The 288,358-nt window shown below is 37.9% G+C and overlaps 3 protein-coding genes and 1 long non-coding RNA gene across 8 annotated transcripts; 2 read left to right on the top strand and 2 right to left on the bottom strand.

The window, feature by feature from the left end:
• The first annotated feature begins 23,836 nt into the window (after nucleotides 1-23,836).
• OGFRL1 (opioid growth factor receptor like 1) lies at nucleotides 23,837-46,670 on the top strand. 2 transcript variants are annotated; one of them, XM_053459458.1, is made up of 7 exons: nucleotides 23,837-24,311; nucleotides 38,395-38,484; nucleotides 40,472-40,550; nucleotides 41,183-41,261; nucleotides 41,459-41,525; nucleotides 43,505-43,650; nucleotides 45,702-46,670. In XM_053459458.1, exons 1-7 carry the CDS (start codon nucleotides 24,039-24,041, stop codon nucleotides 46,432-46,434), a joined length of 1,467 nt encoding a protein of 488 aa, XP_053315433.1. In that variant the 5' UTR covers nucleotides 23,837-24,038; the 3' UTR covers nucleotides 46,435-46,670. The 2 variants fall into 2 exon arrangements, with proteins under 2 accessions (XP_053315433.1, XP_053315432.1); XM_053459457.1 differs by having other exon boundaries at nucleotides 40,469-40,550.
• A 29,549-nt stretch (nucleotides 46,671-76,219) lies between these two features.
• LOC128483846 (uncharacterized) lies at nucleotides 76,220-94,609 on the bottom strand. 3 transcript variants are annotated; one of them, XR_008351113.1, is made up of 4 exons: nucleotides 94,526-94,609; nucleotides 92,081-92,121; nucleotides 77,717-77,793; nucleotides 76,220-76,600 (listed from the first exon to the last, which is right to left on the bottom strand). It is a non-coding gene; the product is annotated as an uncharacterized LOC128483846 (long non-coding RNA). The 3 variants fall into 3 exon arrangements; XR_008351112.1 differs by lacking the exon at nucleotides 76,220-76,600 and having other exon boundaries at nucleotides 77,668-77,793; XR_008351114.1 differs by lacking the exons at nucleotides 76,220-76,600; nucleotides 94,526-94,609 and adding an exon at nucleotides 94,058-94,125 and having other exon boundaries at nucleotides 77,668-77,793.
• A 10,534-nt stretch (nucleotides 94,610-105,143) lies between these two features.
• Nucleotides 105,144-114,078, bottom strand: ASRGL1 (asparaginase and isoaspartyl peptidase 1). The gene is made up of 7 exons (XM_053459531.1): nucleotides 114,010-114,078; nucleotides 111,400-111,603; nucleotides 110,157-110,299; nucleotides 108,749-108,903; nucleotides 108,047-108,165; nucleotides 107,252-107,362; nucleotides 105,144-105,928 (listed from the first exon to the last, which is right to left on the bottom strand). Exons 2-7 carry the CDS (start codon nucleotides 111,584-111,586, stop codon nucleotides 105,723-105,725), a joined length of 921 nt encoding a protein of 306 aa, XP_053315506.1. The 5' UTR covers nucleotides 111,587-111,603; nucleotides 114,010-114,078; the 3' UTR covers nucleotides 105,144-105,722.
• A 15,389-nt stretch (nucleotides 114,079-129,467) lies between these two features.
• On the top strand, nucleotides 129,468-287,070 carry RIMS1 (regulating synaptic membrane exocytosis 1). Of its 2 annotated transcripts, XM_053461071.1 has the most exons (31): nucleotides 129,468-129,961; nucleotides 165,896-166,124; nucleotides 166,837-166,848; nucleotides 192,110-192,456; nucleotides 194,788-195,632; nucleotides 208,107-208,174; nucleotides 208,772-208,882; nucleotides 211,243-211,342; nucleotides 211,770-211,893; nucleotides 212,898-212,944; nucleotides 213,557-213,669; nucleotides 215,153-215,283; nucleotides 215,793-215,964; nucleotides 216,544-216,697; nucleotides 216,844-216,915; nucleotides 219,233-219,386; nucleotides 219,896-220,021; nucleotides 221,114-221,176; nucleotides 223,378-223,455; nucleotides 225,770-225,859; nucleotides 227,926-227,997; nucleotides 232,631-232,737; nucleotides 237,831-237,860; nucleotides 243,762-243,874; nucleotides 249,063-249,229; nucleotides 255,520-255,755; nucleotides 278,803-278,944; nucleotides 279,814-279,926; nucleotides 282,308-282,409; nucleotides 282,542-282,681; nucleotides 284,406-287,070. In XM_053461071.1, the coding sequence occupies exons 1-31, from the start codon at nucleotides 129,798-129,800 to the stop codon at nucleotides 284,622-284,624; spliced, it is 4,641 nt and encodes a 1,546-aa protein (XP_053317046.1). In that variant the 5' UTR covers nucleotides 129,468-129,797; the 3' UTR covers nucleotides 284,625-287,070. The 2 variants fall into 2 exon arrangements, with proteins under 2 accessions (XP_053317046.1, XP_053317047.1); XM_053461072.1 differs by lacking the exons at nucleotides 129,468-129,961; nucleotides 165,896-166,124; nucleotides 166,837-166,848; ... (21 more) ...; nucleotides 249,063-249,229; nucleotides 255,520-255,755 and adding an exon at nucleotides 267,420-267,507.
• The last annotated feature ends 1,288 nt before the right edge of the window (nucleotides 287,071-288,358 follow it).

Below are 288,358 nucleotides of genomic sequence, written 5' to 3'. Positions count from 1 at the left end.
ATGCCCAAAGGCCCTATACTATTCCCCTATAGTTCCATCATATCAAACCACCAAAACACACTGTTCCTGTATACCCCCCCAAAAAGTAAAGAAACAAATGAATACCTAATAGTAATGGTGCACACACAACAGGAACATGTCATTGCTCTTCAAGGAGGAGGTAAGAAATTCTACAATAACTGAAACACAGACAGGCATGCTGAGGGCAGCCCATTGGGGTCCTTCCAATGCTTTCCACAGTATGCCTGACTGTGCATCGGCTGCAGCAAATTTCTCCCTCTTAACCCCTGAGGCATATATCTGCTGAGCCACTGCACATATTTTGTGTAACAGGGGGTGATTTATCCCCTTCACCCCCCCACACACACACACACAATATCCTGGTCCATAAGTCCCTTTGTTTATACCGCAGGAGGGGGAATAGAAGGAGAAAGGTTTATTGGCTACGGGCTGGATTTTTGTGTTTTGTAAGGATATTCGTCCTTAATGCTGCATGTATGTATGTATGTATGTATGTGTTAAGGCATTACACAAAGTGAAAAATTGCACTTCTATATTTTGTATGTATAATTATTTCCAAATACTATATTATATATATTATATCTTGAATTTATCTTTAGAGAAGAAACAAGTGTTATTCCAAGTAAAACATTCCCCTTAACTATAATTTATATATTATAGTTCAGATTTTAGGGCTCATTTTTCAAGTTTGTTAAAATATCAGTGCATAAAACATTAGTATGTATTATCATTAAAAAAAACATTTTTGTTTAGGCATGTTTTCCATATTTTTCAAGTTACTAGTGACTCCAAATAAGTAAATTATTGGTATGGTATAGATCATTTTTACCGTATTTGCTTGATTATAAGATGACCCTGATTATAAGACGACCCCCGAAAATCTGAATATTAATTTATGAAAAAAAGAAAAGCCTGAATATAAGACGACCCTATAGGAAAAAGTTTTACCAGTAAATGTTAATTCATGTAAACTATGTGAACTATTTTTTTTTTTTAAAATAAAAGCTATGATTGAGAAAAATATTTTGTTTTTATTTCCTTTTTTCCCCAACCTGCCCCCCCTAGTTATGCACATCTGCCCCCAGGCTTGCCACTCTGCCCCTATATGCCACTGTGCTCCATGATATGCCTTTTGACCCCCTATGTGTCACTCTGCCTTCAGAATTGCCTTATACCCCTATATGCCACTCTGGCATTTAGAGGGTTAAAAGGCATATTATGGGGAAGAGTGGCATATAGGGAGGTATAAGGCATTTCAGGAGGCAGAGTGGTGTATAGATGGTTAAAAGGCATTTCTGGAGGCAGAGTGGCATTAAGGGGGTTAAAAGGCATTTCATAGAGCACTCTGCCTACAGAAATGCCTTATGCCCCCCATTTAACACCCCCCCTTCCCAAACTTATCGCGCAGACAACCCCCGCTGCTAACCGCACCTCCTTCCGGCTGCAGCGGAAATTGTCTACGCGAATCGCGTAGACGTGTACACGCTGCCCCGGCCTCACACTGGGGAATCAGAAGCACCAGTAAGTTTGGGGGGGCATAAGACAGGAGGATCCAGGTCCCCTGTAGCGCTGCGGGGGATCTGGATCTTAGTCTAATAATCAGACGTATTTGAGGTCTGATTATAAGACAACCCCGATTATAGGACGAGGGGTATTTTTCAGAGCATTTGCTCTGAAAAAAACCTTGTCTTATAATCGAGCAAATACGGTATATGAAAGAAATATACTGAAAGTATGAAAGCACTATATACTGTTGCTACTTCATTATATTGCAAATCTACAGTTGTACTTCAATGTACTGCAGTTGTACTTCAATGTACTGAAGTTTTACCTCAGTTGTACTGTGTTTGTACTTCAATGTACTGCAGTTTTACTTCATTATATTGCAAACCTACAGTTGTACTTTCGTTTAACACTGCAAAAAAGCTTTGATGCAAAAATTGCAATGTTTCTAATACACCGTTGTGTCTTTGGAAGAATTATGAACTGTTTGTGCAAGAATTCAAGCAAAGGGTTTCCCAATAAAAAAAAAGGCAAGCGCAAACCACAAAAGCGTCACTAACTGTGAGAGTGTAAAAGCAGAGTAAGGGCTAGAACTGTAAATCTATCAAGCTGTATTAAAGTTCACTGACCATGTGATTGTCTCCAAATGGAGTCACTGACCATGTGCCTAGGAGTGAAAGCACTCACCACAAACATATGCAAACAGCATTACTTGCACTAACAACCTTAGGCAAAAGACACAAGTGGAGTTACTAGAACCAAATGCACTTGCAATCACCCAAAAGAAACTGGTTGGTTTAGCATGACTGTGAATGAGCTCTATGGTCTGGATTGGGAATTAGGGAGAAAACTTGCAAGGTAGGTGACTGTAATACAATCATGTACCTTTAATATTGGCTCATTTAGGGACAGTGGAAGCATGTGCAGCCACCCACAGATACCGTATATATTTTAAAAAATATTTATCTAATAGAAATTTTTCAGAGCATCATAAAGTGCATTGTATCTATTATATCACATGTGATGTTATGCATATATAATTACTTATGCAAATTAGTATGGCATAAGTAATTATTTTTTACAATAAAGGTGGAAACCCTGCTATCACCACATAAGAATTGTTACATCTTAGATAATCTCATATTATAAACTTCCATAGTTGCAGAGGGGCGACAACCTTAGAGTTCCTGACAACCATAGCAAAGAGATGGCTGAAAAGGAATACTCCACCAAAGTAAATAATGTTACACATAAGTGTGTATACATAGGAGCTGTTTAAATGTTTACATTTGGTGAAGTTGTCAGATGTATTTGTATTTAGTGTTCCCTTTAATTTATTCGTTTGTGTTCAATAAATGTTGATAATTATGTGATTTTATTCTTTGAATGTTTTTGTTTGTGTGATTTAGGAAAATGTCCTGCGCATATGTATTGTATCTCTTATATCACTTCCTGTGATGTCACGCATATATAATTAATTATGCAAATTAGCATGGCCCGTATTTTTTTGCAAGAATGGTGCCAACCCTAAAGCACACGTGAATGGAAAGAGATGTAGCCTAACAAGCAATACACAAATTGACAATCTACACCCAAATACTAGCAGAGAAACTAAAACACCAAATATTCTAGCTAGAGGCTTATCAGTACAGTGTCAAAAATAACACAGTATACAATAATTATATGAGAAACACTATAAGATGGTTACTCGGGTGTATTCCTAAAAATATTGTATAAAAATGCGATACAGCATTCTTATCAATTCCGGGCCACTCTTTTGGCCACAACGTAGCAGGAAAAGATGCAGGCGTGGATACACACAGCTGCGTCAACTTGGCTAAAGTCAGACTTTCCTAAACTCTACCTGGCTTTATCTTTTATGTTACTTTTTTCTGCCCATAACCAGCCTACATTCCCTACCTAAATCAGCCACTTATGGGTTGTCCTAGCCTGTAGCCTGTAGCCTAGGAGACTCTGTTTTCTCCTACCATGTCCTGGAAAAACCTTTTCTCCTCTGCTACTGTGCCTGGAAGACCTTGTTGCCCATGCTTCTGGCTGGGAAAATCTTCATTTTACTGGGGGACATCTGCTAAATGGTTATACTGTATTGTTGTGTGAGTTTTTTTCTGGTTGTAGGAACACAAAAATAGACAGAAAATGTTTCACATTTATCAGGAATGTAGGTGGAAATATGCAATAACATAGCCACTTTAAGATATGGCACTTCTAAATTTCTAAATCTCTGTTATTTCATTTACTTTAACCATAGTACACTTTAGACTTACAAAGACAGGTCCACCCACAATACATCCTTACTGCTCTGTAAGGTAGAACACCAGCAAGGTGATGTCCCCACCTAGCCCAATATATATGTGCTGCTACCTCTCCAAAGCTTTTTACAATGCTATAAACAGACCTATGCACTAGAACCCTCACTTGTATGTATACACTATGGGAGCAGTCATATTAATGTAATGTTCAAGAAATTTGTGTTATTGCTTCTCCATTATTATTACTGCTCTCTTGTTGCAGAAAATAATTGGTACCCTTTATAAGGATGAGATACAGATAAGAGACACAGGACTTTAGATGGCAGGTAGTTAATTATTAATCACATGTTAATTGTATGTTTTAGAATCAGTGGCGTCTCCAGCTTTCATATTTAGGGGGGGGCACATGGGGGGCCAGGGACCAAAGTAGGGGGGCCAATTATAAAACGGTACATATACAGTATATATATATATATATATATATATATATATATATATATATACACACGTTAGACGTGCATTTTTAACTACATAATATGTATTTATCTCTTTGAAGTAAAGACTGTGATTAAAATATGATTTCAAAATAACAGCTAAAGTGACAGTTATTTTTCATTCTTTAATATTAGCCCCTGCTGACAATATATATTAATATTAGCCCCTGCTGCGGATACATACTAATATTATACCCTGCTGCCGATATACATAGAAATTATACCCTGCTGCCAACATATATTAATATTAGCCCCTTCTGCCGATATATATTATTAGTCCCTGCAGCCAATATATATAAATATTAGCCCCTGCAGCCAATATTTATTGATAATAGGCCCTGCCGCCAATATATATTAATATTAGCCCCTGCTGCCGATATATATAAATATTAGTCCCAGCTTCCGATATATATTAATATTAAACCCTGCTGCCAATATATTTGCCACACTGACTGCAGATCAGGGGAAGACAGTGAGAGTCAGTGCAGTGTTCCCTCCTTCTGACTGCACCGTGACATTGAGAGGTCCTCTCCCCTGTAATCATCCCCAGAGTCCCTTTGTCCCCTCATTCACTAAACCATACCGCTCTTTTACTTACACCCTGTAGTTCAGGTATAGATCAAATAAACAACACATGGAAACAGCACACGCAACTGAATGAGAAAAAAAACCCTGTATTTGCAGGTATACATAAATAATGTATGGAAACTTAGCCGATAGAGATCAACAGAATTTGACACACTATTTGACATCCAAACAACTATAAATCATTCTTTTTTATCACATTATTAAAATCCCAGAAATCAAAAAAGTTAAAAGGCCCAAATAAATTAAGGAGATTAGACATAATGGAAACTTCAACAAAACTTTTAGCCATTAATGCATCACAACCATCTTAGCGCTGCGTCACCAAATGAACACCTCATCACAGATAACACAATGCATACAGCTGCATATAACTAAGCTGAGTACCACTTGGTCTGTGAAGGCCTCTGAAACCAAAGGGGAATAGCGTCCTGTATAATGAAATCAAGAATTGCGTTTCACAAACTCTGAACCAACATCTGACTTTTAATAATATATTCAGATTGAAATAAGAGTAAATAACACAAAACCTTTACTTTTCCTCTGATTTCTAGGCCTAGAAAGTTTTGTCCTCTGAAGTGACAACAAAATCTGGATAAATAAAAATTACAAAGTTTTATTTAACCCTCTACAGCAAGTAAAGTGCCAGGAAACAGATGACCAAACTCATATCAGGACAGGCTCTGCCACACTGACACCCAAACACATACACCAGGACAGGCTCTGCTGCCACATGGACCCCACATCAGGATGGGATAACCATATAAAATGCCTTCCACATTGCTTTGCTGTTTGTGTGTATTGACCCTTGTGTATTTGTGCCCCCCCAGCCACCCCCCTTTGTGCATTTTTGCAATACACCCTTGTGTATTGATTTATTTGATGCCCCCAGCCAGCCCCCCTCCCTTGTGTATTGATTTAATTGATGCCCCCAGCCAGCCCCCCCTTGTGTATTGATTTATTTGATGCCCCCAGCCAGCCCCCTCCCTTGTGTATTGATTTATTTGATGCCCCCAGCCAGCCCCCCTCCCTTGTGTATTGATTTATTTGATGCCCCCAGCCAGCCCCCCCCCTTGTGTATTGATGCACCAACCCCTTGTACTGGTTAATATAATGGCCCCCATACCCATGTGTATTAACCCCCCCCCCGTTTGTGTATTGATATATGTGACATCCTTCTCACCACCCTGATGTGTAATTATGTCCCCAACCACCATCTTTTTGTATTATTTAATTTTCCCAATGCAGCCCCCCTTGTTAATGTCCCTCCTTCTGTCACCTCCACTATTTATTTAAAATAAAATACTTTTTTTGCTGGCCTTCATTCTTCCACTGTAACACAGCTGCTCTTCTCCCTCGTGCTCTTCTCCCTGTCAGGCAGTGACAAGCAACTGTTCCGTAAGAGCCCGCCCCCTTCAAAGGGGCGGGACGAAGAGCCTCAGTCAGTGATTGGCATGCCGGCAATCCATTAAGCAGCCAGCGGAGGCGGTTTTACAGCTGCTTTGAAACTGTCAGCCGCATCAGCTGCAATTAGAGCTTAGTGTTCCGGCACACCGGGTCAATGGTATAGCGTTTCAATTGGGGGGGCACACTGGGGGGCACAGCATAATGTAGGGGGGGCCATGGCCCCCTCTGGCCCCCCCCTGGTGACGCCACTGTTTAGAATTTTCTGCCACAGATCTCCCTGAGGTAAAATTTCCCCATTCTTTTAAACCACATATACACTATATGACCAAAAGTATGTGGACACCTGGTCTTCACACATAATATGAGTTCGTTAGACATCTCATTCCAAAACCATGGACATTAATATGGGGTTGCATTTATGACCACCTCTTGTAAGAAGGCTTTCCATAAGATTTTGGAGCATGTCTGTGAGAATTTGTGCCCATTCAACCAAAAGGGCATTTGTGAGGTCAAACACTGGATGAGTTGTCCTGGCTTGCAATCAACCTTCCAATTTATCCCAAAGGTGTTCAATGAGGTTAGGATATGGATTCTGTGCAGGCTACTTGAGTTCCTCCACACCAAATTCGTCAAGCAATGTCTTTATGGACTTTTCTTTGTGCTCAGGGGCACAGTCAACCTAGAAGTGGAAAGAACCTTCTCCAAACTGTGCCACAAAGTTGGAAGAATACAATTGCTAAAATGTCCTTGTTACCGTTCACAAGGGGTCATTATCTCTCCTCCACCGAACTTTACATCAGGTTATATGACTCCTTGTAGGCAGAGTTCTCCTGACATCAGCCAAACTCAGTTTCGTCCGTCAGACTACCAGACAGTGAATCATGATTCATCACTCCAGGGAATGTGTTTCCACTGCTCCAGAGTCCAGTGGCAGTGTGCTCTTCTACACTCCAGTTGAATACTTGAGCTGATGGTGCTTCTAGAGGCAGTTTGGTTGATCTAAAAGTTTGGTTGAGCTAAAATCAAACATTACTTTAATAACTTTTCTCACCTATCATGTCTGACACTAAAATAACACCAACCAAAATTCTTTAGTCCTCCTTTCAGATATCAGATATGGTATGCCTGATTAAGTAAAGTCTCAGAACCTTTATTAAAACCAATACATGCCCTGGGATATTTTAATTAATATATTTTATTAGGATAAATGCCAGCAAAGACTTATTATAATAATGAAAAGCACAGAAGAGACCCAGAATCTGCATTGCTGTGATTTAATTTCACCACTAGATGGTGCAAAGTATTTAAATATTTATGGCAATATAGCGTTCACACCAAAATGGGTTTGTGTAATGAACTCCTCAGCTGATCATATGGAAAATCTAGCAACAAATACGCAACAACAAAAGAATATGCAATCGCAAAATAAGAACATTAATTAAAACACAAATAGACAGAAAGAAGATATTTTGTAACATTCATTAATTCCTGATACACCGAACTAAGAGGCCCCAGGTGAAATGCTATTGTACGGAGCAAATGTTGGAGGAAGTTGGGTGGCCAGTCCTGGCAAGTTCCTGATTAAATTTAAAAGTGAACAGAATACAATAGAAACCAATTTTAAAGAACAAGGTATTTAACACCAAACTGAATCACACACCATGGCTTGTTGGGAGTATTTCAACCATCAAAGTGCAAAGTCCTAAGTAAAAGCTGATAATGAATTGCCAGTAAGAAGTTGAAAGACAAGGAGAAGGGAAAAGTATATCTGGTACTTTTTAACTTTTGTTTTAACTTTATAACTTTTATAACTTTATAACAGCCATGGTAGGATGGTGGGAAATGCCCATCATGGTGGGATGAGCACATCAGTTGCCACATGTATACATTGCTGGGGTGCAGGCATTGCTGTGACTAGGCATTTAAGATACTGGATATAACAGGGTAACTGGCATTACTGAGGGGCGCTGATAACAGAGAAAGAAGCCTACTCCTTACTGAGCAGACACTGGCTGGAGTAAGTGCTGGTGTGGGTGGAGTAGAGAAGGTCTCTTTGCCACCTGCGCAAAACCTAATTTTGCCGTCCACTTGCAGTCTGCCCTTGGGGGGGAAGTCATGTGAGAGCATCAAACACATGACCCAACCCCTTTCATTGATGGTGCCTAAGTCTCCACTCCTTCTCTCCTCTGTTTCTAGTTACACCCCTGAGTGTACCTGTTCTTGAAAATTACATTATGGAACTTGAAAAGGTATAGAGACGGGCTACAAAATTTAATATGAGGAATAAATGAAGAAATGCTAGAAAAGTTGAATTGGTTTACACTAAAAAAAGTCATCTTAGAGAGCATATGATGTCAATAGACTATGAAATGAGATGCTTTTAATTATGGACTGGCTTTCTTTTTTTAACTAAGGTGCAATGACCTAATTGGTTATAAGGTGATTAGTTATAGCTTGTTGATCTGATGAGATACACAACAGCAATCGGGGCGCATGTCTATATAGGGAAAAAAATATATATGATAGTGTGATACCATTTTTTGAAATTAAAAATGTGAAAATATTTAGATGCACTCACAAACAGTGCCAGTACAAGAGGCTCTTCAGAAGTAAAGTCTGTTCTTTATTCTTTAAAATTAAGATGGTTGAGTTCAAATAAATGATATATTTAAACTTAAAAGTCCGGGGTCCGGTAAAGTTGATCAGGAAATGCAGATTGATTTCTTCTGTCACGCTACGATTGCTGATTTTAAGTTTAAATATATCATTTATTTGAACTCAACCATCTTAATTTTAAAGAATAAAGAACAGACTTTACTTCTGAAGAGCCTCTTGTACTGGCACTGTTAGTGAGTGCATCTAAATATTTTCACATTTTCCATTTCAAAAAACGGTATCACACTATCATATATATTTTTTTCCCTATATACACATGCGCCCCGATTGCTGTTGTGTACGTATTTGAACGCTGAGAAGAGTGTTTTGTTGGGCAGCGGCAGTGTTATAGTAGGGAAGTATTTTCCTTTTATTTTTTCACTTCTACTTTGACACGTGATTGGGTGTTAAAGGCTTTGTATTTTGATCTGATGAGATATCAGATTATTGTGCAGTTCCCTTTTTGAGGCACAATTATATATATATCTATATATCACCATAACAAGTGACTTGTGGACACTTAAGTTGCTGCATCCTACCAGCATGATTGAAATGTTATACAATGAGTAATGTAATATAAAGAGAAAAATACTATAAAAAAAACCTGAAATCTAAATTAACCAAACCGAGAGTACTGCTCTAGAAAATATGTCTGCCTATGCACTCATTAAACTCATGCTGAAAGAAGATCATTGGGACTTACGAAACAAGATAAATGTTCTGCTACTATGCACATGCCCAAATTGTGCCTTGTCACATCCAGCTCTCCCATCACATTCATAAAGGTTTGTAGTTTCAACAGCATATCTTTGTCTTTTCTTATCAGGATTTTAAACTACAGATTTATAAGTTTAGGAAAGGAGATGTTATCAGGAATGCAACATCAACAGTAGAAATGGAACATACTTTTAATGCTTGCTTTCACAATTTGTATATTCTATACCTTTCTTTTGTGTGTGACAGACTTTTAAAATAAAAAAAATCCATGAAATAATAGTATTTAAGGGTAGTAAACTATATATTTGAAACTAAATTTTGATCATTTTGTCTAGCGGATTGGGGATTTTCTCATTTTTGTCATAACTGTTGTAAATGATTTAACACTGAGCCTGTGGCAAAAACTTGGATCATTTTTTTATGATTTCAGTCTAGAAGGACTAACCAAGACACTCAAAGGTCACATTTTAATTTATATAGACATTCTCTGAAGCAGATAAACTTGGATGAAATCTCAAATGGTAAAACACAGATGAAAAATGGATAACATTTAAAATGTTGTTAGAGAAATAGACCATAAAATGTGTATTTTTGGAGAACAAACAAACATCCTGGGAAAAATCCTGGATCATAGCATTGCCATTATACAGTCTATAGTCTACCGGTTTTGTAAAACCTTTTCACAGGGGCCAGAAGGCTCCCAATCCTCCTCCAGCAAAGTCCAGACTTCACTGCCTCTAAAAAGAAAAACAGTGTCCAAAAACGTGGTTACAAAAACGTGTGCCAAAGAATCGTGGGGGCCAAGCCGTGAATTTCGAATAAAAAAACGGAGAAATTAATAGGCACTCGTGTAAAAACGCACCGAAAACAGCCGAAGGGAATAGAAGCGTCCCCGTCGCCTAGAGACGCCGACGTCGTACGGAAGAACACCTCCCACACGCACCGACACCAGCACACATCCAAAGCGTCTCCGTTACCTGGAGGCGCTAAAGCCGAAGGGAGGAGATGCGTCCTCGTCACATCCGTAAAAACAGACGCCGGCACATACGTAAAAACGTGATGACGCCTCCCACACGCACCGGCAACTGCATAGATCCAGATGGTATTTAAAGTGAACTCCCCGTAACTGCTTCACACACGCTAATATTGCGGATTATTTTGAATTGTTCTCCTGAGGAAGCCCACTAAGAGGCGAAACGCGTTGAGACAGTGACCACACAGAGGAGGATTGGTATTTCCTGACCAGAGATACATACCTACGTGAGGACTATCTTTCCTTTTTCTGAACCTTGGACTTTTTTATAAGTTGAACATACCATTTGAATTCAACCATCCTGTAAGTGCATTCACATTTGTTTATTGCATCACAGGAAGTTACTGCACTATGTGGTTGTTTTCATTTCTATATTTATAGATTTTAAAGAATAAAGAATTGTTTTTTACCTTCGAAGAGCCTCTTTCACCGGCACTGCTTGTGAGTGCATATACTCATTACACATAATGATTTTTACAAACGTTATCAGATATTTTTTTCTTTTTTCCTATATACACATGCGCCCCGATTGCTGTTTCTGTTAGTTTCTATTTGACATGGGCTTATTATTATTTATTGGTATCTCTCTTATTTGTGTTTTTGGAATGCTGAAGAAAAATGCTTTATTTTTGCTCTACATGGGTCACCATGGCACTTTATGTGAGTAACTATAATGTTTTACAGTTGATATTTTGAAATGTGTTGGTTAATAAAAAGCCAAAACAGAAGCAAGTTCTGTCTGCTTCTGTGGTCTTTGGAAATATATAAGCTGAATACAAAAATACCTGTACAGCTTCAGTTGAGTAATGAACCCAATTTATGGGCGCAGAAGCTTGTTATACAGACTAGGCAGGGTTCTGTAATGCCTGGATGAGCCATAGAAATTCTACAAAGGTTGGCTCTTTTCTGATATAAATTAGTACACATTGACATCACCTTTCTACAGTCCAAATTACTACAGTCCCATGTCTCATTACCCAGTTGTTTCTCTCCTGTTTTTTTCTGCACAGACTTACTGTTTCTGTGTGCTGACTTGATATACTGTTACCATTTTCTTTTATTGCTTGTGAGATACATCTGAAGTTGTGGTCTCCTTAATTTCATCCAACAGTTTTGCTGTAGCTGAAACACTGCACTTATTAGAAAGCCTCTGTTTTTGTTTGGATTTTTGGGGAAGGGTCTTTAACCCCCTTTATGACAGAGGGGTTTACCCTCTTAAATAATCTGTTTTTTTTTTTGTTTTTTTTTTAGCATTTTTAGGTTTACCTTTGTTCAACCATGATTCATCTTTTCCATGTTTAGTGTACCCACACAAATTATATGTTGTGTTTTCAAGGACAGCTATGGTTTTCTCTTTATACCATCATTTTTTTCAATTTAGGATTTATTCTACAAATTAGGTAGGTGCTGCTGATAAAAAAAAATACATGTTCAGCAACATCCCCTGAAAAGAATAACATTCCATACCTATGATTTCAATTATATTAGGAAGCAACATTCTCCCTTACATACTACATTATTTTTATTTAATTTTGAACTTTGTGTTGGGACAAAGAAGGGGTTGTTTTCAAAGTATATTTCTAGTGGGAGGAGTAAGAGGTGTTTGGGTACCTATTTTTTAATAATAATAATTTTTTTTAGGTTTTTACATTTTTAAGTTATTTTTATGATTATTTTTTTGACCTTTTTTGACTGGAGATCATTTTGTGGACTAATGGATCTCTCTTGGGCCTGGACAGTACGACTCATGATGTCACGATGACATCACTGTAGCCAGTTTAATGTTTTATGTTCTTTCATTTTTTATTTTTTTAACTATTTTTTTTAAAAAAGCAGGAGACACACAGTTTCTCTCTATTGCTACTACTGATCATAGAGTAATCAGTAAGCAGGGCTCCATTGCCCTGCATTGCTGATCGCAGTACCTGGGTAGACCCCCTGGGAACCTTTTCATTTTCAATGTTATTTCTTGGTGACAAAGGAGACCCCAGGATGTCAAAAAACACCCTGATCCCCTGGCGCGAAAACCATAGGATACACTATTACATCATTGGTCATCTAGATCCTGTTTTTTAGCACGTAATAGTACGTCCTAAGGTTGCAAAGCGGTTAAAATTGGCACTTACAGATGTTGTAAACCAAAAAATCAATAGCATGAATTTTCAAAATAAGCTGTGAATAATAAAAGAGCCAACTAAACTATCAACCAAAAATAAGCGAACCCCATAGATTAACACTTTTTTAAATTATCTTTTACATTAGACTTTAATTTATCAAAAATGCTCCACTTCAGACCTCCCTAACATACACTGATCGGGGGCACAGTGGGAGTTTTAAAATTAATAGGAATGAAAGGGTGTGAAAGGTATAGCTCTGATTTATTATTTTTATAAATAAGGTACCTTATACAATGCACTTCCTCCCTCCTCCAGATCACAAAGATTTCCCTTTTTAAGATGTGTTATTATTCTCTCAATATAGCTTCCCTAGTTTCACTGAAACTGAACAATTTCCCCTATTAATGTAATACTTCCTCTTTTGCTGTTAAAATATATGTCGTTTGTGTTCAGCACTACTATTCAAAATTACCAGGCACACATGTCGCATTAGGTACTATGTATACTTTGGACATGGCTGAACTATAAGGCCTACCCAGTTATAAAAGTAGTCATGTTTCATGCATGGTAATGCACCTCCTCTAAGGGGGTATACTAATCATGCACAGTAGTATGCCAAAATTTGTTAGGCATTTCACACACCTCTATGCTTTCCTCTCGTTACCTCTCACCTAAAAAATTCTCTCTCTGAAATAGCATATTGTATGACCACCCGCGGTCTCCAAGATAGACCTTCCGGTTTACCCCAGCTCTTATCAATTCTTGATATATCTATCTATGTTGAGAATATCACAAATATACCCAACAACCCTAGTTCACTGCACTGGCATTATACTCTACACCACTCTGCCTTTCACCCATTCGCATCAAGTCACTCACCAAATCCTGCACTGTCAACTGTAAAATATCTTTTGGATTTGTCCTTTCCAATGTATTTCAATGTATTCCATTTTGAATGGATTATTGCAACTAACTGGCTTCACCTACTTCCACTTTTTACAACTTAATCCATTCTGAAGACCTCTGCCAGTCTACTGTTCATATTCCACCACTCTCCATCTGCTGTAGCACTATGCACTATGCTAGTCCCTATGCTAGTACCTTCTATTTATAAAGTCTTGACCCTTACCTGCTGAGCCCTTAACAATACTGTTACCATATATCTCTGCTCTTATTTAACTATTCACTGAAATGACTTACCTTGTTCTGCCAAACTTTCTCCTTTTAAGTTTAAATTCTCACTAAAAACATTTAGAGCATACAATCCATTCTCATAGTAACCACAACCGGCAATCTTAAAGAAATAATCTGCTCTCCCCACCTAACATGCAAACTCGCTCTAACACCATACACTTACACACACATCCTTTCTCCTGCTCCTCCTCTCACAGATGCAAAAAAACCTGAGCTCACCCAAATACACTCAAGACAAACATATACACTGACTCATATACACACTCATGCTAACACCATGCACTAACATACTCTAACACCAGTAACAGGCACATGCATGCTAATATCATAGACTCACAAACACTAACATCTAACACACATGCTAACACCATACACCAATACACACACTGTAACACAACATAGTGATATATACACTCACAATGCAAAAACACACACAACACCATACACTCACTCCAAACTCTTATATACAAGCGCGCATTATCCAACAACACACACTGACTCTAACACTACATATGTAGTGTTATTTTATTTATATATATATATATATATATATATATATACACACAATGATTGACACTAATTAACCATAAATATGTATGTGAGTGTAAATCAGTGTGTGTATATATGTATATTATTATTACTTTTTACTTATTAAGTCCCAATAAATTACACCGACCTGTGCAATTTAATTGGGGAAGTTAACACATACCGTATTGGTTCGGATATAGGCCGCCCCCGTATATAGGCCGCACCCTAAAAGTTTGGTGCTTTTTTAAAGAAAAAGTTTTTTTCTTTAAAAAAGCACCAAAAACATGCTGCTGGTCCTCTCCCCCTCCCCGAGATATGCTGCCACTCTGTCCTCTCCCCCTCCCCGAGATATGCTGCCACTCTGTCCTCCCCCCCTCGAGATACGCTGCCACTCTGTCCTCCCCCCCTCGAGATACGCTGCCACTCTGTCCTCCCCGCGATATGCTGCCACTCTGTCCTCCCCCCTCGATTTACCAGAGCAGACTCCCGGGTGTCTTACGGGGCCGGAGGGGGACATCTATGCACATCGTGTATACAACTCCCGGTGCCGGCACTCAGCTGAAGTGCCGGCACCGGAAGTTGTATACGCGTATTGCGTAGATGTCTTCCGCCGGCCCTGCAAGACACCCGGGAGTCTGCCCTGGTAAGTCGGGGGGGTTAGAATGCATCGTGCGCACGTTCACCGGCAACGGTGCATCGCCGCTACCGGTGAACGTCCGTGCGATGCGCTTAGACAACCTCCCGTGCCGGTACTCCCCCCCGTGGGAAGTGCTGGCAGGGGAGGCTGTCTGAGCGTATCAGACAGTAGGATACAGGTCCCCTGCACCGCTGCGGGGGATCTGTATCCTAACCCCGCTGCCTGCCCGGCGCCCGGGACTGCATGTCCCGGGCGTCGGGCGCTAGACCCCGAATATAGGCCGCACCCCCACTTTAAAGACTTAAAGTGGGGGAAAAAGTGCGGCCTATATTCGGGCCAATACGGTACATAACAAATACACGTTCATGACACATCAGGAGTTGAGCCGTGAGCTTGCCATCTAGCCTTATAGTACTTTATACAAAGTTCCGGGCAGGAATAGTGTGCTTATTACACACTGACTCTAACACTTTACATATGGACTCTACTCTAACACAGCAGTACATTTAACACACACACACATACACATATACACACTCACACGTCCTGCCCTAACCACTGTCTCCCATGCAGCTCCCAGTCTACTTTACGCCAGTGTCTCTAATGACGCTTCAGTTAACAGGCGCCTGGGCACCCTGCAGCCGCGGTGCCTGTTTCAGAGCAGCCCTGTGGCCACGCAGGGGGGCCTGTCATCCATGCTTTCTCACTTGAGGAAGCAAAAAGGCTGGGCCCAATACCTATCCAAACACAGTACACTAGTACCAGGCGTACCCTACTGATGGTGGCCCTGACCACATGCTACCAGTAGCATCCACTGGCACATTCAGGTATCATTATCTGTTCACTTACATTTTCTGTAGTCTCAGATTGGTTTAAAGACCCTCTGAGGAGACCACTGAGGTTCTGCCAGCTAATGTAACTTTAGATCTTTTTTTTTTTTTTTTTTCGAAATCAAAGTTTATTGAATTTTGAAGTAATTTTATGGGGGTAGGTTGGGGGAGAGGATACAGAAGGAAAAAGAAGGGTGGGGGACAGGAAGGGGACAGGTATACACGTCCATACACAGCAGCAGAACATCAAAACAAAAAGGGCATAAGAACCCGCGCAGGGGTTACAGCAGAAACGACAATCCCAGAAATGTGAGGGGGCACGCAGGTCCCATGATAAACCATGAAAAGAAGAGTCCCATACACAGTGTCAGCGAGAACACAGAGCGTAAAAGGTGTACGGAGGAGAGGCCCAACTATATGTCATGAGGGTGCACAAAAGAGAGCCAGTGAAACCAAGTGGCCGTGTACCTCTCCCTCTGCTTCAAAGAAACAGCGGAGAGATCCTCGACCCTACGGACGTCCTCAACCCTGGACATCCATTCCCGGATTGGCGGGGAGCACGCTTGCTTCCAATACAAAGGAATGAGGCCCTTGGCCGCGTCAAGGAGATGACGCACAACCGAGCGTTTATAGTGGGAGAGAGAATGAGGAGTGTGGTGCAACAGCATCGACAATGCATGGAAAGGGGGAGGGGAGTCTGAGAGCTCCGAGATCACACGGTGGACCTCCCTCCAAAACGGCCGGATCCGGGGGCAATCCCACCACAGGTGCAGCATCGTGCCCACATCCCCATCACATCGCCAGCATCTATCCGAGCAACCGGGGAACATAAGATGTAGCCTCTGAGGCGTGCGATACCAGTGGGTCAAGATTTTATAATTAGTTTCCTGCACCCTAGTTGCCCTCGAGCTTTTGTGAGTGAGAATGAATATCTTCTCCCAGTCCTCATCCGTAAGAGCCTCAGCGCTCAAGGACTCCCAACTCGTGCAGAAGGAAGGCTTCGAAGTGTGCAAAGCGGTCAGGAGCAGGGAGTAGAGCAGAGAGATGCCACCCTTAGGGGAGTGCTCACCTGAGCACCAAGTCTCAAAACAGGTTAGGTCCCTGTGTAAATGTTGGCGGTTGGGAAGGGTGTTGAGGTAGTGCGTAACCTGATGGTGTGCAAATCGGTCAGACCAGGAAAATTCAGCGGCAGGGCGCAGGTCCCCAAGTGACATGACCGACCCACCCGCCAGCAGGTCCCGAGCCCGGACGGGAAGGGGAAGTCCCGCGTACCCCTCAGGCCCCCAGAGCCGACCCGGAGCAAAGTCCGGGTTGTCCCAGAGAGGCAGCATGGGCGACGGTGACGAAGAGAGACCAGCCCTGCGCCCCGTAGCCCTCCACACCGACAAGGTCGCCGAGACAAGAGGATGCGACGTCACGTGAGCCCCTGCGGCAGGGCCCCAGAGGGCATGTAGGACCCGGCCCCGGAGGTCGCCCAGTTCCAGCGCGACCCAGGTCTTCCGCCCCGGACCCGCCACATTCCACTCTACCACGCGCAACAGGTGAGTAGCCTGGTAATATCTGTGAAAGTCCGGCAGCGCGAGTCCGCCCGCGGACTTTGGCCGCGTAAGTTGTGAGAACCTCTGCCTCGGGCTCCTGTTACCCCAAACGAACCTAATGACCGCAGAGCGAAGAGAGGCAAAAAAGTCCCGGGGAAGCCTGATCGGCAAGGTCTGAAACAGGTATAAGACCCGTGGGAGCAGGTTCATTTTGATCACATTCACCCGACCCATCCAGGAGAGATACAGGGGCATCCACTCCCGGAGGTCGGACGCTAAAGTAGACAGTAAAGGGGCAAAATTCGCATCATACAGCTGAGAAAGGTCAGTCGTCAACCAAACCCCCAGGTATTTCATCTTCCCGGGACACCAGCGAAAGGGAAAGCTAGAGGCAAGGGCCGGGACCCGTTGCGGAGGCACCGAGACATTCAAGATCTCGGATTTCGAAAAATTTATTTTGAGGTTGGATAACTCCCCGTAGGAGCGGAACAGCGCGAGAATGCTTGGCAAGGAGATCTCAGGGCGGTCCACCACAAAAAGTAGGTCGTCCGCGTAGGCGGCAACCTTATGATGTCTCCCTCCCTCCTGAAACCCCAGGATATCGGGGCACGCACGGACAGCTTCCAAAAAGGGCTCTAGGGACAGCACGAACAAGAGGGGGGACAGAGGGCAACCCTGCCTGGTGCCGTTGCTAATCGACACAGGTGGTGACAGAGCACCATTAACTCGTATACGGGCCGTAGGTGTGGTGTAAAGTGCAGCAATCCATGCAAGCATGGAAGGGCCGAGACCCTGATGCTCCAAGGCGGCACGCAGAAACGTCCAGTCCACCCTGTCGAAAGCTTTTTCGGCATCGGTGGAAAGGAACAAAATACGGCGACCCCCCGCCCCCGCCCCGTGAGCAATATTAAGGAGCCGGATAGTATTGTCGCGCGCTTCACGGCGAGGGACGAACCCCGCCTGATCGGGGTGCACGAGATGGGGGAGAAACTCCGAAAGCCGCATTGCCAGGACCTTTGCAAAAAGCTTCAAGTCTGTGTTCAACAGAGATATAGGTCTGTAGCTCTGGCATAAGCAGGGGTCCTTATCCTCCTTATGGATAACAGTTATTGTGGCCGCCAAAGTCTGAGAGGGCAAGCTATGGCCCTCCAAGAGGGAATTCAAAGCTCTGTGCAAGAAGGGAAGTAGTCTGTCGGAAAACGCCTTATAGTAACCCAAGGGCAACCCGTCCGGGCCCGGGCATTTGCCCGTCTGCGAAGCCCTCAGAGCAAGGGCAAGCTCCTCAACAGAAATCGGCTTGTCAATCGCGGCAGCCTGCTCGTTCGTAAGTTTGCGTCGTACGTGTTGGGTAAGGTAGCGGTGTATAAGCGCGCGTCTGTCAGACTCTGTCAGCCGGTGGTCCCCCCGGGGCAAGTTATAAAGATCTGTGTAATAGGAGTGGAAGGCGTCAACAATTTTAGAAGGAAAGGAGGACACAGTATTCGCGGCCGTCCTTATCTTATGAACATGGGTAGCCTTTCTGTGGGGAGTTATCATTTTCGCCAAGAGTTTACCACATTTGTTGCCGTGTTCATGGAAGAACCGGCGGCTATACAGGGAGGCCCGCCGGAAGCGAGAGTTCAGGATGTCGGATAGTTGGCCCCTCAGAGACAACAGCTCCCCATGTATGTCGTCAGTTTGGGATCGTTTATGTGTGGCCTCTAGGTGCGCGATGCAAGACGTCAACCTGTCTATCTCCTGTGTGCGTAATTTCTTCCGCTGCGCACCCTCCCGGATAAAGAAACCGCGTATGACACTCTTATGGGCCTCCCAGACAACCGGGGGGGGCACCCCCTGCGAGTCATTTTCCGAGAAGTACCGTTCCAACTCCAAGCGTACGCGAGCCACAAGCCCCTCGTCCAACAAAAAGGAGTCATTTAACCGCCACGTCCATTCCCTAGCCCTATACAAAGGGGATGTCAGGGTCAGCGTCACAGGGGAGTGGTCCGACCAGGTCATCGGCAGTATCGAGCACGTAAGTAGGAGGTCGAGATGGGACTGGGAGAGGAACAAGTAATCGAGGCGGGAGTAGTTGTTATGAGGCGAGGAATAAAACGTGTAATCACGATCCACGGGGTGCATGGACCGCCAACAATCAATCATATGTGCGTCGGCCAACAATTTGCGCATGGAGCGCAAATGACCGTGTGGGACGCAGCAGGACCCGGCCGAGGTATCCAGTTCGGGGCACAGCGGGACGTTCATGTCACCGCCCAAAACGAGAAGTCCCTCTGCAAAGACAGAGAGGGAAGCCATAATGGAGCGCAGAGCAGTGTGTTGACCCCTATTGGGCAGATAGATGCTGGCGAATGTGTACAGAACCTCGGCGATAGTGCCCTTCACAAAGACAAATCTACCGGACCCATCGGACAAAGTGTCCGTAACCAAAAACGGGAGCGACTTGGCCAGTAGAATGGCAGTCCCCTTAGTCTTAGCGTCAGGGTTATTGCTAAAATAACCAGTGGGGTAGTGAGAATCACGGAAACTGGGAGCCAGGCCCTCCTTGAAATGTGTTTCCTGGAGAAAGACAACGGATGCTTTATGTAAACGGAATTCCCTAAGGGCCCTAGAGCGCTTTTCAGGGATGTTAAGGCCCTTGGCATTCACAGAGAAGAACGTCAGGGGGGCCGGTTGGAAGGCCATCTAGAGCAGTGGTGGACCGATACCCAGGAAAAGAAATGGGAGGGGGAAAACCAGGGAAGTATGGAACAGGAGGGCAGAGGAGAGAAGGTAGGGCAAGGAGGGGAGGGGAATCTCAGGGCAGGTGTGTCGTCTACCGGCGGGAAACCCAAACCTCAGCAGAGGCGGAAAGGGCCACCAATAGAGCACTGCAAGGACACTAGAACCCACGTGGGGCAGAGAAGTTAGTAGTCAAGGAATGTAAGATAACGAAGGCAACAGTATAACCGTTTATAGTAGTAACGTAACAATGACAGAACAATAACAGAGTGTCCCGCCACCCGCTCTGCCAAAACAACAATAAAAAGAGCACCCTAGTAAATCACAGAAAGGGTACAAGGTAACGCGAGCAACAGCATAATGGAAGCGCGTCTCACAATTGGTAGCACCCATGGCATCGATAGCCCAAACATGTCAACGCGGCCCTGGTAGATAATCATAATCGGACCCTTCGCAACAGAAAAAAGGCAAGATGTCAAAACCGAAAAAAAAAAAAAAAAAAAAAATCCAAGAACCGCGGTGTTACACCTCCACGGTATTGGAAGTGAGAGCGTAGGGGACGGCGTGTGTGTGAATGATGTACTGTCTGTATGCTAGAGAGTAGATGCTAGAGAGGACACGTGAGTGGGAGCATGTGTACATGTGTAAGGTAGCCTGAGCAGGCATATGCAAGTGTGAGGGAGTACGTGTGGCAGCATGAGAGTAGAAGCGGCAAGGCAGATAAGGGTATACATGAGGGCAAATAGGACTGTGTGTGAAAATGCGTACTAGAGCCCTAAAAAAAAAAAAAAAAAAAAAAAAAATTCTAAGAACCGCGGTGTTACACATCCACGGTATTGGAAGTGAGAGCGTAGGGGACGGCGTGTGTGTGAATGATGTACTGTCTGTATGCTAGAGAGTAGATGCTAGAGAGGACACGTGAGTGGGAGCATGTGTACATGTGGAAGATAGCCTGAACAGGCATATGCAAGTGTGAGGGAGTACGTGTGGCAGCATGAGAGTAGAAACGGCAAGGCAGATAAGTGTATACATGAGGGCAAATATGACTGTGTGTGAAAATGCGTGCTAGAGCCCAAAAAAAAAAACAAAAAAAAAAAAAAAAACCCTGGTAAGCGCACAAGAGGCTCACCTGGTGCGGCAACCAACAAGGGACGTGTGCAGGAGCGTAACGCCACCAAAGGGGAAGCGGACCATAATAACGCAAAGTGTATGAGTGTATGACCGCACAGTAACACCCCAACGGCAGGAAGCCTGGTTAGGGCCCAAACGGGGCTCAGAAGGGGGGGCGCCACAGTAGCCGCCACCATAAAGGCTGGTATGAAACAATAAACAACAAACAATAAAAAAAAAAAAAAAAAAAAAATAAATAAATAGATAAATTAAAAAAAAAAAAATAAAAAATAAAAATTAAAAACCAGAAAAACAATAAAGAGAAATAAATAAAAGAAAACAAAAACAGAAAGCAAAAAAAAAAAAACAGAATAGCTCACGTGAGCCATGAGTCCGACATGGCAAAAGCAGCAAAGTCAGTACAGGGTCGAGAGGCGGAAGGCACTGTCTCGTCGACTGCAGACGTCGGAGAGATGCAGGCGTATAGCCGCACAAGCCCGCCTGCACAACCGAGGCAAAGGGGGACGGAGCGAGGCAGTCAATCCTCTCGGGGTAAGTCCCGGACATTCTCAGCCACATCCCGACGAACAGGTCGCGGTCGGCGATCACCTCGGTTCACCATCCCAGGGCCCGGATCTGTCAGAAGCCAATCCTCCACTTCCACGGTCGGTAGGTCCAAGGCGCGGAGGAAGGGGCCAACATCCGCGGGAGTACGGAGCGTGGCAGAAGCGGTGCCCCTGCGCGCCATCAGGGAAAACGGGTATCCCCACCTGTAGGTGATGTGGTGGTCTTGCAGTACTGCCGTAACCGGGCGGAGCGCACGCCGAGCCTGGAGGGTAAAGCGGGAAAGGTCCTGGAAAAGGGAGACCCTGTGTCCCTCAAAGGACCAGAACCGTTGAGCACGAGCCGCCCGCATGATCTCCTCCTTGAGAGCGAAACTGTGCAGGCAACAAATAATGTCCCGGGGAGGGTCCCCTGATCCACCACCGAAACGCAAGGCCCTGTGGGCCCGATCAAACTTGATGGGTTTCCTCCCGGCTTCGGGCGGCCAGCCCAGGATCGAGGAAAACAGGCGGTCCAGAAGGCCCTGGAGGTCTTCAGGGCGCTCGCCCTCAGGCATACCTCTCACGCGTATGTTGGAGCGTCGGCCCCTATTATCCAAATCCTCAAGGTGGTAAAACAGGGTGGCGAGTTGGGAGGAACAGGTGCGCTGAAAAGCAGAGAGCTGTCGGTCCACGTCCCGCGTCCTGGTTTCGGCAGACGAAACCCTCACGTCCAATCGCGAGATGTCCGCCCGCAAGGCCGTAACCTCGGCCCGGACTGTTTGCTTCACCTCCGTAACAAGGAGGCTAAAGTCCTCTTTAGTAGGCAGCGAGGAGAAAATGCGACGCCAGTCCCTGGCGGAGGGTTCTGGAGGGCTCTCAGGGCCGCGCTGAGGGGAGTCCTCCCCTGAGGCCTGCGAGCACGCGGGGGTCGGCGCCATTTCTGGTTCCTCCGGCTGCGAGTGAAGTAAGGCCGGCGTGTGAAAGTATTCACGCAGAGATGTCCCAGGAGCCTTGCTACTGGTCCCTGGGGTACCAGGGTCCGAGGGAGCCCGTTTGGTTCTACCCATATCGGGTTTAGCTGGTGCAATACGCGAAAATTAGGAGCGGGTGGCGAGGAGCTCTCAGACTATGCGGCCATCTTCCTTGCCAGGCTAACCACGCCCCCTAGATCTTTTTTTTATGGCAGCACAATAAAAGCAATCTCCATCGGCTAAAGACTCCGTTTAACTCATTGGCAAACCCCGTGAGTCCCCAGGTATGAATAATATATTTTAGGACATTAGGTATGAATGATATATTTTAGACATTCTTCTTTTTTGCCAGTATGTCTTATGTGTGTTCATGTAAGTAATTTATATTGCAATGACACTGGGCAGCACTGTGCTATGGGATGTTATACATAAGCGTGCATCACATATAAAATAAACACATAAAAATGTGGAAAGCACCTGTTCGCTAGCACTTACAATTTGTGATAGCTTTTCAAAAAACATTCCAGTTGTTTTCTTTAATTACTGCTAGTGCCCTGTGATTATTTGATTGCCACTACCCAGTAATCTGAATTGTACTGCAAAAATCCTCTAAAAGTAGCAGTATTAAGTAAAAAAAAAAAAAAAAAAAAACCCAGGAGAAATAGGACAGAAGCAATTTCCTCTACTAGATATATGTGACTGCTGCCCCCAGCATGAAATCCCCACTCATGAGCTTTACTGTGGAACTGGAGAATAGAGAGAATAGAGACATTTCCTTCTATGAGGGTACAGATAAGTGTTACAGTGACAAAGACATGGTGTAAGCTATAGAGAAGCACTTAGGAGATCTGTAAGGAGGAGGAGGCATGGTTCTTCCTGATTACTAGCTTCAGTGTAAAAACCCCCAGTCAAAGCTTAATGCTCCTCCTCCCATCAGTGTGTCATTCATATAGGAAGGGGTTACCTCTCTGTGCCACTCTCGCCCAGGCAGTTGAGTTGTGTGGCTAGCAGCAGGCTAGTGTGCGGCCTGGAGCTCAGCTGCCCCTGCAGTGTGACATGACAGTCCCCATCCCCGTGCACAGGAGGCTGCCGTGCTAGCGGCACACAACTGCCTGCTTGGCAGCCCCCACCCGTCCCCAAGCTGCAGATAGCCACAGCCGTGTCAATGGGCAACCTTCTCAACGGGGTCAGCTTCAAGGAACCCACCACAGTGGAGGAGTGTGACTCCACATGGGAGACTGACTCTGGAGGAGAAGACGAGCAGGAGGGCGAAGAGGAGGAGGTCGACAGAGGGGAGAAAGAGGAAGAAGCCAAGGGAGAGCAGAAGACTGAGGATGGTGGCAGCGAGGATTGTGCAGCTGAGGAGATCCTACAAGGAGGTCTGTCTGGGGAAGCGGAGGAGAAGACAGAAGGGGCACGTAGCCCACCGACCGAGCAGGTACTGTGCAGGATTCACAGAAAGGCAGCTAGATACTTTTAGAGACAGGGGTGTAAGGTGTTTAGCCTGACCTGTCTGGGATGCTGTCACTGATGCTTATTGAACAGGTATTAAATGAAGCTTTATAGAAGACACCCTATGACTGTAGGAAAGAACATTGAGGAGCACCAATGGAATCCTATAGGCTGTACTTAAGTCATACAATGTCAACTGTTGAGATGTCAACTGTATAGCTGTGTTCTTTTTATCCACTCCAATCTTTACTGTTTTCATGATTAGATTTTATGGATTTGGCAGGAATATAAGCAATGTTCTTCAGGTTGATTTGGGGGTTTAGGGATGGATTTGCACCTTTGTAGGTGATGCAGAACTTAGGGAAGGATATTTGAAAACAAATTAAAAAGACATATATTACTGATAATGAATAGCTAAATATGTATATGAAAATATATTACACTTGTGGGTCTGGATTGACCAGTTGTATGGCTTTTAATGCTTAATCTATATTTTTCGTCACAGATTTTAAAATCACCTGTGCATTTATTTCTAAACCTAAGTCCCTTGTCGTAAAATGGCGAAACGGTGGCCCAATAATTATTTGCCTTTAGTCTAAAATTTTTACCGATAATTTAAGAATATTGTGTATTCTGGTATCTGCATTTTTACAGATAATTCCCACCAACATTTTTTTAAATGATTTACTCCAAAATATAAATTGTACCTCTAAAGATAACCTGTAAAATAAATAAGGGAGCAATATGCCTGTTTCTTTTTTTTTAATATTAGTGGTCAGTTCAGTTTTGTTACTTAGGTTAAATTTGCAATTGATTTCATATTTGTAATTATATTGGATATTCATCCACTGAAATGACCATGTATAAGGGAATTGCAACAAAATCTTCTATGTTGAAGAGTTGATTTCTTTGTGGCAGGGATTCTATAAATTGGAAGAGACTGTAAAATGATATAATTTATATGTAGATCTGTGTCTAAACATGTGTTTAATGCACCATTACTGTAAGTGAACTTAAACTTCTATTAAGGTGCCTTATAGCCTCTTAAAACTCCAATATAGTTAAAGATCTATACATGTGTAGCACTTCAGATTCACTTTGGTCCATCAAGCAAATTGAATGACCTGGATTAGAAGTCACAGTTGAGACACATTTTGCTGGTCATTTTTTGCAGAATCTCCCAACTGAAACTATAACTCAAGTTCTGCACGCAGAAAATTATTCCTAAATGAAAAAAATGCATGTACAGTATATACTTTGTGGTCAGGTGTTTCAATTCTCACAGTGCATGTTCTGTTCAAGGTAGGGATCAGGTTTGAACTTTGCCACAATCAGTCCGTACCAGTGGCACACTAGCCTACTTGCCGGACTAATGTGACGTCTCAGTAAGAGAGGCTGTAGTGTGAAACACTCTTTAAGGCATGTTAGGGCTTGGGGGGTATAGTGATGTAATAAGATATCTTCTTACAATACGACAGACAAAAAATAGTATGTTATTATAATTACACTAATTAAAATACAAAAAAGTTAAAGCTATGGGCAGTTTTATAGATCACATTATTTAGGATGGATGGCCTCCCTTTGGGTCACTCTTTCCTCCTGTTGCCCCCTATTCTATGAAAATATTTGCAGGTATGAGTGTTTCGCAATCTTCTGCGGCTCTGAATTTCACAATAATGTATATATATATATATATATATATATATATATATAAATAGCAGGAAATGGGTTCATAGATTCAATTGAGCAAATCAAGTTGCATAGACTAGAAAGTTAGAAACAGATAATTCGGAAACCTTTTTGCCTTTATCATCTCATACGGTATCGCACTAATGTGGCGGTTTCTCTTGTGATTTAGCAAAGTTCCATCCCAACCTCCACCATCACCAGCTATGCTTCTCAGTGCATCCCCTAAAAACAAAAATCTCTCTCTTTGGCCATTTGAGACATTAGAAGGTATGTTTTAACTAATTTCTTTGATGGTGCTTAAAGCTTTGCAGGTACTTTTTTGAATACTGTATAATGAACTGTAACATTTTGTATTTGATAAAGTGTCAGATCGTATTTAAACAAAACACACAGCAACACAAATAGTACATTTAAGTGCTGTATAAATATTTCATGGCACTTTATATATTTTAGTTGCCTCTCATATGTACTGGGTTACATTACTGCTTCTAAGTGTCTATATAAAATAAATGTATACACTGCAAAAATTGCATTAATGGAGGGCAAATGATATCTGGGAACAGTAAAAAACACACTTCAGATAAATGGAAAAATGAAAGTGTCAAGTTGGGCTATAGTTCTGGTTGTTGTTACTGTGGCATGTATAATATATATCAAAAATTGTATCATATGCCCATCTCAGAATCATTCATGAATATTTGAAACAGCTGTCTTGGAGATGACACATGAAGATGTCATCAATAATGCCATATGGACTGAAAAGATTCTTTGTTTTCTCACGAAGGACCCGAAATATAAGACCCTTGAAACGACAATTGGTGGTTCGTGTCTATGTGAATTTCATGTCAGCCAAATTTATAGCTGGCACTATAAAAATAAATGTAATATATGGGTTTCATTCACGAAGTATTGAGCTGTGATGAGATTAGATGAGAAATTTCAGTTTAACTTGCCTGGGAAACTCTGCTGTAGCGGTCCTTCCTAATGCTTTTTTTATCTCACCCTTTTCGCAAACTTTTTAAAATGTATTTTCTCTTAGTTTATTTTTTATTGCCTTTTATTACATTTGTTTTTTTATACACCTTAAAAACATGTCATTTAAATATAAATATATAGTGGGGAACTTGAGGGAGCCATAGATGTTTGATGGGAACGCCACTGAGAGAATAGGTCAAGGGGTTTATTGACAAATGGGGGAGTAAGAGAGTTGTAATTTCATTAAAATTTAATTACTAATTTGATTACCAATTTAAAATGTGGCAAGTCTGTCATGCAAGTAGGGTAGAGCTACATAGTTAAGTTGGCTAGATACAATTGCACTGATTCAACTATGCATTATAGAAGGCCAGCTCTTCTCGATTTCCAGAAGAATGGAGCTTAGTTGGCTCTTTATAATGCAACTCTTCCCCAGACTCGCTTGCCAATTATATTCCTCTTAGGTAACCTCCACCGACCCAGGGTTGAGGGTAGCCATGTAAATCTGCATCTGTATTCTAGGGGAGGGGAAAATTCTACATGGACAAATCAAAATTATTCAAGCAGGGCTGGTCCAACGTGGGCTGGCCCGGAATCAAAGGTGGAAGCATAGTGGACTGGTAAGTGTGTGTGTGTGAGAGTGTGCGATTCCACTACATATCTCAACAGCATGCAGACTGTGACCACTAAATAATACTTCATAGAAATCAACAGAATCAATAGGGTACACAGAGATCAAGAGTGTGTGGCGCTATCGACCAGCAGCCCACCCAGCATTAGCCCAATGCAAAATGGCTAGTCCGGGCCTGAAGAGTATACTTGCATTGGGCTAATGCTGGGTGGGCTGCCGGTCGATCTCGATCTCTGTGTACCCTATTGAATCTGTTGATTTCTATGAAGTAACATAATGGATGCATTTTACACATACATTTCCGGTGATAGAACAAATGTAAACAAACCATAGGTGTGTAGAGCTTGTCGTATTATTAAGGATGTTATTACTGCATAGTCTTATATTGTTCTTCTAGTATATGAGCTTCATGCCAGGAAAATAACTTTTTTCAAATGGTTTTACCATATCAAAGGAACTTGTGAATTGTGCCAAGAGACTTAAAATTGATTCATTTGTTGGAAGCAGTTCTATTTAAAACACACACACAAAAATGTTTTCCTGCATAAAACGTTCTACACCTGTAATACCCAAACATCACTATGAATTATAATGATACGTAAATGTATTATTCGACAATTTTGTATTTCTTCTGTTTGGGAATGTAAGGCTAATTTCAAACAATCTCGACCAGTAGAATACAATATTGTAGTAACAACACATCTATTGATGATTAACAGTTACAGTTAATGATGTATAATTTAAACTACTTTGAAATTTTTCTCTGATCTCAATCGGAGACGAAGATCTCTGAACTTATTATATAGGCAGCTTTGTGAATCAATGAATGCTTTGCGCTTTGATTATGACATGTGCTCACTAAATGTGTACATGCATTTGGATTTGTGCCTTGGGAATTGCGTGAGTACAGATTTAGCATACAAACGGCTTTTTCATGAAAAGTCTGCATTTTGGATGGCTCATTGAAATTGATTACATACTGTTAAGTTGTGCAAATCCGAGACGCAAATCTCAGTTTCCGTGTGCTTAACTTAAATATCTCTAAAATAATTACACTGATTGGCAAACAAGAAGCACGCGCCATTGTACATGGATTTAGTTTAAGGTCTGTGACAATAACAGTTCCCCTTTTTAATCCGTGGCCGGTATTGATTCAGGAATCAATCATATTTGTCCTGCTTGTTTTTGTGGTCGTCTCTTCTACTACTTGCTTTGTATCATTTTGTGTGCTTAGTATGCCGTTATCATTTATAGGTATAACCTGAGTACTCTATTGTATAAATAGTTTCTGCTTTTTGATAAACAAAATTGACCTCATGTTGAGGCAGAGTAAATGGTGGTAATTTGACTTTATGGTGGTGTTTATTGATCATTGGGTATTAAGGTAGTTTATAGATTATGTATGTAAGCCTTCTGGATAGTTTAGTTGGGAGTTGGGCATTGCCAATGTACTCTAACATCATGTGTTTGAGCAGTAAATACTAGACTTGTGCATTCGTCTTCGGGCAAACATGAAAACGAACACGATAACCCCTTCGATGTTGCATTAGATAACGGGAGCGGAAATCCATAGGTTAAAGGGCCGTGCAAGCGACCAATAGGCTCACTCGCACGGCCCCTTAACCCCTTAAGGTGCAACAAGTGCACCAGGAGCCTAAAAGTCTGTACGAGCGACCAACAGAGTCGCTCGTACAGACTTTAAAAAGTTAACCCCTAATGAAGCAACTTGTCCGGCAGATCCCACTGGTCTCCCTGTTCTATCAGTTAAATGTCCGTGCAAGCGACTTTATCGGTAGTTCGTACGGACATTTAACTGATAGAACAGGGACACCAATGGGATCTGCAGGGTAAGTTACAGCACCAGGAGCCTAAAAGTCTGTACGAGCGACCAACAGAGTCGCTCGTACAGACTTTTAAAACCCTAATGCAGCAACTTACCCGGCAGATCCCACTAGTCTCCCTGTTCTATCAGTTAAATGATAGAACAGGGAGACCAATGGTATCTGCCGGACAAGTTACGGCACCAGGAGTTTAACAGTCTGTACGAGCGACCCTATTGGTCGCCAGCAGGGGGCTCGTCTGCCATCAACCATCGACCAATAGAGTTGCGGACATTTAAACTCCTGGTGCCAGAGCTGCTGCGGTACGCGTTAACCCCGTATTAACCCCTTAACCGGAAAAAAACGAAGAATGTCCACGAATATTCGCCCGAAGAGAAGACAGGAACAGGCGAATATTCGCGGAATACGAAGATTTTTTTTTACGAAGACGAGCTCGAAGACGAGCACGAAGACGAACACGAAGAGCCCCTTGGTGCCCAAGTCTAGTAAATACCCAATTACATGTTACTCTAAAACCCATTGTGATCAAATATGGAATTTAACAAAGTAAAGAGTTTTTATTCTGGTGGGCCACAGTTTTCTAAATCAGAAGAACACAGGGGATACCTTCTTACCTTGCCAGATCTGCTGTAAATGGATAAAGAAATATGTTGTGACTATTAAGACGTTTCTTTACAGTAGAAATATATCATCCTAAATTAATTGTAAGAAAAAAGTCTAAAAACACTACTTTTCAAAACAGAAAAGTCTTTTCTTCGTTATACATGGCATTCTCTAGAATGATCTTCACACATTTTTTTCCTGTATCTATTTTCAGCCATTGTTTCGCTTTCTCATTTAAAAAACCCACACAAATTATATCTATTTTTTTTTCCGAGACAAGTAGGTTTTTTAAAACCATATTCATGCATGCAAGCAATATTTTTTTAAATGTAAAAAATGTGAATAAATTCCTTAAATTGACAACTAGAAAATTAGATTACCTAGATTTTTAGATAACACCTGAAAATGGGGAAAGTACCATGTACCACATGTACCACTGAGCCGAACCCAGCGGGGTGCTAACAAGCTGCTTGAGCACAAAGATGGCACTGTCAAGCTGGTCACAAAGATGACACTATCAAGATGGCACTGACAACCTGTTTGGAAACAAATATGGAACTACTAAGTTCTTTGTGGGACAAATATGCCACTGACATGCTGTTTGGGACAAAGATGGCACTGTGGGAAGTGGGTAGCATGTTAATTGGGGAAGTTGGGGCACAAAGAGGTGGAGTGGTTATCATAAAAATTGGGATTGATAGAAGTGTTATGTTTATACAGAGGAGGAGTTAGCAATATAGCCATACTAACCTGGGGCATCCAAAAATTCTTGCGTCAGTGACCCTAGGCGCAGCACTGATGTGCCATACAGATTTTAGAGTGTTAAAGATTAAGTTAAGCCTTCAGTGACAACAAATAGTTTCACTTACTCAGCAATTTATCTAACTTGTTGGATAAGTAAATACATTATATTACTTATTGCTGGATAAGTAACCTGCATTAACAGCATTTAACCATATACCGCATTTGCTCGATTATAAGACAACCCCCCCAAAATTTGAATATTAATTTAGGAAAAAAAGAAAAATCCTGAATATAAGACTACCCTATATAAAAAAAAATTACCATATTTGCTCGATTATAAGACGAGCAGCAGAGGTAATCTGTGCGCATCCCACAGCTGGTGAATGTGCCGCCACTTCTGCCGAGGCTTCTATGCTGCAGCACCGAAAGGTCATGTGATGCAGGCGCTCCAGAGGAAGTGCCGGCAGCAGCGGAGGTTGTCTGAGCGCATTGCACTGACATCCACCGGCTGCCGCAGAGGAGGATCCGGGTCCCCTGCAGCTCTGCGGGGGATCTGGATCTTAGTCTTGTAGTCAGACCTCTATTTGAGGTCTGATTAGAAGACGACCTCTGAAAAATACATTGTCTTGTAATTGAGCAAATACGGTATTTACCTTTTAAAACTAACCTTTAGAAAATAGAAATATGAATGACTATTCTACATTGTGTATTTTAGCATAGATATAATCTAAGATGACTATTAATAAACCTATATGGCACAAGAAGGTTATCATAAGGGTATTTTTTTGTGGATTCCTTCTCTGTGTCATCGCAAAGACATTTTCTATTATTTCTGAGAAACAAAAGTATTGAAAAAAAATAAGCAAGGCGTTTTTCAATAAAAGCTATACCGTTTGTGTCTGTATTAGATTAGATGAGATTTTGTTCTCAATTAGAATTCCTATTCTCCTGCAACATCTAGAGATTTTATTTTACACTCTGTTATTATGCTAAAGCCCTCGTGTGTACTGGAGCATGACATATATAAACTTAACAGTGTAAATATTGTTAGTACTGAAATGTGCACTCATAAATAGGTATTCCTTTGGTTTTGTTTATTTGCCGTTTGTGACCAGATATAAAAGCAGCTAACATTACACACTGTAATTTATTCATACAATTTAAACATCAAACAGGCACCTAGAAATTCCTACAAATCCTAATTTCTATATATGAACCGCTGGTTTAAACAGTCCTATCTTAGACTAACAACTGGACGCTGATTGATATTTCTAGTTTAATGTTCATACAGGGCTGGCCCTACAATAAACAGTCCTGCGGCGAGTCTCCCTGCTCTGCCACGGTGCCGGTTTGTAATGCTGAGCGCCGGAAGTGACGTTTCCGGTGCTCAGCATTACAAGCAGGCACCGTGGCAGAGCAGGGAGATTCGCCGCAGGACTGTTTATAGGTAAGTACAAAGGGGGGGGTGATACGGTAGATAATGGCGTCGGCGAAGTTTAAAATGCCGCCCCCCCTCCCCCGGCGTCGGCAGGGGAGGGGCGGCATTTTAAACTTCGCCCCAGGCGGCATTAAGTCTTGGCCCGGCCCTGTGTTCATATATATAATGTACTGGTGTGTGAATGTGGAGTCCAGCCCCTTCCGACACCAATTCCTCTGTAAACCTTGGATGAACTCCTGACTGTTCCATCACTCTACAGTTTTTCCTCCCAAGACATCTCATAACATGCGTGTGCCCTATTTCTACATTAAAGGGACAATCTAGCATCTTAGACAAAGAATGCATATTTAACTATTTTGTAAATACTTTTATATGCATTCATTAAAGATGTAAGAAAAATAAAATACCTTTAGGAGACACTGCAGCTCCAGAGCTTACTTAGTTTAGCCACACAAGTTAAATATTTTTTAGGACAAGCAGGGATTTTCTTAGAAACCTTATAGAAAGAGATAATCCATTATTCAGTACATTTTTTTAAAAAAAAGGGAAAAATGTAGAAAAAATGCTAGTGCAGAAGAATAGATAAATAGATAGATAATTTAAAAAATAAAATGAAAATGTGTAAAAAAAAATGGCCAGCTGTACAAAGACTCTGTACTAGTCATCAAGCGCCTAAAAAAGGGAATTTTTTTTTTCAAAAATGCACTATTCTATGCCTCTCTCTCTCTCTCTCTCTCTCTCAAGAGAACAGTGAGGAAAGGGGCAGCGATCTCTGCCATGAGAACTGTTAACTGACCATGCTGTTAGCAGCAAGCATGTGATTGGCTACTCAAACAATCATATGCACGGAAGTGGCTCCTGTTGGCTGATGCTGGTCTGGCTGGGTCTCTGGACAGCCATCAACATCAGTCCTGCTACAGTTAGCCATATAGGTGTCAGAGGCGAAGAATGTAATATTATGTCCTCAGCTCTAAGCGTAGGTTTTACAGGGATGTGATATTACATATTCCAGCCTTAAGGGGTTGAGGTGCAAATGATGGTGTTGGTTTTATTACATTCTGTAGTACAGCTCTAGATTTCGGTAGAGTACAGGTAGAGATGTACAACAAGCTAGCACATCTCTTCGCAAACCACCCTCCAAGTTGCACACCGCAGAACTGCTAAACTTTAATAGTTTAATTGGTATACCTTATACAATGCAAGAAGTGCTCAATATAAAATATGCGGGTGAAAGCCAGCAAACCCTGCACAAAAGACTTGAGCACCATAAACATTCTTTATCCAATCCTGAAAAGGCAACATTTCTCAATACTATATTATACATCAAGGTATTAATATTACTGGCCATCTTTATTAACACACATAACTATAAAACTTGGGTACGAAAATATTTTAACATCTTCAAAGAGCAGTAGATTAAACCAAGACTGTAATTATACGGCACACAACTCTTTATCTGTTTCCATTTTTTTTTTCCGGCTCTGCTAATCCGTGTCCCCATCTGGGTTTATACTTCCTATGGATTATCACTTTATGTTAATCCCCTCCACGCTTTAGTCCATTTCTCCTGAAGACGAGATCTTTCAGGTCACAAAAGGTTATGTGAATTTACATGTTTGAAATATGTTGGTCCAAATGAAACTCAACTCAGTTCTCTTGGGCTAGTATGGCTAATTCCAGTTTTCTTATCAGGCATTGTCACGGCATTAGTTTATTAAAATTCATAGAATTTGCTGGCATGATGCAAACCTATAATTATGAAATCCATTTTTTTTATATATATATATATATATATATATATAGATAGATATACTGTATATTTTGAATTTTATGTCTTTAATCTACACTTCAAATCTTAAAGACTCGATTTTTTCTCAAAAATGTTGATACAAACAACAGTTTATATGAGTTTGCTTTGTGTCTGGAGCCTTGTTAGCATAGTTCATTAGTCTTTGTATTTTAGGCATGGGAATATTTAGCTCTTTTCCTATTAAGAATACAGTAGACACATGTTCCTGGATAAAATATGTAGGTCATCAAAGGAGACTCAGATTTGCGTTTTTGTCTTATTTATAGTAATTATATGTTGCATTTACTTGAGCTTGTAGTATTTGTATACATTTAAGTTTATTTGTGTCTATAGAGTATCTGCTAATATGGTTTAGATGATACCCCACTGCTGCTATGATTTTTAGAACAATTATTTTCACTGATTCAGGGTCTTTCAGTATCCTGATAAAAGAGTCAGATAAACTTAGGCTTCTTGTCTTTCCCCAGAATCATTTCACACTGTAGGTCAACATGCATAAAAATCTTTTAGAATCCCCACATGCCTGTTTGTTTTGGCAGTGTATTCCATGCTGAACTCCATTCTAGGGAGATTATCTACCTTAGATTCCATCGGCACCAACAAATAACCATCTCACGCAGTGATGTAAGTGTCTATTCTTTAGATAACTGGGTATTCTAAAAATAAAAAAACAGAGAAATCTCATCATTGGCACAAATGTTACCTGTTCAATTGCATATATTTTATGTGTGTGCTCTTCATCCTCCTTATCCATGTACAGTGCTTAAACTGCACACATGGAATGCAAAGTATATCACACAGCTAGTGTCACTTTGCAACCAGGTTATTATGGGGATTCATTTCAAATCTTGACTCTTACTTTCAAAGCTCTTCATAGCGGTTCCCCTACTTACATCTTCTCACTCATCTCTAAATACACTCCTAACCGGTCTCTCTGCTCATCCAATGATCTCCATCTGTCCTCTCCTATGATTTCTAGTTCTCATGCGCGCTCACAACACTTCTCAACATCTGCCCCTTCCCTATAGAATGCCCTTCTCCACTTATCTGACTTTCCCCCTGCCTTCGGTCCCTCAAAAAATCCCTCTAGACCCACTTCTTTAAGGGCACCTACAACCTTTTATCCTCCACTATTCCTTTAGCTCTCTTTTCCTAGTCCCTCTCCTGCAATACTTATACCAATGTGTCTCATCCGCCCCTAGCAGGGTCACTTTTACCTATTCTGTAATACACTCTAACCCCTTCTAGATTGTAAACTCATTTGAGCAGAATCCTCCTCACCTGTTATTCTGTAAGTCAAATTGTTATGTTATATACTACTTGTTAGGTCCTGCCTACATTGTACCTCGGAATATGATGGTGCATTATAGAACAAGAAATAATAAAAATACTAATGTTAAACTACATTTATACATTGAATGCTGATTTAAGAGAGGTGTGGAATCAGTAGATTGATCTAGGGATGTCTCCAGCCTTACTGTATATTTCTACAATGACTCTCCCACCTTGGAAGAGACAAAATTGTAAGGGCATGCTAACAATAACATTATTATGAATAAATACAAGACTGTATCAACTGGTCCATAATTTTAATTTCCAAAAAGTTTTTGCTTAACTCCCAGTTTGCTTAGATTCTAGTGAGAACTGAACCCTGCCAAAATAGGGTTCTCTTTTCAAACTGAATTATAATAATTCACATTTGGGCAGGAATTATTTGATGCTTCCAGAGCGTGCAGTTCTTTGTGTAATAATAACTTGTTTGGTTCTAGTCAATTTACACTGTTTTGCCTCAAATGTTTTTCTTTACAGATGCAAGAAAATATTGCCGAGCTGGCAGAACACTAAAGTAAAGTAAAAGGGATCTTAATATGTATAGCATGGAGGAGAGAGGGGGGATATTACAGAGACATCTAAACACTTAAAGGGATTTAACAAAGTACAAGAGCGAAAATTATTTGAAAAGAGGAGAAATGTTCGAAAATTATGTCATAATCTAGAACTTTCTTATTGTTGGTGTAACACACCCTTCTTGCTGCACGACTGCTGATAATTGCTAATATTTGCTTATATCCATATTCTGATTTCAAACACTTTAACATCTAGTTGGAAAAATTGGACAAATATTACCTCTGCTATAGCCTACACATCATTTAACCCTTTATTTGCCTACTGCTCCGCTAGCTTTCTTTTGTGTATCACACATATCCATATTCTAATTACTTCTGCAGTCTGGGTGTATTATGCCATCTTATCTGTTTAACCATTCATTCTACATAGAATCCGGCACATGCTTTTGCCTGTAACTTTATGCACTGGTATATTCTGATCTGTGAGAGATTTCACAATATCACCATCTATTTTGTGAGTCAGTTGGCCAAAATCTTCACCAAACTGTTTACCGTATTTATCGGCGTATAACACGCACTTTTTTAACTAAAATATGAAGCTGAAACCCTACCTGCGTGTTATACGCCGATAAATCCTAGAGCCAGTGGCAGAACTACCGGGGTCGCAACTGCGACCGGGCCCTGGAGTTCTGCCAGTCAGGGGGGGCCCAAGGGGTGCCGAGCGGTTGCTGAAGACGACCGCTCGGCAACTCTCGGGCCCTCCTGACTGACAGAAATCCAGGACTCCTCTGCTGGCGGCCGCCGCCGCCTGCCTCAGCCGCCTGCCGTCGCCGCCTGCCGCCTGCCTCAGCCGCCGCCGCCTGCCTCCGCCGCCTGCCGCCTGCCTCAGCCGCCGCCGCGTGAGCCGCCGCGTGAGGCGTTTGTCTCGGGTGCCGGCGCTCAGCAGTGAAGCGCCGGCACCCGAGACAAACGCCTCACGCTTCCAACACAGGAGTTGAAGGTAAGAGAGAAAGGGGAGATCCTGAGAAGGGGGGTTAGGGTGTGTGTGTCTGAGTGTGTGTGTCTGAGTGTGTCTTACTGTGTGTGTGTCTTACTGTGTGTGTGTGTGTGTGTGTGGTTTCCCAGATAGCAGTGATTCTGATGAAGTTTTTTTTGTTCAGTTTTTTTGTTCAAAAATGGGGGTGCGTGTTATACACCAGTGCGTGTTATACGCCGATAAATACGGTATTTAAAATATCAATTTCTCTAAGTTTTATATCTACCATAATAAATATGTTTGTTGTCTTCTTACCATTTTTCTAGTATTTAGCCCTCCCTGGCATCGTAGACCTTTGGCAGAATCATACTCTTATGTTTGTTTTGGCATTATTTTGCATTAATAAGGGCTTTGCGTCCCCATGTTATTACCAATAAAGGTTTTCTACATTAGCTCCTAATGCACTCCATTGGAACTTGGTTGCAATGAGTATTTACTTGCCATGTCTTATTTGTATATGTTAATGTTACTAAGCAAATACTTGATTATTAATTTTACTGTTATGTTTTTTAAAAAAAACATGTATGTTAGTAAAAAAGTGCAAAACTTCCCCTCTACCCTTGCAAAACCAGATCAGTCTTGAAATGTGAAGCCATTTTATTTTTAAGGTATTGTGCGATCAAAAATAAAATTATGTAATATGTTATTATTGCTTCTATATTCACTTTACTCACTAAGATACTTTTATTGGATGCACGTATCTCTGGGATGTCATTTTGAGATATTGATTGGTTTTTACGGCTTCCTCCAAACATGACAGCGCAGGTCGTCCACCTCACTTTGTGTCTCTGGATAGCTAAGACCGAATAATGGAGCACAATAGGTCATTTTTCAGAGCTTCAGACCCGTTTAGCTTGCCGTGTGAGTCAGGGATTTGGCAACTGTTGGCAAGACACGGCTACGGACAAAGCAAAAAAAGACATCAGTTATTTTAGATATTGGAGATAAGCAATGGAGAATCGGCAAAGTCAATAAAATTGTTGTAAGATGTCTTATTTTTTTGCTGGTTGTATTCCGTTTAAGGAATATTATTTAAGACTTACTCTAAATAGCTTAAAACACAGCACATATGTTGCTCATTGTGAAGCACTTTATGTTAGAAGTTTTTAATTACCTGTGAAGTTTGCAGATGCCCTGGAAATGGTGATTTCAGGGAAAAGCTCTGCTGTAAAATCCCTGGAGCTACATCCTGAAATGTAGCCTAAGCAGAAATTAAGCCAACTCTCGCTAAATGTTGATGTCAGGGAGAAACGTGGAATACTGTGATTCTAAGAGACTTGTGCTTTTTGGTGGGGTTTACAGGTTTTACCTCCGATGTTTATAATGTTTATTCCCTATGTGATTATGTCTTACTAGTTCACTGACTAATCTGTTAATGAATGGGACCCAAGGAAACAAACAGGAGTTAAATAAAAACACTGAATAATCTCAAATTATTATTTTTTTTTTTTGCAGAATAACAGCAACGTAGTTGAGCAAAACATCAAACCAAAGAGAAGTTTTTATGCAGCACGAGATCTGTACAAGTATCGACACCAGTACCCTGTAAGAGAATTTTGGTATACCTATTATTTATCAGACAGTGGTAGTTTTTCTACCGATATGAAAATATTGTCCTTTTGTGTCTCTCTTAGTTATATATATATATATATATATACAGTATATATATATATATATATATATATATATATATATTATTTTTAATTTTCCAAAGAATGTTTGCATGTAGCTTGAGGAACAGATGTACACCAGTAATAATGTGAAGACTGTATGCAGAAGAGGACTCCTATGTTAAGACCACTGTTACTGTGCTTTTGTGAATGTAATTACATGTGTGCTCTCAGGCCTGTGGTTTCAGATGCCAATGTCAATTACCATAGTACTAGCAAACAAAGTGATAGCTTGTAGGCACTTCTACAGTGGCTTTAACTCATGGCAGCATTGCTTTACTCTGTCCAAAAATGTTTGACATTTTCATGCACATCTTTTGTGTTGCAGAGATTTAGCTGTCACAGTGTATTAGTAAAAGGGACCAAGAGGTGCTGCAAGGCCATCAGTATCTTTTGTTTACCTGTAATGACCTCAAAATAAAACACACGCTATTTGATTTTAGCCAGGGGTATTAATAGTAGTGTCAGGTCCAACCTTCTGGCATTCATGGGGTCACAGGCATAAGGATAGGGTTGCAGCTGAGACCCAGTATAATGATGCCCAGTTATCTGCATACCATCTGCCCAGTGATCTTTCAGGATCTGTGCATCCAATGGCTCAGATCTCTTTTCTTCTCTTTTTTTTCCCACCAAGTGAATTTTTATCCTGATCCCCAGGTCCATAGTATTGCATATAAGGGCCAGAACCCGAAGAGTGATATTTGGTGGGACTCATCTTTCTTCTCTTACAAATGACTTCAAGAGTTAAGCTGTGCAGCAGAAAATTATTTATTTCTACATCCAGGGGCGTAACTAGAAACTTCAGGGCCCCGGTGCGAGAATCTGTTAAGGGCCCCCCCCAACCCATCTATCCCTTTCTCACTATCTACCCACTCCCTCCCTCCCCCCTCTTCTCACTCTCTCCACTCTCCCTCCCTACCCCCCCCTTCTCACAAGCTACCCTCTCCCTCCCTACCCCCCCTTCTCACAATCTACCCTCTCCCTCCCTACCCCCCCTTCTCACGATCTACCCTCTCCCTCCCTACCCCCCTTCTCACGATCTACCCACTCCCTCCCTACCCCCCTTTGTAGGTCACTTACCGTCAACTCCTGTGTTGGGAACGTGAGGCGTTTGTCTCGGTTGCCAGCGCTTCACTGCTGAGTGCCGGCATATGATGTCATATGCCGGCGCTCAGCGTGAAGCACCGGCACCCGAGACAAACGCCTCACGCTCCCAACACTGCACTCTGGGCAGCGCTGAGGCAGGCGGCAGCGGCGGGGAGCAGAGGAGTCCTGGATTTCTGTCAGTCAGGGTGGCCCAAGAGGTGCCGAGCGGTCATTTTCAGCAACCGCTCGGCACCCCTTGGGCCCCCCTGACTGGCAGAACTCCAGGGCCCGGTCGCAGTCGCGACCCCTGCAACCCCGGTAGTTCCGCCACTGTCTACATCCCCTTTTCTTACAGTTAATGACATCTGTGTTCTAGTTTAACCACATACTTTAATACTCATTCTTAAAAAAACACATACCAGAATATATGTCTGTAGAACAATAACCTAAGGTAGAAGCTTTAATTCTCCATAATCTGAATGATAAGTATGTTACGTTCAAGGAGATTTGTTTGGCCAAACACATCTCCTGCATGGAAAATTGCTAGAGGATGGGGAAAGGGAAAAATGCATATGGGGGATTCTACAAATATCCTCATGCGTTTAAAGTGCATATGATGACCTTGGCGTCCCTGTAAAGATTGTGATTTCACATTGATTGTTTCTCAACAGCAAACCTTTGTAAGGAATGTCCAAAATCTGAATTCCAATAAAAATATTCAGCTTCATGTGAAATGTTCTTCAAATTTATTTTCTTTTTTTTTTTATTTCCAGCAGAATTTAAAAGATCTTCGCTGTCAAAATGATTTGTGCAATCTCAGATTTTACATGAACAAGATCCCTTTTAAGCCTGATGGTATGCTTAGGTTAATAATCTGCACTTTATATCTTAGTCCATTATTCATTGCATTATCCATAATTCAGTATCTTCAAATGTTACCGGTACTATATATATATATATATATATATATATATATATATATATATATATTCATAAACACAAAACCATAGGATAATAGGGCTTAGTGTACATAGACACTTGGGTTATTACATAAAATTTTGGAAAATGCTTAGCTTTACAGTATGTTGACTACTATTTGAGCCTTTATAAAGGGACTATAGTGATTTTATTGTAATTAGTTATTTAATACATGTTTTAAACCAAGGAAACTCTTTAGGATTGTTTTAAAAAATGATAGTATCCTCCACTAATCCAGTTGGTTTTGAAAATGTCCACCTGGAAACATGTCTGAGCCTATCCCTGTTTTCAACTATTCAATCAGGTAGTTGTGTTGTGTTTTTTTTATATTGCTATGTTTGAAATTATGAAAATTACTTATTATTATTTAGATTTATTTGTATTAGATATTTTTTTTATTTTTTGCCCTTCCTTTAATATTTTTTCATTTGGTGCTCTTGATTTCTTGCCATAAAAATCAAGAGATTTTGAACTCTATTTCTAAATTATTTGTATTTTATTTTTAACAGGCGTTTACATTGAAGAAATATTAAATAAATGGAAAGGCGACTATGACAAACTGGAACATAATCACACCTATATACAGTGGTAAGCACAAAAAAATACCTGTCCCCATCAAGTCAAAACACACGCAACAAATATCTGAAATCCCTGTAGATATATTAGATCAATAATATGACATCTATATTTGCCTTTAATTGATTGTGTTCACATTTTCAAAGGGAAGTAACATATACAATGACTTTATCACAAATCTAATTGTTTTGCACTTTAACTTTTTACAGGCTTTTCCCTCTGAGAGAGCAAGGATTAAATTTTTACGCTAAAGAACTGACCTCGTATGAAATTGAGGTAAAAAAAAAAATCAATCCTATGGAAAGCCAATTGTCATGATTTCCTGCAGTTTATTACCAAATAAAAAAAAGTTGACCCTTCCTCTTTTCCGCGGTAAAGCCTGCTTCTTTTCGGTTTCTTCATAAATGCTTTTATGTTCTTGGCAAACTGAACTGTGTTATTTCTTTCTGCGCTCCTCTTCGAGAGCTGCTAATGGATTCTCTCCAATCGGAGCAGGAAGACATCTTTGATGTTGCTAATGGCTTCAGAAGCTCCCGTGTGACATCTAGTAATACATCAGCTGGAAGAGAAAAAAAAAATGATTTGATGAACAAATGACATAGGACGACTCACATTTAATTTCACCCTTGTGCAGGTTTTAATAAGTGATCTTTTCTTCCGAGAATCCAATTAAATCCCTGCTACCCTCACTATGGAAATGTTTAAAAGTATTAACCTAAATGTTTGATAGCTCAATTCCAAAACATCATAAGATAAATCTTTCCACTTTCTCGTTATATGATAATATAATTACATTTTATCCAGCTTCACATTTAATCAAGGCACGTTTATGCTTTATTTACCTGCCAACCCATGTATATTTATATACGGTATATATATATATATATAAGCGATGCAATAAAACTAGTGAATTCATCGTATGGAATGCGTTTGAGTATGGCACAGGGATGTAATGGCACTTATCACATCTCTGCTCAAACCCAGGATATCAATATAATTGAATGTGTCAGAGGCTCAGAGCCGATACCTCCATTAGTATGTGGAGTGATGGCCCATTGTTGTTAAATGTGCCTTCTATTATACTACAGTACTCGGCAACACTGCCAAATTATATATTGCAGTGACAGGGCAAATACAAGCCATGAGATGTATTATTTACAAATGGGAAAGGCATCCGCTGTATTGCTCAGTAAGGAAAGTTCAAATTACCCTAGACCCCTAAATTTATCAGAATATTGTACAATGCAATATACTAACAAAATTTGAATCGAAATAATTGAAACTGAAAATTATTTTAAGAAAGCATTTCACACTGTCCCACACAGTTAAGATAATAAACGAAATATGTTGGGTACGCTCATGAAAAGGAATGGTTACTAGTTCCTCTGCGGTCAGTCTTAGGACCTGTTCTATTTAATTGCTGACAACATGGAAGTTATCATTTTAGATGATTTAAAGGCAAGCAGGTGGTGCAGTAAAGCAGTAGGGAAATAAACTGTGGATTACTAGGTTGTATAAAAGAGGTATCATTAGTTTGAAGTACAAATGCCACTGTATTGTGTGCTGTCCTGGAGACCTTGGTTTCACAAGGACACAAGTAATTCAAAGAAGGTCCACTAAAATAGTACATGGGCATACTAATAAAACATACCAGAAAAGATTTACAAACCTTAATATGTAGGCTTTGGAAACGAGAAGGGAGAGGGAAGATATGAGTACAAGCGGGTGTCATTTTTTTTTTAAAGGAAGAACTAGAGAAAGCTCAGGAATCTATATTAAGGAATACTAGATGGGCCAGTAGGCTTTTTTATGCTGTCAAAATCTATTTCTCCACCAGCTGGATACACATGGCCACACGCTGTGTGACCCTTAATATGTAAAGTGTGCCCCGCACATATTCAGGTCACCTCCAGTCTGGCTGTAACTGTAATGGAGAAACTAAAGCAAATGCAAATACTTTCAGTGTGATATATATAGAATGATTCTAGGGCAAAGTTTAAAATGAGTTCTCAACATGAAAGCAGCCATCTAATATGAGACCAAGGCATGATTATGCTTGGAGTCTTTACAGCAGCAAAAAAAGTAAATGGGCCGAATGCGTCTTAGCTGCTATCAAATTGTATGTTCCTATTTTGTGTATCAGCACCAGCATTAAGAATATACACCGCTTGTCTGAAATGTTATTTATCTACCCCCATTCCATTCACTATTGCTTTTTTTTTCATCATTTTCCAATCTTCTGTTTTGCTTCCTAGGAATTCAAAAAGACCAAGGAAGCCAGTAAAAGATTTGTTTTGGCATACAAGATGATGCTGGATTTCTTTGGTCTAAAATTAATGGACAAAAATGGAAATGTTTCACGTGCGTCAGTCTGGCAGGATAGGTTTCAGCATTTAAATGAGTATGTGAAAATTATTTTTATTGCTATTATAATCTCATGATTGTATGTTTCTTTAGACATTGTTATCTAAAGTGTGCTAAAGAAAAAGACCGATTTTTTGGCATACCCACTTTGGATGTTTAATTTGTTTGCCAACACCAGTTTTTGCGATTTATCATACTGTACTTTTTTAGTTAACATACAGTACATAATGTATATTGCAATGTGTTTTGCATCATTCAAGTTTAAATGTCAAGGAAATCTAACAAGACCTCAATATATTAATTGTATCATGATAGTAGACTCGTAATAAATTTCATGGACATACACTTGAGGCCAAAACTTTACATACACCTACGCTAAAGACATTCAAACTCAAGTTTAATGTTGCAATACATTTCTTTTGGAAAGTCAATTAAAGAATCTTCTCTTCAGAGGTAATTTTGAAGTAACCGATTACAGACAGAATTCTTTCAGCTTTTATTCTCTATCTTCAGTGGGTCAAATGTTTACATACAATTTGTTAGTATTTGGTAGCATTTTTATATGCTTCCATTGAGTCAAATGCTTGGGGTAGACTTCTACAAGTTTCTCATAATACCGTATTTGCTTGAATAAAAAGAAATGGTTTTTTTCAGAGAAAATGCTCTGAAAAATACCCCTCGTCTTATATTCGAGGTTGTCTTATAATTGGACATCAAATAGAGGCCTGACTATAAGACTAAGATCCAGATCCCCTGCAGCGCTGCAGGGGACCTGGATCCTACTCTCTGGCAGCCCATTGTCCTGTGGCTTTAATATTTATGGTACTTAAATACTATGTTAAAGCTTATGGATTCGATCTGATTTTATGTTTGTTAGCTTCAAAATCAAGATCTCTGCTCCACAAAATAATATGATGGTGTCTACTAACTTCTGGATTTATTATATTCACCTTTTTAACTAGTTGCAATTTAAGTGGACGAAACACCAACATTGTTGTAAGACATACTTGAATTCTATGGTCTGTCCCATTATAGGCTATTAGCTTTTGTACCTAGACAATTCTTGCAGTGCTTTATCTTTCACAGTCTGATAGTTTACTATAAATAGCAAATGCCAGTACTGTAAGCTTCCAGTCATTACTTTTTATTACTTTTTTATTACTACTTGATCTCTAATGCAGTTTATTTCTAGAGCCAAAAACAACTGAAAACAATAAAAGAAAACAAGGATCAGTTGAAACTTTAATGTTTAAGAACTATAATTTTGGTTTCATGGCTCTATTCCAAAAGGTTTGTAATAACCTGCAATTTTGTTATACAGTAGGATTTTTGAGAAACAAAATTGCACATCAATCATTAGAGGTCTTCTTGAAATTGAAATAACTGTATTCAGCTTTGTAGTTTTTTTTAATAAATAATTACACTAGAGTTGCTAAAGATTTGTGGAGTTCATAGTCTAATAAGAGCTATAATGATACACAATGTCATGATGGCGATATGGTGTTAATAAAATTCAACCGTTTTTAATGCCTTTATGCCAAAATGTATAAAATGATGTATAGTTTTCTCATGTAAATGCATGTTCTAGGTGTAATACTAAATTAACATTTCTGTATTGTAGAACACACAAGACTGGCATTTAATTAGCAGAGATCCCCCCCAAAATATGGTCCTCGTCTTGGGGCTGGATCAGTGCATGGAGCTAATGACGTAATAAAACTAGATTTTGTTTTTTAAGCATAATTATGGAATTGAAACCCTTGCTATGTAATCCTACCCTGAAATATGTTGTGCACTGCTACCTACAAGAGCTTCTTGAGCAATGTACATGTATGTACAACCACATATATTGGATACGTTTACTTTGGGTGGTAATTTTGCATAATGTGGAATGTTCTCCCAACATTAGAGGAGCATACCTAGGGACCACCTTGTTTGACTTTGTAGGGTCACAGGCCTAAATATTCTATTGGATCTGTTATATTACACCTATAGAATTTAGCAGCATAAAAAAGAGAGATTGGACAATAAATTGGTAGTGGCAATGGTACTTCATATTACTAAATACTCTTCTTTCATTTCTTTTAGATCTCAGCACAATTATTTAAGAATAACTCGTATTTTGAAAAGTCTTGGGGAGCTTGGCTATGAAAACTTTAAATTTCCACTTGTAAAAATCTTTCTTCAAGAGTCCATTGTGGAAAACACAATACCAAACATGAAACAAAGCACACTGGAATATTTTGTGTACACAATCAAAGACAGGAAGGAGAGAAGGAGACTTTTACGTTTTGCATGTCACCATTACCAGCCTCCCGAGCACTTTATTTGGGGTCCACCAAAAAAACAACAGGTTGAAGAAAACAAAGCCACGAAAAAGACAATACCTCCAACAAGATCACTAAAAAAACATTCCTTAAAATCCAAGGATGCTAAGAGCATGTGTACACCTGATAGTCCAGAGTGCATGTCTTCTAAAAAAACAGAAGGACTGACTAAGCAACCAACACCCGAAGTGAATACAATCAAAGAAATATTGATACAAAGTGAAGACACAACTAAATGTGATAATGACTTAAAAGTTTATCTTGATACAAATGAAACAACTTCCTTGGATTCAACAAAACATTTAGAAGGACAGGAACCTGAAAATCTGCAGAAGATGTGTGATGTACACAATGTTGTAATAGTTGAGGCTCTTGATGAGGGTACCAAAGATTGCCTATGCAGTCTATCACCTGCAACAATTAATACTGCGGAGCTGGCTGCCTCTCCAAAACAGGATCTGGAACCCGACCTTGAAACAAAAGATGGGATCTAGTAGAAATCCCAGATGTAACATTATTATTCTATATAAAATCAAATTACACCACTAAGTATTTTATTTCACGGTTACATTGTAACTGAACAATGTGCAGATATTCCATAAACGTCTGGAATTGGTGAATCAAGGATCACATGTTAAAAACTGTATCTTTTTTAATATATTGGCCCGCTGCATACGAACTACGTAAATGGAAATAATTCCTACCAGTTAAAAGCCTGACCCATGGCTGTGGTGCTGTTTCACAGGTGTACAAAGTACTACGGAAATGCACATCTATGGAATAATAATCATAAGAGACGTCACCATAAATAGTAATTATTTATTTCACCTCTGGTGTTGTTCAGTATGTAGCAATTTAACTTGTGTAGACTTTTTTTGTAAAGTACTGCAATGTCGGAATCAGGGATATATTCCACAAAGCCATATATATAGTAGTTTTGAGTGGCTGGATCATTCTTTACCCTGGGTCATAATTTAGATCATCTAATTTCTAATGCAAATATTTCTTTAGCATACGTTCTATAGCATTGGCATCCATCACCATTATTGTTCTAATGTATATTTATTAAGTTCCGCCACATATATATGTACATCAGTAGATGTCAAATTCTCGGTGCCCATTCGGCATGGCCTCTAGGATTTGCTTTGCACCTAGGGTTTGACCTACTTAGCACTAACTGTACAGAGCCGGTTCTGTATCACTTAGACTGCCTTAAACAGAGCCAGCTTTTCCTTTCTACGAGATACCGGAAGGGAGGTGCTCAGCAGGGTCACATAATCCCATGTCATGTAACCTAAAGAAGTGGTGGAGCAGCTCCTGCATGTTGCAACCGCTTCTCAGATGTATATTCACTAATGCTCAATTAAATATGTATTTTTCAGAACTATATTAAATATTGATAATATATTAAGCTGTTAAGATATTTAAATATATTCAAAAATATATTAATTATATTTTAAAAAAATTAAATACATTATTTTTTTTGCTTACCGTAGTATTCCCAATGGGTGAACTATAATATTTAATTGAATTTATATTTCAGCCTTTAATTAAGGAATTATGAAGATAGGTGTTAAATGAGAATATATATATATATATTATATATATACAATATTGTATGTATGCTCATAAATTCATTTATATTTATAAGCTCATTTACATACATTTGACTTTCCGAGGTTTGTTCCCAAGGTCATCCCGAGCTTTTGCGCATAAATGAACTGTGATTGAAGCGGTGGTTGGCAGAACTGGTCCTGCCCAAACAGCAGCGTCATCAAGAGGCTCCGTAATTAGCTGGGAAACCTGCAGCCCCAGAGGCAAATCCTAAGTGTTTCCAGCAATGCTAATTTGAAAGTTAAATCAACATTCTTCATTCATTATTGTAATGTAGAATATTACAAATATAGCTCTATGTGTTGCCAACAGGTAAACGCCCCAATAAGCATCTAAACTCCAAACACTTGTTTGTTTTTTTATTTCACACAATAAATGTATTAGGTTCTTATAAAAAATGTACTGTTCTACCTTTGACATGTAAAATTAACTTATATCTGGCAGTTTTTTTATTTCTTGTTTGGAACCACAAACGTACCCTTGGATAACAGGTGAATGGCTCCTTTCGACAAGTGCTATGAAGTGCTATATTCCCTTATTTTCTTTTGTTCTTTACATAACTATAAAGAAACAGCAGTAATAATCAGAAAATATGTAAACTTATTTTTTTATATGCACTGTTAATGTTCAAAATGTAGTCATATCATGTGCGCATTATTTGTCATTGTTAGTTTCATATTCATATCAATACAAATTGTTTGTGGTAGAAGTTGCAGCCACCTTCTGGATCTGTATTATAAGAATTTTATATTTCTGTAAATATCTAAAAAAAAACCCTGCTAAATGTAAAAAAAAAGCAATAGGTCATGTTGCTTATCCTGTATATTCAATTTCCGTTTCAATTTATAGAATTTAAATATCTTTTCAGTAAAAATTTTTATAGCTGTATTCAGTATATAAAAATGTCCATTCTAAGTAAAACCTATAGTAATGAATGAATGCTGGTGAAAAAAAAATCCAATAGTAAAAATGTTCCAGATATTTGAAGGGTGTGTTCTGTGCCACATTAAAATCATATGCATTTAGGATGTCTGTATTTCAGTAATTAATGTTTTCAAATAAAATATTTTTACACTGAATAGAATGCAGCAAGTGTTTTTATTAATGAATTATAAATATAGAAAACAGGTCATGTAGTAGACATTTCAATCACAATGTTCTATAACTCGGCTTGAGGGAAAAACATGATATAGTGACTTCCTATAAATACATACATACATAAATTACAAATAAACAGATGTATGGCTATAAAATCATCTTGTATCAAGTTTCGTTTCTGTACTGTGGTATATTTATAAAGAGCATCTCACATGGAACGTTTTAAAGCATTTTACCTTCTCTATTTTCTCATAATTTCTCAATACATATTATAGGTGATTACTTAAAGGTACACTCCAGAACTTTAATACATATGTATGGCCACTTTAAATGTGTATGGTGTCCCCCTTGCATATGCATTTGTTCCTTTGTCCATGCTCCTTTGCAAGTTACCATCAGTGAGCTCTAAAAGAGGGCAATATTTTTAAGATGTAGACACAGTTTTCTAAAACAGACCTGATGTTAGGGGTGCATGAGAAGTTGGAGTCAAGGAGACACCAGGTAAGAGATTGTGTTGGGACAGTGAGAACAGAAGGGATCCTAAAACTGGCTCTTGGGGTACACCACCTGAGAGGGAATGTGGAGAGGAAGAGTTAACAAAGGCAAACTCAAAAGTTGCAATCAGAACAATGAATGTGAACAATGAATGAGCTGTGTAACCACAAAGTAGCAGAAGGGCCAGGATGATAAGGAAACGTGTAATGGCTCCTGGATTTAGCCATGGCAAAATAATCGGCCGCTTTAGTAAGAGTGGTCTCAGTGGAATGTTGAAAGCAGAATCTAGGTTGAAGAGGGTCAAGTAAATACTTGGAGTCAATAAACTTGGTTAGTTGTGCAAAAACTAGATGCTGCATTTTGTACACTTAGACAAATACCTTCTGTTTAACAACTGGAATAGTCCAACCTATATATACATTATATGGCTGTTAAATAAATTGTAGGGCCAGCCCAGGGTAAGTGGCCCATGGTTGCAGTATTTAGGCGCCCCCATTACTAAAACACACTAACATAATAACATGCATGACCCACTGTATCACCATCCACTTACACATACATTAACACAGTATAACACTCTCATCACTAACACTGACAATAACACCATCCACTGACCCACACAGTCGCACTAACACCATACAACCCCCCGTCAGCCAGGAATCTATATAAAATTCTAGATGTCAGACCCGCGGCAGCCACTAGTGGCCACCCTTCCCTCTCTGCAGCACCCAGATCTAATCACTAAGAGCAGCTGAGCCTTGTTACCTAGTAGAGACCTGCCTTTATATACCTGCTCTGACTTTCACTCAAGGCCTTTCCATTGCAGTGTGAACAGCCTATTGCTGTGGCTCTGTACCTGGTCCTGAATTGTTCCTGACATCCTGCCGTGCGCCCTGCCAGAGGGTTTCCTGCTGTGTGCCTTGCCAGTTACCTGGTCCTGACATCCTGCTGTGTGCTTCCAAGTCGTGTGCCCTGCCAGAAGGGCTTCCAAGTCATGTGCCCTGCCAATGGACTTCTTGCTGTCCGCCCTGCCACTGGACTTCCTGCCATCCGCCCTGCCACTGGACTTCCTGCCGTCCGCCCTGCCACTGGACTTCCTGCCGTCCGCCCTGCCAGTGGGCTTCCAAGCCACGTGTCCTGCCTGAGGGCTTCCAACCCGTGGGCCAGTCCTTGCTACAGTTTCCTGCCCTTGCTTCAGCTCCCCTGTCTCGCTACCATCCAGTCCTGCCTTTCCATCTGTTGTGTGCCTGTCTGTACCTACCAAGATGCATCAGGGGGTACAGACGGACTCTCTAGTATCCCCTGCAACTGAGCTCCTACCCGACCTGCTTACCCAAGTCCTGACACCCCCACACACTAGTACCACATACTAACACGCATACTTATGCTAAAGTAAGTTGGTCCTTCAGTGGGTATGGTCAGATACAAGTGGTTGGTGTTAGTACTGTCTGTCTAGCTTGTGCTCCTGAAGTGGTCTGATATTAGTAAAATCATAAAAACATCACTTCAAAGCTTCTGCTTACTGATCTGTGTCAGCTTTCTGAGTCTGAATCAAAAATAAAGATTCACTGACATGTCTTTCACATACCTCTGATTGAAGCCACAAAGTGAAACACATTAGGTCATCCTCTATCAGAATATACAGTACATACTTAAATTGAAGAATCCCTGTGGATTTCATTTTTTAATTACAACCGTATTTTAGATTTATTGTACTATCTGTATTTTAAATAAACTGCACCATTTTCCCTTCTTTTCCTTTTCCTCCTCTTTTTATTACTACACTTACTCCATGCGTAGGTCTATATACTTTTTTTTTTTATAAACATCATATGGTGAAACACTCAAGCTAACACTCTACATTAAGGTATAGCGTTGTACCATGATAGCCATAGAAAGCTAATTTGGTAAAGATTATACACACATAAATCTTCCATCAATTAAGAAATAGAGAGAGCGTACCCATTGCTAATTTATAGCAGGAACGTGTTTCAAATTCAAATATATACAATTCAGATTCAAGACAAGTTTATAAATAAATGAATACACTACCAGTTTAACTCCTTAATGAGGTCAGCAGGGATATTTTCACGTCAGTCTCTGTACTCTGCTTTCAAGCAACAGAAGCATGATGTGGCTGGAGAACCATGACCAGCATTGTGATAATGAATTGCCATAGCGCCCAACTGTTCTTTCTTTCCATATCTATAATTTTGTCAACATTGCAAACAGCTAAGTGCAATGCGGGTGATTTGTTTGGCAGAACACATCTCCATGCACATGTGTATGATGGGCATACCTGGGAACTCTCGGTTTGACCCAGAGATCTCCGGGTGAAGCACAGCTTCTCCGGTTCTCCGGGTCAACGCTCGAACCCTCCGGGTCGCGGGGTCTTGACACGCCCTGCTCCACGCAAATTTTCCCTGTAAAAATGTAGATGACGTCCCACTAACTGTCAGTGGGCAGTCCTGGCCACGTCCCGCAAGGGAAGGTTCCGGGTAGCCGGAGCTAAGTAGTTCCCAGGTATGATGATGGGTCAGACCCCTGTGGTTATACGTGGAAAGTGCTGCCAATTTGAGCACTTTCCGGCCACTGATTGACTGCTTCAAGCATGTGGCAAGAAAAAAAATAAAACTATTTTGTGTCAGGTATATACTCATTATTAATTTTGAACAATCCATATTAAATCACTTCCAGAGCACATTAACATTCATTAGTCTATAGTGGGGGTATCAGAGACATTGAACTGCCCCTTTAAAATTGTCTGTAGAGTCTTTATTCCTAACAAGAAGAAAAAAGCAAAATGTGTTTTGGTTTGAGTAAAAAAAGGGAACAAGTCATAAAATTCAATTTAAAGGTCTCTAAATTGCTAAAGTGTACCTTTTAAAATGTGGAAATCAATTACATTGGAGGATGCATCAGCATTTCCAACTGCAGCACAATTGTAAACACTGTATGTGGAGGTAATAGATCCCATAGATCACCAAAATAGAACTAAAACAGTTTCTGATGAAAAATAGAAGATTTTGGGTCAGCCAAAGCATTTTTACTTAGATTTATTTTGACTTTAAACTTTAGCTACTTTGTTTAGTTACACAAAATAAATAATATGTTTCTCGTTATTTTTGAGCAGGGCCCTCCTAACCTTTTGTTTCCGTAATTCAAAATTGCTATGTGATGAACTACTTGGTAAATCATCGCCACAGAGTATGGTGGCACCTAAATTGTAATAATATTGACCTCTATAGAAAGTTTTGCATGTATAATCACCAGGTTTTTGATTGATATGTATGTATGTATGTATGTATGATTTCTTGGTGTAGTATATTTATTTCTCTATAATACTTTAGTCATCATTATTTACTTGTTATCAAATTTTCGTATGTCCTGCTATGTGCTTACTTAGGTGGGTCATGTTGGTATTGGGAGTAGGGTTGTCACCCATCCTGGTTTCACTGGGACAGTACCAGAATAAAGAGGTAAATCCCAAATCCAGGACATACCTCTTTATGACCTCTTTATGGCTGGTAGCGGTAGTAGTCATTGTAGTAGCTGCGTAGACTGACTGAGGCTTCATGGAGGGTAAGTGAATTGCATAGTGTCTGTATGTGTCTGCTTATGTTAGTGTGTGTGGGTATTTTAGTATGAGTATCAGAGTACGTTAGCGTGAGTGTCTGGGTATGTTAGTGTGAATGTCTGTGTCTGTATGTGTTAGTGTTGAGAATCTGGTTGTGCTGGTGAGAGTGTCTGTGTGTATTTGTGTGAGTGTTTGGGTGTATAAGCATGTGTGTTTAGGTTTTTGTTAATGTATCTGTTAGCGTGATGATATTGGCATGTATTTTAGTATGTGTGTCTGTGTGTTAGAGCACTTCTGGGTTCTGTACAGTCCTTCAAAAAGGGACATACATCCTGTTGCATTTCATGCCTCTTTTCCATTCCAGAGACAGGGGTTGAAATTAGAGCGCTATTTAAATGATCAGAAGATGGCTTTGTTGCTGACCATTCTGACCTGCCTCCAGCCCTGACCTTGACAATCATCTTGACTACTGATATATCAGCTCTTCTGTTTTTTTGACCTCAGCTTGTTCCTGACCATCGTCTCCATTCCTGACCCTGGTTAGCCAGCTATTCTTCCTGGTAGCTCAGACGTCTGACTTCTCAATCACCAGTCTATGGTTCACGTCCATCCCTCAAAACACCAGCTGCAACAACCCCAGGTGCTAGTTGTCTAATGCTTATGAACCGCCTGGTCAGTCATTTCACTGTGACCTGTGTGTTAAACCAGAAGACCCAAGTAGCTTACAGTTTCCCGCTATCTAAGAGACTAATTTTTCTCACCGCCTCTATGTTTCTCCAGCAGTGGAAGGCCAGTACTCTTCTGACCAGTTTCTACTTGCATTTCTCCACCCATTTGTGCCACTGCAGGTCTTGTAAACTCACAGGCCTCAGGTTCCATCTGACTTGTATTCTCCGTTTTACCCAAGGCCCCAGGAGATGGACTGAGCTTATAACTCTGGCGTCTAGCAGTCCTGGTATTCCTGTCTGAGACTGTGCTATATATATCAGATTCCATCACTGAGGGTCCCTCTCCGCTTACAAGGGACCTAGAACAATAAAAGTCTGAGAGTCTTATTTGAAATCTAGGTCATGGTCTATACGTGTTTTATTGAAAGTATGTTGTTTGGAAAGGATGTTCAATTAGATATGAATCCCTTGAAACTTCAGGAGAAAAAAAATATTAGCTATAATAATGTAAACCAAGTAGAATGTTGTTTGTTGTCTGTAAAATAAGTGCAGTTAATAAGAGGAAATATAATATTGTGATTTTAAGCTGGGCTTTAAATATACAATAATTTGTATTTAAAAACACACAAACAGAAAATTGGCTAAGGGTTAATGTTGCTGTTTTTGGGATCTCACAAACGGGAGCTGCATGAGTTGCATGACAAGCTGGGTAAACACCTTTTATACCTTCAGGGACACGAGAAAAGGAAAAGTAAGGATTTTAAAACCAGCTGTCGTAGGGAAAAATTGTCTCATGTATAAGCAGTTTTCAGAGCTTGTTAAAAATAATGCAACTTGTTTTTGGTGACAGCTTCACATTTGAAAGGGCCATTATTACCTCCTACATTTGACCATTTTAATCCTATTCACTTTATTTCTTACAGCTGTTAGGTATCACATGAATTATAGTTAAATCTGTGGCTTTTATTTTGGAGTTTTTAAGTTTCAACTGTTATTTTATGGAACATTTCAAGTTTCTTTATTTCATCAGTTTCTAGGTGTTCAACGTGCAGTGTTTCAAAATCAATAATAGTGAGCGAACATTCTGAAACATGAATATATGGAACCTTAAATTACAATGTCATTACAAAAGAATTGTTTGGGACAGTGGTAGTTTATACTTTTTTGCCTTCACAGATTACAAAGGCCCAACCTCAGTTAGTTCTCTCTGCATAATGTATAGTTAAATCAGTGAGATTTTTTTTCTCACCCTTTGAATTAAACATTATGAAGGGTCAGCTGAGCTCTTCTTGTTGGAGAAACATACCAGTGTTGGTCCTTCATAAAGAATAGCGAATGAAGAAAGCGGAAACCCCAACTCTCCTTCAAACTCTCCTACCAAATCTTCCCTTAGTAAATAAACCTTGTGTGCTGACTATTAAAGGGTTAATCGCAGTGCTGCTTGCTAGGAAGTGGGCAACCACTGATGGGAATGTAAGATCTACTCATCTGGCTGAATGAAGGACATCAATAAATCAAATGTGATTTGATTCACTGATCTCTAAGAACAGAAATACGGCATTTACTGTACCTCTAAGTTGATAAGTTATAGCTCACCTCAACTAACCTGCAACAAGAGGCCATTCAATTCAACAGCTGAAGAGTGGGGAGACATCCAGGTTTTCAAGAAACTATACTTTCTAATGTAATCATTTAAGGATCATTGTTCAGAGCGATTGTGTTTGAGTGTCAATGTCTTCTCATCCTATTGCAGGATAACACAAAATCACTCTAATAGTGTTTCTCTCAGTCTCATTAACATTCCCTGTATCTTATTAGCATTCTGGTTGCTGACTGAAGTCTATCCCATTTTAAAAAAGCTATGTATACTCCAAATAGTTCTCCTCAGGTTCCAGAGGCACATCATATAACAGGAACCCCGTGTAGCTACATCTGGAGCTAGTGATGTATAATATGGGCGAATAAATGCAACAAAAATGATGGTAAATAAAAAGGAAATTGGATTCCTGCTTTTACACTGTAAGTGGACCAGTGGGAGAGATTGTTGCACAGCAGGAAGAAAAGTTTACATGCTTTTGGCTTTTCAGCAAAAGTGTATCTTTTTTTCAATCTTTTAATTGAAAACAATGTTTCCATACATTAGTGCTGTCCAAATATCCAATTTAGAGGGATGTTTCTTTTTACAGTTGAAGAGGTGTAGTCAACAAAAAATCTATGATGTAGTGCAAACAATCAATCAGGTATTTTTGGCAAGCAGGTAAAAATTCAAAGTTTGATGGGATCTCTATTGTTCTCTTGGAGTCCACAAAACACAGTGTGTAAACGACATACGCTATCTTTTTTTCTCTTTAGGTATGTTATATTTGTACACAGATAACTAAAAATGTAGCTGATATCATGTTAGCCTAGCTTGGCACTCAGCATAACATGAGTTGTTCATAGTAGAACACCAACACACTCATTTATTAAAAGTCAAGTGCTGTCAAGTTGAACATTGCAAGCATCAGTCAAGTTCCATGGTTGAGTTGCATTCAACAGAGCTCAAGTGCACTGCAGTATTGGTCATTGCATTGTCATGCAGTTATGTCAGTCGAGTTATGTGTCAATATTTCTCCATCTGAATCGTCTAATTAATTTTGCCAAGCAAGAGCCCTAATTTCAACTCAACAGAGTTTCTGTGACTAGATGAATTGCTGCTGGAATCTTAGTCACTGTAGAAAGAAGTTTGAAGAAATGGCATTGGGTCATGCATATTTAAACAAGCACTTAGAACTTCTGGAGTTAATCCTGTATAACGCAGAGGGAGATAGGTGAATTGGGATTTTTAGCTTACCTTTAAACTCTCAGTTTTGTACAGTAACCTTCAAGAATATACGGTATCAGCAAGATATTACACAATGTATAGAGCAGAAGACAGTTATGACCAAGAAATGCTACTGGTCAGCAGATCCCTCAACATGGAACAAGATGTTGATGTTGCATGGCCTTTTTGGAAATTCAGTTCAGTTATTTTTCTTTTGTTGAGCTGATTTATCTGGCTCTGTAAGGACTTCATCTTTACATTTTTGCTACATACAGTATCTCTCTTATTTTTGCAGTTTAAACCCATAAAACAATAAATAATAAAAAACACTACTTGCAATATTCCACTATACCTAAGGCTCTTACAAATGTATGTCTTCATTAAGCAATGTACTATTTGCAATCACAAACCATGGGTTTTTAACCTACTTTCATTTTACGTTTGCTGGTGATGCCCAAGTTGCCAGCATTTAGATATAGACTTGATTTACTGGTCATTGTCAATTAGTATTGAAAAAGTAATAGAATTGCATATTAATTATTATAATTCATTAATAATATTAATTATTAAAATATACTTGATACAAATGTCATGAAATTGATTTTCTAAGTACAGTACATCTTATGAGATCATCCAACAAGCAAGATTGGAAGGTTTGTGTGGGCAACGTTCCTTTATTGAGTTCTGTGCACTGCCTGTTCACAGCAGAGTGTGACTTTTTAAGTAGACCATAAGAAGATTTGCATTGTAGGAAAAGTAGGAAGAATTAATTTAAAGCTGTCCTTGTAAGAACATCTTATTTGCAGTTTCTGCAGCAGAAAAAATAAGTTTAAACCAAGCATGTTGTTATTCAACTTTTTTGGAATTCTGCCAAATGGCAAATTCTTAAGTTTATCTTTAAAAAAAGTTTACAAAGTAAGAAGTAGTGATTGAAAGTTATATAGTTTAAGTACATGGGACAATTATTTTGATCAAACTCTATTATCTAAAAGGAAAGCCAGTAGTCCAGTTGTGAAATCCATACAAAGAATGGCGCCAGCTGCCATATACTATGCACCACAATTCATAAGCAGGTGAGATATCACTTTACACCATTGATATAGTTCATGAAGGGCCAACTTAATTTCACGAGAAAAACTCTCTATAAATGATCAAATATGGGCCTTCATAATACAAAAGTAATACATTGAGATGATGCCCATATGTTACTACATAGTGAAAAAACCCTAGGAATTGTCATGCCTTGATGTTTAATGGACAGGAAAGGGGCCCAGTATGGCTCCCACCATTGCCTTAAAGCAGTTGTACTTTAGATAAATATGTAGGTAAACATGTTTGCGTCAAGAATAAGGATTTTTACCAGAATCAAATTCATCCTAACTTTTGATAGAAACATAATTCTACTTGCTTAATAGCTGGAGTTGGAAATAAGCCTGAAATGTAGAATCGGCCAAATGTCTATTCATATTACTAAAAACTGGACAGTTTTGTCCAGATAAAGAAAGCATGCGGTAACACTAAATAATTACTAATGTGATCGTTCAAACTAGTTATTCTAATGGGTTTTCGGCCGGTGACATCAATAGTGATGTATTTATATTTTGGGCATTGCCCGGCTGCCATTCTTACTGCTGAGCACCAGGATTTGAGTCAGAAAAAGAGAAAATATCCAGTGAGTGGCAGTTGTGTGGACAAAAATACCTTGTTGATGTCAGAGTTCAGAGGAGAATGGGCAGACTGGTCAAACCTTGAAGCAGATGAGCTACAGCAGCTGAAGACCACACCGGGTGCCACTCCTGTCAGCTAAGAACAGGAAACTGAGGCTACAATTCACAAAGGCTCACCAAAACTGGACAATGGAAGACTGGAAGAACGTTGCCTGGTCTGCTGAGTCTCGATTCCACCTGCGACATTCAGATGGCAGGGTCAGACTTTGGTGTAAACAACATGAAAGCATGGATCCATCCTGCCTTGTATCAACAGTTCAGGTTGGTGGTGTAATGGTGTGGGGGACATTTTCCTGGCACACTTTGGGCCCCTTAGTACCAATTGAGCATCGTTTAAACGTGACAGCCTACCTAAGTATTATTGCTGACCATGTCCATCCCTTTATGACCACAGTGTACCCATCTTCTGATGACTACTTCCAGCAGGATAATGCACCATGTCACAAAGCTCACATCATCTCAAACTGGTTTCTTGAACATGAGTTCACTCAACTCCAATGGCCTCCACAGTCACCAGCTCTCAATCCAATAGCGCACCTTTGGGATGTGGTGGAATGGGAAATTTTCATCATGGATGTGCAGCCAACAAATCTGCAGCAACTGCGTGATGTCATCATGTCCATATGGACCAAAATCTCTGAGGAATGTTTCCAGGACCTTGTAGAAAGTATGCCACCAAGAATGAAGGCTGTTCTGAAGACAAAAGAGGGTCCAACCCGGTACTAGCAAGGTGTACCTAATAAAGTGGCCAGTGAGTGTATAATTAAAAAAAAATGCTGTATCCTACCCCCATAATAGAGTACCAACACAAATTAGTAATAATGATGGACAGCATCATATGCAGTTAACTCCATAATGTTGACTGCACTGTCACTCTGAACTATGTAATTATTTGTATAACAGAATATTAAAGCAGAAAGGTGCAGTATAATGTCACTGACACTTCCAAAACAAAATAAAAAATAAATCACTTATCTGACACAGGAGAGGCTGCCCTCCTCCGTGGTCTGACTTTTATTGTCACTGATTGGCTGCTCGAAGCAGTGAATCAGTGGCAAGAATGTGCTCCCATTGAAATCAATGGCCCCACTTTCCACACATGCACACAGGGGTCTTAACAGTTATAAACTCACGTAAACTTTTCTGACATAATGAAGCACCGTTGTCACATAATTACACATCCCATGCCATTTAACGACAGGACTTTAACCTGCACAAGGTGATTAGGAGAACATAATCCAAATCAGGACATATGGAAAGAACATAAGATCCTGTTTGCCAAATTATTGTTGGCACTCCATCTGCACCGTTGACACACACGGAAAACCAAGTACTTTAGATATAAAAAGTTAATAAACAAGCATAACACCATATAGCTCATAAGTTGTGTGGGGTGATTTAAAACTCTCATACCACTGCCACTTTCCCATTATTAGAAGTCATGATCTTTTGTTTAGAGCAGGAAATGATTAATTGTATTATTACCGAGTGCATACATGTGTTTGACTTGACTGGTACCAAACATTGTTTTCCTTCTGGAAAACCTATAACTGCAAAGTAAAGAAATTAAAGTCATTTTTCAACCGTACACTTTGGATTAGCCTTCTCAACATACCCAACCTTGTGTTCTCCATATTACTTTTGGCCATATATTGTACACTGTGTTTGGAAGGAAACCAGGTAATATCGAGGGTAATTCATTGTCAATCAAATTATATTTGGGGAGTACTTGGAAGAATCTATTATTATAAGCAATTGATAGGGAAAACGTTGAGAAACACTGCTTTAACCTGTTTCCATCCTATTGTTTTCTGCCATACCTTTTTTGAGATAAAAATTTGCTAGCAACACTGAATTGAATAATACTATATACCAAATGCACAATTTGTCACCCCGATTGCCCCTTCGTTTTTGCTGGCCTAGCATGTTCATCATTATTTTACTGAACATAACTGCAATTAGGGAAAAGTTGGTGATGACACATGTTAATGGTCTTTGATCATAGTCAGTTCATATGAGCAATACATTGGCTTTGAAGGTCTAAGACTTGAGCCTAAATAATGAATACTGAGTTATGCAAAAGGCGTTTTTTTTATTTGTGTTCAGCAGCCCTACAAAAATAATATAAGGCATTATATGTGCCTACCATGACTTAGGGGGAAAAGTGACACCAAATGTGGTGGATTTCATCATCCAAACTACTTTATTTTGACTTATGTGTTCAAATAAAATATATTGATTCCATTTTTTTTGCTTTAAAGTGCATAATACCTTAACAACATTCACATGAAGCATCAGTATTTAGAGAGCATTAGAGAACAAGGAGTCCAAACAGAAATAATAAAGCATGGGGTAACGGCGGGTATTGTCAATCTATGTAAAATACCATTAACAGCATGGAATTAATTTACTATCATTATCACAAAAAAACAACCCATCTCTGCCCAGTAATTTTACTATATAAGCTGGTCCCGTGAATAGAATGAGGACTAAAACCACCTGTTGAGCTTCAGATGATTTTGTCCTCTTGCCTTCATTGTTTTCTCAAACTGCCTTTACCCATGTCCTCTAGAAGAGTTATCAGCAGTGATGAGCCAGGACGACTGTGCTTGGAGATAATAGTTCTATCCTGGTAAATTATTATAAGGGAGCCGTTCAGAATTAGCGCAGGTAGAAACATAAAACAGCCTGTACTGAACGTTCTGCGGTATAATTTATTTCTTTGTTTCCTCTGAACTTTGACATCTATTATAGTGATGCAAATATGCTTTTACATTACCTACTGCTGTTCTCGGCAGTAACCATCTCTTCTGTTACATTTCAGACTAGTAATCATTAGATTTGTGACCTAGAGGTATAATAACCAGACTGTTACTTAGCCGTATCAGTGATGGAACTGTGCGTTCATCTTAATAATATGCAATTTGCCACCTGTATGCGCTTGGATAACAAGACAGGAAAGAACGGAATTGTGTTTATTTCTAATGATATGTAATGAATCTTTGTTCCTGTCTTTTGCCTTTTGTTAACACGCTGACATTTAAGTACCGGCAAATCCCACTATGCAAATACATATAAAGATGGCTTAGCTTGTAAACCTACTGCAACGTACCATAACACAACAGACACAACAAACTTGAAAAAAATAACTTTTATGTGTCCTAGTTAACAAATCAACACAAAATTAAAGTTTTTAATTACATCCAAGGAGGACCTCCTACCCTAACCAGGACTACCTCCTGTCTTCATTCTAGGTCATTAAATTAATGCAACCAAGGGACCTCACTAGCACTCAAAATACATACAGCCCTACATATAAAAGCAGAAATATTTGCAGTGTTACATTAACTCGTCATTCGTGGCTATGTTGGCTCTTATGGATGCTATGGAACAAATGACCATTCTCATGGCAAGAATTGAAATATGACCTTTATTAACCTCGTTTGAGCAGGGCCCTCCTCACCTGTTGTCTCTGTTAGTCAATTTGTTATGTTACATACTACTTGTTAAGTCCTGTCTACCCATTGTACAGCGCTACGGAATTTGATGGCGCTATATAAAACAATAAATAATAATAATAAAATTAAATATTGTCATAAGCCATAATCTTGCTGTAAACTGGTTACTAGAGACTGCTCTGGTCTTGTAGATGGTTCGTCTACATTCAAAGGTATTTATTATGAGGTAAAAACACAGCAAACACATTTATCTCATATACACACGGATAGCCAAACCCCACAGGACAACAACCCCCTTTTATCTCTCTCTCTATACATATAACAATTCCCTTCAACACAATTTGATCTCACCCAATGTTAAGCCTCCAGATCCGATAATAGCTCACTGCTGGGAGCTGACTCTTACCACATCCACCATGGAGGAAAAGGAAAAAAAAAGAACTGAAAGAGTTCATGTGTGGCATTATATTATATACCCTTCATTTGACATCACATCCTGTTTCATCACTTCCTTTAGTGAACTGTGGGAGGGAAGGATTCTAAGAACGCCCACCTTAATGTTTATGGGGACAAGACAGGTTACCACAGGTATGACCAACAAATTCTTTCGGCAATTTACCTTTATTCTTTGGGAGTCCTAAATGTGTACTTTACCTAGAATCTGGTGAATATTGAATTCCCCAAGTGTTCTCCCTCACAAGTTCTCGCTACTTGTCACTGGTCTATAGTGAATGTCTTGAGACGCAAATATTTATTTATCCTCCATGACTTTGATGCTGATAAAAAGATTGGCAGATGCATCCTGTGGTCATCGTAATGATAGAATAAGCCTAGACTTAATAAATAATAATAATAATCTGTACCTGATAGATTATTGCAGTCCTTGACATCTTTCTAATAGATGATTTAGTGTGGTCTCTGTCCATATAACCTACAATCTAACCCACGAGAGTTAGATCACTAGGTTTTTATGTGCTGCTGATCTCTATTTTCCAGCCCTTTGCAAAGTTAGTCTGTTTATTACATCCTTTTTCATTATACATATATAGTGATTTCAGTGTAATTGTTGGACGTCCATTTGGCCCGGTCCAGTTGCACGGAAGGTATGCTACTTTCTTAGTATAGAAACAGAGGACCTAATTTGTGTCTGTGTACAGATATAAGCCTCTGATACGAATATCGGCCCAGTTCACACTTATTTTATCCCTTATTTGTTTCGTTATAATGCACTTTGTATGATATTATAACATATGCTGACAGGAACACATTTCCGAGGACTGCTGATGCCGGTATTTACAGAATACAATCTGTAAGATCTGCTGACATCAGCCCTCATATAAGCAGCTGCTGGTGTTACTGGATAATTACGTATATTACTGCAGAATAAATGCTTGCATTGTATGAAGCAAGCTGACCCCTTGGGTGCAGTCACGCACGGCAATAGAAAACATGCTTTTTCTCTGATGTATACATTCCAATAACTGAAACATGGCAGAATCAGAAAGATTTAGTACCAAAAAACCATTTCATAATAGTGTGTTACCTGAAAATGCTGCGTTGTGATAAAGGAAAATCAGAATTAGTCGTTAATAAGTGCCCAGTATCATAAAAAACATCATATTACATATGTAACATTTTGTATTAATAGATATATATATATTAAATACATAATAGCATTTTGTATCAATTAATATTCTAACAGATAAAATATGTAAAGACATTTTTGACTATTAGTTAACCCTCACAAACTGTGTGTCTATTTACCACAGCTCACGTGCAGTGAAGCAGATACAATTTCATACGTAACCGAGCAAGAGGGTTTTTCATGCTCCACTAACAACACTTTTGATGATTTTTTTTTCCGTTGAGAAGCTTTTTGAGTATAAATTAAATATAGTCCAATGTTTGTTATTGCCCGCACAAATGCCCAGTTAAAAATGTAAACTTTTGACCAGCAAGCTGCTCAACAAATCAACTGCTGGTATCTAATTGTCTTATTAATAGCTTGTCACATTAGTATTGAAAAGACAAGGTTGCGAACAGGGGGTATAATGCTTTCGGTCTCCCCTCTGTATCCACATTTTTCCCTTTTTTTGGTGCCACACTGATGGTGCATTCATTTAAGATGGGTCTAATTAATCTAGGATTTAGTTCTAAATTGGTAGGCTCAAGATTAATTTATACACACACAGCCGGTATTCTCAGCTCCTGTCTTTTAATTTTTATATTCTTATATGTATTGATCCTTATCTGTATAGATGCAATAGTAAGATCCCCGGAGAGGGAACAAAGGAGGAAGAAAAAAGGGGCATAGGAATTAGGGTCACATAGTGCTAATGTCCCAACCAAAAAGGGATGCTTGGAGGGCATGCATTCCATAGAATCAAACGTATTGTGCATATAATCGAATACACTACATTCAGATATAGTTATTTATTTTATATATATATATATATATATATAACATTTTATTATACTAACTTTGAAAATAGAGTTCTTCATAAAGCAGGCATTTAGGGTAATCGCAATTAGTGCAACGAGTCATGGGAAAGTCCGATGGCCATTAATGTTTATTCACATTTGTGGAACCAGAAACTGTGGTAAGGATGTCATGATATCATTTTACCATCACCCTACTTTGTGCTGCAGCGCACAGGGTGGTATAGATGAGAAAGGTCATCTAGGGCCCTACAGAGCCTCAATCCGTCAAATGGTTGAAAATAATATGCATTCAAATCTATGCAACCTTGTACTATGTATTTTTTTTATCTTTGGTTATCGTTAGGTGATAACCACAAATTAGGAATACCTTGTTTTTTCCCCACATAGGGTAACTGGTCTAATTAGTCTTTGTGTACAGCAGATGTTCCAGTTGATCTGCTCAGCAGGTTCAGCAGTAGAGTGATAAAATCCTGGCTTTTGTGCTGAGCACTTAAGACTGAAATAGGGCTCAGCACTTAGCAAACTGCGCTCTGCATACCTGCACTTTTCAAACAAGCAAAAAAAACTGAAAAACATACATTGTCTCTTATACATTCACACCAGTCAAAACTGGATCATTGCCATAGTACTTTATTTCAATAATGAAACCATTATTATTCTGTAATTGTATTAAATCCATCATTATTTTCTGCGTTTATTGTTATTTATGATGTCATATTGTCCTGCACCCACACAAAGGAGCCATCCACAGAGATTTATGGAGAAGGAGAACAGATAGCTGAATATTTCTGTATTGTGTCATAGAAGACAATCAATTTCTTTTGTTGGCTTTCCAACCACTTGTTAACAAAGCTCTGTCAATAAAGCACTTCTGAATTCTAATTTCGTTCTGCAGAAAAGTTAATAAAGAACAAAACAACAATTGTCATTTTTTCAAAATCCTTTTGTTTTGTAAAACTTGTATCAAGCCACACTAAGATTTAGAGGGTTATAGGTAACTTCTATAAAAACATCTATACATCTAGCACAGATGAAGGGCTGATGTTTTTCCCAGGATTATTTGCCAGTAACTTATTAAAATGCAAAATAAGCAAGTGTCGCAAAATACCTTCCGAAAAGTCTAATCCACTATAAAGGGAAATTAAACTGACATGAAAAAACAGCAGCCTGTGTACCATGGGAGACTATTTATTATTCAGAAGCTTAAGGTAACAGCTGTGCTAATGGCGACACATATTTCAAATGTATTAGGTAACAGGTGGATACGGTGATCATTTCAAAATTAGAATACAAGCCAAAGGCAGCTAGACTAGGCCTGGGAACAATACCATATGAAACCTTTAGCATAGTTGTGCAAGATAAATAAAGTTTTATACTTTGTATGTGACCTGTTTAGGGTGGTCTGTTGCCTGATTGGTGGTCTGGTTCTTTTCTGTATGTTTATACATTTCACATGGGGCAGCAGTTTGTATACTCATACCTGGTAACTTGTGAACTTGTGGCTACCTGGAGCCTACCCTTGCATGACACGGCCAAGACTGCCCGCTGAAGTCAGTGGGCTTTCCCGCAGACATCGCAGGAAACATCGCCACTTAAAGGGGAAATTAGCTTGTAATTGTGTTGCTTTTGTTTTTCATTTTTTGTGTAGTAAGTACTAGAAAAAACGCCAGGGAGGAGAATGAGAGGATAATTGGTAGGGGAGAGAAAATGTTCTGGAGGTGGAGAAAGTGGAAAAGAGGTTAGGTTGATAGAGACTTATATTTGTGACCGAGAAAGCGAGAATGTAGTGTAGGGGACAAGGGAGACCTGAAAAAAGATTTTGGTGAAGGCAAAAATAACATATGGGAAGTTGTTTGAAGATAGCTGAGGGCTCTTTCTATATTCACAGACTTGTATATGCCACAGTATTCTTCTACCATTGTTGCATTCTGGAGAATGGCTGGCATAGAGGGAAAATGCACAATGACACTTGGCTGTCTTTGATCTAAATAGTTTGACCTACCACCCAAAAAAAAGTGGTGTTTTACTTACAATTCAATATAAAGCCAAAATGGGGCCTTGAATAACACTGATTTTAATGCAGCTATAAATGTTTCCTTAGAAACAAATTCCTTCTCTGCTAAATGTCTTTATTTAGCAGGACTTGCCATCCAAAATGAATGTGCCAGGAACCATGGAGATTTGATTCAACAACCCTACATATAGAAGGTTGTCCATGTGACTTTAGGGTTCCTGGACTCTTGGCTTCTCCATAGACATGAGATCCTTACCTGCTCCTGACACACCTGCTGCTTCTTCTGTAATCAAGGGCCATTGCTCCCAGCTACCCTTGTTAAAGCATTATTTCCTGGACCTGCATTGTTGTGGATCCTGTTAGTTTGCAGAAAAGAGTTTTGACTCCTGGCCTTAGGCTCAGACTATGACCTTGTTTAGTTATTTTGTTCCCCATTTGATGATTGTAATTATTTAGACTTTGACCATTGTCATGGACTTGGATTATTGGGTTTTCCTTCAGTATCGTGCACATGTACCCTTGTATATGACCTTGAGTTGCCTGACTCCTTGCCGTCTCTCAGTTCCTTGCTGTCTGTGCTGTTTTTGCCTGTAGAAAGTGCCTAAAAACATGTTTAAGGCTGCACAAGGCAGCTATTAGCAACCAGGTACGCCTGAACCAGCCTGCTCCATGCAGGGTCTTTGGCAAGAACCTGTCCCAGCACAGAGATTCTTGCCTAACCCTGTATCCGCAGTCTTGACAGAACATTGACAGAACGTTGACAGCCCTCCCTTCATTTTTTAGGGGGTCTCTACCTATTCATATATAATTATTTGATACTTGAGGAAAGGTGACTTAAGTAGATTACCTTACCTGAGCTACCTATCTAGCACATATAATTTGATGTCAGATGAGAAGCATTTAGCCCATCTAGTCAGCCTGTTTTGTTGGGTTTTTTAACTTTTTTATTTCTCTATAGAATTTCACATGAACTTCTGTGTAGTCCATCCACAAAACAGGATCTTTCAAAATGTTAATGTTATTTATAACAGCAATATAGTAACCAACACCACAAGACATGGCTCTAAACAATAGTAGGCTTTCAGTGAATGAACTTTTTTTCCTGTGACGATCGCAGCACAGCATGAGGAAGGACGCCAGCTCAAGGAAGGCTTGCTGTTGCTTTGTACCTTTTGTTATTATTATTTCTAATAAATATATGAACTGACAGAGCATGCAATGCTTGATTTAGCTAAATAATTATTAATTGAATACCACATTTTTCAAAGCAAAGTAAAAGTGAACTAAAAGTAAAGATGGAACAATGATTAAAAATAAAGGAAAAATGGAGAGCCATCAAATGTAAACACATTTTCTGACACAATAAAAAAATGACTGGATATCCTTCCAAACAAAATCATTTTTGGTTACCATTGTCGTAAAAAATCATAGTTGCCAAAAAGGAGGGGGATTTTGTACTTGCATATTTTGCATACCATACAAATGTGCTACCCTGCACAATGACTTTGAGCAAGCTGTCAGAACCACGAATCTCTTCCTCGCTACACTGCAAAACCACTCAGGATTGCCTGACATAATGGGAAATAGAAATGCTGAGCTTTGTTAATCAAAATGGAAGTTTCCAGGAAAGATCAACATTTCAACTCCATGACTTTATTATGCATTATGAAGGGCCAACTCCAGGGGGTGCCTGTTCCGCAAGATTAGCTTGACTGGCTCAATATAATGCATCTCACTGACTAACCTGCGTTTTACAAGGCTGACCAAGCCCTGTATGATAGGGAAACTTTTCAGGATTGATACTGGAACAATCAGGGCCGGCCGAAGACTTAACGCCGCCTGGGGCGAAGTTTAAAACGCCGCCCCCGCCCGCCGACGCCGGGGGGGGGCGGCATTTTAAACTTCGCCGACCCCGGTACTTACCTTTAAACAGTCCTGCGGCGAGTCTCCCTGCTCTGCCACGGTGCCGGCTTGTAATGCTGAGCGCCGGAAATTGACGTCACTTCCGGCGCTCTGCATTACAAGCCGGCACCGGGACCGAACAGGGAGACTCGCCGCAGAGGAGAGAGAGAGAGGGGCGCCGAGCGGGTAAGCGAAAACCACTCGGTGCCCCTCTCTCTCTCCTCCGCTTCAAAAAAAAAAACAAAAAAAAAGCGCTTGGGGCGGCAAAGTGCCGCCCCTTCTAAAGTGCCGCCTGGGGCAATTGCCCCAGTCTGCCCCATTATAGGGCCGGCCCTGGGAACAATGCATAATGAAGTTAAGTTGAAATTGTATCTCTCTTGTGAACTCTCTCTTAGTGAATAAAACCTCAACAAGGAGTAAAACACAGCTTATAGAGAGATGGGAAAGATTGGTTGAGACAAAGAGGGTAAAAGGTTGGGGAGATAGACCAAGGAGGAAACTAAAAGGATAAGGGACAACAGGTAGGGGAGAAAAACTTGGACGAATACTGTGTCAGAGAGGGTTAGGGTGCTAAAGGGAAAACCATCACTGGTATTGGGAAAAATGACCCTGTCACCAGACAACTATAAAAGCCCTGTATTGATCCAACACCTACCATTTAATGTATGGTCTAATTTTAATGCAGCATCAATCTGGGTAGCGGGTAGACCTCTGTGAACGCCTCCTTATTTAAAACGGAATTGAACCTGGTGAGGGATGAACACAGTTTTGAATTAAATCCAGCTGCACTATACTGAACCCAGCCATACTACCGTATTTGCTTGATTATAAGACGACCCCCCAAATCTCAATATTAATTTAGGAAAAAAGAAAAAGCCTGAATATAAGACGACCCTATAGGAAAAACGTTTTACCAGTAAATGTTAATTCATATAAACTATTTTTTTAATAAAAGCTATGATTGAGAAAAATATTTTGGTTTTATTTCCTTCTATTTTCCAACCTGCCCCCCCCCAGTTATGCACATCTGCTCCAGAAATGCCTTATACCCCCTATATGCCACTGTGCCCCATGATATGCCTTTTAACCCTCTAAATGCAACGGTGCCCCATGATATGCCTTTTAACCCTATATGACACTGTGCCCCATGATATGCCTTTTGACCCCCTATGTGCCACTCTGCCTCCAGAAATGCCTTATACCCCTATATGCCACTCTGGCATTTAGAGGGTTAAAAGGCATATTATGGGGTAGAGTGGCATATAGGGAGGTTTAAGGCATTTCAGGAGGCAGAGTGGTGTATAGAGGGTTAAAAGGCATTTCTGGAGGCAGAGCGGCATTAAGGGGGTTAGAAGGCATTTCACAGAGCACTCTGCCTACAGAAATGCCTTATGCCCCCCCATTTAACACTCCCTTCCCCTGCCCCCCCCCAAACTTACCGGAGCTTCTGAGTCCCCTGTCATGTAGCCGGGGCAGCGTGTACAGCTCTACGCGATTCACGTAGACAACTTACGCTGCAGCCGGAAGGAGGTGCAGCTAGCAGCGGGGGTTGCCTGCGTCCATTGCGCAGACATTCCCCGACTGTCAGAGAGAATTCACCGCGCCGGTGCGGGGAACTCTGATCTCTGACAGGCGGGGAAGGTCTGCGCGATGGATGCAGACAACCCCCGCTGCTAGGCGCACCTCCTCCTGGCTGCAGCGGAAGTTGTGTACGCAAATCGCGTACAGCTCTACACGCTGCCCGGTGCCGTGTAGAGCTCTACGTGAATCGCGTAGACATCTACACGCTACCCCGGCTACACACTGGGGACTCAGAAGCACCGGTAAGTGGGGGGGGGAGACAGGAGGATCCAGGTGTCTATGTCTTTTTGCCTAGAGGGTTACAGTCACATGAGTAGGGCAGGTATGAAAAACAACTCACCACATCCATGTCAAAGTCAACTCATCGCTTTTATTAACAAGCTGCTGTGTCTGGCCTCTCACAATGCCAGTTTTATGCACTGAGATGCAACTTACAGCCAAGTACATAAAGTCCAATATATAGATTTAATTTTGTAAACCCAGTAAATCTTTTTTAATGAAACCTAAATAACAAATTGTGTACACATTTGCAGCTCTCATTATTTGTGTAAATAGGTAGGATTAGTCCGTTGGGGTTACAAATTTAGTATTATGATCTTAGTTGAGCATTTTAAGAGTATTCAATATACAGGATTCTGGGATAATTGTGCCACCTAGTGTCCAGAAACAAATATACAGCTTGTCTTGTCATCAGCTACTCTATAGTATTGTCCAGCCAACAGACCAGAGAAATTGATATTAGCTGGAACAGCAGGGCCCTCCGGCTGCATATTTATTACAGACAGGGCATCTCAGCATTTAGTCACTTTGCAAGTAGGAAATATATTGGAAGCATGTGAGTATACACTGTGCATGTACTCAGCAGTGTTGTATGTCAGCACGGTGCTGCAGAGTGATTGAACAAGCATTTGTTCTCAGAGACACCTTATTTTTCGGGGGGGGGGGATGTCCGTAAATAGTTTCTTCACCAATCCCTGAACAATTTAATACTACTACTCCTTGAAGCCAGATGTAATTGAGTCTTTCACACCAACACTTTGCTTTCTTTTGTTGAGCAACAAATGTAATACCTACTGAGCACCTTTATTCAGCCTCAATTACCCAGAGACAGAAAGTAAGGTGGAAGTGATGTGCCTTCATTTTGGAGGATAGGCAATGCCTTTATGTATGACAAAATGTCAGCACAAAGGCATATTCATCAAATAAAAGAAGTTAGTAAATAACTCAATATATTGAAAATAAGTACACATTATAAACCCAAATTAAATTAACAATTACATTTTGATTACACTTTAATAAGTGACAGAGCCACTTAAGATTTCTATAAGGTTTATTCTCTGATATTTTTTCACAGTATATTGTGAAACATTTACTATATGACACATGAATACGGCACAGTTTTGTTCAATTTATTATGGTTAATTATATTTCAAGGAGCTAACAAAGGTTAATGAACTTCCAGCTCGAATGTGAACAATAATTATTCAAATCTTCTCATCAATGCTAACAGCTGTAGTAGCATGCATAACATGTCAGAGTGTTAGAAATTCCTATTGTTATTAATTATTGAGATTTTATTGAAAAAAAAATGTTGCCTAGAGCTGCAATCTGTTCTAATTACTATACATGGGTGAATGTGTTATTATTACATTGTGACAAAACGCTGTAGCCGAGGGCCAGAGATGTCTCTGCCGAGGATCTTAAGCATGGTCCTCTAGGACAATGAAAGTTTTTTGTTTTCTTTTTAAATTAGGAAACGTACGTTGAAGTACATTTTGCATAGACTCCAATGCAAATGAGAGCAACGGTAGTCGATTGCATGTTTTTAAATGCACAGATTTGGTTGCAGTCAAATGTATTGATGTTCATGGAAAATTAACCAATACAGCGAACTATGTCAACATTTAGAGAAATATGTCCACAGGCCAAAACACCAGGTTGTCTTTCATAAAGACCGTTCTGCAGTTAACCTAAGAAAGTAAACTTATCAACTCACCAAACTGGGTAGACCTGGCCCAGCAGGCATTACACCTTCCACATACAAGCTTTATTCCTGCTTGTGAGACAGATCCTGTATTTCAGGGGGCATCTGCTGGCTGAATACACAAGGGAGCACTCTACAAAAGTGGAATAGTGTTAACGGCAGCCACATGTATGCAGCAGGCGGCACATGTATGCCACAAACGAAGCTGGAGGACTATCACACAATGGGAACGTGCATTGGCATGTGTAATCATATCAAGGTAACTAATATAATATGTAAAAAATATATATATCTTGGGTAATAATGGCCATTTTTTGGTCTTTTGTGGAAGGCATTTGAAAAACTCCAAAACTCTTTTAGCTTCCACATGTATGCAGGACTAGAAATATTGGCATTTAGCTAGCTGTCACCACCTTAAATGTTAGAATTATTATAATTAATAATTATAACATTATGACTACCTGCCTAATATTGTCTAGGCCCCCTTGTGCCACCTTTTTTTTAACAGAGCCAGCATTCACTTTTTCAGCAGTATAAGCTACAGTGGCTCGTTTGTTGGATTTGACCACACGGGCCAGCTTTCGCTCCCCGCGTGCATCAATGAGCCTTGGCTGCCCATGACCCTGTCACCAGTTCACTGCTTTTCCTTTCTAGGACCACTGCAGACCAGGAACATCCACAAGAGCTACCGTTTGGGAGATGCTCCGACCGAGTGTTATGGCTGATCAGTGTATATAAGAGCTAGAAAGTGATATCATAATGCCAAAAACGCTGCACTAACTAGAGAAATTTGAACCTTTCCAATGCAGCGGATTACAATTTAAGGAAATAATACATACAGAATTATTGCTAAATTGTTCGGAGGGACTTCTTCAATACTGTCATGACCTAAAAATGAATACACACCAATTACATATTATGGATATATAATTATAATGAATAGACCATACAGGGTTTCCAGGTGCTGCAACGTTTACAGAGCCCCAGGTTTCAAAGGGGACATCTACACTATGTTGTTGATGGTTTTTATTGACTTAGGGAACAGATTTCTGCACACTATTTGAATATATGTGGAGCAAAAGTAACAAGACTTCACTTTCAACCTTTCCATTTCATTGGACCACACAGAACCAAATATACATGAGAGTTATTATACACTAAATGTTTTATTTTTATAGCCTTGCAGCCTTTAATCCACAATCCATACTGCCATCTAGCGGCAGAACATTGATTCCAGAAAAATAGTTACATAGCACATAAGGTTGAAAAAAGACCTAAGTCCATCAAGTTCAACCCTTCTACCTAACCTTCCTACTCTTGATCAAAAAGAAGGCAAAAAAAACTAATTAAGCTACTTCGAATTCCACCATCAAGGGAAAAATTCCTTCTTGACTCCAAAAGGCAATCGGATTTCTCCTTGGATCAAAAAGCTCTAAAATATTAATTCTATTTATAGCCCTGTATGTCATGGCTTTCTAAAACAATATCCAGAAGTTGGAAGGGGAAATACTTTCTGGCTTATTCTTAATAAATATATATATGATATTTGGATGTGTGCCTATAACAATAATAATTTTATGGTGCTCTTCTCCGGGAGACTCAAAGCACTTTACAAATATATAGACACACATAAAAGTCCCTGATGGTCCGATTAACTGACTGAATGTCTGATAAAAGAGGTGAGTTTCTTAGTTTTTCTTTCTTTATAATCTGTAATTATGGTGCAGCAATAGGAAGGCATTTATACGAGAGATATGCATCCTTGTGGATTTCTGGTTACACACACACATATATATATATATATATATATATATATATATATATATATATATATATATATATATATATATATATATATATATATGTGTGTGTGTGAATTGTTCACACCTTGTCAAATTGTATCTCTAAATGTTATTGAATAAGTCTCACCTTTAGATGCAGCTGTCATTTTAACATTAACTCATGAATATTGATTAAAAGTACAAATAGAAAAGAAAGTGAAGATAAAGTGTAGAAAACTGAGGACAAGAACTTGTTATAGTACACAGAAATATAGAGACAATATAAATACATGCTACTCCTGTTGTCTTGTGTGATAATCGCAGTATTTGACAACTGACAAACCCATTTGCAACAGACTGGAAACATAAGCAGATACATTTTATTCCCTCCATTTAGTCCTCTTTTTTTCTACCTCTTACTGAAAGACCAAACTCATCTGTTTGAAACAAGGATCGATGTGTCAGTGTTCACTTTATCCAACGCACCACTTCTAAGCTGACATTTACTACATAAAGAGGAATGAAACAGGATTCATGTGTGGAATACAACACCACTATTACTATGGACTTTAAACCAAAAATAGCAGAAAAACGCTCTGTGTGCTTACAGTGCTACGTTTGTTTAGTTGACATATGACTTTCTTACAACATTTAGTCAGTCTACCTGCACTTTAAAAGAAGAAAATAACAAATAATCCAGACAAAATATCAAAATATATATTTTATAGGCTTACTGCGTAGCTGAATTTATAGATTAGACCTTTTATGAATTAAAGATACTTTCTAGCCCATGTATGCATTTTAAACACTTATAATAGTGATAGTAATGATTTTGTTTTGTATGTAAATATATATAAAGGGATTTTCAAGATATTGGAATGGACCCAAGAACTGGCAACAGGTCAGGTAAATATAATTTGTTATATATATACACTTATTTCCTAAAGACTTTGCTAAAGAAATGAACAATATGATTTTAGTTAAACACGTAGACACAAAAGTGCTGGAAGCAACATATAGGCAAACTAGACACCTTCCTAGGGTGGCAAGAGGCTGGGGACACATCAAGCAGGACTACTTTGCTAATTGGCTGTGCGGCTTTAATGTATCTCACTGATCTTACTGCACATTGGGCTAAGGAGCACCGATTTCAAACTTTTTGTGTTCCGCTTGTTTTATTTATCTGCCGTAGGGCTAGTTAGCAAGGAGGTCATACGCCTGCCCAATGAGCCCTGCTACTTGCAGATACCCATTTGGAAAGGCCCTGCTGCTTTTTGCATAGGATGCCAGCAACTAGAGGGCCAGTCTTGAGACACAATAGGCGCCACTCAATCAATGATCTTTATGTTTTTCAAAAATGTGCATTAATATAGGGATCAGTATAAAAATCCAATGCATGTGTACTTGGTATCCATAATGGCTGTGGTGGCAACATGCCAATTTCCTCCAGAAATAACTTTGGAAGGGGCACATCTGGTTCCCACAGAAAGTCAAGATTTGGTGTATGAAAAACTTAATTTCATATGTAAGCATTGCATAACTCCCAAAATTCAGAAATCACACTTAAAAACACCCCGAGCATTAAAAATAACTTTGGCCTAATCTGATTTAATTTAAGCAGCTTTAATACAAAAATAAGTGAAGCACACACTTGAAGTAAGGATTTCAGAATTTTTATTGCCTGTTTAAATAAAAATGTAGAAATCAACAGCAAAAGAACCATTTGACCCATCCAGTCTGCAGATTAGTGTTCCTGACATAGAAAACTCAAACCTTATTATGTCCTTGGTCTTGTCTTATATTCAGGATGGCCTTGTGATATCATTGCGTGCATGACATTGGGAAGGCCAAGTACAACGTGTAGAATACATCGTCGATTCACCTACTTCCTTTCAGCTGCTGTCTGAGGCAGAGACAGTAAACAGCCTTCTCCCAGCTCTCTTTATTTCCACAGCTGAGAGTGTAGGATGTTTACAGTATCTGTCTCTCTGAGAGAAAGCATTTCATCTGGCTGGACCTGAAAAGAGACTGCAGATCATTCAAAAATAAGGAAATACAGGAAAAAAGCGTTAATCAATGATCAATCACAATGTCCCGGTTTTCAAATAACAGCTAAAACAAAAAGAAGAATATCCCCATAAAGAATGTATTTCAAAACTGTAATATATATTTTTCTCATACTGTTTTATATATTAATGGATCAGCACACTGTATATTATATACAAGTATTAAATTATAATAATTACATTACATATATTAGAGCAAACCCAGTTTTTTTCCCAAAAGGAAACCATTCAGTGTTAAAACAAAGGTAGAATACAGTAACAGTGCTGTCAACTACAACGCTGTGCTTCGGACAGTTCTGACCATGGAACTTGTGTCCAATTGGCAAATGTCCCAACCTATGCTGCATGTATTGCCAATACTGTTTCTATAACAAAACCAGTATCCAATTTCTTTACCCCAAAGCATTGTCTTGTAATGTGCTCACAGTTTTCATCAAACACTCTGCAGCCATTTGTACCTTCTGTCTGAGTATATGCATTGTACTTGCCCACCCAGCAGTATATTATGTTCCCCCAGCACCACTGTTCATGCTTAATCTCTTTCTTTTATATATTTTTGCCTCAACAATAATTCCTAACCTCCAACCATAATTTTGTCCTCGTCCATACAACTTAAAGTGTTTCATTTTCCTTGCTTTTCATCGTCATTGCTCATTCCCCCCAATCTCTCTCTATTTCTCTTTTACTCAAGTTTACCACCCCTTACGCTTACGAGTCTCAATACACCCGGCTAACATATTTTACTGCTTCCTTGCTTGTTGAGGCTTAAGATATTGTAACCTTTCAAATACGTCATACCAACGAAACCAAACTCCAGATGAATAGCAACTGGAAGAAATTCACGAAAGCTTGCCAGCTGCGGAGCCAAGTGGCAGTAGTGATGTAATGCACACATGAAAAGATGAACAACATTACAGCGGCATGGATACTATTTGTTTTAGACATAGGCAGACACAAGCAATGGGGAGCTATCGTCATAGCAATAAAACTGTACTATATTTATTGAGCAAGGGAGTATGATTGAAAGAGTGAGACAGGTGTTTTAGGGGAAAAATATTTGCAAAGAACTCAACATTCCCGTCCCTAATAAAAGTATAGATGTAGCTTGACGGTCTTTAGAGTTACTTTAAACTGTCTGTTACTAGGCATATCATGTGGCCAACTACTTATATTTCATACAAAGGTGGTAGTCCTACACATCTGTACATATACACGTAACACATACTTTAAGAACACAAAGTTACTGTATAAAAGTATTATTTATAACTCATTATAGGAGAAAGCTCTTACAGTAGCAGAGATTGTTAAACTTCAAAGATCTGAAGGTCCTAACAGCATCAAAGCTTATGTCATAATCCTTCCACATGGTTCCACTCACAGAAACTTGGACAGACTGGTGTGACTTCATAAGAGAGGAATCTTTGATGCATAGCATTTGCCAAAGTGGTAGCTTAACATAAGACAGAAATGAAATATTAGACAGCATGGAACATACTGTACATTTAAACACATCTCCCTGTGCATGTATACAGTAATTCTGTCTTAGGGCTAGAGAAATGAATTGAACATGCATTAAGTGGCAAACTGAATATATGGCAGAAACGAAAGGCTAACAAAGGTTGTAAAAAAATAATAATAAAAAAAAAAAAACACATTTTAATGAATGTCTTAGATATTCTAAGTTTCTACTATAGGCTTCTTCTTAGTAATAGGTCATAACTTGTAGCATTCAAACACATTCTATTAATCACAGATTATTTATGATTATTAATCATCAATATTTATTTAAAAACAAAAAAAAAAAAAAAAAGCATTGTGGTGCAAAAATGGTTCTGTCTCGAACAGCGGCGCAGTCTAATTAACAAGAACATTCCATTGGTTGCTATAGTGGTCAGACCAATTCTATTGATACAAACCTAAAACAGCAGACCAACTACGTAGATCACAAAGTGGTCTGTCTTTATGAAGAGCATTGTCTATTGACCAAATTCTGAAACATAGTAAAGATATAATTGAGTAACCCACGACAACATGAAGAGGCTGCAAATTGAAATTCTTGGCAAATTAAGAGTAGAAAAAAATTTTGAAGAAAAAAATTGCCTCTTTCATTGACAATGCTGGGTTCGATCCAATGCAGAAGATAAATCTATCTAAAGTTATTTAATAGCACATTTTTTTATAGCCTGCAATGGGAAAACTTGTGATGGAAAAACTGATACATCAGACCACATTCATTAACTTATATAAAAGTTATTGTTTAAACTATTTTTCCAATAAAGTATATGGAAGTGTTGCTTTTCATTCACCTGCATTCAATTAATATCTGTCATCTAACCTAGATCATTGTATCAGAATTACCATTATGTTATCATTAACCTCAATTAGCTACCTAAATGATTCAATAACAACTTATGACAACTTATAAGATATTTTTTTAAACAAAAGTTTAAGTAATTTTAATCTTTTGTTGCAATCGCAATAGGTTTTAATAAGAAAGCATTTTGAAGAACGTTGCATATGGGAATTTAAAATAAGATTTTGTAAGAACTGACTGTAGTATACTTACCTTTACTGAAATGGCAAGACATTGTGCAGCTGGCAGGTGTCGCTCTGATTGCCAAGTAAAGAATCACACTGGGTGACCTGAAAATAAGAAGTAAATGCAATTTTAAAATATTCTTTGTAGTAACTGTTATCAATTGATTTTTGCAGGTTTATTTGCTTTTCTTTATTTAGTAAGTAATTCCTATAGAATGAAGACAAAAATGCAAAGAAAAAAAATAATTTGATAAAAATGTGTCTGAATTGTTTTTGGCCCATTCGCACATGTCTACAAATATACATATACACAGATATATATATATATACACACACATATTATAAGGCAGGAAACTGGATACTAAGCAGAAAAAAAATAAAGAATACACGTAATGTAAAAGAAAATGCTAATAGGAGTTATATACCTTATTTGATTAATATTTGCAAGTTTCACAACATAAAAATACAGTAGTTCAGAGCAGAAAATACAATCCATTTAACGAAGGAGATTGCACAAAATGAATTCATCTTTTAGTATTTCACAAGAGGACTTGTGGAAACTTTCATGATGAGTAGTGGAAGAATTCCAAAAACATACCTTTCAATAGAAACTTTTAAAGCATAAATTGGCCACCTATCCTCATCAAGTGCTAAGCTCTAACAGCAGTGCCTTCATGGAAACTAAAACAAATATGGGGCGCTTGTGGGATCTTATTATTATTATCTTATCATTATACCAAATAATGTGGATAATGGAGATAAATTATGTAATAACAACAAAGGAAAAATAAATAATTTATTTAATTTAAACTCTCAAAAATATATTTTTTTTAACCTAAAGTCCTTTTCCAATAGTTTTTTTTATATAACATTTGTTACACGAATTAGATCAATAGCAAATAAATGAATTCAAGTAATAAACCATTTTTCCAATCATATTTCAGAAATGTAGCTATGTGTTGTAGTTAAGGAAAGTGTAATATTGGTTGTAAAAACCTATAACGCAAAAGTAAAAAAAGTTATAGAATGTAGCTTTCAGACAATATATGCACATATTTGGAACACTGAATAATTGACCAAGAGATTACTGGAATGCAAAAGTGATGTTTCCTCTTTAAGGACTGCTTTTGAGTCAAACAAGGAACAGACAGCTTATCCCACTGATAAACGTCACAGCCTTACTTTGGACAGTGTCCAAAATCAGCTTTGTGCAGAGGATGTAGCTTTTGTAGATGTAAATAATCTTGAATAGGAGCTTTTGTAGCCCTTAGCCCATTTCCTATATCAGAAGGGAGTATCCCAAGTTATTCAATGAACAAACAGAAAAGACAGAGAATGGCTCCATACCATGATTGTAGAGTCAACTCAAATAAGGAAGAGGCCACCATGTAATGAACTAGCCCAATTAAAGAAAAAGCTTTCCCCAAGAAAGCGTTCTTCTAAAGATATATTCATTAATAGTTCTTAATCTGGCAACGCTAAGCATTTTAATAGACATCAACATGATTATTTGTTAAAGCAGTACTCCCTAATAAGCTATCTGTAACAAAGAACAAATTAGAGGAAGAAAGCCAGCTGCCTGCTGATAAGCTGGTCTATAAATGTGCAGTCAATATATATATTTTTTTTTGGGGGGGGCATAGGAATACACAGCTAATTTTAACTTCTTACCAAGGGCATATTATAGACACAGATCAACCATAACATTGTGACCACCTGCCTAATTTTGGTCCCCCTTTTTGCCACTAAAGCAGCCCTAACCCATTGAGGCATGGACTTCACTAGACCTCTGAAGTTGTGCTGTGGTATCTGGCAAATTGTGAGGTGGGGCTTCCATGGATGCATCCTGGTGTCATGTGTTCTCCAGGTGAGCGATGCACAGCCACCCAGCCAGCCAAAATGTGATTTATCAGACCGGCCACCTTCTTCCATTGCTCCGTGGTCCAGTTCTTATGCTCACATGCTCATTCTAGTTGCTTTTGGCAGTGGACAGGGGTCAGCATGGATACCCTACCCAATAAACTGTGATGCACTGTGTGTTCTGACACCAATAGAATCAGCATTAACTTTTTCAGCAGTTTGAACTACAGTAGGTAGTCTGTTGGATTTGACCACACGGTGCTCGGACCCTGTCGTCTAGCCATCACAATTCGGCCCTCAGAACCTTATGCTTTGCCATTTTTCCAGCTTCTAATACATCAACTCTGGGGACGAAATATTCACTTGCTACCTAATGAATCCCACCCACTGACAGGTGTCAGTGGTCATAATGTCATAGCGGATTGGTGTATACCTACCAAACTAAATGAAGATTTATGCGATACATCCAGTGGCTAAATTGTATATTCTATCTATCTATATTCTATCTAGTATATTTTGACCGACTCTTGAAATCGCATTCATAATTACAAATGTAAACAAAGAAAGAATCAGCATATCGACATATCTCGCTCGGTTTCTAGTACAGAAATACAGAGGGTAAAATATGATCATCAAAAACATTTATTTGTTTTTCATTTATTTGTCCTACATGGACTTGAATATTCAGAGCCATACGAGTATGACATATGAATCAAATGATATAAGAGTATTTACAGAGCTTCACAATTCACTGAAAACGTTCTGCAATGGTTTGCTAAATAAACCTGCCTATCTTTTAGAGGATGGTAACTGTAGATGGTTCTCCAAGTGTAATATCTACTTGACAAAGCACTAGAATAAAAGTTAATTATGTGACTGTACTTAAAGAAATTAATCGAACCATTTGAGGAGAAAATAGTATCCTTTGTTGAAAGAAACAATATTCATTTCTATTTGAGTGCTTTGACAGCATTGCCCATTTTCAATTAGTAATGAACTGTGTAGAAGGCAGAGAACAAGCTCAACGTTCTTGGCAGATACAGAAATGTAAGGTAATTGTGAATATAAACTGGCTACATTGTAGAAAATAAAGGACAGTCGCAGGCCCTGTTTAACCCCTTAATGACAAAGCCTGTACATGTACGGGCGCAAAATGCATTGTTTTCAATGGGTTTTGGGACCGCCCATTGTCCTTAAGGTGTTAAAATTAGGTTTCAACAACACTTAATCCCTAAACATTTCATTTTAATGATAGAATGAGAAGAGATAACCTGGTGTGTATTTATAGACCTAAATCCTGGTGCAAAGTTTTAAAAATGGTGGAACATGCCAATGGCTGCAATAATGCTTAGGGAACTTTGCACAGAGTTACGCTGTATAAATAACAAAACGTATGAGATATATATATATATATTTCAAATATTAAGCATGTGTCAGTCATCAAGGAGATCCGCAGCTTAGAACAAACACAGAAAAGAATAATCATTCTTTGTGGGGTAATACATTCTACAGACATTCATAATATAGAACCTAAAATCCATGAAGTCTTTGGCAGTTGGCAGCTGCAAACATCCGACTGAAAGCTCGGAGCTTCACAACTTCCAGTCGAGGATGTTTACAGTAGCTCACTGTCAGCAGCAAGTCGCAGCCTGGTGTCTAATGGCAACGGGAGGAGATCACACCGGTGTCCGTTTCAGGTCACAAGCAAGAACCACATATTGTACATACAGTATTATATATGAATGCATATAACTGAACAGTAAAGATTCTAGAAATGAATGTAAGAATGTAAGCTTGTATAGAAGTCTCCTCTGTGCCGATCCATGTTGATAGATACATTATAGATGCTTAGCATGCTCCACTCACCATTTGTATCTAGCTCTCTCATCCACTGACTTAGCAATGACTCGTCTCAGTCACTTAAAATGTATTTTGATATCCTGGGTGTTAACATACTTTCAATGCATGTGATCTAAATGCATCTGAGCGTTTGCCCTTTATTTATCATCAACATACCCAAACAAAACAGGGTATAGCATTTCCATCATACAGAACCTATAAATATCAGAAAGACGTAAATCCATGTTTTTAATTCACTAGAGGTTGCACCATGAGAAAGTTAGTAACAATGCAATAACGCATACTACTGGTGGGCAATAAAACACTATGCCAGATGCTACTACTACTGATGTTTTCTGCACAGACATGATAGAAAGATGATCAGTTATATATAAAAGAAGCAAAAATGTAATAAGCTCTCTCTATTAATAAATTTAGAAGGGGAATTCCAGTAACTGTACTCCTCATCATCTGTCTCTGCTTATTTAAATAATAAATTGTTATATAAAACCATTCACTCTATGGTGCCAGTGAAGATGCCATGTTCAAAATAGAAAATGGTGATAATAAGTACTATATTTTGATGACATCACAGCAGTAATAGGAAGTAATCAATTTAGTTGTAAACTGAATGGAAACACAATGAGAATTCTCTTCTGCACTCTTTTGAGGGTAGAAGTTGCTTCATTTCCAGGCGAAGGGAACTAGCCAATTAGATAAAGGAAAGTGATCTGATTTAAATCAATGGAAGGGCTTTAAAAACATGGTCACGGGCGTCTAAATAGACACTACCCACAACATTCACAGAGCCAGTGCTGAAGCCGACTAGAGGCGAATATATCATATGCACTAAACTGCATATGGAGTCTGTTGTGTCCCTTTAAAAGTAAGATCTAAGCGGTGGGGTTAACACAAGATTAGTTAGCAGATAAAAACAGCAAGTAGAATAAAATGCACATGCCAATATGGACATGTCTAAGAAACGCACATAACGAAACAAGATAACATTACTATACAAAAAAACACAACGTGAAATGTTATTTGCTTTTGCACATAAAGGGAATTCAGAACCATCCCAGGGAACTACATATACTGAATGGGTTAAGGCGCAAGTGGAACAAAGCAAACTTCATCAAAGCCAAGAAATCTGACATTCCAGAAATTCCTTATACTTGGCATCAGTGTAAAACTCAAATCAGTAAAAAGAAAGTCAATACAGCAAGTAAACGCAACACATTACATGGAATTTATTAAAAATATTCCGGGAAAATAAAGTATTTTATACTTCCGGTATTAGTACATAAAAAAGGTTCACATATATATATATATATATATAGTGAATCTGGAGTCACAGATGTCCATGCAAATAGGAATCAGAATTTATAGAATGACTAGATCGTGTCAAGCAGTTAAAGAAATCCTAAAATAAAATAAGATTATACAAAGTCTATACTTCTATGCAATGCAGCATAAGAACTGCTTTAAAATATTTTTCTGATGTCTCTATGGAATACAGTACACTAAAAAGTAAACTGTACTGAACTGTGCAGCTAATTGCCCCTGAATGTATTTATTTCGTTATTTTAATGCTGGCATGGACCAGCCCAGCAGCTGTCTCCTCCATGTGCTAATTTATGACGAAACCTCTTTAGTTTAGCTTTGTATTATGAAAGGCCAATTCAGCCTTCGTTGCACAAGAAATATGATAAAGTGGTTGGCATGAAGTGTTTCAACTTGCCTGAAACTCACAGTTTGGTGAATGAACACAAATCAACCTAAAGTATAAAGGATCCTGATGCAGCTTATTTATATACGGTATATATATATATATATATATATATATATATATATATATATATATATATATATATATATATACACACATACACACACACACACACACACACACATCTTAACATCCAAACATGCATACATATCAGTTACATGTCACAGATAATCTCATTCATTTCCCATGTTACTTTCAAGGTCTATTTATTCTTTCAAATATGTCTCTTTAGTTACTGCCAAACAGCAGACAGTTCTCATATCACCAGCCATCATACTCCCAAAAGAGTTCAAGTATTATTTGAATGGGACAAGCAGCTACCAAAATAAAACGAAAAAACTCCCCCTACACTAAGCATAAAAAAAAAAATTATAAAGGAGCCGACGCCAAATAAAGTCACTGTACCATAACATATGATTAGTATTAATCCATGTTATTTCTCAATTGTGACGGATCGTTTGAAACTTACTAACCAAGACTCTAATTTTAGCAAAGAAGTCTCAGCAAAGAATCAACTTTGTCATGCTTGGACAACATGTATCCCCATGGGGTCATCTTTAAAGGAAGGTTTACCACTTGACCACCAAGGATATATTTCATTTTCATTTTAATTGTTCATTTCCTTAAAGCCTTAATGGCACCCAAAAGATGGACAAGCCTTCCGGATTTAGGACAGAAAGACATTTGTATAAACACCCCATAATTACCTATCATGACTTATATCCTTGAATTTCTAAAAGATGTCGAAAATGTCTTAACATTATTTTGACAATCTATTCATGGTAAAATACCATGGTGGCATGACAACAAAAATAGAACAAGCATATCCCTTTGTGTTAACTCTTTGCAATAAATAATTGACTTGTATTGAGTTAAATTTCTGATGTCTAGTCCTGCCTCTGGGGTCCATCTCTCAGAAGTGCCAGGAAAAACAAAATGTCAATATTAGGCCAAAATATTAACAGGATTTGGTACTTCATGGTTTCACATTCTTCCCCCAAAAAATTCCAACTTTTAATTTGAAATAGCACAGAAAAGGTCACATATTTTTAAAGTCTTGTATGTGAAAAAGGATTAGATTTTCTAGAATTAAAGCATTATGGCTCCACCAAATGTATCTGTTTCACAATGCCATCGTTTGGGTATCAGTGGGCTACCAGTATGCTGAGATTTATTTTAAGCTGAACTATGAGCTAATGGAAAAGTAAGTAATGTACTCATAATGCCTCGAATGCTTGTTCTTACCAAGGGCCAAAGAAGCTAGTTGCACAAGTGCTTCATTTCACTTGATGCAGATTCAGAATTCCACTACACATTAGCCACATGGATCAATAGCCATTGTTTTAAATAATGAGTGCATGGCCTCTGATGAATTGCATTTTCAGTCCAAAGATTACAGTAACCCCTTCTAATCAATCATAGGAAAAGTAGCAAATATTTAACCCCTTAATGATAAAGCCCGTACATGTACGGGCTCAAAATGCATTGTTTTCAATGGGTTTAGGGACCGCCCATTGTCCTTAAGGGGTTAAACTTCTGGGTGACTCATTATTTCTATTTTCTTTCACCGAACTGAGATTTTTCACAAGGAAATTTCTTTTTTTGTAGAAATATAGAAATGACTGCCTAGGGAACATTACCCAATACCTACGAACCCTTGTAATATATATACATAAAGGTACATAGACTATAAGCAGAGCAGAGCCCTCCTTACCTTTTTTTCTGGAGATCCAACATATTATGTGATCTATTACCTGTTATCTCAGGCTTCTCATTGCACAGCTCTGTGGAATATGATCATACTAAATATGTCAACCAGTAAAGTTATACCACACAGATTTGAAATGCAGAAGTAAAATAGTAATTCAGTTTAAAAATAGATCTAATTTACATAAATCAACCCAGTTATTTTCCAAAAACGTAGTGTGTCCATTGAGATAAAAAAAAAACATTTCTATACGTATAGCATTTCAGGTGATCACACTGTCACAGACAGCCCGTATGCCCTTGGCTCTAACCCCTTAAGGACAATGGGTTGTCCTTAAACCCATTAAAAACAATGCATTGCGAGCCCGTACAGGTACGGGTTTTAAGGGACACAAGTGATCTTGTTCATAAATGCATAAACATGTTCATACACCTCAACGAGCCCCTTTCACTTAGAGCAGTGAGTGTTGGAGCCCATATCATTATCTGCATATAAGCACTACCAGCATCAAAAGAAACCGACTTTTATATAAAAGTGGACAAGTTGGCAGCACATCTCTTTAGTTTTGTCATTAAACAGAGTGCTGTTAACCACAAAGATAAAAACAAATGTTTTGTTAACTAATGACTTTTCCTTACACGTTGCTCTGTTCCCAAATTCCAGTCCCTGAGCCGGGGAGCACTAAGTGCAATTTTTCAGAGTCTAACGATGAAATGGTTATGTGAAACTGAACTTATGACACATTTGATGCAATCAATGCAAATAAAACCAATAATGTTGATGGTTCCTGAAAACAAAAAAACATGCAATATAGAAGTTTAGTATGTAAATTGACATCCATGATATATGTATACTTATTGCATTCCATGCCAGGGGTTTAGTTATCAAATCTAGAATTTCAGGTAAGCTGAAACATCAAGTGACTGATTGTAGTTTGCACACAAAGGGCCAAACTTGGTGAATTTCAGAAGGTCTGAGCTGGCCCTAAATAGTGCATATTAAATGTTGGGAGATTTCTAGAAATCACCATTGCTCTTCTTGCATTAAAAGCTCATCGGGATGCCCTTCATAACAACTCAGAAATGTACTCACAAATGTATGCTTCCCAATGAAGCAAGCAAAGTACAGTACACCAATATAGACATGATTAAGACATTCACATTTAAGGTTCACTTTTTGGATACTAATGGTTACAAGGGCTAATTTATTTGCATATTACCATATAAAGTTACAAAAATCCTCGGAAAGTTACACCCAGAACAGCAGGATGGGTAAATAGATTGGATGCATGCTGGGTAATGTGTTCTGTATATAATATAAATACAAAAGTATCTAAAAAAAAAAAAATGCTTAACACACACGCCCTAATTTCAAAACGGTCAACTCAGTTATTACAAATAAAAAAAGGACAGAAAATATATTTCCTTAAATGTTACCAAAATAAAGGAAATGTTATGTTAGTACGCCAACAATTAAAATGCATATATATAACTCATGTACACGTAGAAGTCGTTATTAACACAGCCTAGTGCTTCAAAGGGTGCACTATCATAAAAATTACCTAAGAATTATGGGAAGAATGTCAAAAATGTCCATATCAGAGTAAAACATTAACCACTCTCTAACAGAATTAAACTAAGCAAAAAAGCCAGACCTCTTGAATCACCATTTTAAAAATGTTATTAGATTAAACAAAACAATAAGGGTTCTATTGTGTCGTATATATAGTCCAGCACTCTATACATTTTAGAATTTATGGTACAACCAGCAAAATAACAGCTATACCATAGCTATTTTTTAATGACCCCTTTCACATTGTAATATGGAAAACCAAATATATATCCTTATGGAATAAAAACTGTTCATGAAATTTTAATTCCTAAACAGCAAGCTGAGGTGTGATGAAAATGCTTGCCTAAATCACATTATGCGAGGTCAATTCTACTCTTCTATCATGCAAAACTCACTGGTTTATCCAGTACCGGTAGAGTACAGTCAAGAGGGCAGATAAGTTTGTAGCGGCAAATTGGCAGCAGTTGACTTGACTGCATATCCAGCAGCAACTCAGTTTCGCCAGTTGCGTCAAGCTGAAACTCAACAACCCGGTAATTCATTAACCTCCGAGTTTCTGTGGTGTTGCGGTTGATACACCATGAAACAGTAATTGGATACGTCATTCACTGTTCAGAGGAATTTATATTTTATGGTAAGTTAAATCATCTATTTATTACAGGCTGCACTTTTTGGGGGCCAAGTATGGACTTAAAAAAGCGCAGGCTAACTAAGCTGCGCTGTAATTGTCCATTGCTGGACAATAGATAGCTTAGGGGTCATCTAGAGGGCAAGTTTAGTTTTAGCTGCAAAAGCCCACTAAAACTCAATACTGTTGTTGTCGTCAGGCAGGCCGTGCAGGTGGTACAGCTGATTGGTTAATAAGCTGTACTGTAGCGCAAGGGTTTGCTGCGGGAAAATTCCTGCACCTGATTGGTACAATCAGCTGTGCTGGCCGCGCAAGACTAGTTTGAATTTAAATAAATAGAAGTACGGAAGGGGTATGTTTCCTACTTGAGCTGAATTTGCGAAGAGCTGTTCCTGAATGAGCGCCCCCCCCCTTTTCGGTTTTGTTATTGTGGTAGCTTTAATAAGGGTAAAGGTGGGACAGAGGCTTGGTTATTAAACAATCCAGCTATGGAAGGGCGGACGGTATTATATTATGTTTATTTACTTGTTATTACATTGAATGGTTATTTGTTTGTTAATGCCTCTTATACCCTTTAATAAAGCTACGGCCAATTGTTATCCAATTTAAACAGTGTTTGTGGTTTTTAATTCATTTTAAGATATGTTCATGCAATGGACAAACATTCAGCTGCACAGGGGCTAGACCTGCTAGGCCTAGGCCATTATTCATCACTGGATAGGAGCCTGTATCTTCTAGATTATGCTTCACCACCCCTGTGCAAGCAAGCAAGCAAAATGGGGGGGCATAAATGGCAGATTTCATCTAGGCTAGTGTTTCAGATTTGCAAATTGCAGCTGAGTTCATGCAAGAGTTTAAGTCAACTTCAACTAGCATGAACTTAACTACAACTCGCATAATTTAAATTTCAAGGTACTTGAAAGCAACTCAAACATTAATACATATTCAGGTTGCTTGTTGAGTTTCGACATGTGAGGGAATGCAAGCTATGCTGAGTTTTGGCTGTCAGGTTAACCATTTGAATGAAATGACCACTTGGCTTTTAGTAAAGTCACCCCACCTGTATGGACATTCAGAATGCATAGTTAATGCTAATGTTGTTCGATGGATAGATCTCACTGCTGGGGGCTGAAGGGACAAAGCATTGAGGCCAACAAAATTGTAGATAAAATCTCTTTACAGAAAATGACAAAAATATTTTCCACTGGAGACACTGAAAAGAAAATTCAGATTTAAGAAAAAATAAAGTAATTTCAAAGTCAGCAGGCTGTTTTTCAATGTCTTATTGCACGGTGAACCTGGTTGGCAGCCAGGTCCCAAGTACTTAAACTGATAAAACTGGTTTTGGAGTTTAATTAAGGTAACGAATGCATTTGGCAACGCATTACATTTAATAAAAACAAGGTAATTAATGCAGTCATTTGGAAGAAACATAAAGGAGATTTTAAAACACCATAGTAAAGAAGAGGTTAATTGAATGCAACTTTTGGACCTTCAAAAGAAGGTTGTTCTCCTTCATAAGAGGAAGGACAGAATTTCCATTGAAGTAAACTTGAGAATTTCCATTACTTCCCTACTTTTTCTGCCACACCCCAGAAAACAATTAATGACAGGAAAGTATCCAGGTTCAAGAGTTTTGCAAGCAGACAGCTCCAGGCCATAGGGAAACGTTTCCCTAATTTCTTGCTCAACAAGAAGCAGTTATGGCATTTAATTGATATTCAGAGCACGGAAGGGGGAAAAAAAAAAATCAAGATCAGTCAAGCGTAGCTTTAACACTTTGAGTATGATTAACAGAAGTTCTCAAAGGTCAGTGGAACGCTAAAACTTATTAAAGAGACAATCCTACAGCAGCATTTTAACTCAACTAAAGCTCCAGTGAGGACCTTCTAACGTTGGCACTTGCCGTATCAAGTTAACTAAATTACAAAGGGGTTATCAGTTACTTTTGACCCATATTTAGAAACGGTTTCGAAATTGGACCTGGGTCCTGACAAGCGCTATGCGGCGTTTAGAAACATTAAGGTCAACAGTAATGATAAATGCAATTATACACACACAAAAAAAAAACATAGTAAATATTTTCCTTTTTTGTTATTTAGTCTCTTGCAGACCAAGTCGGACATTATAAAAGTTAGTTAATAAGGCTTTATAAAGATTATCATTAAGAGATTGTCATAAATGGGAGTGTTCGGCATCGAAATGTTAGCTTTAGTGGCTTTTCCCATGAGTTTATACCTCTAATTGGATTATAGTCCCCAAAAATTCCAAATTAATAAATCAACTACTTATGGAATTATCTGAATAATTTAAAGTTTTTTTTCTTTTTAAAATATAAACGCCCTGGACATGAATTTATAACATAACTGCTGAAGTACTGGGTTACCATTTTAATACCCCATATGAAAGTTGTATGTACGTTTAAAATAGGAAACGCATGAGGATTTGCTCACATCTGCTTACGATCATGTATCCTAGCATGCGTCTGACCTTTCCTACCCGATTAGCTCATTTAACAGCTTTTTAAATCAATGTAACATGTTTTGTAACCGATACAGACAAAGAATAAAACGACGTGTTTTAGATGAGCGCTCAAACATGTATTTTTCAGGACATTCCAGAATCCCAGCGCGACTCACATTGAGCTCAGCCTGTAAGAAGGGCTAAGGGAACCCTGCATAATGTATAGTGAAATTAGTGGGAATGATATACAATATGCAGGGTCGGCTAAGCCATTCTTCCAGGCGAATCATGGCCCTTCACAATGGATAGTGATATCAGAAAAGTGAATGTTGCCCCCCTTCTTGCCAACTCCTGCTGTAGCGAATATACCACAAAGTCTTAAAAATGTTTGTTTGTTTACAGCAACAGCCATTCACATTGTTGATCATGAAGACAAATCAACAATAGATATTGACATTTTGCCACGACATATGGTAGTCCTTACAAGTGTGTGCCACCTAATAGTTGGACCCCGTTCATAGAAGATGCAGAGTCATGTTGGTTAACGATTACATCTGGAGAAGGGGCCCCCGGGATCTGATATGTGCATAGAAAAGCATTTCACACGATTTTGGGGCTATTAATAAACTTTCAATCAAAACGATTTAAATCACATATGCCGTATGTAGCAGCGCAAGAGGATTTACTTAAAGAACTTAATATACACTGATGGACCGTGTTAGTGACCGAAGGATATACTTAGAACTACTGGAACTTTTCAACCTTTAAACAAGAAGTGGAACAAAAAACACAACCTTATGCACTTTACGTTTTGCGTTATAATCCAAAGATTAGGATGCTGGATGAATTAAATATAGTTCAAAGTGGAGCGCATTACATTTTGCAGGACAAACCAGCATGGTGCTGTCACATTATATGATCAAAACGTTTACAGTATGCCAAGTTGGAAACTTTGATCACAATGGGAGTGGGCTTGTAGCCCAAAATATTCACTTTGCAATCCGCGTGATCAAATAGGACACATCGATACTAGACAGGTTGGATTTAGGGGCACGACCCCCTTAAAGTTTTTCATATGCCGATGTCTACACTACAGGGGAAAAAAAAAATACCTGTAAGCATATTGTTTAAATGGCAACTATCACCTGTTTAATGCTGCAGTTCCACCTACTCTGTTGAATTTTACATGTAACTAAATACAGTCTTCGAATTATTTCTGGGAAGGGTTTGGGGATTATATTTCGTTCATTTAGTATTTTCCTCATTTACTTTTTTTTTTTCCGGAACACTTAATTGTCATGTGACACAAAAGCAGTTCTAAAAAAAAAAACTATAAACACTTTTAAACAGCTTGTGTTTTCTTAAGTTATTGCAACTTCAGAGGAAAGACTATGATGCCACATTGGCTACGTATTATTTGCTCAAGTGCAATTAATGTCTAATCTAAGAGCTCCAAGCTCCCTTAAAACATCTATATTAAAGAGTCAGATAGGGTTCAAGTATACCCAAACAATGTTTTTATTGTTTCAGAGGAAGAATATAAAAAAACCCCAAGAAAACGATGTATTATTTGAAAAGGAAACCTTAATGCGCATTACCGTTAAGTAAAGAAATGTTTTATGCTTATTCTTACTTTTAATCAGAGCAGTATATAGATTTCCTGAGTTTACTTCGATTTGCCTTCTAATCTTTCACTATATCCTGACAATCTGTTTGCTGACCCTTCCAGAGTCACTTAACACAAGTATTCAGCTGCGTCATTGTAGATCAACATGCAGAGAACACAAAGAACTTGGCACTTACTGCAAACCTGTACTGCATGGGCAACCCATGCCACCAATGGATTATGGGTATAATAATCCAATAGAATAATATATGGGTATAATCACATTTCTTTATTGTGAAAAGAAACATTTATCATCAACAATAAGGATGGAGTCGGTGTGTTATCATCATTATAACCTACTCTATATCTACTAAAAGAACCATCAACACAACGAAGGCCAGCTGCTTGGTGACCGTCAAGAGTAGATGTTGACTACACATCATAAAAAAGGATGTCACTTAACTACATATGTATCTGTAACAGTGAGGTAAAAAGATGTGGGTTCACGGTTGCCATGGTGAGACCACAAATTCAATGTTCCGCTTAGCGGCAAAGTTGTAATGGTTGCTATGGTGATAAGACTACACCATGCACCGGAATCACATTTCTACGCATAGTTACTAATAATTCTCAATTACAACAATCATAATTATCATTTAAAATCTAGTAAAGTGTCACTAACATGCAGTCGGTATCGAGACATATATATATCCTTGAGAAAAAAAACCCTCCGGGTGTTCGTCTGGGTTTCTTTCTCCTTTTTTTTGCTTAAGGAGTCTCATTATTTAAAGGCTTTAGAGAAATGAGAACTGTTCGTGGATTTAAGCAGCACCCCGTAAATGCGGCTCGCAGGGAAATGTTTGACTTAAAGGCGTTAATATTTTGACAGTAATTAAAGGAAATTGACATTTATGTTGATTGAAGCCTTACCCAAGTCGGCCAGACTGCCTGGATTAGAGCGCCGAACGAAACTAGAATGGAAAAGAAATTAATTTTAGCAAAACACATCCTGTCATCAGTCAAACATCTGGATTGTCTTTGGAGAAAAGGTCACGGCAATATATAATCTGGGGAAAACCGTAAGCAAGTTGTGTTCTCTAATTCTTTGTAATCACCACATTTGTGGAGATTTATTTTGCAAAAATTGTTTTGCGCCCAGGCTACAAGGAAGTTAAACGTCTTTTTTAAACGCCTGTCTCTGGCGGTCCCTGTAAGCGACATGAGTATGGCAGCATAGTCAGACATTGCCGCACCGGTCTGCGCAGAAACATAGAATTTGACGTCAGGTCGGAACCATTCAGACTCAGACCTTAATCAGTCCTTGGTCTGGCATTCAGGATAGAAATATGACCCATGCATGTGTAAATTACCTTACTAAAGTAACCTCTACCACTTCTGCTGGGAGGCGGTTCTAGCTTGCCCACCTTCGCAGTAAAGGAAAACATCCTTACATTACATGTAAGCCTCTGACCGTCTAGTTCTAGATCACAAACTTCATTTCTGTACTTTGTTAACGTGACCCTTCATTATTTGGTTTCTATGGCAACAGCCTATCAATGCCTACAGTTGTCTTACGTGACTACTTAAATGTTTCTAGCAAAAATGATCAATGAAAACAATTACTTGATTAAATAAATTATTTCTGGCAAGGATTGGAGCATTTAAGAATTAAGCTTTTAATGCAGCATTTAGTATTAAATTCAGCAGAATGGCTGGAACAGCAGCTTTAAAATGTCTAAATTAAACATGGTTAGATTTTTATAAATTCAGGAAACAAAATGCTGTTAAGTATTAAAAAAAACTATTTTCAGAAGTTAAATAATCTCATTACAGAACACAGTATTTGGAAATATTATCCAGACAGCAGAAAAGCTTCCAAGCAGAGCCCTCTTTACCTAATGTATGAGTTTGTCTTACTCTGCGAGTTCCGGTTTTGTTATACCCTTTCAATGTATGAATTGTAAGAAGCGCTGCGTAAACTGTTAGCGCTATATCAATAAAATATAATAAAGATTAAAAAAGTCATTTCACCAAGTAAAGGCAGAGCTTTCTTAATTACCCCCCCACCACCCAATCTATAAATCATCACTTCTACCCAGCATATACTATCTCTTCTGCCAAGTAATAATTAATGGCATGAGTAATTACTATTCCCATCAGGTAGGTTGGGGGAAAGCCACAAACTTGCCCAGGCAGCCCATTAAGATAACCTTATATAGCTTCTTTACATGCGATATCTAGCCCTGGTGCATGTATAACATAAAAAAAAATACTATGGAGAACGAACATACATAACACACAGCTCTTTTTAAGTGTATATCGTTACATGTATATCGGGTTTCCAAACTTATTTGGAATCGGCCTCACTGGTTTCCTTGAATACAGTGTTTATTATTATTGTTATATATATATATATATATATATATATATTTATCATTTACAAAGAAATGTGATCACACAGCCCATCTAAACTGGCCGTTCTCCTTGGTCTCATCTTAAATTACCTTTAAATTCAAGATACCTTTATACTTATTCCATACATGTTTAAATTCCTTCACTGTATGAGTCTCCCACAGCTCTGCTGGGAGGCTGTTCCATTTATTTACCACCTTCTGAGTAAATGAAAACTTGCTTGCATTACATCTAAGCCTCTGACTCCTTTGAAATAAATCTTCCCTCCTGTACTTGGTTAAATCCCTTACAGTTGAGTGATATGAACAAGCAATTAAGCAAATAGAGCGCTGTGGAAGTTGGGAGGCACGGCTTCCTGTTTGAAATACTTTTGCTCGGGACAAAGAGATAAGATCCGAACTCCCCATCCCAAGAGACGTGTCGCTGCTATCCATCGCTGTCACGTTAGTGACAGATCGCCAACTTACCCAGATCTGCAAGCAAAAGGTCACTTACCAGGAGGCGAGTGAAGGACACCCAGTGGAGATCGCGCGATGTATCATCCCCAGCCCCTTCTCCTCTCCGTGGCTGATCAGTAAAGGCAGACTGGCCGACCATACCCCCGCGAACTGCAGCCCCCAGAGCCCATCATCCTGGGGGACCGTGAGAGCCCGCTCGCTTCTCCTCTCGCCATGTTCTTTGTGTGAGCGCTGTGCCTCCCTCCCTCTTTAACTCTCTCTTAACCCCTTCAATGTCTCCCATGGTCCCATCCAGCTGTTCCTGCACTACGATTCACATCACGCTCAGCCTGAACAAGAGTGAGAATGCCCTACCTCTACTTTCATAAGAAATATCAAAATAAACTAATTTTGCTCAGATCCACGATGTTTGTTACTGCATATGGAGTATAGACCGAGAGATAACAGGGATTGTTAGCACACGGGGGTAATAAGGACAGAGCACACACCCTCCCTACCCGCTCACCTCTGAAGAGTCACTCACTGCCCCCCACGGGTGCCCGGCTCCTCTCCGTTCGTACAGTCCATGTGATGTGACCCCACGTCCCCTCTGAGCTGCTGTCAATGAACTCATGGTAAACACACCCACTGCTCTGGGCGGGGCTTCCTGCGCCCAGGATCCAGTAAGCAGCCAGAACCAACACTCTGGGGCGGCGATTCACCAGGCTGTACATTTCATTAATTCCAACCACCCATAATGAAGCTTTTATTTTTATTATTTCCATTAAATTCATAGACTCATCATCCCCTCCGATTGGCCGCCGGAGGGGGATCATTACTAGAATGGATAACATCCTATAACATATATATATTCTATAACATTCTATAAATAGTGCATTGATGTAAATATTTAACACCTGGTTTATATAGGTTTATAGCAGAGTCTGTGGACTTTATAAATATTTTGCAACTTGGTAATAACATTAACAGCTTATGCTAAGTCAGAAATACAGAATGCACCCAAGTAATAGAAGTATTTTATAGTTAGGATATACCCTCTTTTCATGCTTAATGCCCTTAGAATTGCATGCCCTAGTGATTCTATGCAAAGCTGTTAAATGCCTTCATTATCCATAGTGTTTTTATGAAACCTTGATAACTTTACATGGGTTACTTCACTCAATAGTACTTTAAGGAAAAAATCTTAGTAGATCAGTCATTTTATTATTTCCTTAGAAATGCTTAACCCAGTAAAAGCAGCACCTAAAAGTTTCAGAAGCCTTTTCTATGGCAACAACCTATGAGTGCCCGCTTTTGTGTCACATGAAACGTGTTTAAATAATTATTATCTTCTGATGGGGTGAATGTTCAGCTCCAGTAGACATCTGTGAATACAATAAATTCATGAAGTCTATTGTAAATGTTTGTAGCTTATTTCAGATTTACCTTATTTTTATGTCTGTATTGATAACTGACATGATTTCTGACCCCAGTATCTGAACGTTGGTGAAGACCATACATTACGACACGTATATACAGTACCATCTTTACTCTGTTATCAAACAAGAACACGAAAGAGGGGGCCAGTGGAGATATGATTCATCTCTAAGACTTTTTCCAGCATCAAATGATTTATAGATATCGCTATATAAACAGAACAAGGGTGATCCCTAAATCCTGGATACTTAGTACTCCTTGGTGACTTAGTAGATGGATGCTTTTTACTAACTAGAATGTTATGAAGACTCATCTGGGCCCAAGGCGTTATTTCAGCCTTATTTGGTTTATCTTGCTAAATTACAGCTTCAGGGATAAGTATTATACTGCAATAAAGCTCAATATAAAGTCTCAGTGAATTTAAGTACCAATAAAATATCATCACACAAGCAGGGTAAGGGGAACTTGGCTTGTGTCCCCACAAGAGAGCCTGTCAGTCTCAGAAGAGTTATTTGCCCTTCAACTAGTTCCCTCTAGGGTTAAGCCTTTTGGGTTTGAGCAGTGGTGGGACTTTCTGATGATCCCCCAAGATTAGAAAAAAACTCTATGGGTGCACACACAGGGTAGTCGGGACAAGCCATATCCAGGGTTATTGTTCAGGGTAATTGATATCAGAGCAGAGATCAGGAAGCCAGAGAACAGAATAGTCAAGGTCAATCCAGGTCACACACAGGATAAATACTTTAGAACACGCTAGGATAGGACGCACTATGACAAGCAACAATACATCAAAGGGCCAGAATTAGTAAATCTGAGGTTTTTATAGAGCACTGGAGCACAGAGTGACGCCGCTCCATTCAGGAGATTCAACCATGGCCATCTAGTGAGTAGACCCCTGAGGAGCAGCAAAAGTGGAATGGAACCCATCGGTGAAAACAGCTGGAGTAGCATCCCTCGCACGGTGTGGGCACTGGAAGATAGAAGACCCCAGGGCGGGTAAGGACTGCGGACCTTGCGGCATCCGCAGGAGGCCTACCCCAACGGCAGACCAGCAGGTAGGGGACAACAATAGGTAGTTTTAATAAATAAGTTTAATTAAATATTGTTATATGCAGTAGAAAGGCAACCTCACTGGTAGCCCTCCATTCATACCCCAGGCACCATGAAACAATCAGTGCATCCCACATTAAGGTCTAGGTATATAGAGCAGCAGATGGAAGCTGGATGAGTAGATTATTATTATTATTTATTGTTTTATATAGCACCATCAAATTCCGTAGCGCTGTAGATTAATTATGTTCCACCGTACCCACAGTACACAGTGTACCCACCTTCTGAAATCCAATATCAGTGATTTGTATGTAACCTAATGGCTAAATAGCAATATATTGTATTGTTTAGAGTCCTAAAGAGTGAAGAGGCCAGCAATTCTAAATACATTAAAATAAAAGTAATAATTCTATATATTAAAGAAAATAAAAATGTACTTTTCATATAAATAAATATGTAACGTTTAGTTTCGAACATTAAATACATGTTGTAACATAGTTTAGAGTTAAGTTACAGATTATGCTTTCTTTGTAACGATACAGGCTAATTAAAATAATCTCTGAGTGACTTTTGGAAACTTCTTAATTACAAAGCTTGTACTTTTATGAATCCAGTTATATTGGCTAATCATTCGCTTGGTTCTTTTGACCTTACCTCCTAATGCCTGTAACCATAGCAACCTAAGCTCTCAAGTGCTTGCTATGGCTACAGCAATAACAAAGGCCTATCTTCATTAAGGCCATAATCTATACATTAAACTAAATCAGAGACATAGACTATAAAATATCTTGAACATGATGCTCCCTCAACTGCTTTCTTCAAGTTTTTTATATTTAGATGAGATCCATTTACTGTACTAAAGTATACTCAAAATAAAGAACAAGACTATTGTATTTTGCTTTATCAGATATTTATTTACAGGTTTTTACTTATCTGTTGATTTTTTAATAGTATGCTGCTAAAAATCATTTTAAACGTTAGACTGGCACTGATTAAATATACACCGATAAACCATAATGTTATGACTATTGAAAAGTGAATAACCCTGATAATCTTGGTATCATGGCACCTTTCAGTAGGTGGGATATACTAGGCAGCAAGTGAACATTTCTTCCTCAAAGTTGATTTGTTAGAAGGAGGAAAAATGGGCAAGCATAAGGATCTGAGCAAATTCGACAAGGGCCAAATTGTGATGGCTAGACAACTTGGTCAGAGCATCTCCAAAACTGCAGCTCTTGTGGGGCTGTTTCTGGTCTGCAGTGCTCAAGGAAGGAAAAGCAGTGAAGCATTGGCAGGGTCATGGATGGTCAAGGCTCATTAATTCACGTGGGGGCGAAGGCTAGCCCATGTGGTCAAATCCAACAGACAATCTAATGTAGCTCAAATTGATTAAAAAGTTAATGTAATTACGTTTTCTATGTTTTTCTTTTATAAGAACACAAAACACTGGTATGTGGAGAGAATGGCACTTGTGGGGTTATAGTTGCTAAGTATCCCAAACAAGTCATCAATTAGGCCTATTGATCTGCTGCCCAAACCAGTGCATCATAAGCCCTGTCCCAATTTAGCCAGACATTGCAAGAGAATGGTGGGCTTGTGTCTTTTTTTTTTTATTATGGCCTTGAGTAGTGGCATGATATTCATAATTAAACATGTCAAGCCACACATTGTTTAGGGTGACCAAATAAGTGGCCCCGTTTTCAGAGGTTGCTCTGCTTGAGGTTTTTCTGGTTTCTATATATCCCAGGAACAATTCCCTAAAGCTTAAAGGTCTAATGGTAAATAAATATATCAGATAAAACTGAGTTACTGTAAAGATATTATTAGCGTAATAAACCGTGATTAGTAAGTTTGGGTGCATGAGGTCTGCCCATGTTTCCTGATGTAACCACCTACACTTTAATCAGTCCTCTGCTCTGTCCCGGATTCAGAATACCTTTATGCCTGTCCCATTCATGTTTAAATTACTTTACTGTATTCCCAACCACCTCTGCTTGGAGACTGTGCTATTTATTTACTACCCATTCAGTTAGGTAAAGCTTTCTTACATTACATCTGAGCTCCTGACTCTCTAGTTTTACATCTCCCCCTTCTCTTCTTTTCATCTAAGCTATAAAGCTGTATATATAAGACCCCCTATGTCCCAAGTGCATTATTTCATATTTATCAGCATTAAACTGCAGCTGCCATACTCTCCACCATTCTTCTAACTGACTTAACTATTTTGCCTTTTGGCTTGTTCTACTCGGAAGGTCTACCTTTGTTGAAGCCTTTTCAGCCACCAAATACATTGTATACATCCGGTTCCTTTGCTTATAATTTGTTGACCTTTTATAAATAAATCAGTTTTAAAAACCCAGTCATCATACTGTTGTTTGCTACACTTCATTTAAATTCATCACCTTATAGCTTTCAATATTACGTTCACCGTAGTCCTGTCACCAATATTATCAGCCATGGTTTATATGTGGTAGCAAATCAATGTTTGATTGATCTGGACACTGAAAAAATGGCCTTTGTTCACAAGTATATTGATTCCGGTATTGCAGTAAAACAAAACATGCATGAGTCCTTTATTTGTTAAATGGTTTAGTTATAGAAAAAGAAAGGTGACTGTCGAGTAAAAACCAAAAAAAGAGAAAATCTTGGAAATGTTACACCTGGACTAGTCAGGAAGTTGCTTTCAGCCGCAGTCAAAGACAAACATTTCTTCATATACACAAACCATGTTCGTTTGGGATTCAGTCGTTTTGAGTGATGGATGTTCATTTCTGGATAACGGACTGATTGTTACAAAACGTGGAAACTTGGAAATGGTGCTAAATTACATATTAAGAACATTTCCTCCCTGGCAAGCAAAACAGTTTATCCTGATAGTTTAATATATGTTATTTCAATTCAGCAATTAAGGAATCATTTCAACCAAAAATACTTAAAATTGGCCTTTAAAAAAAAAACCCAAAAATGTATACTTCTTCAGTTTCTTCAAACAAATGCCTCCTAAATTCAAATTTTAAGAATATAATGTAAACATTGCATTCTGTGATTGTCTTTCTGGAATTTCTGATACTAAAAAAAGGCAAACGCTCGCGATGCAATTTAAAGAAGGACATTTGTTCCGATTTGTACATCTCTCTTTAACCCAGTCCAGTACTTCAAAATACATTACATAAATAATTATGAATGTGTTGCTTGTGAAAGACATATAAACCGGTCAAGTAAAAATAAACATACTGAGGGTTTTGTATAAAAAGGTGATCTGGTGCAAAATTATCAAATTAGCAGGATTAGTATATTGGTTGCCAGTGTCTTAAACCCACCTTAAAAACCATGCACTTGGTGCACTCTTCCCACTGAATCCTCAATGTCGCTTTAGAAGTAGATGAGACAAACTGTACAATGCTTTAAAATACAATGTTTTTTTTGTGTGTGTTTAAACCATATTTGTTAATGTTTAGGTTTTTTTTTTTTAGGGAATATAGCATAATAGGTGATCTATGAAAGCACTGCTTAACATTTGGTAATTTAACTGCAGATCATGAGAGGTATAGTGTGGAGCATAGATGTGGTTAAAAGGGACACGCCATCCATTATATGCATATGATAGTTGCGTGGTCCATTTTTAAAATGCATGAATCCTCCCCAAATCCATTTGTCCCTTTCCACAAGGAGGAATGCAGCAGGAGTCTGTGCGCATGTGTGGACAGTGCTGCCATCGATTTCAATGGGAGTACTTTCCTGCCAGTGATTGACTGATTTAAGCAGCCAATTGGTGGTAAGAATAGTCAGATCATGGAGGAAGGGGGCTGCTGCTGCCTCTCCTTGATTTTATTTCTTTGTTTGGAAGAACACATATTCTCACAGTACCTTAATATGTATTCTTCTATAGTGAGGATATCAGGGACACGTTATATAAATGTCCCTTTAAATAAATGGAGAGATGCTATAGAACCTATGATTTTTGGACAAATTAGAGGTCCTTACAAAATCTCATGGGCTGCAAAACTGGCTTCCATAGCTTGTGATCTACCCTTTAGTTACTTGTAAGTAAGCTTACACAAGATTACATCTCATTCAAACCGATCACAATATTTCTAAAATTATAAAGCAATGCCGTAAATAATGCATGCAACCTCAGCACATAACATTTCACTGGCCAAATGTGGCTGAGAGATCTGCAATTAATTTGTGTAATCAATGTTTGTTCCTCCACCTCCTTTCTAACTGTATTATTATGTGAACCGGTTTCATAAGTCCCAACCACCAACTCCTTCAGTTAATACTTAATGAAATCAAAACAGAAGATTAGCCAGCCATGACTGCTGTGCTTGGAGATTTGTGATTAACTGAATGAACTTTCAAAGGTCAACTCAATGTCAACACTTGCTTTATTACAAAGTTACTTTGTGATATTACACAGTGGGCTGGAGTTAAATTAAAAGTTACAACTGCTTAATACCACGCAGTATACAAATAAATTAGTGTTTTGGGTTTTTTTGCTAATTCGGATTTTTTTTGGCCATTTAAATTTGTCCCTCTGTGTTTATGCTGTCTTTAAAACACACAAACATACGCACCCTGTGTGATCCGGCTCCCTATGCCTACAGTGATCCCATCTGAATAAATAACAAATGTAAAAGATTAACCAGAGTTTGCGGGTTCTTTTAGCCACGATAGGATTTCTAAGCTCTACTTCTACAATACTATTAAAAATGTCTAACTCAACTTACCCTTGGATCATTTCAGTAATCATAAATTAAGTAGAAACCGTTAATGGCAGCTTGACAATGCAGTATTACATACTGTAGCATTAAGTTAATTGCGTACCAATACAAAGACATAGTGTGCTTTCACAATACATATCAGCAAGTAACATCCCAAGAAACCTCGATTTACTGGAGAGTTTAGAGCATTAGTAAACTTTTTTTTATTTTATATTTTATATTTTTAAGCTTTACACCATCATTCTCTTAATCCCTACTTTACCAATGGTATTTTGCACCCAAAAACCTAGGGCTTTTTTATTTTTCATTTTAACATTATGTTTCTTTAACCATGATTTTCTTTTTGTAATTTTTTGTGCGCACAAATTAAATATTGTTTTTTTCCAAATACAGGTAAAGACCATTTTTAGATGTATAGTGCATTTTTTTGTACTACTTGCTCATGATAATTGTCCCCAAAACAAGGTCAGTTGAACAAAATACCACAAAATATATTAATGTAAGTCCAGATTTTTGAAAATACCCAACATGTGTAAGCTTTTTTATGTTTTTTGCACATTATGGGCCGCAACATAGGAACATTGCCCTTTTCCAAACTTGACATTTTCCAATTTTATTTTGTGAAACCTGTGTCTCATTTGGGACTGTTAAGCAGCCCACCAGCTCAAAATTTCCCCACAAAAGTATATATTTTTGGATACCCAAGATATTTCACTAAGGGCATTTGGACACTTATCATGCCACCATTTGTTCACTAATCTCTGGCAAAGGAGACAAAACATTATTTATAGTTGCCTTTTTCACCAATCTTTTCATGTTAAGACTGTTTGGGAAGATTACATCTAATAAATGTATGTTCCACCAAAATGTATTCAGCAGTAGCTCCAGACTACAGAAATATCCCACATGCATAGGTTTTTGTATATATTTTTGAAATCTAAAGGGCACACTACATGACATGTTCATTTCAAAGCACACAAAATAGGGACACAGAAAATAAAGTGTTAAATGACAGTGGGTGGTGGTGTGCACGGGTGAGCACTTTATTCATGACATTCTATGCCATCGATATTAGTTTTATGACCACATTTGTGGTCTCCTGCATGGCAAGAAGCTGGGGGGGCATGGAAAGGGACAAATGCATTTGCAGAAATTATATGTATTAAAGTGCATTTGATGGCTCTTTAGAGAACATCTTTTTAAGTTACTTGTCAGTGCTCCCTTCTTCCTATGTGCCTTCTCTCTGCTGTTCATTCCAGTGCCAGTCACATAAGCCACCAGTCTCCTTACCCTTCAGTATATGTAGAGCCACTACCTAAAGATTATCTTGTGTGTTTTGCTTGCAGTTCTAAATATAGCCACCAGGGTGTCTGTTGTAAGAAGGACAACATTACCAGCCTGGCTGCATCCTTTTATAGGTTAAACATGCAATCAATTTCTATAAATCTGTTGTAGATAGGACTGGCTTGAGCACATTAAATGTGTTTTATACTAAATGTGCTGTGCTGCTTCATCATTGGGCCACAAGACGGGACTTGTTTCCTAAGCTGATTAGTGCCAGCTCTGTACTGACAGTGAGGAGCAGGCATGCAAAAGCAAACAAAAACTGGCAGGCACGTTAAGGGAGGTATCTATTAATGTGTGGCCAACCAACCTCTTGCAATGCTGATAAATGGGTTTGGGGACAGACAGCAAATGTATATGGGGGACACTGATGAATCCCTCCATGCATTTGGTATTTACCACACTAAGTTCACTGTCACAGTGCTAAAGAAGTCCTGCTTGTCCAATGAATCCCTTACTTCCATAAAATGTTATTAGAGTGGCAGTTGCACAAGTCAGTAGTCAACAGAGCTAGATTTGCAGATGCATGAAAACATTTAGATTATATAAAAATTAAAACTTTTTTATATATAAAAACACAGTTTTTGAAAACAAATTTTTAAGGTTATACAAGAAAGACAACATGTTGATGGGAGTTTCTTTTAACACCTTTGTGACCAATGACGTACCGGGAATGTCATAAAAAAAGATGTTCGTCAAGTACATGGTACATCATCGGTTAAAAACATGGGGGCAACGCTGCTACTGGCTGCTCCATGATCTGAGTGGTCAGTCTACAAGAGACCCCCCTGCACTCCTGTGGCTGCTTCTACAGCCAAACACATGCATGGATACAGTCAGATAACAAAGGCAATGCTCGTTATCACCACAGCAACCAGTGGAATGGTACAGTCAGGCAATTGCAAGGACAATAAGAAAGTGTGCACTCCCCCATCCAAAAAAAAAAAAGGAAAAAGCTTTGCGGAGCTGTTTTGGACCGGGAGCATTATAGTCTACATATACTGCATTAAGAGTTAGAAGAGCCATCTAATACTTTCTTCTGAATCACTGGTATAAGGTGTTATCCAACTCAAGACAAACAAATAAAGATTTTTTCCCCCAAAATTTTATGTATGTATGCATGCGTTGTTGCATAAAGATGCATTTTATTGTAACAGGTTGCAGCGTGGTTTATTCCCAGTATTATAGGGTTAACTAATTTAATACAGCTTCTTTAAGGTGAGTGTAATTAACTGCAAGACTTTAAAACACCGCCTGAGTTTAAAACACAGCCTTTGAAGGCATTTGGTGTCTTCTGTAGGGAAGAGAGGAAGCGGTTAGCCTAAAACCCTAAGACCATGGAAAGTGTTTTCATGAAACCTGTTGAATTGATGCTATTTATAACTGGGATCTGGATTAGCTCGCCATAGTTATTGTCTAGTCAGTCTCTAAACTGAAATAAGATTTATGTTATTTTAGTTTTTTACTTTACTAAAACACAATACTATTGAGTTTGTGGATTGATGGAAAGTTAAAGTTGCATCCTGGTAGCTATTTCTGTAGTTTTTTTTTGGCACTGTGTATTTGTGCGTGTGTTTATGTATGTATGTATATATACACACAGTACCTCACAAAAGTGAGTACACCCCTCACATTTTTGTAAACATTTTATTATATCTTTTCATGTGACAACGCTGAAGAAATGGCACTCTGCTACAATGTAAAGTAGTGAGTGTACAGCCTGTATAACAGTGTAAATTTGCTGTCCCCTCAAATATAACTCAAAACACAGCCATTAATGTCAGTTTCCTATGCTCACGTGCCCATTGTAGGTGCTTTCGGCAGTGGACTGGGGTCAGCATGGGCACCCTGAGTGGTCTGTGGCTACGCAGCCCTATATGCAACAAACTGCGATGCAATGTGTGTTCTGACACCTTTCTTCAATAAGCCTTGGCTGCCCATGACCCTGGCGACGGTTCACAGCTTTTCCTTCCTTGGACCACTTTTGATGGGTACTGACCACTGCAGACCAGGATCACTCCACAAGAGCTGCAGTTTTGGAGATGCTCTGACCCAGTCTTCTAGCCATCACAATTTGGCCCTTGTCGCTCAGATCTTTACACTTGCCTATTTTTCCTGCTTCTAACACATCAACTTTGAGGAAGAAATATTAAATGCCAAACATATCCCACCCACTGACAGGCGCCATGATAACAAGATTATCAGTGTTATTTGTTTCACCTGTCAGTGGTCATAATGTTATGGCTGATTGGTGTACATAATCTCCAAGGTGCCTCTTCAATGTTCACCTATTCGGTCACTAGTGTTTCCAAAGAATACATCTTTATTCATCCATCTCAAAATGTAACATTTTCAAGCCTCTTTCTTTCTGTGCAAAAACGAACAGACCTGGATTGGCCATCACTGGCCAGCATCGCTGCATACCCTGGGTGGATATGCCTGGTCCCACACCATGCATGCACTGTGCATCATGTCATATCCAGCCATTGGCTGGCCTTGCCTATTTTTTTTTTAAAGAAAATTAGAAAGGGTGCATGGTATAGTAAATTTTCTGCAGAAATAACACGGTAAAACAAAGGATACAGAAAAATGATTTAATTTTTCACTGTGAATCTATAAATAACATGTTATCAGTGCAAACTTGATACAGATGTTTAACGGAAAAATTATTAATGCTTCAAAAGTCATACAGCAAAAATGACTGCTCCCATAATATGCGCATATGATGGGTTTCTAATTGAAATATATTTCTTATTTTAATACGCCAGTACAATACCAACAGCTTGCTGGTTATTTTAATGTTAATAAAAATATGTATTAGATTTACTGCTGCCTTGTTTTATATTCTACGATAATCAACAATGTCGCTGTGATGTTTATGGTTCACAGCACACACCAATATGTAAAAGTCATTCCCCGAATCCCATGATTATATAAAACACCTAATTTTAATCATGTAGCTTTATAGGCTTGGTTACTGTCACATTTCTAGGACATCTTAATCACATAAAAAAAATCACCAACAATTTACCTTCTTTGTTTCGGAAATAAGATCAATGCCCCTGTTAAGACAAAGAATTTAACCATTTATTAATTTTATGTAATTTAATGTACTGTCATTGTTGGACCACTTATATAATTAATAATGAACATCAACACCAGGCTGCTTTAACCGACAGGCATAGTGTCCTTCTCTCCATGGTACACTCCGACCTGTAGCTGATCATCTTGAACTGCAGCCCATGTCATCTGTTTAGTGGAGAACTTGGCTGTCCAGTCTCCTGAACTATTGACAACAATGACTCCTCCAAGGCCATTCACTCTCGTCTTCATGTACTTTAGTCCTGCCTCTGCAGCTTCTTCGGGGGACATTCCTGAAACAAAGCAGTAGTTAGCACTACACCACATATCCAAGATTCATTCAGCTTCCCCATAAAGGATTTAAGAGATGATACAGATGGAATTATATCAAAACACACTTTCTGGTCAGTATGTTTCAATAAATGTTAAACTATTGAATATTAAAATATTGAATACAAATTAAACACCAGAGTAAGAGAAGCAGATGGCTAGGTGTGGACCGATCATTTTATCTGTAATCAACGCACACACATAAAATGCAAACTATGAATATAACTCATATTGCAAAACATAGTATTTTCAATACTGTACTCCCTAAGTCAGCATGTTTCACATTAGTTACTTTGGCTTGTAGCACACTATTGAGTAGTAGCCATAAACAGACAATCAGCATCTTAAATCATTAGAAAAGTAGATTCATAATAATAACGAATAGAGGAGTATTTTGCTAAAACATTAAACTAATGCTTACAAAAAGGGACATTTGAACACAAGACAAGGTAGGATCAACGTAAATATTGTTCTTTCCGCTGGCACGGATTTATCAAAGATTTAGCACAGTTCAGGAAAACAGAAGGCACTGCTTTATGATGTTAGGACAGCCCACATAGCACAAGAGGCTGTCTTCTGTTGATCTGAGCTGAGGCACATATCTAAATTTTCATTTAATATACCATTATAATTTTTAAGATAAATCAACACAATCCAAAAGGTAGGCAAAGGAGTATCTAAGTGGGACCAGGACAGCACTCATATAGTGGCTCTACCGCCACAGTATTATTCCCTTGTGCCACTAAACCATGCAAAAGCTGGGTTGATATGATGTCATAACATAGCAAGAAGTGCAAGAAGAGACATATATCCCACTTTTAAATTATTGGATAAGTATCAGGGGGGAATCCATGTTTTTCCCCATTGGGAAGTAGCATACACTATTACTATTTAGCTAGCATACATGTGATTTGGTGCTGCTAACCATCGCAATAAGTATACATACAATTTTTTTTTAAAATTTTTTTTTTTACAAAATCACGTGTTCTGCCTTCAGTATATACTCTAATAACTAAATAATGCGCCAAATCCATTGGCTACTGTGTAAAATGGTCTACATTTAAGTTACAGGTTCTAAGACTGGAATCTTGTCTGAGCAGAAAGGAAAAATCAAAAACAGAATGAGTAAGCTTCTAAGCTAGTATGTTATACAGTCCCTAACCTTTTTCCTAAAAAGCCATAATGTGTCAGGTGACCATACAGCTTGTAATGTAGACTTACAGGCACTGTGAAATGAACACATACACACAACACATGTATCAAACAGTCAGTGTAAGTTCACTAACCTTGTTCCATATGATTTATTATCAACCTTGCAAGAGTCACCTTCATAATGCTTTCCCCATGTCCAGTAGTAGATACTGCCCCAAAGGCATTATCAGCATATCCCCCGCTGCCTGAAATGAAGAAATTAACGTTATTTGTGTAAGTGCCATCCATTAGATTTTCAGAAAACCCACCAACAGAATCTTAGGCATTGATTGTCTGGTCAAAGTATACGAAGCTGAAAGAAGCATCACTGGGGTTTAACGTGCCAGAAGATGACATCAAATCCAGATGCTCTGGACTGTGCCTCAGCATAAAGGGGCAAACAAAGAAACCTGTGTGGAGAGATCAACCCTTCCTTTACCAATACCTTCCCAAACTTAAATAAGAAATATATGCCGTAACAGTATATGGAGCACCTAGACCATAAAGCAGCTCAATAATGTAAGCAATTACTGCTTGAGAAGTTATGGTCTTAACTTAATATATGAATGCATTTCGTTACTTAACCCCTTTGTGTCAATGTTGTAACATTTCTGCTGTGCTCGTGTTTAGCTGTAATTTACTGTACCCACACAAGTTATATATAGTTTTTTTCCAGGACAAAGGGTTTCTTTAGATGGGCACCGCCATCTTGTTAGGTTTTTTTTGTTTATGTAGTTGAATGTCTCTATATAGAGGCACTTCAGCAACACTGGCTAAGCTTTCTAAAAAGAAATCCACAAAAAAGAAAGCAATATGGAAACTATTTAAACACGAACTATTACACCTCTTTCACAGCTGTTTTACTTGCTCTATACTAACATTGGGTTTACCTATACATGCTGTATCACCAACACGCCCAATCATTTTATTCGTTAGTCCACCAGTAGATGTAGCACATGCCACATTTCCTTCACTGTCAATGGCCACAGCTCCTACTGTTCCCAGACCACTAGAGAAAGGAGATAATAATCACTGTTTATTAGTGCATGTATACTTCAACAAAACATGTCAAAGAACACGTATAAGACATCACACTATAAAACGTGGTTCCTGAAGAAAAAGATAATGATTATGTTAGAGGAACGGAAAGCAAGCCTACAAACACCAGAATAGGTTATACATGTAAGAAGGCAGTGTGATCCCCGGCCTGTGACCTTGGGAGATGTAGGTCGCATGTGAGGATTGCTAGGTGGGAAGTTATTGGTAAATCAGCCTTTCACTCATTAGGCATGGTATTTAGAGTGCTCTGGTGGAATGGCCTCAAGCACATGCATCTACTTTAAAATGTTCTTTTCACAGCTTCAGTTAGGTTAATGGAAAGTTTCTTTCATATTTCCATTAATACAGGAAAGTGCAGATGCTAAAGCGTCTATGAAAGTAAAACAAGGATCGGAACAATAAAATACAGGAATTCATGTACACTGGATATCATTAATGTAATGTTGAAAACTACTACAAAAACATGAGGTCCCAAAGTCTACAAAAATAGCTATATTTAGTGATTGGTATATGGATGAAATTGAATTCATTACATCTGTGACACCACCGGATTGGAGCCAGGATGAAGATTTGTCTTCCATCTCTCCCTGGAGCGCTCAGTAATTAATTTTTCATTGGGGATTTCAGGAATACCTTGTGCCTTTGCAAATAGGGAGGCCCCTTTACATGTCAACAGCATGTGGTCTGTCTGCAAAAAGTAAAGAAAAATACATAATACGGGGAGGGATACATTATAATTTTTGGGTCACTATTCTTCCGCATGAAATCGACACAATATAAAGATGGAGAAGAAATGCTACAGCAAGGGTCTTATCTACCCATCTAAGTAATTTATACTCTGATAAGTCATATAATGCTGAAATATTTATTCTTTGTTTTTTTTAGTTAGGTAGTTGTATTTAAAAATCCAAGCCAATGCTGTATTTGATTGAGCAGACATAGATCCCCTTAAACTCCAAAGGATGGTGAGAACAGAGGAAGTGAGTCCAGTGCATTTCTAAAATCATTCCCATGTGCCAGTATACACACTGATCACTATGTCCTAATATTTCTGGAAGAAGTCCATAGAAACAAACATCACAGTCTCCAAACTGGCACCTTTAGAAGTGACCCTGCACTTTAGTCATGCCAGAAGGCCACTGAATGGAAAGCCTTTTTTCAACCTCCAGTCAGCTACCCTGCCTTAAAACGATATCGCTTCATTAGAGGCAGCTTCCCTATAAACCAGTATAAACACTAGATGGCACACCAAACCCAATATCTGGCATGGACTGGATTTTGAGATTATGGCGCTTTCTTGAATGTCACCCTGACAGAAAAGCTAAGAAAATAGAAGATATTTTACCATGCATTATGCATAAACGCTATCCATCACCATCCACTTGTGCCTGATTGTGATTTTTGAAAATTGTAGAAGTATGATCACAGTATTTTAACCATGTATATATATATATATATATATATATATATATATATATATGTATATATATATTACATGCAAAGTAACAGAATGCAGTAGCTTTATATTGGACTATATTGTAATGACAAGCTTTCAGGAGTCTTCACTTTATCAAAAGCATTTCTGACCAGAAGTAAAACACACAGGTTGAATGTACATGTCCTGATTCTAGGGGTCTGAAAACAAGATCTAAAACAACAGGGCAGAAAACTAAGTGGGATTATAAAAAGCCAGTCCTATAGACTGCAAATGTATGGGAGAGTAGGAAGGGTAAGAGATTAAGGGCGAGCATGTAGTCCAATAAGAAATGTGTTACAAGATTCTGCAACATTCTGTCACGTTGCATCTACATTACTGGACTACTACAGCTACTACTAACTCCAATATATATCGAAACAAAACACAGACATGTTTTTAGTCCCCATATGTTGTTTCCCAGCAAATAGAGTAGGTTACTTTTGCACATACAGAGTATTTTGTACCTTTTCCATAACCAGACGGGCAAGTGTTATTGGGTTAGCTATGCATCTGACAGCAGACACAGCACCTGACATTAAATTTCTCCCATCCATGATTATTGCATCCATCTCAACATCTCCCTCTTCATTCAGGACAGACCCATAACCTGAGGAAACATGTTTTTTTTTGTATTTATTTTAAAAGCTTTGACCATCTTAGTATGAGACCCTAAACACATTAACGCAAAATATTCATATTGGTCTTGAAACAGAAGTACTTCTTCCTCTTGGTCAACGGATTCAGACTTCACAGGCACGCTCTACTACATCTAATCTCTGGTATGTTGCCTTTTTTACACTTCTTATAGGACAGGATATTCTTAAGGACACATTCGCTCCTCTCCCTGCTCCGGAGGAACATTGTGTTCATTGCTGTCCTTCATTGCTTATATACAGAGAACTTTGCAAGTTCTTAAGACATTAAGTGGGGTTTAACTCTTACATGGCTAAAAAAAACAAAACAAAAAAACAAAACAAAACCTCTTAGCGGGAACTTGATTTAGGGACTAACGGTCAAAAGACAGGTTGACAGAGAAGCTTTGCTTTGTTTCTGTTGATATTTACCATTGACTACAGGCTGTTGCATTATTTCACATAGACCAAAAAAAATCCATAAACAATTAAACAGCAATAACAAATTATGTCTGTCCTTTCTGATGTTGGTGCTCTGCCGTTATTGAGTACTACTGAAGAGATGAATTTAGGAATATAGAATTTAGAAATCAGATAGTTTTAGAAGCCAAGGAAGGACACGTGCATACACATAAATACAATAAAAGGCCCTTAAAAATTGGCCACCCGCAACAAAATTACGTGCAATACCGAGTCTGAATGTTTTCAAATGTTAGATGCCCCGCCATTAAAAAGATTGTTAGGTGATCCAGACTGTGGTATTGTTAGAACATCTGGTAGACGCAATTCTTAACTTTGTTCACCAGAACATTTTGCTTGTCTGAAAATACTTGCTTGCATGGTTTTCTGTGTGAGCAGGTAGTATGGAATCCCCCTTATTAATAAATAGATCCCAAGGATTGTGAGACATAGCCCAGCTTAATGCTTACATGAGTAATTGTTCCTAGGGAGAATCATTTTTGTAATCTACAGAAAGATCAAGTAACAAAGCAGAAAATCTAAATCTTAAAGTTAACCCCTTGGAAATTAAAGCAGTACTTGCGTCAGTGTAGGTGGTGGGATCAAACTTGCATACCTGCATTAAAGTGTGGATCATTTTCCAGCACAACCACAGCTTCCTCCACTGCAGTCAAGGCCGCGCCTTTTTGCCTCAAGCAATCATAGCCTTTTAATGCTGCTCTTTTCACTCCAGTACGATATCCTTCTTCATATTCCTTGACGATAGTGCCAGCACCTCCATGGACAACAATAACAGGCTTCATGCTCTTGAGAACGGATACTACAGGAGGGGTAAATACATTACATTGTATCAATATACTTATATCCAAACTATGAATTCCATACATTTCTATATACACTAATACAAAAGGCTGAACCTTTAAGAGTTAAGAATGAGGTCCACATTATGTATTCACTCAACTCAAACGTTGCTTTAAGTTTAACTTTTCAACTAACTTTACATGTACAGGCTCAAAATGCATTGTTTTCAATGGGTTTAGGGACCGCCCATTGTCCTTAAGGGGTTACATTTTTCATGCATCTACACAAATTATATATTGTTTTTTTTTACAAGGGCATGCAGAGCTTTCTTTTGATATCATTTTTAGATATATAGTCCAACATTTAGTATGAATAATACATTAAAATAATTAAAATATTTGAGACAAAAACCATTTTGTGGAATATTTTCATATCATAATTGTCCCCAAACCAGTCGAGTCGAATAAAATACTGCAAAATATATTAATGTTAGTGTCCGGAATTTGAAAATACCCAACATGCATAGGTTTTTTTTTATGGGTTTTGAAAGTTACGGGGCACAACATGCCATTCTGTTTTCCAACTTGAAATTTTAAAATTGTATTTATTTGAGCCTGTGTCTCATTTGGGACTGGCTAGCAGCCCACCAGCTCAAAATATTTTTTTTGTGGAAAAGACAAGCCAGGGTTCACTCGGAGCACTTGGACACATCATGTAACCAGTCAGTCACCAACTGGCAAAGGGAGTCGTAACATTAATTTTTGTTGCTTTTTTCAACAAACATTACAAGTTTGTTTTTTTTAGTATTGTTTTCACAGATTACATGCAGCTGCAAAAATCTATTTACCTGCATCCATAGATCATAAAAAAAGTTTTTTTAATGCTACAAGCCAAACAAGAAAAATATAAGATGCTCATCAAGAACAGTGACTTCATAGCCTGTTCTACAGTGCCTTCCCACTCAAATTTAAGATCTTGTGCCATTACAAAGAAAAAATCTCCGTATCAGTCTGATCCCACCCAAAAGGGTAGTTCCTCTGCATGAAGGAACCAACAACCCAAGAGATACATTTCATACTTTCTCATTAGTGGGGTACAGTTGGGGTGAATCCCAAGAGATCCCCGGAGGACGAAATGCCACACAAAAAGAGGATGAGATACGCACTTCAAGGGCCGGCCCAAGACATAATGCCGCCTGGGGCGAAGTTTAAAAGAGGGTAGGGCAGCATATCAATCAGTCTTTCTGTTCTTGGTGAGTGTCTCATATCTTTTTTGTATTGCATTTAATTCTACAGGGCACACTACATGACGTGCTCATTGCACTGCGCAAATGACAATCCACTATGCACAGTCCAGATAAAAAGATACAAGTACACCAGCCTTTTGCTTTGCACATGCACCTGCCACAACTCCATCACTCTTGTCATCAGCCTGGCTGACAGTGATGATGAGTTGTAATCCAAATTTATTATAAACATCAGGGGGGGCTTTGCCATAGTGTCTGATCCCCTTCATGACAGCAAGGATCAGAGTTTTTTCAACGTACCAGTTACATAGTTAAAAAAAAAAATGTCAATGACTGCCTGCTACTAACTTTTACTGAGGCTCCACTCACTCCCCGTTAATAAACCCTTATGTTCATGGAGAACTCGGGGCATCGATTCATAATGGAAGTCTCGCCTGAGACTTCTGGTGCGGGAGGGAACCACCATTTCATTTTTTTCCCCTGCTAATCTAGTTATTCATTCAATAACTAGACATCAAAGCTTCACAACAATCCTACAACTGTTATAAAGCCTGACAAAACATGAACAACGCAAGACTCAGGAGACACTTGGTCTTTTAGTTAATCTATCCATTACCGCAACGCACTCTCAGGCATCCGCAAGCTTGTAAGCAGAACCCTCTTCACCTAATGCATCAACGCGTCTTAGTCTGTCGGTTCTAGATTTGTTATACCCTTTCAATGTATGTATTGTAAGAAGCACTGCGTAAACTGTTAGCGCTATATCAATATAATAATAATAAGTAATAGCCGCAGGATGCAGTGGTACCATCATATACTAGTCTGTCAATTTATCATACATCTTTTACAGAATATAAATTGGGCTGATCAGCAAATTCCTTAAAATGGAACGATAACATATGGAACCAAGCCCTCTGATGTGAGCCCTAATAAAAAAAACTTTTCTATTGGCAGACCAATAATCCGAGCATGGCAGGGAAAGCCAGCCCTGCGGCAATGAAAGCTACCGATAGGGTGAGACGGTGCACAGCAGGCTTTATATATATATTCACGGATTACTGATCGCGTGTGCGCGCTGTACACCGGCTGCCAACCCTACCAGTGCAGGCAGCGAGACCTAGAGCACGTGACTACAAAGAGCATGCCGGTTATTTCGCGTATACCGGTCCTAGCTGTCACCTCTTAGCGCGTCTGCGTCAGTAATAGCTTCTCACACAGCCGCCAGCGTCGAATGACATGCGGAGGAACGGGAGATGTTGTTTAAACATAACGCAAAGCCCGTTACATACACCGCCCCCGTAACGCCTACAAGGGCGGAGCCAGGGAAGCGGTTCAAGGGTTTACGTAGGGGAGTGAGAAGGATGGCTGCGGTGTGTTAATACGAAGTTGCTATATCACTACGGTGCCTTGGCCTTGAGAGGTTTGCGGACGTATTCAGCTGGATTTCCGGCGCTTTAACCCCTCTAAGTGCGGAGTACAGCAGAACGCCTCGTAATAACACTCGGAGCGGTTTGTGAGGAATAGTCATACTGGAGACGTTCCCTTTCCGGTTTCATTTTGGATAAAGGAACCGTGTGTATCTGAATTAAGAACGTGCCGAGGCACGTGAGTGAGTCAGAGAAGAGAGGGCCAATCAACACGCCCTCTTTTGGAGATTAAAGGGACACTCAGCTATCAAATGCACTTCAATGCACATCGTAGCAGTATGGTCCCTATAATTATTTGAGGTGTCCCGTTTGAAAAATGCATGGGGTATAATGCAGAATTCTCTTTTCCCTACCAGGTTTCCATGCATAATCTGAATGCATCTCCATACACAATATATATGTATTTACAATATATATGTATTTACATATATAAAATTACATATATTCTCACCTCCGCTCAGCACCAGCTGTAGGTAGGGTCTGATCCCGTGCACAGTAGTACTTCGTAATTACATTCTACCACCATGAGAAATGACAAACAGCGTTTGTTGTTTAATTGTTTATAGATTTCTTTATTGGTCCATCTGAAATAATTCAACAGACTGGTTTGCATGGCTCCAGCTTTAGCGATTTATATTATCGACAGCCCCTGTCAACTTGTGTTTTGAGGCTTCCTGAAATCAAGCTCCTGATCATGCTCCTTCAAATTCTTAGTGCCCCCCATATGCATTTTCCCCCTTTTCTTACCTTCCAGAAAGTTGCCGTGTAGGGGATGTCTTAAGCCGAACATATCCCCACGCATGTGATATAATTACCGCCGGTCAGCTCCAACATTGGCCTGTTCAGACCTCTGTACAGATGCTTGAAAGGAGCTCCCATTCATTTTAAACAAAACGATGACAACATAGAACATGTAGATCAGCCACTTTTATTCAGGGAAAAAGCTATAGTGAGAAACCATATTATTTTATATGAGGGAGATGTTGTGGATACCTGATGGAACATCTTCAGCGGGAATAAACAAAGGAGTTTATTCATTAGAGGGAGCATTGTCAGGGTGTTTGCAGGATAGTTGTGGTTTCAGCTCCTTCCCTTCATTATTCAATATGGAGGGCCAACACTGACTGGTGTTTTCAGCAAGGGCTGATCTTGACATGTATATGTATTTAAAATGTTGGTTTTATGGTAATTGCTTTTGATAAGGTTACAGGCTTCTCACGGGTAATGAGTAAAGGTCACATGTGGGACATGCTGTTAAAATTCTTATCCTACATAGGTATTATGCACCCAATGAGTAAAGGTCAGGGATGAGTATATGCTAATAAAACCCTTATCACACTTTAGCCACACCTGTTTAGGTAGACCGAGTGGCACTTATGTGATTTATGCGTGATTCTCAGGGGAGTGCATGAGGCTGTCCCAAACAGTGGAGAATAAGGAGCCTTGTTTGGGAAATGTATTTTATAAATTTTTGCAGACACCATATATATGGTTCTTTCCATAGTTATATATAATCACACTAACTGGCCACTTTACACCCTGCTATTACTGGGTTGGATCCCCTTTTACCTTCAGAACGGCCTTCATTCTTCATGGTATACTTTCTTCAAGGCGCTGGAAACATTCTTCGGGGATCTTGGTCCATATGGACATGATGGCAATATGCAGTTGCTGCAAATTTTTTGCCTGCACATGATGCGAATCTCCTGTTCCACCACATCCCAAAGGTGCTCTATTAGTTTGAGATCTGGTGACTGTGGAGACCATTGGAGTACAGTGAACTCATTGTCATGTTCAAGAAACCAGTTTTAGATGATCTGAGCTTTGTGACTTGGTGCATTATTCTGCTGGAAGTACTCATCAGAAGATGGGTACACTGTGGTCATAAAGGCATATGACTTGTTGATGTCAGAAGAGACTGGGCAGACTGGTTCGAGATGACAGAAAGGCAACAGTAACTCAAATAACCACTCGACACAACCAAGGTATGCAGAATACCATCTCTGAATGCACGACACATCAGACCTTGAAGCAGATGAGCTACAGCAGCAGAAGACCACACCGGGTGCCACTCCTGTCAGCTAAGAACAGGAAACTGAGGCTACAATTCACACAGGCTCACCAAAATAGGACAACGGAAGACTGAAAGAACATTGCCTGGTCTTATGAGTCTCGATTCCAGCTGTGAAATTCAGATGGCAGGGTCAGACTTTGGCATAAACAACATGAAAGGAGGGATCCATCCTGCCTTGGATCAATGGTTCAGGCTGGTGGTGGTGGTGTAATGGAGTGGGGGACACATTCTTGGCACACTTTGGGCCCCTTAGTACCAATTGAGCATCATAAAAACACGACAGCCTATATTGTTGCTGATTGTGACAATCCCTTTATGACCCCTTCTGATGGCTACTTCTAGCAGGATAATGCAGCATGTCAGAAAGCTCACATCATCTCAAAAAGGTTTCTTGAACATGACAATGAGTTCACTGTACTCCAACGGCCTTGACAGTCACCAGATCTGAATCCAATAAAGCACCTTTGGGATGTGGTTGAAGCGATTTGCATCATGGATGTGCAGCCAAATCTGCAGCAACTGCGTATTGCCATCTTGTCCATTTGGACCAAAATCCCTGTGGAATGTTTCCAGCACCTTGTAGAAAGTATTCCACAAAGAATGAAGGCAGTTCTGAAGACAAAAGAGGGTCCAATCCGGTACTAGCAAGGTGTGCCTAATAAAGTGGGCAGTGAGTGTTTTATGTGTGCGTGCGTGCGTGTGTGTGTGTATATATATATATATATATATATATATATATATATATATATATATATATATATATATATATATATATAGTGAGCTGAGATCATATAACCACACAGTCTTAGGGATGGAAATACCACACAAGATTGTATTGCTGTAGAAGGTATAGTCCTTTTTATTAAAAGGTCTGGCAAACAAAACGTAAATGTAAAACAAACAAAAGAAAAGACTTGCTCTATATGCACTAACAATTGAAGCTGACTATAGTTGGAAGGCTTACTCGCTCCCAACAAAAACAAAATGTAGCAAAGACCTTTTCTTCTCAAGAAATATTCCTGTAGACTGTTGTGAAGAGAAATGCAGTCTTACCTCACAGGGAACTTTGAAGCTGCCTCCTGCTGCTCATTGCCAACAGGTGATGACCCACCTGGGAGATCCAGAACACCCAGACTAGCTGCTGCAAGTAAACTGTGGAGCACTGGCCTGCCCTTCTCTCCAAAATGCTCCACCCCAGGGACCCAAACTAAACCACAGAATGTCGTCTATTCTGCCTGCCACAAAATATTCTTCCCTGGGGTTATCGAACACACCGTGCTGCAATATGTTCATGAAACATAGACCCCAGCCACCACCATGCCCCTCACACAATATGTTTATATACTGTATATACACATTTGTATGTTTCCTACAAATATGTATTGGATTGTCTTCACCCAGTGTGTACATGAGATGTACAGTATTCTTTATCTACACTTTGTAAAATGATGAGGGGGTGGAAGAATTCTTGTTTATCCCTTCCAAAATCTGTTAACATTAAAAAAAGAAAAAGAAACAGATCAGTGCCTTAAATGAGAAATAATGAGTGAATCATCACCAGAGCAGGTGTAGAAAACAGGCTCAGGATGAGATGACAGGGTGATGTGTGAAGAAGGCAAAAATCCCTAAATTAGGCTATTTCCAATTGTGCATCAAAAAAGGGAATCACATATCTGACTGGATCAACAACTAATGTCCTGTCCTTATAACCAATTATGTTTAATTTTGCTTAAAAAAAATCCAGCTCATATTCAACCCCTTCTTTATTGAGGATGTTTTGTGCCCAAAACTTAAGACTTTTTACATATTTCAACACTGTTTCCTTATCCATGATTTTATTTGCTGTCTCAGCCATAATGTCTGACCTCCTGCATGATGCAGGGATCATTTTTTTGTTTTAACTTTTATTTTTTTACTTTACTCACCGGCAGCTGAATAACTTTTCTTTTTTTTTTCTTTTAATTATTTATTTTACATTTTTACTTTGAGGCTGGTGATTGTTTCTCGACTGATCAGCAACACTCACATTACATGAATGGAGCATTGCGTTCCTTTAGAAAGCGATGCATCCATTCATAATGGACATCTCGAGCCGTGATCATGAATGGAGGTTTCCAAATACCACCTCGTGTGCGTGGCAGTCTCCTGTACTATAAATCACTGGTAGCAGTGTGCAAACCGCTACTTTCTTTAAGATGTTTTTTTTTATGATGGATTATGAAGGTTTTAAGGGTTTATAGGTATAGGTTGAATTTGATAGTACAACTTCTGTGGGTAGTGAATTCCACGCCTTTAGTGTTCTTACTGTAAAGAACTATTTTGGCTGCTTTTAAGTGAAAGTGCCAGTTTTCAAGACTCAGAGGATGACTTCTTTGCACAGTCCTATTGATGTGCAGGTCATCAGAGAACATTTTGATATTGCCCCTATAAGTATTTGTATAGTGCCCTTTTTTTAATGTAAACATATTTAACTTCTCTAGCCTTTCTTCATAAGGTGTTCCATTTATCTTACTAACTTTGTAGCCAATCTCTTTTTTTGTAGCCAATCTCACTTAATGTCCATTTTAAGCGCAAGTGCTCAGACCTGCACTGCATATTCAAGATGGGGCCTTACAGAAGCAAAAACTATATTCCCCCTTTGAGCCAATACCTTTTTTAATACATGCCAATATCTTACTGGCCCTTGCAGCAGCTGACTGAGATTGAACACTGTTTATTGTCTACAATTATAGGATAATATTTTTTCCCTTAATGATTTCCACAACCCCATTTAAGGTATAAAATACATATTTATTTTTTTCCCAATATCCCTAACTTTCTACAATAATAATTTAAAAAAGTAATTGTTCTGTCACTTGGTTAACATAAATGTGTCTAAAACTTCTTTTGCCTAAAACTCGGATTGTGTCTAGTGATTCCATCACACTTTTTAGCGATATAGTGTAATACTTAATCCACCACCACATCAAACTTCCCTAATTTTGGTGAGTCCTATCTAATCCTAACATGGCTGTGTTGATTACCACAGAGCTGAATCACTGGGGCCACACTGATAACCGTGATATGAAAAAGGAACACATGCTGAAACCATATTCACTGGTAAACAACTCAACTAGAACACCTAGTCAAGAAATACAAATACTAACTGCTAACCTCAAATACATATTTCATGGATGTAACTCAGTATTTCCTCTTAGCATAAGCTATCTTTGATTTAAAATCAACTTCTGGGCAGGCATTAGGTTCAATCACACTAAACTGGCCATAACATTGTGTCCAGATACCCTTGATACAAACTGCAACTGAAATACAACACACACACAAACACATATATATTTTACATCCTGCAAATTATCATCATATTAATGTTATGTTTTACTTACATATGTGCGTAATATTGTAAATATGTATATATACAAGACATAATAAAAGGTGATAAATATTAATGGTAATATAGTATTCATCTTTAATAATAGTTATTAAAAAGGGACATTAAGAAAGAAAACAGGAAATAAATTCAGGCTACCCCTGAGTTACATAGACTTTACAATTCTGTGTATCATTGCTTGCTCATGTTACATTTAATAACTCAATGACATGGTTATTTCTCCTTGTTGAAGTGTATTTAGACTTTTCTGCATGTGTGCTGTCTGTTAATCTTAGTTTTTTCTACAAAATTACAAAAACATTTAGCATATCCCATTGAGATTGTTTTAACTGATCTTTATGTATTCTTTTTTTTTTTTGCTACTTTTATTTTAAACCTGAGATCAGACAGGTCATTGAAACGCTAATCACGTATTTTTTTCCTTTGTGAAACCTGGTTACGTTTTAGATGCATTGTTGAATTGGGTCCAATTTGTCTTTTTTGCTGCGTGTTGTGTTGTAGGTAACTGCAAAACAATAATCACATTCTGCTTAATTTAAAAACTGTTTACATTTGTTTTTTTATCTTTTGTTTTAGCATTATTACAGCAAATATTAAACACACTATGGTGTCCTAATAGATTGTAAGCTTACAAGAGCAGAGACCTCTTCTCCTTCTGTACCAGTATGTCTAAACATGTTAATCTCACTGTTAAATTGTACATCATCGATTTTAAAGTTATTTTTACTGGCCCCCTAATGTAAGAGCATTTCTTAAATGAATGTAATGTAATATAAAAACCTTTCTCTGCTCCTTTTATGGATTTTTCTGTGCATTACCTGTTGGTGAATGTGTTGTTGGACCAGCCTGCCAAGCGTCTATTAGGAAATTACATTACGGTCACTTTTGGCTGTGCTTGCCTCCTGGACTGAGTTGCCAGCCCTCCTCTGACTGAGTCAGCAACTCTTTATTGGCACAACACAGCTGACTATGAAAAGCAAGATCTAGCTCTGTCTTTATTCTCCAGTATACTGCAGAGGTCCTTGGAAAGGTATATTATTAATCCTCTGCTTGACAAATGTTAGAACCTTGTGGCATATGGGGAATAATGTGACACTGTAGCTAACCACTTGAATGATATGATTTTGTATCAGAGCGTTGCTTTTGTATGGCCCTGTAAAATAACTAGCCTTGTAGGTCATTGATCATTAAGTACTTAATCTGAGCCTAGTCTTATTGATACTTTTTCATGCCAATTATATGTACTTAGCCACCACCTCCATTAGATGATTTTGATTTCACTCTCTCTGTGCAGGAAGGCTAAAGATCCAACACAATTGGCCAGTCTTCTTCTTGGAGAATGAAAGAACAGTAAGTCCCATAAACATTATGGGACCTATCAGAGGAACAGCTTGATTTGTAGAATGAGTGCATATGTGTGAGAGTTTGTAAAATGTGTGCCAGTGTGTATGTTACAGAGGGGCTCCAAAGGGCCTCCTCACACTCTCTGCCCGCATGAAGTGTCTGCAGAGAGTATGGAGGAAGAGAGACACACCACTACTGGGGGTAAGTGGTGTAAGTAGGAGCAAAGGCAGACTGTTTGGGAGCAAAGATGGCACAGACAAGCTGTTTGGGGGCACTGACCAGTTGTGTGTGACAAAGATGGCACAGACAAATGGGGGGCACTGACAAACTGTTTGGGGACAACGATGGTACAGACAGGCTGTTTGTGGTTCCTGACAACCTATTTGGAGACACAGATGGCACAGACAAGCTGTTTGGGGACAAATATGGCACGTACAAGCTGCTTGGGGACAAAGCTGCTACAGAGAAGCTGTTTGTGGGGTATAGGGGCAAAGCTGACACTGTGTGCCATGTTGCTATGTGAAGTCGGGGGCTGGGCAATTTGCACACTGGGGCCCTGTGGTTTCGAATTACACCCCTGATAACATACGTAGAGGTGATTGCTCTAACATGGAGAGCTGGGGCAGGCGAGGGCTGATAAGGGAGTTAAAGATGGAATTAGTAAGTATGCATGCATGTATGTTACAGTTAATGTGCATGTGTTAGCATGATCGTACGCAGAGGTGATTGCTTTAAACTTGGACAATGTCTTGCTTTTTTAGACATCTACAAAAGACATCTATTACAGATGGAAATGTCCAATTTACAAATAATACAGTGCATTACATGTTTTCTCATTTTCTTCTGTTTTTTGAATGATGCTGTGTGATTTGAATGCTCCATACAGCCGCACCAACGAAGAAGGCATTTTAAAGTATTTTGTATGTACTTTTGTGTCTTTACCTGAACCCCCCCTTCCCAAAAAAAACAAAAAACAAATCTGTGAATGCTCAGTACTGCGCAGGAGACGTACTCTGCTTCATACACCTCCTGTAACGGAAATGGCTGTGGAGTGGAGAAAAAAGCAAATGCATAGAGGATGCAAAAAACACACAATGTAAAGGTAAACATCGCTTCAAAATACATAAGATGCCTAGATTGTCCTTTTAAGTTTTTTCTTGATCTGCTTAGACAGCCTTTGTTGTGAGAACTTCTTGACAGCAAATGAATTAGACAAAGCTGGCTGGGGCACAGACTGCTGTCTTTCTCAGCTCTCATGAGGTGAACTTTTAAAATAAATATTTCCAAAACAGTTGCAGTAATTGACAAACACACACGTAGTTGGCTGACTCTATAAATAATAAGTGATTAAAAAATGTTAGTAAACGGGACGATAGCCCCTGACGTTCTTTTAGAAAACAGAAGCTAGAACTAGTTGTAGCCAATGACAATTGCCACTAGATGGCGCTGCATAAACAGCAGTTATTCTCGGGGCTGCTACATCTGTATTAAAAAAGGACACACCGGACATCATATGCACGTTAATGATAGTAATTCATAACGGGATGCTACAGAATGCATTTGCCTCTTTAGGCAATCTAGGCGATTTAGCAAATCAGGCAATTTCCCCATGGGCCAGTGGCTGATTGAGCTACATACCTACCTGCTGCCCCAATGGCAGTTCAGGCACTTGTGTGTGTGTGTGGCCACTGACTGGATACACAGGCTGCACGCTGTTAGAGTGTAACAGCATGTCCAGTGCCCTCTGGCTGCTTTTCTTCCTCAGTCTGTGTCTGCTGTATAGTGACATTAGACTATCCTTTTAATTCTATGTACTATATGTAGGTATGTTTTGAATGTGCTGACATAATAATGTAAGTATTTTTGGTACATGTACACTACCTCTCAAAAGTTTGGGGTCACTTAGCTGTTTTCATGGAAAACAAGGAAACTTCTATCTGTACTAACATAAATGCAAATCGGGCTTTCTAATGGTCAAATAGCCTTTTAAACTTAAACTTGGATTAGCGAACACAACGTGCCATTGGGCTGCAGATAAAGTGATGGCTACAGATAAAGAGCCTCTGGACGCCTATGAAGATATTCCATTAAAAATCAGCCTGTTCCAGCTACAATAGCCATTTATAGCATTAGCAACGTCGACACTGTATTTCTGATCCATTAGATATTATTTTAATGGACAATTTGCTTTTCTTTCACAAACAAGGATACTTCTAAGTGACCCAAACTTTTTGGTGACACCTGTATAACATGCAAAATGTCTGTAGTTTTCATGTACATCTAGTGGCTGTATGTTATGTTAATCCTAATAAAACAATGCTGGTTATGCTTGCAAAACCAACATATTACAGCCATATGCATGGAATACCTTCTTTTACACAAACTGTGCAATCCAGCTGTGTACTGTGAGCGCAGCATAAAAACCATACACCATGAACACAAATATAAAGGTGAAAACTTGAAAATTGGTTTAAACTGTGTTACATGTTTGTAACCAAATACAATTAATTACCGTACTCTTAATTGTAGCTGATTATTTGCATATGGTGCCACACATCCATGTTACAAATATTAGCTGTTTAAACCTTCTCGCCTGCTGTGTTACAAATGCTTACTAATGTGTTGTTAGCTATTATTCCCAATACTATCAATTTGCATTAATTTCTTTATAGTGTGGAACCTATAAAAATATGTATTATTGCTCTCTGCGTGCACACCTGCTACAAGTGTGCAAAAACTAGATTTGTAAATCAGTGGCTTCACTAGGGTTGGTGTCACACTGTGCGATGACACATGGTCACTGTTGCAGCCGCGCTATGGTAGGGTGATCCCAGGCAGATTACACTCTCATAGAGTTCCCTGCCTGGTGTGGTGTCACCCCCTGTAAGGTGTCACCCGGGTTGTGACGCCACTGTTGTAAATAATTATAGTAATCTGAACTGGCAGTCATTGACCATGTTGTGCATGAGAAGGTGATATATTTCTCCAAGCCCCACTATTGTGTTCCATGGTGGTCCATTTATCTTAGCTCTTCAAGACAATATTTAAGGAGATCAGTTTATGCTTGAATTCCTACTGGAAAAAAATGATGGTTACTAAATTATTTTGTCTATACTTTTTACCCTTTTTTGACAGATAATTTAAAATTACAATTGTAACTTTATTGAATTTGACAGTGCCTTGACATTTTCAAACACACACAAAAGAAAGTTCAAAATACAAAGTAATTTTCATAAGGATTTGTTTATACTGTGTGGAATATTAACATACAAAAACTAATGAAAAGGCTATAACATTGGCTCGAACAGACATATAACTAAGCAATTCACTACATCTCTCTCTAATAACAAAAAGTCCAAAAATATATATTTTTCAGTACAACGCACAAAACATAACAAAAATGTTACAAAGAGAAACAAAAAAATGAGTCCAAGAGAAAATGCCGACAATATTCATAACCAAGCTACACTGACTCAAGACCTATACAGACACAATAAAAATCACAAGTAATTACTTATGGCGCACAATACCGAAGAAAAACAATTAATAAGAAGCAAGTGGATACCAAACAGCATCAACATCTCCAGACCATAAAAGGCAAAAAAGCCGGGTTAGAGAGTGATGATGGTCCATACATTTACTCAAATACTGAAAATACATTGGTGGGTTTCCCAGCAAGGACTACTCTACGTAACACAGGATTTGTCCAATAATATTTTTTTAGCCATGCCTGTGATAAAACAACTGCATTTGTGAAATGTCTTTGGCTTGCCTCTACGAATAATGACCTGCAAATGTCTACATGTAAACTTATTTTTGAGGCCAATGTATTATGAATGTTTAATGATACACACACTGTTATCATCTCTAAGGAAGGATCATCTTATTTTGTAAATATGTTTATTAGTAAGTGCCAAGAAAATGTGTGAAATGTGCAAATTCATCAGCAGCTATATGCACAGACACTGGAAGTGGAATGGGTCATACTGGAGAGCTCAGTGATGTTAAACATGGCCACCTTTGCCACAAGTCAGTTTGTAGATCTGCCCTGGTCTTCTGTAACCATACCTGGGAACTTTCCGGAGCCTACCCTTGCGGGACGCTGGCAGGACTGCCCACTGATGTCTGTGGGCGGTCCCGCTGACGTCAAAGGGGCATTCCCGATGACGTCAGTGGGTGTTGCTAGGTTGTCACAGGTCTAGGCTAGGCTTCTTAGTTCCAGTGAACGGTAATGTTAAAGCCATAGCATACAAAGGCAATTTAGATAACTGTATGTTTCAAACATCTTGGCACTAGTTGGGAAGTTCAATAAAGACATGGTTTGATGAGTTTGGTGTGCAGAAATTTGAGTGGCTGCACAGAGCCCGACTTAACCCCATTTAATACGTTTGGGATGCATTAGAACGCTGATTGTGAGTCAGGCCTTCTCATCCAACACCAGTGCCTGACCTCAGACATGTTCTTTTGACCGAATCGACACAAATTTTCATAGGCTCACTCCAAAATCTCCAAAATGCCGATGATTAATGAAGCAATTTTAAGAATTGCCTTTCTTTTTTGCTGCAGTCCTATGTGATTCTTGCCAATTTTATGATGCCTCTGTTTTTATGAGTGACTGCACTGCTGAATAGGACATCTCATATACTGCATAGTCTCAATATCCAACACAGAGACTTGTGATGGTCTCACAAATATCACACGTATCACAAGTAGAATATTAGCATCCGGCACTGTCACAAAGCAATGTTCTCTGGTGGACAAAATGATGATGCTGAACAGATATAAATTTTAATACAAATTGTGCTTATATTAAGATTTTTGTAGTGTCTATGGAAGCGCAACAGGGAATCAAGTCCTTCTTTGCAGTTTACAAAATTTTGTAGCCTGCAAGAGTCTTGGTAGTTGGGACTATTTGCATGAAAATTAGTTTGTATGGCCTGCAAAACTGTGGTTGGCTGGGGACTAGACTGCTAAGCTAAAGTAAAATGTCAAATGATAAAGAATAATATATTAAATCCCCCAACACACAATTGGTACAGTTAGCCAATAAATTCCTATTTAAAGCTATTAATTCCTCTTTAAATAATTAATTAGTATTTCTAATAAACAAAGATTATAGGAGTTCAATGCTTGACCCTACATTTGCTTGTCTAAAGAAACAACAGGAAGCAAATAAAGCTAGGGAATCTGAAAGTGTCGATCCAAGGTTTGTAAGTGTTTAATTCATATTCACATGGAGCAAATATACACCACAGCAAAACAAGATCAGTTGCTTGATGGCTTTCACACCTCGTGCTTGTTGTTGCTTCTGCTGATTATATCAGGTGTGGTCCTCCTGCAGGAAATTGACGGACTCAGTGTTAGTTGCTCCTGGACATGATCAGACCACAGGACCTCTCCAACAATTGCTCCTTCTTATACACTGTCTTGTCTAACTTAACCTCAAGAGAAATATGAATTTATGGAACAACCTCATTTTAGAAAGTTGGACAATTTTATCTTCATTTAAGGGAAGTTGACATTTGGGGAAGTTGAAATCCTTATAGGGTACATACCGTTGGATAAAAAGACATGTGTAAGTCTGAAAACGTTCTTGTCTCCGTGTCGAGTGGGTTGTGTGTAGTTGTTCTTGTGTATAAAGTTCTGTGATCAGTCACAGAAATTCTGCTTCCTGTTGGAATTCTCATTATCACAGACGTTAATTGAGAGTGGAGAAGAGAGAGGGAGAGGAGGAGAAAGCAGTGAGTATATGTGTGTGTACAGTAGACGTGTATAGTGTTAGCATGAGTGTGTCATTGTGACTGTATGTTATAGTGAGTAAACTGAACCCAACCAGGGCTGACCCTACTATATGAGGAAACTAATTCTATCAATCTGTATGGGAGAGAGTCATATTTCACTGTAAAGATACCTGAGGTGAGTGGCACCAATTTTAAAACAAATAGTGAAACCACAAGCACGTAAGTTGAAAAGCAGTGGGTTAAAGTTACACTATGTGGACACCTGACCATTACACCAACAGGGACTTTTATGACATTGCATTCTAAAAACATACACATTAATATGTAGTCTACTCGTCTAGTCATCACAATTTGGCCCTTGTCAAAGTCTCAAAGATCCTTACGCTTACCCATTTTTCCTGCTTCTAACACTTCAATGTGTGGCTGGAAACTCATGTCGCTTCGACTAGAATGAGCTACAACTCCCATAACACTCAGACTGTTCATGGCTTGGGTGTGTTCTCTCATTAGGTATAGCAACTATTTGTAAGCAACAGAGGCAGATTCACGTAGCTGCTGTTGAAACTGAAATCTTCTCCAGAAAGTTTGCTTAAGTGGAATGCCTATGTCTGTCGAGTACTCTGAACTTAAGTTTGCCTGGTTTTGGTCACAGCTGGCTTTAGGGCCTTTAACATTTCACTGTCTCATCAGTATCTCTGCCAGTAACTTTGAGTTTGCAATAACAGTATTTTGGTGTCCCTTCTGAGCTATTTGACACAGCTGTTACCTACAAACAGATGTCCTCTTAAAAACATCTATACAGCATTGAGGAGACTGGAGTTCCAGTTGGTATGTTACCCTTACTCTTTATTTCCAGACCTTCATTCCAGCTAGTCCAAATGGTTCCAAATTCTAATGGGTAAATTGTCTACATTCACTTAGTATCATCTTTTCCTTTTACGATTAAAATGTTACCTGGATGAGACTTTATCCATGTACTCCCAGCTGACTTTTTATAATGGACTGGTTGATGCCAACCCATCTAGCACTTTAAACTCTTACTCCCCCTCAATTTCTTTAGTATTTGACTGGATTTACAAACAATAGAACTGAAACAATAATCTATCATCTGAAAAAGTAATAGTTTGATAGCTCAGTAATACGGAGATGACTTTTCAGATGTAACAACAATGTATCTTTCACCACATCAAATGTCTGAGAAGCTGGTGTACCATCTGTTGGACTTTTGGGTTCTGCTATGATATGTTTTCCCCAAATTGACATCATATTAACTACAAATGAGCTGGTTGATGTTCCTTCTCTATTCCAATGTAGGCTCAGGCTCCTCTGAGCAGCAGAGTTAAGGAATTGATAAAATTAGCAGTTGGCTTTCTCAGCACCACCTTTCCTCCTCCCTGTTCTGTAGGGTGGAAACAATAGTCAAATAAGCAAAGGCCTTCCTAAATGCCACATATCTGTTCATGTTGAAAAGTATTATTTTTCCCTAATTCAAATAAATAATAATAATAACAATAATAAAAATAATAAAATATATTAAAATCCCCACCCTCTTGTGTCATTTCTAACTAGGCCAGGTAGGGGAGAGTGAGGTCTATAAATCATGATAAAACAGAGACTTTGCACACAGAAAACCCTACAAAACACAATTTACTTACCATCTGATGAATGTCCATTGATGTCAAGCGACACACTCAAATCCTAATCACGAATGTTAAAAAGTAGATTATATAATAATAATATAATAATATAATAATAATATATAAATATTAACGTGCGTAACTCAACTATACCCTGTTTAGTGGCACCTGTTTTTTTCATCCTTGAAGGACCATTTCCCCAATGACCACCACCTCTCAATGTCCATTGATTAACACACCCCCCAATTATTATATCTTCTTATTTCTATGGCATCAACAGATTTCCCTCCATGTCCATTTATTGACATATCCCAAAATGATGATGGTTATGATTATTATTATTAACCTATTTATTACAAGAGACAACGTGGTGGATGGACCTGGTCCATGCTCTTTAGGGTTCCCCTTAAGTATCAAAAGGGAGCACAATCTGATACGTAGCAAATGCAAAGGTCTGTGCAATGGGGCTAGTCCAGACTAACCTGCATGTGCCATCAATCTCAGCCTTTCTATTCACTTAGAATAGTGTGCGGTGCATCACTTTCCAGAGTGAATACTATGTTGGACTGTGACTCTCATGACCCTCAACCAGTATATGGTGGTCTTAATAAGCAAAATTGGAGCCTTAGCCATGTAACACCTGTGCACCCAAGGGTATCTTCTTCTATTTGTACACGGTATCCTGCTACAGTGGGATTAAACACATACAGCGCATATATATATATGTATGTATGTATGTATATATATGTCATTGTTACTAATCACAGGTCGGAATCTATTAGACCACATATTGTTAGGTTAAGTTTATGAAAATGTTTTTTGAAATATATGCTGTTTTTTCCAACTCCCATGAAGCATATGTGCATTACACCGACAGTCATCTAATGCATTTAGCAAGGTAGGAGGAAGATGCTTCGGTAAGGAGGGATGCAGCCAGCCGCCCCTCCCCCCGCAGCACAGTGTTAACAGCTTCTGTTCATTTCCCCACTCCCCCACCTCCACTCCCACATCAGCAGCACCGGGAGAAGTACTACTGCTGCTGCCTGCGAGAAGCACAGAGCAGGCAGGGGAGAGCCAGACTGCAGCTCCTTTCACTGCTGCAGGGGCCACCGCTTCTTTCCAAAAGATGGGGGAGACATCTCAAGCTGTCTAAAACTTGGGGGGACTGCCCCCCCACCTCTGTACAGCCCTCCATTGTTTGCTCATATGGATGTACTGTAAGCCTGATTTCCCTGTTTGCAGCTCCTAGGACTACACTGGAAAGGTAGGGTAGGGTGGGGTGGTTTAAAGGTCCATTTGTGTGATCGCTGAGGCGGAAGGTGGGCAGCCCCCCATCCCTCCTGCTTAAACCCACTCATGTCTTCTTCAACGGGGCCCAGAGGCCCTCGGCCACACACAGTGCCTCCCCCCATGCAAGATCTCCCTGATCTCAGCCATCTGACAGAAGAGGAGAGGAACATTATCATGGCAGTGATGGACCGACAGAAGGAGGAGGAGGAGAAGGAAGAGGCCATGCTAAAGTAAGAGAATTAGATTAAAAAAGGCGATCACGTTAATTCAGTGTAAAATTGGGAGCCAAGTGACAAGGCGATGATTTACTGTAGGTGGGTTGCATGAGATTCCATACGAGGTTTATGCTTTTGATACAATGGCTAACAGTTCTTTAACACCTTCAGTACCGGGGGATTGCTGTGTGCTTCTGTAAGGCATGCCTTTTATCTCTTGCAATGATGTCATACCACTTGTATTCAGCGGAAACCGGTTCGTTCTATGTCACCAGCCTGCCATTCTTGCAGTCTGTCATTTTCATGCATTGACAGGTTGCAGTGCACAGCATCAGTGCATAGCCTTTCCCATCTCCCAAATGCAGGGCTGTGCTCTGGCACTGTAAAGTTATAAATAATAATCAATGATGCCTCCCTGTCTGTAGGGAATGGCCAATATGGCCTGCAGAAGACCTGTCCCCTCTTCTATTTACAGCACAAGGACCTCCAGGCCTATCAATCCTGGCTCCACTGACAATATGCAGAAATGCTGGGCATTGCCTCTGTCAGATTACTGCATAGAGCAATCCCTCCTGGATCCAGTTCATGGGTAGAATGACCATGTCTATAAGTACATATGTATACAAAAATAAGCCACTCAAGCAGGCAGTATTCCCGATCACTCCAATGGTCCATCTGTGCATTCTGTTTATTTGAATGCTAATTATTTCTGCGGACGCCGGTATAAACCCTGTGGCATTGGATGCAAGTGGATAACTGACCTCTTCTTGGGAAAAGCTGACTTGCCACAGAGAATGGGGTGTGGTTGAATTTTCTCATGGTGTAAAATGTCGAATAGCACACTGTTTCTGGATTTTCGTGTATTGACAGGCAGAACAGTCAGTAGCCATTTTATACAATCATTTCTTTTTCTTCTTCTTTTTATTTGACAAGAAAGGCCCACCGGTAATATGGAAAAGGTATTACTGTGCACAAGTTGTCCTTTTTTCTTGGTTTGATGGAATAATTCATGTATTTGATGGGCAGAGGTGGACCATAGAATCACAATGGTAACAGGAATATGCAATACGTTATTTTACGAAATGATTTTCCATATCTATAAATATAATATACCCTGAAAATGAGATTTTGGGGTTAAGCGATAACTCGCGTGTCCATTTTCTTGGTTTCAGATGAACTGTAGGCCTTCCGTTAAGTAGTACAAAGAGCTACAAGGAATGGTCATGCAAGTAACAAGTCAGTCTATATAGTTATTATTTAATGAAATAAACATATATATAAATACTTTATTGGTGCCACACATATAGGACTTTCTTATGTCTTCTGGCTGTTATTGTAGATTTAGGAGATTGGAAGTGCTCAAGGTTCAAGAGGGATCACCATCTTCCTGCATGTGAGGGGGACAGGCCTGGTTACTGGTTGCAATGGAGAACATTAGTTTTTTGTTTTGTTTATGTTATAGACTGATGGGTTTCTCCATGTGTGTGTGGTTGAAATATAGAATTTGGAAATAAAGATCATGTGTTATGTACTGCCATAAAATCCCAATGTATGATTAACACCATTTCAGTGGAAAAAAGGTTCCAATAAGTCCATGTTAGGTGCGGAAATCAGAAATTTAAATTTTGCTGTGATTCATATTTGATGACAGCAGGGTGTGCTAACCAAATGAAAAAAAATGAAATAATGCTCTATGGTATTTTTTTTTTTTATGTATCATCTTATTATCTGAAGAGCTTTATATACATGTTGGGCAGATTGACTGGTTCATAATCCTGAATATGAGATGTATCACTGGAGCATTTAATATCAAATACTGTGCGGTGGGTGTGGTACAGGTTAAAGAAAAGAACTCCAGTCTAACGTTCACGCTGCATTTCTTTCAGCATAATAAGTATAATATTACATCCAGTCAACACACACACATTGCATTGACAATAAACATCATTTAACTTGCTGGTGGTATAATATGTTTATATCTCAAGATATCGGTACCTACGTTACACACCCTTATTAACTCATTGTGTCTTTAAGGTATTTCTAGGTTTTTATCAATTTGGGACAGCTTAGTATTCCACATTTTAGTATTATCCAGATGTGATTAGACCCCTGTTAACCCTCGCATGCGTTTATCTTTTTAGTATGGAAAGGATAAATAGTTTATTAATACACATGTGTTAGTGGTGAAATAAGTGGTGTGTGCTTGTGGATGAGTTTTCCCATATGAGTTATCCCTCAGGTGCTCAGTGAGCAGTGAAAGGTTGTAAAAATGCAAACACACTGCTTTGCCTAGTATAGATTTATGAATGGGCTGATCTATCCCATCCTAGCATTGGCTTAAAGAGCATTCCACACTATAAACCCATTACATGCTGCATAGTTATAAGATACTCAAAGTTAATGTACATCTGTTGGACAACATTGTCTAAAACATGTCTCTTTCTACCCACTCAATCTGACATTAAGGTTTGTTACTATGTTTCACTGTGAGAATCTTAGAAGGAGAGGACCTCTAAAGGTTACCGTTCATGAAGATGCTAATGATAATACCATATGGGTTAATATCTCTGTGGTCTGTTTTAACCTTGGGAAATGCATCTGCGTGTTTGCTGAGAAGGGAGACTCAGTGCAAGACTTTTTCATGGATTAGGCCTAAGTGAAGGGACAATGGGCAGACCGATTACTAGAGGGGTTTGGAGGATCATTTTTGGAATACAATTTTAAATTGTAAGCTATGTCCATTTGTTTATATACAAAGAGTACCTTTTTTTCCAAGGTTGGGCCTTTAAGGCATAGTGGATTCAAGGAGTTGAATCCACAACTCTCCTGCCAACTCTTCAGTTCTTTTTAGTGAATAACCCTCCCCTCTATCTGTGATGCTGCACGGCAGCCTTTGAGAACATGTTTTATGTACCATAGTATTCTCTGCGGATGGTAAGATGCGGTGTTGTGAGTGTTAGAAGCCCATGACCTGGTATTTAGCTTACCGGGTCATCTTCTATTATTTGGTTTAGGGATTCTGTAAACTGTGTAAAGAATATTTCTTCCCCCTCATTTTTTTGGCTAATGCTGGCAGTCTAGGATGTCTGATACTATAGATGGCTCCTTGCAGGGGAATAAAAGGCACTGGTAGCACATATAAGGATGATTGCATGATTCCATTGCCTGTGCATGCACACGTACACATGCGCTACTGTGACACCCAGCTAAATACGTTCATTCATTGAATCAGCTGTGGAGCTAGGCACCGAGCACTGCTCAGATTTCACTGAAACAGGGATAGGAACAGTAAATTAAGCTTACTACACTGATCACTGAAAACAAATGGGGCACGATTGTCCCTTTAACCCTTATAGTGCCAACCAGGTATGAGATATGCGTTTTGGCACAGTAGACTCCAATGACCAGCCGGTGGTACTTTCCCCTTACTGCATAATGTTGATGAGGATCAATGGGGATGTAAGCCGCAAAAGCTGGCGTACAATAGGTACGAAAAGCACTTAAAAGGTTAACTATACTGTAAATATCCTTTTATACCTAGCTTTTAATTTTATTTGTATATTTATAGGTTGTACACAATTTTATAAGCACCTGCCCTGAGATATCTTATGTACTGTCACCTACCTGAGCTTTGTGTGCATTCTACATGTATGTACAATTACATAATGTGAAGTTTGAGAAAGGTAACTAGTTTTTGTTACTTATATTATTTGGTTTCGGAATAAATATTCAAGGCCATGGGAAGCAGTTCCAGAATATTATTCATTTAAATCTGTTGTGGTAGCCTAAAATCATATATGCAGTCCACATTACCTCGGTGTTTATTTTATTTTTAAATGATCTAGTGTTAAAATCCACAGTAATGCCATTCCCTTCAGCTTTAAATAATGAATTATCAATAATTGTGCATGCATGGGGCATATACAGTATTTACAAAAGTTAGAGCAAAGTTTTATCCAGTTTAATACCAACAACACCAACAATAACTGTTTCTATACATTTTAGGTGCTGCTTATTATGTTGTATTGTCAATATGCAATGACACAGTAGGTAAAATGTGTTATTTTGAAGTGTAGATGGCCTTTTGCCATTCCTTTGTACATAAACGCCACAGTACACCATGTTCTTCTGCAAACCAAGTAAACTGAATGTGTAGACTAGGAGCTGTCCATGGTACTGCAAGGACCAAACAGAAATCGACAACCTAGTTAAAAAGTTAGAGGAAAACATCTCTCTTCTAATACAGTACTACTGGAGTTTACAATCTCTGCATTTTCAGTTTTTTATAAGTTGGATCATAAATAAACGGGGAAACAATAAAACCTTTTGTAATCCAAAACTATTAATCTACTATCATCTATAAATGTAATCTTTTTCAGACATTACTCTATGGTAGCTAGCAAGCTTGGGTGCTGAAAGGTGACTAGCCTGTTATTGCTTTATCTACTGAGCCACAATGAGTTTTTTTTTTAATCATAGTTTTCTGAAGGTGTAGTCAGTTTTATTTTTCCCAAAAGAATATACGTTGGGGAAAAAAGATCTTTATGAAAGATAAAAATGGCTTGGCTGAGCTAATTTGTAAAATTCCTAAATTTAGGAATTTTAGGCTTTAAAACCTCTTCTTCTTTTTTTATTTTATTTGTGTAAAAATTTGTTTTTATAATATTTTTGACTTTGAATTAATTTATTGTAAGCTTTTTGTAAATAAAATAATAAAAATAAATATTTATTTTTATTATTTATAAGTATATATATATATATATATATATATATATATATACTGTATTATCGCTATTACCAGAATTCACAGAGCCATTATAAGTAGTATGCATATATTTTTAATATGATCTGTTTTGTTGCCACCTCGTAGGCATTAATAGGAAAGTCTGTTAATAACATATCATATACTAACATATCTGGCCCTTGAGGCTAAAGTTATATAGTTAAGAATAATTATCGACAAAAAAATATAATATACATAACTATTCTTCTTGTATGAAAGGCTGGCACTTCAGTAATGGACAATTTGCATTCCAAAAAAGAAGTTGACTATTTACAATAATCCAGCATTTACACATGTCATGGGACCTTTTTAATATCTAGTTGCAAAGAAGTAGCTATTTTCGTTAATGTGTATATACGTCCTGTTCAGCAGGGGTAAATATAACACAGGCTTTGTGGTTTGATTTACCTATTTGTAGGGTGATATTATTCAGAGGTGGGGTGTTTCACTTATTCTTGATAAGTTGACAAAATTTGTCGTGTTTAAATTAATGACTATAAAGTCTGGGAGTTTAGAACATTTATTTTATGACGGGTACAATGGGAAATAGCAAAGTGGACTGCTCATTCAGACTAAGCAGAGAAGTATTGAGTAGAGAATTAATCACGCTGTCAGGTTTTGTGCCAAAGGGCTGTATGACATCACAGTGTCGTGCTCAGACCTCAGGGACTCAAGTGATTACATTTTTTATGCTTTTGACAGGTGCTAATTTCCATATAGTGCAAATTTTGTAATGTATTTCTGTCATATTTACAATTATCATCTCATTAGCTCTCATTGGTAGATATTTTTGTAGAATTTTTTTTTACTGTAGCAGAAACGAACAGTTAAATTGCATTTGTCCTTTTTCCCATATCCTACAACGTGGAGTTCACTACCTAAAAAAACATATCCAACTGTGTTCTACAGCATTACAAACTAACCTTATTTGTATACGATGCGGCCAAGATATCAGGACCCTGTAGATAATTGTGTGGCCTTTTGCCAGTGTTCCAACTTTCCCAGAGGTAGACTAGTCCCATACACTTAAACTAAATGAACCAATTATATTGATTAGAAACTGGAGAGGTCAAGACTGAGAAAGTGGTGGTCCAAGCTAAAAACCAGAATTGAGAGATTCCTTCAAAGTGCAAGAAACTCCCTCAATTTTATGGGCATGCTTTCTCTCATGAGAAACGTAGGCAATGGGTAATATTTCAGTTGTTGTTAAGTTGCAGCTTCCCTGACTCACAGGTAGCCTCTGCCGAGCCAAAGGCCTACTAGGGTCATGACAGACTATAGAATGCAAGTCTGTGTACTAAAATTGATAAAAAAATAACACTTTAGTACAAGAGTTTCTCTGTAAGGAGTACACAATTTGCTTGTACTCCTTACTGGACTTAAGGACACTGTCATGCTATCCCCAACAGTTTGCAGTTCAGATGTTCCCCTGAACCCACACGTTTACTCTAAAATATCAAGTATATATGTAACCTAATATATGTTTTCTTTATATATATAAAACAATACATTTTTTAGATTAGTTTACTGATCTGATCATTCTCCTGCCTTTTGTACCTCATTTAACCCACATTATAGTTATTATACAAACAATATAATAAGCTCTTTCATTCTCTGGTGACCAGTCTGTCCCTTTTTACCAGGTACACATACAAAAAATTGCTTCTTGCAGATGAGAAGTGATTTTAGTGCAGCTCTGAGTGTGCATTTTCTATTAGTGTCTCTGGTTAAAGGAACATGTTGAATACCCCTTCAATAACTGGCATAATTTATGTTTCTGTAAGCATACTTATGCTAGTTTTAAACTATAACAGTTTTTTTCCACAGAAAAACTCAAGAAATGTTCAGATTCCAATCTGTCAATGTCAGTCTGCTTGTTCACCCACCAGTTTGTGACCATTCCTTAAAGTGGCAACTTATGGTAAGCCATCTGCCGTACAAGCAAAAACAATTCTTCTACTGGGTCAAAAGTATACTTTTGGCTTCGATATCTCCAACATAGAAACTGTTGCTCACATAAAAGTCCTGTATTCCATAACTATTTCCATAAAAAAAGTATTTCTGTATTTTTACTTATATACTTATTTTATGTAGATCAACATATCTCACTTTCTTATTTTGTACGTGAAATAAACCTACCTAGGTTTAAATGTATCAGTCACCAATGGTCACTTAAAAAAATGAAAAGTTACATAAAGAATACATAAATATTAGGTCTTATTTTTATGCCTGCACACACACTGACACACACACACATTCATGCTCACACACTGTCAACCAGTCAGGAAGAAATTCTTAAGCCTTCTTTGATCTGAAGGACTGAAACCCCTTTTGCAGACTAGTCACACTTCCTTATAGGGCTAGACAGGGTGCTTAGCAAGGACAGCTCAGCTAGGAGCAAGTATAGAAATGGTGTGCCGAAAGAGATACAGAGCCAGAGATCAGGGGATAATGGGCAGCAGGTATAGCCATGGTTAACAATCCCAAAATACAATAATGCAACAAAAGTGAGTGGACAGGCCAGGGTTAGCAACAGATTAACAGGTCAGATACAAGGTTGGAGGTCAGTTATGGTGGCTTAGTTCCAGCAAGAGGTTAACTTAGTAATCAGGCAGAGCTGGAGCGCAATTGAGAAGGTGAAGTCCAAGTAACAATAGCCAGGTCAAACAATAAGAAGACAGGGGTCAGGGAAAGGACGAGAACGGAACCAGGAAGAATTGCAGAACTAAGGCACACAGGTCAAACTAGAGACATGTTGCAGTCACTAACACTAAAGACACCTGAGCAACTTACTGAGGGTGTCAGTGTCTTATCTAGTATCCCAAAAGTGACTTGGCTCTCCTGCCTAATATGGATGCAAGCATGTACATATATAATTGTGTGTTAGCATGAATTTGTATGTATAAGTTTACGTCACACCTAAGCCCTTGACCCTCTAGTTGTAGACTATGACCTCTTGTTCTAACATTTCTCCTGCTTTCTCATAACACTCCCTACTGTATTTTGTTAAATTCCTTTAAGTATTTACGTTTCTATTTAATCTCCCCTCTCTCTTCTTTCCTCCAAGCTAAACAAGATCTATTGGTCTCTGATCTTTTTTATCCTGCAAACCACTTACCATTTTTGTAGCTCTCCTCTGAATGATCTCTACCTTGTCAATACTCATCTGGAGGTGGGGTCTCCAGAACTGTACACAATACTCTTGGTGAGGCCTGACCAGAGATCTGTAAAATGGTTCAACCACCTCCCTCTTCCTGTTGCTAATGCCTCTCGCTGTGCAACCCATTACATTGTCTGCTAACCTTTAGGTCATCTGAACTAATTACTCCAATGTCACTTTCTTCTTTTTTCACTGGCAGAACAGGGTCCCTAATATTCTGCCTTGTAATTTTTAAGTCCCAAGTGCATCATTTTACATTTATCAACATTAAACTGCAGCTGCCACGCTCTAGACGTTTCTTCTAATTTACTTAAATCATTTACCAATTGGCTTGTTTAATGGAACCCAATGAAATAAAAACTGCTTTTCTTCAATGCTTAACTATATTACTGTATACAACACTGTATTTAAGGCTCAGATAATATGTAGGTCCTCCCATTTAATGGTTCCTTGACAGTACAGTTTGAAATTGGCTAATTGATAACAAGTATAGAAAAATAAATATGTAAACCTTGAAGAGTGCTCGAGACCATTAATCTACAGTCCCTGACAGTCTTATGTCTTCTAGACGATATAAGTGAATATCTTTCTTTCTAATATGACTACTTAATGCTATTGTCGTATTGGAAATGTTTTTAGGACCTTCTATTTGAGCAGAATAATTCAACTTAAGGTAATTAAATATATTTAATTAGTATGCATTTAACAAACTTCGAATGTTGTGTGCTTCTGCATTTCTATTTTGTGGCAATGTTAAGTGCTTTGTGATGTCTCTGTGGAGTGCAAGTGCAATAGTGTTCTTTAAACACTTTTTTTATTTTTAACAACTATTTGATGCACTACTATAATTTGAATCTTAATACATCTGCCATGATAGACTGATCTTTCTACATAAACAAAATGCAGTTTATGTGTTTCGAAATTAAACTTTGTAAGGATATCTACAAAAGAGATCAATATAAGGCAGCATTTAATGTTATCCATCTGCATTTGAAGACTGCATTTAAAAGCTACCTGGCTCTTGCCCAGACCCATCTGTAAGACAGTTGTCATTAGTAATATTTTAGTTATAGACAATTGTCCTTTAAATGTAAAAGAAAAATATACCAGCACACCTTGGTTATAAATGCAGTGGCACTGTATTAGCATCAATGACCATCATGTACTGTATAATCACAGTTAATATTATAATTTATAGACATATACAGTACAACTGCCCATAGGAAATATGAACTGATTATATATTATACAAAACTATGCATGTTATTACTTGCTTTTTTGTGTTTATTGTCTTCTATGTTCTATGTTTGCCCACAATCGTACACTGGCTTAATACTCTTATCTTTATGTGCATGCATCTGTACATTAAGGCATGGTGGACATCATGGCATAATTACTTCACATCTCCATGTTTCCATGGCAGACCCAAGTATTTATTTGCGCTTTTGCATCACGCCTTCGATCTTTGCCCTTGATAGAGGCTTTTTGACTCAAAATGTTGGGGAGATCACATATCCAATGTTTATACTATATATTTTATGTATTGTTATATTGTACCGATGTTGACAGGTCCACTTTAATAATAAATACATTTTAATACAATTTTAAAAATAAGAGGCTTGGTGAGGTGTTACAACTTTACTGTTAGGAATTGGAAACATGACAGCAATATTTCTATTCATTCCTTGGCAAAAACAAGTGACAGCTGGGCTTAAAAATAAGTAACATTTTGTTTTTATCATCTATTCTCATTACGAAGAATGTCATGGTGTGTAGGCGCAGAGTGTAGAATCTTATCATCTTTAAAGGGGCAATTCATACTAAGCAGAATGTATTTAGGGAGCTTTTTTACTTTTCATGAGTTGGCTGTATTCTTGCCCCAGGCAAATTAGTAAAACCTGAAAAGCACTAGGGGGGAACTGGGGTAAAGCTAACATCAGTTCCTGTCTAGCATGATGGGATTTTGGTGGAGGAGTAGATTTAACTGTTGACAAGCCAGCGTTTGATATATTACATAATATTCGGTGATCATCTTAGCCCTGTTTGAAATAGCATGGACCAGGTCCAGACTGGCCATAGGGCACATTGGGCAAATGTTATGTTAAAGAAGAAGTTAGAGTCGAGGAGCAGGTGAAGCAGACAAAGACAGTTTGGTGGACTGAGTGAAGCAGAAGACAATTTGTAGGAGCAGGTGGAACAATGTAAGGGCATGTTGTAGAAGCATGTGCCAGACAGCTTAGGATAGCAGGTGGAGAAGAGAGCTCTCTTAGAACAGATACAATCATAATGACAGGAAAAAACTCTAGATGGACGAAAGGAAGAATAAGATACATTTCCATATTCATTTTACCTCTCACTCTAAATCCCACCACCCTTCGATCCTACCATCTGCTCCAGACCTTGTTTCTGTTTAGACCTCCAGTTATGGAGGCCGCTGCTAGGTTTCATTGAGCAAAAGCATATAAACACCAACTTTAGGTTCGAGACTTCTTAATCATATTTATAATATACTTAGACTCATCCAAAAAAGGTGAGAATAAATTGAAACATATTTTCAGTAATGAATTTGCCATTTAGTTCCACCTTTGTGAAGAGGCACTTGAACTTTTCCTGTAGTTAATCAATAGTATAATTACATTTGGAACTGCAGCATGGAAACGCCTGTACAACACATTAGGAGTTTTAATGCTAGAGTGCTAATTCTGTATTATTGCGTTAAATAACTGTAATTCTAATATTTGCTTGCATTTCTGGACTTATTTGTATCTTCACGTTGCCTGTAATTTGCAAGCACTATCTTTACAGTAAATGTGAGCCTTCAACCATTTGTACTGTACATATATGTTTTCCAAATACATGTCGCAATTTATTAAAAAATCAGTATGAAAAAGCAACAAATCTTAATGCAATCACAGCGTAATAAACCTGGTTTCACATGGCGTAGTGTTGGTTCTCCCATATCAACAGATTAAGCAGGAAGTGGATGGAGTGAGAAACATATTCCTTTTAAATGTATGGTTTTACATCAATTGTGGGTTTTGAGGGACAAATACATTTTGTCAGGTATTTTGTGTGTTTATGCCTGAAAAGGAATATTATATATATATATATATGTTTTCTTTGGAACCCTAGAGCTGCCCCTGCTGTAGCCCTAGAGACCGTTTGCTAATACATTATTTTATTGTACATATAGCTAAGTGAGAGGGCCGGGGTAGCTGCTCCCCTAATGCACTGCAGCTTTAAAAGGCCCAGTTAGGGAGATCAAACCAGTCTATTTACAGCATAATAAGGAGGTCTGTGCAGACCTCTGTATATCTTTCCCTCGTGAATTAATAATGTCATACCCCAGAGCATTGTACAAAGAAGGTCTAGAAAAGAGGAGGATCCCCTTCTCTTTCTGCACTCATTGCTGATTTCATAGGAGTATAAAAATACTTAGTTCTTAATGTTATTGTTCATTTGGCTTTCTCATAGCGAGCTTATATCTTCTATCAAAAAGAAAAAGACCTTTCGTGTATTTAAAATAAGTGCTTCTCTGACAGTATGTGTTTTTGCAGCTCTTATTGTTTCTTACAGATTTGTCCTGTTCTTGCACACACCCCAGCTATCTTTATGAAGGAGATGTGTTCGGCCGAACGCATCTCCTTGCATGTGATATACCCGCTATTTGACTGCTTTGACTGGGTGAACACTGCAGGTGGGGTTTGTTCAGACCCCTTTGTGCATGTGTAGAAAGAGCTCCTATTGGTTTCAATGGATGTTCTTTCTTGCCACCGACTGGCTGCTTCAAGTTTGTATGTATGTATGAATGTGAGTTGTGTCATAGTGTGTGTGCATGGATGTGCAATTTTGTATGTGTGAGCGTGGATGTTTAATTGCGTGCATGTGTGTGTGAGCATGGATGTGTAATTATGTGCGTTTGTGTGAGCATGGATGTAATTGTGTGTGTGCATATGTATGTGTAGGTGTTTGTGAGCATGTATGTGTAAGTGGGGTGGGATGGAGTGTATGTTATAATGAATGTGTACATGTGTGTAATTTGTGTGTGTTTACATATGTGTGCCAGAGTGACGGCGGAGACAAGTTGTTTAGGGGCAGTGATGACACAGACCAGCCAATGGAAAGCCTCAGGGCAATTTTCATACCAGGGCCCTATGGTTTCTAGTTATGCCCCTGTTTATATAAATATAATATATCCATTTCATACACGCTTGGACAGTACAGTTTAAAGTAGCTTCTGGAATAGGTAACGTACCTACAGCTGTAGACACTGTGTCAATTTATAAGAACCAGCTAAGCAATGTATTTTGTAAATGCATACTTTGTACATACAATGTATGTTCAAGTAACATTTACTTTTTTACAATAACCCTTTTGTCACTCTTGAACTGATGCAGGGCCTCTCAGCGCCATTGCACTTTAACAAAATGTCACTTTATAAATGCGTTCTAGAGAAAATATAGTCGCCGGTGATGAAAAAACCCTGGTAGAGTGACTGGAAGGCTCATTTGTAGTCAGCGAACGTCGCTCCGTGCTGTAGCGTGTACGTGCAGAGCGTAGAAAGGGTTGAGTGGGCAGTTGGCAGTCATTCATTGTCATTGATTGCCAGTCATTCATAAAAACTGCAGAGCCGGGGAGAGGTGGAGTCATCATAAAAAGCCTCCGAGACACTCACTGGAGACATCATTTTGCATAATCTAATGTGATTACAGAGGCGACTGCTATGCTGCACCATGAATATAATGAAGAGATGTATGATAACATGGAACATGATTAACTCTCCGTGTGCGAGAAGGGCTAGCAGCTCATGGAAAAGCACTGCCTTGCATACCTCTCTGGTATGTAACAGGTTAAAGTGGACTCCTGAGCTGGAGACATGGAAAAAAAATCTCTGCAAGGCCTGAGCATAGATCATGTTACATACACCTATTCCAGCGCCTATCCTTATGTTGCTATTGACGCATAGAGATGTGCATCCTACGAATTCGAAACAAACAGAATAAAATTGAAAATACAAATATGTTAAAACAAATCCTGTTGGATACGGTTGCTAATCATTTTACAACGCTCATGGTTATTGTTCTATTTTACGAAAGCCGTATAAAGGTGAACGGACTTCTCATGGATCTCCTGTAGCTATAACTGTTCTCCGAAAGCGAGTATGTAACCCGTGTATTTAATTATACATGGTCAGTGGAATAACAAGCGCTTCAAAGAGCACGAGACACAAACAGTCTGGTGCAATCATTTCCTGAAACGTACTGCTTTCGGAATTCGTTTAACAAGAAAGGGTGCTGAAAGTGTTGAAAAAAATATCACGTTTTTCCTTTGCCGGTACTGAACTCCCTAATTTAGGGTTAATTCGCAAATATTCACAGGATTCACCCGTCTCCTTTCACGCGGCATGTGAGCTCTTGTGCTCATATCTGTTTATAGGTTTGGTTTTAAGCACTTCCTGCGTTGTTCATAATAAATTACGTTTGCAATCTTGCTCTAAAATAGGATTTCCACACTGGGCATCATTTACACTATCAGAATAATAGCTTGATTTATAATAAACTTGTAAATAGTTTTTCAGGTGAAAATTAATAGCCGTTATACTGGGATCAACGAAAACAAATAAAAGGCCGGAATATACAGCGGTCAATTAAATCGTCAAGCTGTTAATTTTCACTTTTCCAACGCTAAACATTTTCTTCCCCGCAGGCCTGTGGTGCTGAAATACCAAAAGGCATGTTATCTGATGGAAAATGATACCAAAGAGCTTTCAGGAGAACCTTCAATTATACTATTCATTTACTACAGCAAGCTTGTTTTTCAGAATGATATGAGATATTTAGATTAAAACTGAGGGACCCCTTAAAAGCGCTGTTCCATTTATGCTGTCGAATTTACCTAATTGACTAGATTCTGCATTAGAAACAAAATTCCTGGTAGTGTTGAATATCTAGACTCTTCCAGAAAGGAAATTTGCCTTCCTATTTTTGATGGGAACGTTTGTCGTTTGGCATACACTGTTGTTGCGTACAAACTAGAGGAGACAAAAACAATGTTTTTGCTAGTATTCTATGCAATGAATGTATTGTGGCACTGTACCTAACGCTTTTCGTACCATCCACCTATGTGATACACAGCAATGATAAGCCAGGGCCTCCCCTTCTGCACCATCGACCTTACTGCTCAGCGCCGGGAATCGATGCTTTTTAAGAACACATGACACAGGGCCAAAATGTCATAGGACTGTGCCATGATTATTGATCTGCCTTTTTCAGCTGGCCCATTGAACAGTAGTGCTAGCCCAGTATATGCCACTGGTGATACATGGTTAGCAAAATTGACCCAGGATCCCAACTATGTATCTCATACGTGATGGCGCCATAGGGTTCCCTCTCTGCGATCACTTTTATCCTCTCTGAGGTGCCCTCTGTCTTGAGTGCTTACAGTATATTTAAATGTGCAGGCTTCCTCAACAGTAAAGACGATGCCACAGATCAGTCACAAACTGGTCAGCTGCCTTTCCAAAATTAAAAACAAAAATACCGTATTTGCTCGATTATAAGACGACCCTGATTATAAGACGACCCCCCAAAATCTAAATATTAATTTAGGAAAAAAACAAAAAGCCTGAATATAAGACTACCCTATAGGAAAAAAAGTTTTACTAGTAAATATTAATTAATGTAAACAATATTTTCATATTTAATAAAAGCTATGATTGAGAAAAATATATATTTTTTTATTTCCTTTTATTTGCCAACCTGCCCCCCCCCAGTTATGCACATCTGCCCCCAGGGTTGCCACTCTGCCCCCAGAAATGCCTTATACCCCCTATTTGCCACTCTGCCCCATGATATGCCTTTTAATCCCCTATATGCCAGAGTGGCATATAGGGGGTTAAAAGGCATATCATGGGGCAGAGTGGCATATAGGGGGTTAAAAGGCATTTCTGGAGATATATATATAACTGCTAACAGCAATCACACCCCTATCAAGCCAAGGCAGCCAGTACATGCTGGAACCTAGGATGATAGGAGTGTGAGTACAGCCTCCCTATGCCATGCTACCACCACCACCCTTACACATCCATACTAACACACACTCATTCACAAACATTTAAATACTCATTCATTCCATTAATCACATATACACACACACGCTCAAACCCCCCAGCCCCCCACCCCCTTACCTGAACTGCTGATCTCTCACTCAAGACTTCTGCAGGGGCCCGCTGTGCGTGCAACTTCTCTGGCCCCGCCCCCAGAGGAAGGAGGGGGGAGGCAGAGTTTTGTGACACGCTGCTAGCTTCTTGTTCTCCTGCTGCTCGCGACCAAAGCCCGGTAAGTAGCATGGCCCCACCGGACATTTTGAGGTCTGATTAGTAGACGACCTCGATTATAAGACGAGGGGTATTTTTCAGAGCATTTGCTCTGAAAAAAACCTCGTCTTATAATCGAGCAAATACGGTAGGTGAAATGTTGTGTACTGTAGCCTGCTTGCTACCATGGCAATGCTTTATAATATTAAAAAAGTGAGGAGCATGCTGCCACCTGATCTATTGTGAGATCAGTTGGCCGGCATGCTGCTTGACAAGTTTGATCACTGATAACATTAAGAGATTTGGGACATCACAGGTGCTCCCTTACAATAAACCTCCCCAATGAAAAGATAAATAAAAACACTTTAAAACAAGTTATTTATTATATTTATGGTATTTTACCATGTATCGCCTACATGAGTTTACTTTGCTATCTACATGTACCGGCCTGGCTTCCCAAGGGGGGGGGGGGGGTTCTTAACCCTGGCCACTTAAAGGGTCAATGGCATATAAATTATTTTCCTAACCAGATTTTACGATGGGAAGAACTACATTCATGATAAGGAATAATCTTAGAGATCCTGAATACAGGAAGGTGGTAATGGTGTAATATATATGTATATTGCATATTTTAATATGTAAACATGTTTATACAAGTTTATTTTGTTTACTGAAGTGCCAAATGTAAGATTTGCAAAAAAGAATCTGCAAAATAAAATTGTTGCATTTAAAGTTTAATGAAGGTAATATTTTGTTAAATTAGCTCAAGTTATGCAGTTAGAAAATTAAACAAAACCATTAAAAAAACATTGTACATACAGAACCGTAGAAAAGTAAACCGTAAACAGTCCTTTTTGTTTTAAAAATGATATACAAATAATATTGTATGTATATATTGTATGTATGTGTGTGTGTGTATATATATATATATATATATATATATATATATAATTCTCTTTTTCTTAGAAGTTCTAAACTGGTGCAGGCAGTCGTTAACCCCATCCTTGTCCACGGTTTGTGTCACTGCCTGACAGGCACCTGTGATAAGGGTTTTCCAGCTTGAAAAAAGCACATTCGTCTATATACCAGTGGGATCAAAGGTCAGGTTTAGATACATATGCATCTGTTGGATAGAAGTTTGGGGCAGATATGGCAGGAAGCTTGGAAATCAATAACCTTCAGAACAATCGACAAAGCACGAAATATAACTGAGAGGGCAGGTACTTAAACACAACACCCAGAGCTAAAATGGTAATGATGGTAAAGATGAGATGTTTTCCCCCTCGTTAAGATACCTTTCTAGACAGGTCCAGGACTAACCCTAAACCACTACCCCAAGTTAACTGTAGCAGCAGGGATGGGTAGGATAATACTATCGAGGTGAATAGTGAATCTAAACAATGTCTGGACTTTGCAGCATCTAACCAACAGGCAGGTGTAGGATCTTAGTGGTGAACTGGACCAAACTTATCTTAGGGACCAACTGCATCAATACCATGGGCTCTCAAAGCATCCCCATTTAAAAAAAAAAATACATAATCTAAAGAACCATGGTATATCAGCAGATAACAAATACTGGTTGACAGGGCTGGGGAGGACATGGCTGGAAAATTTGCCAAGACCCTATAATCATTAAAGACGGCCATGTGGCCAGGGTCAGCCTTATCGCGTTCTGAGAATGCAAATGACATGGAGGCCTATATATGGAAGCCTAGTTTTGCACGCCAGTATCAAAAATTTCCTATAGAAATGCAGTTTAGTGGAGATGAACATATGGAAAATGAATCAGAATCTGCAGTCGTGATGTGACAGCTTCTAGCTGTATTTGAAATAACCACATTGTGTAGCTTTCTGCACTTTATACAGCTTAAAGAATGCTTCTAAAACGCATCTTACAGCAAAGAAAAACAACAGGACTGACGGACTCTTGTTCATTTGAAAAGAAATCCCCACACTGTTGGAAAGAAGCAGGCCGTTGTTTTTTAAATATACAGAATGGAACCTGCCGACGCTCTGCTAGTGATCTATTACTGGGCAGAGAGAACAATAAATACCCTGATAAAAGCCAAGTTAAGTACACAGTTGCCTTTTAATCAAATAAAATAACATGGAGGAAAGTGTGCCATTTCTACTTTCTACTAGATTCTTTCTAGATGTTATAGTTCTATACAGATTAAAAACATTATATGTTTTTTAACGCAGCACACAGTATGTGCATACCTGGGATCTTCTCAGGGCAGGACACATCTCCCTGATCTGACCCAAAACCCAGGTAACGGGACTTTACCTGGAGGCTCCCAGGTATGCTTATGTGTTTACCGTAGACAAAGCAATCATAACTACTTGTTGTCGGGATCTTCATTATCTCTACTCTACTGTTCTGTTGTTGATTGGTTCAGGCAGGAGAGAACTACAGGACTGGAAATTGATATGCTAAACAGGTCTCACCAATGAGGTTAAACGGTCCCTTATATATGATGTGCTTTTCGAGCTTTTCGTTTGGTTTGTGCAGGCTGAAGCCACGCTGTCAAACAATGTGATGCACTTTCTCCTGTTGGCAAAGAACATTCCTGATTGGTTGAGAAGAGCACCTATTTCTTAACTGGCACAGAGGAGGCATCAACGCATATGGCGATCATCTGAGTCACACCTACTTTCCTGTTGTCACATCTGTTTTCTCTCCTACACAATACACTTTCAGTAATCACGAGAATAGATTTGAAATATAATTTGCATTTCCTCTGTTTTTGACATTTGTCTTTTCAATGAAGAAAAAAGAAATCTCTGCTCATTTTAACATTAAGGACTTTTGTCGGTTCTTATGTTTGCCAGAATTGTAGTGCACTGTGGGATCCACATGATGACCACCCGATCTATTGTGAGATCAGCTGGCATTTTTTACTGTCCCCTGCAATTCTGAACCATTCTACAATCCCCAATAACGCAATATATGAATGTAAGAATGGGCATGAGCCTTACTGGCCCCTTAATTTAGTTTTATATTTAGATTCTGATAACCGACACATAACCGCTGAACATCTGATGAAGATAGTTCCATCTATACAGTTACGGCCAGCTTAATTTTTGACAAATTATAATTTTATCAGGTTAAAAACATATTTAAAGCAATTACTGTTTGACAAGATCTGTTTATTGCGTCTTCACACTTGGGTTATTTTTAGGAAAATAGTTGAGAACAAGTTTAGGGGGTTCTGCATATTCCACACATTTATATGTTTCCTTTTAAGGTTGAACCTGAACCTTGACAACTGGTGTAGTAGGACGAGACTTGATTTCAATCCCATTTCAGCCCAGTTCATCAACGTCAGAGAAGTGAAAGCTATGTTGGCTGTTCTCTAGTTTAGTATTTTGGATGTGCCCAAGAACTTTTCTTGTTGGCCAACTTAGTCAGACTAAAAAACTAAGTCAGGGAAAATGAAAATGAAGACCTGTGTCCATTCAAGAGAGTACATTTACAGTAAGTGTGAATGCTTCATTTAAATGTGAATACAAATATATTTGTTTTATGTACAAATTAATATAAAATTTTGTTAGGTGATAGACCATAGGATACTACTTAAAACACATATTAAAGCTATTATTATTAAGTCTATATATATCTCTATTTCTCTCTCATACCTCTCTCACCCTCCATACTTGTATGCCTTCATTCATACACACACACATACACGATATATACGATATATTAATGGAAAGATTCTGGAAACTTCAAGGTATCCACAGTGAATACCAGCCTTTTCACCCTACATTTTTCAAAGGCTGTGATCAAAAATCTATTGCTATACACTATATATTTTGGCAGGACATGTATTTCAGTAATTTCACATTGCTGCACGGTTGGAAATAGCAGACAACCTTTTACAGTTTTTATATCAAGGTGAAAGAGCAACACAAAAGCCGAGTACAGGGCAAGCGTCCTGTCATGTTAGATGTTGTTGAATGGGTAAGTATCTAAAAGTTAAAGAAGCACAATTCAAAGAAGTGAAAAATAATGATTTCCACCGACTGTGAAATGATACCGGCTTTTATGTAAGTCTGGGAACTTATAGGATAACTTTGCAAAGAAATCTAAAGATGCTGTTCTCATCAGTAAAATATTTTTTCTCACTTTATTGAGTTTAGAATTACGCATGTGCAATTTCATTGTAACCTATATATTCGTATAATATGTTTGCCATTATCTGGTAACCTCTAAATTGGATATGCATTTGGATATTCGAATGGATATGTCTAGGGTCCCTTACGGTCACCCGCATTAGCAGGGATATGTGGATTAGATTAAGGATATGCCCGCTCCAAAATATTAGTTTACAATAGCTTTGAAAAAATATCTTTAAAAAATGTAATTGAATTAATGATTTAAATTAAATCTAATTCATAATCTTAATCATTGGCATCTGATTTTACTTAATATGGTTACTATAGCCGTAATTAAGAATTTCTTCTTAATTAAACTTGGGCTGGCGTTCAATGACATGCTGCCTGTTAGGTTACCCTATTACAAGCACCATACGCAATGAGAGAAGCCTTAATAATATTCAGCATACGTTTTCATCCACTTCTGATATTTAGAGTGTAAGCATGGAAAGCAGAATCATGCACGGCAGCATTAGAGGAATTTACATTAGTCTATAATTAGACGGAACACTATGATTTCCTTATTAGTAAATACTGTAGGCATCGCCTTGGCAAAAATTGGGAAGAGCTTCTAATGTAGTTGTAATTATAGGAGCCGTCAGCTCTCATGGAACAAGTATAAGACTATGTAATTATTCCCTCGTTTTAATGTTTTAATTGTTTTAAATTACATCATCCTTAAATTAATTTAGGGTTAAATGAGCAGTGTTCATTAAATACATTTAGTTGCCCAAAATTCACACTGTCTGGTCATGCTGGATCACTTGATATTAATGAAGGACTGCTATAGTTTTATGGGTTGTGCCAAGTGCGAAATCCAGAAGTAGTTTCTTTTTATTTTTTGCTAGTATCTATAATATATCATGTTTGACGTGGTATTTAAGTAACAGCTTTTACTGATCCTTCCTTATCCTGAAGGTGCTTGAATGTATAGCAGTTGCATTAAGATTGATTTTTGATATATTGACAATACTAGTCAAGTGATGTTGGGGCAAATTTTCAGACAAATTATATGAGGATAAACTTATACTCTACATAATTGTTCAGAGCTGTTGAAATCTCTGTAGCTCTATTAGAAGTTAGAAAGTTTTAGAAAGGTATCTAAAATTGAAAACACTTTATAAATTATATTCATCCTAATATGCATAGTGCTGGAGAATTACCCATTTACTCCTTGGCTTAAGTTTTGCATCACAGAACTTGTCCAATGGCCGAGACGCTATCATGTGCACGTCTGTATTACATACCACCAAATGTCCCTCTTTATGAAGTCCCTTTTTTGGGACCCATCTCCTACAACCCCTCTTTCTTTCATTAATGTCCCTTTTTTTCGAACAGCTCAGAATGTGTGGTGGGCTGTAGTGTATTGCAGTGTTCTATAGCCCTCAAAACTATGCGTGTGAAGCATATAAAAATTGTTCGTGAATGAAAATGTGTAAATAAAATACATTATTATTATTTTAAATGCCTTAGTTTCATAGTTTGCTATAAATAATATACAGTCACACAAAAAGTCTTGATAAAACCCTGTATCATGGCCATGCTCCTAGCCAAAGCCCCTAAATCAAGGGTCCTTCTGTAGCCATTTAAAACATTGGGAGGTATGGAAAAATTCCCCATGATTTGACTTCCAATCCGCCTTTCTATTAGAGCCAGGAAAGTAGTGATTTGTGCATAATAGTTATGAATGAATGTATTGTTGTCTTGAAGGTAAAATGCTAAGCTAATATCTGTTTTACAAAATGCAGTGGCACTTACATTTAAAAAAAATATATGTTTGTATAAAGACTTGCACCATAGGGATGTTAGTGGTAAAAAGTAGGCAAATGATTCCACACGAGCCTCTGCTTTTTGTAATGAAGCATAACATTGTGAAATGAATGCTCTGGTGTTTAATTATTTAAATGGATGTTTTTTGAATGGTTTTGTGTGATTGCAGTATGGGGCTTTTTCGGTGGTTTTGTTTCATGCCATTATTCATTATTCACCCTGAGGCCACTTTACAAATAATTTGCAAAATACTTACATACATACATACATACTTCGTTTCCAATAAGCATACTTAAAAACCTCCCAGGGCCGGCTCCCAAAGCTTCCCCTATCGCGAGGTTTGGCTGTGATCAAGGGCAGGGCTAGCTGCACATAGGGGTAAGGCTAGCCCCAGTTAGACCTTGAGGGCCAAAGAGTAGTTTGGAGTGGCATAACCTGGGAAGGGAGTTGGCGTGACCAAATGCTGCTCCCCAACTTGTAAATTGAAGATAACCCAAACCCCCTAGGTGGAACCTGGCAAGTTCCAAGGTATGCTAACAAGAACAGTATTGGGTCTAGAGTATTTTCATAATCGATTAGTTGGCCGATAATTTTTCCGATTAATCGGATCAAAAAAAAGAATGTGCACATTTTTAGTTTATTTAAAATAATGTAATGAACAAATTGGGTGTTAAAAACAAACATCAAAAACGTAAAATTTACATTAACGTGTCATTAACCCTTTTATCTCTATCACAATGGCATTTCCCTAATTCCCTTCTTATTTTACTGACATAACAATAAAAGCTACAAGAACCCAAACACAGTATTTCTCAAACTAGGTTTTAATTCATATGTAAACAATTTTTTTCATATTTAATAAAAACTGACTGAGAAAAATGCATTTCTTTTTTTTATTTCCTTTTATTTGCCAACCTGCCCCCCCCAGTTCTGCACATCAGACCCAAGGCTTGCCACTCTGCCTCCCTGATATGTCTAATACTCCCCTATATGCCACTGTGCCCCCTGATATGCCTTATACCCCCTAAATGCCACTGTATCCCCTGAAATGCATTATACCCCCTATATGCCACTGTGCCACCCTGATATGCCTTATATCCCCCTATATGCCACTCTGCCTCCCAGATATGCCATATACCTTCCTATATGTCACTCTGCCCCCCTAATATGCCATATACCGATATGCCTTATATCCCTATATGCTACTGTGCCCCCCTGATATCCCTTATATCCCCCTATAAGCCACTATGCCCCTGATATGCCTTACACCCCCCTGATATTCCTTATGCCCCCCTCCCATACTCCCTGGTGTCTAGTGGGGGCAGCCAGTAAACCTTCACTGCTGGCCGGGACTTTCGCTAGAGCTTCTATGACTGAGCACCGGAAGGTCATGTGACGCCGGTGCTCCATCATAGAAGCCCCGGCAGAAGTGAAGTGCAGTAGCGGAGGTTGTCATCTGTTGGAACACTCGGTTGGTTTTCATTATGATTGTTTAAGAATTAGAACTAGATTTACTTTTTTAAATACTGTGCAGAAATCTTAGTTTACTGCCCTCAGGTCTAGTTCAGAGCCACTTTTGGCCAGGGATTGCGAAAACCCAGGCATTCTTGGTCTGAGCGACTAGAAATTGCTTCTGAGTGTACCATACTCAGGGCCTGAAGTGCACCAAAGTGTTTGGAGATATAAATTTACTTGTGGCAAGATGCCGGCTTTAACTTATTAATAGGAGCTACAGAACAGAAGTCCTGCTCAGAGTTGAAGCATCTATAAACATAACATAACAGCAAATTAAATAAATGTACTTACTTTGTTTGTAATTCTGTTGCTTGTTTTTGTTTATCAATTATTTATTAAATTAGCAATCAATTAATCTGTGTATTTATCTTTCATTTCATTAAATTCATTATTTACCAATGAAATCTATATATTTAATAATATATATTAATATAATATAATATATTAATATAATATTAATATATTACAAACTAATGTATTCATTGTTTGTAAACATCTGGGTCCTACATTATTTGGCTGGCTCCTAAATCTAAAATATTTCCACCAGATAGTTGCCCCCTTTAAGAAAACATCTGACAGAGTTAAACCTATTCTTTACTACATCCCTAAGAATACTTACAGATTAAGGCTGTAAAGTAAGTAGTAAATGGATTAAATCCTATAGTGACGGAGCATCAAGTATTTTATTACCTGGGGTGACAAGATGTCCCCGTTTTAGGCGACTGCCAGCTGATCAAGACTTCTCTCCGGTTTCTATATGTACCTAGAACTATCCCATAAAAGTAAAAGTTCTAAACATATTTTTTTTTAATAAAGTGCCATTTACCATAGTCTCCACTGATACCCAACCCTCCTAAAGATGATAAAATTCACCAGCCTGATATAGATGCTGCACTGCAAATGTATCTACCACATACCAAGGATGTATGGTAGTGTTGGTGATATAATCTGCACCATAATAACTAGCAGAGCTAAATTATGCTAGTTATATAGGTTGGCCAAAGTGGGCAGAGCTTTGGGCCAGTGGGTGTGGTCAATTTTCATGTAAGTAATTGATAGCTGTGAAGTGTCTCTGGAATTCTTTTTCTAATGTAGGCATCAAGTTTCTTTCGAATTACTAGACATGTGCAAACGGGCCAAAAACGATTCAGATGAATTCTTCGAATTTCGTTCCCTGCCCATTTCGTACGGCTGAAAGTTTGGGGGCATTTTTAATTCAGGAACAACATTTTTGGCCGATGCCCACGTTCACTCTCATACACTGGCGGAAGTTGCCGAGTTATGTCTGTGGAGATGTGGACGAAGAAAGAAGATACCAAATTACGGATTGAAGATAGAAGAGAGAAGAGAAGGGAGAAGATAGAAGAGGAAGATGCAGTTGAAGTGGTCAGCAAAGAGAGTGAGTGAAAAGTCCGGGCTGGATACAAACAGCTGCATGTCGTGGGACTGCCAGAGTGTAGTGTGTGGCTATGTATATCCATTCGGTAGCCATGCCAGTGTCATTCAGCATTTACTTTCATCCCCAGACTGGCTCTGATTGAATCATATAATTAAAACATTAAAATGTACCCCAATTTTATTTAAAACAGTTTATTTTTAGGCTGTAAAGCAAGGTTTTGTTCTGCCAGGATGCTGAATTTTTGAAACCCCTCTACTAACTTTACTTTTGGCTAAAAAAAAGGGTGGTTTAATTATCAACCTTCATTGTTTTACAGGATCACAACATATGGTGTGTAAATAACTTTCCGTAATGGCCAACATTTACAGATGACCATAATGCGTATTCAGTCCTCCACCTAACAAAAGATCGTATGTTTCATTACTTTTTACGATATGTAGAAGCGTCTGAGCTGAATAAAACACATCATAAATATCAAATACGCAGTAAAAAATAAAAATGGTGTTAAATATAGCAGCGCACTGAAGCATTGTATGGTCATCCACATTCCCTTTAATCTTTGTCAATGATTTATACATTGGGAAATTGATCTAGATGATCATGCTTTAGCATTGGTGTCTTGAGAGCACTGTATATGTTCTTTTTGTAAGGCTGGTCTTTGGGAAGAGAGGGCTATGGTAATGAGGTCTGAGCGCTGAGCCGTTCCATCAGTAAAACTAAATTAATTATTTTCTGCGTTAGCTAGCAGTGTAAGTGCTACCTATAAATCTGATGTAAAAAAGCCTAGAAATTGCGCCTTATGGAATTCTGTGTATAGAAAATATACTACAGCTTAAGGGGAAATAAATCTGTTCTTTTTTGTTAATGGTCCATTTCGTTTTTTTGGAAAGGTGAATAGAATTGGGTACAAGGAAGCTTCATTATCTCCACAGCTTAAAAAGGTGAATATCAAACTTCAAAACGATGTTAGATATCTAAACCAATAAATACAAATATTTAAGCTCCAAAATACATTTTTAAATAAAAATGTAAATCTTTTAGACACTCAGAATTCTGTAGACATACATACTGTAGAAAACATTATATGTAACATTGTTTCCGTAGCCAAATGTAGTCATAACTCAGCATGACTGACCATGTAAGCTCTGCATTATATGCGTAAGGCAGTGATTATTATCCAGAAGCTTGTGACAGCCTGCAGACTTTTTTAAGTCCACAAAAACTTGCTGACATTCAGCTGATGGGCAGTTAAAAAATGGAATAAATCATAGAAATAACCAAGCAAGAATGACTGACGTATTTCCCAAGAAAGTGTTAACCCTACTTGGGGTGATGGGTCCTGGGTACCACACTTTGTTCTTATTGGATAATTAGTGCCAGTATATTTAAGTATGCTGTACAATGAGAAGAATTAAAAATAAATGGGTAAAGGTTTTTAAAAAGGTTGAAACAAAAAATTTAAGAGCCATTATGATGTCCCATTCTATTACCTTTACAGTATGTAGTCATATTAATTGTAATTCCTAATGAACATTGTACTAACCTAGCACATACAATGGCTTGTATGTCTGGGCTTCCCCGTCTATAGATAAAATAGCTTTAAATAGCCACTGCACGTACCTATTCAATTTGTGATTACCAGTAATGTATGCATTTAGAGTTCATCCAAGACAGAGACTAATAAAGATTCAAATATGTCCATCTATTCAACCTTGATTCTTAATGCATACCTTTTTGTCTTTGAATAAAGGTTCATGAGTCTCTGTACTTAAAGTTGAAGTCTCACGAAAAAATATTTTTTTCAGAAAATTCTTGTTTGAGAAAAATGTAAGCTAAAATTAAATTTTATTATTAAAAAGCTTAATAAATATAAACTTAAACATGAGTTAATATTCGCTTATATTTTAGCTTATATTTTTTCTTTCTGTATTAGTTATGTGTTTTTTTTTATATGATGATGGGGTGAACTGATATTAATCTATTTGCGTTGCTTGCCAAGACATACAGACAGAACCCCTTTTCTGCTTAAAAAAAGAATCCGGTTGTCATCTGGCTCAATGCAATTGCTAATATTCTTTACTAGAGCTGTAGATAAAACGCACTGCGCCTTAATAATTTATGTCTCTACTTCTTAACATTAATCTATATTGATCCATTCTTCTTTTGGTGCTTTTGTGCTCTACATTGATGGGTACATTAATATTTTAGATTACAGGAAGTTTAAGTCTCCTTTTTTCCTTGGCTGATTTATGTATTTGCTTTTGGAATATGGAGCATACACGATTTAGTGGATTCTGTTTAATGAAAGAAGCATAATGCAGATATGAGAATTTAATAAGATAATTGTTGTTTATGTATGTTGTGATTGCCTTAACTATTCAAAATGTCATTGTTTAAAAAGATTTGAAACTCAGCGGAAGAGACTTTGCTTAAACATAATTTCTATTTATGTATGTTGCATCCAGAATAACCTCATTACCAAGAAACATATTGTTATAAAGACAATGTTAGTGGTTGGGTTTGTTCCAACTGTCCGCATAAGAAAAAATCACCTATTTGAGAAAAAAGCTAACCCCCTAACTCCAGGTGAGCTTGGAAGTTTGAGAATTACCCCCTGTAATGAATGAAGTAGTGACTTGGGCAGTGCTAAAAAAGCATTTGAAAGCAAAGTCGGTATATGGCCTTGCCTGCAACTGTAGCAGGTGGGGTAATTCTCATTTTAAGGTTATATCAATGAAGAAGCAGAATGCATGTTATATGTACACCAATTTCTTTATTTCCTTTAACCATTTTAGAGGTGTGATTCACTCATGACCGAGAAGTCTCTGACGATCGTGTTCTTAAAGAACCTTTTCTGTTCTCACGTGTTTAATTGATGGTCCAAAATGAATTTGTACCCTTCAAGCATTAGTCAGCTGGAATAATTACATCATGGGTGTTCAACCTGACTAGTTACTAAAATATATATGACTTTAAGGCCAATTTATGTCGGAAACAAAAAGCAAGTTGAATTGTGTTGGATATGTCATAAATCAGTTGTATATAAACCTATGCTCCAATAAAAAAAAAAAAAAAAAGTGGATAAAAACAGAGATACAGGAAAATTGGAACATGCTGAGACAAGAACAGGACATGAATAATAGAAGAATTTAAAGCAGACAAAAGTATGTAAGAGTTGTAGTTTGGTGTATAAGCCATGTCTCTCATACATCTCTATATACCCTGTGTATTTACATTCGTGCACATTGTCAAAATCCTGGTATTTTAATATTTGTAATCTGCCTCATTGCATCCTTATTAAAACAATGTGTAACTTCAGAATAAACACGTTTTTGTGGTCTTTTCACTAAGAAGTCAAGTGGTCACTTGAGGTTAGGTTTAACTTGACTGACCAGACTTGAATGAGTTTCATGCATTCGCATTCCAACACTAACAAAACTTATACAATGGTGTGCAATTTCTATGAGAACCGCTCCATCTCTTTTGATTGGTACACTTAACATATTATTTGTATTACAAACCAACATTAAGTTTACACTCAGTGTTCTCTTGATCTCTGATTATTTCTCCTCGTTAATTAATAAATTGCTGATCGTTTTTGATTGGTTCAGGCAGCCTTTGATGAGCTAGGTCAGTAAAAGGTAGATAACTTCAGGATAGGAAATTAATCAGAAAATGCTGATCTCAGCTTCTGTAGTTGAACTTTCAAACTAAATAACTTGTAAAGAATTACGCTAACCCAAAAGCAAAATGCATATGTAGTTTTAATAAATAATGTTACTTATGTTAAAACTGTGACACAACCGATCTGCTTTAAGTGTAAGCCTGAGACCCTCTAGTTGTTCTTAGACTATAAAATTCTGCTTAAGCGCAGCAAAAAATGAATATTGTGTATATTATTCTTAGGACCTAAGTATGGCTCTTTCATAAGGGCTGGATGAAGGAACTAAATGCAAGGATTCCTGATCAATAAAAGGAAAAAGGTCTTAGAGCTTGTATTGTAATTGATATACTACTGGGCTATATGACTGTACCATGATCTCAGATGCAGAACAAAAATAGTTTATATGATACAGTGTTTCCATTATTCATTATTCCATTATTCATGGGTTATTATTTTCAAAGCAATTTATAATGATTATTTCGCTCTTTAAAACAACTTCTCTATTCTTTTCTTTCACATTTATCACACAAACATTTGGAATGCATTTACAATGGATCATATCTGTGAAATGTCAGGCTTGGTTTTTGAGACCAATCTGTTTTGAGGTTATCCTGGTAAATGAACCCAGACTATGCAATATCCTGTGCATTGTGTCCGTCTAAATCGAATTATTGTTGATTGAACAGTCAATAGCTTTGCAAAAACATTTAACATTGCCATAGACAGATAAACAATGATAACTAGCTCTCAGCAAGTGCGCTAAAATGAACTGATAATCTATGCATAGAGAGATAATTACGCTAACAACTTTTGTGTTTGGTGAGTAATAGCAGGTTTGCCCCTAATTATCTATGTGGAAGATCCCGTCATATTGGTTTTTTGTTAGAATAACTCCGTAACATTCTGTATACAGACATTCTATCCATCATACCCCAGTGTATCCACTGCAAACCAGTGGATACTCTTGGAAGCAATGCACGATTATCTCTTTTGAGGACCTGAGAAGCAACATGACCCCTACTATCAGCATTATGTTATTACATTGAATTACCGTATTTGCTCGATTATAAGACGACCCCGATTATAAGACGACCCCCCAAAATCAAAATATTAATTTAGGAAAAAACAAAAAGCCTGAATATAAGACGACCCTATAGGAAAAAAAGTTTTACCAGCAAATATTAATTCATGTAAATATATTTTTTAAATTTCCTTTTATTTGCCAACCTGCCCCCCCAGTTATGCCCCCAGAAATGCTTTATACCCCCCCTATTTGCCACTCTGCCCCATGATATCCCCTATATGCCAGAGTGGCATATAGGGGGTTAAAAGGCATATCATGGGGCTGAGTGGCATATAGGGGGTTAAAATGCATTTCTGGAGGTCCAGAAATGCATTTTAACCCCCTATATGCCACTCAGCCCCATGATATGCCTTTTAACCCAGCATGTACTGGCTGCCTTGGCTTGATAGGAGTGTGATTGCTGCTAACAGCAATCACACTCCTATCAAGCCAAGGCAGCCAGTACATGCTGGAACCTGGGGATGATAGTAGTGGGATTACAGCCTCCCTATGCCATGCTACAACCCCCACCCCCCTTACACATCCATGCTATCACACACAAACACACATTCACAAACATTTAAATACTCATTCATTCCATTAATCACACATACTTCACACATTAATCACACATACTTACCCAAAAACCCTCCCCCACCCCCTTACCTGAACTGCAGATCTCTCACTCGAAGACTTCTGCAGGGGACCGGCTGTACCAGCAACTTCTCTGGCCCCGCCCCCAGAGGAGGGAGGGGGAGATAGAGTTCTGTGAGGAAGCTACAAGCTTCCTGTCCTCCTGCTTCTAACGGAAGAGACGCTGCTCGCGACCGGTAAGCAGCATGGCCCCAGCCATTTTTTTGGGGTCTGATTAGAAGACGACCCCGATTATAAGACGAGGGGTATTTTTCAGAGCATTTGCTCTGGAAAAAACCTCGTCTTATAATCGAGCAAATACGGTAAATAGCTCTCAAAAAAATGATCAAGCAGACCTTGCTTATATTAAAACTATGTGCACAAAGTGTGCTGGCTCAGTGCAGTTTACACTTTAGTTCATCTAAACTGTAAACATGTAAAGTTTGTAAATTGTTCAGCTGGACCTTTTTATTGTGTGCTATGATAGTAAACTCATTCCTTTCCATAACATCCGTTGACTTCATTCTGAAGTTCAGACGTTTTAAGACCATTGTGTTTCTCCTGCAAGAAAGGGCAAGCTGACCCTTCTTAATTCCCAGTTAACTCTGTAAGAGTTCTTCAATACAGCTCTCTGAATTATACAATATGTTGAATTTGGCATACCTTTCAGGGGAAACTCTCGAAAGGGGCTTACCCTTTTTTAATGCATTGAGAAGTTGACAAGAATTGAAAATGGCAACTCAACTGCTAACTCACATTATGTGGACTAAACCATTTAGCCAGTTCAAACAGGAGCTGCTGGGTGGATTTGGCACCTTAACTCACCTTTAAGTGAAAATAACAAAATCTAGTAGCAGACAAGAGCCATTTGGGTCATCTAGTGTGCAAATGTGTCGACCTGCTGAAAAGTGTCAATCCTTGGTGTAGCCTTTTGTTGTCACATCTTCCACTTCTGCTTGATGACCGGTCTACTTTTCTTTCATTTAATGCTGACTAGATCTACAACCTTGTAATAATTATTGATTATCTTATTTTATTTAATTCTACAACCTGCAGTGCCATCTTATGGAGATGTGAAGCATGTGCAAGATAGATCTACTACATAAGAAGTTGAAACCCTTTTGTTTCCTGACACTTGCTCCTTTTGCTCATAAAGACAGATCCAACAAGTGATACATTTTATCAGTCCTATTCAAAGCCTGCTATAATATCTGCAGCGACCATGTGTTTGCACATGATATACTTGCCAGCAGCACTGGCTCAGTAAGGTGGACGAAGGTCTGTTCAGTGGTGCTTTTCTGGCACGGATTGTCTGCTTCAAGCAGCCAGTCAGTGGCAAAAAAATGATGAACAACAGAGAAAGGGCAGATGCACATTTTGTTTTTGAAGAATTCTTATTGACATACTCCAGAGCTGCAGCATACAGCTCCCTCTGTGGTATCACTTTTCTCACCAGTCGTTCCTTTTGAAACCCATGGGATCGCATTGTATACATGCTTGTAGAGGGTCTAGCTGAAACCGGAACTCACACGCAAACTAACTCTGGAGCTCTCTAGCGGTGAGTATACTGTACATGTACAGCCGCAAGCAGGACATGTGTTTGGCCAAACACATCTCCTAAAAGTCTAGGGACTGGAGGTGGGGAAAGATGCAAATGCACAGGGGAAATTCTGCTGAATCCCTGAATGCATACGCAAGAGGGAATAAACACTGATTTAAAGGATGCATTCAGCTATCATAGAAACGTAGAATTTGATGGCAGGTAAGAACCCCCTATCAGACCTATCTTGGTCTGGTTCTATAGTGCTAGAAGGCTGTTCCACTGATTTACTACTCTTGCAGTAAAGTAGATCTTCATTGCATTACACGGAAGCATCTGACCTGCCAGTTTTAGACAATGACCTCTTGTTTTAACATTTCTACTTCTTTCAGATAAGCTTGGTTCCTGTACTTTGTTAAATCCAGTTAAGTGTGCTAGTTAAGTGTTTCTATTAAATCTTCCCTCTCTCGTCTTTCCTCCATGCTATACATATTAAGATCCCTTAATCTTTCATGAGCATTTTGTTCCGCAAACCACTTACCATTTCTGTAGCTCTCCTCTCCTACTCCTGCCCAATGTGTCAAAATCCTTCTGAACATGGGGTCTCCAGAAATGTATATAATTCTCTAGGAGAGGCCTGACCAGAGATTTGTAAAATCGCCTCCCTCTTCCAGCTACTAATGCCTCTCACTATACAACCCAGCACTTTGCTATACCTTTAAGGCCTTCTGTAATATCACTAATTAAAATATAAAAAAATACAGGTCCCAATACTGATCCCAGAGGTAGCCCACTAGTCATCCATTCAACTATTTTTGTATCCAAACCCAAAAGACTGCAATTTATTTACCGTATTGGCTCGGCTATAGGCCGCCCCCGTATATAGGCCGCACCCTAAAAGTTTGGTGCTTTTTTAAAGAAAAAGTTTTTTTCTTTAAAAAAGCACCAAAAGACATGCTGCCACTCTGTCCCTCCCCCCCCCCGAGATATGCGTCCACTCTGTCCTCCCCCCCCTCGAGATACGCTGCCACTCTGTCCTCCCCCCCCTTGAGATACGCTGCCACTCTGTCCTCCCCCCCCCTCGAGATACGCTGCCACTCTGTCCTCTCCCCCCCCCGAGATATGCTGCCACTCTGTCCCCCCCCCGAGATATGCTGCCACTCTGTCCTCCCCCCCAACTTACCAGAGTAGACTCCCGGGTGTCTTACGGGGCCGGAGGGGGACATCTATGCACATCGTGTATACAACTCCCGGCGCCGGCACTCAGCGGAAGTACCGGCACCGGAAGTTGTATACGCGTATTGCGTAGGTGTCTTCCGCCGGCCCTGCAAGACACCCGGGAGTCTGCCCTGGTAAGTCGGGGGGGTTAAAATGCATCGTGTGGACGTTCACCGGCAACGGCGCATCGCCGCTGCCGGTGAACGTCCGTGCGATGCGCTTAGACAACCTCCCGTGCCGGTACTCCCCCCCGTGGGAAGTGCCGGCAGGGGAGGCTGTCTGAGCGTATCAGACAGTAGGATACAGGTCCCCTGCACCGCTGCGGGGGATCTGTATCCTAACCCCGCTGCCTGCCCGGCGCCCGGGACTGCATGTCCCGGGCGTCGGGCGCTAGACCCCGAATATAGGTCGCACCCCCACTTTAAAGTCTTAAAGTGGGGGAAAAAAGTGCCAATACGGTATATGTTCTCTATGGGGCACAGTGTCAAATGCTTTACTGAAATCTACAGCATAAGTTAAAGTCCATATAATGGATCAAAAGCCCCATTAATCTCTGCCCTAAATTGCTAATTGTTTCAGGCAGCATTTGTAAGTGTAGTTGAGGAAAAGGATGATTTCAGGATAGGAAATTGATTAGATAATGCTGCATCCACCACATTCTGCTGCCCATCTGACAAAATCAAATTGGCAGCAGATTGAAAAATGACCGCAGGTTACACGGGAGCTTGTATAAATACTTCCATTGTCAGTTTATCATAAAGGGTGTATTTCTAAAAAAATGTGGTTCAGGTGCAAAGTTTGAAAAGTAACCTTCATATGATGTGGCCATACAATTTTTGTAGTGTCTCTTTTGCAAATGCAAGAGACAATTTTGCAGAATTACATCAAATTAATTTGACAATTCGCCTACCCCCTAGCTAGTTGTCTTACTGCCAGTCAGCTCCAGCACTAGCTTGGCAAACTCTGAAGGCGGGGGTCTGTTTAAACCTCTGTGGGCATGTGTGGAAAGTGCACCCATTGATTTCAGTGGGAGCTCTTTTTGGCCACTTACTGGCTTCTTCAAGCAACCAATCAGTGGCAAGAATTGTCAGACCACATAGGAGGAGGACTTCTGCAGCTGCAGGGCTGCAGATTCTGCCTCAAGTAGGGTTTTTTTCCCCTTTTTTGGAAGCATTCATATTAAAATACCCACATAGTACCGTATTTGCTCGATTATAAGACGAGGTTTTTTTCAGAGCAAATGCTCTGAAAAATACCCCTCGTCTTCTAATCGGGGTCGTCTTCTAATCAGACCTCAAATAGAGGTCTGATTAGGAGACTTAGATCCAGATCCCCCGCACCGCTGCAGGGGACCTGGATCCTCCTGTCTCACCCCCCCCCCATCATACACACACTTACCGGTGCTTCCTGCTGTGTTGCCGGGGCAGCGGGTTGACGTCTCCGCGATCCGCGTAGAAAACGTCCGCTGCAGCCGGAAGGAGGTGTGGCTAGCAGCGGGGGTTGTCTGCGTCCGTCGCGTAGACCTTCCCTGACTGTCAGAGATCAGAGCTCCCCGCACCGGTGGGAAAGTATACGCGACGGACGCATACAAACCCCCGCTGTCAACCCGCTGCCCCGGCTGAAAGCACCGGTAAGAGAGGGGTGAGAGGGGAGAGAGGGGTGAGAGAGAGAGAGTGTGTGTGTGTTAGTTATATGGGGGTATAGGGTGTGTGTGTGTGTGTTAAATGGGGGCATAAGGCATTTCTGGAGTGGCGTTAAGGGGGCATTTAATAGAGCACTCTGCCTCCTGAAATGCCTTATACCTCCCTATATGGCACTCTGCCCCATAATATGCCTTTTAACCCCCTAAATGCCAGAGTGGCATATAGGGGTATAAGGCATTTCTGGAGGCAGAGTGCTCTATACAATGCCTTTTAACTCCCTTAATGCCACTCTGCCTCCTGAAATGCCTTATACCTCCCTATATGCCACTCTGCCCCATAATATGCATTTTAACCCCCTAAATGCCAGAATGGGATATAGGGGTATAAGGCATTTCTGGAGGCAGAGTGGCACATAGGGGGTCAAAAGGCATACCATGGGGCACAGTGGCATATAGAGGGTTAAAAGGCATATCATGGGCCACAGTGCCATATTGGAGTGGCAAGCCTGGGGGCAGATGTGCGTAACTGGGGGACAGGTTGGAAAATACAAGAAATAAAAACAAAAAAATATTTTTCTCAGTCATAGCTTTTATGAAAAAAAATAGTTTACATGAATTAACATTTACTGGTAAAACTTTTTTCCTTTGGAGTCATCTTATATTCAGGCTTTTTCTTTTTTTCCTAAATTAATATTCAGATTTTGGGGGGTCGTCTTATAATCAGGGTCGTCTTATAATCGAGCAAATACGGTACTTTATTATGCGTTCTTCTTTTGAGGGGCTGTCAGGGACATTTAACCCATAAAATGACCCAATCAGATTGCCAATCTCATTGGTTAATATAATGATAATAACCCAATTTCAAGCCTTGTACCATCATTTATTTGTATTTAAAGTAATCTCCAAACAGAGGTAGTTAGTTTTGACCAGAATATTATCATTGTTATTTCCCGCTGCTTCAGTCTTTGTCCTTAGATCAGATCTCTTGGCAAGTCTCAAATGACTTTTTCTTTAGCACACCTGCACATTTTGCTTCCATTGGATGCGGTTGAGCTTCTGTTTTTATGTTTTAAGGCAAGGAGGTCAGGGGAGAAACAGCTGTTCTGCTTTCTCTTGTTATTATTTGGTCTTAGGGGAGTAGTTGTCTGTTCCTTTTTTTACTTAGTTTTCTTGTATTGCTGCCAAGTAGGAGGGACTTCTCACTGCTGTAAAACTTGAAGATGTAGTGTTTTAATGTGCTCCCTCAGTATATTAATTGCTTGCATACAGGCTCGGACTGGTTTTATCAACATTCTTATAGGCCGTTCTACGGTTACATAGTGCTTAAGTCATCTGCTGAGTTCTCGAATGCTGGTTGTCTTGAATGAGTTGCATACGAACCATTACGCAAGTAAATATTAATTAAAAGTGTTTATTACATCAAAACGTTTTTTTATTGGACCCAATAGAACCAATCCTTAAATACTCCTTCCTGTAATTCACTTGATGATTTCAGAGTTTCAGTAATGATTCTGTAAATCCACCAATAATAAACCCAACCCAATACAAATTTAAGGATGCAGCTTGTGTATACTAGGCCAGAACTTGGGTTTAAGTTTAATTTGTTAGCTCCAAATGTCTGCCTTGTACCCTTTTGTTGCTGATGTGACTTGGAATACATCTTGTAGTGTTAATTTTAACAAAATAAAATAAGTCTGTTATCCTTCTTTGCGCCAATGAGCTAGCACACAATTCTATTGTGTTTATTCATGTGGGTTCTTATTTGATGACACTTAATTAGATAGCCCTAATCAAATTGCCTTGTAGGATGGAATCGCTGCTTGTAAATATGATATTCTGTGGTGGTTATGTATACATATAGATAAGTAAAAGTGTTCCACTATATATACTGGTAATTAAATATTTATATATATATATATATATATATATATATATATATATATATATATATATATATATATATGAAATTGCCAGTTGAATGTTTTGTATTTGTATGTAATTATATATATATATATATATATATATATATATATATATATATATGTAATTAATATTTTTATTTTGTGTTGTGTTTTCCTGCTCTGCACAGACGACTCCATCAGCAGTTTGAAAGTTATAAAGAGCAAATTAGAAAGATTGGTGAAGACACACGTCGGTACCCAGGAGAGCACAAGGATGATGCGCCAACATGTGGAATTTGCCACAAAACAAAGTTTGCGGATGGCTGTGGCCATTTATGCTCCTACTGCCGAAGAAAATTTTGTGCCAGATGTGGAGGTCGTGTTTCTCTGCGGTCAAACAATGTAAGTGTACACGAGGTGAGAACCACTGCTTATAAGATGTAATTCTAACAAAGATGGTACCTTACACAGTCTACCAGTAATACTTTACACTAAGGGATTATTTAACAAAATGTGAGAAACTATTTAATTGGGAAAAAAGTCTTAAAATAGCTGGTCTATTATTATACGCAGAGATTCTGTTATCTGTATATTACTTAAAATAATCTATAAATTTACATGAGTTTATTTAATCTATCTGTCTATAAAATGTAGGCATTAGAGTGGAGCAGATACACAGGAAAATTTACAACCTAAAATGAGTGACTTCATTATTTTCTAGGTTTATGGTTTTATGGTTGGTATTTTTAAGGTAAAAATGACTATTTTAAATCATCAAAAATGTATAAATCTTGCAGTAGTACTACACTGATTCAAGAGGGGGGGGGGCAAAACTTATTCTGGACATATCTGCATATATTTCATGTTATCATATTTTAATTTCTTTTTAGTATTACATTTTTTGGTTATTTTCAGAATATGTTATATTGTCTTGCTTCATGGGTCCTTAATACGTGACATAATATAGTACATCACTCTGATCTGTATTTTAACAATGCTATGTAGTGAGCTTGTCTGAAAGCCTCTCATTTAATTTAACTTTGACCTTTTTCAAACCTGTCTGTTAATACATACTTATTATGTCTTTCTTTTCTTCTTCTGTTCTGCTTCCTTGGATGCTTTCCCAAAGGAGGACAAAGTGGTTAGAATCTTTTTTTCTTTTATCTTCTATATAATAGTACAATGCTAGAATATTTTGCAATGCATAACTCGGTGGTGCCATAATGCGTGGGATTCTTATTGAATGTATATCTTTTGACAGTTTTGATGCTGATGTTCGTCTTTATAAGCCATTTTGTTAGGCTGCCTAGACTTAAAAGGACGATATCATGAAAAGGCTCTTGCTAGTACTTTAAAAGTAGTGTATTGTGCTCAGAATATTTTCAACTGTGATTCTTATCCCAGTGGTTCTGAAAAAAAGGGGTTCTTTTGTGCGTCGGGACACATTGGAAACGCACTTAAAACTCTGAGAACCCTTTTCCAACTCTATTTTTAGTATACACATGACTGTGAATTCTCACATATTTATATATTTTCAGCTTATTTTTAGATAGTGGATATGTATTACACTGCAGTTGCATGTTTACATGCTAACACTTACAAAATATATACTATACCAGACATGTCCAAAGTCCGGCTCGAGGGCCAATTGCGGCCCGCGGTCCGGACTGATAAGGCCCCATAGATAATTTGCCCAAATCTAGATCTGTTTTTTTATATTAAAGGCAGAGTTGATTTGTCATCCAAGTCACAAAATGAAAAGTATGTCGTTTTCAATAAACTTTGCATAAAATAGTTAATTTGCATTTCATTTTAATGGTTCAAAGAATGTCAGGCAAAATGGTCGGCCCTCGCACATGTTCACTTCATCAAATCTGGCACTCTTCGAAAAAAGTTTGGACATGCCTGTACTATACTATAATGATATAAATAATCTAATAGCATAAAAATATGCTACTCTTGTGGTCCAAAAGCCAATTTGTGTTCTGTATCTGTTTCATTGTAGCTAAAAAAATACAGTGTATGGATTTTATGGCTTTTGCATCAGCTTTTGCACAGATAAAATAAGAGCCTAGCAGTTGACAATAACATATAGATTCTTTCAACAAGATACCGAAACAATATGTTTGAGAAAACAGTTTTGAAAATGTACAATTTTATTAAATCTGACATCTATATAAACTATGTTGCTACAGTTTAAAATGATGTGCCTTTAACATAGGTTAGAAAATTACAGTTGTTTAAGGAGTAGTCATTAAGTAGTCTTTATGCATATTTACTGTGTTGTTCCTATCAGGCAAAATGTACTCTAGTAGTATGCTTATCTAATGAAGGCTATGGTCTAGAGGCCCAGGCTTCAATCATTAAAACAAACTGCACTTGACAGGTTTCCATTGTTTATTGTAAAATTCCAAAACCAATTATGGGTTAGACGTATGAATTAAACTCTGCTAAATGTGCCTTTATAACATTCACTGACATTTTTTCTCTGTGTGAATAATAATGAGTAAAAATGAATGCCTTTAATATTGTAGCTGAATGGGTTTTCTAAGTTAAAGAAATGTATTTACCACTTTGGTGTCATGAGTATTGCTCCTCCTTGGCCCAAAAAGGTTAAAATATTTATCATTCAGTCACCGGAAGTATGTGTGAAAGAATGAATGCGTATGACATAGATCCTGAACAAAGTATGTAAATTAATTAGGTGCACCTTAAAGATAGCTACAGTTTTCTTTCATTTGCCATCCAATCTCTCTCTGTAATGTGTCAGTGACCTCAGTGAAAACACTTCAATCCTGATTGATAGTCACATTGGATTGGAATTGTTAACACCCCTTCATGGCAGACCGTAGAAAGACTAATCCTAAACATCTTGTCATAAACTCAGATACTTACTTTAGGCTTAAGGCAAATATCACTAAGATAGCTATATGGAGATATTACTGTTTTAATAGGGAAATATTGGGACTTTGATGTTATTGGAAGATTGCTGACAAGAGGTAAATTAGGAGCCATTCCACATGTGGCCCCCAGCTGAATAATTAAAACATTAGGATTTACTTAGTTAGGTAACCATATATTTCTCTGTACTTTATACTGCACATTAACTGTGTTTTCTTCCATATATGTTTTGATGTAATAATGGGGATTACATTTACAATTAGAGCATGTTGGTGTTTTTTTTTTAGCTTTGAGATTTATCAAATTGATTATTTATGCTATGTTTTAATATAGCTCTCCCTAAGATTCACATTGTTTGCATGTGTTTAATTGGTGTAACCCACACTTCCCACGTAACATTATGTAAGTGAGATTCTGGATTTTATTTCTCATTTTTGTGTGTACTTTTGGGCTATATGTAAAGTAATGTTTACATACTTATTAACTAGATAAATAACACCTTTTAATTAGTGTATTATCTGGAATTATATGCTAATTACCTTGCATCAGAAACTTGCAAGATCAGAAAGCGCACATTGTGCTGTATATTAGACATGTATGTGTATATGTGTATATAATATTATCTTAGCTCAATTTAGTTGCTAATGGCTTAGTCTTAATCCAACAGTCTGACACTTTGACTAATGAAAGGATTTCATTGTATAGCATTGCAAGTATTATTGCATTGTAGTGTTTTACTAGGAAACGCCACCCAAAGTGTCACATGATTTGACAACAATGGCAGCCATCAGGTCTGCCGATGAAGTAGGTTAATTGACATATCTGGGAACTTCCCAGGAGAAGCTTTCTTGAGCTGTTAATGGCATATTAACTGTCTCTGCCATCAAAAATACAGTAATCGAGTAATAAACTAGACATTATTTAACACTCCATATGAACACTCCTGTGAAATGAACACTTTAACACGTGATTGATTTGATCTTCAGCATTGAATCCATCCCATCTTTTTTTCGATTCAAGCTAATTTAAGTCCCAAGACAGTATTTGCTTAGTGTGGGTTAAAATTAAGGCCACTACCACTTCCTTTGCATATTTATTAAAAAGTACCTCTCCAAATAGCTGTTTCATGTGGCCCTGACTGCAGTTTAATTATTAAAAATATGGTAAAAATACAAAAAAATCATAAAAGTATAAAAACATAATTCTGTCATATCCAGCCATGAGCCTTGGTTATATCATTAGGTGGCCTTCGGCCTTAAAGTGCAAGGGCTGCCCTGTTGTCCTGTCCTACATTTTCTAAAACGAATTTGCGAGTACCTTTGAGGAGGTATCCAATGTTTTAATTTTAGTTCTATCCCTGCTGCTTTTTTATCAAATGATTGTGACATTGGCATTTTCTGTTATGCCTTCTTAAAGTATTGGAAACTCCAGAACACCTTATAATATTGTATGTTTCTTAATTTTTTCTCCATTAAAATAAACAACAATGATACAACTGAAACAGGATCTCCTGAACCCCTGAGTGATGGGGCATGATAATTAAATCAACTTGGGGAATATAGTTCTTAAGTACACCCCTCATTTCCTGCTCAGATGGATGGAGAGTTATGGGAGGGGTGGACCCCACCACATGCTTACTTACCTCCTTTTCCTACTAGGACGAGGGAGTTAAAATAAATTAAATGTCCTTTGGGGGCATCTGTACCCACAATTGCCTCTTCCCCTGTATCATTTTTTTATTTATTTAGATTTGTTTTTTGTAAAGTTATCTAGTGATAATATCAAGGAATGTTTTTTAGTAAATTTTGTGGGTTTCACGCGAGGACATGCAAGTTTACAAATTGTAATTTTATGAAATAAGTTTCAAGTGACCTAAATCGAGTGTGGTTTATTGAGTTTACCCCTAACATTGATCACTGGATGTCTTCGAGAACAGACACTAGAAATTATTCAGAGTCTCCTTCACATTCAGAAGCCAAAATAAAAGTCTTGTAAACACATGTGTCAAAGTACACAAATGGTCATCTTGTTTGTCTTGTTGCATAACAAATGATTTGGATTATACTGATCTTTCTAGAAATCGGGACAATATGGTATTTTCTTCCAGAAACACATCCCATAAATCACCCCTAGAAAATAATAACATAAAGTGAATTCACTTTGTTCCATATCAGCAGATTTATATTTATTTTCGAAATCCCAAGCCACCCACAGAGCAGAGATGATTAATGTGGTATTACTTACAAGAATTTTAGGTTTGTGATTATAGCGTATGCGAAATCTTAATCCAACTTAGTTTCGTTTATCTCTCATGTTGAATTATTGAGCTGTTGTTTCTGCATATACTTTAGATAAGTAAACCAAGTTGGTCATTATGTCACCTTCTTCTGCACACAACTTCAAAGTAGTTTTGTTTTTGGCTTCTAAAATATTTAAACCTACCTGTTTTTTTTAACAAGCTATTTTTTCTAGATATAAAATAAGAGTCTGCTTTCTTATTCGTTGCCGACTGCTTAAAAGACTTTTTAAATAATATTTTTTTTTTTCCGCGACCAACCATAAACTCTACATACCTGCTGAAGACGTGACAGCTTCAGAACTGCAGTTTACAACCACCTCCACTGCCCACAGTTAGTAGGAAAATTTGAATTGAAATTAGAGGGAGTACTTTCTGAGCACAGGGTGATCTTATTAGATCCCCTGCCGAGTTGGCTGTCTACGAGTATCTGCACACCAATAGATGCATTTGGTTTAATACATCTCCTGCAAACCAAGGAGCTTGGGTTCAGGGAAAACCATTAATCCCTCTATGCGTTTGCATTAAAAATGTAGGGAATAATGTGACACTTAAATGTCATGTCAATTAAAGACATTGCAATAACTGATATTAACTTAGGAACAGGAATCCAATGAAGATAAAATGCTAAACAACTCCCAGATCCCAATAATACAACTCGCACTGTGAAATAAGTTGTGTATAAATTAGATCTCTGCTATTACAACACAATCGGTAGTAGCTACAGGATCACAAACACGATTTTAATGTCTGGTTTACTTTAAGGCATTGGATGGCTTATATTTTAATTCTGTGCACCTACATGATGTTAACAAAGATGAGCTGATTTGGAGTTAAAAGTAGTACACGAGTTTGTATTGTCAGGGGAAAATCTTCACGTGCATATGGATTTTTACATAGAAAATCGTGGGCTTATTAAAGAACAGTGATTAATCATTGTACCAAATTTACTTTCTCGTGGGATAAAAACCACAGACCAGATATATAAATCTTACAAGTAAAATATTTTCCTTAAAATAGGCTAGCAGTGACATTCTTGCAGATAAAAGCATAATGTATTTCTTGTTTTCTAATGGTGTGAAAGGCCAGTATGTTAAGGTTTTTCGATGTTAAAATAAAAATAAAAAAAAAACATGGAACCCATCCTGTACCCTTCTTCCTCCATTTCTGCCAATTCCTACCCATTCTTGTTCAAGGTAGGTGAGGTGTGAGGTCCATCCAAGCACACTTTGGGTGCAACAAGAGTGTGCAGTGAAAATCACTCTCCATGTGCTTTTTTAGTCAAAGGATGTAAAGCTATGGGAAAAGAAAACATTAATTACCTTTTCTTGGCCCATACAGCAATTTTCCGCAGATACCAAGTTTATCTTCCATCCACTTGAATAGGCCCCTTGGAATTTAATGGTGTCAATTGAAGTCAGTGGAGGATGCAGTGCATCCTTTAAACATTAGAAGCCGCTGGTGCACAAGAGTGTATATACCCCCCCCAAAGGGTAGTTATTTTATTTTAACCCCTGCCAACCCACCCGCTACATTTTTACCATATTTTACTTACCTACAACAAATGCAACTATAAGCAAATGCCCTGTTTGCATTATACAAAATCTGCCCCTGCTGTAAGTTGTGGTTAGGCTAGTAAATGTAAATCAGTGTGGTTATTCTAAGCTTTTTTGGTGATTGGGCTAGTTCATAAACACAGGTATTGAACCTGTACAATGGGCAAAAATATAAAATATTATGTATGAAATCAACCACTATTACCCTTATAATGCGCGTAAACAGACAAATATCTATTATTTATATGATTCGAACAAAATAAGAAACTTGTGAATCTACATTTAGAAAATAAAATCTAACCATCAATTTGAAATAGCCTTGGCATATTACTTAGCAAGCCATACTAATCTTCAATCTGACTTCCCTTGCTAAAATTGTATGAGTACACATCCTGTAATTAGACTATTGTGCTACAATGGCACTATTCTTATCTTCTATAAACAGATGCCTGAAATCTAATAGCAAGTGGGATGTTCAAGAGATTACATAAGAGTATCTTAAAATCCCATAGAACATAACATATCAGATTGGTAAGGAACAAAAGAGAAATGATATTAGTGCAAGTCAACAATAAAAAGCAAATAATGGGATTTCTGCCTCTCAAGGAAGATGCCTGCCATCAACAAGAGTTTGTTACTTAGACAATTATCAAAGGTATGTGTAACATCCCTTGCTAACCGTGTAGTGTATAATGGCAAGAAATAATTAAACACTGGAGTAGATTAAACAATAAAAAGCCATTTGATTTAGCTCAATAACAAAACTTTTTATAAACATATACCATATATAGTATTTTTGTGTTTAAACTGGCAAATCTATATATCTATATAAAATCTAAATATGACACCCCAGCTATAAAATACACTTTATTGCATATACTAAATGAGTGTTATCAAGTCAACAGGCTATGGGGAAGACATACTTCTGCAACTCTTGAGCTGTACCTTCTCCCTGATGCAAGTCATTTTTTTTTTTAACATTTATTTTTTTGACAGATTTAAAAAAATGCATTCTTTTTTTCAAGAGGCTGTCTGGGACATCAGTGTTCTTTAACGTGATTCTTTTACTAGAGAATACTCCGTTACGTTTGTAGTAAAAGGAATTTTGAATAACTATAAATGACCATGACATTTATTGAGTATTTTCCCTTGCTAGTATTTCTGTAGTGGAGGTTATTCCGTTACTTATATAGGTTACAGCAGTAATAAATGTTGGAAAAGGTGCACATATATTTTGTCTTGGATTTATTGAGTTTAAAATCAATTACCTGTTATAAAGTTCTCTTCCTTCTCTACAAAGTACGCCTGAACCAGTGAACAGAAATCAGCACATTAACAACAGAACAGAGATACGTTTACAACAGGACAGAGATAAGTTATTGGCGAGGAATAATCATGCAGATCGAGAGAACAGAATGTAAAAATTGCTACACGCACACATAACATTGTTTCTTAAATACCGTATTTGCCCGAATATAGGCCGCACTCCCTCCCCCCCACTTTAAGTCTTTAAAGTGGGGGTGCGGCCTATATTCGGGGTCTAGTGCCTGACGCCCGGGTCATGCAGTTTCGGATGCCGGGCAGGCAGCAGGGTAGGATGCAGATCCCCCACAGCGGTGCAGGGGAACCGTATCCTACTCTCTGATACGCTCAGACAGCCTCCCCTGCCGGCACTTTCCACGGGGGGGAGTGCCGGCATGGGAGATTGTCTAAGCGCATCGCGCAGACGTTCACCGGCGACTCCCACGAGGGGAGTCCCGGCAAGGGAGATTGTTAAAGCACATCGTGCAGACGTGCCGGCAGCGGAGGTTGTTTGCGCGCATCGCCGCAGCCGGTGAACGTCCGCACGATACGTTTTACCTCTGCCCCCCAAGACTTACCAGAGCAGACTCCCGGCGGGCGGGGGACATCTACGCAATACGCGTATACAACTTCCGGTGCCGGCACATAACATATGGGGCAGAGTGGCAGCATATCTCAGGGGGGAGGGCAGAGTGGCAGCATATCTATTACAAAACTTTTTCTTTAAAAAAGCACCAAACTTTTAGGGTGCGGCCTATATTCGGGTGCGGCCTATATTCGAGCCAATACGGTATATTTCTTATTTTAATCTGTAAAGGCCATTCCATACCGTGTAGAACAATAAAATGTGGAAATCAAGAAATGTGACAGATCCATTATAAGCAACAAAGAAATCCTCTTTATATCGCTTAAACTTCATGCTAACTCTCTTAAAAGTCTTTCAAAAAAGTGATTTTAACTGGTATAGTATGATTCTACTCTTATGCAACCAGATTGCCGTTGTCACTAGCACAGTGCCAGCACCAAACAAATCCGAGGATTTGAGGATGAAAAACAGCTTTTCTATCAGGAAACTAGAGAAAACAGAATGAGGAAGACAATCATAACTAGACTTACAGTTGAACTGGAAACCAACACAACATTCCCTCTGCTTTGTAAAAATGTTTCTGATATATATAAATATATATACATAAACAAATGATTTGTTGTTTTTACTGACTCTTCTCCGACAATCACTTCCCCGTCTCTGCTTCCCTGCTACTCTGCTCCTCATTCCCCATCTGTGTTTTTCTTTCCTCTTCAGAGTATTTCTGTATCATGGTGGAGCCTTTATGTACACCACAAGGACAATCTTTCCCGCCATTCCTCCAATCGGGGGAAAGGTTGTCCACATGGTGTGTGTGAAGGCTCCGCCCTGTTGTAGAAGTACTGAAAGGATGAGAGGAGAGTGCAGACAGAACAGAGGAGAAGAAGTGGAGAAAGAAGAGGGGAGATGAGTAAGTGTAGACACAGAATTGATTGTAGGAAAAGGTAAGGAGAGCGTGAGTGGGGGAAAAAAGGAATTCTCAAACGAAAATTCAGGACTTTCTGCTTAGATTTTGTTTGTTTCGATTGGGGATCCCTCCTCGTTTTAAGACATTCGTGTAAAGTAACAAACTTAACATTTGTTTAAATTTGTACAAAACCAAATACACAAGTCAAATATATATGTTGATAAAGTTCTCCGTGGAGAGACTGGAATTTTTGACCAGAGTCCCGGCAAGGGAGATTGTTAAAGCACATTGTGAACGTCCACACGATGCTTTTTGCCTCTGCCCCCAAGACTTACCAGAGCAGACTCCCGGGTGTCTTGTGGGGCCGGCGGGGGACATCTACGCAATACGCGAATACAGCTTCCGGTGCTGGCACGTAGATGTCCCCCGCCGGCCCCGCAAGACACCCGGGAGTCTGCTCTGGTGAGTCGGGGGGAGGACAGTGGCAGCATATCTCGAGGGGGGGGGGAGGACAGAGTGGCAGCATATCTATTACAAAACTTTTTCTTAAAAAAAGCACCAAACTTTTAGGGTGCGGCCTATATTCGGGTGCGGCCTATATCCGAGCCAATACGGTGTATGTATATATATATATATATATATATACACAAAGAAAAAAACAAGTTTCATATATACGGCAGAAAATGGGAAAATTGCACAAAAGACACATAGGTTAAAGACTACTATCATGTTAGAATGAGCACAACCTACATAAACCAGGTACGGAGAATAGGGAGGGATGGAGGCTGGTTAATGCAATCAGTTATATCAGAATAAAAAATGAGTAAGTGGCTGTTCCTTTAACTACCCTTAAATCCTGCCATGAATGTTAAATACCCTACACTCGGTATGGAGTTACGGTATTTAAGCCAAATAGCAAAATGTAAGCTTCAATGTCACCATGAAGCGCTCATCTGTCACCATTACATTATGTAACTTCCCCTCCTTATCATATAAGGAAAAATATTCTTAAAACACCTTGCAGGGAGATCTTAAAGGGATAAACGTGTAGTATTAATCATCTGCGGAGGGTGACAGTAATGCCCTTGTAGCTTTATCTCTTTTTTGGCAGTAATAAATGTTAATACCCTCCTTTCTCTAGAAGAAATTGCCATTTTATTCCTAAATGGTTACCAACTATAAATGTGAATCTATTACAATCAGGACAGATTGTGACCATACTGACATTCTCCTAAATACAACTATACATAGCCATACAGCTCATCAGATCTTAGCCATGCCTTCCTGTTTCTTAAATAGACTAAATTGACAATTATAAAATTACCAACATATGTGCCCATCTCTCTCTCTCTCTCTCTCTCTCTCTCTCTCTCTCTCTCTCTCATTTTCCAAATTCTCTCTTCTTTCTACCTCTCCCTCCCCTTTCCTGTCCCCCTTCTCTCATTCTCCCGTAGCCCTTCTCTCTCTCTCTCTCTCTCCCCCCCCTCTCTCTCTTTTGTTGAAGAAAACCACACTTGTGTTGCTTAAAATACATACGGTAGCTATTGTTAGAGTGGGGTTTTCACCTTTTACCAAGACAAACTTTTTAAGGATTGCTTCCGGGAGAGTGTCAAGGATGTGGCAACGGTGTGTGGTCAGGGGTGTGGTTTTATAATTTAGAGACTGTTTTTTAAAAAACATTTTTGAACATCAGTGAGAAAAGAGATGGAAAATAAAGAAATTAAAAACATGTCAGAAGAGAGAGGGAGACAATGGAAAAAAGAAGAGACAAAAAGAGAAAGGTGAGAAGATTAAAGAGAAAGCAGAGAAGAAAGAAAATAAGACGATCAAGAGAAAGAGGGAAATCAAATGGAGAAATGAGAGGTGATAAAGGAGAGAGAAAGGACCAGCAGGAGGAAATGAGAGAAGAAAAAAAGGTAAAGACCTTGCCTTTACAGACAGAGCCATTCAATGTCCACTCTTACTGATTCTAACATGTAACTTCACAGCAAGCTTTATACTGGCTTATCCTGTTAATTACGTGTAATGACGTGTAGTGCACTCACACATAACTACTTTTATTAGAGTTTCTACGCTAGTGCTATTCCTTTTCTTTCCCTTGTACATAGATGTACGCAACATAAATAAATAATAATAGCATAGTGTAAATTAATTTCTAGACTTAAGTTTTTTTTTAGCTTATTGGCACTGTTTATGCATTTGCTTCTCTGATGCCCTCCCACTAACTGTCTGTTCCTCTGAGAATTAATGACATGCAGCCTGGATTCGAAACCTTCAATATCTCTGCTCAGGTAAACAAATCTGAAATAAATACATATTACCATATGCCTCAAAAGAACAAAGAGTCAAGAGGTGAAACTACACACATACAATAGATATAAATGTCCAATAGATTGCTGATGCTGGAAGAATGCATTTGTAAAATGCTGAGATAAAATGTGGATTTTACAAATGCCTAGTCTGGGTTCTAAGGGTACAGAGCTTTATTAGACAAAGTAAGATCAGCCTTGGCATATTTGTTCTGGTTATTGCTTGTATGTTACAAGCAAATTAGTCTTAAACAACATTAAAGACTAGTCCAACATCCAAGAGAGTTGTTGTATAGAAATCAATGTCACTACTGAGGTTCTGCATCTTAAACACTCAACTGTTACCCCATGTTTACTGCTAAAAGAAATGTACCTATTCATGCCAACAGATAGCTTTGGCTTGCTTAACCAGTCAATTATACTTTTACTACTACTGATTGAAACATTAAGTAGGTCCTTACAATAAAACAGTCTTGATTACTGGTATTTTTAGGCATCTATAGGCAGGTCAAAACTTACAAAAGGAAAAATGCATGCTTGTATGTAAAATGTAGTAACTAGAAACCACAAATTCATTTATACAAATTTACAGTAATTATGCTGGATCTCGTACAGCAGAGTAGGTCGGGTCAGAGTAGACAAGGCTGAATAGAGCTGAAGACTCGGAGGTCAGCCGAATCAGAGGGCAAGGAATAAGTCAGACAAGCCTGGTTGGTAACAGGAGAGCACGGATAACAGCCAAATCAGGAGACTAGGAGCAGGTCAAACAAGCTAGGTCGGTCACAGGCAAAATCAGGAGACAAGGAGCAATGTCAAACAATCCAGGTCACAACGGGTCAAAGTGTTCAAAATAGAGCAGCAGCACAAGGTACAAGTAACACCAAGCAAGGGTAAAAAGCAAGGGTAAATTAATATTGAAAGTATCAGGTTAAAATATGCTGCAGGTACTGAGAATGAGACACAGGAGGACAGGCAGGGTCAACCGAGGTCACAGATGCGCGTCACTACTGTAGACACAAGATTACATGACCGTGCATTCCCAAACTGGATGGACCATGGCCGGCCGCATGGAAACAGAGAGTCGCGGGACATGATATCGGGTAAGTCCTTACATTTACACATGCTACACTTAAGCATACTCATTAGCACGCACGTACACTCCCTCTCACACCACTTATATATGCACATTCATGATCGCACATTAATACAACACATACATATCCATACTAGCACAAACACTTACACACTCATGCTAAAACACTCTCTCACACCACTTACACATCTATCCTCTATCCTAAAACACACTTAGGATAGACACGCTCGTACATAGAAACGCTTTCACATACAGATTCATGTTAATGCACAATTATACATAGACATTCATGCTCACATACACTTATACTTAGACACTCATGCTCACATACATATTACACTATATGACAAAAATATGTATGTATGTGGACACCCCCAAAATAAATTTAAGTATTTCAAATTTTAAATGTGGCAGTGTCATAGTAGGCCACCTTTACCACAAGTCAGATAGTCTCCTGTCCACTCCAAGTGTTATTATTGTGATGTCGAAGCTTCTATGAGTAACAGTTTGTTTGCCATGAAGTGGTAGACCGCTCACAAAGCAGGACCACCGAGTGCTGAAGCTTGTAGTGCAATAAAATATCCTGTCCTTTGTAGCATTATTCACTACATAGTTCCAAACTGCTTCTGGAAGCAACAGGCAGCTGTACACAAACCGAAGATCATTATGCGCAATGCAAAGCCTTGGCTGGAGTGATGTACAGCATACTGCCACTGGACTCTGGAGCAGTGGAAACGTTCTCTGACCTTAACCCCATTGAACACCATTGGGATGAAATGGAATGCTGATTGTGTGTCAACAACAGTGCCTGACCTCACAAATGCTCTTTTTCGCTGAATGGGCACAAATTCCCACAGAAATACTCCAAAATGTTGTGAATAGCCTTCCCAGAAGAGTAGAGTGTTATAGCCGCAAAGAGAGAGGGCAACTTTATATTAATACCTATGGTTTTGAAATGTGATGTCCAACAATGTGATGTCCAATTCCCAGGTATGGTTATGCTGGATGTTCCTTAGTCACTGATCCTCCACTGGTACTTGTCTTCCTTATAGCATTGCTGACGCAAAATAAAATTAATATTACAAATAATTTGATTTTTTTTAATCTCCCAGAGTGGGGTTTCACAATTTGTGCCTCTTTCATCCACTGATTGCTCTCACTTTTGCCCTTTAGAGGCTTAATTCTGTGTAGGAGCTGACATAGTACCTGTTATGTGAAGCCAGTGTCATCCATCCAAGCAGGCAGCAATCACAACACTACAGTACCATCAAAGCATTAATTGACAAAGTACAAATCTCCTCTTCCTCACAGATGGCTGTTGAGGGCCTACGTATACTTCTTTTTACAGAATTGGGAGTTCAGACAGTACTTTCTAAAAGAGTATGAATTTTATTAAGTATGTCTTCCAGCAGATGGTAAATTGTTTAATTAAATAGTCCAAGGACTAGATGCACTTAAGTATCCAATTTTTTTCTGTAAACTTGCCAAGGAATGCTTTTACATATTTGTTTAAGCATGTTTTACGTCTCAGTTGTCTGGTAAATACCGGAGAGTTTAATTTAGCACTATTGATATTGAATTGTAAAGTTGTATACTTTACCAAACACATTTTTCATGACAGTGAACTAAGGTCATGCATAATGCGCTGCCAGCTTAATATTTGGCACTGAGTATTTTTTGAATGTAAAAACATGCACTTTTGTGGTGCTATCACATGGTCATTTATTCATCACTGTTTGTCACGTCTGCAATACAGCAGAAGATCCTCGCTGCAGAAATTGGGAAGGCGCCTCCTGGCGGAGATGGAGGGCCCAGCAACGAAACACCAAAGTGAATCACGGACACAGGAGCGTAGCGCAGTACAAAATCCAGGAACGAAAATAATAAATAAAAAATAATAAATTCAGGGGTCAGGCAAAAGAGTAGTCGGGGTCACGAGCTGAGGTCAGGGCAGGCAGCAAACATCAAGGTCAAAAACTAGCCGGAGTCAGAACCAATAAATAACAAAGGAATATGGAACGCTAGTGAAGGCTATTAGGCACTATCACAGGCAAAGGTGAAGTGCCTACTGAGGGTTTAAATATCCCTCTCACTTACAGGATCCTCCTACCCACCTAATTAGGGGGAGGAGGAAAAAAGATAAATGTCGCTTTAAGAAGCGACATGAATATTTATGAGTTAGCCGTTCGCGCATGCGCGAACGGCACTCCTGACGTCGAGGCGCGCGCCCCGTCAGGATCCAGTGATCTCTGCGGGGACGCGCGTCTAACCGCCGGACGGACCTGGCGGCGGCTCCCGCCAACGGAACGAGCAGGGGGCTGGACGCGCGGGCTGCGTCTCAGCTCCCCTACCACGGAGGAGGTAACACTGTTCTATGTTGTTGGTTAGTCAAATCGAAACTCTCTAAATTGTTTTAAGGCTTTTTTTTCTCATTAATCACAGATGGTATAGTTAAATTGAAATCTTTTCCCTTTTGTTCCGGAATGAGTATGAATAATTTTAAGCACATACTGGGGTTTTTCTCACAGACTGGCAATATGCGTATTGTATGTTCCAATTAATAGGAATATTTCAGATGTTCAGAACTCCATTTTGTCTGATTAAATTTGTATTTTATTTAGAATTCTAGAGGAATGTGTTGCCTTCCTTATACACTAGACTTGTGCATTCGGATTGGTACAACTTGGGAAAGGGTGTGCCTGCAAGCATTTTGCCCGAAGATAATCATGTGTGAACTTCTGCAAAAGGGTGGAGCTTCCGGTGACATCCTCTCCCTGTTTTTTTTTGCGGAAGTTCACCATGATGTCAAGTCCACAGAGATGCGGATGAAGACAGAAGACGCAAGAGAGAGAAGAGAGTGTGAGAGAGTGACTGTGCATGCCGGACAATTAATTTTGGTTACTGAAAATATGTGCAAGCAAGATCTTTATTACAACATTTGTTTTAACAACATACATAGACACATTCTATTTTTACTTAGATCTTAGATTTTAAATGTACATTATATGACCAAAATTATGTGGACACACTTACTAATGATTGGATTTAGATGTTTCAGCAACATACATTGCCAACAGTTTTCCAAAATCAAGAACATAGGCAGCTATATCCATAGACAAACATTGGTAGTAGAATTAGTTGTACTGAAAAGCTCAGTGACTTTAAATGTGCTACAGTCATTTCTGCCCTGTGCCAGTCGACCGTGGATGCTGTTATCGTAAAGTGGAAGCATCTAGGAGTAACAACAGCTCATCCTCATACACACTCACAGAGCGGGGCTGCCGAGTGCTGAAGCGTGTAAAGTGTAAACCTCGCCTGTGCCTCTAGAAGCAACATCAGCACAAGCACTGTGTCTTGGAAGCTTCATGAAATTGGCTTCATTGGCTGAACGGCTACAAACAAGCCAAATATTGCTTTGCGCAATGCCAAATGTTGGCTGGAGTGGTGTAAAGCACACCATGACTGGAGCTGGGGAAACGTGTTCTCTGAAGGGATGAATCATGCTTCTCTATGTGAAAGTCTGATGGATGAACCTGGGTTTGGCGGATGCCAGGAGAATGCTACCTGCTAAAAGCATAGTGTCTCCTGTAAAGTATGGGGCTGTTTTTTAGAGCTTGGAATAGGCCCATTTGTTCCAGTGAAAGGTAATGTTAATGCTACAGGATGTAAAGACATTTTATACAATGCTTCCAACTTTGTGGCACCATTTTGGAGAAGGCCCTTTCCTGTTCCAGCATGACAAAGCAAGGTCCATAAAGACATGGTTTGATGAGCTTAGTGAGAACTGGAGCGGCCTGCACAGAGCCCTGACCTTAGCCTCAATGAATACTTTTGGGGTGTGAATTGAATTCAGCCAGGCTTTCAACTTTCAACAGCGTAAAAAATTCAACCATCAACCAATTAATAAATACCCCTTCTCCTTCTACCCTAATATGCTCTTTGGAACACTAATACAGTCAGATATCATCTATCCTTGTATTAGCCTTTAAAAGTACTATTAAATGCTTCAGTTTCCGCAACAAGACTCCCGCATTTGTGATATGGCTAAGAATGTATCTACTGCTGCCTCTTTTAGGTTTGATGTGATGAATATTGATTTATAAAGTTCACCTGAGTTTAATCTCTCTATCCTTTTTACACAGGAACTTTTCACACGCAGTAGCCTATTTTTATCAAGAAAATTACATAATGGTGGGATTGTTTCATAAATTTGTTGCATGAAGTACATGGCAAGATAAGAAGGAAATTTGTGGTTGTGCCCTAATGTTATATATGGATTGATTTGCTACTCTTAATGTCTGTTGTGGATAGGACAACCGTTTTTGTGGAGATTAATATTAGCAGGGTTTTTTTGATTGACATTCCAACATTTTTTTTTATACATGATACCGGACTAGGGATTCAAATCGGTCATGACATTTTAAGGCCAGGATACACCTGGTGGCTCCCATTGGGCATATGGGGTTTGACATTGTTTTTGGCATGAATGTGCCCTTTTTGCTCACATATAGTTATGTGAGAGCATTTTTAAATGTTACTAAAATAAAATTATAAGCAACTATTTATCAACTTGCTATCATTTATTAATATGCAACAAGAGGAACTTACAGAGTTTCAGCCCTCGCTGGCTGTGCAGCATCAAACAAAGATCTCAATAATTACTTTTACCCTTTTACCGTTACAATTATCAGCTTGAGTAAGGAATTAAATATCTTCAAGCAGCTTGAAATACGGTTTAGGTACATAAGTAAGGACATTTTACCTTACTTGTTTCACCCAGACACAATGAATGCAATCAGTGATGGCCGTTCGGCACCGATTTGCTCGCTCTCTATACTAATCAAATACATCTTCTCTCCATGATCATTATGCCACAAAAGTACTTTTGCTAGTAAGTCTACCAGACCGCTTAACCTGATCTAATCTTTTTAGTTCTGCAGTGCCTGTGATGCTTTATGTGCAAACTGTATCCATATTTAGCAGTCAATAACTTTTATAGATGATGAGAAAAATGTAGCAATAATTTGGTCTGCAAATTGTGTTGAATATGATGACACAGCTTTCAATAGACCCAAATCTGGGACAGTACTAACAGCCAGACTTATTTCCTTGGCCAGTGTCCCGTTATCAGGACTGGGGGCATTTGCTTATGTACATACGCGAAAGATATCTCATGAAACTACCCTGTTGTGAAAGTAACATGGGGGACACAACATACATCATGTGCTTAGGATTTGTCCAGGATTAGTCAGGATTGTTGGTAAGTATAAATGGTCAATGTAGAAATAAAATGTTACATTTTGTAACTGCTGATGCTGCAACTTCAAGTAACTGGTATATTGAATAAAGTAAAGAAAGAACATGCATGCATGTTTTTTTTTCTATTCCCCACTATATTTTTACAGAGTTTATTTTGAAGAAAGTAGTTAAATAAATAACAATGAAATTAATGATATCGGAACGGCAGAGAATTAAAAAATAATAGGAAACAAATTTTCCCAAAATTATTCACATTTTGTGCTGGTCGGGGCATGAGCAAGTGTTTTTACAAGAACTTAATGGGACATAAGGGACAATGGGACAGAAAATAAACCTTTGGCACTCTGGAGGTGGTATACTATAATCCCTATTATGCATGTGCAGGTGTTATAGCATAGCCCTCGTCAGCATACAATTTGCCATACATATGGAAACAGTGCAGCTGATACTGAGCATAAGCACAAAGTGAACTGATATATGTGATACAGCATAAATCCCATTACTGTATATTGTGCAAAACACTAATGGCTGTATTCCATGGCTGTTATTATCATAATATAGAAAGCAAGAGATGGTAGTACAGCTTGAATCCCTATCTTTATATAGTGATCCACACACACACAGACATGGCACAGCATGACTTCTATCATTCTATAGCAAGCCAGACACAGATGGCGGTACAACTACAAATATATATATATATATATATATATATATATATATATGAGTAGGTGCTATATCAAAATCTAAAAAAATATATTAATAAAAAATGCAATTATATATATAGTGCTGCTCTCACCTATTTTTGTATTTAATACAGATGTTGGTACGGTATGACACCCACCATTATATGATGTGCCAGAGATAGACTGTGGTACAACATAACTCCTAACATTATATAGCAAGTCAGACACAGACGGTGGTACAGCATAACTCCCTTCACTGCATATTGAGCCAGGCACTGATGGTGGTACAGCTTAAATTCCTTAACTATATATTGAGTTAGACATTGATGGTGGTACAGCACAACTCCCATCTCCCATCATTATCATCATTTTCATTTGTATTTAATTGACTTTTCACTTTTACTCTTACCATACTCTTTCACGCTTTCTATATATAGACAACCATTCATAGGTTTGGGATCACTTAGAAATGTCCTTGTTTTTGAAAGAAAAGCAAATGTTGTCCATTACAATAACATCAAATGGATAATAAATATGGTGTAGACATTGCTGATGTTGTAAATTACTATTGCGGCGGATTTTTAATGAAGTATCTTCATAAGTGAAGTCCAAGTTTAAAAGGCTAATTCTAATGATTCTAATCATTAGAAAACCCTTTGCAATTATGTTGCTAGAAATGTGACCCCAAACTTTTGAATGGTAAAATATATGTATAATTCCCTGAGTCAAGAGACAGCTTTTAATTGCAGAACTGGCAGAACACTCCATTTTTTTACCTCTATTATATAACTAAAATTGATATCATACTATGTGTACTCAGTGAATTACAGAATTAGCTATATTAATTTATGGGGAGGGCAATAGTACCCACAGTACATTTTTGTATTTTATGAATCTGTGTAGAGATACATCTTGTATTGCTTGCTCACTATCTGATCTAACTAGGAAACTAGTTTGTATTTTTTCCTTGTGTTTTTTTAAGTAATATCATCATCTTAGAAAGGTCACATAGGCGTTATCCGAATCTCTATGAAGTATAATTTACTGGTTAGTTACGTTTTACGCTTACAAAAGATTTCCTTTTCTAATTTGATTTTTTAGATTTGTGTCTCTATACATACAACTTAATCCTATCTTGACAAGCTGTTTTTTTATGCTTCATTTTATGTAACCCTATGAAGGCTGTTAGTTTGCGGGTCAAGATGTTGTTAATTTGTATTTGATTTACTTTTAATAAATACCATTCGTTGGTGTGTAAAGATAAGCTATATTTCCTCATGTAATAATTAGGGACTACTTCAGGACTATCCACTCTCTCTAGCACCTCTATTTATGCTTTTGCCACTACTTTTGGCATCAGATGTGCACTCATAGTCTGTCTTCATCCGGATACACAGCTCTGTCTGTCAGAATAACACACCATGTCTGTGTCTGTCCAAGGAATATTAAGAGTCTTAATAGGGGTCTCAGCAAGTGGAACTAGCTATACAATAAAATACTAGAAGCATAACAAATGTAATCCACAGATTGCTTCAATCTGAAAGGGAGCATCTGCATCAGTCTGGCGGGATACTAGCTTCACTGGTGTTCTGTTTGTAGCTTTCAATGAAGCAAAGCAGAATGAATATACATGGTATGTTGGTTAGTATCATATTTAATAACCTTTAATTGTGTGTACTAAATTGCAATTTAATATTATTTGCCCTTGTAACTTTTAGCAGCGACTGCTGTCAATGATATGCGGGGACAGGATAGGATGGTTTGTAAAAGTGCCATCTCACCTTAAAACCTTTGCCAGGTTGCCATTAAAATAAACCGGGTTGTCAAACTGGAGTGACACTGCGTAAAAGTGATTTGTTAACACTTTAATGGCAATATATATAGATCTAGTTGGTCTATAAGAATGGTAACTATAGGTTTAGAGAAAAGGTGAATCCATTAGCATCCAGAAGTTTATTTTTTTTAATAGCAGTGCTGAATTTCAATCTCAAGAACAGACCTCTGAGGTCCCAAAGGCTCATGTAAATTTAAATCATTTTTCTGTGTTGGCCCAACTAAAGACTTCATTTTCTCTTGGCCTATTACAGCTACTTTTTTTATAACAGTATGCACAAAATTAAACAAATTTACAGTCAACCCAAAGATAGATAGAAGAACGGGCACCCCAGGTGGGCTAATTGAGGTTTACCTTTTATAATCTATAATTAATGTTTCTGTGTTTGTTTTTATAGTGCTTTGAATAACAGCATGATTTATGTATAAAGCTGGAAACAATGTAAATGTAATTTTTGTAAAATGCGAACTGGTATAAATGAATGACGGCAGCAGTCAAAGAATGGCTGCATCATTGACTGCTTAGGGAATTTGAAAAGGGGGTTGAATAGTGCAGCACAGTCAGCTATGGGGTTAAGTTAGCATACAATAATTGTTATGTTAACTTTTAACATGCTTTTGAAAACATATTAGTATTATCAACATAACTCATTTAGAACACAATTTGAAATGAAAAAAAAAATGATACAATGCAATGGGTTTAATTAGTCGATAGCTGCAGATTGTAACACATTTTTATGGCTTAACAAATTTCTAGTGTTGCCAAATGCTAAAAATCTTCCCAGAAATATTTTTTTTTTTTGTTCATGTGAAATGTTGCTTCACTCGTAAGTATTCATATAACAATTGGCGTGTGTCTAAAGCAGGCCACAGAAAATATGTTGTTTTTATCTGATCATAAATTCAAAGGAAAGAATAAAGTAACGTATAGTGCAATTAATGCCTTGTTCAAGTGGAACAGTAGCTTTACATTTTCAAAAAACAGCCAAAATAATTTTGTTAACAAACTGAAGAAGTGTAGATGACCCTTCAAGAGAGATAATATAATATACTGTATATTATAACAATATAAAATGGCAAACATCAATAGCACGAGATTTGCCCTGAAAACTTACTCTTAATTGAAATCTGGCCATATGTCATTCTACTGAGAGAGCCCACAAGGTATTGTGGCCTGGGGCTGCAGATCTAGGGGGACAGTAGTCACCCTCTTCAAAAACCGCTGGAAGGGCAGATTACCATTTTGGATGATCAGGCTCCCCAGTACGCCGCTGATTTCTCCAACATACCCATTCAAAGAATGGAGGCTTGCTTTAAATGGCACTGCACTCGTTTAAGTCATGGAACGTAAGGGTATGACGTCATATCTCACCACTCTGCATGTAGGATAGGGGGCATGGAGAGGGGGCTGTGGTGTGCTGCCTGGGTCTGGCTTTGGTCAGAGCCCAAGGTAAATATGCATGCATTTAACACCTTCTGTACTAATGTATATGCTCACCCGTATGCCTCCAAAGCAATTAAATAATCTCTATTGCTTCTAGCCTTAGCTATAATTTAGAATGTAAAAAAAAATATTTTAAGTAAAAATATTTTTAGTTTTTTCTATTGTTAATAATGTTTATAAGGAAATAATGTACTTTGTGTTTTTAACAGAATGGCGGAAAAGAATAGAGTACTGGGAATTAACATTCCGACATAACATAATCAAGCCCATTATTGGGATGGTATGGTCACATTTTAATTAAAATTGTGAAGTTAAATCTCTATTGCATATACACTTTGGCCCTGCATTTACTATATAATAATGTATGTATAATGCTTAAGTAATTTCCTTTACTGATAAAAAAAATAATCTATTGTTAGATTTTGATTGACAAATGGAGAATGAGTAGGAGATAAATTATCGTGAATACATGTAATCAGTATTCTGTTTACTGACTGAGACATCTGCAAATGATAGCAGGATTAAAATTCAGTGTATTTTTAGAAATGGTGTGACCTAGATGCAAAAAAAACCGATCTCTTTCTGTGTACTATACATATATTTTATATACTCACAAGAATTGATATACATTGAAAATGCACACTCAAACTGTTATGGTGGGGACAACAAAGGTGATAAAAAACACTCCACTTAAAGTTAACAAATAAGGAAACATTACCGAACACTAATTTGCATCCACCAGGCAAGCCTAAAGCCTTGTTTTTCCCATAGAAATCCTAGAAATAGATTTCTTATGACCTTTCTTGTCCCCACCATGACATATTTTGGTGTGACCCACATGCCAACCCAAGCCTTAAGCAGTAAGCCAGTATCCAACCTAAGGATGAAACAGCTGTCAATGAGTGGTGATCTGGCTTCTGCACCTCTGTCCCAGGCTTTGTTTCAAAGATGTCTAGCACAACAGACATGAGCTCTAAGGGATCCATAGATAAAGTGGATTTAGAGGCAAAAAGAGGTGTGCGTTGATAAACTGATTTGCAAATGTCTACTCAGAGTCCTGCGCACTATGGGAACTATATGGGAAAAACAAGTCTTTAGGCTTGATCATGCGTGATCATGTGAAGAGAAATATAATGAATGCAAAAATATACAGGTTTCCTCAGTAAATGGTATTACCAAACCCCTTAAAGGGACAGCTTAATATCCCAGACAGTCTCATGAAAGAAGAATGCATATTAAGGTACTTTCTGAGTACTTTAACCCCCTTTTGCAACATTTGCTGAGCCAGTGCTGATGCTGACTGGTGGGTTTCTGCAGAATCCCCCAAGCATTTCCAAAGGGGACACCATGTACATTTAAAGGGACCACTCTGCTATCATGTGCATTAAAGTGCATATGATGGCTGTAGTTTCCCCATTAAGATTCTAAATATATAAATGTTGTCCATAGTAGTAAGGTACCTTTTTGGTCAGTGTGGTAATGGCCTTCTAGCTGCTTTGAGAAAATGTGGCATTTATTTTGTGGGTTTTTTCTATATCTAATAGTGAGCCCCATTCAGTGTCCTTCTCAAAGCTCCTAGCTGTTTCATTATATAAAGTAACAAAATGTGCCTGTTGCCAAGAAAAAAATGAGTTAACATTACTAAAATATACATAGCATCATATTAACATTTAACAAAAATAGCCATATAACAAAAATGTAAATGTGGACTAAGGATTTGAGTCAATTTGGTTCTTGAGCAAAACAATAAGAAACAGAGCACAAATCCAGTTGTGCTAGGATGAGATGGTAGCTGGTCAATGTTCCATGTGCTTCAGACACATTGCAGCCCATTCCATGATCTAGTCTTTCTTGTCAGAGGTTGGAAAAATACAACTTGTATCCTCCAAGTTTCTCTACTTTGGTATTTTACTGACTCATGCAGGGATTTCACACAGATGAGTGCGGCTTGTTTTTCCCACCTCTAAAAGACCTGCCTTGTCTAACCATAAGAAGGAATTACCAGTCAGGAGGCCATTGTAATGCATATGAAAAAGCCCACTATTTGTTTGGTACATTTTTTTTTAAGTCAGTCCAAAAATAATATTATCTTTACATAAACCAAAATCCCATGGTTTTTAGTTCTGGGGAGAAGAGTTGACTGAAACCATGAACCCAAGTGTTACTGTAGAGTGCGTGTGCTCATGTCATTCCTGAATATATACTTATCACACAATCGGTGGTGTAGATATCTCCGTTATATTTAACATGCAATGTGCAAATGATTTTAATCTTGTCTATTTTTGGTGATCGCTGACAGACAAGTGAAACCTTGCAATTATTTTTATCTCTAAAGAAGAAATATATTTGTTATCTAGTGCTAAATTTAAGTGGACGATCCTGAAAATAAACCTGTTAATTCTAAATAAGTAAGAGGGATTTATATTCTCTTTATACAGGAGTGCAAATTATTTTAATTATTTAATGTGTACTGTGTCCCTGTAGGGACTGCTTCACTTCTAATTCTAGTCCACACCACCCAGGTTATACAAGGGCCACCTCCTCCTTCCCTTCCTATGAGCAGACACAGCAGCCTTCCTCTTTCCGTCCATCTCTGTTGACCTTAAACTTTGTAAGGATCGTTTCTCCACCATATATGCTCACCTCTCTATGATTTGGTGATAGAAAAGTTTTAAATAACACAGTTGCCAATGGGTATACTGGTTCCTGTTATATGGTCATAAGGATGGCCTGGGACCCTGGGCAGTGCTCCCTTTTGCACTTATCACTTATCCCAGTCTGCTCTGTTTAAAGACGTTCAAACCTACAAGAGAATAAGCTTTGCTTAATGGCAGAAGTCAGCCTTAAAGGAGCAGCCATGTATCTAATTTATGCAGTCTGCATTGTGCCCAGTTGATTGTATGTGAAAAGATCTAACATGCTAGCCTGTTGAGAGTGGAAGTGGCAAAGTTCTGACTTGTAGCTGCTGGACGAGATTGTGCTGGGATCTGACTAACGATACCAGCAGCCATCAGGAAAATACACTAGGATCATACACTGTGTTCACAGTGTCACTGCTGTTGGATTGTAAATTCTACATCTAAATATATTTCTCCAACTTTTTGGTAACTGTGTTGACCGCACAAATACATAGATTTAATTTAATTCTTGGAAATCTTTTAAAACAGTTACAAAATGGATATGTATAATGAAAATTAGGCACTTCATGTCCGTCAATAGTCAGCATTTTTGTACATGGAAAATAAGGAAGCTAATAATTATAAAATTACAAGAAGATTTTTTTCAACGTACAACATTGACTGCTTTATCAGAATGGATGCATTCGTGCTTAGCTTAAACTTTTTTTTTAAATTTCCAGATTCTGTATAATGTTTGTTGATACCAGTAGACATTTTTTTAGGACACATATTATTTTCTCATATTGCTGACCAGCACATGTGGGATGGACAGTAAAACTGCTACCTAGCAGTATGTAAGATGTATAACTGTGTGGGGTAATGCTTTACATGTGCTGATCGGCATGTGAAATGTATATGTGTCGTGGGAAAAACTGTAAGCATTCTTTTCATCTATAAGTAAAAAGAGCTGCACTGCACCATCCCCTCACCAGTCTGAGTTTTCCTCCACTTTTGACTGCATGAAGCAGCTAATAAGTGGTTGAAAGGCTCTCCCATTGAAATGGGTGGAAGTACTTTCTCCGCATGCGTGGGGGGTGTCATTAGACCAATTGTTACTCTTCTACCAGTTCTGGCTGCCAGTGAGTATTGCATGTGGTGTGGCTAGCCGAAGAACTGTTGGGCCAAATACATATCCTACAAGACAAAGTGTTGAGGGGCAGGGGGTGGGTAGTGTAAATGCATGATTCTGCTTTTAATAAGCATTGAAGTGCATACCATGGCTGGAGAGTTCCCCTTATGTACCTGCTTCCATTAGCTTTCATTGGAACATTTTTTAGAGGTTGTTGTCTAGATTCTCCCCCTGAATTTGATTTTAGACAGGTTACTGATTTGCAAACAGTGCATTTCATCTCCATTCAATCCAATTAAGGTTAAGATGGGTCATTGAGTCCTACTCAGTATATGTATTAGAATAGTTGTAGGTTTTATCATCCAGAGCTGTTTTTGGTGGTTGATCTACTGTATTTAAACCTTTGCCCTTTCCTTCTAGTAGAATATTTAAAAATAATTTTAAGTACCTGGTCTCTTACAATTTCTTTCTGGTTCTGTGCAGGTTATGTGGGTTTGCAATTTGTGCCGAAAACAACAAGAAATTTTGACAAAATCCGGAGCATGGTTTTTTGGAAGTGGCCCACAACAGCCATCTATTCAGGACGGAGCGCTTAGCGATACAACTACTGGTGCCAGCTTCGAGGCACCAAGAGAAAAGAAAGCAAGACTTCAAGAGAGATCACAGTCTCAAACCCCTCTAAGCACTGCAGCAGTGGCAGGGTCACATGAGACCTCAACTTCTAGTTTACAATCTGATAGAAGCAAAGGATCAGCATCATCATTACCATCTGCAGTTTATCAAGATACGAAGGGTTCATCAAGGTCCAGAAGTGAACCACCTAGAGACAGGTAAGATTTACTTGGAAATTATATCTACTGTTAAAGCAGCCTAGTAAAAATATGATGTTACAAATTGTTAGACATACCACCATATCTGAGAAGGCTTTCCACAAGATTTTGGAGTGTTTCTGTGGGAGTTTTTGCCCATTCATCCAGTACAGCATTTGTGAGGGCAGACTGTTAAAGCTGCAAAGGACGGACCAACTAGATATTAATGTCTAAGTATTTAGAATGCAATCTCATTATATTCGTGTTGGTGTAGTGGCCAGGTTTCCCAATACTTTTGTCTGTCTATCTATCTATCTATCTATCTATCTATCTATCTATCTATCTATCCATCTATCTATGATCGATCTATCAGCCAAACATGCACAAATTAAATACAGAATATTCAAAAGATATAACACTCATTTCTTAGCAAAACAAAACACAAGAATGCTGATAATATTAATTATTTGACTGCTATCCGCACCAAACACCATGTTTCCATGACCAAATGCATCAGTCGCGCACTATGACATATGACTAATTCGTAACATTTAGATTTTTCCAGAGATGTGCCTTGCCCTGTATAGCAGTGTTAAAACACTTCATCTGTTCCGAAGATCCCACTTGGGTTCTTACTATATAATACCAGGGGGCTGTCATCTTTTATTAAATGTATTGTTTTGCAGTGATTGTTATCTTTTGTTGAATATTTTCAGAAATCAGTGCATGAGGATTTACTGTTCTGTTTTTAAAACATTGTTTGAGAATTTTATGTATTGAAAAAAAGTTCGGAGAAATCCAGTGCTGTTGAACATGTCTACATTTTCAATAATGAATGAGTGATTCGAACAGTACTTAGAATCTTGGGTTTTATTGTTTAGAGTCAGAGTGATTTATTGTTGCCAGTTTTATAAGCAAATTGGTCCCATGCCAAGAAGTTCATACGCCTGCTCTGCCAGTTCTAATGCTAATGTAGTACACTCCTGTTCTGTGTCAGTTACTGTGGAAGTGACTTATAATACTTTTTGGACACTTAGAGTGGTTTTGCAGAATATAAAAAGTACAAAATAACTTGACATACATGTAAAGTTTTCCTGGTAACTTTGTTCTACATTTAATAGGGGAATTGTGCATTGTATCAAGGAGTTATGATCTTTATACACATTTGCTCACTTTACTGCCACCTTCTGTTAGTTTCTTACCAGTGGTAGCAGTATATTCATGTTACATTATTATTATTATTATTATTATTATTATTAATAGTAGTAGTAGTAGTAGTAGTAGTAGTAGTAAGCACCAACAAATTACACAGCTGTACAATTTAAATGGGGTGGTTAAGAAAATGTAATGAAATACATACAGACACATCAGGAGTTGAGAACCCTGTCGTAAACTTGCTATCTAGCTTTATGGTGCTTTTACACAAAGTTCCAAGCAGGAATAGTGGGCTTAGTAGTATGGGTAGTAGCTGTCCTTGTGAGTATAGTGGGTATATTCACTAATATGATTACCTATGTATGCATATGGTAAACATAAACAGTTTTTGTATTAGCTGTATTTTGTTAAGGGAGTAAATGAGTAAACAGAGCTCCCCCTGTTCATTTTATGTCTGCCCTCCGAACATGGGTTCTCCCAGGGCCGGCCCAACAATGGAGCCGAGTGGGGCAACCGCTCCAGGCTTTTTTTTTTTTTTTTTTAAAGCGAAAGAGAGAGAAAGGGGCTTTTCGCTTACCAAGCTGTCACTACCTGCTCGGCGCCTCTCTCTCTCCTCTGCGGCGAGTCTCCCTGTTCGGTCTCGGTGCCGGCTTGTAATGCTGAGTGCCGAACAGGGAGACTCGCCGCAGGACTGCTGAAAGCAAGGTAAGTACAAGGGGGGTGGAGGGAAGAGGAAGGGTAGATAATGGGGTGGGGGGCGGCAGGGACGGAGGGAGAGGAAGGGTAGATAAGGGGGGGGCGACATTTTGCCTTGGGCCCGCCCTGGTTTCTCCCCAAAATAGTTGGCTAGAAACACTGACATACTCTGACTATCTGCTGAAGTAACATCAGTGCCTATTCAAATGTAATGAAGATATGTTTTGCTTGAAAAATGTTGGGTGTTCCCAGGAACCAGCAAGTCATTGTTTGTTTTATTCTGTTTATTCCCCAGTGAGTGTCAAGAAATCATTGAAAGAGTATGGTGTTCTTTCTGTTGTTGTTGTTTATGGTTGTTTTTTTTTGTTTAGGAAAAATCAATTTAATGTACATTTTGCTGCAAATTTTTATTTGGGATTTTCAAAACTGTGAACAATATCTGTTTTGTTTCATGTCATTGATGCTGTGTACCTAAATCTATTCTATTGGCCGTTTGTCTAGGAAGAAGATTTCAGAGCAAAATGGAAAAGTCCAAAAAGGGGACCGCAAAAGAGTACAAAAATATTTAAACCAACAGGGTGATGGATATATAGATGAGCATAAAGAGAGAAGGGAAAGTAGAAGACCAACAAAGGGGAGATCACAAGACATTCCAGAAAAACTGGAGGAAGGAACAAATTTAGATGAAGACCAACAAAGAGCAGAAGATCAGACACGGTATATGAGTGACCCCAATTTAGCAAGGTACCCTGTGAAGCCACAACCTGAGGAGCAGCAAATGCGCATGCATGCCAGGGTTTCAAAGGCACGCCATGAAAGGAGGCATAGTGATGCATCTTTGCCACACACAGAGTTAGAAGAAGCTGAAGTACCTGAAAACACACTAGGGAAGAACTTGCAAGCACCTGGAACTCAGGACAAAAAATCAGCTATGGATAATCACCGCTCAAATTCTGTTGACCGAAATGGAGACGGAACGGGTTACATGCCAAAACAGGTGGCCAACCACAGCCCACCAAGCCCTAGGCACAGTCCAGTTCCAACAGAACATTTAGAATCTAAAAACCATGATCCCTTCAGAAAGCAAAGCCGTTTAGATCCCAGCTCAGCACTTCTTATCAGGAAAGCAAAGCGGGAGAAAATGGAGACAATTTTGAGAAATGATTCTCTTAGTTCTGATCAATCAGAATCTGTTAGACCTTCCCCTCCTAAACATCATCGATCTAAAAAAGGTGGAAAGAAAAGGCAAATGTCTATAAGTAGCTCAGAAGAAGAAGGAATATCGACGCCAGAATATACCAGTTGTGAAGAGGCAGAAATAGAAAGTGAAAGTGTTAGTGAAAAAGGTAAGGTAATGAGCCTGCGTGACTCTTCTGGCACAGATCTGATTAAATTGCTGCCTTAAAGTGTTTGAGTAGCTCACAGGGAAAGAGCATGACCATACCACGGAATTCATGGGCTCTGGCTACCTGGAGCCTACCCTTGCAGGACTTGGCCAGGACTGCCCACTGAGGTTGGTGGGTGGTCCTGCTGATGTCGCAGTCGTTCCTGCTGATATCGGTGGGTGTTCCCGCCGCAGTCAGAGGGCATTCCCGCTAACATTGCGGGAATCAGCCCCCATATAAAGGGGAACTGGTCAGGGAGTGGGTCGTGCCAAGACCCAGCTCCCCCGACCCAGAGAATTCTGGTGTCAGATCCTGGAGAGTTCTCAGGTATGACCATGACACAGATTCTAGTCCGTCATCTGATAATCTGTTCTAGGTACAAATGTGCTCCTGGTGGAATTTGATTATTAAGGGCTATCTCAAATGAATAACTTCCAAAACAAAATTATGTACACACTAGTACATTGTATTGTAGGGATAATAATGAACAAAAATATTTTATCTCTGACCTGCAAATGTATAATTCAAAACAAGATATCATACAACATTAAATAGCTGCCATAAAGTTTTTAATTAGTCAGGAGAAAATTGTAAATATGAAGAATACTAAAAGTTAGAGAGTTTAGTGAAAATAATGAAATTAACAATTAGAAAAGGGGTCAATGACTATCAATCATTATAAGACTAGAGTGATCCCATCCTTGTCTTTACATAAACGTTTAAAGACAAACCTTATCCTTACAATTCGCTCCCGTGGGTTAAAAGTTTCCAGTAGGGATTATGGTTGTTACTTATTATAGTGATTCATGTGCTTTAGTAAATGCGAACACATTTTCCAAACCAAGGATTTTTCCACAGCTCTTGTTTAATAGGAAATTTTAGTTATTGACCAGTAATAAAACGGAAATACGTGATGAAAATTACATCAAAAGCGATAAACATTTATTACCCATCTATCAATGGAACATCTATGGTGGAATTGGTGCAGACATTCAGTCCCCAGAATACGTTTCATCAAAATGTTTTGTACAGGTTTGATCATTAAAATTAACTGCCTATCTTTGAAAATAATTAGTGAAATCTTTTTCTCAAATTCCCAAGATTTTTGTTTAATTGGGTATGAACACACATACAAAATATATGTAAGATATCAATAAATCTAGGTATATTGTACCATATTGGTTTCACTCAAGATTAATATAACAAGAAAAGGAAAGATTATAACTTGCCTTTAAATGTAATAAATATTTCAGAATCAATAGATTTTAGATATTTAGTGTATAACCAGCCTCTGAGATTCACATTCTGCATTCTAGGACCTTCGCTGAGATAACCAGTTTGTACTCATCAAATTGCTCTGGCCATTTATTTGATTTTAGAGAAAAGAAAATGGTCTTGACTGTGCGACAAAATGCTTAAAAATATGATATATATATATATATATATTTTCCAGCATAAAATGTGTGACAGGATTGAGTTCTTTATGCATCTCATTAAATGGATAGATGTTGGAGCTTTGCAAGTCAAGGGACCCCTTGGTGTTTATTTATCTGGGATCAGCCTCTTTGAGACATTTTTCTGATCCAACCTTTTCACAATCTTAATTATTGTTGAAACAAGTAGAAATGGGCTTTATGAGAAATCTGCATGTATGGGTGTCAGTATATCACGCAAAGTATGTTAACTTCCAAAATCATTGTCCTAGCTCTGCCATCTGTGAAAATTAATTATTCATTTTGAATAAGAGATAATTTGCATTGTTGCACTTTGATTATAAATGATTGTAAGCATTCATCTGGTGCCTGTGTGCCAGTGTACCAAAACCCTATGTTTAGCACTAAACTAATCATACTAATTTTTGTAATGTTAGTTTTTTTTTTTTTTTTTTTATCATTTAGACAGATGTTAAACCGAGTTTGCTTGTCATTATTGCTGGTGATTGTTAACATTTTAACAAGCAGGATCACAGAGATCTGGAATGTATTCATGCATGCGTATCAACTATCGGTGCTCGTGAACACAGAAGGCAGCTGCAAACGTTAAAGGGAAAATTCGCCATTCATATTTTTATAAAGTACAAAAATAGTTTCTGCTCCCTATACATTATACCACAGGGACAAACGGTCTGGGGGAAAATGAAGGATTATCTGGCTCAGCGTGTTTCTTCTAGGTTGGATCCTGCTAGGGCAGAGCTCATGAAGGAAAGGATTACAGAGGTGTAGATAGCAAATCCATGAAATCAGGTACGGCTCCTGGAACCAAATAGCCTCCGCTTACAATATTATAAGTAATTTGCCCAGGCGCTGTTCCAAAATATCATGGCTATGTTCAACTTAAATGGGCAGTGGGAACTTTCACCCACACACTTTGACAGCCACTATTGCCATATTAGCCAAAGGAAGGATCGGACCCAATGCAATGTTGGAGTTATCTCCTAATTTCTCTATTTAATGCTGATTTGAAGATCTTTGCTACGTTCTTGGTTTTGCGTTTACGAGAGTTGTTGCCTTCCCTAGTGCATCCTAAAACAGTCGGAGTTCGTCCCTGGGAGAGATGCAAGGGACAAGTGTTGAACATGATACATTTGGAATAGATTGGTCTTATAGCAGCTACCGTTTCTCAAATGGGTTTTGGGGAAACTTTGCAATGCACAAAACTCAGTTGAACACTGTATGGATTAATAGGGGGTGTGTAATTATAGTGTGTGATAATTGGCGCTTATTTTGTACAAGAAATAGTGTAGATAACAGTGCAGCAAATCCATCTTGGTACAACAAAGACCCTTTAAATCACCAACAAACGATAATAAACTTTAACCATCAAGTGAGAGTGTGCAGTAAAATTTATAAACAGCCAAGACACTTATCTTAATTATTTCCAGTGACCTCAAGAAAGAAAAAAAAACTTGTAGTATATCAAATATAATATTTGACATATATTGAGTCAATTCCCCCCTCTATGTAACCAAAATCACAAGTGAGGAGTCTAAAATGCAGGCTCTTAATTAGTCGCAATTATAATTATCTGTGGAATTCACAGACCACGCCAGGAGAATCTGGATTTCAAACGTATTTTACTCTTTTTTTTAAAAAAACAATAGTGGTATCAAGTAAGCCCAGTCAAGCGTGGATAACAGCAAGCAGTATACATTTCTCTTATGTCCTACTATATCCTACAACAATCTTGTGTTTCTCTCGAACCGCTTGACATGTGTTTTTTTGCTCAGCCTGACCCCTTCTCTCCGTCTCTGCGTGTATCACTTCAATAGACATAGAAATCCAGATCTTCTCCTGGCATGGTCTGAGAGTGAATTGTGGCAATATTATATGTGATATAGTACACTATAAATTGTTGTTTTTTTCTCTTTTCTTGAGGTCATTGAAAGATAAGTGGCTTGTCTATTATCTTGTTTATAATTTTTGCTGTGCACTCTCACTTCATGGTTAAGGATTAATGGGGTGTCTCAGCCTTTTGCTATTTAAAATTGGACATCGCGGGGCTGCCCACTATTGTCTATGTTGTTTGTGCGCATACTTGAGCCCTTGCTTGAAGCTATTCAAAAAAAAATCCATGCTTCTACAGTTATTGTGGCCATTGGAAGGTTTCCACATATGCAGATGGCGTTATGTTGGTAGCAGCACAGGCCAAGATTTTGCTACTCAATATAATGAGGGAGCTGCGTGGTACACTTTCTAATTTCAAAATCTATATGGATAAATTATCAGTTCTGTGTGCTGGAGGTACGGACCTAAGAGTGTCCTCCCTCTTTAGGTGGTGTTCATATAGACTAAGGTATTTCAGAATATTGGTCTCAAGGGATCTTTCTAAACTATACGTGGATAACTTTATCACTGTAAAACTGTCCTGCAGACATGGTCAGTTCCTCGCCTCTCCTGGCAGGGAGTATTAACTTTATCAAAATGAATTTGCTACGCAGGCTATTATATTTGTTCCAAACAATGTCTATTAGGGTTCCGCATGAATTCTTCCAGACACCCAAAACTGAAATTGTGTGTTATGTAAGAAGGGGTAGAAGTCCTAGGCTCAACTAGAATGTCCTGTGCCACTCAAAGTAGAGGTGGCCTGACTCTAGAAGACCACCTTAAATACTATCAGGGCTCCCATCTGTTTGCTCTAGCCAGAGAGAGTGGATAATGCTGGAACAATCCTTTTCAATTCATTAGGTAATAGTTTCTGGCTGCGCCTGATACGGTCTAGCAGAGTATTTTGCGGGCATCCTCTGGTAGGAGCGACTATGAGAATTTGGTTAGCTAGGAGTGGGGGGAGACTTGCTCTTGTCGTCTCCATCGCCTCTCCTGCTGCTCTGTCGTAATACAGATTTTCAGGCAGTTATAAGACGGAGTTCGCTGGATGTCCTTGGGTTGCATGCCACATTGAGGATTGCAAGTGTCACCTAAGATGGTAGGGTGGTTCCCATACCACAGCAGAGCTTGCCTGTAGGGAGCGGATTGATGCAACATTTTTCTATATTTCCATTTGGTACATTATGTGAAATCGTTGACAGATAAACACCACTTTAAACCAACAAATTTGAATCTCTGTGCGTTCAGTCTGCAACCCCAGCCATAAGTTTATCACTACTATAGCAATTGTTGCTGGCCTAGTATTTGTTGCCTTCCCTTCCTCCTTTGTTTTTTTAGGGTTCAGTTCACACTGACTGCACAGCAGTGGCAAAGGATGTTCATCCTCATTCAGAAGTGTTCAGTAGCAGCCAGATTCCAGATCTTGATATAGGGTTCCTTCATCGATGCCAAGAATTTCCTCAACTTCTGACCAGGATTGTTGGGGCTCCTGTTTATACTTACATATGTGGTGGGATTGCCCTATATTTCATCCCTTTTGGGAGAAAGTTCAATATACTATAAAGAAATGGGTGGATTGACCCCCTTCATTTTCCCCAGATGTGATGCTTCCCCATGCAATTTGACTAGGCATATATTAAATGTTACTAAATGCTTGATACTGGTTTATCTAAGATATCTTAGGTGACAGTATCTTTCATGAAATGGGTTTTAAGAGCTGACATAATCAGGGTGATGGAGGAGATAGTTACGTCTGCCTCTGATCAGATGTCCTTATACGCCGGATGGAACTCTGACAGGGTCAGCGGAGTCCAAAGCACTAGTGCAGTGAGGATGGAGGATTTGGTAATATACACACTATATGTTCCATATGCTAATGCTAACATACACAACACCATACACCATACACGCTACCGCTACGCTCTTATACACATGCACACACTATCCAACAACATACACTATTAACAACATTAACAATATGCACACATACACACGTAATAGGGTGCTAGAATACACTAAACATACTGACTATGGCACTATGCATTCACACACACCCACACACACACACTGACTCAAGCATTATACATATACACACACTGACTCTGACAATACAGTATGCACACACTCACAGACTGACTCCAACACTATACACATAAACACTGACTCCAGCACTATACATATACACACTGACTCCAGCACTATACACATACACACTGACTCCAGCACTATACACATACACACTGACTCCAGCACTATTCACATACACACTGACTCCAGCACTATACATATACACACTGACTCCAGCACTATACATATACACACTGACTCCAGCACTATACACATACACACTGACTCCAGCACTATACACATACACACTGACTCCAGCACTATACACATACACACTGACTCCAGCACTATTCACATACACACTGACTCCAGCACTATACATATACACACTGACTCCAGCACTATACACATACACACTGACTCCAGCACTATACACATACACACTGACTCCAGCACTATACATATACACACTGACTCCAGCACTATTCACATACACACTGACTCCAGCACTATACACATACACACTGACTCCAGCACTATACACATACACACTGACTCCAGCACTATACATATACACACTGACTCCAGCACTATACATATACACACTGACTCCAGCACTATACACATACACACTGACTCCAGCACTGTACACATACACACACTGACTTCAGCACTATACACATACACACACTGACTTCAGCACTATACACATACACACACTGACTTCAGCACTATACACATACACACACTGACTTCAGCACTATACACATACACACACTGACTCCAGCACTATACACATACACACACTGACTCCAGCACTATACACATACACACTGACTCCAGCACTATACACATACACACTGACTCCAGCACTATACATATACACACTGACTCCAGCACTATACATATACACTCATAGGCTGACTCCAGCACTATACACACTGACTGACAATACACATACACTACTCCCCCTCCTCACCTTGTAGAAACCTGCCATGCCATCAATCTTCTGCCATTGTTAATTTGGCATCCTGTGCATTCCTGTGGGCTAATGCAGGTTATGTGACCCTGCTGGGCGCCTCATGGTACCCTCTTCACTATGCCCCCACAGGAAAGTGTAGGGTCTCAGATTCACATGGTAGCCCTGGGCAGTTTTTACTCCTTTGTCCCACAACACTCTGGACACCAGGAAGTAGTTTCTAGTCGCAGTGGCGCTGGGGTTTGTCGAGCCCTGTGTTAAAATCATTATATTTGTAAACAATATAATGTACTTTAATGGCTGCTTTTCAATTTTACTTCAATTTGCAAGTTGTGTGTTTTCTTCAATTTCCAAATGAACACTAGATGTCACCCAAACACTAGATTTTCGTCTTATGTGATTTTTGCAGCAGAGTAAATACATTTCTGTTTTTGTCTATTCAGCTATAGTACCTGTTTGGAATTTAAAAAATGTGGAAAAAAATCTGTGTAAAAGACAATTAAAGCCATTAAAGGGAAACAATATTCACTTTTTTGTGGAAGTGGATTCAAGCACACAAGACCAAAGGATGCTTTGAGTGCTTATTGAATTAATTCCGGATACTCTCGAATGAACTAATGTGATGCATGCGTACTTTAGATGAACTAAATCAGTAGCCAAGTTTAACCTAAATTTCCTATCATCACCTTTTTATTTTAGCAACTCATAGCAAAAGCATTTCATTGGTTGTTATAGTGATGAGACCACTTGTCCATAAGCCTGAATTAATAACATATTAATCATGCTAATTCTGGCTCATCATGTAAAGATGATAATGCAATTGGAAGTTAATTGTTGCGATTGGAGGAAACACAATATTTCAGCTAAAGCTATTACTGCCTTGTACATGGACAGGTTTTTAGGACGTTATAAAACAAGCTTTCATTGAGGCTTAGCTCTTTAGGCAAACAGTATTGAATTATTAGTCTGTTGTGCTTCAGGCATAGTTTATCCGCCAAGAAGCACTGATCTTGTTTCCATTAGGAGATAGAGCAAGTCAATGGTGTAAAAGAAATTACCTCAGGAATTAGATTTAGACTTGGTCCCTCAAACAAAAACGGAGGGCATTTATGGCAATAGCAACTGCAGTAGATATTCTTACTTGCAAAGTGTCCCTCTTTGGTAATCCAAATCCCTCAGTCCCTCTTGATGTCTTGTGTCTTGACTATTTTCTGGGTAGGAGTGTGTCAAAATATTCTACAGCTATAATAATAAATGCAGTAGGACGCAGAAATGAAACTGAATTTGGAAGATTTTGAAGAATTTAATCCAGAGAAGTCTACCAGAGTAGTCATGCCAACCTGGTAGTATTTGCAACCATCTGTAGATCCATTCTAACTAATGGTATTTGATATGACAAGCATTGTACAAAGCATTTATTAGCTATTTCCAGACCTCACACCAGCATGTGATAAGAATAAGACTTGTCTTTCATAACAAATGTTTTAATATTCCAACAATGTGCAACATATAGAAAATTAAATATATATATATATATATATGTTTAAATGTAATGTATTTTATATTAACAAATTGAATTACATTATGTTATATAGTAAAAATTATTATAATTGTAATCTAGTAGTAAAAGTAACAAGAAGGGCAGCTACCTAATATATAAAGGCTCAAGGGACTATTAATAGTGGAGAATTTCACTGCAGATATATCCATTACTTGATATTACAAGACTTCTACGATTTCATGTGGGAATAAATGGGGAAATAATAGTTCAAATGTAACAGAAAGACACGTCCTTGACCTGTTTCTTAAGAGCTTCGTCTTTCTGAAAACAACCCATAAATGGGCAAGATATTCCCCAAAGCTGTCACCTTTTCTCAGTCAACAGAATTTGCACCTTTTTAGGGTGTTTAAGTAAATAGCTGGGCCTTTTAGGCTTATAGCACTTCTGCAGTAATCCAACTGAAATACGAATGCCTCTTAATACCTTTTGTGATGTACTAATGGAATGGGTTATAATAAAATCATGGTGACTGCACTAGATGGAGATGCACCCCAAGTGGCCAAGATACAGAGCTCACAAGTTACACTTTTCAGTTAGTGTCTGACACATTTGAAGGGCTTGTTGCATCAAACCAAGTTTCCATCTTTCTAAATATATATCTATATCTATATCTATATCTATATATATATATATATAAATATACACACAGTGCCTTGCACAGGTATTCACTCATATTTCCTTGCATTACAACCTGAAAGTTGTTGAGGGTTTGTATCATTTCATTTACACAACATGCCTACCACTTTTAAAATGCAAAATATTTTTTTCATTGTGAAACAAGAAATAAGACAAGAAAAAAAGAGAGAGCTTGAGCATGCATACCCATTAACCCCTCAATCAATACTTTGTAGAGCCACCTTTTGCAGCAATTAGTGTCTTGGGGTACAACTCTATAAGCTTGGCACATCTAGCCACTGGGATTCTTCAAGGCAAAACTGTTCCAGCTCCTTCAAGTTTGATGGGTCCAGTGTTGTACAGCAATCTTTAAATCATACTCAGATTAACAATTGGATTAAGGTCTGGGCTTTGACTAGGCCATTCCAAGACATGTACATGTTTCCCCTTAAACCATTCGAGTGTTGCTTTTTGCTGTGTGCTTAGGGTCATTGTCCTGCTAGAAGACGAAGCTCCATCCCAGTTAAATCTCTGGACTGAAACAGGTTTTCCTCAAGAATTTTCCTGTATTCAGCACCAGCCATCATTCCTTCAGTCCTGACCAGTTTCCCGGTCCCTGCTTCCACATATTTTGGGAAGTCTCCCACATGCCCTTTGGTGAACAGCAAATGTGTTTGCTTAATTTTTTCTTTTAGCAATGGCTTTTTTCTGGCCACTCTTCCGTTATGCCCAGCTCTGTGGAATGTACGGCTTAAAGTGGTTCTCTGGACAGATACTCCAATCTCCGCTGTGGAGCTTTGCAGCTCCTTCAGAGTTATCTTTGGTCTCTTTGTTGCCTCTCTGATTAATACCCTCCTTGCCTGGTCTGTGAGTTTTGGTGGGCAGCCCTCTTTTGGCAGGTTTGTTGTGGTGCCATATTCTTTCCATTTCTTAATAATGGATTTAATAGTGCTGCTTGGAATGTTCAAAGTTTCAGGTATTTTTTTATAAACCAACCCTGATCTGAACTTCTCCCTGACCTGTTTGGAGAGCTTCTTGTTCTTCATGGTGCTGCTTGCTTGGTGGTGCCCTTTGCTCAGTGGTGCTGGGGTCTTTCAAAACAGGTATATATATATATATATACACTAGACTTGGGTGCCAGCCAACTCTTCGTGTTCGTCTTCTTGGGGAAAAAAATCTTCGTATTTCACCCGTTCCTGGGTTCGGGATTGGGTTCGGGCGAATATTTGCATACATTCTTCGTGTTCCTTTTTTTCTTTGTTTTTTTTTGCCAGCAGCTTTGGTGCCAGGATTTTATAGGTCCGTATGAGCAACTCTATTGATCATGGCAGGGGCCTCCTCTGCCATCAACCAATGAAGTCCACCTGCTCTTCATTGGATGCCCCCTCCCCCCCCTCCCCCCGCTGTCAACTAATAGGGTCACTCGTACAGACTTTTAAAATCCTGGTGCCGAAACACGGCCGGGGGAGACCATTGACCCACTGAAAATGGGACATTTAGGAGTTATACCAAATACCTAATTTTGGACCATTTTTATTTCACAATAAATGAGCCTTGAACTGTTAATATTTATTTCCCAGAACAAAAATTAATTCTGCTTAGCAAGCAACTCAATCCCACTCATTTGGATTTCATGTGGGATTTCTTTTATAGAAATCGATGCTCTCAGTACTTACAAAAATAAAAAAAGATAAACAAGCAGTGTGCTGAGATTTTTTTTTAAATTAATGTCTGTACTGGAGTCGTCATCTGATCCCACCAGCTGCTAAAATGAAAACCGATTGACACTATCTCTGATATAAGTAGTCCATTAAAAGTCAGTCAGTATTGCGCCACTAACCAGGAGTAATAGCTGCAGCAGGGCTATTGATTCCTGCAGTCCCTGGGCCTGTGCACACTTTTACTCACGTCAGCTTTTAAGAGGTACAATATTTATTCCATCCCCTGCTCTGTAAACGAGCGGCGTTTTTTGCATCCCACTTCATGTTAATTCTCAGCTCGTCGGCCCTGTCGGGTGTTGCGAGGCTGAGATCTAGTTAGCATTGCACTGAGTACCTATTGATTAATGTGCTAATCAATAAAGACAATCCGCTGCAGAGATTTGTTTTGATGACAGCAGCATCTATGGCAGCTTTGGCCTCGCTGATGTGGGATGTTTGACGCGGCGGAATATTTTTTGGCACAGACCTCAAAGCAAAGCAGCCTTGGATGCTTTTCCGTCGTCTACACTTTTGGAAAAGGGGTTATTTTATTGCGTGGCTCTTGTCTCATGATTGCATGAAGATTAGCAGCTACGTACTTTAGCGGAGTCCTGTTTATCTGTTCTCAGATGATTCTGATATGTTCTCTGGGCTGTTTCAGTTTCTGCTTCAGACGCTGCACACAGGGACAGGTAACCTCTGTGGAACCGCAGGTAGCTATAGGCTTTCTCTAATAGCAGAAGCGAGGATATGTGTGTTTGGGTCGCTTTAGTATTTAGCATCTAGTCATTGTTACATGCTTACAAAATACATATTTGAAATAGTAGATTTTATTAAATCATTTTTAATATACAGTTTAGGGCGTCTGCATGTTTGTGTATATCGCCTTTGTAGTATGTGTGCATATTTACAGTTAATTATTCATTATATAGTTATATATATTATATTATTCGTTCAAGTAGTGTGCAGAGGCAACGACTAAACACCAGCCTCTGAAATATATATATATATATCTATATATATCTATATATATATATATAGATATATATAGATATATATATATATATATATATTGTTCATGCACAGAACGCGTGAGTAGCCTTAAAATACAGCTAAATGCAAATTGTATAAATATGTATATACACATTTTGGTTATATTATAAAATCATTCAGTGTGTGTCTGGGTTGTTTTTAGAGTCTGTATTTGGCAGAAGACAATTGGATTGTCCTGTGTCCCCTCAGTCGTGCTGTGGTTAGTACATTTTAACTGCGTGTTGGAAAGCAATGGATGTCTATTTGTGTGTTGGGGTTAAAGTAGAATCTTACTAAGTGATGCCGTGATACGTGATCCTGATTTACTGCTTTGCAAGGAGCAAAGCTGCAATCAGCAGAACTAGTTGTATTTATATCCCCAGGTTTCTTTTGCCTTTTAATTAGATGAAGTCAAGAATCCATCCTCACAAAAACGTTGGTACTTGGGTTACTATAGATAAGTCACCTTAAAAGGGAAGTCTCGTGGAAAAACAAATGTTAAGTAATAGTGGTGTATACCATAACATAGTTTAACATTAAAGAACACCTGGTTTTATTTCATCTTGTTTTACTTAGCTTCCTTTATATACAAAATGCCGTTGTTGTTATTTTGGATGACTTTGCCTGATCACTCACTACGCTGAGGTTATTCTTTGAGATAATGCTAATGAAGTCCTATTTATCTAATAAACAGCGTTCCTCAAAAGACTTATGAGTCAGATAGTCATCTGGCCGATTGACTGGATTGTTTGCCACAAATGTGTAGGATAATAAATAAGAATGTTTGTATCGTATGAACCTGTATCCATAAAATACTTGAAAATTCAAGTTTTTTGCATTTACTAACTGAAGGACTAAATGGTAATATAAAAAATACTGCTGCCCTGCCTGTGTTCCTAAGAACCTGTTTGTTCCTAAGAACCTGTTTGGGGGTCCATTAAATGTGGAATCCGAGGATTATCAGCTGCAACACTATTTATTTGTCATTTTTAGAAATATGAGTTATATGTTTTTTTTACATTATTATAAAAAAAAATTATTGTATTAGCGGGTAGTGCATTGTATGCCATGGATCCCAAGTTAATGCATACAATGACATTAAAATGAAAGCCAACGGCATATGCCCCACAAACTTAGTTTTATTTTCTGTTGTTACAGGGGACCTTGACTGTTACATTTTAGACCCTTCCACGTGGAATAGTAGAGAAACATCACCCCTGGGCTTGGTAAGTCTAAAAGAAGACACTGACATGATGTGTATAAGTAAAAAAGATTTATCAAGGTCCCAACTCTCTAGATTGTTTGTTTGGAACACATATGTTTTCTAAGGAGTATTCAGAAATACATATTAGTTTAAATGCCTGTAAATGATTAAATAGAAAATCCCGTATTGTGCACCTGTAAATTTTTAGTAGGATGTTTGTAGGACAAATGATGTACATGACTTTCTTGTGTTTTCATATAATGCACAACTATTTCCTAAAATAGAGAAAATGCTTAAAGTATTACACTTGGGATTTTTAGTACTCCAAAATCTTGAATACCACTTTACGTAATTTATGTTTGTATGATGTTTTGACTTAGAAAGAGTGCTTGTAAAATAAATATAAAATTAAAGGGCATGTGTTTCTGGTAAGAGAGTGAGTTAGCTCATGAATTGCGCAAGCTCTGCTTGCCATGTAGAGTCAAAGCAGTAAGGCTTGTAAAATAATCCATTCAGGATCATATGTCTTAGTCAAATAAAATAGTCATTAAACAGTTTGTTAAAACAAAGCAAAGTACACGGAGTACATTCTGTTTTTGCCTTTGATGTTCTCATCCAGCATCCCGTAACCTGGCAGCCATCGAAGGAGGGGGATCGTCTAATTGGACGTGTTATTCTAAATAAAAGAACAACTATGCCAAAAGAATCAGGGCCGCTTCTTGGATTAAAAGTAAGCATACTGTTAATTTTACTTTTTGAAGTATTGTGTTTTGGTTGAATTGCAAATGTTACACCCACATGCAAAAGTACACAATATGGACACAAGTATTAAGGTGTTTCAGTCACAATCAATGCTTACAGGTGTATACAATCAAGCACATAGGCAGTCATCTCCATACACAAACATTGGCAGTAATATACCCGAAGAGGTCACTTTAAACATGGCACTGTCATAGGATGCCACCTTTGCCACAAGTAAGTTTGTGAAATGTCTGCCTTGCTACACACTGTAAGCACTTTTATTGTGAAGTGAAAATGTCTAGTAGTAGCAATAGCATAGCTACAAAGTGGTAGACCATGCACACCCGCAGAGCTGTCGAGTGCTGAAGAGCCTAGCACGTAAACCTGATCTGTCCTCTGTAGCATGACTCACTACAACATCAGCATAAGCTTAGTGTGTCAGGAGCTTAATGAAATGGGTTCCATGACTGACGAGCTGCATACAACCCAAAGTTTACCATGCACAATACCAAGCATCATCTGGAGTGGTACAATGCATATACCGCCACTGGACTCTGGAAATGTGTTCTCTGGAGAGATCAATGAAGCTTAACAATCTGGAAGTTTGATGGACAAATCTGGGTTTGGTTAATGCCAGGAGAATGCTACCTAGTAGAATGCATAGTGCCTACTGCAAACTTTGGTGGAGGAAGGATAATGACCTGAGGCTTTTTTTCAGAGTATGGGCTAGGCTCCTTAGTTCCAGTAAAGGGTAAGGTTAATGCTACAGCATACAGTACCAAGACATGTTAGACAATTGTATGCTTGCAAATTTGTGGGAAGAGCTTGAGGAGGGCCCTTGTCTATTCCAGCAGGACTGTGCCCCCAGTGCACAAAGCTAGGTCCATAAAGACATGGTTGTGGGAGAACTTAACTGGCCCACACAGAGCCCTGATCTCAACCACATCGAACATCTTTGGGATGAACTAGAACAGACACTGAGAGCCAGGCCTGCTCATTTAACATCAGTGCCTGACTTCACAAATGCTCTACTGGATAAATGGACAAATATTCCCATACTCCAAACACTCCAAAGTCTTATGGAAAGTCTCCACAGAAGAGAGGAAGCTGTTATAGCTGCAAAGGGGGGACCAACTACATATTAACGTCTATGTGCTTAGAATGTGATGTTTCCTTTATGTAAATGTATTTTATAGTTTATTTTAATTCTTTAAAGGGCACCGTTATGTATTTTCTTCATTACACTATGGTGATAGTACAATAAGTGGCCTGTTGTAGATGAGTTGTACAGAGGCGAAACATATATTCTCATACAATTCACTATTTGTAATGACATTTTTTTTATTTGGCCAATGTACAAAAATCATTGCTGTCTTGGGCAAATACAACTTATTCCATATATATATATATAGTGGAGATCAAAGTGAAAAGAGTGTTTTCCCCTCTCCAAAAATATGTAAAGTTTTGAAAAAAAATAAACATTTTCATAATTACTAAAACATGTAATAATAAAGACTCCGGTGATGGCACCATGACATCATAAAGTTTTCCCCATCCAGTGCCAAGTGAGATCCTTGGGGTCTTTAAAGTCAAAGGTATCTCCAGTCAAAAAAGTGTAAATAGTAAAATAAATAAAAATAAATAATAATGATAAAACAGTGGGAATTAAATTTAGGAAATAGAAACATATTTGATTTTTTTCAAAAAAATTAAAAATGTAAAAATATGTGCCCAGGCACCTGATGTCCCTCCTGTAAAAAAGAAGGCATGATTGACAACCAGCTGTATGCCAATGAAGTATGTAAAGGGGCATTTTGCTGCCTACTAAATTTGGAAAACCTTTCCATGTGGGGTATTATTTTTGTTGAACATTAATCAGGGTTTTTTTTTATTAATGAAACTTAATTTGTGGAAGAAATGCTCATTGAAATTGACATTCCTTTAAAAAATACCGTTTTTTTACATTATTGATAATAAATGAATATATACAAAAGAAAAGTGGGAGTAGAAAGCCCTATCTGTCCTTGAAAAAACAATATATACTTTGTGTGGGAATCTAAACACAGAAAATGGGATGATGGCTGAAAAAATATATTTTAAAAATGGAAAAAAGCTCTTGTCACTCTGTGGCTGTGAGGTGTTTACGGTCATAAGTAATCCCTCTATTACATATTGCCTAAATTACCAATGAATGTGGAATTATTTTTGTTCTCTGTTTAACAGTACTGTAACAATGGTTTCATTTTGAAACATTTGTGCTGAAAAAAAGTAACATTATATATTACAATGATTGGTTGTTTTTATAATTCTTATTTTTTTACGATTGTTACTATGTTCGAAATTATTTAGGTTGTTGGAGGAAAGGTCACAGAATCGGGACGCCTTGGTGCCTTCATCACCAAAGTTAAGAAGGGGAGCTTGGCAGATGTTGTTGGTCATTTGCGAGCAGGTAACCACAGAATTAAATACAAGGCAGTTTTAATGACATTGTCCTTATAGTTAAGATATTTGGGGTTATTCTTGAAATATTGTGTTAAACTTGCATTAAAAAATTAATCTGCTCATCTTCCTGAACTAATTATACATTGCAAATATGATGTGAATAGTCAACAGTTTGGGGGTTTCTTTTGCAAGGCGGCCAAAATGTCCTTACATAATGCAAACTGCTATGCTTGCACAAAACTCAGTCTTGCCAATCTTGCAGTAGAATGTCACAATTGTTTCCCCAACATCATACATATTTAGGTTGACGAGATGAAAGGTTGCGGCTCACCTTCAACTCACTGTTTAGTGAATAAATTAAATATATGCACTTATTGCATTATTTTAATACCTGGTTATTTTTTAATACTTTAAGAATTTCTTTATCATTTAAGGTGATGAAGTTCTAGAATGGAACGGGAAACCTTTGCCTGGGGCAACAAATGAAGATGTTTACAACATTATTGTACAATCAAAGTCTGAACCACAAGTTGAGATCATTGTTTCAAGGCCCATTGGGTAAGAAATATGGAAATCTTAAGCAAACAAATTCAAGATTGGTGTTTTGCTATTAAAAGCATTGGATTCATTAGACCAACATAATCAACAGGTTAGCGGTGGATATTGAAAAGTAAATATTACTTCCACCCTTCCCTACATAATGTAGGAACTCTGACCTATCTTCTATCATAGCCTCCAAGCATATCTCACTCTTCTGAGACTCCCCGTTCTCCTTCCTGCAGCTAAGGGTTACTCTAGGCTTCTTTATGTGTACAATGTTGTATGATACGAAGCTATTGACATTATGTGCTCAAAGAAAATACTCCTAGCCAATACGGCTGTGTACATCATGTTTATTTTGGTGATTTTTCCTTTGTACTGCATATGTTTATGTATACTCATCTGCCCTGAGATTTAGTAATAACTATAAAAGGTGTCTCTGAGGCCGTGAAGAACCTTTAGTGTAAGATGTGCATGAGAACATGTGCTAAAACAATTCACAAAGAGCACAGGAAGTTTGTTTCAGCTTTCTACTTGGGCTCATAGGTGAATTCCATGTGAGTTCAGGAGATTGGGACACTTATTGACTATGACTTTTCTGGAGGAAGATGGGAGTTGTTAAAGTCACAGACCATCAAAAATTGCTAGAACACGATAGATGCAGTAGAGGGCTGGCAGCATTCACCTCGGTGGCAAGTAAGGCCAAGTAGTCCTGTTGTAAAGTAGAGTAAAACAAACTTACAGAAAGAGAATCCATAGAAACTCCATAAAATGCACAGAAACGTCATCATGTAAATGGCACTTAAAGTCTTCCTTATTGTGGACATCTTGGTGGCTATATGGAGAACTGCTGGAAGACACTCAGAAATTCTTCATTGTCCCCTTGCCTCCTTTACAAGTCACCCCTTGAATAGAGAACTGGTACAGTGATTATTTTGTCTCAAATGTGTATTTTCTTAATCTATGAAAGATTAAGCTCATGTTTCTTTTTCTTTTCGTTATCATTTTGCTTTCTATCCTAGGGACATTCCAAGGATTCCAGAAAGTTCCCACCCGCCATTAGAATCCAGTAGGTGAAACTTACACATTGCAGAAAATGGGTTATGTATGGTTTTCCAATGCATTAGAATGCGGTCTTTGTGTTTATATGCAATGTGATATAAATACGACCAAGTGAAACACATTCAGTATTATCTAATTGTCTGCTTTGATACTTTTACAGTTTGTTTTCAATGATGGTTTAATAAGTGACCAAACGTCAGTTAAATGTATAGCCCATAGAATGGAACGTATATATACTAAAAGCAGCCACAACAGGCTAGCTTTGCGTTAGTCACTTCGGAAGCATTTAAGTGACACTTTAAACCCAATCGAGAATGCGTAGTGTTTTGTAAGCACATATATTAACGAAACAATAAATAATTGGAAGTGCTTTATAACTCCTATGTTAATTACCCCCTAATTGAATTTGAGCTGGCATAATAGTAGTACATCACTTTTCAGACTGAAATTTTAATTAGCATGTAAGCAGTGTATGAAAAAAAGGGTTGTTTGGATTGTCCTTTCACAATAACACTACATTTATTATTCTTTTGGTTCATTGATGTTGTGTATAAAAGATGATCTCTCCTACAAAAACATATGTGTTATTAATGCTTTGGTTTTATTTTAAATATGCTAGGTTCCAGTTCTTTTGAATCTCAAAAGATGGATCGACCTTCCATATCTGTTATTTCTCCAACTAGTCCTGGAGCTCTGAAAGATGCACCTCAGGTCCTGCCCGGGCAGCTTTCTGTAAGTATCTTAATGTTTTTTTGCTAACATTTGTTCTTGGCACGTAATCATTTTATTTTGGCTTTGGCTAGGGCTGATAATATCATAGGTGCCAAAATCACACAAGGCTTGAATCCTTGATTTAAAGGTGCTGTTCCACTTAGGCAAAACATTAGTTGCACTCTAACTGGCATATTAACCAAACATTCTAAAATGATGTTTCTAATGCTGCATTTCGTTTTAAAAGTGTTAGAATAGGTGAAATTGGTGATTATTTAAAGTAACGTCTTAACTCTTTTATACAGATTGCTGTATATGCATGGGGCTGAGCCTATTCATTTAGTGATTCATTCCAATATATTCTGTAGGTGTGCGTGAAATATTTGCAGTATGGGGCACAAGCGGCAGGTAGTGCTTTGATCTGGTTCTAGTTCAGGCTCATGTCCCCCTACTCAGAGCCAGACAAAGAAAATCATCGACCTCAAAACTATTTTGTCTTTCCCAGACACACGTGTAGTTTCCCTGCCAATATAATAATAGGACGTGTAATTTCATGGACACAGAACTTCAGAAATACAAACAGCCATTTAGCTCCCAGTTTCACATATAGGTACAGCCTTTGAACCATATTGTTAATCCCAGGGATTTCCTTTTAAGCAATGTTTATTTCTTTGTAAATGGTTAATCTACAGGAGCTACTGGTGTTATTTAAATGTACATTTTGTACTGAAAAATCATTAGGCAGACGTATGACACTTCTAGTACAAACATTTCAGTACTTAAAAGAATCAGATTTTAATCATATTATTAATCCTATAGCCATACCTGGGAACTTCTCGGCTCCGGCTACCCGGAGCCTTCCCTTGTGGGACGCGGCCAGGACTGCACACTGACGTCAGCGGGCGGTCCCACTGAGGACGGTGGGCGGTCCCGCTGATGGCAGTGGGAAACACTCCCATTTTACGGAAAAAATGGGCGGGGAGCGGGGCGTGTCAAGACCCCGCTCCTGCGACCCAGAGAGTTCCCAGGTATGCCTATAGCCCTCTACTAAAGCAAGATCCTGCCACTTTAGTCCATCCAACTATTCAACTAGTTAATCTTCTCAATAACACTTAGCATAATACATAACATTACATAATGAGCTCATGGAAGTTATTTCAATTCATATTAATTATTTAAAATTATCTTTAAGGGGTACAGATATTAAAATGGAAAAACATTTAGACAAACATAAACACAAAACTGCATTTTTTAAATGATGAATTCATGTATACAACCATACTTGGCTCTATGGGAAAAAGCAATTGTTCGCTTAGTTACCATATCAATCAGTTAACCAAATTTAATTGATAATCAAGTTCAGTTTCACTGAAAAGGACTTTTTCACATGGGTGATTTGATGAACTCTTTATTTTCAATAAATGAAATGATCATTTAAAAGCTGCATTTTGTGTTTACTCATGTTGTACAATTATTTCTAAAGTGCTTGCTCATGTCTTTATAGGTAAAATTGTTGTATGATAAAGTGGGTAATCAGCTAATCGTAAATGTTCTGCAAGCAATAGACCTTCCACCAAGGTCAGATGGACGTCCAAGGAATCCTTATGTAAAGATGTATTTTCTTCCGGATAGAAGGTAAGAGTATGTTGGATGCTTGAATAGAAAAACACTGTAATTAAAAAATATATTATGTTATACAATAAATGGAAATGTACATAGGGGACCAGATACTACAGATGTGCATCCCACATAGTGCTGGGTACCACTTTGCATGTGCTGGTCGGCAGCAAGTAAAATGTATATGTGTCCTTGAAAAAAAATTCCTTATGTGGTCACACTATGCATTTCTACAATGCTGACTTCACATTGGGATTTGGCCACATTGTATTAATGGAAAACAACTGAAAATCCATATAATGCCTGCCTCATTGCTGAGAGATGCATAACACCAGTTATATGATTGTAACTCAAGCCGGACATTTGGTACAAATATTTCATATTTCAGAATCTCCTGAATAATCTTCCCCTGGCGACGTGGGAAAATCTTTGCTTTAGGAAGTAATAATGTAATTGAAACGCCTGAAGTGCAGTATTTCTGAAGTGCCACTAGATGGCAGCATGTAACCATGTTTTACTTTTCACAGCGATAAGAGCAAACGAAGAACCAAAACAGTGAAGAAAAGCACAGAACCAAAATGGAACCAAACGTTTGTTTATACCCATGTGCACCGCCGAGACTTCAGAGAACGAATGTTAGAAATAACAGTGTGGGATCAGCCAAGAGTGCAGGAAGAGGAAAGCGAGTTTCTTGGCGAGGTACAATATATCTTTGTACCCTCCAGGGCATCAGCATTATTTAGCGTAATGTTTTACGTTGCACCAGATATTGTTTGTGGATAATAAGGGCTAGGTTTGGATATAAACATACAAACATTTTGCAACAGCCTCTCTTGTACTTCCTTTTCGATGCTCAGTTGCTGTGGCTGTTTAGCGCTGGTAGGGATGTTTATAATCTACAGTGGGCACATATTAGACCCTTTACAAGTGGCTCCATCAGTCATTATTGCACTCACAAACAACATCATAATACAAATAAGCCAAGATATTGTGTTATCTGTCTGTAAACATGACTGTCTGAAATATGACTTTGAGCCCTAGGCCAATGATGGTGGGGGCAGAGTACAGCTCTAGGTTTTGCTTAGGACAGCAACCCAAAATAAATAAATAAATATATATATATAATTTTAAATGTGTTTCCCAGTGTGAATGCATCAACCTAGATTACGTGACTGTCTTAATACAGTTTCTATCAATATTATAAGGTATTGTAATGCGCCATATTTTGCAGCGCTGTGAGTAGTTCCTGTTTCCTGACAACTTCAATTTGTTCTTTAGATCCTGATAGAGCTAGAGACTGCACTGTTAGATGATGAACCTCACTGGTATAAACTACAAACACATGATGAATCTTCACTACCTCTGCCCCAGCCATCGCCTTTCATGACAAGGAGACACCTACATGGAGACAGTTCCGGCAAAAAAGTGCAAAGTAAGCGTCAACATTTCCTTTCTAATGGAGTTCAGCCCGTTTATTGTGTAGATGGTAGACATCTGCATTTTGTGTATAGACGCTCTGTGTGTTTTTTTCTTAAATGACCACATACACTGGTATCTATTTGCCTTCATGTTATACAGGATCACATCGAGACAATGATAGTGACATCTCAGATATTGATGTTGATGGTGGTATTAGAGCAGTGCCTCCAGGTGCGTTGTTAAATGGCATGGTCCTGTTTCTCTTGGCTTTCACTTTGTTTCACTTATTTGGACGCCAGCAGTATGTTCATTTTGGAGATTCAGTGTATTGTGGAGACAGCTTACAACACAGAAGATCATTTAACATATAGGGGAACTATATCCAAAACAGTAGTTTTGTTTAGGTTTTCAACCAATAAGATGTATTTAGTATTACTCTTCATTATACTTTTATGAATAATATATACATTAGTTATACCCAGTTAATACACAAAAGTGAAATTAGCATTTTAATTCAGACCTTTTTAACAGGTAGGAAAAGAAGGTATGAAATTAAAGATAATGAATATCACTAACTGCATTTGTTACAAAATACTAGTTATTTTTCATTTTAGATGAGAAAGCAGAAACTTTAAATAAAATTTCCCTATTGGCAACTATACAAAAATATGTGGTTGTTACACATAAAACACCATGTATAAAGTATTTCTTCAATGTAGAATTACAAAATATGATATTATGTCATAACATCACTTCACAATGCTCTGGAGCTAATAAAAATGCAACATTGGTTTTACACAATAAACACCTTGACATAATTTTATGCTAAAGGATGCAAAGAAGTGTTTGTTCATCTGCAGCTTCCAATTTTGCTGGTCCACTGTAGTTTTAGAAATGCATGTTGCATGGCTAATAGCTTATACTACAAAGTCCAAAGTCTAATGGGAAGAAGACAATATATAACAGATAAAATTTGGCTAACTTACAAACAATTGTTGGTACACTATATATATATATATATATATATATATATATATATATATATATATATATATATAGTGTTTTTTATGAATTAAAAGCACACAGTAAAAAAATGTATAAGCAGTTGAGATTAATGAGGTTAATATATTGGTTATTTATTCTACATTGCCACCCCCCCTCTCCATTTAGAGGGCCATCAAACTGGATATTCCTTTGTCGATTTATTACATACTTACCACCCTGTCCCTACAGGCCAAGCGATGAGCTAGAATGAGTGGGGGGCCAAGACAGGAACAGGAATGGACAATATGGTAGAGCGCATCATGTGAATTGTGCCTCCAGATAGCATAGGCTTGATTGAATAACAGTAAAACCTTCCAATAGCATGTTGATCATCCTTAGTATTGAAGATCCAAATACCTAAGCATTCATTTCTTGATACCATTTGGTTTTAGTTCCCTCTATGGAAGCTGAGTTGAAATGCTGAAATCTCCTGCAAATGTCCTCTTTAGTTAATAGACTCGAATACAACAAGGACCTAGCGAAAACAAAACCCAGAACCTTGGTGTTCAAATGTTGCAATTGGCAAAAAAGCAAGAAACCTGTCCGTGTGAGCTATTTCCATAATTGAGAGGGAGCTGAATATGTTCTGAGCAGTTTGAAGTATTGGAAGAAGGGAGAAAGTAGATTTGGTACTGAGCAAGTGATAAATGAATCCGGCCTGTTTTCATGGTATGCATGAGTTGTTGGTCAGATGAACAGCAGATAAGGTAACTTTATGTAAAATGTAGGCACCAAGTGAGAAACCTTATTAGCCAAGGAAGGTTGCATCCATACATATTAGTAGACAACAGCAGTCAAACTTAGGTGCCAGCTTTTAAATTATAAGAGCCATAGCTAATAGCTGCTGAGATTTGTCCAGCTCTGTAAATACGGGTGCATTACATTTTGTAGGAAGGCCCAAATTGTATTTCCTTTGTTTCTGTGTTAAGAGCTTGTGTTATTTATTGATTACTGACGCTTAACATAGAGATAATTTTGTGTCTAGTATGCAAACCCTACATATGTGCGGTGTATTGTTCTACTGGAAGTCCAGTCTTGTAAAGACGATCAATGGCTGGCTGAATTTGTAAATGTTATTTTTCGTATATTAAAGATGCAAATAATCCCAGTCTTTTCTAAAATTACCTGATTCTTTCTGTGTCCCCACACATGCATTGTTGCCTTATCTGAGATTTGGTATTGGGACAAATATCAATACTGCAGTCGATTGGGGAGTAAGCCCTATTTTCTGATTACAAATGTTGGTTGAGGTTTAGCTAAACTTCAATCATAGTCAAGTGCAGACCCTTCATTCTACTGTACTATACATGAATCAACTAAACTTTAACCAGCTCATCTACAACGCATCAACCTTTTAAAATGAGCATGTTCATGAAACCTCTTAAAGCCTTCACCATATTCAAGCTTCTACGTGTTATGTACTTTGCAAAAAATGTATACAATGTAATAGATGCTGTTCTAATGAAAAAAAAGACCTTTGCTAAAACGCAGCTTACATCACCAGGTTCCAGGTCTAATGCAAGAGAAAGTAGAGCCACAACATTAACAGTGCCAGAACAACAAAGACAAACCCACCATCGCTCACGTTCTGTATCTCCTCACCGTGCTGACGATCAGGGCAGGACCCGTTCACGTTTACCAAATGTGCCATTACAGAGGTACGGTATGAACCTTCTCCTCTCTGCTTAGAATTTATATCAGACCAGGAACTACAACATGTGTATACTGAGAGTAGGACACCTGGACAATATACAGACCTAGCAGACCAGAAACAATGATGTTGAAATGGAGATAGCCATTTTGATGTGCATATATGAAATGTGCACACCCACAATATCTGCCATGCAGTTATAATATACTTTTTGACCCAGAACAAATAAATATAGTACTAACGTACCATTCAAATACAAAAACAACCCATAAGATAAAAAATAACCTGATGATTCCACTATTTCTCGGTTACAACATATACAAATAAAGATTCATACATATAAACACACATAGCAATAAAGGGCAAATGAGAGTGACTGAGGACCCATTGTATAATTATGTTATTCATTTGAGATATATTCTAAAGTATAAATAATATTGAACTTTTAGTTGTTTTTCTTTACTGTTTAAATTAATAGAACCCCCCCTGTAACCACATTCTGTTCCACACGTTTAGGAGTCTAGATGAAATTCATCAAATGAGACGATCACGTTCTCCAACACGACACCATGATGCCTCCCGAAGTCCCATAGATCGCAGGTCCAGGGACTCAGATAGCCAGTATTTGTCTGAACAAGAAGGGTACGTGTTTTGAGAAAAATGAGTAGACTGAATACAGATCCATTGCTAGATATTTGTATTTATAGCAAGTTTGAGTGATGCTTTGTCTTATTTACACATTGACTGGTTAATAATGCACAGGTCTATGCCCTATTAAAATAACTCAATGATTACTAACCAGCCATGTAACATGAAGCAAATGGGCAGATGATGCCTTTTTCACAAAGAAGAACTCTTGTGGATGTCTGGGGCAACCAGCAGGAACATCATCATGAGGGATTGATAAATACTTTCCACCAGCATTGTTCATTGTAAATACGGTTTTCTGTGTGCTTTATTCACTGAGATGAAAAACGAGGAAACCTTTTGGCAGCAGAAAGCTGTTTAGAGATTAGAGAGAATAATTCTGACAGATCACAGTCATGAAAATAGTTAATATGTTTGTTACAACACATGGTATTGAGTGTATGTATGATTAAGGACAGCTACCCAAAAATGCATTCAAGTGTCAGTATAAAGTCCATCCAACAAAACAGACTTTCTACTGCTAATGCAATGCTGTTGTGTGGATTGTGGATTGTGGATTGTGTTGTGTGGACCAACATCACATATGTAATAGTTGACCAGATTATAATATACAATAGCACAATTCACAATAGTATCCAATGAGTAAGGCATACATCTAAACAAAGGCTCTAGTGCTAGGTTATGATGTAATAACAAGAGACTCTAGTAATAGAGCATAGACAAGGTATGTGGGAAGTAGAATAGATGAACTGACTGAGACATTAATCTCAGTGCTTTCTGCTAGGCTAAAGCAAATCAATCTGCCCAGACAATACCCAACCCCCATTGACTTTACTAGGGCCTTCTCTAGTCATCTCCAGCTAGCCCCATCCTGCTAAAGAAAAGCATTGGTGAAGACATAACTCAGCACAACTCACCTATTATTAAATAATTTCCAGAGTATACTGGAAGGCCGTATTCTGGAACAAGCTGCACGTGACCTTCTTTTCAATCGGTCCTATCAGCCCATTGGAAAATGTGTCTTTCATCATAGGCACAAGTTGATAAGTTAAATTGTTTACCTGTTATATTTGTTTGTCTATGCAGTGAGCTTCTTATGCTGCCTGGAGCCAAACGTGGACGAAGTGCTGAGTGCCTACATACCATCAGGTACAGTAAATTGGCTATGGTTTGCTGCATTGTGTTAAAAAAGCGATTATTTGAAATGATAATGTTTTACATCTGTAATCACAGCTCACTTTGACTGACTTATAGCTACTGGTTTTATACATGCGATTTGAAATATGAGTAGTCTCAGCAATCACTAAAATTATATTTTTTAGCAATTATATTTTTTGTGGGTGGCACCCAGCAATAATGTCGACATTGTATCTCGAAACAAGAGAACCATAGGATTTTACTATAAGTGGTCATATTCTTTCCCCAGACATAGAAGCAGACCATTTAAGGCCTATCATTAGAAATCTTATGTGTGTGTGTTCATATATTGCGACATGCCTTCCCCCAGTTATAGCAATCTGTTTATGTGCTTGTGAGTACAGAAAATGTTATACTAGACCGGAGGACATAATAAAGTACTGTTAACAGTTCTAAGAAGAAATGTCTCTCAAATTACATTTTTTATTATAATTTAATTGATTTATTAAGGCAAAGTCTAATTCTTTATACATTTTCAAACAAAACAAAATGATCTATGGACATGTCTAAAAGCAGTCTAAAAGCAGTTTCCAAAGCACTATAGGTATTCTTGGAGGAGACATATGGATAAGTATGCAGGGGATGTCACTTATTGATTCCTTACCCATGCTTACATGGGCTTCCTGCTTTGCATATGGCTTCTGTTTTAAACACTGCTTTAAGCAGAGCACAGCATTCTACCTACATATAGCTGGTTTGATCTTCTTAAAACATATTAGTAAGATAAAGAAGACAGGGACTGTGCGAAACATTAAATAAACATTGTGATAACTGCAATCCGTTACAGCGAGATATATAGTGCCCGCAGTTTATCAAATAAACAGCGCCCTTAAGTCACTTTGAGTCAAGGTACCCGTTTATCACCTTAGGGTACTGAAGTTTTCCTAGTCTTTTTGTAAATTAAAGAACACATTGTAAATAGTTTTCTCTTTATCACTGTTTTGTGTTTCTTCGTTATTTAGCATTTATTGGCCTGCAGAGTAGCAGGTGCTTATAATAGCTGGTCAACTCACTTTAATTGTATATAAACAATAGAAATGTTAATATCTGGGTGTTTTTAATAAAGAAAAAAATCTTCAATTATCGTAGTTAGCTTTAAGGTAAAATGAATTGCTTTTTATAATAGTTCTCTAAAACACATATAATCACAGGAGTTATATCAACAGAAAAAAAGGTTTATCACAAAAGCACTGCACGTACAATTCTTTCCTGCATGTTACATATTTTGGTAGTCCAGCTTTGGAAATAAACTTAATTGTTGTTCTCAAAGCATTCTTTTTTTTAGTTTTTGAAAAGAAAAATTTAATCAGCAAGTCATCGCGTAATGATTTTACCCAGCAAACATGTCCACAGCCCTAGTTACAAATGGCACCGCTGTTGACAAACAGCTTTTTATATTAAGCATATAAGCAGAGATAAATGTTCTAACCTATTTTAGTAATGAATGCATTTTTAAAATGCAATTTAACCAACTTTTTACAATATCTCAGAATATATTTCTAGTAGTAGTTGTAGTGATAATAATTAACAATAATATGTATAGTGTAGGAATGACAGAACTGGAACTTGGAATGAAACGTACAAAACACTTTCTTTACTGATTTTAATGGTAGATTATAAGTATATAAGTTGGCATAATGATAAGATAACTCACAGAAACACAGAATATGATTGCAGATAAGAACTGTCGGGGCACTTATTCTGCCAGTTATTTCATGAGTATTACACAGTAAAGTAAAAAATACCCACTACACAATCAACCAGTTACACAAATATAATATATCCTGTACAAAATAGCATTCAGATGTGATTTAAATGGTTCATTTCATACACGTTGTATGTATGCTGCTATTGTTTCTTCATCCCTACAGGACATGTGTTTGCATATTTGTCATAGTTATATTGATGATATATGTCTTTAATGTCTATAAAGAAATTGTCAGCCGAACGCTAACTAAGCATCATCTGAGCAGTCATTCCGCCAGTCCTGCTCTAAAAAGCTGACAGCGTGAATTTCCCTTATTTAAATGTGTATCGACGGTGGGCCACACTGCTGGAAATAGAACTTATTAAATGTTTACCTTTGTGCCCTGTATTTCTGAAGTATTATTGCATTCTTTCTTTGTGTTCTCTTGTGTTTTGCAATACACAAGAAATACTGTTAGGCACAGTAAAACTTTGCCACCCAAGATGCCTTTACTAGAATTTGGTTCTCATTGGAAACTCTACAGGTAAGAATTGTGTTGTGGAGTCCCAAGTTATGTGGTCCGTGTATCAGTGAACGCATAGCAAAAAAATGAAACAACCGCGTTACAACGTGTTTTCAAACATTGGCATTATTGCTTTATGAGTACGTAATTGTATATGTAGTGCATTGCAGTATTTGTTGTTTTTCCTATGTTTACTGTTGTCTTCCATCCTACTTTATAGAGTATTCTGTACGCTTCTGCATTAGGACACCGTTCTTCAACCATTTTAAAACTATATATATTATAAAGAATAGATAAATATAATATATCAAATATGCTGTAATTATAGCATGATTTATCAATTAAACTTAGCATGATTTATCAATTAAATTGAAACTGTAAAGTTCCAAGTGTCACAAGGTTGACTTTACGAGACATTCAGCCTTTATTCTAGTTTGGCCAGCAGGCTGAAGAGCCGTGTCTTGGTTAATATTGGCAAATTACAATTGAGTGTATTTGGTATTCTGTACCCGAAATATCCATTTATGATGAATTGTGCTTCACTTCTGAAATACTTCTTTGCCAATTAGTATGTATTTTATTAATATCATCATCATCATAAGAATTTGAAGTATCTCTTTCATCAAAGATTAATCAAATAATAACAATAGTGTTTGGGTTTCGGTTTCATGCAGGCATTTGGCTGTTTCTTTTACTATAACCTCCCAGTTGTGAAGCTTTAAGCACAGTGATCTGAACCGCCTTTTGTAACCTGTTTTTTTTTCTTACTTTTTTGTGCCAGTTGTAAAACCTGTTATAATTATTTTATGATTTTTTTGGTTCAAGCTACCTTAAACCATGTTTTAATTATGAATTAGACTGTTGCATTGATGTTATTAATGTCTTAATATCATGCGATCTCTATAAACATACTCTCAAAACACTTTGAAAATAAGTAAACTTCTATCAAATAAATGGTTGGGGTGGGAGTGGTATATTCCAAAAAATCTTCAAGGAAATACATCAAGGAAATAACCTGATATATCTAAGTTGGGCTTTCTATCAGTAAGACCCATGATACATTCCCTCTATATTAATTTACACTGAAGATTCATTACAACACGTGGGTTCAAATTAAAACTTGGGCATTTCTTCTCATTGCTGCTGTTCCCTTGATGTACTATCGTCAAGAATTTAGTGTTGATATTTAGTTTCGCTATTGATTAAGACTGTGGAGTGCTTATCTGTTAGTTGACTCACATTTAAATGATACAGGTAACAACATATTCTATTTCTCAAGACTAGCTTCCATACTTAACCCCTTAATGACAAAGCCCGTACATGTACGGGCTCAAAATGCATTGTTTTCAATGGGTTTAGGAACCACCCATTGTCCTTAAGGGGTTAAGTTTGTGTTTTCCCCTTCTGAGATTATATTTAGAAAATATTAGTAGCTTCATTACCATTCCAATCATTTATGAACAGAATGTATTATTCTAAAATGGACTTCTAAAGAGAGGGGATATTTTCTAGTGCATCTTACTTATTACCTTGAGTGAAACCATTAATTGTGATTTGTTACATATAGACGGAAAAGAACATTGTCATATTTGAGAAGCAGATGTTATTCTTTAATATAGCTACATATTTGTAGAGCTTTTAAGACCGCTAACGAAGTGATCTCCAAAATGTTTATTACTCTACATTCTTACTTTGACCTACTAAAATGTTCGTCTGTAAGAAACGAACAATGGTAATTGGATTTTTATTTAAGTGAATTTGTTACATTTCCAAATGTTTACGTCACTGGGACATACATCCAGACATCATTTGGATGGTTATTGCTACCCATTCATTGTAGCAAGCTCCTGTAACAAAAGATATGTTCTGGTACCTTTAAAAGGAAATGTACGCGGAGGAAACGCCATGAACGCAGTGTTAATGAATGAGAAGTTAAATGGATTAAATCACAGTTAATGTCATCACCCACACAAACCTTTGAGAATATTCTCACCATGTAAATATTTTTTTTATACTGAAATGTTGTTAATTTGCACTTAAAAAATAAAGGCACTAAAAACTCACATATTTAATAAATCGAACTAGGTACGGCTTTCTTTTTTTGTCACCACCCAAAATTCACACCTCATCATGCACGGAGATGCTTACCTTTCGATTACTCTCCGCATTTTTAGGACGGCGTGCGACCATGTTTTTTATTTTTTTATTTTAAAGTCATCTTAGCAAAGAGAACATTACTTTTTATGATTTTATATCTAACATTGTATCCCTCTCTTTGTTTTTCCTTTCTACTCTTCTTTCTCTTCTACCACTGGATGCAATGCACTGGCACTAGTGAACTGCAGCCCTCCCTTGACAGGGCTAGAAGTGCTAGTACCAACTGCTTGAGACCAGATACTAGTTTGCATTCACCAGAACGAGAAAGGTATATAACAGACTTATACATTCTTATCATGTGTGCTAGTGAATTTTATTTCTGTCATGTTGAGTATTTACATGTCATTTATAGTAGTAGTAGCTTTTGGCTTTTTTTTTGGTCTTTGTCATGTTGTGTGTTTTGTATTTCATAAATGCTTTTTACTTATCATTGTTTGAAAAGTTCAACTGTTCTGGATAACCATAGAAAAAATAGTAGCTGTAATTGATTCAAATAAATTGTTCATACACAACGGCATAAATAATTTTAACAATTTTAGAGGTTTTGGGGACTATTTTACTGGTATTTTTATGATTGAATCTACATCTCCTATGTAGACAAATATTTCTAATGTCTTACCCCCACAACTAAGCATTACATGGTGGCAAATAGTTTTGGTGTCTCACATCACCATCATTTCAATTTTTATTCAACTTTGTTAACAAATTTAGCATTTAATAATCAGAAACAATTAAAATCTGGACAGTTAAAATCTGGTGTCTTGTAATACTGGTTTCACAAATGCTTTTCAATAAAAGTTTATATGTGTATTGATACTAAATATAGAAACATAGATTTTGATGACAGTTAGGAACCATTACGTCCTTCTAGTCTGCCCATTTTCCCCGATGTAAAGACTCAGACCATAATCAGTCCTTGGCTTTGTCTTAGATTCAAGATAGTTTTATGGCTGTGCCATGCATATTTAAATTCCCTCACTGTATTAGCGTCTACAATGTTAGAGGTTTTATTTTATCAAATAAATGGCAAACAGAAATAATGCATTACTTGGCCATAACATGCATGTAAAACTGATCCTGTGCTATAATTTGTATAAAAATAAATAAAGGCTGTTCAGCTCTCTAGAAAGGATGTTACGAAGACTTAAAAATGTAACTTGTAACCTCCTTTGGAAAAGATTATCCTATTTTTTTAAATCTAGTTTTCATAGGTCCGTGTTAAATTATGCCGTGGTTGATTCAGAAATCAGCGATTTTCCAACTTGTGTCGTGAAGAGTTTTTATTTGGTAACTTCTTAAGATGGAATTTTGTTTATGTTTATTAACATTAATACAATTACTAATAGCTTAGAAAGCTTGAACTTAGTAGGCCCTTTTCAGGATTGTTTCGTAACTAAACTAAATGTGACGAAACCTCTCTAGTACTTAGAACATATTCTTCCTAGAAAAATAAAAGCAATTTTATTTATGGTAGAATTCTTTCACTTGAGTGAAACTTTTCCAATAAACCTCACCTTTGCATATCCTTTAGACTTTTAGTACACTTTTGTTTTTCAATATATGTATGATTATGACATTTGAAAAACTAAAACATGCATACTCATCTTACATTATCAGGCAACAACAAATGTTTAAAGATTTGTAAGAAAGTATATAGTATAATGTTTTTCGAGGGGGAAAACGTTTGTTATTTTGATGTATCTATTTGCAGTAGTTTTAATAACACTGGCAAATCTTTTAAAATAAAGTAAATTCCTTTCTTTTTCCTTATTGCTATTTTCTGGTAATATTGTAAGTCAGAGTTTGAGATCATTAATGCATATCTTTAACATGTGAGAAAGTGTGTTGCAAAAAATATACAAATAAAGCTGTTACTGTTGCATTGAAGAAAAGCAATATATGTGTTCCTGATTATAGCTGTATTTTTGAATTATTTTTGTATTTTTACTAACTTTTGCTTGGAAAGGCAACTCTGTTCTTCAAGGGGAATGTATAATGAAATAATGGCTGGCAGATATTCTAGTATAAGTTTCCTTCAATAGGTATTTTTTTCCAATATAAATGGCATTTATATAAATATGCAGGTGTCCTGTGCAACTGACTATTAATGTAATTATATGAGAAAAATCACATACATGTCATTTTAATTATTTAATATTCATACTTATTTCTGCTCTTATTATTATGTATATGTATTTTTATTTGGTTTTACATTGGCCTATACGCTTCATAAATGCTATGCTGGTATGCAATCTCATTTTTCATTGTTGTATTCCCTTCTTTTATTTTATTCCTTTCTGTTTTATTGTTTGTCTCCTTGCCACCTCATCTCAGGCAGTACAGAAAACAGGAAAGAACTAGCAACCAAAAACAGAACAGAAAATTCAATGTTTCTGAAGTAGAAAGGTAGGAGAGATTTCCCTCCATCTAACACATCATGCTGGATTTCAGCTCATTAATCTGATTCAGCCTGGTTTTACATTATAACAAAGTAACGTTTTTACTAAATTATTTTTTATAAACCACATATAATGCTGGCTAAAAAAAATGTATCTTTGGTGTTAAATGTACATTTTCTTGTAACTTAAACATTGTAAATTATAACTAAATAAATGTAAGACATATAAATGTACATGTGTGCTTGCAAGCAGCTGCCTTGTGTTTCATATTTCTTACTCTATTCCTGATCATTTACATTCATTTTTATTTATGGAATGCCAATCCCAATGAGAAACAGAAGATTACAAAAATGTTAATTGCATTAAAATAAATATACATATATATATTTTATGTACATTACACTGTAGAAGAAGGGAATTCCAGTACAAAGTAAGTTAATATACATTGCTTAAATACCAAACTTTCCATTCAGGCTGCTGCATCTTGTGATGTTACCAGTTTAGCCAGTTTAACTTGGAAATAATCCACATATGTGTTTTTACACCTGTCTTAACCCTAATGGGTATTAGTTTGAACATGCAGTTCAATTGGGATTCAATTTCCTGAGTAAACCTCAAATATTCATTGTGGAGTAGACTAGACTGTGCTAAAAATAATCTATATCAAAATCAACAGGCAAAACATCTACTGAACATTAAAGTGGAGTGCCCAGACATATCATAAAGAACTTAGATATGCGCAGATAGGCTAAAACATTGTATACCAGTGACAATTAAATACTTCCAACACATGGACATATAAAAAGAAGCTGTTACTTAACACTAAATTATTTGAGCCTAAATTATAAATTACATAGATTTATTTATTATCATACCACATTCACAGTGACTTTGCAGAAGTAAACAGATGTCCAAACATCTGTAAATAAAAGTACTCCCACAACTGTTTGTGTCTGTGCTACACTGGTTGTGATGAGCTTCTGCTGTAGCAATGGCAATAAGCAACTTGATTTACAAGTTTCTCTTTGATATGATTAGACATAAAGTTGTTGGGGCTTGGAAGCTACCTGTACTGTAGAGTGATTATGAGGTATGCACCCTACAAGTGTATGTGTATTTTAGCAATAATATATTGGATTTGTACCCTGGGAGTTGAATTGCTAACTTGTGAGTAAGGTTTTTCATTTTCAAAGTCTAGATTTCTGACAAGTTAATGACTTAACACTATTAATGCTCTATTTATCTTCAAGTGTTGCTTTTCTATAAAGTGGTAAATCCCACTGAAAGGCACAAATGGTATTTTAAATATTTTTTGCATGTGTATTTGTAGACATCACTTACAATGTTTTTTTTCCTTACAATCAAATTAGACATTGCTTGTTTACATTACTAAAATGATATGATTTAATTTCTTAGTTAAGATTTTATTTCTTGTTTCTTGCGTATGGTTTGTAAATTGCATTATGTTTCAAGACGGCACAATCCAAGTATTTGGTTTACTTTTTGGACCTTGTAGTGTTCTTTCAGCAGAGTGTCTTCTACCTGTTATATAGAAATAAAACATTCAGCTACTTGGGTTGGGTACCAGACATTTTCCATTTGGTAACAAAAATTTTGAGCACTCACCCTCACTCACTCTCTCACACTTTCATGCCCTCTCATTCACCCATTCACTCTCTCTCATGCTCTCTTTGTCCCCCTACCGTATCCACCAACCGCTTCTGTGTCCCTGTCTCCTTTTCAGCAGCTCTACTTCTCCTCTTGCCTCTTCTTGTTTTTTTTTTCTTTGCCCACTTCTCTTCCATATCAGCTGTGTTATCCAGAACCTTCCCTTGAAGAAACAGGGAGAGGCTGTCACTGTGGTGCGCTCCATGGCTTTGCCCCTTTTTGTGGATGTACTCCCAGAAGCCAGAATAATGCAGAGCAATTCACTGAGTAAGAGTGATGCAGAAACGCTTCTCTTTCTCTGTCAATTTGTCTGAAGTATTCTCTCACCAAAGGGACAGCATATACCTTGTTTCTCCAATTGAGGCAGATGGTGTTTGTGGAGACTATGCCCTTTTGTGGTGGAAATGTGGCAGCCCTGGATAACAAGGCTGATACTGGAGAGAATTGAGCAAAGAAAGAATAACAAGAAGAGGCAAGAGAAGAATCTGAGCTGTGGAAAAGGAGACAGGGACACAGAAGTGGTCAGCATAGTAGGTAGGAAGACATTGACAGCGAGAATAAGAGAGAGTTTGAGAGTGAATGAGAGTGTGAAAGAGTGTGAGAGTTTTGATAGTGGGCTTCATTCACTCATTTTTACTACCAATTTTATCACCTCTTAGAGTCCCTGTTAGAAGGAATCTGTGGGTGTCTACAAATGCTAACATATAAGAAAATACAAGAAACAAAGAGCTAAGTTAACACTATTAGTGGCTGAGTGGAATTAGAATACTTTAAGGATGATTTGGAGACCTAAATTTGTCTTGAAAATTCAAACTCTCAACATACATGTCAGACAATGTCAAAGACACGATGATTAAGAAGAATGGTGGCAATAATAGATAGACATATCCACTTGATTTTTAATTATTGCTTTGCCTAAACACATCACAGATGGAAAGAAGTAGCACGACTCCAGAGTGGTATTTCTTAACATGACAAGTTAATCTATTGCACCACCGACCACTGATGTAATACACCACAAATCTTTTTGATTCCATCCTCAAGCTGAGTATAGTGATGTATTGTACCTTGATGTACAGTAAACTTTGTAAAAAGGAAAGCAACAGGATCAAGTTGTCAGGATCAGACGGAACATGTGACGAAATGCAAAGCGTCAGTAAGGGAAGGGGACTGCATGTTACAAAGATGTAAAGAATTTAAAATGCGCAACAGTTGTACAAGATTCTGAGAAGAAATGTATACATCACAAGCCATGAGTAATACAAACGCACAATTCCATGTGATAAATAATATATAGCTTATATAGCTTATATAGGGATGAAAAGAATGGAAGACATATTTTGAAGATTCAAGGGTCATTAAATATTTTATGATTTAAGGCACAAATATGGTTAAGAAAATAGAAAGCATGTAGTCTGTAAGATGTACCCCCATGTAGGTGTGGCATAAAAGATGTAGACCGTCTAGTTATCAATTAACAAATGCATACAGCACATCGTCAGTACAGCAATGTGGCATCTGGACCACAATCAACATGCAAAGCAAAGAGAAAAGAATTTGGCAGACTGTACCTCACAAAGAAATTAGACGGCGGAGGTGGAATGGTGGGAAGTGACAAATCAATTAAATTATCAATACAATATGGAAAAAGGGTTCTACTTTAGGGATGGGAAACTAGACCTTTTAAGGAGGTTTGGGATATCTGGGCACAGAATAACAGATGTTCCTACCTAGCCTCAAGTTAAGGAACCAAGGCTCAAGACTAATATGAGAGATTAAGGGACCTAAGGGGACTACGAACCATCTAGACAGGCGAACAACACCTGCTTTCCCCCAACGTGACTCCCCATGACACGATTTATCAATCTAGATTAGAACTCTTCTACTCCCAGTACGAATGGTGTGAATATTAGAATGGATGCATCATAAGTTTTATTGAAACTGGAGTTACTCCTATACAGATCAATGAGACAGTGAAGTTACAAATTGGACATGTCTGTTTAAACATGCCATGTATGCATGATTTTGATCTGTAAAAATTCTGTTAACTATGTCCACGTTATGTATTGTAACGTGAAAATTAGAATAAATATTAAATGTTAAAAAATAAAATAAAGTAGACGGCAAATAAATGTTTATTCAAAGATTTATTTCATTTAGGCAACAATGGAAAAGCAGCATAACAAAAAACTGATGGAGTAAAATGCCTTTTGCGCGTTTTGGGCATGCTGCTTTCCTGCTGTTTCCTGAATGAAATATCTGAAGGAACATTTGTTTGCCGTCTACTTTCTTTGTGACTAATCTAGTTATATATCATTTTGCGTGTAGAGAATTATGAAACAGATGCCACCTATAAAGAATGCAGAATACATACAATAAGAGATAAGGGATATTTTTAGTAACGGTCAAAAGTGCAAGCATGCAACCTTTTACAATATCAACAATGCCATTAAATAAAAAATACAGCTGGTGAAGTCATTTAATTCATACCCACTTACTCAAAATGATTTGTTTTGATCAAACTAATTATGTGGCCATCATTATCATTGACCCATTCTAAGGGGCAGCGAGATCTGGATGTTCTTACGGTTCAAAATCATTAATTTTACTAGCAGCAACCTACATAACAATAGCAACAGAGCACAGAGCTTCAAAAACGGCAACGCTCAGCAACAAATGTGTTCTTGTTTTACAATACAAGATGCTCTAGGTTAACTATTGGCTGTGAAAACAACTGCCCTCCCACCTTTTTTTTTAAACTTGGTCTACAATGTTGGGCGTGATAATGTTCAAGACACTAGTAGTTCCTGTGTTGACCCAGTCTGCATTAAATCCAAATGAAGAGAATATTGAGAATGGTATCCTTTTAACATTACAATTTACCCTTTAATATTGTAATTATGGACTTTTATAATGTTTATACAGTCATAATAAAATCTGTAGTGACTTTGTTTCTTTGTGGAACTTTACAGGAACCATCAACTTGGGAACCAGTCATCTAATGTGGAGTCTTCATTTAGCTGTCGGAGGGGAAGGCAGCTTCCACAGGTTCCAGTAAGAAGCAACAGTGTAGAACAAGGTAGCTCAAGTGACAGCCACACTGGCAAACCATTGTTTCATGCATATGTTTGTTTCTTGAGTTTTCAAGTGGCGTGGCTTGGTGAATTATTGTTTTATCAATTATATGTGTTATCTCATTAAGTGGATGTTTCATTGTATTCCTTAAATTCAGTTCATTTTGGGACTTATTGTGAAACAATACCAGAAATTAAATATTTCTGTTTGCAGTGGGCGTTACTATTTTAATATTGCATATGGTAGATTTCTTGTATTTTTTGTGTGTTTATTAATGTCTAATTTGATTTTAGAGTGTTAAACATTGTCAGAAAATTCATTTTTTATGAATTTGATACAGAAGCAAAGCAATCTCTATTTTTAAAAGAGGTATTGGGGTGTTTGGGAATTATGAGAAATACTAGACAAAGTTGTCTGTAGAAGGAAAGACTGGATTTAAATAATTTTCTATATTTTTACTTGCGATCTTCACACATTCCTTATCATTATTCTGATTCTGTGCTTATGTTGCTATAATGCGGTATCTTAAAAAGACTTGTAATGCTGTTTGCAGTCACTACAGAATTATATGTAGCAACAAGTAACTGTGAGATAGATTGGGAAAAAAAAGATGCACATAAATCGTATTGTCTCCAAAACCTTAATTTGGCACCCTAGAGCTTACATGAGTGTTATCTGCATGCTATTGGCAACCTATGTTGGGTCACAGCTGGAATGAATTAAGCAACACTGGATTCTGATAAAGAAAAAGTATTGTTGCAGTTATTCGCTATGACAACCTACTCTTAAAACTCATAAAAATGCATAAGGATGTCCGAGCCGACTGCTAATGTGGTGATCCTAATTACTTAACCAAATAGCTACAGTCTGTTACAGACTACAATGTGTTTATCTCTAGTAACGTTAAAATTACAATAACATACAGTAATACATTGTAAGTGACCTTACTCTATACTTGACCATAGTTCTGTATCCTACACCCTGTAAACACAACCAGTAAAATGATAGTCGTTTGCCTTCATCTACAGTGCGTGTCTATAATGGACTGTTGTCATGATCATTTCAGGTACAACGTGTTCTCGCAGTTCTGTTTTTTTGATAAGTTTCTGTAATGACGAAATATAATCAATGCTACGCTGAATCATTGCATAGCGGCCTGAGCCTGATAGTTATCATCATTAATTTTAAACCAGTTGTTAAAGTGGAAGCACGTAAGAATGTATACAAATCAAACAAGAGTTATTATGTGAAGACAGAAACGCGTCAGAACCTTGACATGTAAACAGATTCAGTCTCCCAACATTCCTCTCCTCGGGCAAGAATGTATCAAGGTTTCACAATTAATGGGACTTGTAGGAAACATTTTAGCATCAGGCGTGCTTGCTAATAAGAGAGTTCCTATTGTGGTCTGAAATTGTTGAGAAGAGCTGCATATTGCGTGTTTCAATAATTGCACTGCATCACTTTCTATACATTCTATACCTACGCCAACTGTTATGTGCAGCAATACATATTATCTGTCCAGTGTACTGTATAACAATATCATTTTAGTTCATGGTTTTCTATTTGACAACCAAGCCAGAAGGGATTGGCTAGGGGATAGAACGTCTACATTCTTTTTTTGAATGCTGCTTAAGTTCGGCATTGATATAACTATATAAAAAGGCAATTTAAAAAAAATAAATAAAAATTGAGCACTTCTTTAACTATCTCTTTACCACAATTCAATTTCTGAAAATTGACTTTTATTTCCTGTAGATTTTTAGGAGTGAAAGGTGAAACCTGTGACAGGACTAGGAACAGCGTGAAACATTTTCAGAATGTTTATATCTGTATTTGTTGCCCAATGCAGGCGCTAAAGAGTGACATGAATACATTTGCCTCTTTATTGCAGCTGATTATGCAGATAGAAGATAACACTGTGTACTCTATAATGACGTTGTTATTTTTCTGCGCCTGGGAAAAGTCTCCCTATCAGACAGATCTGGGTCATATGGTCAACTGACTTTTATGCATTGGCTGTCTGGGTTAAGAACTGTAAAAATAACCATCTAATTGTAAAGCAATTTGTGCATGCTGATGTCTGGCTCATGGAACGTGTATTTATGAATCATGAATGAATGCTTAAAAGTTATCTTGCATCGTTCTAGGACAGTACAATGCTTTGAGCGGAATCATCGCCCACATTTATTACAATTATTTATTGTATATTCCTCTGTGATCCTTGTTTCCCTTGTTGACCTTTTTCGGTTAAAGTTGGTTTCCATTGCCATTGTTATTTATATCCATACATATAATAATTAGTTACCGTAGAAAAAAAGTTGACTGTACATTGTACAATTAGTGAAACTATTACTTTTTATCACTCTTGTTTTTGGTTTAATTTCATTGATAAATGAATACAATTAAAACATGAGGCTAATAATTGAAAACTAAAAAACTAAACCTGATTACTTCAATGTTCATCAAGTTTCTCCACTGTGAAGGACCGAGCTGCCCCTGGATAATGCATAAGTTAATTTGTAAGGAGACGTAGAGGAAATGTTACTGATTAAACTATACATTATGCAAGCCAAGCAAAGCTCTTCATACAGAAGAACCTCACTGAAACACAACTACCTTTCGTAAATAGATCTCATAGTTTTTGTGAGGAAGGATGGGACCTCCCATAGACTGGCTTGATGACGCTCAATCACCTAATCTGCACACTTCATTAGCTTTTTCACTCAAATCTTCTGCTCTTTCTCAGGTATTCCAAAGATTAACATATCCGAACTCCAGTAGTCAATGGCTGCACATGTCATAGTATATAAAAATACAAATGTAGATGACACATCTTTGGAACAAAATAAATGCAAAGCAGCACACCATGAAAAAAGCAATCGGCAAAATAAATCAAAGTTTTAGCTTATGAGTAATTGTCACAAATCATGTTAGGTGTGCATGCATGTGAGTACCATCTTCTACATGTCCGTGTGCGTTATACCATTCCTCTACTCATATATATGTATATAGTTTGCATTATTATGGAATACTGATTTTATTTTTTATTCTTCTGCCATATTTTGTGTGTGAAATTTAGCAAATACAGAAACAATCAGCTTTAATAAGAGATTTTTGTGATTACTAGTCTGTGTAATGTAATGAAGACTTACAGTCTACCAGTCAGTTCATTGATATGTATTAAAACCTTCCCTGTAGTGCAACAGCATTAATTGGTTGAGGGCTTACTTGTAAATCCGAATACTCTACTTTTGGGATGAACCTTTTAAAATATTATATTACACTTATATATTAAATATATCTTATATCATCGCTAGAGAGCTCTTCAATGATTTAATGAACACAGCCAAGGCGGAAACATAACACATACCAAATACTGAGTGATAATGAAACTTACTGTAACAAGTTATTTTAATTGATGGTACAATAAAAAAAAGTATTTTTAGAGTAACTAACATATACTTAATGTTCAAAATGATTTGCTTACAAAACAAAGTCTTTATTTACATATGAACAAACCATTATACTGGGTTTCCTGAAAGTCGTGATCCATGTAACTATGTTGATTTCTCAAGTAGTCAAAATCCTTATCACCCCCACTGAGGACTTCTCTTCTACAGTATTTTATATAAAGGATAAAGTGTAAACAACCATTGTGTAGCGTCAGAAAGGAGCACGTTAGCATGTGGATCATCATTTTTTGAGATATAGGTATAGAAAACAACTCTCTGGCTACTTAAGGGATTTGGTGGTTATGATGAATATATGATGAAGTGGATTAAGTTCGATCAAGATACTTGGAGAAGCAGAAAATAGTTATTTTTGTCGCGTTTCTTGCTGTGTTGATAAAACTTTCTACTTTGACACTGGATAATTCTGTCATATTAGAAACTCCTCATACGCCTGAGGAAAGATTTGATAATTATATATATGTTCATGTTTGTGTATTAAATAATACCTAGCTGATTTGTATGAGGGATATATAGTAACTATTCAATGTGTATACAGTACAAATACAGGCCCAAACGACCATCACGCACACTAAGCAAATGGCTGGTTGGCCGGTGCTCAATACAGTCCTCCTGATTACTACTCATGAGGCAGATAGGATGTGCTGCTAATTGGCTACCTGATAAACGTTTTATTGTCATTTATTGGCAGCTCCAGTGCCTAAAGTGCCAGGGCTGATTTTCATTCCCAGTCCATTCCTATATGTGTATTTATAATAAAATATAAATCTATAGAGAGCCTCTTGTTTTGCCTCATTTTTACAGCTGTCTTATCATTTACAACTTCATCTTTAAGCAAACAGTAAACAGGAACTGTGATTTTGTGTGCTCCGAGACTTGTGTACGATTACCTTTTTAGTAGCTCCTGAAGTCTACCTTTTAATCTATCTACACGTTTCTGAGGCTTAACAGCTCAGCTATGACATAAAACTCATCCATCTTTTACATCTTGGTACATGTTGGGGGGGATATTGAAATGTATTGTATTCAGAATTAGGCTGCCACTGACTTGTAATAATACAGGCTGAGGAGTCAATTTATACCATTCTAGCGTACAGCAGGCTGTTAACGAAATACTTAATGTTTCCTACATTGTTTCATTGTTTGAATTTATTGTCTGGTTTATGTATGACTTGCTTAAAACATTCGACCATGGGGTTCATAAATATGTGTAGCCTGATATATAATTACACTCAAACTTAACATACAATAATGTCAGCTCAGTACCTAAGGCCATTCTTGCTAACGTTATACTTGTCTGGTGCATGCTACATATTTAATTTTTGTTTGACATCTTTAATTTTTTGTGTCCAAAAATATTGCTAAAAAGAAAATTCTAGAACAGAATAGATGATTGCATTTAACTTGTAAAGCGTTAATATATCCTCCACAACCTCATGCTTTGTTTACTTCCTTTTCAGTATTGTACTTTATCCAATTTTTTCCATGTTTTTGTTACTTTCCACTTACAACATACTGAGCAATATTTCACTTTGTCGTGTGTGACAATTATTTGTATGATTTTTACTCTGCTGATTTCTTTCTTTTGTTTTCTTTCATCACCCTGTGCATTAAATCATTGAAGAACCAGAGGGTTATATTACATCTTCAAAAGGTAAATATATTCATACATTAATTTTTCTAAATATATATTTATAAAGTTAAATCTATTGTTGAGTTGTTCTGTAGGCAGCCTTAGATGGTTTTTGCAAGATGAAGAGCGAAATGGGCAGCTGGTCCAGGTCCAAGCTTAGCTTACAGACCATGGCAGCTGTGCCCCTTAGACATCAGTCAGGGACTGGCAGACTGCAAAGTCCGTGCTGATCACTTCAATTATGTTACATAGCATAGACAACTTTACAAGGACAATCACTCTGTCCTTTCTCTATAGTAGTGTGGTGTAAGCGAATGTGTACCAGCTGGTTTTACAATATTTAACTATTAAACTAGAGTTTAACCCAATTTTTACAAACATTTTGGATAATATTATCAAATATAAGAGAAATTCAGCATCAAAAGACTCATGGACACTATTTACCCCCTTAGAAGTATTTCAATTATTGATTAAAGATATTGATCTAAAGATCTGGCATAGACACGGGATTATAAAAATAGCAGACATTATATTCATTTAAAGAATTACAATCTAAATTTGCTCTCCCAAGTAAAGAATATTTTTCATACTTAAGAATTAAAAGCTTTACAAAATCTAATCCTTTAAACCCATTGACCATGTTAGATGGATTTCTGGATGGACACCATAAGAAAAATCTTATTACCAAAATTGGAAAAATGTTAGAACAGGATCTTGTTCCAGAGAAATCTAAAACTATTCTGAAATGGGAGACAGATTTAGGAATTTCTTATTCGGCCGAGAAACGGTCCTTAGCTTGGCGCAATCTAAGAAGAGCAATATTTTAAACTCCTCCACCGTTGGTATCATGTACCAACCATCTTACACAAAATGTCACCTCTAATAAATGCTGGAGATGTCAGCTAGAACTGGGAACCATGTCTCATATATGGTGGAGCTGCGACAAACTTACTAGCTTGAAATTGTGAAACTATTTAAAACTTTATTTGGTTTTGATTGGATTTTATCTCCACAATCTTTTTTATTTCATATAGATATGCCAGTAAAAAAAAAACAAATTCAAGTTTAGCTATTAATGTGTTAGCAGCACCCAAAATTTTTATTGCACGGAACTGGAAATTAGAAGAACCTCCAACTTGGCCACAGATCTTACAACAAATTAATTATCAATATCAAATAGAGAAACATTTTTTTCATACTTCATAACAACATAAAAAAATACGATGTAATGAATGTTAAATAGATCACTCTATGAAATTAAATAATGAATATGAAACGGTAAATAATTTTATTTATTTATCATGATACAAACCTGTATACGACCATTGAGATCTAAGAATGTATGAATTTTCTTCTTGATATTGGAAAACTGTTTTTTCTTCCCTTTCTTTATTATTATTAATTTTATACTGAAAAGATTAATAAAAAATGTATATATTGAAAAAAATAGAGTTGCCATCTGTCCAGGTTTTACCTGGGTAGTCCCTGAATTAAGAGGGAAATCCAGGGTCCCTGATATAACTTTGTGTCCCTGAAAATGCTGGGCCAGTGGTCATGTGAGTCAGAATCATTTTGAACAGCCTTTGGACAAGTGAAAGTGGGTAACTGCCACAATAGCAGGACCCTGGAAAGATATAGCTATGTTTTATATTTTTCTGACGTAGTCAATGTCACCACTCTCAGGCAGTTAAAAGGTTTTCCTCTCTGTCTTGTTCTCTCTGTTTGCTCTTCCCCCCTACCTTTTGCTCTAATCTGCTCTCTCATGCTGTTCTTTTCCTTCCTTTTTTTCTCATCTCTCCCCTCTCCACTACTTCCTTTACTTCTTTCTGTCTTCACTTATCTCTCTACCCACTCTCACCTCAATCCTTTCCTTCATCTTCTTTCTTTGTTTTTTTTTTGCCCTTTCCTCTATTTTCACTTTTCCTGTACTGTCCTTTTACTTTTCTCATGTGTCTTTTTCTTGTCCTCTTATTTCTTTTTTTTCTCTCTCCTCTCATTTCTCTCTCCTCGCCCCTTTCTCATTCTTTTGTCCTCTCTTTTCTCTCATGACTCCCTCTCTTTTCTCTTGTATCTTTCCTCTCATTTCTCATTCTTGTTTCACTCTTTTCCTTTCTTGAATGACTCTTTTCTCTTCTGTCTTTATTCTCTCCCCGCTCCTTTCTCGCTCTACTAAACCAAACAAATCAGCTGTCACCAGTGAAACCACACCCATAGCCATACCCGTGACCACACCACCAGGCTTAACTCTCACAGTGGGTCCATGAAACTGTTGGTAAAATGTGGCATCCCTATATTAAACAGTGTTAAATTATGCAATTTATACATTAAAAAGAAATGTCCATGCTGCACAATTCTTCCATGCCTTTTGTATTCACTTATTGCGTATGTAACAGGACATGTCACTTAATAGTCATCCAATGCACACCAGATAAAAACATAGAAAAATTAATAGACATGCCAACCAATGCCAGCTAAACAACCAACTACTGATATTTTAAAAGTGTTTTTCAGCTAAACAGAAGGATGTGTCACTTTGAACTCACACTCGGTCACCCAGATTGTGTTTTGTCTTTGATGGCATCCTACAAAAAAAAATGGATTTCAGATCAAGCCTGCACAGAAAGGGCTTAAGTCTGTAAGCATGTTAAAGAATCTAGCCACCCCAGGTTTACATCTCTATCTAATTCAGTGTTCTTGTTGTGTAGTTTTATAGAAACGAATGGGTAATTGATGAGTGGTGGGTGCAGATTTGAGATAAGATTCTGTTTATTTCAAGTGTCGGTGCCTGGTAATTAAATATGGCTTTTAAGGGAGAACTTCCATCATTAGTAGAATCAGATTGAAAGTTTTAAAATGGTTTTAGTTTTTGCATTTTCAGACAGCATCATATTAGCCATTTGTTTGTGTTGCAGCTCTGTTATCTTAGCCCACTGTATGAGACAAACTACTGCCTTGCGGGAAATATAATATTCAGTTCTAATCACCCAGCCAAACACTCTAGCTATAGAGAAACTAACTTTATCAGCACCGCCATAAAAATATCACAAGTGACAACAATGGAAGTTTATTGGGACAAATTGAAATAAAATCTACATAACCTACATTACTCTGTATAGAACTGTTTATTATGCTCAAAAAAGAAAAAAACAAAAAAAAATTCCCCACATGAGACTTTTCCTTTTAATAATAACGATAATACTGCACCTTTAAGCAATTTGGGTTTTAAAAAATAAAGACAGAGCATAAGATATATCTATATCTCTGTTTCATTCCGCTCTGTTTATTACTTTCTATCATTGTTACCTATTTACAATATGATGAAAGCAGCCATATGCCATTGAAAGGTTAAACTACCTTGTAGCCTTAAAAATATTTTCTTGCCATGTAAGAATATTAAATGCAGTATACTAATTATGGGATTTTTCTCCTCTTGTTAATGTTTATTTTTTTTTGTACAGACTGGATTTTTATTTGACACTGTACTGTTCTATCAAATTAATGTAACAGCATCATTAAATATACATCTCAATAATCAAAACAAAATGTAAGATTCAATTAATTTAAAAACATGCTTTTAGGTGACTTAAAGGCCTGACAATTTTGCAAAATCTTAGATTGTTTTCAAAGTTGGTCCATTAAAGATGAATTCTGTTAGGAAGAAAATTGCCCTTTTTAACTACTGTAAAAACGTAATGATTTAGGATTAAAAAAGATGAAAGCCCATAAAGATCAATCCTGCTGTTGATCCAGAAGTATGCAAAAAAACCCACACAACTCAAGAACTTTTTAATTGTGTGTGTGTGTATTCATATGAAAAATGATATATGTAAATCTGCTGCCACTTCAGTAAATCTGCTGCTCGCTCCTAAAGAACCTAGATACTGGATCAAATGATGTACACAAACCTGGGTTACAATTACAGTTGGTTTCAAATAAACAGGCATATTCTCAAATTCTTAATTTTAGTAATATGTGCGGCTTTAATGGTAGAACCACTGTTTCTCTGTTTATCCCTGTTACCTTTTATTCATACCTTATTTTTAGTTCATATTTGGCATATTTTGACAATTTCATCTTTTTTTATTTTCACATTATTGTTATTGTCCATTATCTCATGTTTTACGTATGTAAGAGACACTCCAAATCCAAGGAGGGCACATCATATCCTACAACCTTTTCCTTGTGGATCTTGGTGGATCATTCTAATCAAAAGAGTTTTCCAAGGAGAAAATCAACCTCAAACCCCTTAAAGTACATATACTATATATGCAGTATTAATTTATACTTTATCCCCTATCAATATATATACAAATAACATTATTGGTTATTGGGTCTTCTTAAATACCCAATTAAGCTAAACACACACACACATATATATATATATATATATATATATATATATATATATATTGAATATAGATACATAGACACAGTATATATATGCATATGCTGACCCTTATGTCTCACTATATTACATTTAAAATGGAATACTGTCTTTTTTGTATCAATATCATATTACATTACATTTATTTAGATGGTGCCAGCAAATTCTGTACCACTGTTGCAATAAAGGATAGTAAAAAATATAGACAATATAAACTTGACAACATTTAAGGTCAAACATTAAAAGTAAACAAAAAAAATCTAAGAATGCTAAAGTATACATATATTGACACCAATGGATATTGTATACAGACTTCCATGCACCTCTTAAATTAACAATTTCTCTTCTGCAAGCTTTGTTTGCGTACATCTCTTCACCTGCCCCCTCTTGATGTTATGTATAATGGCAGCAAACTGATATTGAACCAGTTTTCAAATTCAATTAACTTTTTGAGGTAATAGGCCTAATTTTACAGTAAACACTCCCAGGTTCTACAGATGCAGAGTATTTGTCACATTTACATGTTTCAGATCATCTAACTAATTTTAATATGAGAACATAAGTAAACACAAAATCCAGCTTTTAAATGAGAATGTAATTTATCAAAGGTAAACAGTTAATCAAAACCTATATCACCCACGTGAAAAAGTAATTGCCCCCCCCATAACTGGTTGGGCCACCTTTGGCAGCAACAGCTGCAATCAAATGTTTGAGATAACTGGCAATGACATCAACATCGTCGTGGAGGAATTGTGAACACTGACCATAACTCAGGCAAGTGAGGCCTGCAGTTCTTTACGTGTTAGTCTGGGTTCTTGCGTAACCTCCAGGATGAGTCGTTGATGCGCTCTTGGAGGATTTTGGTAGGCCAGCCACACCTAGCAAGTTTTACCACTTTTCCAAGTTTTCTCATTTGTAGATAATGGCTCTCAGTGTTGTTTGCTGGAGCCCCAGACCCTTATAAATGGCTTTGCAACCCTTTTTAGACTGATAGATGTTTGTTTTTAATCTGCTCTTTCATATACTTAGATTGTGGCATCTTTGTGCTTTTTAGAGACCTTTTAGCCTAATTCAATTTGCAAGACATGTTCTATTTAATTGATGTTTACATTCAACAGGGCTGGCGGCAATCATATCTAGGTGTGTCTAGTGAAATTGAAATTTGGTTAATTGGTTGATTTAGTAACAGTTACTTTTTTCACCTATGGCCAGGTAGGATTGGGTAGGCTTTTTACTTCTACACGTGACATGATCATTTAAAAACTGCATTTTGTTATCTTTATAGAAGAAATCAAGAAGGGGCAAATACTTTTTCACATTACTAAAAGCACTGAAGTGATGCTTTGAAAATACAAGATGGATGCTAGTGTTTACTTACTATATTCATGCTTATATACTATTCACTAGTAAGATGATGGTCTAGTTAGGTCCATAGCTTTCTCATTAACATATGTAGATAATTCAGAATATCAAAAACGTAATGCTTCATGCGTGTGTGCGCGCATTTATTTATCATATGCTCTTTATACCCTTTACAGGGAATTTATTCATGGATGAAAGATCAAGGCAGGTGAAAATAAAAGTACAAAGACAGAGGCAGACAATTGGATCTAGTTCCAGTCAAGAGCTTGAGCGAGAGCAATATTCTAAGGTAATTTTATACATTGTATTTTACGTTAATGCTAATAATCAAATGTATGCTGAGAAGATTTTTCTTTCAGTATAACACACTTAGTAACTGTCAAACCTTTTTCTAGATGCATTGTTAAAGGGACAGTGTCCTAATCAGCCCCCACCAATGCTTATCAAATTACTTTGTATTCTTAATGCATTCTTCAACCTTTACTGAAAAATAAAAGCACTTACCTTTAGGAGGAGCTACAGCTCCAGAGTTGCAGGGGACAGCCCCATCAAGCAGCCAGTCAGTGGCAGTAGAATGCTCCCATTCTACTGAATCCCTTGATGCATTCACAAGGGGAGAAAACTACACTACATGGCCAAAAGTATGTGGACACCTTGTAACCACACCCATATTAGCCTGTGGAATATCTCATTCCAGTACCATGGGCATTTGTATGGAGATGCCCCCCCCCCTTGCAACTCTAACTTCCTCCACTCTTCTGAAAAGGTTTTTCAAGATTTAAGATTGTGTCTGTGGGAATTTGCACCATTTAGCTAAATGATCATTTTCAAGGTCAGACACTGATGATGGACAAGAAGGCCTGGCTCCCAATCGGCATTCTAATTCATCCCAAAGGTGTTCCACATCAAACTCAACAAACCATGTATTTATGGACCTTGTTTTGTGCACATGGACACAGTCATTCTCCTGACATTCTGCCAAATCCAGTTTTGTCCTTTCAGATAGTGAAGTGTGTCTGTGCTAAACATTGCAGTAACATTTTGTTTTTTAAATTTTTTTGCGAACACATTGCAGTATTTCAGTAGATTTATTTCCCATGACATGTGCAAGTACAGAAACAACTCTTGTTTTGTATTCAGCAACACCCCAGAGTACAGCAACACCCCCAGAGTACAGCAACATCCCACATGCATAGGTATGTCATGCTTTTCAGACATAGTGAGCCACAATTGGAACAATTCTGTTTTGAAACTTGGAATTTTGACAGACCACTTTTTTGGGTCCATAAAGAGGTCTTGCTTTCTATTCAGCAGCACCCCCAAAAATTGCAATATCCCACATGTCTGGGTATGACATGTTGCATGTTTAAAACTGGAATATGCATATTTCAGTTTTAAAACTTTGAATTTTGACAGATACCTTCCCTGGGGCCATGTCTCATTGGAGGTACTGTAAAATATTTATTTACATTTAACCCCAAAAGACTAAATATTGAGGGTTTTTTTGCTCTACCTTTTTCACATGTAAAGCACATTTTGAGATTCACACTGGTCTACCTGGAACAATAAATAAAACCCAAAAAATAAATAATCTCATGCTCCTCCTGAGCATTGACATTGACACCTGGAGGTCGCAAACAAGGCAATAAAGATCTTGGTGTCTAGAACATACACAGAAAAGTGCTTCAAACTGCTCCACAAAGCATATCTTACACCTAAGATGAGGGCTTATATCGGTGCCAGCACCGATGGCAGGTGTCCTTAACACTCAGCTTCATTGGCAGATCTGATGCACTGAGTCAGGCCTTGTCTGCATATCTAATTGATCTGGTCCCAGCTCTTTGCCTATGCAACCACAACTTTTAACATGCTTTCACCTGATTTTATTGGCAACAGGAAAAAAACAGCTTTATTTCAGTGGATACACAAAACACCCCCAAGTGTGGAAATGGCTCTTTCTTGGTTTCACTATATTTTTAGGATGGATTGGATTAAATCGGCTTTACATAAGGAAGAGCGCATCTTAGCCTTTTTCAAACACTGGTGGCTCTATGTAAACACTTCTGACCACCCTACCACCTTAATACATTTCCAAGTCTATACCATTGTTTTTCAAACTTACTTAGGGTATAGATGTGTTTTGAGTTTTTATCAGCATCAACAATGTTTTCTTCTCTTATGTTTTATTATGATAAATGGCTGGTTCATGATGGATCAGACATATGTATATTCAAAGTAAAGGATAGCTACCTGTTTTCTCAGTATCCCAACCCCTATTGCTGTCTGATTGGTTGCTACAAAAATGTAAATTTTCATTGATGAATGAGAACAATTTTTGCTTATTTTGAACTTAACATCACATGTTGTAAACATGGCCTGTTAATGATTATTAAAAATATTTTTAAAACATCTCCCACTTCTGCCGAGCACATAGAAACCACATATATGTGATATGTCAGCGTTACACAGCAACAAAACACCCCCCATGTCATATCAGTGCAAAAATGTTGTTTTGGGGGTTTTTCCTTCCTAGAGGCAATTAAGAAAAAAATTGATTGTCTTTCTGTGGGTTTGGGGACATTTTTTATTTTCTTTCTCAGTAAGTGATTATATCTAGCGGTTAGAGGTTAGGGGATAATGTAAGAGGTAGCAAATTGAACCATCAAATTAAACACTGACGAGATGAGCTTTTTATGGCACTTTATTTACAAGATGCTGTATCTTTAAAGAAATGAGTTGTCCAAGTGAAGAGATGTAGATGGAGAAGAGTAGATCCACAAGAACTGAACCCTGAGGAAGACCAACAGATAGCAGTACTGCGGAGGAGCAAGTTCCAGTAAATGAGACACTAAAATTGTAGAGGATCAAGCAGAGATTTTGTGGAGAGAAGCTTAGTTAATTATGAGTTTAGATACCAATGGGAGAAGGGAAACTGGGTGGTAGTTTAATGAGAATGTGGGATCAAGAGAAGGTTTCTTTAGGATGGGAGAGATGATAGCATGGTTAAATGGACATGGGAACATGTCATTGTAAAGAGGTAAAAGAGATTTGTTAGCATATCAGAAGGGGTTGACAAGACATAGGCTAAAAGCATCTTATGTGATATTGGAGTTTATTTTATTTCTCTTGGTAGCAAGTAGTATGAAATCAGTTATTGAAAACAGTCCACTGAAATAACATAAGAAGTTTTATGGAAATACCAATGTCCAATCTCTATTAATATATTAATATATTGTCTGCAGCAACACCAAGGTTTACACAATACTGTTCATGCCAATACGGAAAAGCTGTTCCTGCATGTACAGCAGTCCACCTTAGCTTACAACAAGCCACACATGAAAAATATTAAAGAACATTGGCCCTGGCTTGATATTATTATTATTATTATTATTATTATTATTAATATAACCAATGCTACCAGTTTTTCCATGGAAGACATTTGCTACTTTCTGGGGTTGGCACTTAAGAATGCCTGGTTACATTGATAAGATTACATTTTTCTACTCACTATAAAGGTACTGTTCCACGCATTTTGTGGAATTTAAACATCTTAGAAAAAAATGCTATGTTAGAAACTAGTAATGTTAAATGTTCAGAAATAACTATATCAGCATGGGATGATTGTTGGCACAAAAACTAAAAGGTTTTTTATTTTATGTGATTTTTCCTTTATAGGAAGTGATAAAACAAACAGATCTGCTGAAGTTTATTTGCTTAATATGCACAATTAATGTTAGTCTTGCCCAAACAGAACCTTGTCTAAAAACAAAAGATTTAAATCAGTTGAAAAATGTGTATACTGCAGTGTAAACCTAGACTATACCGTATTTTTTATTGGCATGAAGGTTTTCTGTGAAGTGCATTGTTCTTGGTTAATTTGTAACATGTAATGGAGGACAAAAATACATTGTCTTTAATTTGTAAACTACTTCATAAAATACTGTGATTCAAGATGATAATGAATCCATGCATCGGTTACCATCTAGTGCCATAAAAATGAATGTGATGAGCGGTAACACAGCGTGTGGTTTAAACATATGTGCATATTTTTATTCCTTTTTCTGTCACCCAGTTAGACTAGTAGTTTGCCATTGTTTCCCTTTTGTTAGTTACATACTAATTTTTATGTAAACATCCCAAACCTTTGCGAATTCCCTCAGTATGTTTGGCAGTATTAGGTCCCGAAGAATTAAATAAAATAAAAATTAGCTTATTTTGTGGTCATTGGCTCAGATCAATTGCATTATTAGAACACCAGCCACAATATCACATGTGGTAATTTACTTTTAAATCGTAATGTTTGGGCAGTAGCAGTTAGAAATACAAAATTGTTTGTATAAAAATCTCATTAATAAAAGTTTTTGGCCCAAGTAAACATAGAACACATTGTAAAGTTAACACAGTTCCATCCAATGTGGATTCTCAATTGATCCAAAAACATTGTACTGAAATGTAGACTGGTTAAGTTTCTCTGTGTCTCTGATTTTTCCTATGAGCCCTTTTTCTTATCTTGCACATACAATAATACCATCTAAAATAAAAATAAAAATGGTAGCACTGTAAGATAAAAAAATGTGATTATGTAGATTCAATGTACATGTATGGTGGTACATACATACACAGACAGTATAAAAGAACACATTGACCCTTCTAGCCCCGTCAAACCAATTTTTACTCATTAATCCTATAGGATAACTTTGTTGCGTGCCTCTTCTGTGTCTGCCTGTACCATGACCTTTTTGTTCTTAGTATCTACTACCATTTATGTGAATTGCAATTAAATATAGTTTACTATTTTGTTAATTTTCAAAGAGTCTTTATAACTGAAAACACTAATAAGGAAATTTCCTCTTTTAGGTTACTTACAAATAACTTAAATTTGTTTCTGACAGTACATAAAAATATGTGGATTATTTTTATAAATAGTTTTTGTATAGGAGTAAATTGCTAATCGTTAACTTTATGCTACCTTAAAAGAGCAATAATCATAGTTAAACAAATGTGGGTCAAAATTTAAATTACAGTTGGCCAATTATTTTGCAAGTTATTTTCAAACGGGATAAATATAGATTATGAGATGGTGAATATTAGGTACAGCACATATTCGAGATATTGGTCAAATATCATGTGCTCCTGCTATCAGCCTCTTCCAAGGAAATAATTTCACCTTTAGGCTTCACTTACACCCTCCTCAATTGCATCCTATCTCTCATGGTACCTGATATTTGCTGTGCCCCCTCTGGGTCCAGCTTCTCCCCCTCATGGGTTCCAAATAAAATGTATGTGTGGGGAGGGGTATTTTGTTTTATAAAGACAGGATTTAAGCAAAATAATCAAATACATTTAATTGTTTCAAACTTTAATAATTAAGGATTTCTCCATAGTTAGTGGACCCATATTGTCAATAGTGTTAAATGTTATTGTTATGATGTGCCATATTTTCCAAACTAACTTAATGTCCGTTCCTCTGTCTTCAGTACAACACGCATAAAGATCAATACAGAAGTTGTGATAACGTCTCAGCCAAATCTTCAGATAGTGATGTCAGTGACGTGTCAGCCATTTCCCGTACCAGTAGTGCCTCACGCCTAAGCAGCACAAGCTTTATGTCTGAACAGTCAGAGCGGCCTCGCAGAAGACTCTGGTAAGTGAAGCATGCAGCTGCCCAGATGTAGTATAACCCAGAAAATAGAGGGTTATAATAAAAGAAGAAGAAAAAAGAATGTGATGGAATATCCTTTGCATTATCAAACACAAATCAGAGAAAGGAAACATGTCTTACCCTGCTTTGTTTTGAGGTTATAGTATAACTATAAGATTACAGAAGTTTAATGAATTATGTTTGATAATATGTGTGTGTAAGGGTTCACCAAGAGAGCTGTAGTAACTCTCAGAGATCACCCAGATGTATCCTGCTGTCCCCAAAATCACTTCCAGCACCAGTCAGCATGCACACCTTGGAACCCTGCCATGTGTACACAAAAAGTAGACACAACTTCCTTCAATTGAGTACTCCAAGAATATTTTTTAACAGAATATAGCCTATTTATTCACAGAAACATCAAGACAACAAGTTTTAAACAACAGAACAAAAGGGCCCCATCACATCAATACATAACTGAATTACATCACAGAAGATTAATAAGATTTAACTAGAACAGTTTAAAAACTAACTAACTTAAGGTGTAGGGAAACAATAACTATGGAAGGGCTCTCCCATGGTGTGAGCAGATAGTCTTTGTACGTTTCAACCTGCATTTTTACAAGTGATCTCCCACACTTCCCCCACAGGAGGAACCCTGGCCCAAATGCCCAGGCTGAATGTGGGCAAGTGCCTGGCCCAGCAATATAGTTCAGTCACAGTATGATTATGCATGATCTGTGCTTGGTTTTGTCATATTGTTATAGGAAATAATGTGATTATAAGAACTACAGTCTAATTTGAGTTTTGTATATGGTAATTTTTATGTTATTGCTAGGTTCACTTTCTCTATTTTAATAGTGATAGGGAACCTGGTGCTGAATAAATAAAATGTAATTTAATGGAAATGTAAAAATAAATATTTCTATTTGAGTATTAGGTACAGCGCTGCAGTCTAATTAAGTCATTTTCGTCTAAAAAAGTTATTGCCTCTATAGACGTAGAGTCAGGGCACTTACCACCAGTATTATACAAACTTAGTGTGTTTGTCTAGCTAGATATAGGTAACAGGGCTAGAACACATACTCATGACAAATATGCAGCTGTCTAAAAATATATTGTGTGAAAACTAGAGTTTATTTAAAACAGAAAATAACAATAATTTTAAACTATTTTTTATGTGTTTTTCTGCTTTTTGTCTGGTTGTTGGTAGTTTATGAGCCGGTTTTCTAAGCTATGTTTTGTTGAGTATTGGTAGCTGAGTAATTCAACAAACTTTTGCTATAGAGAAACACAAGGCAATTATTCTTACATGACAATATTTTTTATTGGATGACCTGTGACAATGTCTGAAATATCTGTTATCTACTTCCCTTGAAAAGGAATAAAATACTATATATAAAATAAATATACTATAAAATAATATATATGTTTCTCTAGCATCATACTAGTAGCTGGTTCTGCTAATTATAAAGAAAAGTTGGATAATGTATTAAACATCACACTTCAAAATTGGGCAATATAATATAAGCTCTCTAAGGATTGTAGGATTGCGTTTGGAATATATTACAACATACTATTTAGCTCTGCTAAGCTTCATTCAATTATCATAATAGTTAAAATTAGATTAAAGGTTATTCGAAAATGAAAGTTCCCAGTTTTCTACCAAAAGTGATCCATTTTCTTTGCAGATTATAAGACTAATTAACTAGAACATTTGGTAATATAACATGCCTGGTTTGATACTGTTGGCAGATGTCAATTCGTTTTTATAATAGGCAATTAGGTGATCTGATACACTATGGACAAAAGAATTGGGTCACCTAACCATTATACCAACAGGGACTTTTATGACATCACATTCAAAATACATAGACATTCATATATAGTCAGTCCCCACTTTGCAGCTATAACAGCTTCCACTCTTCTGGGAAGGCTTTCCACAAGATTTTCTGTGGACATTTTGACCCATTCATCTAGTAAAGCATTTCTGAGGTCTGGCACTGATGTTGGATGAGAAGGCCTGGTTGACATTCTCCCTTCCAGTTCATTCCAAAAGTGTTTGACAGGCTCATGCTGGAATAGTAAAGGGCCTTCCCCAAACTCTTCCTACAAAGTTGGAAGCATTGCATTGTCCAAAATGTCTTGGTATGTTCCCTTCAGCATACCAAGTCATTTTGAACAATGCAATGCGTCTAGCAGTTTGGGAAAGGTCTTTTCTATTCCAACATGACTATGCCTTGGTGCACAAAGCAAGGTCCACAAAGACATAGTTGGGTGAATTTGGTGTGCAAGAACTTAACTCTTGACCCTGCGAACCAGGCATTCTCATCCAAGATTGGTCCCTGACCTCACAAATGCTCTACTGGATATACTGGGCTGAAATTCCCATAGAAACACTCCAAAGCCTTGTGGAAAGCCTCCCCACAAGAGAGGAAGCTGCTATAGCAGCAAAGTGGGGAACCAACTACAACTACATATTAATGTTTATGTATTTCGAATGCAATGTCATAAAAGTCCCATATTGTAGGTTTAACCATTAAAGAGGTATTTTTGCCGTGTTATATTTGTGTCTAATTTACTTTTTGGCCCAGTTTCACTACTTTATGAAGTGGCATGATATTAGAATATTCTCTTTCACTGTGCATTTTTATATCTACTGTTCTTTCATACTAGTGAGTTATTGCTAGATTCAGTCATTACTACAGTCTTTTTAAGTTTTGAAATACAAAAAGGCAAGATTAAAACAAGGCAGAAAACGTGCAGCTCCTAGGACTCAGTTTGTTCTCTCTGGCCTCTGTTTGTGTATATGCAGGCATGCAGTAGGGTCAGTGGGGTAGATGTGAAACTTTAAAACTTCACATATGCTTACCTGTCTTTTGTCATTTTCTGATCTGTCACTCTCATAATCATGTTTCATTTGAATCGTCACATTTTCATCTGTTGCAGATACATGCTGTGCCCTGGTTCCCTCTTACTATATTCTATGTAACAGCTTCTGCATAGTTATTATCATCATAAGGACCTCTATTAAAGCAGAATACTTTTGTATGTACTGATGGATAGCAACCACATTACAATGCATTCTGATAAAAATATATTTTTCTATACAGCTGCTAGAAGGCATATTTCTTCTGTGCAACATATGGAATGAACAGAGGCAAAAACCTTTTCTGCAGTGTTTTCTCATTCTCACCTTTTATTTTAAAAATCACATATTTTGAGGTGTCTTAAAATTTGATGAAATGCTAAATTAAGTACGAACACTTTTTACATTTTTGCTTTAATTTTAATTCAAAGATAATACACTAAGAAATTATAGTCCCTGTGCATGTGCATCAGACCTCCACTAATCATCTTTTCCTTAATTCCTAGACATCCGTTCAAGTCGGTGAAATTCAGATCAGCTTATTCTAATTATAGATCATTGCATTTGCTGTCTTCTAGAAAATTAGCATTTTATTACTGCTATCTTTCATGTGCCTTTATCTTCTTGTTCCTTTTTTGTTATCCTCTCACATAGAAGCCAGTATACTGATGCTTTAAAAAATATATTATATAGTGATGTAACAAATGGATTTTAAAGGGAATAGCTCCAACCATCAAATGCAATTTTTTGTTGAGAGGTACCTTTAACCTTGCACGGTACCCCCTCCCCTACAAATGAATGGGGCTTCAACTTAATCTCCCCATATACATTTGCCCCCTCCATGTATTATACATGCACGAGATGTGTTTGGCTGAACACTTCTCCTTGCATGTGATATACTTACTGTCAGGCCTGGACTGGGACAAAAAATAGGCCCGGGCATTTAAGCCTGAGCAGACCATTTTTGTTTATTTATTTATTGTTAAAGCCTACCCTTCACGTACCATCTTTGCATTTACTCATTCACACAAATCATTAACACATTCATTAATGCAGTCTCACAAATCATTCAAGCAATTGATCCACACATGAATTCACTAATTGTCATACGCATTCACACAATTCATCCACACATTTATTCATTCATTCTCATACGCATTCACACTACCCCCTCTCCCCATCTTATCTGCCCCTTCTCACTATGTACCCCCTCTTACTATCTATCCCCTCTCCCCATTTCTCACTATCTAACCCCCCTCTGCCCCTTCTCACTGCACCCTACTTACCTTGTTGCTGGAGCAAGCAGCAACTGCGAGCGGGCCCGCGGCAGGGCCGGATTGACTTAGGGGCTGATGGAGCTGCAGCTCCAGGCCCTTACCTTAAAATAGGCCCAGTCAGGACCGGGCTGACTGGGCCTACGCGGCCTCTATGGCCACATTAACGCAGGGCCCCTTAAGCCCGCCGCAACTGCGTCCGGGTCCGCCACTCTAAGGGGCCGGGAAGCCCCCACCAGGGCCAGCCTTAGGGGTCTGCGGCCGCACAGGGCTTAAATTAAAACATCGGGGGGGGGGTTTTAACTTTATTTAACATCCTCCACATACATAAAGTAAAAAAAAAACAAAATAACCCCGATGTTTTAATTTAAACCCTGTGCGGCCGCACACCCGAAAGAACGGCCCTGATGGGGGCTTCCCGGCCCCTTAGAGTGGCGGACCCGGTCGCAGTTGCGGTGGGCTTAAGGGGCAGGTGCCCCTTATGCCCTGCGTTAATGCGTCAGTAGAGGCCGCATAGGCCCAGTCAGTTCGGTCCTGACTGGGCCTGTTTTAAGGTAGGGGTCTGGAGCTGCAGCTCCATCAGCCCCTAAGTCAATCCGCCGCAAATGCCCGGTGTGCCCGATGGCCAGTCCGGGCCTGCTTACTGTCAGCTCTGGTGCTAGCTTGGTGAACTGCACGCATACATGAGAGGCACTCCCATTGCTTTCAATGGGAGCACTTTTCTGCCACTGATTGGCTGCTTACAAAAATTGTCACACTACAAAGTAGGCAGGAAGCCACAGCTCAATACCTGCAGCTTCTACCCAAGGTAAATGTTTTATTTATTTTAATTTTTAAAGCCTGTATACAGGGAAGGACTGGCAGCCACCAGCCTGGGGACAATCACAAGGCAACGGCATCCTTCTAGCCTAGCCTATTCCTCTGTTCATTACTTTTTTACACTTGCTTACATAATTTTATACACTCATATACCTATACACCGATCAGCCGTAACATTATGGCCACTGACAGATGAAGTGAATAACACTCATGATCTTGTTATCATGGCACCTGTCATAGGTGGGATATATCAGGCAGTAAGTGAACATCCTGACCTCAAAGCTGATGTGTTAGGAGCAGGAAAAATGCTTTTTATTCCTGATTAGAAAAAAAAGGAATGGCTATACAGTATACAGTATACAGTACTGCACAAAGTCAGGGATTTACAGTTAGGTGTATAATTAAACAATTATATAAACAGGTGCTAATGATCAATTTAATATGTAGGTTGAAACACAATCATTATCTGAAACAGAAACAGCTGCGAATGAACAACCAAACTCACTAAAAAAGGCAAGGTTGCTGAAATGTAAAGTCAAAGGTCATATTCCATAGCATTAGTTTCAATGGCATGGTGGATAACAATGGGCTTTTGTAAAACTAAACTCAAAACAAGACTGTACACAGACACCTATATCTATATATTTTAGTAATGCCACTTGTACATTAAAGGGAAAGTTTACTGTCCCTGACAGTCCCCTCTAAGGAAGAATGCATGTTAAAATTATTTTTGCATTCTTGAAGAATATAAACACACTCCTGATTCTTACCATATTCTTGTCAGTGGCAGGAAAGCAGCCTCAATGAAATCAATAGGAGCGCTTGCCACTCATGTTCACGGGTGTCTGAATAGATGCTCACCCACAGTGTTCACTAAGCCAGTGCTAGATCTGATTGACAAGAAGGAAGATAAATGGCCAAATGTGTAAGGGACATCTCCTAAAGTGTTATCATATGCATTAAAGACCATATGATGGCTGGGGTGTCCCTTCAATAGTGCCACAGGTTCCCTTTATAGTGTCTCACTAGAAGAGGACTCTCAGAAGCAAGCCAAAATTGCATTTTGTCCCATTGTACAGTGCTATGGAATTTGATGGCGCTATATAAAACAATAAATAATAATAATAATTTTGTGGAACCAGGGTAATACATTTTGATCAATCAGCAGGAATGCCATTTTTTGCCATATACATAGAACAGCATCGCAGAACTTCTCCACATTTGCACAACATAAACCTGACTAAGGTATACTTACAAATAAGTGGTGGATACATCAAATTAATAAGTCTTGTACAAACATTTACAATTGTATTTTTCATCCCTTCTTGTAGTTCGTTTACACCCAGAATGGAAAGCAGACGGATGGGATCTTCAGGGAGAACCATTACAAAGAGCACAAGTGTGAGTGGAGAGATATACAAGCTGGAGCACAATGATGGAAGCCAGTCAGATACAGCCGTTGGGACAGTTGGTACAGGGGGCAAGAAAAGGAGGTCAAGTTTGAGTGCCAAAGTAGTTGCCATGGTATCACGCAGAAGTAGAAGCACATCTCAGCTTAGCCAAACAGGTGAGTGGTACCTGCTTTTTGGTATTTTCCCCCTATAATGCATTATTTAAAAAAAGGCATTTTGGAATCTGCTCTTGTATCCTATCAAGCATGATGATCTAGTATTTATTTGGTTCTGCTGAATTCTAGTTTTGTATTATTTGAGAGCATATAGAATTTAAATAGGAGTCCTAAGGTTACCTTCAGAATGACTAAAGAGTTTTGTGTAGGGTAAACAAGAAACTTAGGCTGAGTAATTTTGATCATAATGATATTTAGATGTTGAAATAATATGGAATATTTTCCTAGTCATTATATTATTTATGATTACCTGGACTAAACCATAAAAATGATTTAAGACGTGCAACGCAAATGATTCTTGAGTATAGACCAATGATTTTACAAAGAATCCTCACCACTCAACATTTCAAATGGCCAACAGGCAGGAATTGACTAGGGGTAAAAAATCAGCCCTGGAACGTTACAATCTACGGGCAATAAATGACAAGCATGTGTCCACCTGCTGGATACTCATGGCTGCACACTACACTCTTACACTTTTGCTGCTTGCGGCCATGGGTATCTAGTTGGCCGCCGCACATTGAAGGACTGGATCAGCTGCATATGAGGTAAGAAAGGTATGTTCAAGATGCTATGGGGCACTTGCCCACTGGGACTTCCAAGCACCAAGACACTTTTTATTTTGTTTGGGGGTTTGGCTACAGGTAAAGGCAGGGGCGTACCTAGAGTATTTGGCACCCGGGGCGGATCCTGTAAGTGGCACCCCCCCCAAATGTAAAGACATCTACAAAATTATGTTGGCTAGAATATTTATTGCACCAATTTGTAAACTGTATGTCAACTGTAAACAACAAGAAATCTGAAAAAATAAATTAATAACTTATAAGTAAAATAAATATGTTTAAATAACATTTACTGAACATATAATAGTGCTTTCTTTAATAACCCCCCCCCCAAAAAACAACAAACACAACAAGTTTCTAAGAAGACCTAACAAATGAGTGACAAACATTACAAATTAAGTACTGGCTAAGCAGCTAAAGACACTATAAACTAAAAAAAAATCTGATATTATAATCAGGAGTCACCATAACATTGTTCTCTTTTCATTTAAGCATTTGCATATATAGTGGTGTTGCCATGTCGACTCATGATTATATATACACCATATGAACCAGACACTGACTGTGGTATAGCATGACACCTATCACTATATACTGAGCCAGGCAGTGACGGTGGTGCAGCTTAAGTAATTTCATTATATATTGAGGCAAACATTACAGTGAAACAGCATAACTCCTATCACTATACACTGAGCCAGATACTACAGTGGAACAGCATAACACCTATCACTATAACTGAGCCAGATATTGATGGTGGTACAGCATAACCGCTATCTTTATATACTGAGCTAGACACTTATAGTAGTACAACATAACTCTCATTATACACTGAGGCAGACATTGACAGTTGTGCAGCACAACTGCTATCATTATATACTGAGACACGCGCTGACAGTAGTACAACATAGCTGTTTCCATTATATACTGAGGCACGCGCTGACGGTGGTACAACATAACTGTTATTATATACTGAGGCCCACATTGCCGGCGATACAGGATAACACCTATCACTTTATACTGAGCACACATTGACGGTGGGGCAGCGTAATCCATATCACTATACATTGAGCCTGACATTTACAATAATGCAGCATAACCCATATCACTATATACAAAGCCATTGATGTGGTGTAGGCCTACCACTTCAGTGTCTGGCTTAGTATATAGTGGTAGGGGTTATGCTGCATTATTGTAAATGTCTAGATCGATGTATAGTGATAGGGATTATGTTGTACTGCCCTCAACTGCAGATCAGGGGAAGACTGTGAGAGTCAGTACAGCCTTCCCTTCTTCTGACTGCACCGTGACATTGGGAGGTCCTCTCCCCGTAATCATCCCCAAAGTCCATTTGTCCCCTACGTCACTAAACCACAACTCTCTTTTAACCCCTTAAGGACAATAGGGGTTATTACTCGTAGTATATTGTGGGACAATGGCTATTTTAACATTTTTCGGTGTTACTGTTTAGCTGTGATTTTCTTCTTTCTCATTTCATGCTCCCACACATATTATATATTGTTTTTTTCAGGACAAACAGGGCTTTCTTTAGATACCATTAATTTTATCATATCATCTAATTTACTATAAAAAAAATGATAAAATATGGGGATTTTTTGTTAAAAAATTACTTTTTCTCACTTTTTAAACAAAAAACTTTTGCTCATCTGCAAAAACGAATGAAAAAACCTGCTAAATAGATTCTACTATTTGTCCTGAGTTTAGAAATACCCAATGTTTTTATGTTTTTTTGCTTTTTTCTGCACGTTATGGGGCAATAAGTACAGGTAGCGTTTTGCTATTTCAAAACCTTTTTTTCCAAATCTGGTAATTCTTCCCCCCATGTGCCATTTCGGGTATCTTTGAAGCCGGCCAATGCAATTTACCCCATCAAGTCATATATTTTTAAAAACTAGACACCCCAAGGTATTTCACATGCTGGTAATTTAACCCTTTCCATGCACTAATTTTACCACCAGCCTTTGTGAAACTTTATGGTAGTAAATTTTTTTGTATTTTTTTCCACACACGTTGTACTTCAGTTATAAAATTATCGCTCCTGGTATATGTCCGTGTCAAACAACACCCCAATATGTGTTCAGTAACATCTCCTGAGCGCAGTGATACCCCACATGCATGGGTTTGTTGGGTTATTTGGGAGGTAAAAGGCCGCCTTTGTGAGGTGTGTATTTTTTGGCCATTTAGACATCTGATCCTACTGCCCCCATGTCCCATATTTGGGACACCTTTGAACCCGGCCAATTCAATTTATCCCATCCACTCATGCATTTTTTAATACGAGACACCCTATGGGCATTTGTAATGCCAATATTTTAACTCTTTCCATGCTGGAATTTTTGTAAAGATAAAGAATTTTAGGACTTGCTTATTAATTTTTTTTTTTTTTTTTTGGTGACAGTGGGGATTTTTATATGTTACCATATTATTTTTATTTTTTTAAACATTTTTTTAAATTTTTTTTTAAAATTTTTTTTAAATTTTTTTTTACTAATCACTCATTAGTGAGCTGGGCTCCATTGACCTTGCATGGTTGGATGCAGTACCTGCATTCAACCTGCAGGAGGAGCTCGAGAGTTCACAAGAGGGTCTGGATAGACCCTCTGAACTCAGATCTATTGTTAATGCCATCCTGTGAATGACGGCAACGTCATTCACAGGATGGCACTTGTGGTTGCTCTTCGGAGCAATCACAAGGTGATCGGGGGTCGGGGGCTAGTGTTGCTGATATGCCTCGATATCGAGGCATGTCAGTAACACCATTTATGCTTAGGAAGCGATTCAGATCGCTTCCTAAGCTGTTTTAGCCGGGCGCCGCCGCGATCTTTCATGATCGGTGCGGCGGCGGCCATTTTTCTTCCGGGGAGGGCTGCCGAGGGCTGCCCTCCCCGGATCCACGGTCAGCCTCACTTGGGAGGCTTCCGTGGATGCTGCAAAGCCGCCGATCGCGGCGAAAACGCCGCGATCGCGGCGATGCAGCTGTTTAACGGCAGCCCGTACATGTACGGGCATTGTCGTTAACCCGTTGCACGGCAACCCCGTACATGTACGTGGATTGTCGTTAAGGGGTTAATTACTCCCTGTAGTTCAGGTATAGATCAAATAAACAACACGTGCAACTGAATAAGACATAAATATCCTGTATTTACAGGTATACATAAATAATGTATGGAAACATAGCATTGCAGGTATAAATCAACAGAACACACAAACCCAGCATTGCAGGTATAGAACAACTGGAAATCACTCAGCACTGAAGGTATAGATCAAATAAACAACACATGGAAACAGCACCCCAGGTATTGATCAACTGAATAAGACATACAAATCCTGTATTTGCTGGTAAACATAAATAATGTATAGAAACATAGCATAGCAGATACAGACCAACACATTAACACACAAACCCAGCTTTGCAGGTATTGATCAATTGGAATTCACATAAAAAACTCAGCATTAAAGTTATAGATAAAACACCCTAAATTACAGGCATAGATCACAGATTGCGCACCCCAAAGCCAGCGTCCACATTGCCCACATAGAACCTGACCAGCACCCTGCGGTGGGGGTGCAAGGCCTCGGTCTCCCAGCTCTGCCACTGTATGGAACAGCATAGAGTGATGGGAGTTATGATGTACTTTAGAGCATAATTATAATGAAAAAGACATTGGAAATGGTACAGCATAACACCCATCACTCTCACACATTTACCAATCAACACTTACCAATCCACAGATTCCACACATACCAATCCACAGATTCCACACATACCAATCCACACATATACCAATCCACACATATACCAATCCACACATATACCAATCCACAGATTCCACACATACCAATCCACACATTCCACACATATACCAATCCACACATTCCACACATATACCAATCCACACATATACCAATCCACACATATATACCAATCCACAGATTCCACACATACCAATCCACACATTCCACACATATACCAATCCACACATTCCACACATATACCAATCCACTCTCACTGTCACTGTCACTCAGTCTTAATGAATGATTTCCTACCTTCTTTTCTACCTCTTTTCTTCTTACAGCAGTCTTTTCTTTTTACAGCAGTCTTCCTCTTCGCTCCTCTTCTTCTGTCTTCTTCCGGGTCAGAGGGCACTGTGGGCGCGGCTTCAGTGCCGCCGGGGTTTGTTGTCAGATCCCGGCGGCACTGAAGCCGCGCCCACAGTGCCCTCTGCACAGCAGCAGTTGCCGCGCGGATCGCAAGGGAGCAGAATCGGAGGTCTTTAACAGACCTCCGGCTCCCTTGAGTGATTTTAAGCCGGTTCAAGGGAACCGGCTTAAAATCACTCAAGGGAGCCGGAGGTCTGTTAAAGACCTCCGATACCGCTCTCTTGCGAGCCTGCTCCTCCAGCGGCGGACATTACTGTCCGTCTCTGGAGGGGTGCCGGGTGCCGGCAAGTTGGCACCCCCCTGATGAGCGGCACCCGGTGCGGACCGCCCCCCCCGCCCCCCGCTAGGTACGCTACTGGGTAAAGGGTAAGGCTTTGCTAAGAACTTGTATTACTCCTTGGAGCTATTTATGTAACTGTGTATGACAGAAGAATAGTAAATTCATAGTTAATGTAAGAAGGTTTCATGTGACTGGCAAAATGATGCTTTATGCAAGGTCATCTTTCATGAGATCACTGCATTTCTAAAGTCTGTTTAGTAAATGCACCCCTTTTAGTGTATCTCAGTGGCAAAACCTACAAGTTACATATGAATTAAGTTTTAACAGTTGATAAAAATAGTAACACTTATCCAAATCATCAAAGTAAAATCGTTGTGCAACAGGTCCTGTGGTAATGCATTTGCTCAAGTGAAGATGAAAACTCTTTTTTTTCAAGAGAACATTAACAAAATGAGGTCACTGAATTTCTGTAAATAGAGTTCCACTGGCTTCTGATTATGTAAGTTTCAGTTCAAACGTCTTAAAAGCCTGGTATCTCCTTGCCCAAAGCAAATCCAAGTATATTGGAGGAAGAGAATAGTTCAGGCTTTAAGTAACCCTCCTTTTTCGATCACTTAAAAGCACTGAACTAGTTGAGTACATAGCAGAATTCTCCTTACAGTTAAAGAGATAAGTATAAGGTAAGAAACGACCTCTTTCAGCTACATTTCCTTCTTTATTCTGTTAAGCCAAAAGTCATTTTTTAATAATTTGTGGTGTACATTTTTCATTTTATTTTATCAAATTTAACTGTTTTTAATTATTTACATCCTCAGTTTCTATGTTCATATATTATGACATCTTAACCTGTGTGGAAAGTAGCCCTACTTTCTTATGATATGGTTAAGGTTTTTTTGTAATATCATTTAAGAATGAATTGCGTATTTTCTTGCTTTTGGCATAAGGTTCGCTACAATTATTATGGATACTATTGTAAATATTTAAGCAGTTTTGCTTTTAATTAGGAGGAAACTCAAAGGATTGTAGAAGTACAATAATAATGTACCGTATATTGTTCTGTCAAGCATAATTGTTTCATTTGTTTTACTCCTGGTTCCCCTTACATTTTAGTGTTATTTTTCTGCTATTGCTAGGTGTTATTCTTTAAGCAACTTGGACTTCTTAACTTAAGTAATATGTATTCCTAGTAGACCTAACAAGGAGCCCAGATATCTGGCTACAATGCTGATCTTCATTTGAAGATGTAAACAGAGATAAAGCGGTGCATTGGTGATGTTTGTAGGTCCATTTTAATAAATATTTGTCTCCATGTGTTTACTTATTCTGTTGTGATATAATTTAGATGTTGAGGAAGGGTGAAGGCTTCTTATCCCACAGTGGTTGTCTACAGTCAATAACTCCCTCAAAATAAAGTTCCATAATGTTTTCTAGTGGGGGGCAGATTCTCCCTACATTGTGCGACTGTATTCCAGTTCCATATGATTAGGAGACTCCAATAAGGTAACACCACACAATTAATGTTGTCTCATTATCCGCACTTCAGTTTCCCAATTCTTATTCGACAGCATTGAGTATCAAGACTTCTGGCAAAAAAGACCACATCATTTTGCTTGCTCTATTACCTCTCCCCCATTCCCTTACTTTACAGTGACTTTTCGCGTTGAGTGCACAGACATAAGACACACTCATTGCTACAGCAGTCAGGTGAAAGAAATATGTGCCATCAAAGGTGTAAATGTGTCTTGATGCTCCATTGTAGCTTTCTCCTTCATAGTAGACTAACACAGACAGCTGCCATCATTTAAATTAAAGGAGTTACTTAGATTTGTTTCTGTACAGTTTGCTTAGACCACCAAATAATTTTTCACTAATTCATTTTATTTCTAATGCTATATGTGTGTTGCAGTGGTTACTATTTAAGGAAAGGTGCTTTGCTAGTATAGGTGATGAGGAATGACCCAGTATAAACTTAGCCCCATAAAACATTGATTGAACAAGATTTCCATAATTAAAAAAAAATATTTATTAGTATTTGTTTTAATAGTAATATAATAAAACATGTAAGTACCGTTGTGTGAAAATTTGTATATCATGTCTAGAGATGGACTACGCCTTGGCTAGGAGGCTTAATTTTTTTTGTACTTTCTAAAGTGTAAAGTCTATCTATCTATCTATCTATCTATCTATCTATCTATCTATCTATCTATCTATCTATCTATCTATCTATCTATCTGTCAGTCTATCTATCTATCCACCCCTTATTAACGTCTGCTAAGTCACACATTACATCTTGTTGTTTTGGATTAATATAAGTGTGTAGTTAATTAGGCACCATATGTGCCCTGCCTGCAGTGTTTGCTCCTGAGACTCTGGGAAGCAGTGTTTCCATTTCTTTATTATTTTAGTGAAAGCAATGCATGCAATTTCTGCAAGCTGAACTATCTGTGAAATAGGTTCTGACTGCAGTTTTATCTCGCTGTGGATATTATACTGCATGGTTATTATGTGTAATTTACGGATGTGCTGTTCATGTGTATGTTCTTTGAAACTGTTTATTAAGGACTTTAGTACTTGCGTATTTAGGATTCCACTGTTCTCACTCCACATCAAAACTATTGCTATAAATAGCACTTGTGTTCTGGGATACGTACGCTGGTCCTGCTGATTTTAAAGGAAAAACTATACCGGAAACAATTTTGCCATGTATGTAGGAAGTATGTACACGTTACTCATATAATCCCATTATACCCCTCAGTTATCTCCTGGTTATGGGGACACTTCAATAGCTCTAAGAATTGCATCAAGTTTTAATAAGAACAAAAAGAACAAGAGCATTCACAGATGCTTTACTATTGCTTATCCATACAATACCCACAGTTTACAAGTCGCCAGGGAACATTGCTTGAGTTACATGGTAATATATCAATATATGTTACAGATTAACAGCGCCATTTTTTAGTCTCTTTAAAATTTGCTTTTTGGCAGACATTGCCAGAAAAAGGAATATTGAAAGTGGGAAGCATATTATAATACAATAATTAAGTTGAAATTCCCCGCTAGTGTTCATGGTCATTTGAGGGAAGGATGGAATGGAGTGGTTGCTATTTCCTAAGGGCAATTTAAAAGAATTAAGGAAGAAAGCATAAGTCATTATGGAGGAAATGTAAATACTTTAGATGGCGTAAAATGAAGCACCTTTTATGAAGCTACTATGGCTCAGACCTCGCAATGACACTTTTACAGTGAATTATCTGTGTTTTAATTATATTTATACAAATGGACTTGTGTAATACCGATAATAATATGTGTTTTGTGGTATTAGTGGGGGCAATTCCATTGTTTTCAGATCTATTGCAAAATAATGGAAGCTCTGCTACTATCTACTAAATGCATTTTTAAAGACAAGCATTACATTTTTATTAATATATGTTCCTCTATTTATTTTGCATTTTGTACTTAAGCTATAAATAAACTGTACATTGTTTCCTACATATCTTTTTTTATTAATAATTTATAGAAAACCTGTTTTTGGTAGGAGACTAGCTTTTTAAATATCACCAATCATCAATCTTTATTGATATGGGGGACTAAAACCTAATAGGAATTCACTGACTACACCAAGGAGGTAATGCAAGGTTTGTCACCCACAGGGAGTGAAGAATACATTCCAATTCTAAATGCCGCTCCCATGTCAATATTGGGTACTGCTGGATCTGGTCTGATAGCAGTAGACCTGACGGTAATCTCTTGGTGAAGAAGCGGCACCATCACCAGAATTTCAGCAACCATCAGTAAATTCACATGTCAGACTGGGAGATTTCCTAGGTGTGATAGTAACATCAGGTTTTACATATACATTAATGATAGAGTAAAATCTCTGAGTATGATCCTTCAAATTCTTGTTAGTAGATAGGAGCTATATTTGTTGTTGTTTTAGGATACAACACACAATCAAAAAGTCTTTGAAACATATAAATTAATAGATATTCCGAGAGACATGTTTAGGAAAGAAGGCTAGCCATGAATATTTCAGCGCGCTCTAAAATATGTAATTTAAAACAAGAAACGTTGCTTGTTTTTTGACCCCTTGCTTTTTCCATGTGACCTGTCCAAGGCCTTTTCAAATGTATTTACTCTCTAAATATAAAGGAACATGGTTAATTTTAGACCAATAATTGTAGGTCTCTGAGAAGAATCGGAGAAGTGTCACACAGTAGACAAAAGCATTTGTAAACCTGAACTGTTCAGCTAATATAGTCACACAATGTACTTTTCAGAATGCCACCATTACATCTGCAGAGAAAGGTTTGCTGCAAGGCATACAAGGACAACAAGCAATGTTTTTTTTTATTTTGACGAGTTGGGTGTTTATGAAAATCAGTTCTGGGAAAAGTTTGAATTTCACATTTTAGAAGAGCTTTCAAGTAAGTGTTTCAAAATGGTAGCATTCTTTAAAAAAATGGAATAATTTAAATAACATGTATTTAAAGAGCCAGTAAATGTAAATAAGTAACTTCATACATCTTAAATAATCATATCTCTAAAATAGTAAGACCAAATATTAATTTGCGTCCATTAATGAATACCTTCCTTCATCTATGTATTTGTATGGATATACCGTATCGTTATATACTATATGTATGTGAAACAACAGCTGGCCCAATCAGATTATGACCTTAGGGAGGCTTTAGAATAATAGCAAATATAGTCAGGGCTAACCTATGTAGTATCCAAGAAGAAAAACGAAAGCCGGGTTAACCGGATATAATGAGGTATAAAACGTATTTCCTGATGGGAATATAGTAAGAGTGGACAAGGCTGCAAATAGAATGACAAACAGGTCAAACATCTGTTTCCCAAATTAGTTGTTTTTTTACGGAAGACAGTTTTTTTGTTAAGAAAACTTTGTGAGGTTTGGGGTATATGTAGGTTTTCCACTTGTTTACTTAAAACTAAAAAAGGCGATAATTGTTTTGAATGGTTTTTGATACAATGTCTTGTCTAGATCCCCTAAATTGGTTAACAATTCAGGCACTGATCTTCTTTGTTTGGGTAGGTGTATCAAAACAGGTATTCCAAGTGCAGTATGACTAATTATTCTTAATGAATAGTGCTACTTATGTCATGACCCTTACCTGCACACCCAGATGGAGCAGTACATAAAAGATTACATAGGTAGTAAAGTGATCCCACTTCTATTGGCAACTCTCATCTTTATTTTATACAACAAAGTAAATGATTGTGATAACAGACTCCAGGTATTACATATGTATGCCTGGCCTCTGAGACAGCTTTTCAGTCCTTTTGAGGGGTGGATAGGGTTTAGTTCTGCCATTTGACTGCCCAGCTCTGGCAATACTATCCAGCTTCTACCCCAATCTCAGTGACACTCAATTCAATGTGGGTTAGGACTAGGACAAAATGTCCAAGTATGTCTTTCGATGACCAAAAGATAAAATTGTGTGAATGAATGAATCACCATATGTTAATTTTGTAAAAATGTTACGACATGAAGCAATTTTTTAAAAAGAAGTCCTTGTCAATTGTGATATCTCGATTCAAAGCTCAACATAATGACTGAAATAAAATATGTATCCAGAAGAGCTATCTGTTAAATCTAATATAGCAAGGTTGTTTTTAAGCCAATATGAGATTTTATTCTTTCCTCTGAGGTTCCCAGTTTCATTGTCCCTTACAAGATTGGTTCAGGATTAAAGGTGCTGCTTTAGTTGGAGAAAACATTTACTGCCCCCACTAGCATGTTAAGCAAAAGAACTGAGGCTTTACTCTTTCCTCTGAAGGATTAACCACATGAAAACAACAAAGAAACCTTTAATAAGCTTATTCACTTTCTATGCCAACAACCTGTCAACGCCTGCTTTCCTGTCATATGACAATTAAGTGTTCCTGGCACAAAACTACGAATGGGAACACTTTACATGATTAAATGTTTAGTTCTGGGAAAGGTTTGGGCATTCTGCGATAATAGGAATGATGTTTCTAATGCTGCATTTATGTACAAAAATGTTCAATTCTGCATAGTAAATGACACCTTTACACCCAGCCATGTACCATTCTTGTCCCTGGCACACTAGGGAAGGGACATTACACCAAGAAGACTGCGGGGAGCTAAACATTTTGATTTTTTTTTAAAAAAAGAAAGACCGCTATGAAAAAAAAATCCAACAAAACACATTTACCTTGGTAGTATTACTGACTTTAAACAGTTAAATCCACTGACTGTACAGTGCAATGTATTATGTTACCAATACAGTTTATTTTATTGCAGTTTACATTTCTTTTACATTTGAACAGTCCTTTGTTTATTCTACCGTATCCTGCACTACAGAGCGACTGCAAGCAAATGTTCTATTTAATGTATCTCTACAGTCTAAGAATCCACTGCCATTAATAGATTACAGACACAGCTCAATTCTACACACTCATCCTCGAAAAGGATTACCTAATAAGGGCTAGTATTTTTAAACAAACCTATCTGTGTGGCTGAATGCTTGTTACATATTTTCTTTACTTACATAAGAAAGGGACGTGAAGTGGATATCCATGCCACTGAATGTGTTTGAATTTAAGATAGAGAACCTGGCGAGTTAAACTCTTGTATGCAGCATCTGCATTTTGCCGAGTTTTATCTGGTTGACAGCTGACTTATGTAAGTAAAAAAACCACAATAGCAATAGTAAGATATTACTGTCGCTAAGTCCCACCACCGTTTGTCATTACTTTGATGTGTGTTGTCTGTCTGGTTTTCTAAGGCAATTTCAACAGTATATGAGCTTCACAAGGAATAAGCACTTTGCTATAATGTGTATATTGTTTAGTTGCTACCTGTGATGATTTCTGAATTAGGGATGAATCTATATTTTACATAAAATGCACAATGCTTTTAATAGTTATAAATGAGTGCCATTTGTATATCTATGCATTTGGCTGGTGCGGTAGTTTTTGTTCAACTTTTTCTGCCACCTTTTTTACTTGAGGGACATGATTATTGAGAAATATATTCACAATTTTATATGATTATATATATATATGTATAATATAGAATTTATTTATACTATAACTTTATAATTTTTTATATATGAAATGTATGAAAGGATGACCCATTTTAAGGTTTTTAGTATTTATAAAATACATTTAACTTGTGCCTTTTCAGAAGGGCCTCTTAAAATTCTCAGCACTGGCTTTAATTAGAAAATGGCATGTCAGCAGTTTGATACAGTTTGATTCACTGCTTGCAATTCAAATGATCAACCAAAATAAAATAAATTGTCTCAAACATAGGTTACAAAAGCAGTCTGAGGTAATGGTAAAAAAATGGTACTGAAATAAGATATTTTAGTTTTGATACTGTTTCAAATTATATATTATGATTGTCCTAATTCTTCCTATGCATTATGAGTAACACTTGCTAATACTTTACAGTAGTCATTTCAAAGCAGTGGAAGCGAACTATCCGGGAGGACTATTAACTAACAATACATACTTGTCTGATGTTTCCCTTTCATTTTGACCAGCATGTGCAAATAAGTTAATCATCCTAAATACATTTGCACATAACATGCATATAGCTGCTTATATATATTTAATATATGCAGTTAGCAGATTTTACTTCTACTGAAACTATAGGATAGAATTGATATTACTCAATTTATAGTGTAATACAGGGCAAGCTAGTGAAGAGTTGAGCCAACCGTCTTCCTCAACTCTTCTTTTGCTGTGATTGAAGAATAAATAAGACCTGCCGTAGATGGGAGTTTCAAGATTTTTCACGTCCAGGCCACTAAATATGATCAGGGCAAAACCAAGCTTTGTTTCAGCTATGATTGTGACCAGCCTTCCGCTGTATATATATATATATACGTCTGTATCTGTCAAGAATCCAACATTTGCTATTTGCCTTAGATGGGGCCTCCGTCCAATATTTGGTCGTCTTCAAAACTGTAGAGAATGTTAATAGGTCATAGCTCTTACTTTACATAATTTACATTCAGGCTTTAATACTGTTTCTTAGTTGTGTACAATGCATAGTATACAATTAAAAAACAAATCTTACACTTTATCTACTGTAATATACTATATATTATTTAGGTAGCTGTATCTGTTTTTGTCTTTTGGGAAATATTGTTTTTTCTCATTATTTTTGTCATTCTAATTTTAACATGACATATATTGGTTTCTCTGTTGTTTTTTAATTTTTATTATTACACTTCTTATTTGGTTTAAGTTTTGGTGGTTACATATTGTAAAGTACAGATTTATTTATTTTTACTATTTGGAAAAATAGTTTTTAAATAATAAGTAACTTTTATTCCTTCCTAACGCCAAACAGTATCTTTGACTAAGATTTTATGACTGACCTGATGCCATGTGGATTTTGAAAAATATAAGCAATATAAGTCATATCATTTATATGTACCCGGTTGAGCAGACCCTTTGAATTACCAGTAAAATGTTATAATATAAAGAATATAAAGTCTATGTTCACAGAAAATATAAATTCATTTTTGATAGCTGTTTCCTGTTTATCGCTATATTTAGGTCTTAACCCGCGACCCCGCATTCTTTCTGCAATGTACTAATTCATTTGATTTATTGCCGAGAGCAAATACATCCCCATAAAATGCAAGGAGTGAACTAATGGCAAATGCTTGGCTGTAGTGCACTTTACAAATAAGAGACTGGACAGTAGATAAAGAAGGAACACATTAAGCCATTATATAGGAAACATAGAATTAGATAGCATGCCACCAGGATATAATGGTTACATATGTGTGTTCTAGCTCTGTTATCGTAGACCAATGTGCTATATCAATACCTTAACCCCTTATCATACTGTCTTGTGGTAAATAATAGAATAGCTCAGTGTTAATCGCCCAGTCAGACACTCTGAATAATGAAAGCTTATGGCGGAAATAATTGAGCCAGGCATCATTAGCATTCCCACAAAGAAAAAGCTCAGGGAAAGTCACCCAGAATATCAGATGGTTGACAATAATAATAACAGCCTTCAAATGTGAACTACAAGTGAAAGATTGGCATTCTTGGCGGATGTACATTTTCTAGCTTTATTTTATTTCTTTAGCAAGTGGTACCAATGTCTTTAAGCTATGGGATTTTGTATTTCACATTATTTAGAAAAGAAAAAAAGGTTGTTATAATTGTCCAGTGCATTGTACAGTTCATTTGAATTGTGATTCTAGTAAAGATTGCTGTCCAAGGTATAATTGATATGTGAAACAACACTTGTGATAGAATGTAGAGGAACATATTTCCATTTTATTTAATCCTGTGTTCTGTACTTCATATATTGTTATTTCACAGTCTACTAAGCTGTATGTGTATCCTATACATATTGGCAGATCTGCCTCATACTGCCTCTCTGTAACACCTCTGCTTTCAGTATGATTTACCATGGAGCCAGATGTCAGTTCTGCTACTTTATCAGCAATTTAAAACCATGTTTTCTGGTCATCAGTGTTTGACTTTAGTGTTCTCTTTCGTATTGAAGCCAAACATTTAATGTAGAAGCGCTGGGTCATATATCCAGTGTATTTTCATTAACAAGAACCTATGCATCAGTACTCATCAACACCAAGACTAAACAGGAACCTAAATGAATAGATCTGTAGCATGATAATACAGTACACCTATGCATGTATTTGATCTAACCATCGCCTTTTCTTAAAACATCAGCTTCCCCTATTGTCAGATTGAAGATCCCATCTTCTCTCTTCCTTCATCAGGCCTCACTTGCTCATTTCAAGTGACTTTCGTCACCTGCAGTGTACCTTCCCTTTTTTGCGATTTTTCTATTATGTTTCTATAGAATTCTTTAATTATTTTAATGTTTTGTTTTATTTTGGAGATGAATATAAGTTAGTGTCTCAGAGACAAGGTTGTAAAATGCCAAGCAACAGTGGCTTTAAGGAATATGTTCTTTTCCCTGGCATAATGTTTGCTAAGACAGAAAACAGACCAGGTAAGTAAAAATAGATTACATCTAAAATGCAAGAATGTAAGTGTGTTATACAAGTTATGGAAAGAAAGTGCCTGCACTCTACTCTTCATTAACACCGAGAAGCATTTATCTCCTGCAATTAAACATTTTACGTGGATGTTGATTATAAGAAGACATGCAAATCTAAATATAGGCAAAAATATAACCAGCAGATGCTGCCTTATCCTGTAAAATTATTTCAGCAATTTCCACAGTGCTGTTTTGATAAACTTAGTAGTCACAGAAACCTCATCTTACTGCTGTGGTACAAAAATAAAATTCCATGCCCTCCCAGTCTTCCATTGTGAGGTAAATTCCACATGTAAGTGACCCTGAGTCATGTTTTATTTCTGTCTCGTATTTATCTAGCGCATTTGATCATTTTAACTTAAATATCCCTAGTGGACCACAATGAGGCTCTTATAGGTTCTATACAATGTTTCATAGTAAATACAATGCTTTGCATGGAAACCACAAAGGTGTCCACTGCTCAGGATGGTGATCGCTATGGTTTTGCTGCAGTGCCTTCCATGATCACAAGTAAGCAAACGCACTGCATGCCCAAGTTATGCACATCTCATAGATCGCAGTATAAGATCATTATGGCGTATATGACACACATGTAAAGGCTCGTTGGTGAGGTCTGAGATCTCTCTTAGACCAATCCCACAAATAGTGAGGTCCCAGAGCTTTCTTCTCCCTTATTCTATGTATGTGGGAGAGAGAGAGTGCAGGTCTCAGACAGGGGCACCAGAAGAAAGTCACCCTTCTTGTGCAAAGGTAAGCATATGAAAGGGAGACAAGATATTATTACGTTTATCTTCTGTCTTAAAATTAAAATAATAGTTATAAGAAGGTAGAGCGAGTGCTTCAAAGATTAGGCATATGTATACAGTAAAAGAATGTCATGGGGATGATATTTTTTTAGGTTACAAAATTGGAAAGAAGCACAAGATTTTGCACATAAATGTCACAATATACATGTGACATTTATGTGCAACGTCCTGCCGCACAGTCTCAGCAACAATTCACGAGTCATTAACCAAGTAATTGGTTGTAGAGGAATCTAGAGACGTAAACATGTTAGACAATGCTGCCAAGTACACAAACATTAAAGTCATGCCAGAAGGATCTTGTTCTGCTTAGTGGCAGCATTTAAGGAGGTGACGTGTCTCTAGGAATACTCATTTTAAAACTGAAGTGTATTAATGAAGACGCACAGGTAGGTTCCTCTTTTCTTTGTATGTGATTAAGTGTTTGCCCTATCTTTCATTTTGACTGTAGGCATTTGTTTAAATAGTTAATAATCATATGTCTCAACACAATATGTGGCATTTATAAGTGGCTTGAAAATGTGACTTTCCCTTGCAAAACTAAAGCAGAGTCATAGTCAACTTTTTTTACTTTTTTTTAAGTTAATTTCTGTCCTTTACAAGAGAAATATAAAATCCTTAGAAACCTAGACAAAAAAATATAATCTAAAGAAGAAGTTGCTCTATCTAGTCATAATTGTTAGAAATTATGTATCTGTATGTTGAAATGTTAGGAACGTAGTCCTTGGCATATTGTTATATTGCTCAAAGCCATAAATAGGTGTATTACATCTTATATTCTTTGTAGTATTGTGGCATTTTCAGTTGTTTTGATTCAATGAAGCTTTTGCATGGATGGGCATCAGTGTTACCAATTTGCACCTTACACAAGCAATGATGGGTCTAATGCAGTTTTGGATCATACAAGGTTTCTGAAGGGAGCATATCGATAGTAGATCAAATATTTTGGTAAGTTTGCAAAAATGCGTTCCAATTGATACATAAGAACTACTGGTTTATACGTAGAGCAATGGCTTTTGGTATTATGCATGACTGTATTGGTGCAGTTGGTCCTGCATTATCCTTGGCGCCTAAAGTAATATTAATTCACATAATATATTTTTTTATTTTGAATGTATATATTTTAATGCTTCAGAAGTTTACACACCATTGTGTGAGATACACTTGCCCATAAAAGTGGTGCATAAAATATTCTTTTCAATATAGATTTGTGAAGTGAGCTACGTTTAATAAAACTGTACATAATACTAAACAACAATATACAAATTCTGAAATTAAAAGCCAACACTACAGATATGCACAAAACGTATAAAAATGCAAGGGATGCAATTTTTCTTCTTTGTTTCCTTTCTTTCCTTTCATAGTAATAATTGATAAAATTAACAAACTGATTAAAAGAGGTTTATTATATGTGAATAAAAGTATCTCTTCCTCATGCCTTTCTTTAAATATCTTAAAGCACAATTTTTCTTTACCTGAGAATGAGGTCTAGAGACGTACAGGTCTATGTTCTGAGGGGAAATGTACATCTAGGACTTCTTGAATAGCACTTCTGAAAATTAATTGTGCAAGTTTGCCTTGCAATTTGTACACATTCACAAAATATATACAGGTTTGTCTTTACATCTAATTAGCTAAAAAAAAATCATTTTGTGCCTAGTGAAGCATGTTGTACACCAGGATATTCCCCAGTATTCTGCCTAGTTCAAGAGTAACATATACCAAAAAACTAGAACACAAGGGTAATGTCCCCATGGATCCATTCAAACTTCTAGTCTGGTCATTAATTAAACAACTAAAATGCCCAGAACAGCCACTCTATTTTCCTTCTTCTATAAACGGTGTCCATCGAACACATGCACATATTTAAAAATAAGGCTGTGTATTATAACAATGGAATATAAATTCCAAGCATAGAAAATAGACTTAGTCAGAGGCCCTGACCCTTTAGTAGGCCTGTTTTCTTTACATGTATTTCCTCTATATTAGTTATAAGCACAGATCGGGCTTCAACATGATCCTATCAGCATAGAATATACAGTAGTCTGAAGTAAAATAAAATTCATGATAATCCATAAAATTGCCATATGGCATATGGCTTCATAAAAACTAATCAGCCGCTGCCACCATCTACTTGAGGCTCTGCACACTTACACTAGGCACGTTCACTTTTTCTTCTGATCGTTTTATGACTATATCCTCAGATAGCAGAGGCTATGACAAAACTGGGACGACACGCATGAGGCAATACTGTGTCCTAGCTAGAATCACTGTTTAGCTAAACAATTACCATATATTATCTATTTATAGAGCACAAGAAGATTCTGTAGTTCTATTACATTATTACATTATTGCTCATGTGAGCTTAAACTAGCACGGTATATTGAAATTGAAGGTACATTTATGTGTCCATCTCATGAGGGGCTGGTTCAGTAACATTCATCTTGAAGTGAATGTAGGTCCTTTCTTTATAATATTAAATAGACTACTCTCCAGATATGGATCACTCACCTGTCCGTCCAAACAGAAATATCAAAACATAAAACAAATAAATCCGGACAGCATACAATAAGATCCAAATAACAAGGACCAAAATCTTCAAATAAGTATAAAACTTAGCTTTTATTTCTCCATTGTAAAACGTATTGACATAGATGTTTCAAAGTATAAGACAACGTCATGCACCTCAATCCACCTAACACGTTTCGTCCATCTCAAACTGATTAACCCCTACCCAATCGGAAGTTACAGAACTGCTAATTGTATTGGTCACATTAACTCATTAGTGCCTCTAGGTCCATACTGTCAATATACTCAAGACATTGACTCTTCCCTACACCTATATATACATTGGTTCACAATTAAAATAACATGCTTATTGATTTAGCTTAACTGGAAAACTCTATTTAAATTAACAAGTTTTGATTTTAGTCTAACCAGAATGTGTTAATTGTAGATTTACCAGTAAACCCAACTGATGTTTGATATTGCTTAGCTTATTGTATACATATTGTATATATAAATTACATATATATATAAAATAGAATAATGGTCTAATTTAGAACAGGTTTAAAAATAATACTTAGCTCTAGTTTCCTAGAAAACAAAATGTATAGCTCTCAAATTTGTATATATAATTAGAAGATTTAATTTGCATATAAAAAACATTGATGACAGGAGGCACATAGGAAATGTAAAGATGGTAATTTTCCATAAATCATTTTTTGTGTATAATCTAATTTTTAATAAGATAATCTTTTTCCCTAAAGTTTTGTAGAATTTGCAATATTCCTTCCAGAGTTCCAAATTAATCTCCAGAGAACTTTGCTTTTTCCCATGCTTACCGGCCTTTATCTTGGTTGGGTGATCAACATCACATTTTGGTTGGCAAAGTGTAATAAACTCCCCATATCCTACACAAAGAGTCCATTTATATGAAAAAAAAATAAGCTTTATAAACCACATAAGAGCTTTTAAACTATTGCAGCCCATGTGAGTTAATGCATTTGTTTATTTATACTTGTTTATTTTGATTTATTTATTTGTCATGGATTCAATATTACGTACTATTTCTTAAAAATGCATTCAGAAAAAATAATCTGCTTTTATGTGTGGGAGTCATAAAAATTGGTAAATCGTTATTTTTTTAAGTTTTCCCACAGCTGATACTGAAATAATTTTGCACTGTGGGAACAATTTAAGACATTACATTTCGCAAGGAACTGAGTTGAAAGGCTAAATTAAAAACTCAAGGGAATACATATCATGTATAGTATTACATGCTTATTTCAATATATGTGTTAATGTAACCATAAACAAACCTTTTAGAATGAAGTTGTTGAGTTTAATCTACTGGTAAATTACATTTTAGTGACTAACTGCTTTATTGCTAATGTGGTATTGCATACGAAAGGCCATGAGAACATTTTTTGAGAAAGCGCTTATATGCATTGCACTCTTAGAAACTAAAATCTGAATGCTTGTTTTAGGGTCCAGGTCAGGTTTTTTTTTTTGTTTGTTTTACTTTTAAGTGTATTGTGTTTAAGTGGGAAGTTTTTCTCAAGTTATATCGATATAGATATATGTATAAACCTATGAATTTAAAATAAAAATTGCCAAAGTTCATTCAGAACCCATGCAGAACAGGAGAGAAATGGAGAACGGACCCAATCTGCAGGTCAGCTTTCTATAATCAGTTTGCAGTCTGATGGATAATTACAATCACAGCTGTAAAAAGTCTTTGGACATGACCAAGGCCATGTTAAAGCACTTGGGGCCCTGGAGCACTTATACAAAAATGCCTCTTATTTTCTTGTGCTCAACAATGTTTCCATATCAATACAAAGAAAGCATAATGTACAATAAAAAAAACAACTTTATTGCTGGCTGCTGGCTACATTCGTTCATGATGTCACACCCAATGTAAACGCTAGCATTACACTGTGTCAATCTAATCTTATACCTGTCCGTTGCACATGTAGAAACCATGTTCCACTGTAAACATGCACGGTCAACAGGCACTGGACAAGACTGTAAACTGACCTAGAGATGCTATCAGCCATTGTACTTGTAGACACTTCACTGGCAGTCCTCTCACCAGCAGGGCATGATCACATGAAGCACGGGGTTAATGGAAAGGGAGGGCAGTGATGAACATTAGGAATGAGGATGAACAGCCACACAGAGGTCACTCTGTGACCTAAAGGCCTCCACTCTTCCTGTCTGGGTGTTGGTGGACACTGGGAGAGAGGATCTGGATCTGCCCTGGATCAGGTAATAAACATACCTCCTGTAGAGCCGAATCCTCTCTGCTAGTATCTGACGGTCCCTAAGATGAATCCAGTAGAGCAGCCCATGCTTCTACAAATCAAGGAAGTCTACTACAGAATGGGTGCTCCACACCACTCTGGGGCCCTGGAGCAATTACTCCGTGTGCTCCTTGAATAATGAAAAAATAGGAGACAAAAAGCTGTAACAACTTATACCGACCACAAGTAATATTGTACTGAACAATAAAGTAAAATATTCCAAATTAACTTTCCAGACCAAGGTTTTATTAAGTTTTTAATGCTTATAGACCAAAACATTTTTAGCACTTTTGCGATGTTTTTGTGATTGTCCCAACCATGGCTTAGTGATATCACAGGGGGTCTAATAATGATGTATTATGTTTGCTTCTCACCTTGAGTTTACTAGTGTGTGGGGAGTGTTATCATAGTCCCTGTGGGTCCGAATTTCCCTATTGCGTTTCCTCTAAACAGCACATGTATTGCACTGCATTTCATGTTTTGGATGCTAAACCCAGCAAAGGTCCTTACAACTAATTCTGTACTAACATTTTGGGACACCACCACACAACAGTAGATACCCTTTCCTTGAACACATTAAACACATTTTTCTGTGCCCATTATTCCCACAACTTCAGCCAATGGTATTCTTTGTTTTTTACTGTCTTAGCAGGGAAACTGTATGTTTCTAAGGTCCTCAAATGTAGGTGTTAAATAATAGGTGGGCCAACTTCCACATAAGTAACATAGTAACATAGTAACATAGTTCATAAGGTTGAAAAAAGACCAAAGTCCATCAAGTTCAACCTATATACATATTGTGTCCCTACTGTGTTGATCCAGAGGAAGGCAAAAAACCCTTATGAAGCAGATGCCAATTGCCCCATACCAGGGGGAAAATTCCTTCCCGACTCCAAATATGGCAATCAGAATAAATCCCTGGATCAACGTTCTGTCCCTATTAATCTAATATCCATAACTTGTAATATTATTGCTTTCAAGAAACATGTCCAGGCTCCTTTTGAACTCTTTTATTGAGTTTAACATTACCACTTCCTCTGGCAGAGAGTTCCATAGTCTCACCGCTCTTACTGTAAAGAACCCCCGTCTGTGCTGGTGTAGAAACCTTCTTTCCTTCAGCCGTAGAGGATGTCCCCTTGTTATAGATACAGTCCTGGGTATAAATAGGTCCTGGGAGTGATCTCTGTACTGCCCCCTTATATATTTATACATAGTTATTAAGTCCCCCCTAAGCTGTCTTTTTTCCAAACTAAATAACCCTAATTCTGATAATCTTTCTGGGTACTGTAGTCCTTCCATTCCCCTTATTACTCTGGTTGCCCGTCTTTGAACCCTCTCCAGCTCCACTATATCTTTCTTGTACACTGGTGCCCAGTACTGTACACAGTATTCCATGTGTGGTCTGACTAGTGACTTGTACAGTGGTAGAATTATTTCCTTGTCGTGGGCATCTATGCCCCTTTTGATGCACCCCATGATTTTATTTACCTTAGCAGCAGCTGCCTGACACTGGTCGCTACAGGTAAATTTACTGTTAACTAAGACTCCTAAGTCCTTTTCCATTTCAGTCGTCCCCAGTGTTTTCCCATTTAATACATATTCCCAGCCTGGATTTTTCTTCCCCATGTGCATAACCTTACATTTATCTGTGTTGAACCTCATCTGCCACATCCCAGCCCAAGCCTCCAACCTATGCAGATCCATTTGTAATCGTGCACTGTCCTCTATTGTGTTAACCACGTTACAGAGCTTAGTATCGTCTGCAAAGATTGATACTTTACTATACAATCCCTCTACAAGGTCATTTATAAATATATTAAAAAGTGATTGGGTTGTTTAGAAATGTATAATTGGTAGTTAGTTATTCAAAATGAGTGCACTGCCTTGGAAGATAAACTATACCTGCTTAATGATCTAAATACTGGAAAACATATATTTTTGTAGTGAACAAGGAAAAAAACAGCTGCTGCTATGGTGAGAGAAGATGTAAGTGTGGTTAGAAAGGTGATAGAAGAAAGGGATTCTATATGATAAATAGGATCCTTGAAATGTATCATGTTATTGACAATTAATGATAATCGTAGGTTTCGTATTCGAATTTATGTAATTCCATTCAATTCCAAGATAAAGCCAGAACAGAATTTTAAAAATAATTACAATTAATTTCGGGCTACAGTGATTGGGGGTTATGGTTTATATGAAAAGTATTTTTGGTTTGCTTCTGTATTAATTCAAAAGAAATGTTTTCAGGTGAACAGCATGGGTGTTTTTTTTTCTTTTCAATATTATTATGTTTATCTTCTTAGATTCTGTCAGCAAGAAATCAAAAAGTTCTATTCAAAGAAGCACAGAAACCGGAATGGCTGCGGAAATGAGAAGTCGTATGGTACGGCAACCAAGTAGAGAGTCAACAGATGGAAGTATCAACAGCTACAGCTCTGAGGGAAAGTATGTGATATTATTCTGTTAACAGTATTTGCTTGGTTTTCCCCTTAAGGCTGTGTTATAATGAGATATGCTCTGTAAAACTCCAATTGTATTTAATTTACTAATTGTCATGGATAAACATGGTTTCACTTTAAAGGGAAGAACATTAGAGTATCTCAGGCTAGTGTATTCCTTTTGATTTTTACCTTTATCTCTAGACATCTTCTAGAAACAGATCAGACCCAGCACAGTGAATGTTTCACCCCCAGCTCCAAAACAGAGCAACCAAAATCTCACTGCTAGTGTTCCATCATTAATTTAATTTAATTTAAAGAGTCTCTGATTTAATGACAAAATATGTTGTCTTTATTGAACATCCTGGCAAGAGAGCTTTCATAACAAGTAATAAAGATGTGAGGTTTGTAAGGATTTTTTAAAATATGTGGAACACAGTTTGCATAGCTATTGTTTTTTTATATACCGTGGAAAACTATTTTGTTACAGCATTAATTTATACATATTTATATGTAATTTGAATAACAGATTACTTTCCAACTTGAAAGATAATTGAGTGAAAATTTAGTTCATTCACAAAATGAGAGTTCTGTAATTTACAGTTATTTGTACAGTCCTTGTTTATTGATATTTAACTGGCTACGTTGATGTTTGCTATATTAAGGATGGTCCATGTTCCAAATTTATTTAAAAGTCTTGTTTACAATAAAATAAATATTATATATTTATAATGAAACTATGGTTTGTATTTAACTACAATGAGACATATATTCTAGTTGAATGTATTATATTTTAAACCCAAATATATATATAAGATATTAAGTTTACAGCATCATATTATAGGATATAACTATATTTAATTCATTCTTCTGCAGCTTGATATTTCCAGGAGTAAGATTGGGGGTTGACAGCCAGTTCAGTGATTTTCTTGATGGACTTGGACCTGCACAGTTAGTAGGTCGTCAGACACTCGCCACTCCCGCCATGGGTATGAACAAATTATTATACAAGATAAATGTTATATATTAACGTTATGAAAATAGTATATCATCAACATCTCGTTTTTGAACATTGCCAACAATGATTTCAAAGGAGAAGTTTTGTACAGCATATTATTTTGAGCAAAGTCTTCAATTATTGCCAGACTGGAGCAGATAGCACACTGTGCAGCTAAAGAAAGGAAATGTCTTTGTTTTCTCTGAGACAGACTCCTTTTCTTTGGAACCTATATTTAAATGTGTCTGAGATACGTGTCACTATTCTTGGAATCATTAAATGCAATACTGATAGATTACATTTTGACTTAGTATATAGCGAACTCCATCCTTGTAGCTGTTGAAAATCTATCCTGTATTTACAGATGCGTAAATGACATCACATGTTATTTTGTTACATTTATTGAAATGAACAGATGTTTAGAACTATGAAAATTTTACAGTCAGTGGCTTTGATATTATCAAAGGACTTATTATACGGATGCATTAGTACGGATGCATTGAAGCACTGACTGTGTAACTAACCCTCCTGCTGTATAATTGAAACCTCTTAAAGAAAAAAACATTTAGAACAAAATTACTATTTCAGGATATCATTTTGTTACTATTGCCTACTAAATTAGCTCAGGGTCATTTTCCTTTAAAATTATTTTGTCTTCTTGTGAAATTGCCTTTATTTTGCACATGTTAGTTTTGTTTATTACATCATTTTTTAATTCATTTTTGTCATATAATCTTTTTCAAAGAGTTTCTGTGACTTGTGTCCATACCTGGGAACTTCTTCACTCCGGCTACCCGGACTCTTCCCTTGAGGGACACGGCACTGACGTCGGTGGGAGTTCCCGCTGACGTTGGGGGCGTTCCCGCTGATGGAAAATTTAAAGGGCTAATGGGCGGGGGGTGGGGAACAAGACCCGGAGGATTCTGGTGTTGACCCAGAGAAGCGGTGCTTCACCCAGGGATCTCCGGGTCAAACCCGGAGAGTTCCCAGGTATGCTTGTACCGAAGCAATAGTAAAGCTTCATTTGTATTATATTGAAGCAGATAATGCGTAAATAAGTAATTCTTATGAAACTTGACATTTTTTTTACTCTACTCTATGTTTTAGAGCAGGTGCATGTTGTACCAGCCCTTACTTAATTTTATAAATGCATTTTCCAGCAATAACAAGTTCCAACTTCAAATTCAAAGAACACAAGTAGAATGCCCTGGTTTCAAATATCCATTTTCTTTTCACTTTGTTTCTCTGTGGAAGTTGGATGACCAACTTTGCATAAAATGCACAACAATATTAACAAAATAGGGCTTACAGGGACACTCCAGCATGCAACTGATGGCTGTCACCTTTAACGCCTAGAGTATTGGGACTCGAGACACATTTTTCTCTTTGAAAGGCTAGGTTAAGTTTTAAAATATAACAGCTTACACGTTACAAAGGGAAACAACTCCCTTATGTAGGTTGCACACGCAGCCCATGTAGGCAACAGTACACAATATAGCATACTTTTGAACCCTAACAAAGGCAGAAATAATTTACTTTAAGGGCAACCCTTTCAGAGACAACCAACACTGTAGTTTTTACATTTACCTCTGTTCTCCTAGAGCTCATGCAGTACTCACATTACGAGAAACAGAATAGCCAGCACACCAAGTATGTATTTTAAATAAATGAAGCATAAATCAAAACAATACCAGAGCACATAGGTATATACCAATGTCATCTAACTGCAAACAGAAAAAGATAAATGGAGGCATATACCCATGAGACCCCACCGTGTCAACGAAAAAGCGTTAAGATATTTATCTGTAGTAGATATTCATGTGTGGGCATGTACTAAATGAGAAATGGTCGGTACGTTTATTTATATATTATATATTTAATGAGCCATGATTTCTAATTAAACATTTTCCATATCCAGCATAATTTACCACTACTTGCTTTTAAATTTGCTATTATCACCCTTTCATAAATAAATGCTGCTTTATGTATAATGTTAACAGCAAGGTCGTGTTACACTAATATTTAGCAGACGTTTAGAAAGTCTGAAAGCTGTATGCATCCGAACTTCTAAATATTGTTTTACCCATTTAAGTCACTGACTCTAGTGGTGTTTATTTTATTTATTTTTAGTGCAAATTCACAGGAGCCATATATGGGTATCTATGGCTCATGTAAATTTATATATATATTACGTATCTACTGTATAATGTTTTAAATTATAATAATATTTTATATATATATATATATATATATATATATATAATATATTATTATAATTTAAAACATTATACAGTAGATACGTAATTAGATTATGATATAAATATATGAATAACAACATAGTTTTGATGAAATTTGTGTTTTAATTTTTTCCAGGTGATATTCAGATTGGAATGGTAGACAAAAAAGGGCAGCTAGAAGTTGAAGTCATAAGGGCACGGGGTCTTATACAGAAGCCAGGCTCAAAATCTACCCCAGGTAATAGGACACTAACTCGTACTTTCATGTAGTTGTTACTTTTGCACTTTAGAATTAGATAATGTAAATTCTGCACACAAATTTGTTTTAATTATCTTTGTAGCCTTTGTAGCATTTTGTCTTTTTTTTCAGCACCGTATGTAAAGGTATACCTTTTGGAAAATGGTGCTTGTGTAGCCAAGAAGAAGACAAGAATTGCACGGAAAACACTTGATCCACTCTATCAGCAAACTCTGGTTTTTGAAGAAAGTCCTCATGGAAAAGTTCTGCAGGTAAAGAGATATAGAAGACAGACAGATTGGTTTCATGAACATTGACTTAATATAAAATTGACACAAACATTAAATCTTTCTATGCTCCACTGCACTCACCCACACTTAGGGTCTGTCCTTGGTTCACTTTCCTCCTTTACTGTAAGCCAATTCACTTCAGTCCCTGATATTGAGGTTTTTGCTCTTCTCCTCCTATACAACATCTTTACTTGATCCTACCTCCTCTAGTATTACCTGGTTTCTCTCATCCGCTCTTTTCCTACCATAACTAAAATCTTCAAGGTATTACAATGTATTACTTCTCATCTTCCTTCAAAAATTTCAGCATAACTCCCATTTTGAAAAAGCACTTCCTGGACTCTATCAAACTATCTCTCTACTTCATCTCACCTCCAAGCTTCTTGAATGTACTTTATGTACCTGGCTAACTAACTTGGATTCCGCTAAGAACACTTTAGACATAACTAGTAGCCAACAATTTAGTCAATGCTAAACCCAATGGTCTTTACTCTTTCCTAATCCTAATTAAATTTTTGACACTCTGGATAACCCTTTTCTTCTTCAAATATTTTATAATCCTGGTCTCTATGACAGCGTTCATTTCTTCTTTTCCTGCTTGCTCTCTCAGTTGGTTTAACCCATGCTTCAGTTCTAGGACCTCTCTGATTTACTCTCACTTTACACTGCTTCTCTTGGCAAACCAACTTCACCTTTTTTGGTGGCACTTAAATGCTGATGATGCTCACGTCTACCTTTCTTCCTCTGATCTCTCCCTTTCCGTCACTGATTGATGTCTGCATGATACCCAGAAGTCAGTATCTCTAAAAGTGATCGTATTGTCTCTTCCTCTAATGCTGTGATTTCTTGATTTCAAAGGTGCAACCATCCACTCTTACCCCCACAAGCTTGTTGCCTCTGCATTACAATTAACTGACATCTCATTCACCCCTTATTTATTCTGAAAACTGCTGCCTACATCTGAAAAATATTGCTCGTATTTGCCCCTTCTTAACACAAGATGCAACAAAACCTCTTCTCTGAGCACCGATCATCTTCTGTATTCACTACTGCAGTTCAGTCTTAAATGATCTCCCTCATACCTGTCATGAATGCTGATGTTAGGCTTAACTGTCCAACCTGTTAATCTTCACTGGCTGCCTTTACATTTAAGATTACACTTAAAATCTTAAATGTAGTCTCACCTACAAAGCAGCTCACAGTGGTACCCCTAACTACATTTCCTCATCTATCTCCTACTAGACATCTACTCAGTCCCTCTGCGTATCTAGTTATCTTCACATGTCCTCTGCTCTAATCTCTGTCTCTCATGCTCTAAATGGCTGCCCTATCCCTCAGAATGCCCTACCCTGACTTATGTCTCTCCTCTACTATGCAGTCCAAACATCTCTTTAGACACATTTATTCAGTGCACCCTATTGAATGGCAAGTTAATTACCCTCCTTCCACCAACCGCTGCTTCCCCCTTCCTACCCTGACACTTGCTGCCACTTGTCACGTACCTTACCCTAAAGCTTTAGTTTATACATATGTCTAGTAATATCATGAAACAGTGTTTACACTGGGATACAGTTGTTCGATTGGTCCACCTGAAACCCTTGGACCTTCATCTCATGATTAATATGCCTATACCTCCTTTCTCATTGTTATATATTATTTATAAATAGTGTTTCTAAGATTTTGTATTCCTTTTTTTTTTACTAAAGGTAATTGTCTGGGGAGATTATGGAAGAATGGATCACAAATGCTTCATGGGTGTAGCACAGATTCTTCTCGAAGAACTTGATCTGTCCAGTGTGGTGATTGGATGGTATAAATTGTTTCCTCCATCTTCATTGGTTGATCCTACACTGGCACCACTTACGCGCAGGGCTTCCCAGTCATCTCTTGAAAGTTCAACTGGGCCTCCTTCCATAAGATCTTAATGAACTGGAAGGACATTAGATCTGGTGTAATCAAAATGTTAACACCCAATAAAAGAATCAGAACAATATATGAATATGATCAAAAGCATTGCTGGAGACAGACAATCACTTATTTTTTTGTTTTGCCTGTAGTAGTGATCCAAAAACCAATCTGAAAAAAAAGATTTATATTGGCAGAGAAAATCAAGAATATGTGTATTATGTGTATTGTAAATTAAGTACTCTCAAGACTAGGACATTCTAGGATATATAAAGGATGAAATTAAATAACAAACTGGAAGCTTTCACTCTGTTAAAATGTTTGTTATACATTTTTACAGACCATGAGCAGTGTTATCATATTGGTATTTCAGCATTTTTATACTTGTTAATTCCATTATTTTTTTTAATAATGTGTTATTCTGCCAGTTTCATAAAAGCATTTGTGATAATCCTCACAGAACGTTGCTTTTTGTCCTTTTTTATTGATTTATTAAAAGCTGAGTGTTACAAACATGATAATGGATCTAGTTTGTGTGATATTCCCTGCTTCCTGAAATACTGACAGTGACTTTGAAAAGCGCTGCTATGTAGTGCTTTACTGTTAACTTATGATGTTGCTTTTCATGTAGTGTTAAACATTTCAGAATCATGATACTGTTTTGTATGTATGATACAGCATGCTGCCATAACATCAGAGCACAGCTTTTACGGCACTAAGTTCCAGCATCAGGACTTAAAGAAAATGCCATTGCTGCAGCGCAGCATTTACACAAAGCAAAACCTTTTAAAGCTCCGTATGTGCAATGAAATACATTTTTTCTTCTCATGTGAAAATGCGTAACACTACAAAAAAGGCTACACAAGCAACAGCTGTCATTATTTCACTACAACCAGGGCCATTTATTTGCCAACATGTTATCCCATTGAAGTCAACTAGACTTAAAAAAAAATATTTAAAAAAAAATTAAAAAAACAAACAAAAAAATAAAAAGAAAAAAAAATGCCAACATGTTTGTGCTAGTTTTTCATCATGGGGAATTGTGGAATATATGACCATAAAATTATTTCTTTAACAAATAAATATTGAAAAAGAAAGTATAAACTTAAAAAAAAGTATTTTTGTTCCACTTTTCCACCTTTTTTTGTAAACTTTCAGATTGCAGTATAAATGATGATTTTTTATGTTACATGATGTTTTGCATGGGAGACTTTTTGAAGAAGCCTATCTGTAACCAATGCTGAGATTGATGCAAGTGACTTCATTCCTCTGTCATTTAAAAAATAATGTACTTGTTATGCTGTGTTCATTTAAAAGAAAAATCAGTCAATCGCTGTACTTGTTTCTGTGTATAGATTGTATATTTTACATCCCAAAAATACTGACCTACGGTGGGGATGGAGCATATGACACTTTGAGCTATACCCAGGCTTTTGTTACATGTGTCTCTTTCGACACATATACCTGTCCTGGATAGAGCATGGTATGAGCTGTTTAAAATTCACTGGAAATTCCAGTTGAATTATTCTGCACTTACTAATGTTTTTATCAGATTTTCGTTTACATTTGTTTGAGACTGATGCAAGCACAATGCTTGATTTTTTAACGCAAAATATTTTCTTTTTTTTTTTTGAGAGCGAAAACCCCCGCAAATTGCAGTTAGCATTTTCTTTTTTACATTTTTGTTCTTAAGAGCCCGAGTGATTTTTCTGTACATGTGCTTAAAACTGCAACCCGTGCAGAAGACCCAATATGTTCTCCTACCTTTATGAGCTAGTCAATTTTGTGATCACATGAATAGAGCAGCATGACTTGGAGCTATTCAAAGCTGCATGCGCGTTTTGTAAAAAGACACAAGACAAGGTTATTTAATGTGTGTTAGTTCCACATAGGCCAGCTTGTATGTTGCATGTACTTGTACAGTTTGCTTGTAATTATGACATAACCAAGAAATCTAAGCCATCCATTTTTCTTATAGACATTTTGCAGGTTTTTAGCAGACTAGATGTGTATAGTCTGGTGCCAAATGTCTATAGATGGACTTTATTTTTTACCCTATGGAAGCGTAATGTAGTATGGACCAAATTCCTTCTAATAAATATTTTGGTGTAGATTCCTAATGTGGGGCTGTAACACATATAGAAATTGTGTACACAGTAGGTTTTGATTAATAGACATACTGCCTGCACCAAGTGAACTATTTATTGTTAAATAAACAGGCTGAAGCTATTATGCCCATATTTCCATAGGGCAAATATAGGTGACTGCTTGACCTGCTGAGCAGGGAGTACTGATGCACCGGTGCACTAATATATTATGTACTGTCTTAGTGGCCAAAATAAACAAATTATAATTGGGTAGTATCTTTCTATTTTGACCACTTGTCTTAACACCCCCCCTGTGCTTTTAAATAAATTTCTGACTCATGTTATGTAAACATGTTTAATAAAATTTACTTTTCATGTCTTTCATTGTTGTCTTTACTTTAATGACTAATGATGCTTGATAATGTAAGGAACATTTAAGTTGTCAACGGTTCACTAATACATGAAATATTCACTGCTGAATCAGGAAAAAACAGTAATTCTATTTTTGTCATTTACCTTAAGTTACATTAGGTGAGATATGAGACAAAAAATTTGCACGCTTGATCAAGATAACAATCATTGAGTTTTATAATTAAACCTGTACTAACAATTATTGGTCAACAGTGCTTAGTCAATAAATTACTTTCACTACTCAAGTTAATGCCCATGAACAAATCAACACAAAGGTTTTCCATTAATCAATATTTCCCTAACCCTGGATGAATAATCATATTACTATTACCATAGTATGTGATCTTTGTGTAAAGTTTTACCACAAGGCGATAGGGTTCATCACATGCCTATTCGCTGCTGCCCCTTTCCCAACTGATTGTCTTTCATTGACCTGGTTAACTCCTGTGTGCAAGGGTGTGAGGCCAAGTGGTTTGTTCCATGTGTAATTTATGTATGGAGTGCGAGCAAAGAGCACTTCCTGTGACAGGGCATGAGAGACTTTGGATGTCCCCTTTGTGTGCTCAAATGCAGCAAAGTATATTTTTTTTATTAATATTCGTAATACATTCCTGAGTTGGTATTGCCTGTGATATATATCCTAGCAGGGATGATCATAGTAAACAGAAATGCTGAATTATTGAAATACCTACACGCATAATCTGTGTGTTCAGGTTTGTAAATGAGGAGGGACACCAACAAAATAAATAAAAAGTAAGCAAAAAGCTCTGAATTTCTGTTTGTATTTGGTTGTTTTTACACTCTCACATTTACTCTGCTTTCCTACACGTTTTCTCTCAGTCTTTCACACTCTCTCACGCTCTATCTCAATGTCTCCCTACCACCTCAGCCGACCACTTCTGTGTCCCTGTCTCCTTCCCCTGCTTCTTCTTTTGCCTCTTCTGTCTTCTTCATTTGTTTGCTTTCTTTGTCATCTTTCTTTGTCTGCTTCTCCATAAGCCAAGCCTCCCACAGCACTAACACAAAAGGCTGGAGACTCTGGGCACATTGGACAAATTGTTTGGCTGATTTAAGGAGAAAGAGATTCTTCTCCTCTCGGAGTACTTTGGTAAAAGGGGGGGCACAGAGACAGACTCGCCCCAGACGCTCCACCCTTTTGGCAAAGTGCTTCATTAGGCCCAGTTCTTGAATGCAGAAAGAAGACAGACGAACAAGAGAAGTGGAGATGTGAGGAAGGGGACAGGGACATGGAAGCG

This window comes from Spea bombifrons, chromosome 3 (genome assembly GCF_027358695.1).
Source record: "Spea bombifrons isolate aSpeBom1 chromosome 3, aSpeBom1.2.pri, whole genome shotgun sequence".
Taxonomy (NCBI): Eukaryota; Metazoa; Chordata; class Amphibia; order Anura; family Pelobatidae; genus Spea; species Spea bombifrons.
The sequence above is the reverse complement of the archived record's forward strand: the minus strand, read 5'-3'. Positions and strand labels throughout refer to the sequence as shown.

Bases quoted from the DNA above. Each gene is read 5' to 3' on its own strand.
- OGFRL1 (XM_053459457.1), top strand. From the start codon at position 24,039: ATGGGCAACCTTCTCAACGGGGTCAGCTTCAAGGAACCCACCACAGTG. The intron at 24,312-38,394 runs GTACTGTGCAGG...TTTTTTTTGCAG, and splicing joins GTAGCCCACCGACCGAGCAG to AATAACAGCAACGTAGTTGA. The intron at 41,526-43,504 runs GTAAAAAAAAAA...TTTGCTTCCTAG, and splicing joins TGACCTCGTATGAAATTGAG to GAATTCAAAAAGACCAAGGA.
- ASRGL1 (XM_053459531.1), bottom strand. From the start codon at position 111,586: ATGAAGCCTGTTATTGTTGTCCATGGAGGTGCTGGCACTATCGTCAAG. The intron at 108,904-110,156 runs GTACAAAATACT...TACTTTTTGCAG, and splicing joins CCCGTCTGGTTATGGAAAAG to ACAGACCACATGCTGTTGAC. The intron at 105,929-107,251 runs GTTAGTGAACTT...GCTTTGTTTCAG, and splicing joins AATAAATCATATGGAACAAG to GAATGTCCCCCGAAGAAGCT.
- RIMS1 (XM_053461071.1), top strand. From the start codon at position 129,798: ATGTCTTCTTCAACGGGGCCCAGAGGCCCTCGGCCACACACAGTGCCT. The intron at 129,962-165,895 runs GTAAGAGAATTA...TGCTCTGCACAG, and splicing joins AAGGAAGAGGCCATGCTAAA to ACGACTCCATCAGCAGTTTG. The intron at 282,682-284,405 runs GTAAAGAGATAT...TTTTTACTAAAG, and splicing joins CTCATGGAAAAGTTCTGCAG to GTAATTGTCTGGGGAGATTA.